Raw genomic sequence first — 207,548 nt, 5'->3', positions numbered from 1 at the left:
CTTCCGGGTTTAAAAAAAAAAACTGCCACGCAGCCGCGTGTGGGCCCCAGAGGTGCAGGTTCGGTGACGGCCGAGAGCGATGGCGTCACCCGCTTCACCCGCGCAGCCACGCGCACTCCCACAGGCTGCGCCCCTAGACACACGCTCCCCATCAGCACACGCACCCGCACCCTGGCCGACGCGGGCTCCCACACACGCATTCCTGAACACGGGGCCCTCACACACGCACGCTCCCGCTCACCTGGGCACAGACACGCTCGCGCGCCCTAGCACCACACACTCATTCACACAGCGGCCGGCAGCCCCACGCACGCCGCACACGGGCGCTCACACTCGCGTGCCTCACACACACGCGCGCGCGCGCAGGTGGGTGGGGCTGAAGGTGACTCGGGCCATCTGGGCCTCCGCTCGCTCCTCCTGAGAGGGGCCGTCTGAGCGCCTGTCGGCGGGCGTTTCCTCTCCTTCCTCCCTGGGCTCCTCCCACACCCAGGAAGCCGCGCTCACTCAAGTGGGGACGCGGTGGCCAGTGGGCCCGAGGGCCCGGCGTCCCGAGTGGACGGGGACCCCGGTGGCCGCGCGCTGCTCTCCTCCGTCCAGCTCCGGCCTGTGCGGTGGAGGCGGCCTCCAGGGCCAGGGACGCCCGCTTCTCCAGGCCGCGGCCCCCCAAGTCCTCCGTGGGTCCCCTGGTCCTCCGAGCCCTCTGCACCCCACCTGGCTGAGCCGCTCTCGGGGAGCCTCCAAGCCAACTCTCCCCACGTTTACAAGTCAACCCCGGGGCAACCGAAAGGGCTCTTCGTTTTTGTCTTGCCACCAAGGCTTCTGAAGGTCCCTGACCAGAGCTGAGACCAGGGTTAGCCTTCTGTATTTCTCCAATGACTCATGTGAGGAGAGGCAGGAAGTCCAGCATCTCCTCCTGCAGCTTCTTCCCCTTGGAAGGTTCCGGAGCCCTGGACGGTCTGCACAGGCCGGGGCAGCCACGGGGACAGGCTCCATCGGCCCAGCAGGTGTCTGTCCCCAGCCACGGCAGCGGGGTGGGGGTAGGGGACCTCCGCCCCAGACCCAGGTTGCGGTGGCGCCCCGCTTGGGCCCCCGAAGGGCACAGCGCCCCGAGTTCAGAGCAGAGGACCCCAGCAACCACGTCGGGGTGACAGGCCGGAGACAGCCAGCCACCGAGGTCCCCTCATGGAGGGCTCCCCTCCGGAGCCCTGGGAGTCCTTTCCCGCCCACCCGGAAGGGTCGGGTCCTGGCTGCTTCTCCTGGCCCGACTCCTCCCGGGCCCCCAGAGCACCTCAGACCACCGTCCCCGGACCCTCTGGGCCAGGAGCTCACCCCACTTACTGCCTCACGCTATAGGGCAAGGGCTCTTCTTAAGGCTTTGCCAAAATAAGACTGCCCAAAAAGCTCCAGGCTGGGCTATTTTGGGTTTTTAGAAATAAGCAACAAGGTAGCCGTTTCCGAGATCCCTCCGATGGGTTTTCTGGGACTCCACGTGCTCCCAGGGCGCTGGGAAGCAACCCTGGGAATGGGGAGACGGACGGGCTTCAGGATCCCCCCGGGAGGGCCCTCTGCTGGTGAGACCTGCTCCTGCTCCTCTTCCCTGCCCCGTTCCTTTCTCGTCTCCAGCTGTCCGCGTAGTTCTAGAACCCCAGCTCGAAGGGACGGCACGAATAATTTTGCCCCAAACAGGGCCACCGCTCTGGGGGGCGGGGCCTCTGGCCTCTGCAGTGTCAGTCGGCGGGGCAGCAGTGATGGGCAGCAAGGAGAGCCAATCACAGCTCTCCTCTGCCTTTCGGGGGCAGCCCCTTCGGTTCCCTATGGCAACGTGGAACAACAAGCGGACACCGTTTCTGAACAAAGAAATTTCTCCCAGGGATTTGTGTAGCATTATATGTTCTGTTTGTTGCGTTCCTGGGAGACGCGCACGCAGATATCAGAGCCCCAGCTCAGAAGCCAGTCCTGTTTGTTCTTCAGAGAAGGGGGAAAATGGTCCCCAATAGTATTGGGGGGACTTCAGGCCTGTGAATGGGGTCTCATCAGGCCCTCAAGTGACACCCACACAAAGACCATGGGCCCCCTTGGGAGGTCTAACTTGCCTGCGGGGCCCTGGCAATATCTCCCACTGAAACGTCAACCTCAGGAGGGACCTGGACTCTCGGCAGAATAAAACCAGTTAAACCAACTGTCCAGACAAGCGGCCTGTGATGAAAATTGATGAAAATTCAAGCTTTGTGAATTTTACAGCACAACCCAGTCGTGTATCATGTGTGCACGTACACACACAACGTATGACAGCACTCCGCCTCAAACCTGTGATATGCTCTATTTTCTAGACCATTCGGTTTTGTAAATACTGTTGTTGTGACCCTCTCCACTCCCTGTTTGTTCGTAACCTGGTTTGGAAACACTACCTTCGGACTGAGGTGGCTCAGTCATTAAGTGTCTGCCTTTGCCTCCGATCATGATCCTGGGGTCCTGGGATCGAGCCCCATATCAGGCACCCTGCTCAACAGGAAGCCTGCTTCTCCCTCTCCCACTCCCCCTGCTTGTGTTCCCTCTCTTGCTGTGTCTCTCTCTGTCAAATAAATAAATAAAATCTTAAAAAAAAAAAAAACCTTGAAAACACTATCTTGGACTGGAGGAAGGGCTGAAGATGGTGGACTGGGCCCTCACCCCAAGTGTGGGGGGTGGTCCGCGTGTGAAATTACTCCTCCCCACTCCTGCTCCATGCAGGGCTGGCTGAGCTGGGAAACCAACACTGCCAGCCCCGCCGCCACTTCAAGTGGACCCTGGCTAAGGGCAGAAGTACACCAGCAAAGATGCGGGGTACCTGTGTCCCTCTCTGGACAGGGGCAGCAGAAAGCAAATGCAAAAGAACTGGGGCACGGAGAGGCACAGGATGGCTAAGGTGTTCAAACCTCACCGGGCGTCTTGGGCAAGTGACAGACAAGGGCAGGGAAGGTAGGAGATTTGGGGAACTAGCCACATGAAGTTTTATTTTTCTCTCATTTCTGTGGGCCACTCAGGGAGATGAAGTTATCCTTGTTTAGGGAACACCCAATCTGGGATTTGCACACGTGTGTGAGTGCACACACCGTCTTTGGTACTTTCCCCCCAATCCTTCAGGAGAACCTGAGCACAGGGCGTGGCCAGCCTCCCACAGGGGCCTTGACTGGAGCCCCACACCCACCTTGACCTTGAACACCTTCTGAAAAATAGATTCAGTCTCACCAAGAAAAAGGGGTATTTTTCTGCAGACCTCACTGGAGACAGGGAAGAGCGTTTGCCTCAAGAACCACACAGCAAACTCACAAATCCTCCTCTGTGTGATCACTGACCTTCTCCCTCAATCTGCGGGGTTGTCACAACCCTTTTCCTTCACCCCCTCCCCAGGAATCCAGCTCCTGCCTCAGCTGGCACCCTCCACTCCTCGAACCAGCCAGTGGCTGGTGGAAACCTATGGCCAGTCGTGCTAGCCCAGCAGATTCCCAGGAAATGGGTTCTCCTCCTCCCTGCTCGATAGAAATGAGGAGGGAGGAGGTTATTGGGTCCAAATTAAGTCTCAGATTAATGAGATAAAATGTTTGAAAAGTACAAGAATTGTTCTAATTCATCAAAACTGCAGTGTGACATCTCACTGTGAAGAAAGGCAAATGGGGTGCCCTTCCCCAGCTCTCAAAGCTGGTGGCAACACTCCTGAAATGTCATATGATCCCAGATCAAAGCCATTTATTCCACTGTCCCCTTGTTCATTAGAGCATTCGGTCAAGACCTGCTTGTAGTCCAGACCTGCCAGCTCTCTCCCAGCACAGAACCAATTAAATGCTTGCCCTTTTGGAGCTTACCTTCTAGCAGGTGAAAACAAAATAAATTGCAAGTGAGTTTATAACAAGAGCTCTGGAGCAAGCCAGAGCAGAGAAGGGGAAGAGGGAGGCCTGGAGTGAATGGTCAGGGAAGGAGGCAAGTAAAGCGCTGGATAAGACACCACTTTCAGGTAGACCTAAAAGAAAAGAGGAGGGCACCATGTGGCTATCAGTAGGAAAAGCATCCAGGAAGAGGTAAAAGCATGGGCAAAGGCCCTGAGGTCAGTGAACATTCAGGAGGCCATTGTGGCTGGAGCCAAGGAACCAGAGAAACTCACAGAGGAGGAAGGTGAGGGTGGGGACTCGGGCTCAGGGAAGCTGGAGACACAGGGCCTTTCAGGTCACCAAGAGCACTTTGGTTTTAACTCTGAGATGGAAGCCCCTGTAAAGTTTGATTGGCAGCTTATATTCTACCCAAACTAACCCTACATTTGATCTTCCTTCATTGTCCTTCAGCCAATAATCATATCCTGAGAACCAGGCAAGTCTGAACACAGCGGGACATTTTCTTGTTATGGGATGAATGAGGTCACCGGCGATGAAGCTCGGTGTGGGCCAGCAGCTAGAAACGCAAACCTCCTGAGTTTCAACAAAACCAAACCAAACAAAACAAAAACGTGACTCCTTCTTGGCCCGGTGACCCCACCTCTGGGACTCTTCCAAAGAAATAACATCAAATACTGGAAAACCACTAGATAGCCCCCCATTCGAAACTGAAGAAAGGGAATGAGCATCACCCTTAGCTGGTGGTCATCATGGTGATTTTCTAAACCTCGTGGATGCTTGGAGCCCCGCGGGGGTGAGAACCCACAGCACGTGGCCTGTAGGCCGAGCAGTTCTGACCTCAGCAGTTCAGTCCCTGAACAGCAGCCTCCACCTCACTGCTCTCAGTGGCCTCGTCCCCAGGAAACTCAACACACTAAGGTTCCTTGCACTCACTCGCTTCACACTGGCCTCCAGGGAGCCTCTGTGACTCGGGCAAACTCAGTCCTCAGAGCCTTTGCCCATGCCATTCCCTCTGCCCAGAACACTCTTCCTCCCCGTCTCTGAATGCTTCACCCTCTCTTCCCGTGGGCCGTATCTGGAGCAGTTCCAAATAAAACATGCATTTCCAGGATTTAACCTATCCACCTCCACATGGGCCCTTGGCCCGGCATAGGGGCTTCACACCCAGCAGGAAGGATGTCATGGGTCAGGCACCCAGCTATTCTTGCCAAAGGGCCCCCCAAAATATTGTGGTGATGGGTTCCCTAGGGAAGGTGAACCAGTGAGGAATTCACTAGAATAGGAGAATGCTAGACCAGGAATCGAAAAAGCAGAACTCAACTCATGACTAACTGTATCATTTTGGGAAGGCACCTTACCTCCCTGGCCCTGGGTTTCCCCTTTTGTAGAGTGGAAATAGACTGCCTGCTCTCCCCCAAGGGGGCTGTGAAGGACGATGGTGCCAGTGGGGGCCATGCGGCCACCCTGTCCCCCGGAGGTGCCCTGAGGCCCAGAAGGCATTGGGCTGTATTTCAGCCCTTGTCATCACTGTGTATAAAGGACCTGCCCACCTTTCCCAGAGTACGAGGGACTGTTGGAATTTCAGGTGTTCGTCATCGATTGCCATGGGTCAAAATCACATCTGTCCCAGTATTTTGGGGGGGGATGTCACCTAACCTAGGACTTCCAGGGGTGCCAGCCCTGTGCAGTGGGAAGTTGACAGACACACCTCATTATCCATTCATTAAGAAGCACTTTCTGAGGAGCTGGTCCTTGGGCCCCCACGGCCTCGATGGGAATTGTCGTGGCCACCCCAGCACCGGGGCCACAGGGTCCTTCAACCCACAGCCAGCGACCCCCATCATAAATCTCGCGGAGCGGGCGTGAGCAGCCTGTTTTCAAAAAAATGAAATAGAACAAAACAGAAAATAGGAGAAGGCATCACACCGAGGGAGGGGGGTATTACTGTGTGAGACTCTTGCTCTGGTTCTGCCTGGCCGGTTCTGCCCGTGGGTCTTCAGGTAAAAGGTCTTTCTCACCGTGGGTCCCGGTGAAGAAGTCCCCAGAGCCACCGGCCTCCAGGAGATGCAGCTCCGACGTTATTTGTAGGGTCGCGTGGAAGCTCTTGTCCTCACTTCTGCTGACACCTCTTTGTGTGCCGCGGAAATGCAAGTCCCACCCACTCTGGGATGAAACACTCAAGATTAGCAGAGTCTGAATTCATGAGGCTTGTTATATTAAAATAGAAAACCACGAAGATGGGGCTCCGCTCGCAGGCCTCCTACCCTCTCTGAGCGGTCCCACGAGGACAACGCTGGGGCCTGGGCTCTCCCGGCCCCCGGCTGGCTGAAGGCTTCGGTCCGCGGGGTCAGCGCCCTCTCTCCCCAGCGCTGCCACAGAAGTCACTGCCATTCTCCCTGGTGGAAGGCCCCAGGTAGCCGTTACAGTATCTGGCTCAGCAAAGGAACGTGTGAGTGAGCGAGTGAGTGAATGAATGAATGAATGTAGGAGTGAACCACCTGCCCTGAGCCAAACTTTCTCATCCACGTCACGTGCCTCCAGTCTCACGCTGTCAAACGTCATCAACAAGCAGCTCCCCACAGAGGACTCTGACCCACGACGGGGCTCAAAGCACGGGTCAGCTCCAGAGTCTCCGCGAGGTTCCTGATGGGATCGTCCGTCTGGAAGGGCGTCCGAAGGACCGTAACAGTGGGATTCCTTTATTGCATAGTGGATTTGAGGTGGATTTGGGGAGCTGTGGGGGACTGGGGGTCTCTGCCCGCCCCTCGGCCTCACCACTGTGTCCACTTCTGCGCAGACACAGAAGAAACCCTAGGCCGGCTCTCCGTTCCCCAGACCCCAGGCCGATCAAGGACGCACTCCAGAACACCGAACATCTCGCTACCGTAGCTGCCTCTGGCCAGCCACATTTGGGGCAGCCGAAGTGGGCTCATGTCTTGCTACTCACCCAAACCTTGCGACCAGGATTAATTGAGTCAATTACAACGAGGATGCCCAAATTCTGAGGCATCTCGAGGCCTCCAGAGTAAGCTGAAGCCAGTGCTGGGTGAGCTGGTACAAAGGAATCCAGTCTGGCCGTCCGTTCGTGGAGGGGTGGCTACGAGCGTTTCTTGGGGAAGGCAGCTGAGGTGTGGAGTTTCCAGTCTGGGGGCCAAAAAGGACCTCATGAGCCCTGTAGTTGCCAAATCACCTCTTTCGTCTGTCCCAGGTAGTGGAGCATGAACACAGCAGATTCACAAATTCATGCTCTCATTACACCTCGAGCTAATCAATGGCTCTGAGATGCTCATTTCCATGAGCGATTTGCAATGTAGATGAGATTTCAGAACGACCACATTTGAATTTCCCTCTACTATTTTTTAACATGGACCCAAATAAGCTCATTTCACAGGAAGAGCTAACCTTGCTACGTGCTGAAACCTGAAATGATGGTCATAGGGCTTAAATCACTGATGACTGCTCTGTAATTAGCAAGGCACCTAAATAGCTCTGCTTCATCAGCCTAACAAGAGTTCGCTAAACACCAGCTGTATTGTACTTCCTACAGCCAGGGGGCCCGGAGCTGGCCAATAGGCCTCGAGGACACGATTGGAGGGACCAAGGACTGGAGTGGGCATCCACCAGGGGTCTCTGTGGACCCTGTGGCCCCCAGCCCACGGGTCCTGGGCAGGCTCTGCGCCTCTCCAGCAGCATACTTCCCCTCTTGCGGGGGATTTAAGAGTCAGTGGGGCAGGGGTCCCTGACGCCGTCCCGTGATGCTGCCCACGAGGCCCCAGCCGGGGGGCGGGGGGAGGTCTTGCGGGGTGGGCACTCAGGCACTCAGGATGCAGCCTGGGCCGGCTGCCCCTGATGGCTGTCACAGGAAATGGCCTTTCCTCCCTTGCTGTTTCTTTTTGAGTATGAGGCAGACTAGAAAATTCCCCCGCAGATGGTGAAGGAACCAAGGTCGGACACTCCAACTTCAGTTTGGGGGTTTTGCTCCTCTGATAGGCTGCTTCATTCTGCGAGTCCGAATGCAGGAACTGAGCGGCTGGGCCTGGCACGAGGCTCTTCTGAGCAGCCGCTTCCAGGCCGCTCCCCGGAAAGAACACCACCGGCCCGGGCCCCTGCAGACTCGGTCCTCTGCGGGGAAACAATTTAAATAGACACAGGCCTGTCTGAAGCTGCCTGGGAGGTCAAGAAGGGGGACTTGGGGGCACCTGGGTGGCTCCATCCATTGGGAGTTGGCCTTCGGTTCAGGTCATGCTCCCAGGGTACTGGATCGAGCCCCGCATTGGGTTCCCTGCTCTGTGGGGAGTCTGCTTATCCCTTGCCCTCTGCCCCTCTCCCTGCATGTGCTCTCTCTCTCTCTCTCTCTCAAATAAATAAATGAAATTAATTAAAAAAAAAAAAGTAAGGGGTGGGTGCCTGGGTGGCTCAGTGGGTTAAGCCTCTGCCTTCAGCTCAGGTCATGATCCCAGGGTCCTGGGATCGAGCCCCACATCGGGCTCTCTGCTCAGCAGGGAGCCTGCTTCCCCCTCTCTCTCTGCCTGCCTCTCTGCCTACTTGTGGTCTCTGTCTGTCAAATAAATAAGTAAAATCTTAAAAAAAAAAAAAAAAGTAGGACTTGGGTGTTCCTTCCATGCTTTGATTTAGGTGGATGTGAGGTCTCTTGATTCTGAAAAGAAAAAAAAAATGTTAGAAAAGGATCAAGGAGGGCGCCAGGGTGGGTCAGTGGTTAAGTGTCAGGTCATGATCATAGCGTCCTGGGATCGAGCCCCGCATCAGGATCTCTGCTCGGCGGGAAGCCTGCTTCTCCCTCTCCCGCTGCTTGTGTTCCCTCTCTTGCTGTCTCTCTCTGTCAAATAAATAAATAAAATCTAAAAAAGAAAGAAAGAAAAGGATCAAGAAGAAGTCCCCCAGCTTGCCTAGAACTTTGATTCCATTTTTTCCCATCATTTTTAAGGATAAATAAAATTGATTTTGCCCCCAGGATTGGCCAAAAATAACACCCACCTATGTATCTTTGAAACGTTCATTCATTCCCACACTCACAGTGCCCACTGGACATGGGAGGTATGGGACCCACTCTGACCCTGTTCTGCTTGTAAATCCCAAAAAGCCGCTCCACCCAGGATAGTGGTGGGTTGGCAGAGACCGCATCTTCCCCTCTCTTCCCCACGTCCTCCTCTTCACTCCCCTCTGCCCAAGATTCAGGGCTCCCCTGGATGGCTGACTGCAAGGAGGGGTAAACATGAACTTGCTAAAATCGCTCTTCAGGACTTTTGGCCCTGGAACAAGGGCCCAGCTACCACTGGGTTGTCGAAAGACCTAATAATGCAATGATTATTGCATTCCTAGGCAATATATGGAAAGACCTAATAATGCAATAGTGAACTAATAATGCAATAAGATCTCTGACATTTGCCCCAAAAAACAAGACGGCCTAGCATATAGCTCCTAATACCTTTTATAATCAGGCAAAATCCCATAGCATCATCCAGTTCTATGCGTCAAAGTTAGGATCCTTTCAAAAATGCTGTCATTTCCCCCCACGCCGTTCCTTGCCACCCACTATTCCCTCCCACCATTCCTGTCACCATCCTCTCCGCCTTCCCCTGCCACCACTCTCTTCCCACCGTGCCCTCCCCACTTCCCTTACATCCTGTCCTGTGTGTGTCCCTGTAACCACTAAGGTGTCTCCCCCCATGCCTGCCACTCCCCATTCCCCCATCACTCCTCTGCCCACCTCTCTCCCCGCATCGTCCCCTACCTACCATCCTCAGCCTCCTGGGGAGGGAGTGTGTCGTGCTCCCTACTGCTCGTCCTCTAGCACCCCAGCTGCTAAGCAAAGCCTGATAAGTAGGCAACCTTTGTGGGCTGGAGATCAATGCCAACGCCTCTAAACTGTGTCTTAAATCCCAGAGCTCTGCCTCCAGGAATCCCCTCCTTCCTGGCCTTCTCCTGCTCTCCCAGTCCTTGAAAACTCCAGCTCATCTTGCAGAACCACATTCCTGAGACTGGGGACTTGTTCCAAAAGGCTGGAGATGCAGAGGGAAGTCTGAGAGGAAGCCCAGACAGTTTGGTTCCTTTGAAAAGGCGCACACTTCCAGAGTTCCCAGCAAAGAAGAAAGAACTTTAACCGGCCTGCCACTGTCCCTCCGACTGGGCAACCACAAAGAGACTTACTGCTCTGGAAGTTTCTCTCCTGGACTCTCTAATAGAAGAGAGGTTAGAGGGGCAGGATGGCTTGCTGGAGAACAAGGAAGATCTGTCTGGCTACAAACATGAGGGTCCCAGTGTATCAGAACTTCCGCTAACACGATACCGCTGTGAGCCAGGCACTTTGAGAGGCTCTGGGAGTGGAGAGAGAGATGGGACTGAGGGGGCAGATGTGGGTTCGTGTGCGTGCACACGTGCACACACACACACACACACACACACACACACACACAGATTTAACACGTGCACACAGAACAGGGGCCAGCGGTTTGCACAGGGTTTCGAGTCCTCAGGAAGCTCCTTCTTCCGTTCTCCATGGTAACGGGGAGATGGACATTGTCTAAGATCCGTGCACGGTCCCAATTACTGCCCCACCAATGAGACCGACACTTGGTGGCTTAGACCACAACAACAAGCATTTAGTATCTCTCAAGGCTTCTGGGGGTCAGGAATTCGGGAAAGCTGTGGCTAGGGAGGGTCTCTCCGCCGGGTGCCATCAGAGCACGGAGACGTCTGCGCGGTGTGGGGCTGGCGGAGCTGTTTGAGCTTTCTCACCACACGGCAGCCTCCGGGCAGTCCGTCAGGCTAGAGGCTTCAAGAGCAGGTTTCCCGTCAACAAGGTAGGAGCTGTATTACCTTCCAGAACCTTCCACTGGAAGTCACACAGTGTCGCTTTCACCATCCCTCTTGGTTACAAGAAGGGAGTGTCCAGGGGACCCTCTAGAGACACGAGTGGAATAGAAAATAGCACTGCACCGTCCTGAGAGAACACAATATCCACAACTGAGTTCCCGGACACAGGCCCGTGAGGGGTTTGGGGAGAGGCAGTCTGTTGAGGGCGCGCTCTTCTAACAGCCTGTCAGGGAGAGGGGGAGGCAGTGGGGCAGGGAGGGAAAGGGCCGAGCAGGGGGCGGCAGCGCCCAATAAAGCCAAGCCCCCCACCCCGGGGCTCAGCGGGCTCAGGACCACAAGTCACGCCACAGCTGGCCCTGCCCTGAAGAAAGAGGGCGGCCTCTTTGGAGCTTTGAACCCGTCAGCCAGCCGTTGGCTGTGAGGACCCCCGGCAGAGACAAAGTGTGTAAGCTGCACTTGTGCGTGTGTTTCTGTTACGCCCTCCATCAGGAGGTGTCTGTTCCTCACTCCTTAAGCCTGGGCTTGGCCACAGGCCTGGCCATGGCCGATGGGACATCAGCAAACATGACCCACGCAAAGGCTTGAAAACTGCTTTTCTTTGGAGTTTATGCTCTCTTATAGCACTGAGACCATGGAAACGAGCTCAAGCCAACTTCCAAAGGGGCCGCATGGAAGAGAACCGAGGTACCCCAGTCCATAGGCTTCATCTGCCCAAAACGTTTATCTGACCACCCAAAACCATCAGTCCCAGCAGAGCCGTGGCAGCGAGCCCAAGTGAGCCCCACTCAGCTGAGCCCAGCCCAAACTGCCAACTAATGATGATTATGTTAAGTCACTCAGTTTCAGGGTTGCTTGTTATACAGCAAGTCTACGAATACAAGCACCGACAGTTCCCGCTACAGAAATCTAACGGTCCCAAAGGCCTGCTAACCCTCTATACTTGTATGGATGGAGAAGAAGGGGGACTTCCTCCTGGGTCCGGCCTTGGCCCTGACCCTCTGGTATGCCGCTCACACTGACCTGCAGGGCCATCAACCAAGAGTGTGTCGTAAATAGCCAGAGGCCCTCACCCCATAAATGAGATCTTTGACCCAATCAGAAACTCTGGGCCTCCTGAGGTTCCTGGAGGCAAATGGGAACCGGCCCTTGAGGACTTCCAGAGCAGTGCCCCCTGCCTCAGTCCATGATTTTTGCCCTTGGGGCTCTGACCTCTGGGACCCCAAACTTTGGGTTTGGGCAAAAGTCAGGGTCATGGAGTCATCTTTCCAGTTATCACATTACAGTCAGGGAACTGTGTCAGCAGGTTTAGGAGACACCAAGCTGCTCCTTGCAAAAACACTTTTTGGGTCTCTTGGATAAAGATTTCAATATTAAACGTTAAGATTTTGCTATGATTAAATTCTCACTGGGCATGAAGAAAGAGCTGTAACTACATTTCAGTGTAGCATTTGAAGGGATTTAGTGCTTTTCCATTAATTTTTTTTTTTAAATGTCAAGGGTATATATCTTTCTTCGAGGACTCAGCCTATGGCAAATTTCAGATTTGAAAAGACACAGCAATGGACTTAGAAGACCAAAAGGGGAGGTGAAAATCTACAATTCAGAAATTATGAAACTGCTAAATTTTCAGTTAATTCAAAAATCATCTCAGTGGGAAATTCTGTAAGCTTCCCACATATAATCACAGAGATCAGGTTTGGAATCGCAACGGAAATGAACCGCTGCAAGAGCTCACTTTCTGAGTAAAATGATCGAGCTGAGAACAAAGCAACTGGTGAGTGATCCAGTCTCGTTACAAGAAACACAATCGAGGGACCACGTTTACACTGTCACAGGGACACAGGCTGGACCCTCCCTCTCCCCTTCCCAGCTGCCTCCCTCTCTCCCTCAGCCCTGCCTCGAAGCCAAGAAAGCAAGCCAAGAAGGAGGTGCTGTCTTCAATTTTATGGAGCAGTGAGATTTGTAGTAAATATTTATTAGCTGTTTAGTAAATACAATTAAATTTCTGGCTGAGCTTTACATGGCTATTTTATTTGAATTAACTAAGCATCACTTTCAAGTCCAAGTGGAGTAGAGCCGGGCAGACGTTAAAGCGCAAATAACAAATGGGGGCTGCTTCCAGCAGGAGGGCTGGGCTTCTCGGTCTCTGAGGATCAAAGGGGCCAGGGCAGATGCCCACGTCCTGTGGCCTCTCTGTCCTCTGTGGAGGGACACCACTATCCCTTGCCAGTACAGTGCTAGAGAACCCATGGCTCCTTCCCCAGGAAGGAAGTGGGTATGCAGGTGCCCTCTCCGGGCTGGGCTCCGCTACTCCAGCACCCGAGTCCCTGAGATGCATCAGAGAAGACCTCTGGCCAAGGTCCTGCAGTCGCCAGACAGAAGAGCCAGGACCCCAGCTTCCTAAGTCCCTCTGCAGCGCTCAGAACACTAACCCGCCCCACTCACCCCTTAAACGTGTCTGTGCTTTCACCTCCAAGGAAAGCCTTCTCCCCACAACTTCATTCCCAGGTTATCTTAGAGGAATGGAAACATCTGTCCGTAAAAACTGCTCAGGAATGTTCGCAGCAGCCCGCGTCATGAGGCCCCAAGGGGAGAAACAGCCCCATCCCTCAGCTGAGGAGTGACCGCACACAGCAGGAAGCGTCCTATCGTGTCCTAATACAGACGCAGCACGGTGGATCCTGGAATGGTCACGATCCGTGGAAGAAGCCGGACACAAAGGCCACACTCGGTGGGGACCCGTTAGGTCGAATGTCCCAAACAGGCAAAGCCAGAGCCAGAAGGCAGGTTAGTGGTGACCTCGGGCTGGAGGGAGACACACGGGGGGGGGGGGGGGGGCGGTGACCACTACCGGACCAGCGGTTTCTTTTTGGGGCAACGAACTAGTTCTGAAACGGACTGCGGTGAGGGCTGCACCAACTCGTGAACACACCAACAACCGGCGCACGGCACACTTCACACAAGCGCTACCGCGTACGGTGCGAATTACACCTGGACGGGCGTGGTGCCAGCGAAGCTCCGGGTTCGAATCCCAGCTCCCCCACTTGCGAGCTGTGGGCCTCTGGGGGACCTCCTTCGGCCCTGTCTTCCTGGTTCCCCGACTCTGGCCCGGCGACCGCCTCGGAGCTGCCGCCAGGACCCCAGGAGCCGCTCCCCGAGTCCCCAAGCCGGAGCCAGCACACACGTGGCGCTCCCGTGTCTGAGCCTTCGCGCGCAAGAGGCCGGCCAGGCTCCACCATGTGACTCGGGGACAAACTCTGATTGGCTGAGTCGATGGCCCTCCTAGCCAATGATTGGCTTCGCAAGGGCATGTGCCCCAGTCTGAGCCAATCAGATGTGCGCGGCTGGCTACCGAGGCCTGCTGGGCAAGCCCTCCCTCGAGGCACAGGGGAGACGCTGATGGCCGGGTCCGCGGGTGGCCGCCAGCGCCTGCGCAGTCACTTCGCTGCAGTGTGGGGACGCCGAGCGCGTGGCAGGGCAGAGGGGTTGGAGAGCGGCCCCCCCGTGGGGAGCCGAGGGCCCTGGGACAGGCCGCGTGCGCGCGCTCCTTGGGGGAAGAGGAGAGCGCGGGCTGCGCGGACAGGGTGGTCGCGGGTGCGGGGTGCCCGAGGACGGCGCAGGCGGCTTCCACACGGCGGCTTACAAGCCGAGCTCGCGGCCTCTCCGCCGCAGCCGGCCCGCGCGGAGCGCCTCCCACCTCGGTCCGTGGCGTCCGGGAGCCGCACGCGCACTGGGCTCCGGGGTCGCCGCCGGGAAGCAGGAGCGGGAGCTTGGGTCGGCCTCTCTCTCGTGTGCTTTACCTTGACGGCGAGCGAGACGGGACGTCTGGACCCTCGGGCTCTTCTCACGCGGACTCGCGGGGTCCGGACGCCCGCCACGTCCCTCTCCCTGAGGCGCGCAGGAGGGCTGTGCCCCACAGTGCCGACCGCTGCCTCAGTTTCCCCGTTGTCAGTGGCGAGGCCCGGATGGTGTCCACGTGCCTCCTCTCCCCCGCGCGCTGTGACTGCACCGTGACGCTGGCGGGTACCAGAACAGGGGCCACTTGTCCCCCTTCGGGAGAATTCATGCATTCGTTCCTTCACTTCTTCCACGACGCTCCGAAAGTCTCCGAAGGACGCCGGCGTTGAGCTGCCTCCCGAGACCAGCCGGGCTTCCCGGCTCGAGCGAGCAGCTGTCTTTGGGCATGAACCCGAGATGGGCGGAGGCAGGGCGACCCCGGGACGTCGTGCACTTGGCCACAGGGAGCAGCCCGGAGGTCTGGATCCTGTCTTTGGACTCCAGGCAGACGTGGCTGACGGAGGGGTGACAGGACGCCCGGACACCCTCAGGAAAGGAACTCCAGGTGGCGTGTGGACCAAGGCGGTCACGGCCGAGGACAGTGATGCGGAGCGGCAAGCAGAGGCCCCGCTTCCACCCGGCAGCGGGGAGGCTGGCGTCCATCTGAGGCGGGCTGAGGCTCTGGTCGGGAGCTGATGACCATCAGGTCTGATGACCAACTGGATATTGGAGGAGAGAGAAGGTGCAGTGGAGCCTGAGGCTTCACATGGTCCCGCTTGGGCACCTGGGCAGGAGGCGTGAGGACAGTGGGTCTGGCTGTGATGAGCTCGGACGTTTGCAGGTGAGGCCCCTGTGGCGCGTCTCGGGGAGAGCCAAGGGAGCCGGGGTGGTGGTGGAGGTCGGGAATGGGAGCCTCTGAGGTGAGGACAGGGGATCTGGAGAGAGAAGGGGTCCACCCAGGGGCCCTCCTCGGGCATTTCTTCTTAGCAGGCAGCAGCACCGTGGCCGAAGACCTGCTGAGTCAGGGCCCGTCACCTGCGAGCCAGAGCGCGCTGGAGGAGGGAGGTGAGAATCAGGGGAGTGAAAGCAGTGCACGTGCGTGGTTTAACCTGGGGTAGTAAACTCAGACCCGGCCTGTCCCCTGAGGTACTAAAACTCCCCAGGTTTAGAGTGGGGTTAACTTTAGCAAGAGTGAGAGTAAGCCAGCTCGGTGCAAGGCTGTTTCCAGGGCTCCTTGGAAATCATTGGCCTCATGGATTCCAGCAGCTGGTTCCAGCCCTGCCTCAGTTTCCCCCCTCTCAGTGGTTGTCAGAGTTGCTCCCTCCCACGGTTTCACCCCGGGGAGCAGCCCTCACCCTTGCACTTAAGGCCCAGATGGGGAAATGAAGCCTCGGCCTTGTTGGAGCCCGCCGCTTTCCATTTGCTCGTGCCAAGTCCACAGTCCTGCACACCAGCCTCCTCTCAAGCTTCCAGCAGAAATTTATAAAGATTTAATAGCTGAGGGCTGTAATGAGAGCGGAGATTATTAAGATCTCATTTCTCTTTGAAAATATCTCATGAAGTTTTCTCTTAAATTATTAAAACTAAATCCCACCTATCAAAATAAATGAAAAGGCGGGTGTCCTCCAGTGACTTCTCAGGGCCACCCGCTCTTTTCTGTGAGCTCTGGCTGGAGGAGTCGACTCACAGATCCTGGACTTTCTAAACCCATCCTCTCCTTCTCTCAGGCCAGTGTTGTTCATGTTGACATTGGCCAAGTGACCGACCTTCCCGATCTACCGCCATCCCGAAGCTACACAGACAGGCAAAAAAAAAAAACCCCATGTCGACATCAGATGTTGGCACAAATTGGCCAACCCCAAAATAAGGATTTATGTATATTCCAAGAATGCAATTTCGTCTATACTTAGGAGATGAAAATCAGCCTTGCTGGACGGTGAGCTCATCACCTCCCGGGACTTGGCCAGCATCTATCAGTTCTCCCACCAGCCTCTCCGGGCCACAGGTCCCTCATGACAGGAGTGGAGGCCTTCGGCTGAGGCCGTTGTGATGGTGACAGACGCAGAGGGAAGGCAAGACAGCCGAGCCAGCTGTACTGATCGGATGTTCATTCTTCTCACGTCTGGGGCCCAGGTGCTTGTCCTCCGCATCCACGCACCCTCCTGGTTCGCTTGAGTCCTGAACATTCCTCCCGAAGGCCTCGTTCACACATTGCCCAGGAAGGGACCTGCCTGAGGCCGTTCGGCCCGCACACAACCCCAGCGGGGCACCGGGGGCCACAGCACAGGGCTCTCTGTGAACCTCCGTGGCCCATAACCCTCGTGCCCGGGGCCAGCAGTGCCCAGTGGAGGCCCGTTCCAAAAGCCTGGGGCTGGCAGGGGCCGGGCTGCTGAAGGCCTAGGAAGCCGGGGTTTACCTTAGGGCCCAGGGGAGCCATGGAAGAGGGGGGACCTGGTCACATGTGCGTTTCGGATGGACCCCCTGCTGGCCCATGTGGAGGACAGTCTGTGAGCAGGAGTGGAGTGGGGAGGCAGGGTCCCGGGCCGGGTGCTGAGGCCCGAGCTGGGCGAGCCACGTGAGACACCAAGCAGAAGGCTTGGCCTTGGGGCACGCCTAGAGGCGGCAGGAACAGCTCTGGTGGCCTGGGCACCAGGCAGGGGGTTGGCCCACCAGGTGAGGCTCAGGATTGAGACTTGGGTGGCCGGGTGGATGACGGTGCCACCACTGAGGGTTGGGAGATGGGCCAGGCAGGAGCAGGTGTGGAAATGGCAGAGAGGCGACTTTCGAGGAGACCCTGGTCACTCGTTCAGACATTCCCGCCCCAGGCCTCCTGAGGACAGGCCTTGAGCAGGTGGGGCCGCGCTGGCGGTCAGCACACACGACTCTCAGTGGCACCAGCAGGCGGGAGAGCCTCGCTCCACTGCCCACAGCAAATGCCCACAGCCTCATGGAGGAAATCCTGGAGAAACCTGGTGGGGTGGGGGTAAGGGGGGCGCCTAAAGGACACGCACAGGAATCTAGAGGTACCCGAAGAAAGCCCATCAGGGCCTGACGTGGTTCCAAGCGCAGTCAGAAGAGCAGCTACATTAGAGAGCTCCAAGGAAGAGCTGTTCGCGGGCAGCCCTGTGAAGTTGCACAAGTTGTGCATTGCACAAGGTCAGATGTTCCTCTCCAGACCTGTCCCCAGCCTCCACAAGGAGGGCCTGGCACTTGGTTGTGCTTAGCTGGCCCTTCCCAGGATTCAAACCGTGACGGAGAAGGAAGCGGGGAGAGTGGCAAGAGGCCAGGAGGGGACACAGGAGCTGATCAGCTGTGGCCCCGAACACAGGTCGGGAGAGAAGCCGCACAGAGCATCTTGAGAAGAAAGGGCCGCGTGTCCAGCCGCTGCCGCTGCTAGTGGCAGCTACGACGGTGGCAGTAGCCCCCGCACTCCGCTGCTTCCCCCCCCCTGTGCCCTGGGTGGACCCCCCATCGTCTCACTAATCACTGCGCCAGTGAGGAGCTTCCATCATCTGTGAAGCCCAGAGAAGGGAAGTAGCTCGAGGGGCTCGCACAACTCCAGAGCAGTGCAGGCGGGAGCGAGTGCGGCTGCGCGGACCCCAGGCACCTGCAGCCTCCCCGCCCCGGCGTTACGCCACCCCCGGCCGGTTGTAAGACAGGCACACAGCTCAGCAAGCACACACAGCGTGAAACGCAGGTGGACGTGTCTGCATTCTCGACCTCTCACCTGTGACCCCAGTGACTGCTCTCAAGAACCCGCTTTGAGCCCTGCCCCCCTAAACCCTGGATTCCTCTCCCCGATCTGGGCCCCGATGGACCTGCCCTGGGATGTCTGTCCCCATCCATCCATCCACCCATCCATCCATCTGGCTTTGCCCAAGTCGGGGCGCCTTACTTTGTGACCACGTCTTCGTTCCTGACCACAGGAAACCCGGTCTCAGGGTGACTGAGCTCTAGGCAGGAGGCTCGCTGCAGAGCCCTTCTGGGAGGTCCTGGGGTACATCGCTGTGGTTGAAAAGCAGAGGCTTGTGTTGACCTCCAATGCTCTGGGGCATTTTGTAGGAGCAGACCTTGACATCGTGTCACCTCTTCCAAGGTCATATGGTCTGAAGAAGTCACCTGGGCCAGGCTCTGGGGGTGTCCCTGGCCTGTACCCTGATTTCTGCATAGCCATGGGGGACGGTACTGGATGGGCATAGGTCCTGTCTCAGGCCATGCCGGCTGAGAGGAGTCATCCCAGCCTCTGGGGCCATGGTCTCTCTGACGCCGGGAAAGCCACGAGGCCAGCTGCCTGCAGACGGGGCCGGAGCAATCCTCAACCAGCTGGCTCAGAGTCTCTGGGTAAATACCCAGACTCCTCGGGGTCCTCACGGCTGAGCCCTGAGAGTCCGCAGCAGTGACCGGCTCAGCCCTCTGCGGCGGCTCCGTCTGGGTCTCCTTCCCGCTTCCCTGGCCCCTCGCCTGGTTGAGCTGCCAGTGCCCAGGTGCTCGCTGTCCCTCTGTTTTCCGGGCCCTTGTGTGGGCCCTGTGACCGGTCCGAGCTCTGACTTCCTCCCCTGGAAAGAGCACCAGGAATAGGGCAGGAGGCTTGAGGGGCCCGGGCTGGGCTCGTGGTGGCGCCCAGCAGACTGAGGGAGAGCCGCGAATGAGCTGGGAGGCACCAGAACGCTCAGGCATGCTCCTGTTACTGACGGATTCCCGGTGTATTATTACTTGTTGATTGTTGGTATAATTTTTGTTGATTTGCTGGCGATTGTTTGTTGATTCTGGGTTTGCACAGCCACAGATATTCACATATCTCAAACATTCCCTGCTGCTTCCTGGCTAATTCAAGCAAAACCCGGAATGTTCTGCCTGGGTGCTCAGTGTCTCACCGTTGCCAGATAATGGACAGCGAGAGGCCCTGCCCCCACCTGCTCTGGGAAAACAGAATGATTAGCCAGAAAGACTTCGGTGGGTGGGCGGTGAGCACGGCACAGAGATCAGCCCCGGCCAGCTCTGACCTCGCAGAAAGCCAGAGCACGATGCGGGGTACCCTCCCCACACAGGCGCCACTGAGGCTTTAGGGACAGGAGCTGACAGCCAGCCACACACCAGAGTGCCCCCCGCCCCCGGGCCCTGGGATGCGCGCTGCAGGATGTTGCCTGGGCTAGTTAGCTAAATCCTGAAATGCTAATGCAATACGGTATACATGCAGAATAGGTGCCATCAAGCGCTGCTCCACTGGGCACCATGTGGAGCAGCTGATGGCGGCAGGGGTGGCAGCTTGGGGACGTACACGGCTTATGCACAGGGCCGGGGGTTGGGCCGTGTTGCACTGCCACCCCGAGTGTGGCCTGGTCCAGACACCCAGCTCTGGGGCGATCTCGCTTAGGGAGCTGGGGACACAAGGTGGATTTCTGTGGCAGGAGGACCGTCTGCAGGAAATGTCACAGAATCTCCTCCAGGTCTCGCAGGGACATGTGACTGCCACAGTCCTGGCCATGCAACGGGGAGGGGATGTTTCTAGACTGAGAGAGGCTGGGACATGGTGTTTACAGCAGCTTTGGAGCCGAAGGCACTAAAAATAGCTGGGGCCTTGCCCCCTGTACCCCCTCCGCCTTGCCACCCGGCAGGTGGTGGGACAGGAATAGGCAGCCAGACCCCAGCCTGCAGGCATGGGGAGCCTCGACCCCGCTGGGGGATGAGCCCGGCTGTGGGACCCTGGATCCTTGGGCTGAGCTGCAGGGGAATGAGGACAGGTCGGATCTGACCACCCTGGGGTACCCCTGCCCTGCTCGGGGCTGGGAAGCAGGCCCAGGACGATGAAGAGACAGGCCCCACCATTTTGAGGGCCAACCACAGTCCCTGAAGCCCGAAAGCAGTACCCTGGACTTGAGAGCCAGAGCAGGGGCTCCTGGGCTGCACATCAGCTCTGTAACCCTGTTAACTCTCGGGGTACATCCTCCTCGCCTGCACTCCAGGCACTGTGAGTCTGACCTCCCAGGGTGACAGGCATGGGGGCCCCCAGAGCATGGGCAGCTGGGACTGGCGCCCAGCTTGGGGTCAACAGAGGACCCATACGTGGCGGTCGATATTTCCAGAAGATCGGAGGCGGAGGATGTGAGCTGCACCGCACGAAGGGGTGAGTCTGGGCATACGCATTTCAGTCCCGATGCCCAGAGGGAACAGATACCAGGGCCCTGCTCCCAGCCCCCCAGCAGGCCGAGGGCCCCTGCACAGCTGAGAATAGGCTGCTGCTCCATGGCTTTTCGGTCCAAACCTTCTGGGAAGTGCCGTGCTCTGCAGGCTGAAAAGGTTCGGTCACCAAAATACAGCTGCCAGGGCGCCAGAGGTCTGGGTGGAGGGCCGAGCCACGCTCTTTGCCATCGACCTCATGTTTTCAAAATATCCCACCTCGTGACTGTCCCCAGCGTGGCCTGAAGGCCACGGGGGTTTAGTGCTGGGCTTCCATTATCATTTAAGTGCCGGCAGCCGGTCCCTGGGCCTGGGGGCAGAGCACCGTGGCCACCGGCACCCGGGGATCGGGCACAGGGGGGCCTGAACCGGAGTCACACGCAGCCCCAAAGGTGCAGACTTGGAGGCAGGAGAGCCCCCGGGAGACCTGAGAGGAGGACTTGCAAGGCTCACTTGGGGTTTGGAGAGAGTGACCACAGCCCAGCTCCGTCCTCGAGACCGCCTTCCTCCTCCAGGGCAGAGCCCCGGTGCACGTCACATACACTAGGCCCAGCGGAGGAGTAGCTCCCCGCACCCGCACCCGCACCTGCACCCGCACCTGCAAAGCTGCCTGTGGTGGGAGCACGGCCCCTGCATTCCCTCTGCTCCAGGGCCTGGCTGGACAGGAGACCCGGGTGTGTGGGGGTGGAGAGCCAGCACCTGCCTGCCCACAGTCGCATGTGGGCTGATGGGGGGCAGGGCTGGGCCCCCGAGACCGGGGGCCCCGCAGCCCCACCGGCCTCTCTCCGCCCAGGCCGGGCAGTGTGGGCCAAGCCAGCAGCCCTTCCCCAGCTCGCCTGCCCTGCCACGGAGCAGACCCCGGGGAAGCACGTGTCTTTGTTGCCATCGTAGTGTCTGTTTGGGGCAGAGGGCTACAAAACAGGCAGGCAACCCTTCTGTTCGGGGACCCCAGGCTCCGGATCACTGTTACCGTCCCACGATCGCTCCTTGCACAGTGCACACGAAGCCGAGAGCCTAACCCTGCAGGGGTCTGGCCAGCCTCATGGGACCCTGCTCTCTCCCTCTCTCCCCTCCCCAGAGTTGACCCTGGGCTGTCCCAGTGGCCCAAGGACACAGGTAGGAAGGTATGGACAGGCCCTGGGCGGCCTCCAGGGTTTCTGCCCCCTCAGAATGTTCTGAGGAGCAACGCACAGCCCCTCTCCAGCTTCAGGACATCCTCCCTCCATAGGGGTGGGGGCGTCTCATACCCACTGGCTCCCCGAGTTCACCTGCTTCCCAGATGTCTGGGAGGGAGGTGAGCCTCTGAAGTGGCCCCCTGTGTCCCGCCCCCCGCTTCCACAGAAGCCTCACCTGGGGGACCCGGACCCCACGCGTGAGTCATTCTCCGCACGCCCAGGACGCAGACTGCGAATGCAGACAGAAGGACTCCGGGGGCATGCAGAGCACAGTGATCACTGGAAGGGGGACCCCAGAGCACGGGGTTGGGGGGCAGCTTGAGTCTCACCAGTGGGGCTTTTCCTCAGCGTCCGGGGACTGTCACCCCCAGCTGATGTTCCCTGGGAGTGGACTGAAGACCAGGACTGGGATGTGCCTCTGGGCTTCACCTGGATAAAGCTGGAGGGCTCGGGGATCCCCCAAACTCTATCCCAAACCTGTCAGGAAGTCCTGGGAACAGTAATGACCCCGAAGTCACTGGGCTTCCCTTGCCACACCCCCACATGCACACAGGCCCTTGATAACCCCACAAGTTGCTTCCAGTAGTTCTTGGAGCCCAGGTCTCCTTGGGCTCACCCTCCCCCTCCGCCAGGCGGCTCCCGAGGGGCCCGTGTTACCTGTGTGCCCTCCACTTCCCCTAGGAGCCCCCCAAAAGACAGCCCGAAGAATGGGGTGGGGATGGGCATCTCGTGCTACAAACTGCAGGATTCCTGTGTGGGTCACTGTCGCCTAAGCACCAGGGCGGGGATCTTCCAGAGCCAGCAGCTTCCCCGACCTGGACGCGGGCGTGTGAGGCGAAGGCCAGCAGCACCTCATCCTGCCAACCTTGCGTCCCGGCTGGGCTCTTCCCGCGATGGCTGGAAGGTGGCCCAGGTGCCCCGGCTACTGCCCTTCCTTCCCCCAGAGGCTTCCCCTCCAACCCTGACCAGCCTCGGAGAGCCAGCAGGGCTCTGCCCCATCCAGGCTGCAGCCCCCCGGCCGGCCGGTTGGGGGCTCCTTCCGACAGTTCCAGAGATGGGCTCAGAGGTCCAGAGATAAGCCCGTCCTGACATGCTCGGTAGCAGGGAGGGAGGCCTCTGGATCACAAGGCTGAAATCTGGCCTGCAACCCTTCCAAGCTGCAGAACTGGGGGCGAGCCCTTAAATTCTCCAAACCCGTCTCATCAGCAAATGGAAAAACAGCCACTGTGGGAGGATGACACTCCATGGGGTGCCTGGTGTGAGGCCCCGCGGACTCAGGAGGAGAGCTCGGGAACTGGAGCAGGTGAGGGTCAGAGCCAGACACTGGGCGAGCATGCAGGGGAAGGTTCAGTGTCTGGCCTCCGTGCCAGGGGTGTGTGGCCTGCAGGGTCCTCGTGGAAGTGCTCCGATGTTGCGATCTGGGGGCAGTTCCTGGCAGCAGGGCCTCAGCCTGGTTCCTGTGGCTCCAAAATTCTGCGGGCTTCCCGCTCCCCGGGGTCAGAGGCTCACCTTGCTGTCTGATCAGTACTGTGAGAGGTGAAGTCCCCAGGCACAGTTTCAGACTTGTCTCCTCCCTTATTGTGTCAGGTTTTGCCTCCTGAGTTTTGAGGCCCTGTTATGAGGTACATACCTGTTTACAATTGCTGGGTCTTCCTGCTCTCCTGGCCCCTTCAGCAGTATGAACGCCGCTCTTTGTCTCTAATAATATGTTTCCCCTTAAAGTCAGTGCAGGGAGGGGCTCTGTGGACCCTGGTATTAGTGTAACCCCCACCTTTCCCTAGACTTACTCTTTGCCGGGGATAGCTTTTTCCAAACTTTTACTTGCCACCTATCTGGCCTTCGCATGCAAGGACACAGCTTGGAGTCAGACCTCGCTTTTCGTCCAGTCTGACGACGTCCGCCTTTGCTCCGGGCTGTTTTTCCCACCTGCGTGACTTGTGATTGTAGCTCAGTTACCTTTAGAGCTGCCGTTTTGCTCTGTCTCCTCTGTTGGATTCTCTGTTCCTCTTTTCCTGCCTCTTTTGACGTTACTACAGTATCGTTGAGCGTTTTCTAATTTTCCTATTGGATTTCCGGCACTACGTCTTTACATATATTGTGTTTTCAGAGGGGGCTCCAGAGCTCCAAATACGCGTCTTAACACATGGCAGAATTCGTTCCGGATGACTTCAGCTAAAACAGGGCTGGCAGGACATTCCCCTGTATCTTTGCCTGTAGCACCTCTGCGTTGTAAACACAGCAAACACGGCGTTACTACTTCGGCTTTCAACAATGCCTTTAAAGAAATTTAAAACTATTACTTCTGCTTTAAGCAGTAATGTCTTTTAAAGAGGGTTTTTAAAAGTAGAAGTAGATACATAGCTCGCCCGTGACATCAGCACGTGGCCTCTCCTCTCCAAATGGGCCCTTCCTTGCCCTGGGCTCTGACCTGGGAGCTGGACCCTGTAGACAGTCCTTCCGCCGCAGAGCAATGCTGGGCTTTGCCAACAGAGGGCACTGCTCGGCCAAGCCACAGCCTCTCTTCTGTTCCTGGGCTTTTTGTCCGCCTGTGGCCAGCAGCTCGCGGGAGGCCCAGCGCTGCTCTCGCCAGTGAGCTTCTTGGCCAACCAGTGGGTCACGTCCTGTGAGCCAGCTTCAGCCAGCTCCTTCTGTCCTGTTTCTGCCACTGCTGGGGTGCGCGTCCCCTGGAGCTCTGAGTCTCAGCATCGTGGGACAGACGTCCCTCTTCTAGGTTCTTACTCTCCTGAGCGCTGGACGGAGCAGCTCCTTCCTGCTTTTGCTATTGCTGTAATCCCTAAAGTTCTCTTTTTTTGTCCCTTTGGGGAGTTAACTATCTCTTACCAAATTATAATTCTTTGCTAAAACTTCTCTGTTTGAATTCGAGTGGCTTCTGTCTTCTGGCTGGAACTGGAACCATCCATCCCGTCTCATGCCCACAGGTGGCCGCTCCTACCGTCCTCTGAGTGTCTTCGGAGGTGAGCTCCTTTCACCCTCAACATCTTCCTTCAGCATTTCTTACAGGGAAGACCTGCTTGGAACAAATTCAATTTTTGTTTCTAGAAAATTTCCTTCTTTTGTCTTCCTTTTGAAGGTTTTGCTGGATGTAGAGTTGTCTGCCAGTTTCTCACTTTAGCTCTCTGAGTATGATATTCCAGTCTTCTGCTGAGAAATCAGCTGCTGATTACAGAACTGTTCCCTGTCTATATAACCGGTTCTTTTTCTCCAGCGGCTTTCAAGATTGTCTCACTCTTCGGCTTTTAGCTGATGGACTGTGATATTCCAAGGAGTAGATTCCATTGTTCTCATCCACCTTTAGGCTCATGGAGACTCTTGAATCTATAGTTTTAATGCTTTCCACAGAATCTGGGGCCGTTTTTCTATTATTTCATCAAATACGTTCCCTGTCCCTTCTCCATGTCCTCACTTTCTGACTCAGACACATGTTAGCTGCTTCATATTGTCCCACATATATCTGATGATCTGTTCATTTTCTTTCAATCTTTTATTCTCCATTTTTTTGGGTTGTTTAATTTCTTTTTTTCTTTTCTGATTTAAAAAAATATATATATTTGAGAGAGAGAGAGCGTACATAAGAGACAGCATGAACAGGGGGTAGAGGGAGAAGCAGGCTCCCGCCGAGCAGGGAGCCCGATGTGGGTCTCCATCCCAGGACCCTGGGACCATGACCGGAGCCGAAGGCAGACACTTAACCAACTGAGCCACCCAGGCGCCCTGGATTGTTTAATTTCTATTTGTCTAGAAGTTCACCAATTCTTCTGCCTTTTTTTTTTAATTTTGTGAATTTTATTTTTAAAGATTTTATTTATTTGACAGAGAAAGAGAGCAAGTGAGCAAGAGAAGGGTGTGAGGAGCAAGCGGAGAGGGAGAACCAGGCTCCCTGCTGAGTGGGGAGTCCAGTGCGGGGCTCGATCCCAGGACCCTGGGATCATGACCTGAGCCAAAGGCAGACGCTTAACTGACTGAACCACCCAGGCGCCCTCTTCTGCCATTTCTAATCTGCTAATCAGATTGTTTAAAAAACCCACAAAATTTTCCTTTCAGTTCTCATACTGTACAGCTCTAAAAATTCCACTTTTTTTGTTTTACATATTTTTTTAAGCTTTTATTTATTTGACACAGGGAGAGAGAGCACAAGCAAGGGGAGCTGCAGGGAGAGGGAGACGCAGACTCCCTCTTCGCTGAGCAGGGGCCTGATACGGGGCTCGATCCCAGGACCCTGGGATCACGACCTGAGCCGAAGGCAGATGTTTAACCGACTGAGCCCCCAGGCGCCCTTGGAAATTCCATTTTTAATATTTTTTAAAAACTCTTCTGAGTTTCCCTAACTGTTCATTCATTAAAAATCACTCCTAATGACTGATAGATACCTACAATAGATGTTTTGAAATTGTTGTCTGCTAAATCCAACATCTAAGTCCACTTGGGAGTCAATCTCTATCGACCGTGTTTTTCCTGATTGTGAATCATGTCTTCCTGATTCTTTGTATGTCTATTACTCTTTGGTTGAAAATTGGACATTTGGAGTCATACATTGTAGTGACTCTGGATTCTGTTATGCTCTTATGATGATCATGTTGTCATTGTTACTGCTTAAGAGGGCGGGTAATATGCCTATGTCCCTATACAAGCAGCCAATATCTCTGCTCATTCTCTTCTGCTTCTAGCTCCAGGTTCGTTACCCTGCTCCCTGGGGTAAGTCCCCTGTGCCTGTACAGTCCGGCAGTCAGTCAAGGATCTCAGTATAGTGTGTACCTAGAAGCTCGTTATCCCGGTGGCTCCCTTGTTTCTGAGGATTCCCTCCTATATTCACAGCTTCTCCGCCAGCACCAGGTTATGTCCACTGGTCCCTCAAGGCAGTAAAGCTTCAGCTTTCTACTTGCCCCTGCCCCCCCCCACCCACAGTGATACTTATTTGGGGAATGCAGGCAGTTCAAAAGCAGTAAACTTACGGATCTCAGCTAGCTGCCTTTCTAGATCCCTCTCCGTTCTGCTAGTTACCCTGGTGTCTGCAGCATGTGCACAGACTCGTGGTCTGCCAGGGAGGTGAGTGCAATTTACACTCAGATTTGGGGGATCATCCTCTCTGTGGTTCTCACATCCAGAGGTCCCCTCACGGTCTTCTTCCAGCTCTAATCTCTGTTCTCAGTTCCTTCAAGGTGAAAGGGTTGTGGTGGCCCCTGCTCTTCTCCTCCACTCTGGCAATGGGCATGAGGCAGCGTTCTCAGGGAAAGAGAAACATAAACTCTTAATTCCTACCCCACTGGGTAGCAGGTTTTTAGGAAGAATACTCCACTAGTTTCTCTCTGCTTCTAGGTGTTTGCAGAGCTTTTAAATAGTTGGAATGTGTTTGTTTTTATTTTTTTCCTAAAAAGTTTTTATTTATTGGGTGCTTGGGCAGCTCAGTTGGTTAAGCGTCTGCCTTCGGCTCAGGTCATGATCTCACGGTCCTGGGATGGAGTCTGGCATCGGGCTCCCTGCTCAGTGGGGAGTCTGCTTTTCCCTCTGCCTCTTCCCCTCCCCCTACTCATGCTCTCTTGAATAAATAAAAAAACTTCAAATCTTTATTTATTTATTTGAGAGCAAGAGATCACAAGCAGTGGAGAGGGGTAGAGGGAGAAGCAGCTACAGCTCTCCCGAGAGTCCTGGGTGAAGGAAGAGAATGAACAGGATGACTTTCCTCGCCTCTCGGCTGGACTTCCTGGAGGGCAGGAACACCTGTCCCAGGTGCAGGTTGCACAGTTGTGAGTGCTGAGAAGCCCCTCCTCTGTGTTGGGCTTCAGCAGCTACAGGATAGCCCCCGGGGCTGGAGAGAGGGTACAGAGTGTGGGTGTGGTGCAAAGCACCATGGGAGTGTGTCCTCAAGCAGAAGCACAGGAACAGGACAAGGCAATGCAAGGCTGCAAGGACCAGAGAGCAGGGCGAGTGGGTGGACCTGGGGGGGGTGTGTGAGTCTCGAGTGGGTGGAGAATGGGGGGATGTTGGCCAAAGTCTACAAACTTACAGTTAGAAGGTTAACGTGTTCTGGAATCTAAGGTACAACATGGCAACTATGTCACCCTTACTATGTTGCACACTTGAAACCAGGACACAGAGAGCCTATCCATTCCAGCGCATAGCATCTTGGTTAGTACTGAAATCTTAATAATACTAACCCTTCCAATCCATGAACATGGGATGTTCCATTTACCTGTCTTCTTTAACTTCTTGCAGTAATTTTTGTTGTTTTTAGTGTACAAGTCTATTTATTCCCTCCTTGGCTAATTTTTTTCCTAAGTATTTTAATCCTTTTTTTTTTTTTTAAGATTTTGCTTATTTATTTGACAGAGAGAAATCACAAGTAGGCAGGAGGCAGGCAGAGAGAGGGGGAAGCAGGGTCCCCGCTGAGCAGAAAGCCCGATGCGGGGGCTCGATCCCCGGACCCTGGGATCATGACCTGAGCCGAGAGCAGAGGCTTTAACCCACTGAGCCACCCAGGCACCCCTGTAAATTGTTTTCTTAATTTCCTTTTCAGATTTTTGTTGTTTGTGTAGGAAGTGCAACTGATTTTTGTGTGTTGACTTTGTTTCCTGCTACTTTGCAGACTTATCTGTTCTAACAGTTTCTTTGTGGAATCTTTAGGACTTTCCACATATAAGATCGTATAATATCATCCGTGACCAAAGATGATTTTACTTCTTTTCGAATTTGGAAAAGGAAATTTCCTTTTCTCACCTAAATTGCTCTGGCTAGGACGTCCAGTACTGTGTTGAAGAGCAGTGGTGAAAGCTTGCGTCCTTACCTTCTCCCTGATCTTATAGAAAGGCTTTCCAGTCTGCCATTAGTGAGCGTGTCGCTGTGGGATTTGCATGTATGGCTTCCATAATGTTGATTCTATGCCTAGTTTGTTGAGTGTTTTTTGTCATGGAAAGATGTTGAATTTTATCAGATGGTTTCTCTGCGTTAATTAAGATGATCATGTGTTTTTGTTCTTCCATTCTTTTTTTAGATGGGGGAGGGGCACAGGGAGAGGGAGAGAGAGAATCTTAAGCAAGTTCCATACCCAGTGTGGAGCCTGATGTGGGGCTTGATCTCACAACCATGACATCATGATCTGAGCTGAAATCAAAAGTCAGATGTGAGGGTGCCTGGGTGGCTCAGTCAGTTAAGCATCTGCCTTTGGCTCCAGTCATGATTCCAGGGTCCTGGGATTGAGCCCCACATTGGGCTTCCTGCTTAGCAGGGAGCTTGCTTCTCCCTCTCTCTGCTGCTCTCCCTACTTGTGCTCTCTTGTTCTCTCTCTCAAATAAATAAAATCTTAAAAAAAATAAAAAGAGTCAGATGCTTAACTGACTGAGACATCCAGGACCCCATCCACTCCATCATCTTCATCTGTCATGTTTCTTCTTCTTCTTCTTTTTTTTTAAGTAGGATCCATGCACAGTGTGGAGCCCAGTGCAGGGCTTGATCTGACAACCCTAAGATCTAGAGTCAGATGGTCAATCAACTGAGCCAACCAGGTGTTCCTTTCTTTCATTCTGTTAATGTGATGAATTACAGTGACCGATTTTCATATGTTGAACCATCCTTCCATTCCAGGAATAAATCCCACTTGGTCATGGTTTATGATCCTTTTAATATGCTGTTGAATTCAGTTTGCTGATCTTTTGTTGAGGATTTTTGCATCAATATTTATAAAATATATTGCTCAGTTGGTATCTTTTCTTGTAGTATCTTTCTCTAGCTTTGGTATCAGGGTAATGCTGGTCCCATAAAATGAGATAGAGAGTGTTCTCTCAATTTTTTTGGAACAGTTTGAGAAGTATTGGTGGCAGGTCTTTAAATGTTTGGTAGAAGTTGCTAGTGAAGCCATTAGAGCCAAGGCTTTTTCTTTGTTGGGACATTTTTTTTTTTTACTGATTTAATCTCCTTACTTTTTATAGCTCTATTCAGATTTTCTATTTCTTCATTATTTAGTGTTGGCAGGTTTTGTGTTGATAGGAATTTTTCCATTTTATTTAGGTTATCCAATTCAATGGGATACAGCTGTTTATGCTACTCTCTTACAATCCTTTTTTTTTTTTTTTTTTAAGATTTTATTTATTTGACAGAGAGAGACACAGTGAGAGAGGGAACACAAGCAGGGGGAGTGGGAGAGGGAAAAGCAGGCTTCCCACCGAGTAGGGAGCTCAATGCGGGGCTCGATCCCAGGACCCTGGGATCATGACCCAAGTCGAAGGCAGTCGCTTAACCAACTGAACCACCCAGGAGCCCCTCTTATAATCGTTTTTTATTTCTGAAGAATCAGTAGTAATGCCCATACTTTCATTTCTGATTTTAGGAAGTTGAAGTCTTTTTTTTCTTAGTCCAGCTAAAGGTTTGTCAATTTTGTTGAACTTTTCAAAGAACCAAGTCTGGGGTTCATTGATTTTCTCACTGGTTTTCTTTTTTTTATTTGATTTACCTCTGCTCTATTATTTCCTTCCTTCTGCTGGCTTTGAGTTTCTCTTTCTAGTTCCTCAAGTTGTAAAGTTAGCTTGTTGATTTGAGATCTTTGGTTTTGTCTGTTTGAAATCTGCATGTTTTTTGTTGTTTTTTTTTAAGTAAGCATTTATAGTTATAAACTTTCTCCTTAGTACAGCTTTCACTGTGTCCCATAGTTTTGGTATGTTATGTTTTCATTTTCATCTATTTCTGAGTATGTTCTAATTTCCCTTGTGATTTCTTCTTTGATCATTGATTATTTAAAAGTGGGCTGTTTACAAACTATGGAAAGAACCTACATGTCCATCAACAGATGAATGGATAAAGAAGACGTGGTGTATATAAATACAATGGAATACTACACAGCTATCAAAAACCTCCCAAATCCTGCCATTTGCTATGATGTGGATGGAACTAGAGAGTATTATGCTAAGTGAAATAAGTCAATCAGAGAAAGACAATTATCATAGGATATCTGATATGAGGAATTTGAGAGGCAGGGCGGGGGTGTTTGGGGGGCAGGGAGGGAAAAAAATGAAACAAGATGTGACCAGGGAGGGAGATAAACCATAAGAGACTCTTAATCTCAGAAAACAAACTGAGGATTGCTGGGAGGTGGAGGGGAGGGATAGGGTGGCTGGGTGATGGACAGTGGGGAGGGTATGTGCTATGGTGAGTGCTGTGAATTGTGTGAGACTGATGATTCACAGACCTGTACCCCTGAAGCAAATAATACATTATATGTTAATATAAATAAATAAAATAAAATAAAAATAAAAGTGGGCTGTTTAGTTGTGCCTGCTGGGTCAGTTGATGGAGTGTTTGACTCTTGATCTTGGGGTTGTGAATCTGCACCCTGCATTGGTTGTAGAGATTACTTAAAAATAAGATCTTTAGGGACGCCTGGGTGGCTCAGTTGGTTAAGCAGCTGCCTTCGGCTCAGGTCATGATCCCAGCGTCCTGGGATCGAGTCCCACATCCGGCTCCTTGCTCATCAGGGAGCCTGCTTCTCCCTCTGCCTCTGCCTGCCATTCTGTCTGCCTGTGCTTTGCTCTCTCTCCCTCTCTCTCTCTGACAAATAAATAAAATCTTAAAAAAAAAAAAAATAAGATCTTTAACAAAATTTTTTTAAAGTGTATTTTTTCTGAGTATAGCCACTCTGCTCTGTTTCGGTTACTATTTGCATGGACTAACCTTTTTTATCCCTTCACTTTCAACCTGTTTGTGTCTTTGGATCTCAGCTGAGTCTCTTACAGACAGCATTTAGTGCATCTTTTTATAAAAATCCATTCTGCCACGGGCACGTGTGTAGCTCAGCTGGTTAAGTGTCTGACTCTTGGTTTCCCCTTAGGTCATGATCTCATTGATGGTGGGATCGAACCCCAAGTGGGGCTCTGTGCTCAGCAGGGAGTCGGCTTGAAGATTGTCTCCCTCTGTCCCAGCATGCACAAGTAGGCAGGCTCACACACTCTCTCTCTCTCAAAATAAATCAATCTTAAAAAAAAGAAATAAATAAAATCTATCCTGCCAATCTCTGCCTTTTGACTGGAGAGTTTAATCCATTTCCATTTAAATACTGCTAAGGAAGGACTTATTTCTGTCATCTTGCTAATTTTTTTTTCCCTCTATTTCCTACAGGTTTTTGTCCTTCATTTCCTGTTTTACTGTCTTCTTTTGCATTTACTTGATTTTTTGTGGTGGAATATATTCCCCTCTCATTTCTTAATATATATTCTGTCACTTTTTTCTTTGTAGCTACCATGAGGATTGAATTTAACATCCCGAGATTATAAAACCCTAATTTGAATTTATACCTGTAAGGGCCTGGTTGGCCAGAGGGAGCCATTTTGTTGCAGTAAACTTAGACTGACCCCGCCCCTCCCAGAGGAACTTACTTGCAAAGCCCAGATGCAAGGGCGGGTCAGGCCAGGTGAAGACATCCAATCAGTGGGGCGCGCAAATATCTACTAGGGTAGATTGAAACTCAATTGACCACCGCTGTGTTACCTCGCAGTTTTTTCTGTGTGTGGCAGACTTAGCGTGACTGTGCGGTGTTCTCTGTGTGTTGCAATCTCATTGGCCGCCTGTGTGTAGCCCGGCTAAACTACCTCTATAAAAGTTAGTCTGTGAGGCTGGGAGGGGTCGCCTCTTTGCAAGAGACGCCCCTGACCGGTCAGTATGATTCTCGATGCTTGGCGTGAAATAAAGCTTTGCTTGACCTTCGCTTTGTATCAGTCTCACTCCTTTGATTACGGACCCCAACAATACCAACTTAGCTTCAGTAACATACAGGAACTTTGCTCCTTTACAGCTGTCCCTACCCCTTCAGTTCTCAGTGTCGTATTTACAATTTTATGTGTGTCCAACAGCTTAAGCTAGTAACTGGTTTTGTTTAATGCATTTGTGTTCTAAATTATTTAGAAAAAACTGAAGTTACAAAGTGACACTTCAATAATACTAGCTTTTAATTTTTTTTTTTTAAGATTTTGTTTATTTATTTGACAGACAGAGATCACAGTAGGCAGAGAGGCAGGCAGAGAGAGGAGGAAGCAGGCTCCCCGCGGAGCAGAGAGCCCGATGCGGGACTCGATCCCAGGACCCTGGGATCATGACCTGAGCTGAAGGCAGAGGCTTTAACCCACTGAGCCACCCAGGCGCCGCAGCTTTTAATTTTTTAAAAGCTAGTCTTAAAAGTTAAGTCATGCGGAGAACAGAAAGTGGCGTCACAAACCGTCATTACAACAGTGGCTTTATAACTGCCCGTGTACTTACCTTTACCGAGGTCGTAAGTTCTTCCTAGAGCCTCCACTTACCGTCCAGTGTCCCTCCGTTCAGACCTGCAGGGGTCCCTTGAGGATTTCTTGCAGGGAAGGTCTAGTGGTGACAGACTCTCTCAGCTTCCGGTTATCTGGTCTTAATTTCTCCCTCACTTTTGAAGGACAGTTTTGTTAGATGTAGGATGCTTTTAGCCATTTGATGTATTGGCCCCGTGCCCGCTGGCCTCAGTGTTTGTGAGGAGAAACTCGTGATCTCACAGAGGGCCCCTCCTATGTGGTGACTGGCTTATCTCTTGTTGCTTTCAAGACTCTCTCTGGATTTGGCTTTGGACAGTTTGGTTGTAATGTGTCTCCGCGGGAGTCTGAGTTCATCCTACGTGGGGTTCGTTGGCCTCCTGGGTGTTTATATTTGCATCTCGTAAAACCTGGGAAGTCTCTGGCTGTTATTTCCTCAAATAATCTCTCACTGCCCTCTTCCTCCTGAGACTCCCAGTCCGAAAAGGAGTTTATCCAGTGGTCCCTTAGGTTCTGTTCGCTTTTCATCAGTCTTCATTCTCTCTGACCTCAGAATGGACCATTTCAATGATCAGATCTTTATAAATTGCTGGTTCTTCTGCCTGTTTAATCTGCTGTCGAACCCCTCCAGTAAAGCACTCATTTCCAGTGCTGCACTTTCAGCTTTGGAATAATTTTGATTTCCCTGTAAGTTTTTTATCTCTGGATTGTGATTCCGTTTTATGAATACACTGTTCTCTTGACTTTCCCCCGCATGCTCCTTTAGCTCCCTGGGCATCTTTAAGACAGCTGTTTTAAACTCGGTCTCACCAGTCTGCTGTCCGTTCCTCCTCAGGGGCGGTTTCTGTCGGCTCCTGTTCTGTATGGATCACTTCTTTGTGGGCCTTGTGTTTCTGTCGTTGCTGAAAAGCGGACAGCTGCATCTAGTGACGTGCTCACACTGGTGATGACCACCTCGCCTTCCACAACCTCCGCCACTGCTGTCGTTCTGTTACTGTGGGAGGCTACCCCATGCCGGGGATGGGGCCGGGGCACAACCTTCAGGCTTCCTTGCAGGTTTCCTGAGCCTGCATCTTTCCCTGGGCAGGTGCAGTGACTTTCTAATCTCCTCCGTAGATGCAGTTGGTTTTGAACGTCCTAGTCTTCAGTGTCTGAATCCCAGAGGGGAAAGAGAGGAAAACGCCGGGTGAAGGGTGAGTTAAAAAGGCGTTGGCCCCGTGAGTCCCCCGGAGGTTGCTTCTGTGAGGGCCAGGGGCCCGCAGCAATAAGGCCCTCCGGCCCCCGCGTCTGCGCTTCTGCGGCCAGAACACAGACTGGGATACATGGAGGACAGACAGGATTCCTGCTCCCACGGGCGGCTCCAGGAACGGGCACGTGGCTGCCTGCCACGGGGCTGGGTATCTGCTAAACTGCCAGGAGCCGGGACCGATGGACCGCGTCGTCATTTACTGTCCAAGACCCGCCCGGGAAGCCGCGAGGCTTCAGCAGGCTCCAGATTTCCAGAATAACGACGTTGGGCAGTTTCTGCTGGTACAACGGCTGTCTAGGTAGAGACGCAGATCCCTGCTGTTTCTACTCTGCCGCCGTCTCCGAGTCCTCTCTGAGGACTGCTGTGGGTGTTGGTAGGTTCCGGCTCAGCCTCATCTGGTACCGGGTTCTCCGGCAATCTGTCTACTTCAGCAGCCACTGACGCTCTGGGCCTACTGCGATTTCGTAGCCGGCCGCCGACTGTGGCTCTCCTGTCCTGCTGCACGTATTAGCCGGAATGCTGTAAGGAACGTTTGCTTCTGGTGATTGCAGCGTCCTGAAAAGTTTGGATAGGGAAGTGGGATACATGTGAAATCCTCGGGGGTCCGGCATGACCAGTGGGTGTCGCGTCGTCGTCATGAACGTTCGGATTCTCCCGTTGGCCGCGCTTCCATCAGTCATTACGCTTCTGTTGGCAAACTGGTCTGTGGTAGGCCAGTGGGAGGCCTGTTTTATGTTGGCTTCCCTGTTCTCTAGATACAACCCCATTGTTTTCTGGGTGCTTCTTTGGGACGTGACACAAGACTCCCAGGCTCTCCTGTACCCTTCCTGCCATATCCGAAACCAGCCACATCTCCAAAGCTCCCTGGTTCCTTTTACTGGGAAATGGCATTCAGAGCCCACGAGCCAGGCTTGGAGGCGGGGACGGAAGGAAGGGCGGCTCCACGTCCTAGCCCAGGTCCGGCTGCACCGGCCGGGGACCTGCCCGCCTCTGCCTTCGTGCCTCACATCCGGGGCTGCCTTCCTAGAGCTCGGAGCCTTGGACCCATTGAGCAGCTACCTCTGTTAAGTACTAAACCCCGGCCAGTGGGTAGCTCATGCTCCTGGCAGGATGGGCTCTGTCTCCTGAAGTCAAACCAAAGCTGCTGACAAGGCCTTCCCAGATGCCCCACAGGGAAGGAGGCTCTGGGCGGAGATGGGATGAGACCAGTGTGACCCTCTAGCCAACCAATCTACGCGCAAGAAGCCTGCGGTTACCTTGGTTATGTTGCTGTTCCCACCTCCTGGTCTCCCCGACAGTGTGCTTCCTGAGGACACAGACCTCACCTGTCTTGCTCAGTCGCTCTCCGAGGGCCGCCCAGCGGGGAAGTAACTACTTGCTGACAACCAAATGAACCCAAGGCGCTGTTTCCTTCTACCATGATCCCCAGCAACTGAACGACTCCCCCAGCCCCATGCGGCAGAGCAGGGCCTGGGCCTCAGGCTCTAGGCTGGCTGCGTCGAAGGCCCAGCTCCGCTCCCCATCCTGCTGCTGGGTCCCGAGGGTGCCTCAAGGCTGTGTAGAGCATGTGCTGACCTTGGCACTTCGCTTGAACAGGGCTGTACGGACTTCAGTCCTACTGGCCGCTCCCAGAAAGACTGAGACTCCCCAGCCTCGTTCCGTCCTGCAATCCAAGCCAGGTTCGCAGGGGAAATATCTGCCATTGAGTTGGGGCGGGAGCGGGGTGGCCACCTCCCCGCCAGGTCACCCAAAGAAAGAGGAAATGCGCCCCTCTTCCCAGGGGGGAGGAGAGTATGGAAGGACGAAAGCTTGCCTAAGGTCTCAGTGATCTCGGGGACAGGATCCAAGCCCCCAGTTTCTAGCCAGGCAGGATTTGGCTTCAAAGCTGGAAGAGGCTCCAGGCAAACACAGGCTAGAACAGGAAGGCAAGGAGGATGGGGTAGAAGGAACGAGGGCAGAGGGCAGTACGGAAAGCATTTCAATCCTGAATCTCCTTCGAGAAGAAGGCGATCAGCCAGCAGGACCCACTTACCAGCCTGGAAGGCTGCTGAGCGCAGCCGCCAAGAAAGCCGCCTCCACAGGACATGTGCTCCCGCCCGCGCGCCGGGGCCTGGCTCCAGGGTCTCGGAGGAACAGCACCGAGGGGCCGCCACACCTCCCGACAACGAAGTGTCCCTCTGGGGCAGGACCCAGCAGCCTGCGGCTTCCTCCCGGAAGGGACCTGTGACCCTGCCTCTCAGAGCCGGGCATCTGAGCCGCGCCCCAGGCACCAAAAGCCTGGCCCCGTTCTGCAGCCTGAGCCTTCTGGACAGCCCTGGCCCCACCCGCACCCCCAGCTCGGGAGCGGCTCAGGAGTGGCTGCTGCTGGCCACAAGCCACTCCCAAATCAGTGGCCTGCTGTCCTGGGGGACACGGTCTGTGCCCGCTGTCCTGGGGGACAGAAGTTGGATGGGCTTCATCTGGAGAGTTCCTCTCCTGGCCTTGGCTCACTCATGGGGTCCCCTGGCGACTCCCCCAGGGCTCCAGGCCTCATTCCCGGGTCCACCGGGCCACCTGCCTCCACACGGTTGTCCTGTGATTGTCCCACAGTTCCTCACAGGGTGGCAGAGCTGTCGGCAGCCGGAGGAGGCCATCCCTACCGCTCCCGGCGCGCTTGCTAAGACAAGACAGGAGAAGGCGAGGCGCAGAGAGAGGTGAGGCCCCGGGTGAGGCTGAGTGGCCTCACGAGGCGTGGACACTCCGAGGATGTCGCTCTGGCACGGCTCCCTAAGCAGGCGTCATCGGGGCCACACCTTGGCCGAAATGTGCACTGGCTCTGCTGGGGAGTCCATCCGGTGGCAGGCTGGGCACCCACTCGGGCCCGGGCTCAGTACCCCAGGCTGTAGGCCAGCACGGATGACTGAAGGCACTTGGGGCAGCATTTCGGCAAGGGCCTGGACGAGGACAGGGTGGCAGGGTGGCAGGGTGGCAGCGAGTCCTCCTGTTCCACCCAGGGCTACAGGAGGAGGGCTGGATGCCAGGTTGTCAGCACGGACACCATGCACGTCTGGGGGCAGGTGCTGTGGCCCCAAGCGGGGCAGAGGAGCCGGTCCTTATGGTGCCGGCTGTCCTCTGCAGGAAGTGCCCGCAGCCAGGGCTCAGTGGGAAAGGACATTCCGGCGGTGGGGCTTGGGCCTGTAATCCAGGACCAACTTGGGGGCAGCAGGAAGGATCAGGACGGCCTGGCTAAGGCTGTATCCAAGCGAAGAGGCTGCCCCCAGACCCCTCTGCCCCAGCTCAGCCCATTCAGCAGCAGCCACGGCAGCAGGGACCCGTGAAGAGCTCGGTCTCGAGGGCCACCCACCACCTACTAGCTGAGTGACCGGAAGAAGTCACTTCACCCCTCTGGCCTCAGTCCCCTTCTCACCAGAGTGGGGGCCCACCTGTGGGACAGCAGTTAGCCCACATCCCAGGACAGGCCAGCTGGGGACGGTCACGCGAAGTCGGCTGTCTGGAATGGCGGGCAGGGCACTGGTGGCTCGTGTCACTAGCATGGGACGTGCTCACTGCACGAACGGCGTGTGGGGCAGTCACCACTGCACCCGCAGACGCATGCTCAGGGTACGCCACTTAAGCCACGTGGTCACCTTGGGCCTGGGGAAGGACTGGCAGCAGGAATCTGTGGACAGAAGTGAGTTCTGGGTGCCGCCACTGGGCGCAAGCAGCCCCGACCTTGCCCTGCACCACAGGAACGGCCGCGGCCAAACCACTAAGACAGGGCTTGACAGAATCAGAGGACGAGCCGTGGACCTGGTGTCTCTTCCACCAAGCAACCGGGAGAGACGGAAGTGTTTCTGCACACGACCTTGGCTCCCCTCGCCACCCTTTAAAGGGTGTCCCCGGCTTCACAGGTGAGGCCCCAGCCTGCGGAGCTGAGGGAGTGACCAACATTGTGACAGATGCCGCCACAGAGCGAGGACGGGAGCCAGGATGTTGGAGTCTAAACAGAGATACCCTGGCCTGACTCTGCCATTTTGGGGTTGTCCAAGGGTTGGGCAAGGCATTCTTGTCAGACTCAGTGTCTCCTTCCATAAAACGGGGATGACAGTCTCTACCTGAGGCTGTTATGAGCATTAAATCAAATAAAGCATATTTTGTCCTTGGGTGGCAAGGCCATCTTCAATAAATAAAGCAATTATTACTAAAGCCCACAAATAATTCGCTACACACAATTATCCACTATATAAGACTTAATTGTTGCCACATTTATCTTCAATCGATTAAGCACTGGGAGCCACCACACACAGTAACTCGTTCCTGGGCCTTCCCCACAGGAGAATGAGCAGACCCCCTCAGCGAAGCATCTCCCGGGGCCCAAAGTGAGCGAGACGTCAGGGGACACCAGTGCCTGCCCAGACCTGGGGCCGGGATCTCAGACCACCCTGTGCCCTGAAGAGGTCAGCAAACACCTCAGCCCATGCGCTTGAGTACCAGCCGCGGGAAGGACACGAGGGCGACAGAAGTCTCTGGAAGACAGGCGGTCTGGGTCAGGTGCAAGCACCACCAGGTCTCTGGACCCGAAGTTCCAGTCCTCGCTATCTATCCTACAGCGACGCTGGCGGGTGGGCGAAATCCCACAAGTCCCTCCCCGGGAGCACTCTGCCCAGCACTGGACGACAGTACAAAGCAAGCATCACAGCCCTAACCGGAGGACCGGAACCAGACGGTCACAGAGCCAGCAGGGCCCAGAGGAACAGGACACTTATGTGTCCAAAGAGGACGACGCTGGTACGTCAGGTGAACACGGGCGCGCACGCGGCAGCACAAGGCGGCTGTTCCTCACACAGAAGACGGTTCTTTGCCCGCATGCTCGGGGGCTGTGCTGAGGACGGGCACCCGCGGCTGCGTGTGGACAGACCGGGCAGTAGAGGGGTGGAGGGCGGGGACCACGTTCCTCTCCAGGATTCCCATAGCCCCTGGGTCGCTTACCTGCTTCAAAGGATAAGCAACATTTAAGCCATTTCTTTATAGTCCGGGAAAGAGGTCCGTGCAGACAGGTGGATGTGGTGGGGGCAGGGCCGGGCAGCAGGGTTGGCACCGCCGAGACAGCACAGAACGTCCCCGAGGCAGGAAGGTCACATTGCCCACGGACGCAGGGCTGGATTTCTCTAGAAGACAGACAAACGGTTCTAAGCAGGAAAGAGCCCTGACGAGGGCTGGGGGAAGAGGGGCGAGGAGCAGGCAAGAGAAGGGAGAAGGAGGGTCGGGACGAGACGGGTGGCCCAGGAAGGGCTGGAGCTGTCGCTGGCAGTAGGAATGGGGCTGGGGGGTGGGGTGGGGGGAGCTGCAAGGGGGACTCAGAGGTAGGTGACAGACACACAGCCGTGCATACACCAAGAACTTACAAGGAGAAGCAGGGGAAACAGGTCTGGACGGGTCGCTCCAAGGGACGGACGGATGGACCCGGGAGCAGAGCTTGGCGCCAGTGCGCTCAGGCCCCGGGGGAATAAGGGGAGGCTGCGCAAGGGGCGCGGTCCAGGGGAGAGCTGGGAGGGGGGAGGCCAGCGGTGGCCCCGGGGCCGCATACCTGGGAGGCTGCGTGGTGGACAGGTCCCCTCAGGGTCACCCAGCCGCCACAGGGAGCAAGCGCGCTCCCGACTGCCGAGAGGGAAGGAGACTGCGGCGCTTGGGCTGCACAGGATGCCGAGGCCCCTGTGGGCAGCGGGCTGGCCTCTAGGACAGGCGCGGGTGGAGCCGGGATCCCCGGCCGGGTGCTGCCGCGCCCGCTCCCGAAATACAGGCTGCCAAGTGCTCTCGAGGCCTCTCCCTTCTACAGAAGCCATCCAGCCCGGGACACACCTGGGGGCAGAGAGAGACTTGCCGCCTCCCAGTGGCCTTGGCCCTGAGCGCGCCAGAGAGCAGCGCCTGTCATGAGGGCTCTATTTTGAACGGGAGCCCAGGGAATGAGGAGTGACAGGGACTGTTTCCAGGCAGTCACCTCCGTGGCCCTCAGGGGTTGCCCCCTGGCACCCCAACTTCCTCCTGCTCTCTGGCCCAGCCCCCACCGCCTCCCACTCAGGACAGCGGGCAGCGGCACCTGCGGCAGCGCCGGCAGAGACCGGGGGCGATGGGGCCCGAGAGATGAGCGGGGCCTGGGCTCCCTCAAGCACCCTTGATGTCAGGACCCATGACAGGTCTCCCTGCTGCCTGAGGTCCCGCCCAGGGGTGGCAGTCCAGGCCTCTGGAAGCCACCTCCCCCTCAGCACTGCCCTAACTCCCTCCACTTCCTCCCCTTAGCGCTGGTCACCCTTCCAAGGCAATGGCGGCCAAGCCCAAGCAGGCCGTTTGGCTCCCATCCTGGCAGACGTCCAGCACTGTTGACAGTGGGCCGCCTCCTTTCCTCAACCTCGACCCTCCTCTCCTCTCTCCCTGCGCCTGCACGCTCCCTCAGTTTCCCTTCTCTCACCTCCTGGCGGGACAGCGCAGGGCGCTTTCAGTACCACAAGGCACCTCCACAAGTCACACGTGACGGCCTGAGCCTCTGTCCGTCCCTCCTGGGTGCTGCCCCAGGTGTCACCCGGGAAGACCCTCTGGCGGCACCCGGTGTCCTCTCCTGTGATGCTGAGAGTGTGGTGACTGGGCAAGGAACTCTCAGAGGTGTCCTACGAACCCCGTTCTACCCTCTGCCAAGTCACACACACAGAGGGGCCCCGTCTGCGGACCGTCAGTGCTGCCCGGAGCGGCGCTGGGTGTGAGGTCAGGTTCTTCCGGAGGCCCCTAGCCAGACCCCACCCGGGCCACAAGAGGGGACGGCAGAGGCGGCCGCGGCTGCTGCGGCGCTCTTCGTACCACTCCGCGGTGCCGAGGGCAGAGCCGCGTCCACGCCTGGCAGACCAGGGGCGACGAGGCGGTGGTCGGCCTCTTCACTGCCGCAGTCCAGGGCCGTGCAGAGGCCAGCGTCCAGGTGGCAAGCCTGGTCACGCTGAAAAGAGAAAAACTACTAATGGGGAACGAAACGTCCTCTCAGTGAGCCTGGACACGGAAGCCCTCAACGCTACCAACCGCTACGATCCGCGTCTCGACCTGGTCCCAACCATAAGATCATTGTACGTTAAAATTTTTTAAAAAATGCAGTTCAAGGAGCGTCACAGACTAAACACAGAAGGCATGCGTAGCTGCTTCCAAGGGTGTAATTCCGGGGGTGTCTCCACTCTGAAACCGCATCGCAAAACCCCACCATGCACTGGCACGGGCCGCTGCTCTGATGCAAGGCGGAAGGTGCAGAAAACAGTTTTGTCTCATATTTTATTACATCAATGGCTTGAAAATTTTTTATTTAACTTCAGCAAGTATTAGAAATAGAAAAATGAATTCTGAAGAATTTCACAAATAAATTTTTCGATCTCCACTAACAAATGTTATCATTCAATGGCTAAGCAATTATAATGCTATGAACATTCACCACGAGTGTGCTGATATAGAAAACAGGCAGAAAGAGACATTAAAATAGTACTTACAACAGCATTATTACAACATATTTTCTTTAAAATTCCAACGTGGATTTTATCACTTCAAAAGATATACAGCATTTCCATTATATTTGCAAACTTAACCTTATACATCTTTTAAAATCTTGAAAAATTTTTAAGCAATCTAAAAAGCACTTAGCAAAGTTGATAGGTCTACGTAATGGAATACTATCCACTCCAGTATAAATTTTAGTTTTCGGAGAAGGTGACTGTAAACACTCATTATCACACGACATGCATAGACTCTACTGACCTTCCTTCTTCTGAATTGTAACATTGCTGCAATTGTGCTTCTGGGTAAGGAGGGAAAGCTGCAAGGGCCCGGGGAGGGGCGGGGAGAGGACTGGTTTGTGAGCATTGCACAAGATCACTAAGTTCAGATTAGCGAACTACCTGGCGTCAACGTGAAGCCAAGTTTCACTTGATACTGAAAGCTTGGATCCTGGGTCACTGGGCTTAGACACAGGCCGGACGAGAGAGGAAACGAGGCTCTCGTTTGAGCTGGCTCCGTCTTTCCTTTGCTCCGTTAAGCAGGGATCCAGTTAGTGTAATGCACTGTTTGGCTTATTTTTGGTATGCAGTTATACCAATAGTACATCTGATATTCAGAAAGACAAAAATAGGGCATAGCTGAAATTTAAAGTGACAATGAGCACACTTAGAGTGGTGTGTGGTATCTGCGGGAACTTTTACACACAGAAAACAACTGCTTAATTAGTCCACCACCGTAAGCTTGGAAAACTCAACAATTTTTTCATTTTCATTTTTTGATTAGAGAGGTTGGTGGCCATCAAAGGGTCTTTATAGGTTGAAAACGATCAAAAACCACTCTGAGGAACTGGTGTCCTGGTGGGCACAAACACACCAAGAGCACGCAGCAGGTGTGTCACACTAACCGCGGGTGCCTGCGGACAGTGGCGCCGGACTGTGCGCCCCGGCAAGATCCGCACAACTGAGGCACGGCCATCCCGGTTAAAAGAGCTATGTTACAGGATCGATCGCTGTTTCAGACCAGTCAACACAATATTCAAGTAACAAGGTGTTTAAATGGATACGTGAAAACAATTTTTACCTAACACTTTACACACCTACATAAAATTAAATAAAAAAAACTTTTAATGCATATGCAATACAATTTCTATCTTTTAGGATTTCTAAACTAAAAGTTAAACTATCATTTGCTTCAATGGTACTATATTTTGCACAATAACTTATACTTAGGAGAAATTTTCCACAAAAATATATATATAATTATGACATTCACATTGATCAATTTTTAAGAAGACAAAGCTTAAGTGAACATTGCATCCGAAGCAGTTGTCACTGTGGACCCTTCCACATCCAAACACGACCTGCTGATGCACCGAAATCTTGATATGTTAAAAAAGGGGCTTCACATAAATAAGATCCATCACTCAGCTTTTCAAGCGAAGTGATTTCTTGCATTTACAACATCGTTGCAAAGACAGTGTAATGGAACAGTTTAAAACACAGTGCTACGTTATGCTTGAAACTACAAGGAAGGAGTCAGGCAAAGAGAACCATCTCTCTTCCTTCTGGCAAACGACAACAGCGACGGCCGCTTCCCGTGGACAGAAAGCCAGAACCGGCGCTGGGGGCGGCCAAGCGCACTGGCACGGGGACTCCTCGGCGCTGGGCTAGCCCGTGAGCGGATGGTGCGGGAGGCAGTGCTGGCGCGCTGCCCACCCCACTCCCTAAGAACATGGGCCTTTCACGCATTGCCGGAAGGAAAATAGCCCAGGCACGCGGAGAGAACAGATTTACCGGCAGAACGAGACCCACAGCAGCAAACTACCTGCTGCTTCCGTAAAGAGGAAGGAGGCCTTGAGAAGAAGCGAAGAGAACCTACAGCCTCCTTCTTGCCTAGTGATCCCTTTAAGCGATGTGCAAAACTTGCGCCGCCTCCTCTCCATGGTTCACCTGCCCTTTTCCAATGACGCGGCAGGCTTAGGATACGAGCCCAGACAAACCCTACCGCACGACTAGTGTTATGACGCTCCCCCGTCCAGGTGGGGGCAGCGAGCTGTGGCTGCCCTCTGCCTCCTCGGATGCTGTTCTTCACACGCTCCTACCTGACCCACAAACACCCCGTGAGGGCACAAGATGACGAAAGTCGGGAAAGTCCCATCTTACTCCCCTTGTGAATGACCTTTCTCCAGATATCTAAAAACAGACAATTCCAAACAGTCTAGGTTTCTAGCTGACCCTCTTCCTAAAGAGACAATCAGCGGACTTTAAAAAAAGGGGGAGGGGGAGCAAGGTGCTTGGGAGTCAAAACACATCAAATTTTAATTGCATATTTTAAATTCTTAAGAATTCTGTTTGTGCCTTAAAGCATCTGCATTTTTTTTTTCTTTTTGGTATTGAAAGCAGGAAAAATATTTAAATGATGCAAAACAACAGCAACAAAAGCTCCTTCAACATATTTAGTGCAGGCTGGACTGACCGTGGGCGGGACACAGGTTACATGAGAACGCGGTCTGACAGTCTATCCCTCAGCCCCGCAGTGGGTCCACAGTCTGGTACGAGAATAAGTGATTCTGGAAATCTCAAAACATTTATTAGAAACATTTACTTGTTCCCAGTCCAACCAAAAGGCATTACAGACCACTTTGTACATTGTTTCTTTTCGTCTTGGTCTTACTAGAGCCAATAAACTGGTCACTTCTCTGTCCTGTGCTGTCATATTCAAAGAGAAAGGACGGTGTTTTTATCATCACATCGGTATATGAAGGACAAAGAAAGCTCTATGGATGACGTGTAGAAGGCCAGGCGTACCAACAGAGCGGGCAACAAACAATATGTAGCTTTTCTAAAACCCTCCCCAGCCATTCTAGTACCCTTTAGTGAGCTAACCTGACATTTAAAATCTGCACTGCCAGAATGTGCAGCAATTTCTCCCCTGTCTCCTAATCTCGGTGATGTTATCTTTGGCAAGCAATAAACTTTAAAGAAGAAATAAGACACTAAAACAGAAAAAGGGTTGATAACATGGTTGCCAAAAGGAGAAGGCACCAATTCCAATGCACAAGCACCAGGTACAGTGGTGTGGACCGCAGCTCTTGGAGCTGGATGGTGGGGTGGGGGGATCCGGAAAAGACAGGGTGGCTCCCGTCCTGCGATCACAATGCGGAAAGCTGAAGGCAGAAAGTGTTGAGGTCCACGTTCCCTTTAAGCTAGTGTCCGAGGACAGTTGCTGTGAATGAGCTTTTCTATCACTTAGGAAGGGAGAAGGGTGAGATTCAAGCCAGCTAAATTTACAAACCATAATTACACCCAACGTCTGGGGGAAAGGTGAGCTGTCTGAGGATGTTTGGCACAACGGAGATTATAACGCAGTCTGCCAGTATACTGTGATTTCCAAAGAAGCATGATATCACTTAGGTGGTTGCCTCAGAAAACAGGAGAAACTTTCTAAAAGGCCAACAGGGTCACAGTCACTCTGAAAATTACATTATGCACAAAGGAGAAGTGGCAGGCCATGCAGGAACAGAGTCGTGCCTTCCATCGACTACCTGTTTGACGCTGCTGCTGACTGGGCAGAGCTGCCATCGGTGGGGCTCAGGAGCTTCGCCTGGGGAGGGGTCCCCAGTCATAGGAGGCGTGCAGGCCATGAGACTCCCCAGCACTTAGGCAGAGTGTGGGAGATGCAAGGGGCTCTCCGGGAAGTGGCGCCAACAGGGAGGAGCGAGCACAGGATTAAGGCAGATGGAGCACAGGACTGAAGTGTACGCCTTTTTTGGTAATAGCTGCTTGTCCACAGAGATGTGATGCCGATGGCTAGGTGATGTCTTGGAATACCTGATATCCTGGGTAGCGCAGTCGTCCATACCAAGTGCTCAAAGCTACCAGAGTTTCTCATGAAGCAGATGCATATCTGACGTCAAGAACAGAAGCAGCCTGAGGAGAAAAGGGGGAGAAAAAAAGAATCAAAGAGCAGGTCCACACCACGAACCGCTACCTCCGGCGTGGTGAGCCAGGACGAGAGGCTGAGGGCCGCCCGCATACCCCGCAAACACGTGTGTCCCGAAGGGCAGGGCCTGGGCATGGCAGGCAGGGTACGAGGGTGGCCTGCACGGCCAGATATCTCAGGCTCCAATCCTGGCTCTGCCACTTTCTAGATGTGGATCCTTGGACGAGTTATTTCTTTCCCAATTTCTGTTGCTTCATCTGCCGAACAGACACGATCCTGACGTCTACTTCACAGGATCAGATAAAGTCGTTGGAGAGGGCACGTCAGCACTGCGCACAGCCATGGCAGCTCTCGGGTGTGTCAGCACTGGCTGGAGGGAGGCCTAACCCACTCAGCCAACAGTCCTGGCCTGTGCTGGGACATGCGGGCACACACGAGAGCTAAGATCACAGGATCTTCTTGAAAAGGCTCAAAAGCATTTCTTTTCTTTTCTTTTTTTTAAAAGATTTTATTTATTTATTTGACAGAGAGAGATCACAAGTAGGCAGAGAGGCAGGCAGAGAGAGAGGGAAGGGGGAAGCAGGCTCCCCACTGAGCAGAGAGCCCAATGCGGGGCTCGAACCCAGGACCCTGAGATCATGACCTGAGCCGAAGGCAGAGGCTTTAACCCACTGAGCCACCCAGGCGCCCCTCAAAAGCATTTCTTAACTAAAACGGACTCCCAGACCCAAACCAGAAGGTTATAAGTCGTCTTCGTGCTCATTGCTACCCTCATGATGTCTCTCTTATTCCTAGAGAAACCACTGGGCTATGAACCCCGAATCTGAAAATAGCATTTTCTTCGGGCAACATCACAATTTATGAGAACAGCTGTTACAACAGCAGATTTCTCCTCACGAGGGACATACTCACGTCATTCTGCAACCTGAAGGGAGACTAGCTCCCAGGCAGTCCTGCCCAGCATCCCCATCACCCACTCTGGCCACATCACACACCCTGCTCTGTACTGTGTCTCTGTCCACTTCAGAGAATTCTAAACCTCAAAAGCTCAGAACCCAGAGGCTGCCTTCCCTTCTCAGCCCTGAGGGAAAAAAAGCCTACAGCTAACAGGCCATTATGTTACTGGGACTTCTGGCAATTCTGATGTCCTCCTCCCTGTCTGTGCTACATTTAACACACAAAATCTGAGGGCGGAAGGAGCGGGCAGGACAGCAGCAGACCTCTTTCTTAGTTGCTAGATTGCACAGGCTACACAAGAATGAGAAATTACAGGGGCACCCAGTTCTGGGCACTGACTAGACAGACCATTAACCAGCATTCTAATGAGTTCCCTCAGGCCCCTCATGGACACAGAGAAGTAGCTGGTCCTTACAGACAGATTTCCTTTTGCAAACTGCCATACGAAGAAGAGAAAGGCAGGGTGGTCAAGCGGGAAGGCTGGTACAACAAGGAGCACAAGAAGAAAGGGACTGCAGCACCTGGCTGGCTCGGTGGGTTAAGCGTCTGCCTTTGGCTCAGGTCATGATCCTGGGGTCCTGGGATCCAGTCCCGCACTGGGCTCCCTGCTCAGCGGGGAGTCCACTCCCTCTCCCACTGTGATCACTCTTGCTCTCGCTCTCTCTCAAATAAATGTTTTTTAGAAAGGAAGGGAGGGAGGGAGGGACCAAATAAAAGGAAATGATGTGTGTGACGGTGGGGATTTAAATGACTGAAGAGGTGAAGATGTTTATCGATAACATGAAGATCATACGTAAAGGAGAAGTGCTGGTTTTGAAGAGAAGGTTGGGCAAACAGATACATGGAAAATCAACCACTAGAGAGAAATGAAGACATGCTGCTTGGTGGGAAATGTGGTCACGGGTGATCCAACACTCCCAGAGTCTGGGAAGAGAATTATGCGGGTATTTTGATATGCAATCAACATGGTGAGTGGACTATGAAGAATGGCCCTTCTGGACCACAAAGAAAGAAATGTTAACTGTCAGTGAGTGAACCAGGCTTAAGCAAAGGGAGGAAAGTATATGGGAAAGAACTCACATCCCATCCCATTGGTGACAGCCCTTGGTCCCAAATTCACGACCACATTTTTTAGGCTAACCCTGCCAAAACCCACTCTGATTAAATTTTAAGAAGGAAGAGAGCCAAAGCTTCCTATTATTTCTGCTTCCTGGGACTAAAGCTGAAAAATACATGGAGGCTGTCATTCTCGCAAATTCTAATGTTCCTTCCCTGGTAATTCTCATCTTTCAATGCTTCTTGAGTCCAGGATGTGAGGAAGTTAATTTGCTGCTAAAGTGGCAACTAGCACTGGGACAATAATTACTGCTAAAAGCTGTAAACCCCTTCTCCCTGCTCACATGCGGCTCCGTCTCAGGGTCTCAGGCTGAGCCATGCATGTGCATGGCTTGGGGGAACACTCACACTGTTATCAACAATAATTCTGTACACTTACTACAAAGGTTTTCTGGTAGAAAGCTTTAAAGAGTCTAACAGAGTGGGGATGCTTTGATGCCCTTTTGACAGACCTACAGACAGAATGTGCCTGTGGCCATTTGCGTCAGTGCAGAGGCACGGGGAGCACCATCTACAGCGTGTTGGGTGGGGGATGTCGCTGGTGAGGCACTCTGTGTGCTCAGGTCAGGGGTGGAGGGGACTCTGGCTGCTTTTATAACCAGGCTCTTAGAGTAAAGGGGGAGCACAGACAATACAGAATATATCATTTCAAATAATTCCTGCATGGTCTGAGAGAGGCTTTGATGAGAAAGTGACTTTTCCTGTAAAGCTCAATTAACCCTTAATCCAGGTCAGTGAACAAACTCAAGTGTCAAGTGGCTGGAAGCGAACTCTCCTCTCTGCCCAGCCCCACTTTGCTCCTCTGGGGGAGTGGGGGTAAATAAATGTAGCAGGGCTTGCCAGATAAGCTGGAGAAATGACCAGCACCCACTTCCCAGGAAGCAGGGTGACAGCAGATGGGGCTGCACAGCCTCAGTAATCCGGCAGCCCAAGCTGGGCGGAGTCGGCGGATGACATCAGTGCAGCGATCCAGGAAGACTGCCAGAATGTCAGCCACCAGCCCGGAAGGTCCAGCCAACCACACAACCTGGAATTGTCCCCATCAGCATTTAAACCCACTGGCCCCAAACATCCAACAAAGGCTGGATGGTCTGGGACAATGGACAGACCTCGGAGCTCCTAGCTGGCTAGCTGGGCCGAGTCACGGGCCGTGCCGAGTCACCAGCAAGTTCATTAACCTCCCACTGGGAGGACAACCCATTTCACAGGACTGAGTTTGACTAACACTGCTCAAGGCACTTCCAATTTACTGCTTTATGGCTGAGTTCTTACGCCATCTAAGAGAAGTCGGTAATGTGGAATGTTCTGTGGCTGGAGGAACCAGGAAGGAACGAAGAATTTGTACAGGAATTAAAATGTGAATAATATACCAAGTGACCCAAAACTGACTGGTGCCAACTACTATGGCATTTATAGGTAAAAGTCAAGTCACTGACAGAGCTGAGAGCTAAAAATATTTCCAAAGCTGAGAAAGGCCATCAAAAAAGAAACCGCATCTCCAGCATGAAGCTGGCAGCAATCCTACTGTTTCAGATTTACCTCGTCTTCCTCTTCAGGCATCTTGATAGAATTATCCGGGGACTTGATAGGTTTCTGGCTACTGGGCCCGTTGGTCTCTTCTTTACCATGCTCTGCCTCCCATTCTTGTAAAACTTCATCTATGTTGAAGCGGCGTCGATAATTTACAAAAAAGTTTTTCACTTGTACCACTGATTTGTTCCCAATCACATCTGAGATTGCCTGAAAATCCCGGCCGTACTTCCTGATGGCTAAGGATGTAAGAGAGCATTGCTTTTCAATACAGGGGAAAAACAACTGAAAAACCCACACAACGGAGACTTGCCCCTTCCTTTATCTAGATAAGAAAACACAGGGGGCTTCTAATAGTAGGCACTATCTTTTTTTATTATTATTAACATTTAGTGTATTATTTGCCCCAGGGGTACAGGTCTGTGAATCATTAGTCCTATACATTTCACAGTGCTCACCATAGCACATACCCTCCCCAGTGTCCATCACCCCGCCGCCCCTCCCACCCCTTTCTCCCCAGCAACCCTCAGTTTGTTTCCTGAGATTAAGAGTCTCTTATGGTTTGTCTCCCTCGAGATCCCATCGGCAGGCACTATCTTAATGCATTACACCGGTGAGGAAAAAGCAGCGATGTAGATCCATTTCGTAGCTGACTGATCCAAGAAGTCCAGCAGGACCCTGTCATCCAGAAATCTGCACTTTCTATCACCTCTCCCAAGATACCTGGAGTCAGCCAGCCCCCGTCCTGTGGCTATGGGCACTCTGCATTCTTCTTTTCAGGCTCCCCAGGACAAGAACATCTCCAACGGTAGAATTCTGACAATCTGCTGCTTTGGGGTTTTGTACTTTCTGACCATTCAGAACCCAACATGCTACTCCACAAGTGGTGAGATGGGAGTGGGGTGAGGAATGACTTTTCCTAAAGACGGCCACAGCCCCAAGCCCACAAGAAGGACTCCCCCTACCTTGTACCGCGAGGAGCTGCTCTTCTGTGGTCCACCGAGCATTGCACTTCTGCACGGCCTGCACGTTCAAAGGAGTCATGTGAGCAAAATGCATTTATAGGTGCGTCCATCCTTACAAGAACTAATGAATCTTATTTTTTCTCCTATGAGAATTTCAACATCAACTAAGTTCTCAAAATTGTGTCTATACCTTTCTATGGAAGGTATACTGGAGCTGTATTACATAGGCATTCAATTCTTAAGCCCAGAAAACTTGGTTACGAATTCTAAGAGGGCGTCAACAGAACCCTACCTCTGGAAGCCGATACGGTTCTATTCCACCGTCAAGTTTTTCTTTGAGAGCGCTGTTTGTCTGTTTAATATTCTGAATCTAAGAGAAAGAAGAAAATATTTTAATTTTAAAAATGAAAAACTTTTATCAAGATATGAAATGAAAACGGAACTAAAAAAAAGTAAAAGAAAAAAAACCAAGAGTAAAGAAGTACTCAATCTGTATGGTAGCCAAGGGTCCCTAGAGTACCCCTTCAGAGCATCTAACTAGATGCTTTGACTTGCTCAGAGCAGCAGACAAGGGACAAGAAGGAGGGCATGGTGGTGAAAGGGTTCCTGCGTGCACAGTGCTGACCCATCATTTCCTAACAGTTCATCCCCTGAGTAGCGTTTCTGGAGTCTGACACAAAAGACAGGCAATGCCTGGGCTTCCTGCCACACAGAATTGAGCTCAAGTAGCGGAGCCCGCAGAGTCAAGCCCAAAGAGAAGAGCAGGACTGCAAGGGCAGCCTCGCAGAGCCCCGAGCACTGTCTGTCCAGGCACCACACAAGGCAAAAGCCCACGCTGTAGCCTTCTTTAATGAGAAGAAAAAAGAAAGCAATCTGTCAGTTTCCCACAAGCAAACGGCAGTCCTCCCTTTCTCACAAACCATCTTTTCCACATTATTGTTTGGATGCGATGCACCTAATCTTTCATAGCCCCTACCTCATCAAAGGAAAGACACAAACAACACCAACCACGAAATCAATCCATAGCGCCTCCTGACTTCCGCATGGACTCCTGAATGAGCAGGGTCCTGGGAATGGGCCCTTCCTGCTCAGCCCTACATGCAGAGGCATTTCTGGGCCGAGCACCAGGAGGACTCTGACCCTAGAGTTTTTCCTTTCTGAATAATCCCAGTGGCAAAAAAAAAAAAGCAAGCAAGGAGAAAAACAAATTCATTTTCCCAAATAAAACCTCAAAGACACTCAAGAGCAAGAAAAACAAATTCATTTTCCCAAATAAAACCTCAAAGACACTCAAGAGCTAGAGGAGATGGTGGTGAAGGACATGGTCTCAGGGACACTTTAATAATTCTCTCCTCTACACAGCTTTTTATACTTAGACGAAAATTTCATTTTCAAGTACTTATGCTTTACAGAATTCTAGTTTAGCACTTCCTTTTCTATATTTTACTTCTTCTAAAAGGTTTAAAAGGGAGTGGAGATATACAGGGGGCCAGTGACCCAGTAAGTAAGATCAGCGCTGTCAGGGACCAGAAAGTGAGCCTGTCTGCCACTCGCAAGGGCCTCCAAGCCTACCAGAAACAGCCCACGCCAAACCTTTTTGTATTAATGTCAAATCAGAACATAGAAACAACTGAGAAGGCAAATATAGGAAATATAAACACTAAAACCAAAACTGAGGACCCTGATTTACTGAAAATTGCTTTAGTTCACTTTTAAAAAGGTCCAAGTCAAATAAAATAAACTAGTACCAGAAACTGATCCCCAGCGGGCTGCTGGGACAGTGACACCGAGCTCTCAGGGCAGCATCAGCTCACAGAGAGCTCTCTGATGCAGCATTATTCTGCCGCAGCGGCTACTTGACACGGGAGCCACCAACCACAGGAGCCTCCAGCCCCATGCCACCACTAAGCACCTGAAATGTAGCTTATGCAACTAACGAATCGAATTTTTCATGTCTTCTGCTTTAATCCAAACCTGAATTTAAATGACCACGTGTGTCTACTAGCTACCTGCTCAGACAGCAGGATCTTGGACTCTGGGTCAGAGCTCTCAGGCACCAACCAGCCAAAAAATGTTACAAGACATTCAAGATTATGTTCACTGGACTCTCCTTGGGCTAAACGCTAGACCTAGAAACCTGTGACAGGGTTTTAGTGAATTAGTGAACTTTCAAAAGTCAGCAATCTAGAATACTCCATGCCACCGAGCAGTCCGGTTAAATACATTCTTCTATTCGCTCCGGCTTGTTGTTCACATACTTCATTGAACCTTGGGATATACTGCGTTGTGATTAAGTAACATACCTTTCCCAAGGAGACCAACCTATTTACCACATGCATTTTCTCTTCAAAATCAATAAAGCAGCACAGAGATTACATAAGTGACTACATGGCAACACATCCACAAATTCTGAACTAAAAGTTAGCTCTAAATTCTCATTAACCTTCATCTCTCTTCCTAATGTGTTCTCCTTGTTACAAACACTCAGTGTTTACCACCAGAGTAAGAACAGGGTTTAGCGGCCGACGTCATAGCAACAGGAAAGAACGTCAGAGCGGCAACAAGCTGCATGAGAAATGGGACAGGAAAGTCCGCAGCATTTAAAGAAAAGACAAAAAAGCAGTGGACTTGGCCTGGCGCCTCACTAGACCTCCCTGCTGAACGCGACTGGTCTACTTTATTGTGTCACTGCCTCACTCTCCACTCAGGAAGACCTAAGGTGGCAGGCACCGGCCACTGGCTCAATCTAGCAGTCGCGTGTTTCCCAGCCCCCTTCTCACAGGCATCTTCCGCAGAGGCTGGTGGTCTTCCCCGGAGCTAGGAGGAGCCGTTCTGCAAAGCTCTGGCATGCAGAAAGGACAGGAGCTCCTGGAAGGTAAAAGCTCTTCCTGCTCAAAAGGACAGCCGGGTTGGCTCCGCCTCCGGCCCCTCCTCTCTGCCTGAACGCAGACGTGGGGCCTGCGAAATGACTTCTGGCGCTCCCGTGTGACAGGACAGCAGGGCGAGAAGCCAGGACACTGAGAGGGGCAGAGGAGAAAATGTGGAAGAATCTGGGTCCTCAACACCACCAGTAAACAGGCAGGCTATGCCAGGAACCACCGGTGCTCGGACTTCTTGCTATTTGATAAACATAAATTCTGAACTGTTTGAGCTGCTGTTGGTTAGTTTTTCTGCTACGTCCACGCGAGCCCTTCCCTGAAGCCCACCACCCCTGGAGGCATCCAGAGAACGTCCAGTGTGGGCCGGCCGCCCCTGCGGGTGAGCGCGCATCTGGCTGTGGGGGCTGGACAAGCCGTCTCCTCTCCGCACACGTGACCCCCTCTATTCCGAGTGAACCCGAAGCAGCTTCCTTCACTCAAAAACTCCCGCTCCTGACCCTGGCCGTGAACCGACGGCCGTTACAGCTGACTGCGGTGTCAGTCGCGCCTCCATGGAAGAGGGGGTCTCATTTTCCTTCCTCCGTGTATGACCGCCGAACGGCATTAGGGACGCACTCGGCAGAGGGGAGACGAGCCCCTGTGCAGAGGAAAATGAAAATGCATGTGGGAGCTCACAGCCCCGTCAGAGAGCTCTTCCACAGCCGACAGAGCTTAAAGCGCTCTCTCCTGCAGCAGCCCTCAGATAGCCTGGAAGATCAGGCAGGAAGGATTAATCTCCTCATTTGAAAAGAGGCCCAGAAAGATTAAGTGATTCTCCTAAGATTAGGGTGCAGCTGTGCCAGCAGCCACGGCTGGAAGCCAATCCTCTGACTGCACAGGGAACACTGGGTCCTGCTCTGTGCTGCCATTGGACACGAGATGACAGACCCGGCCCACAGACCCCTCCTCGCACCTGTGACATGATGGCGGGCTTCCTATTTAACCTTCCATGAACTATCAAGATCAATGAGTCAAAAGCAGCAAAAAATACAAGTAAACCATCAGTCCACCACAATTTCAGAGAGAAGGATGGGGGAGGGGCAGAACACTAGTGAAAGGACAATATTAGGCTACTCAGTTCAATCTGCAGTTTAAACGTACCGTGTAAAAATCAGATTCAAATGATGAGCCATTCCTCATATGAGACACAAGTAATTACGAAAGGATTAATCTTAAAAACAGTATCCTTTACAGGAGTATCATAATGCACCAAACGTCTAGGGTAACTCTGACAAAGCCCTGGACACAGAAACGGCCCAACACCGAGAACTTCCAGATCTGCGCTGGTTGGGGCAGGTTATGTTCGTGAGTCCGGACTAGTTCTCCAGTTTAATGCTAAGTCTCTATTTTGATCTATGCCTTCGATACAATCCCAATAAAAATTCTAGAAGAATTGTTCTTCTGGAAACTGAGAAGGTGGGTCTAAATTTTTTTTAATTTATTTTTATTTGTCAGAGAGAAAGAGAGAGCGAGCGAGCACAGGCAGACAGAGTCGCAGGCAGAGAGAGAAGCAGGCTCCCCGCTGAGCATGGAGCCTGATGTGGGACTCGATCCCAGAACACCGGGATCATGACCTGAGCCGAAGGCAGCCGCTTAACCAACTGAGCCACCCAGGCGTCCCGTGAATCTAAATTTTATATGGAAACACAAAGGGCCAGGATAGACAATCTTGGAGAACTTACGATCTAGACCCGATGCTCGGCTTTGTAAGGGAGGTATAATTAAGGCAGGACAGGATCGGTGAAGAACAGACACACAGACCAGAGTTAGTAACAGAAAACCCTAAAGCAGATCATGCATATATGGACACGTGATCTAAAACGAAGGTCCTAATGCACTGAGGTAAGAAAAGGATAGTCTTCAATCAACAGTACTGTTACCTCACGTATGTCAGCCCTACATGTAACAGCACACACAGAAAAGTATTTCCGGACAGACTAAAGACCACAATGTGAAGGGCAGAACAACACTCTGAATACAGCATGGGAGAGTATCTTGATAACCTTAGAAAAGATTCTGAACAAAGCGTAAGAGCACTAACCATAAAAGGTAAGAATGAGAAACTGGACTACATTAAAATTAAAAATTTCATCAAAAGATAAACCATTAAGAGAGTGAAAAGGCAAGCAAGCTTCAGAATGGGAAGGAGGAAGTAATTCTGCCCCCACACCCGGGGCCGGGGGAGAGGGGTAATTAGGCAAGGCCTAAGGACATTCCTGTTGGCACAACTGATGGGGGCAAGGTGCTACTGGCATCTAGTGGGCAAAGGCCAGAGATGCTGCTGAACATCCTACAAGGCACAGGACAGCTCCTCAGGACAAGTTATTATCCAGCCCCAAATGTCAATAGGGCTACATTTAGTAAGCCCTAGTGTAGTGGAAGCAAACTCACATACATTGACATGAGCACCTTGGAAAACCGCTTGGGATTGTTTTTGAAAATGCTGGACAGGGGCCGACTCTTGGTTTCAGCTCAGGTCATGATCTCAGAGTGGTAAGATCGAGCCCTGTGTCAGGCTCTGCGCTGGGAGCCTGCTTGAGATTCTCTTTCCCACTCCCTCTGCACAACCCAATGTCCTCGAAAGAAGGGAAGGGGAGAGGAGGAGACGGGAGGGGAGGGGAAAATGAAATAAAATAAAATGTTGGTCATATTCATACTCTATAACTCAGCAATTCTACTTAGGTATGTATCCAACAAAGATGCATACAAAACACACCAAGAGTCATATAAAACCAGATCAGTACAATCTGTTAATGGCCTAAAGTATCGGCCAGTAGTACAAAGGGTAAGTCACGGGGTATTTACACAGTAATGAGAGAGATCGTCTACAGCTCTAGGCCACCTGGATGGACGTCACGTGCTGAATAAACACAGGAAATGAAAGAAACCACATCATATGATTTTGCTTATATAAAATCCAAAAACGGAAAAAGATAATGTGTGGTTTAAAAAGTACGACCAGTAGTCAGCTACTGAAAGAAAGCAGGTAACGAGTGAGGGGCATTAGTGAGGCGCTGGAGGACATGCCGAGTCCCCGCAGGGCAGGGATTACAGGGGAAAGGAACGGGGCTCGGGAGGCAGCGCTCTTCTCTCGATCAAGAGGGTGGCTGTGCTCACACTGTGAAAATCTCACACATATACACACACACACATATAAAAATCTTCAATTTCAAAGTTAATTTAAGAAACATCAACGGATCAGTACCTAAGATCTTCTGTCCAATTCCTTAGAAACAAAATGCCCTTTAGAGACCTGTGAAGAGCACAGCTACGTGCGTGAAACACACAAAGGCCTCTGGAGCACCGTTAGCCCTTGTGCCTAGCACCAGACCCGCGGTACCTGCCGCTTGATTGAGACCAACTCCATGTCTAGCTGCCTGAGCACCGTGGTGGCGGCGGTGGCGTTGGCAGAAACAGCCTCCACGTCTTCTTGAGACAGAAACATTCCTTTGGGAGGTTTCCTTTTTGCTCTATTTTTAGCTTGTGTACTATGTTTCTCTTTCTTGATCTGAGGAACTGTCTCCGTAGGGGGCACCTGCATGATACACAGATTTGATAAATGAGACTCTGAAACATTAAAATGCCAAAGGAACAGTAATAAGCATATTTTCTTAACATGGCTCTAAACAATTGGAGACAAATGCCATGCCATAGCCCAAGTAGCATCTAGAAACCCCAACAGGCAGCTAACAGAAACACTGGCTAACACATCAAGCAGAAGCCCCTGCCTCCTGTACACACAACCTTCTTCTGTCACTCTACGCCTCCGGCAATAAGGATGCTCAGTTCCCTGTAGTAATACAGGAAGAGAACAGATCTGCATTCTCATCTGTGTGCTATGTATATATGAAGGGGAAGCTATTTTATCCTAACAGTTCTTAGCAAAAGAGATGGATCTGGGAACACAGAAAGAAAAGAGAAAAAAAAAAGATTTAGTACACATATAAAAACCCGTTTAAATTCTTTAAATCTATATAGAAGTTTATTAAAATATAAATTTCTGGGGCGCCTGGGTGGCTCAGTGGGTTAAGCCGCTGCCTTCGGCTCAGGTCATGATCTCAGGGTCCTGGGATCGAGCCCCGCATCGGGCTCTCTGCTCAGCGGGGAGCCTGCTTCCCCCTCTCTCTCTGCTTCCCCCTCTCTCTCTGCCTGCCCCTCTGCCTACTTGTGATCTCTCTCTGTCAAGTAAGTAAATAAAATCTTTAAAAAATATATATATATAAATTTCTATACAAAACTATGACTTTTTTTATGTACCTTTTTTTGGATGACACTTAACTTTCAGGGCAACTGTGTAATTTGCCTCAAGAATATATGCTGTCATTTCACAATGCACAACTGCTGCTAAATTTTTTTAAGTGCTTTCTCTAAAACTGAAACCTTTGGAAATGAAATGTAATAAAACCTTGGCAAGAAAAGGATACTGCCTTCCTGATAACAATTTTAAGAAGAAATTTCTGTAATTGTTCATAATTTTATCTTATTAGCATATTAACATTTGTTGGTGAAGCTAAGAATACACAAGGTTTTTTGCTTCGTATTTGAAACACTGAGATAAGCAGACTCTGTAAATTATGATGGTGCCAATGAGGTCTTGAACAAGTGGTCATAAGCAACTACATAAAAACATTAGTAGGCAATAACGCATGTCTGTAACAGCTATGCTGTTCAATAAAGATCACTGATGGACCATGTACCCGTTTTAACAACATTTTAGTGCACACAGAATGTAAGAAATAAGTCATTTTCTCTTTTAATCAGAAATTGTGCTATATAAATAAGAATTACAGAAATTAATGTAAAATCAAGACCTTCCTCTTTCATTTAAGAATGTCCCATTGAAGAGCCTAATACAGAACAGTGCATCAAAACAAAGCTTCCTAAAAATTGCAGGTACAATCTGACTTCCTGAACAATCTAATTTAGCCAACTGTTAAAATGGCCTTATTGTTTGGGTATTCATACAAATCCCTGGCTTGAGTACTGTCCATAAAGAACCCATTTTCAGTTTGGCAGTATGTAGCAGCACACCAAAAGAAGCCTTAAAAATGTAACTAGAAGACACCAACACAACAATTCAACTTCCAGAAATTTGTTCCAATGGGAAAAACTTCAGTGTACTAATATTTAATCATGAGATCACTTCAGCATTGTTTATAATAGCAAAAAGCAGGGGGGGGGGCTGATAAAAACCCTTAAGATTACTTGGCTGAATTACGTGTGTATGATAAACTAGCAAACAACGACGTATACAAATATATTTGATACAAAAACATGTTCAAGAAAGTGTAAACGTAGAAGGTTATTAAAAATTATGTATTAAGATAAATAAAAATCTTAAAAAAAATTACGTATTAAGATCCCATTTTATGTTTTTTAAAAAGTGAATACAGATTCAGAATTATAGAAGTAGACATATTCAGTTCACAGGAAGTCATCTGGAAGAAGACACCCAAATGTAACGGTGGTCAAGGGTGATAATCATTAAGGGTGTGAATCATTTTCATTTTCCCTTTTTTGTTTAGCTGGATCTCCTACTTTGCCTAGGGAAAGCACGTTATTACTGGTGTGATTGATTTTTAATTTCAGGTATGTCCAGACCCTTTTCTTTTTCCTAGTATAGACTAAAACAGCTGTTCTCACACTTTAGAATCTTCTGACAGAGAACTCTATGAGGTTTTACTGAAACTATAGATACAGACTCTGTCGTCAGAACACTTGTATGAATATATGAAAGTTACATCCCACACTGAGATGCAACACTCCAGCCTGAACCAAAGGGCTGATGGGCACCAATGGACAATGAGGCCCTTTCCTCCAGGGACTGTATCAAGAGCCCACCAGGGGCCTGCCACAGATAATGCTGTGTTGTTCGGGGTTCCCGATCTGTGCAATGAGCCTTGGGTTTGATGGAGGGCCCCCAGGCATCCCACATACGCTTTAGTCAACTGTTATGAATGGGCAAAATAACCTTAGACCACAACACATTTCGAAAAGTTACTAAGGTCATCTAGATACTCCATCGTTCTCAGTGGACAGTTTACAATAAAGAAATGTTATGTTATAAATATACAAAACAAAAGTCATTTACAATTGTAGGAATTCATGGGTATCATGAATCCTTTGACACAACGATTTTAAGATGTGAAAGATTAAAAATTCACCATGTGTGAGGCTCACCGCCAACATCACCACAGCTGGTTCTGAGTAACGAGCAAATGTGCACCAAGTCCCCGCTAGTCCCCCGCTGTCCTCCCCAGAACCACCGTGCAGGCCCCTGGGGCTGGCCGTCAATGAGGAAGGAGGCCCCAAGGGTGGAGAGGAGGAACCAAGCCCTCACCAGCTCCTCACCAATACCACCCCACCGCTGCTGACGGAGGGAAGAAGGCAGTGCGGACGGGTGCCCAGTGGGGGCAAAATCCTTACTCGATAACGCTCTCACTTCCTTTAGGGCTTCCTTTTTATTCCTGTTTCTTGGCAAACAAAATTCTAAGGTGTATAAAGCAAAGTTAGTATTGTTTAAAAAGTCTTATCATGATGCCTTGTACATAGCATTTAATATATTAAATACGTTAAGAGGAATGTTTTACTTATGGAATGAGTAATAAAATTTATTTGCCTAAACAATACTAAGGAAAAAAAAAATACCTCCTTTTTGCTTTCCTTGTTTTGATCAATCTCAATGTCAATCGGGTTATTTCCATTTGTTTCTTCCAGTTCATCCTCACTGGAAGACAAGAGCAAGTTACCGAAAGATTATTTGGTACTAATTCTATTTAATATACAAATATAAGCAATAAGTTGATTTAATGACAGATTTAATATAAAATTAGTATGTTTTCAGACTGCTAAGATTAAAAAAAAATTTTTTGATTCAAATAAAATAATATCCAACTTCATAGTTCCCTTGGTCTACAGGATTTAAAAAAAAAACTATTAAAATGGGTCTCTAACTTCCGAATCAGGTCCGAACACTGTTGCTTTACATTTGCAAAATGCTTCTTCTCAACTCTCCACTGAAAATGTCAAATTTGAGACGTTTATGTAATTGCCCCATAATTAGCTTGTGGAGGGCTAGGACATCATCATGAGCCGTAAATGGGGGATTACTCAAGAATTGAGTCCTGCTGCACTGGGAACAAACTCCCCAACAAGTAAAACTCCATTTCAAGTCCCAGGAGTAGACAGACGCTCATAACTCAAGACAGTGTGAGGGTGGGAGAGGCTTCTTGGTGGCCTGCAGAGGTTGGTACTTCAGATTAGGTTAATTTAAAAAAGAACATTCATTTTGACATGGTACTTCAAATGCTCTTCTTTATAGCCTTCCATGTATTAATTTTTTAAAAGACCTCTGTAGTAGTTAGGACCTTTGTTTTAAAAAAAATAAGAAAACAAGGCTGACACAAGTCAAGTAGCTGGCCTCAGTTTGCCCACAGTTTCGACCAGCTCAGCAGTAATGGCAGCCAAACAGGCAGCTGTTCCAATGTCAATGTCCCCACCGTCCCAAGAATCCATCCTGGGTGGCTCTGCTACCCTTCTCTCCACCCACCCTGCCTGAGGAGAGAGTGTCAAAGAAGAAGAGCCGGGGGCTGAGGAAAATTCTTTCCCAGACCCTGCCATTACTGCCAACAGTTTCTCCGGTGCCACCACCATGTGGCGTGCCCTTGTTGGTCTGCGTCCTCACAGCAGGTGGGAGCACAGCCGGTCTCCCTACCCTTGGTGCTGATGACCAGGGAAGGGAGTACGCAGGTGTCAGCCGATGCTCTTACCATGTCACACAAGGACAAATCCCACTTACTTTTTATTTTAATTTCAGCTGATTTCAGCTGAGCATACGTATCTGTAGTAAGAGATTCAATTTATAAAAAGTAAATGAGACCAAACATATAATGGATATAAAAACGTTTAATCAAAAGTTATTGGACCACTAAAAACAAATTCAGTAGTGTTTGCCGCTTCTGATTACCAAGAGCAATGATCCAAAAACAGGCACACTAGTGTATAAGTGGCAGACGGATCAAGGTCAACAATGTCACAGGCTCTTGAAGCCGGACATGAGAGCTTTGCAGATGTTCCCACCACTGCCCCCATTTTAAAGCTGAGCCCACGGATCCAAATTCTCCAAAAGTCAAACTTCTAATTTGTTCCCACATGTTATTCTATTTAAAATCATAAAACACTCTCCTGCAATGGAGCCATGGAGATCATACAGTCTTACTTCCTTCACTTTATTTGTACGATGAGTTTTTAAAAATAACATTACAGAAAATGTGGAAGACATAATTTTTAAAAGCCACTTACAGTCCCACTGACCTAACACAAAAACCAGTATGTGTATGTGCTGCCTTCTGGACTTGAAGCTTCTTCATTTTAGAGTCGAGGAAGTGATGACTGGGGAAGGCCCGAGTGGGGCAGCGTGGCCCGGGAGCACACATGCAGAGAGCCTGCGGAGTTCACACTCGGACCTGCCCCGTGTGTGAGCACAGGGCCATTCCCACTACTCTGTGCCACTCAGAAGTCCGCACAAGTGTTGAGTAAGATGTAGCATGCTCACTAAGCTATCCTTAAAACTAGATCCTTATTAAGGAGAAATCATGAAATCTCCCCCTCTCTCTGCCCCACACACAAAACAGGTGGTGAAAAAGGGACAGAGGAGATCTACACTACACAATCACCTCCTAACACATCAGACATTAAAGCACGTCACACAAATCCTGCATATAAGAAAGGAAATTCAACCTAGGAAATAATGGATTCCTTCTTATTAAAAGGAGACACCTTCAGGGGCAGGAAAGACTATATGGGCAAGTTTGCTCTTTCAGAATGGAAGCTTACTGAATGCAGGAAGAGAGCAGTAAGGAAAAAACACCTGCAGAAAAGAACACATGTTAACACAGCTCCTGAGCATCAGAGCAAGAGTATCTGTGTACATGTGCCTCTAGCAGGAAGGCCCTGGGGAAACCCACCACTGGACCTTTCCTTTGTGTGTCTACCAGCTCTTAGAAATTCTACTGACCCAAGAGATCCCCACGTGGGGAGACATCACCTCCGGACAGGCACTGACCTCTCTTCCCGCTCCCGCTTCTGTTTCCGAGCGTGGCGGTCCATCACACTGGTTTTAGTCCTCGTCTTCTTCCAAGAGTAGTAAAACTTCACCAGACTTGCTATAGATTTATCAGGAAGCTAAACATAAAAACTGAGTTGGTTTCGATTTAGAGCTAATCTTCCCAAATCAAGTGTGCTTATTAGGTACAGTTAATAAGGGTTGCCTCACATACCCAGAAATGTACTGTCAGGGCTCTTTTCTCTGAGAAGGAGATTCAAAGAGAACTCCTATCAATACATTCCAAACTACTGGGGCGCCTGGGTGGCTCAGTCGTTAAGTGTCTGCCTTTGGCTCAGGTCATGATCCCAGGGTCCTGGGATCAAGTCCTACATTGGGCTCCCTGCTTGGTGGGAAGCCTGATTCTCCCTCTCCCACTCCCCCTGCTTGTGTTACCTCTCTCATTGTGTCTCCTTGTCAAATAAATAAATAAAATCTTAAAAAAAAAAAAAAAAAAAATTCCAAACTACTGCAGTGTGACTGGAAGTGACAGCCCAGGAAAAAGATTGCTAGAGCAGTCTGAGATTAATCCAAATGTTTACCTAAAGTTTCTAGCCTAACACTCGGGTTATTTTTTTAAAAAATTCATTTTAGCACTCATGTAACTACAAATAAGCTTTCCTGGTAGGACTCCACCAAATGGCCTTCTCCAATAGAAGAGATAAGCAAACCTTCCCCAGGCTGATAGGGTTCCATGATGCTCCCCCTCATGAAACAACCATCAAAGATGCTTTCTATCGGACTCATCTGGGGAGTCCCAACAAGAGAGACAGGGATGGGGGGTGGCAGAGGCCTTCTGTTACAGCTGCTATCAAGCTGGGAAGTGCTAGAAAACGCTTCGCTCTTGTAATGTAAAGCCTCTTATCCACCCCACAGCAAGTACGAACGATCTAAAGAGAGTTTTATTAAAAATGAGAACATTCATGCTTGTGGACACTATCTCTTCCCTTCAGATACACTGCAGTGAAGAGAGGCTGAGGAGAAGAGAAAATACAATGCTCTCATTTACTTACCATTTGTTGGATTCTATGAAAAGTTTTTCCGTGAAAACTAAAGGCTTGTTCAAACAAGACTTTATCTTCCACAGTCCATTCATCTGGGAAGGGGGTAAAGTTGGGCAAATCAGCCAATGACTTTTCAATATTATGCTTATGCCAAAAGAGCATCCCAAGAGCCTAGAAAAACAGTATCAGTGAAATTTTAGACCAAAGACAGGAGTGAAACACTAAAATGGAAATGAGATTAGCAGAAGAAGAGCCTATGCTGCTGGGCAACCAGGCAGTACCACGAGGTGACTGTCGGCGACCGACGCCCCCTGCGGGCAGACTCCTGCGAGACACGTTCCACCGTGCTCACTTCTCAGATTAGAATACGGTGACCCTGAGAAATTATGTCCTTGCAAACGGTTTGGTGTGGGAGATGACTACGGCAGTGTGGCTCCAGAATCTGTACCCTTAAGAGGCCTCCACAGACAACAGGGCAAAGTAACTTCTAAAAGCACTTAACTGGGGGTGCCTGGGCTGGTTAAGCTGACTCTTGGGTTGGGCTCAGGTTGCCATCTCAAGGCCATGAAATCAAGCTCCCTGTCGGGCTCTGTGCTCAGCATGGAGTCTACTTAATAGTCTCTCTCCCTCTGCAGCCCCCCACCCCGCTCTCTCTCTAAAACAAATAAATCTTCTAAAAAAGTTTTTAAAATGTAATCATTCTTTATTCTTTTGCTGAAAAAACTTAAAAATAGTTTTGGGTTGTTGTTTTTTTTTTTGTTTGGTTTTGGTAGCTCAGAAGGGAGAAAATATTCAAATGGGTGAGGGACAAATTGGAAATAAGAGAGACAATTCAGCAACTTTTTCCTGAGAAAACTTCCTGTAGCTCCAAAGCTCCAGAGAATTAAAATTTTGAAGACCAGAATCCTTAAAAATTCATACAAGTGTGTATTTAGCAATCACCAATTTTATTTTTAAGATTTTATTTTTAAGTAATCTGTACACCCAATGTGGGGGGTCAAACTCACAACCCTGAGATTGAGAGTCCCAGGCCCTTTCGACTGGGCCACCCAGATGCCCCAATCGCCCAGTAATTTATACACTTTCTAAATAGAATTTAAAATTGGTGATGTTCAGGGTGCCTGGCTGGCTCAGTTAGTGGAGCATGCAACTCTTGATCTAGGAGGTTGCGAGTTTGAGTCCCCCACTGGGTGTAGAGATTACATAAAAATAAAATACTAAAAAAAAGAAAAAAAAATGGTGATCTTCTGAGCAACTTCGTGAAGTTCATGAGTAGGGTGTGGAAAAAGAGAAAGCATACATCTTTTGCTTTGAAAGCTTCTGGAACTATCTCATTGTAATTGGCTTTTCCAACAAATTCTACCAGGGTAGGACAATTAAAAGTAAGGCCAGGGCTAAAAGAAAGAGTCTGATTTTTTCTTTTTTAAGATTTTATTTATTTGACAGAGAGCAAGATAGAGACAGCAAGAGAGGGAACACAAGCAGGAGGAGTGGGAGAGGGAGAAGCAGACTCCCCACTGAGCAGGGAGCCTGATGTGGGGCTGCGTCCCAGGATCCGGGAATCATGACCTGAACCGAAGACAGACGCTTAACGACTGAGCCACCCAGGCATCCCAAAAGAGTCCAATTCTATCTAAAGTAACTTGGTGATATCCCTCAGTCATGAGGATAAATGCTAGTAATGTACAGGCTGTAATACCTAGATCAATGCCAAAGTGCTAACCTAACTTAATATACTTATTTTTAAAACAGTAATTAGAAATAAGACTGAATTAAGATTATCATCACACTTCTGGAGCAAAATTAATTTCATATATTTCTCATTAATAGGTTCCAATCATTTTAAGAAAACCTTAGTCAAATTTTACAACCTGAAGGTGATTCAAAACAATTAATATGAAAACACTGTGGGTCTGAACGTGACGGGGTCAGGGAAAACCCTCACACAAACACGCAAATGGCGAACAAGGGAAGCATTATGCCAAGCATCTGGCACCTTGGAGCGAGCCTGGAGCTACAGGCGCCACAAACACTACAGACCTGCAGGAACACACGGACGCTTTTCCAATCAAAGCGTCCTCTAATGCTCATCACCGGCAGGAAGAGGGGACTGGAACCTCAATTTGCCAGTGACCACCAAAAATTCGCGCTGCTACTCAACACACAGAACACAAACAATTTAACAGGTTAGCTACAAACCGCCCCCCTTTAAAAAAAAAAAAAACCCATCTTGAACAACAGAAGAAAACCGCGTCATTACCTGTTCCATGTTGTACCCATGTTTCTCTTTAGCGATGGCAATGTATTCATCTACTGAAAAACAAGACAAGAGACCAGTAAACCAACGGAGGGGCACGAAACAACAGTCCAGAAGCACCAGAGCCGGATGGATGTTTCAGGCCTGCCATGCACAGCAATAAAAAGGAAGAACAGACAGTAACAGAACAGAACCATACAGGATCCCATTATGGATCTTACATATATAAATCCCACAGAGGAATGGTTCAAAATACACTTAAGGATTAACAGGACTTGGCTCTGGATGAGAAGACTGTGATTCTTTTTTTTAAAAAACTTGGTTCTACATAAATTTCCTATGATAAATGTTATTTTGATACTTTGAAAGATAATTAAAAGAAATAAAAACAAGTATTAAAATTGGGGGTTTGTTTTTAGTCTTAGCCAAAGCTAAAAAACAAGTCACTTATCTTTATATTAAAAAATCTTAGAGATGAATTCCATGAACCAGTGCCTGGTATTTGCTTTCAAACTCCACCGCAGGGTGACCAGGGCCAACTTTCAAGCACTAAGGGAGCACCAAGGAAGACGGACTTAATGTCCTGGAGAAGTCAGCACCCCTCAAAGTTATTTCCTCTCCACGTTTCCTAATCTTTCTTCCAGGAACGAAGAGACTACTAATCAATAGCAACACTTCATTATATTCCTTTTTATTTTGATAAATTTTTATTTTGATAAATTACAAAATTATTAATTTGTAATTAATAAATTACAAAAATAACACAGGCTCCAAAAGCAAACAAAACAAAAAAACCCACCAAAAACAACAAAACCCAAAAAACCCGAAGAGCACAGAACTGTCTGAAACAGAGAGCTGCATTTCCCACTGGCCTGTCCTCACTCTCCAGGTGCTATGACCAAATTCAAGACGTGACAACAGGCTCGCCGAGGTTCAGTCACCTGCCGCCTTTACACAGGCAGCTGACAGAAGCGGCCCCATCGAAGCTCCTCAGGCTGTGTCCTTGCTGTTTAAGTCACCACGAGCATCTCACCTGACTGGGGCACAGCTGACAACCAATTTAGGAAGAAGAAATCAATTTTGAAAAGAATTCAGGGGTCCCTGGGTGGCTCAGTGGGTTAAGCCGCTGCCTTCAGCTCAGGTCATGATCTCAGGGTCCTGGGATTGAGCCCCGCATCGGGCTCTCTGCTCAGCGGGAGCCTGCTTCCCTCTCTCTCTCTGCCTGCCTCTCTGCCTACTTGTGATCTCTCTTTCTCTGTCAAATAAATAAATAAAATCTTTAAAAAAAAATCACATTGAAAACCAAAGCATTCTTTGGATGCTACTGTATTTTCATCTCCTTTGCTTTCTAACAAAGATTAGCTGGTGGCAGGAACAGTAAAACGGACTAAACAGTGGATTCCCAGTGCTGCAGCTAAGTTTGGACAGAACATTTTCCATGTTGTAAATAGCAAGGCATTCTTACTCATAACCTTTACAAATCACACCTCTTTTTTAGATTTTTTTGGAGACTAGCCTGACGAATCAAATCTAAAGCAAAGGAAGAATTCCATCAGAAGTCACTTGGTATCCCCACCCCAGTAAGTTCATACATAGGCCTGAAACTTGCCAAAGAATTACCATCTGACACCCTCCTGCAAAAATACAATTTTTCATTCTTTTCACCAACCCCAATGTCAAACAGAGATTAAACAATTTGCTAAATGAATGCGGTGGGTGCTGTGGTGTGTACAGTGTCACAAAGAAGAAAGGCTCATTGCTAGCAAGGTAGAAGGCAGCACAGCGCAGGTATGTGGTCACGGAAGATGGAGGTCCAACCCTGGCTCCGTCTCTACACAAAATGGGTTCATAGGCAGTGGTGCTTCACGTAGAGAAAACACTACAGTTTGGACTGTGTTACCTTTAGCAACTTTCCTGTCCTTCCCCGGAAGGACTCTCCCCAGTAAGGCTTCGTCCTCACCTAACTGCAATCTACAGCACAGGAGAAGGCCTCCCGCGATGCTTTCGACTGGAGTGAATTCAGAAACTGAGCCATGTGCGCGCACAAAGGATGCTGCTCACAGCGTGCTCTCGGACTGCCTCCCTACTGCGTGCAGATGGTCCTCGGCTCTCGCTCCCTCTCACGATCAGAGGAACAAAGCTGCCCGCCAGTTTCTAAACCCCTGCCTTCCCCGCCACCCCCCGCCCCTCCTCCACAGAGCGCGTGCCAGTAGCTGCCAGCAGGGCATGAGGAAAACCGACCGTCTGCATTTTCAAAACCTCCCACATGCCTTCCTTAAGCAAAAATAAGCTTTCAACCTAAGACAATAAAATCCACTCCCACGTGCCTTCATAAAAACAAAGGATGACCAGCTACTTCAGGCGGATGAAAGATGAAACAGGAAGGGAAGCCAGAGAAATACAAGCTGCTTGAGACCAACTGCTCTAGAACAAAGAACACAGGGTTCCTTGGGGAGTTTCCCAGAACGTTCTCATCTCTGACAGCAGGGATCTTGGTTTCCTCTCTAAGAAATTAAAGGTTAACCAGAGTCCGTCCCAGTTCAGGGGTGAGGAGTCACCGCAGGCCGAGTCACTACGTAAGCTACCATTAGGACAATGCACAAAGTCCACATGGCTTAAGGAAATGCCAGGACATTTCCACGGGCCCAGTCATTTATATCCACCAGCCTTTCCCAACTTGGGCACAGGGGACAGAACCAGGCAGTCAGTGGGTGCAGGAAGCAGCTGAGCTGACATTCTCATCTGTTAGTCAGAAGCAGAAAGACCAGTCACTAAGTATACTCTCCTTTAAAAACAAGTCTGGGGCACCTGGGTGGCCAGGCAGTTAAGTATCCAACTCTTGATTTCAGCTCAGGTCATGATCTTAGGGTCCTGAGACCGAGCCCTGCTTGGGGCTCAGTGCTCAGCAGGGAGTCTGCTTAAGATTCTGTCTTAGGGCAGCCCACCCAGGGCACCTGGGTGGCTCAGTCAGATAAGTGGCTGCCTTAGGCTCAGGTCACGGTCCCAGATCCTGGGATTGAGTTCCGAGTCGGGCTCCCTGCTCCTTGGGGAGCCTGCTTCTCCCCCTCCCACTGCCTGCCGCTCTGTCTACTTATGCTCTCTACCTGTCAAATAAAGTCTTTACTTATTTTTTATTTTTTAAAAAGATTTTATTTCTTTATTTGACAGAGAAAGGGCACTAGCAGGGGGAGCAGGAGAGGGAGAAAGAGGATCCCTACTGAGCAGGGAACTGGATGTGGAGCTTGATCCCAGGACACTGGGATCATGACCTGAGCCACCAAAGGCAGACACTTAAGGACAGAGCCACCAAGGCACCCCTAAAGAAAATCTTAAAAAAAAAAAAAAAAGAAAGAAAAAGATTCTGTCTTTCCCTCTCCCTCACCCCTTCACCCATCACATGCTTTTTAATATGAATAAAACCTTTTTTCAAAAAATTGTAAAAATTCCATCATTATTCTAATGCAATTATTTTTCAAAACTTGAATGTCCTATGGAAACAACCAAAGAGAACTATCTGATCTTAAATTATGATGGATAAAGTTACAGATCACTCCAATTCTTAAGAAGTACACAGACTGTACAAACCACTGGCTTTTTTGGCAAGAACTTAGCATTACGGAAAGCACAAGTAAATGAGTTATGTTTCGGGTAGCATCACTTAAAAAGGTAGAATGTGCATGAGATTCATCAAGGAAATTTACAAAATTTCTTTAAAAAAAAAAAAACAAAATTTACAAAATTCCTAAAGCCTAGACATTTATGGAACTACCCTTACCATGTACAGAACACTCTACTAATAGCAGGCCAAAATACAGGCCAAAACACACAAGTAACAGAGAACAGAAATACATAAAATAATACATAATATGACAGTACAGCATGGGAATCCAAAATAACCAGTAAATAATGACGGTAATGATGTTAAATCAAGATAAGCTTCCTGAAGATTCAACAGCGATATTGACTGAGTAATAACAATAGCTAATATTTGAGAATTTATTATGTGCCAGCCACCATTCCTAGCTCTTTGCAAGGATTATCTTTTTAATCCTCTCCAATAATTCTATTATCACTCCCATTCATAAAGGAACTGAGGCCCAGAGAAGATATGTGGCCGAGTGACACAGCCGGTAAACAGCAGCAACAGGGCTTACAGACGCGCAGAGTAGCTCACCCCAGGACTGTGATATTAAACCGCTGTCTGCTATCCTAACTCTTGAGCAAAGGACACACAGAGGGAGAAGGGCTCAGATAAGAACCGTCCGCACAGCACAGAGAACCAAGCAAGGAAGGCAGGCCAACATCGTCTATGTCGCTTGAATAAAGAAAATAAAACTGGGGTTGATGAAGGAAGTGATGGAAAGCAAGGGTAACAGGTGAATGGATGCCTTGCCATAGGCATCATTTGCTTCTATATTCTTGTTTCCATCCGATGGACTAAATGTCCTAAGTATCACTAGTCAGAGTCTCAAACTCAACTGCAAAAAAGGGAAAAATGCAGCTGAAAGTTGCCACGGTAACCTGAGTTCACCCACTCCTCCCTCCTCTAGACACTGCAGGGACTCAGGACACCTTGTGATCTTGCATATTCTATTCAGAGCAAGAGGCTGACACCATAAGGTAGGTTGAGGACAAAGCTATAACCTCAATACAGTTAAAAAAAAAAAAAATTAACACTTGCAGCAGCATTAGTAATACAAAGGAAACGTGGTACCAATTTCTCTCTCATAACTCAAACTGAGCATACCAAAATTTTCTTCAGGAATTTGATAATTATCGTGGCATCTTCTTTTATTATTAAAATAAGAAACGAGTTATCACTGTAACTCACTGAGAATGGAATTGAGCTTAAATCATTTAAGTAAGGCAATTCTGCCACCTGGTGGGCACAGATATTACTACAGGTGACATTTCAATGATCCCTCTGAGCATCTTGGGGGGTGTGGGGGCATAAGAAACAAGATAAGCCACAGAGACTCTGCGAGAATACAATATAATGAACCAGTCCATTCTAGTCAGTAATAAAATGCACTTTATGAAAATCCTATGTCTTAATATAGTTTTGTTAAAATCCCACTTTACAGAAAAAGCGCCCCTGGGCACTCCAGTAAATACTACAAAATCCAACCGAGTCTCACAGACAATCTGATCACGTGGAAATAAGAAATACGAACACCTTCCCATGCCACATGTACTTAAATTCAGCTTCTGGCATCCATTCCCACCTAATCTGCACTTTTGTATTCCCCCTCCTTCCAGTATCCACTGGTATGACTCTAAGTTCTAGCCCTGCCTCCCCGTGCCTCCTTTCCTCATCAGCAGAAGACTGAATTGACTATTATGATCTTAAAGGTGGTTCCAGGGCTAACATTTCATGAGTAACCTAAAAACTTGGTAGGGCTCAGGTGGTTGAGGGTCCAGCTCCTGATATGGGTTCAGGTCATGATCTCAGGATCATGAGATTGAGACTTGCATCAGGCTCCACACTCAGCAGAGAATCTGCTAGAGATTCTCCCTATCCCTCTTCTCCTCCTCTTACCCCCACCACATATATGCATGTGTGTGCACTAATAAATCAATCTTAAAAAAAATTTTCAGGGCGCCTGGGTGGCTCAGTCATTAAGCATCTGTCTTCAGCTCAGGTCATGATCCCAGAATCCTGGGATGCAGCCCCACATCGGGCTCCCTGCTCTGTGGGGAGCCTGCTTCTCCTTCTCCTCCACTCATGCTCTCTGTTGCGATCTCCGTCTCTCTCAAATAAATAAAATCTTAAAAAAAAAAAAATCTCCCTCCCCACACCCGTCCCCCAACTCAGATGTGTGCTCTCTCTAAAATGGATAAACAATCCACCTTCACTCCAGTTCTCATATGCCTGTGAGCCACTCAGAAAGGCGCAGGTAGGATATCCCGTATTTTACCAACTGATCATCACTAGAATGACATTTAGTTGTAATTAAAACCACCTTTCTCTTAAAAATGAGCAAAGCCTAGGGCGAGGAACAGGTGAACACAGTGACACACTATCCCCTTGCATCTCTCACACTGGGAGTCGACCTACCTGACAACTACGTCCCTGAGCAGGCAACTGTGTCCTCAAAATAATTTCATTTGCTCTCATGTGTGTTTTCCGTTTACAGCACGAGCTGAAGGAAACACGCTCCAAACAGGTCTGTATCTCCCTGAACAGAAGGCAACACCCCTGACATAGACCCTAGCAGGCAGCAGTGGAAAGAGCCCTGCGTCCTTGGCTTCTATCAGGAACTTGGGAGCTAAACCCATTTCCTCACCTATTTGGCAAGAATGAGGTCAGATATCCTGCTCAAATTCTTTACACAAAGTAGTAAAGCGGTCAAGATATACAAATGTTAAGTCTTACTAAAATGAGTTCCTCCATAAACGTGTGAGACTCAATTAGACATGGGGTGGGGTGCACTTCCCAACCACAGAATTAGTTTATCCAGAGAAACCCAGCCCTGGAATCCCAGGAGGGCTGTGCCCCAGTCCAGAAGTTCCCAATCCTAAGCGGGGAAAACCAGCTGGTGAACTCCTTAGAAATCCTGACTCTTGGGCGCCACCCTCTTTTGTCTACACCCATGCGTGTACACGCATGTAAGTTTACGTGTGTCTATGTGCAGAGATGTGTGTGTACAGTTATTATCACACAGGATGGGCACAGAGAAAAGCACATACGTAAAGGCCCGGTTTGGTGATTTTTCAGAAAATGAACACACCTAGATCAAGGAAAGAACTGACTACACTCAAGACGTTTTGGTTTACTTTCAATGCCCACAGGTGATTCTGAGAATCATGAATTAGAGCATAATATTAATGTGTAAATAACATGAGTTTGATAACATTCCCCATTTCAATGTGATAAAAAGCACCTCAACAAGCACAAAATTTTTAAGTTTAGTATGATAAGATTAGACACTATGAGGACCACAGAAAAAATGTGCCTTTTATGTTACTACTATATAAAAGGAGGTTTGTGAATTTCAATCATGCAAAAAAATTTCCTTTCAGTGACTGCATAGAAGTGCTCTTTTAAATTACGGACTTCAGGGGCACCTGGGTGGCTCAGTCGGTTAAGTGTCTGACTTCAGCTTGGGTCATGATCTCGGGGTCCTGGGATCCAGACCAGCATTAGGCTCCAACTCCGCAGGGAGTCTGCTTGTTCCTCTCCCTCTGCCCCGCCCCCGTTCTTGCTCTCTCACAAATAAATAAAATCTTTAAGTATAAGTAATTAAATAAATCACCAACTTCAAGCTCCCATCCTGCAGAGGAGGAGGTGGTCAGAAGGAGGTAGAAGGCTATGAGTCCTAGCGACTCCTCACAGACTGGTCTACAAACCTTGAAGTATAGGGACATTTGTCTTTTAACCCTGCCTCTGCCACCCTATACAGACAATGGTTCTTCCCTTAGTACAACCCATCATGTACAAGGATGCGGGAAAAAGGGATCCCTAAGTGAGACTACAACAGCCAAGGGAAGCACAAAGGGAGGCTGGGTTTTAGCAAGGGCACAGGAACACAAGGCTCTGCCCACAGGAGACTTGATACAAGGTCACTTCCCCTCTGTGGGGCCTGCTTCCTCGAGCTCTGAAAATGGAAGGTCAATTGCACAGTGGCATTGTGAGAATGGGGGAGAGAGACAATGACACGCCTGTTGGGAGGGGGCAGGTTTTCCCACTCTAAGTCCTACCCACTTTCAATGCTTAAATCTTGTGGGGGTGAGGGTGGGGGTATCTTCATCCAGTAAAGAAACCCAACCTTTCGAAGCAAGTGGCAGAAAGGTGACATTTTATAATTACTATACTTTATATTTGACCATTCTCCACTGATTCCACAAATCTTTGAGGCCCACTGTGTGCCCGGTGCTGCTTATACAGCCATGATTAAAACAGCCCGCCTTGGGCGCTTGGGTGGCTCAGTTGGTTAAGCAACCACCTTCGGCTCAGGTCATGATCCTGGGATCCTGGGTTCGACTCCCACATCGGGCTGTATGGAGAGGCTGCTTCTCCCTCTCCCTCTGTCTGCCATTCCCCCTGCTTGTGCACACTCTCTCTCTCTGTCAAATAAATAAGTAAAATCTGAAACAGGCCGCTTTCACAGAATTCCGTCTGGCTGGAGAGAAATAATTACACAAATAATTAACTCCAGTTGTCGTAAGTGTCACAAAAGAACTATGAACGTACTTAGCTGGGAAACCTGATCTGCAGAATCAAGGGAGGCGCTCTTTTCTACTGGAAAAGGACATTATAAATTCCTGCTTACTCATTTGTTATTTTTAGTAGGGAAAAACTGGAAAAAAAAAAAAAGAAAGAAAGAAATATTCAAGAATGCGGACATGGTTAAATAAATTAAGCTATATGATGCGATATTCAGGGATCAAAACTCAGTTTAATGTTTAATAATAGGAAAATTAAAGTTGAAAAACTTATTTACAGTATGACCCATTCGTGCTTAAATTCAGAGTCCACATAAGCGTACAGAAAGACGTGAAAGCAAAACTTCAATAGTGGCTATATCCATATGATGAGGTGAGGGGGTTTTAGGCTATTTTTAATAATATAAACAAGCTTGTATGTATATATGTAATTTCTTTCCTGAACTATTTGAGACTATCATAATTATGCCTTGTACTCTGAAATACTCAGCATGTTTCTAAGAGTAGGTATGTTCTCTTACATAACCACAGAACAGTAAATTCAACATTTAAGCAATAATCTGGGTCTGTATTCCCATCTGACCAGTAGACCCCAAAGTAGAGCACATTGTGCTCAAAAATTTGAAAGTAAATACCAGTTATCTCATCCCTACATATATATAACCAATACACATATTTTTAAAAATGTGGACCAAAAAAGTGGACATATATTTTTTAATAGAACCACAATAGCATTATCACACCTAACAAAAATAGCAAAATTCCTTGATATGAGAAACAGTGTTACAGTCACTGGACTATCTAAAATGTGTGAGTGCAACAACAGCAATTACTGGCAAGGGCAAGGAGCACATGAATCTCGCATTTTACTGGTAGCAGCATGAACCAGTCTGACCACTTTGGAAAATAATTTGGCATTGATCTCTCATAGTTGAATATCTACATTCCAGATGGCTATCAAGAACCAAGTCACAGGAAGTTCCCAGTAGTAACAGTTATAGAAATAAAAAACTGGAAGCAAAACAGAAAGGATAAATAAATTATAAAATAACATGATGAAATTCTTTAAGTATAAAAGGATGAGGATCAGACACATTGGCATGATGACAGGGGAAGGTAACCCTTGAGTTTTAGTGGAGGCTTCGAACACAGACTGTAAATCCAGCTCTGCCTTTTCTAGTAAGATCTGAACATTGACCCAACTCTCAAACACTTACGAATAAAAATGATAAAAATAATTTTTACACACTAAAAACAAAACAAACAAAAAAAAACCCCACACACAGACTTTTTTTTTTTAAGATTTTATTTATTTATTTGAGGAAGGCGGGGGCAGCAGAGGGAGAGGGTGAAGCAGGCTCCCTGGCTCAGCAAGGAGCCCAATGCGGGACTCGATCCCAGGACCCTGGGATCATGACCCAAGCCGAAGGCAGATGCTCAACCGACGACTGAGCCACCCAGGCGCCCTAAGAAACATCACTTCAGTCACAAGTATCAAGGTCTCTGAAAGCCACTTACTTATAAAAAGCTGAAAATTGGGGCGCCTGGGTGGCTCAGTGGGTTAAAGCCTCTGCCTTCGGCTCAGGTCATGATCCCAGGGTCCTGGGATCGAGCCCTGCATCGGGCTCTCTGCTCAGCAGGGAGCCTGCTTCCCCCTCCCCCTCTCTCTGCCTGCCTCTCTTCCTACTTGTGATCTGTCAAATAAATAAATAAAATCTTAAAAAAAAAAAAAGGCTGAAAATCAAGGCCAGTATTAGCTTATCCTATTCTTACCCCTGCACACATCGCAGTCAAAGAACTAACAGATTAGGAATTTTAAGTCCACTTCTCCCTCCTGTCAATGACCAGGGCAGGTTCCCATCAGACTAAACGGTACACTCGGACAGGGACTTGTCAGACTGTCTGTTCTTATATTTCCCCAGTGCCAGGCACATACGTATCACGCATATATTTATGGAGTAAATGGTCATCAGGCGAGTGGCAAAAAAGAAAATGCTGGAGGATTCCAGATGACCCAACAGCAGAACAAAGAGCTGAAAGCCTATATTTGCGAATCTCCACACAGAGACTGTCCACAGACCCATCACCTTCTCATTCACTGGACAAGTATTTATTGTATCACCACGTGCTGAGAGGACTGAGAAGAGCGGAGCAAACATACCAAGTTTCCCACCAGTTTTTAGTAGTGGGACACGAGTAAAAAATACTACGTCAGGTGACGACAGAGGGAATGAAGGCGATGAAGCAGAGTAGGGCAGCCATGTAATCTCTGTTTCATAGCGTCTGACCACAGCGAGTGGTCAAGGAAAGGCACGCTCTCGCTGACGCATAACCAACGACCGGGAGGAACTGTGGGAGCCATGCAGACGTCTGGGAGAAGAGCACTCCCGACAAAGGGACAGAAACGCTCCAGGGAGGATGTTGTGCATGGATTCAGAAGGACCGAAGTGGGATCAGACTATGTAGGGCCTTATGGCCAACTGTCGGGTCTTCTGATTTTTATCAGAAAAGGCACTGGAAAGGCACTGGAATGTTTTAGAGATTCTTGATATGTACTATGCACTTATATGAATGTTAAAAAATTCACTACATCATCTATGAAACTTTTGTACACAATGTAATTTTGAAAATGTGTTCTGAAGTCAAATATCCTGACATAGAAACATTTGTGTATGTTGTAGGTCTAAGAAAAGTCTCCTTCCAAGAAAGCTACAACTTGTTTTAAAATCTCTAATTTGAGTTTGCCTTTTGAAACCTCTTTCAATTCTACATGTCTAACATATTGTATATATGTTAAATTTTTTTATAATTAGCTTAAAAAAAAATCACCCAGCTTGACGGTCTGTGCCATGGCTAATGACTTCCCTCCATGTCCATTTAACACTGAGATGCGTGCTCACCACTGTACCAGTTTCTCGTTTTTATATAATGAAAATAAGATGCAATCAAACACTTAAATAACTGCAGAAGTACTGATTATATGTAACTTATAACGTACATGATGCATAAATGAGCAGGACCATCTGTTTCACCGATTCCCCAACAGCCGGAGCCCCCCTACGAATGTCTTCACCCAAGGGCAGTGCAGCGGAGTCTAGGAAACTGGCTTCTTCGGGAAGCGACCCACGGTGGACACGGCTGCTCCGATTCACCTCTTACGGGCGAGTCCAACAACAAAAGTCATCCTCGGATCATCCCCCTTCTGAACCTAGCCTCTCTCCTGAAACTGCCTTCTCAGAGCTCTGTCAGGCCACGGTCTTCTATTACATTTGACTGCACTTGCTTTGGTAAACATTTTTTTTTTTTTTTTCATTAAAGCAATAAAGTGAAACAGACTGGGAATAAGATCTGGCCTAACTGTATACATTTCAAAGAAGACAAGACTATCCAGTAAAAAACACCTTCAGAGATTTTTTGCTACTAACGTGTCCACTTTGTTCTGCTAAACGTTCCGCTGCTTCTCTACAGTCTGGGCCTTGGGTAGGTGTGCGTGTAAGGCAGGGTCACAAGGCGAATGGAGAGAGTTCCACGTACTGCACTCAAAGCAGCAGGAGCCCCTCGGAAAGAAGGCTGTCCTGAAGCCCCTGGGTTAGGACAAGCAAGGTAGGCATCTAGGGTGTAGACCAAGTGAGATGAGGAGGGAGTCCCCAAGGAAGGGCAGCCTGAAATGGGGTGGGGTGGGTGCTGACAGGTGGGAGGAGAGGGGGCACCCATGCCCATCCCAGCAGGGACCAGGGAAATGATGGTGTATCACAGGTGCCTTGCAGGTATCGATAAAGATGTGTGCGAGGACTGGTGGAGTAGTGCAGGTACACACAGACAGGACAGTATTCTGCTTATTTAAAGGCCTGTTAGGGGAGGGAGTGGAGGGATGGGGTAACCGGGTGATGGACATTAAGGAGGGCACATGAAGTGATGCGCACTGAGTATTACGGAAGACTGATGAATCCCTGACCTCCACCTCTGAAACCAGTCATACATTATATGTTAACTGACTGAATTTAAATAAGAATAAATTTTAAAAAGCAACAATGAAAATTTGGTAGAAAATAAAGTTGGAACCAAGAACTTTTTTATCACGGGTGGGTTTTAATAACCATCAAATAATAGATGCTACTACTTTTTGACCTGGAAAAGAAAGTAGAACTATTAAAATAACAATAAGGGTCTGTTAAAGGCCTCCCGTCACCCACCCAACCCCACAGTCCTATGATCTCCCTCTCCTCTGAGCAAGTTCAAACACTCCTGACGCCGCCAGTCCAATCAGACCTCTCTTGCACAGCAGTGGCCTGGTGAGGGCCTCAGCTCTCTCAGCTGGATCAACACTGACTTACCGCCTCTAGCCCTGGCTCCTCACTAAACCACAAGGCCATCAAGAGTTTCACTGCTTCTCACCTCCCCAAGGACAACCTGTGTCATAGCCAGGCAGGTCTCCAAAACAAAGCACTGCATCTTGTCCCCACATCCTCAGGCCTGCCTGGATGCAAATGCGTCTTTCCCCAGGCTGCAGTGCCGCGTGCACCTTGTCCCACCAGCAACTCTCACACCCCTCCCCATTCTCCCCTGCAGTCAGCTGCCTCCAGTGCTCCCCTTGTTTCTGCCCAGGAAAACGGAGCGCCTTCTGCCAGGTCCCCCCGGGGGGCATCCAAGCACTAACAGTACACAGGAGACGCCTGATGCTAAAATTACAACTCAACTGTCCTCATCTCCAATTAGTGAACATTTTTCAGTTTCTCTCACCATCTGCCCAACCTCCAGATTCTACCACTTTTCAACCTTTACTCACTCCTTTGTCCGCTAAATCTCAAGCCATTGTTTCATCAAGTAATTTTCCAGAATTATTTAATCTAAACTATTTAATCACATTGTTCTCATCTATGCTACTTGAAATTATTTACATTTCTTCCACATGAAAGGTGTCTTTATAAGGCACATTTCCAGGCATACCCCAAAGACTGGATCCCTCACCGCAGTTTTACTTAGACACAGCCCAAAGCAATTCATGTAACATCACTAATGCTTTAAGAATGTAATTATAGTTTATTAAATGAAGCAGCACATGAAGGCAGATGTGTGTAATAAATGCCATCTGGAGAGCAGAGGTTTAGCCCAAACTTGGCTACTAATTAGCTGTGGGATCTTAAGCATTTGATTTAACTTCTCTAGACCTCAACTTTTGGCATCCAAAAAAGAACTGGACTAAAGGAAATACATATAATTACTTGTTTATATGTTCCTTTTTCCTTCTTTCTGCATTAGAGTATAAGCTTCCTAAACCCCCTACTCCTGCTACAGTACCAAGCACACAAAGCTGCTCAATTCAGTATGACCCCAATCGAGATACTTTTGGAAAGAATGTGAAACTATGAGTCTAAATCTCACCTAAAAAATAAATTCATGAGCCAGAAACACCAAAAAGAATAAAAATGGTACAAATCAGGAAACAAATCAATGAAACAAAATCAAGAGTCCAGATATAGACCAAAGTAGACATACAAGTTTAATATAAGTGAAGGGGGAAAGAATTAAATAGGTCCAGATTAGGACAGCATAATGAGAAGGGAGAAGGAGGGGAGGGCAGAAGACACGTAGGTATCTATGTCTGTAACGTGGGAGGGGGAGGGGCTTTTTCGGTATGACGGTATACTACAAGCCACAAATAAGGTTAATAAATTTAAGTATATATAATTCTAAAACACAAATTAAAAAATAAGGTAAGATTTAACTGCTATTTGGAGAAGAATTAAAAGGTCAAAATATGAAGACACTCAATCCTCAGTAATAAACAATGAAATCCTCTTCTATCCATTCAGCAAAGTTTAAGAAACAATTAATATTCCCATACAGTGAGACACCACCTCATACCCATAAAGATAGATGCTATTAAACAAACAAACAAACAAACAAACAAACAGAAAATCACAGTTCTGACGAGTTTGTGGAGATACTGGAGCCCGTGCACTGTTGGTAGGAGTGGAAAACGATAACAGCCTCTGCGGAAAATAGGATGGTGGTATCCCCCAACAATTAAAAAAAAAAAAAATTATCAAATCCAGCAATTCCACTTCTGAGTATATACCAAAAGAAACGGAAGCAGGTCCCCAAAGAGGCCTTTGAGCACCGTAGTCACAGCAGCAGCATTCCTGGGAACCAGAACACAGAAACAACCCAGGTGCCCATCAACAGATAATGGAGACAAAGGCGGTCTATCCTCTAGTGCAGTGGAATATCGTTCAGTCATAAAAATGAAGGAAACTGACACAGGCTACAATGGGGATGAAACGTGAGGACACTATGCCGAGTAAAATAAGCCAGTCACCAAAACAGTATACTTCCACTTATATGAAATACCCCGAGTGGTCAAATTCACTGAGTCAGAAAGTAGAACGGTGGTTGCCACGTGCTGGGGGGGAAGGGAAAATGCAGACTTGGGTTCTTTAATGAGTACGCAGTTCCAGTTTTTCAGATGAAAGGAGTTCTAGAGGGAAGCCTGGGTGACTCGGTTAAGAGTCTGCCCTTGGCTCAGGTCACAATCCCGGGGTCCTGGGATCAAGTCCTGCATCAGGCTCCCTGCTCAGCACATGCTTCTCCCTCTGCCTGCTGCTCTCCCTGTTTGTGCACTCACTCCCCACCCACTCTGATAAATAAATAAATAAAATATTTGGGGGGGAAAAAGCTCTAGGGGTTGGGTGTCCAACAATATGAATGTACTTAATACCATTACACATTTAAAAATGGTTAAGATTGAAATATAAATCAACATATTTCATTTGCAGTTATAATTTCACAATAAAATTTACTTGGAATGAAAGAAATGGTTAATATGGTAAATTTTACACTGTATTTTACCATAATTAAAAATAATTTTTTAAAAAGTTTTAAGAAAAAAAATATACCCAATAATGGGGACATTCTGGAAAAGCAGCACACTCCTTTAATGCTTCAGATGACACATGGAAAATATTTATAAATGTAAAATGTACACACCATTGGACCCAGCAACCCCATTTCAATGATGTTCACAGCAGCACTGTTTACACATGCTTAACTATGAAACACTCATATTATATGACCATTAAAAAAAAAGTAAGTGTAGGGGCACCCGGGTGGCTCAGGGGGTTAAGCCTCTGCCTTCATCTCAGGTCATGATCTCAGGGTCCTGGGATCGCGCCCTGCATTGGGCTCTCTGCTCAGCAGGGAGCCTGCTTCTCCCTCTCTCTCTGTCTGCCTCTCTGCCTACTTGTGCTCTCTCTCTGTCAAATAAATAAAATCTTTTAAAAAAAAGTGTATAGGGACTAACAGACGCCCAGAATATTAATATAACACTGATTAACTTGACAGATGTAGAGTATTTTTAAGTTGTGCGCATGTATTTTTTTTTTATTTAAAATAAAATAAAATATATACTTATTTAGAGTGGCCAAAATCCAAAATACTGATAACACTAAGTACTTACAGGACCCAGAGCAACAGGAACTCTCATTCATTGCTGGCAGGAATGTAAAATGGCACAGACACTTCAGAAGACAGTCTTGGTCTCTCTCAAATATATAAATAAAATTTAAAAAGGGGTGCAGGAACCTGGTTGGCTCAGTCAGTTGAGCATCTGCCTTCACCTCTGTCTTGATCCCAGGGCCCCTCTCCCTCTGCCCCTCCCCAATGCTTGTTCTCTCTCTCTCTCAAATCAAATCAAATCAAATCAAATCAAATGAGACAGTCTTGCAATTTCTTACAAAATTAAAATGTATTCTTAACATATAATCCAGCAATCCTGCTCCCTGGTATTTACCCAAAAGAGCTGAAAACTTATGTCCAAACTAAAACCCGCATATACATGTCTATAGCAGCAATAAATTATATTACATTCATAACTGCCAACACTTGGAAGCTACCAGATGTGCTTCAGTAGGTGAACAGGTGAACACACTGTGGTCCATCCAGATAATGGAATGCTGTTGAGCACCAAAGAGAAAATGAGCCATCAGGACATGGAGGAAGCGCAAATGTATATTATTAATTAAGTCAAAAGAGCCAATCTGAAAAGGCTACATACTACTTCATTCCAGGTGAATGTCAGTTCTGGAAAAGATAAAACTACGGAGGCAGTAAAACGATCAGTAGTTGCCAAGAGTTACAGGACTGGGAGGGATGCACAGGCAGACCACAGAGAACTTCTAGGGCAGGAAAACTATGCAGTACGAAATTACAATAGTGAATACATGTCCTTATACATCTGTCAAAACCTCCAGAATGCACAACACAAGAACGAACCTTAATGTAACCTAGGACACTTGGGTAACAATGATGCATCAGTGTAGGCTCACGGATAACAAGCTGACCGTTCTGGTAGGAGAGGTCCACAGTGCGGGGGGAGGGGGGGTTGCACGTGTGGGGCAAAGTATATGGGGAATCTCTGTACTTTCTACTCAATTTGGCTGTGAACCTAAAACTACTCTAGAAATCAAATCTATTCTTAAAAAAGAAAAAAGAAGAAATAATGTATTTGCCCCTTGGCCTAGGAACTCTATTTCTACAGATTTATCATCCCTATGGCTTTTTAGTTTAAAAACCAAGAAACAGACTCTTAACTATAGAGAACTAACAATTACCAGAGTGGGGGTGGCGGGGAGCACGATGCAAGAAATAGGTGATGGACACCTTGGGACAATGAGCACCAGGTGATTAAAATAAAAACTTAAAACAATTAAGTAAGTTTAAACAAGAAAGAAGAACTGAAAGACTTCAAATATCCAGTTACAGAATGAATAAGTAATGGGAATAAAAGGCACAGCCTAAGGAATACAGCCGGTGGTACTGGAACAGTGTTTTACGGTGACAGATAAGAGCCACACTTGTGCGAGCACAACGTAATGTACACAGACTTCTTGAATCACTACATTGTACATCTGGAAGTAACATAACATTGTGTGTCAACTATACTTCAATTTTGTAAAAATGATTAAATTATGGGACACCCATTACTTGTTATTTAAAAACTAGGTAACTGTAAATGTACTGAGGCAGAACAGAGTCCCAGATAGATTGTTAAGAACAAACTGCTGAAAAGCTCATACTTTGTGATTAAAAAATTTATATATTAATATGTATAAAAATATTGGGGAGGGCGCCTTGGTGACTCAGTCGATTGACCATCTGCCTTTGGCTCAGGTCATGATTAGGGTCCTGGGATGGAGTGTGGCCCCCCCCATCACATCAGGGTCCCTGCTCAGTGGACAGTCTACTTCTCCCTCTCCCTCTCCCCCTTACCCCAACTCAAGTTCTTTCTTTCTCTACTCCATTCTCAAATAAATAAATAAATAAATGATCTTTAAAAAAAAAAAAAAAAGGAAGTACATATATTATACACAGTGACTATGAGGATGATAATTGTCTACATTATATATTCTGTGTTGTATGAAATTTCTACAACAGCATTCATTTTAATAACCACAAAATAATTTTGCAAACTTGCAGTTTAACACTAAGAGGCACAGCTCTAAAACAGCTACTTGAGAAGAAAGAAACCAACGCAAGAAAAACCAGAGATCGACAGGTCTCTTAACATGAGGCGTATCTGCCAGCAATCTAAACATGTTTCAAATCTCCTATTCCTACGTAGAGTGAGAACCAATGCTGGACAAACAAGATTTACACATTCTTTGAAAATGAAGAACGTCAAAAAGAAAAGCCTTCTTTTTTGCCCATGTATGGTAGGGCAGGGAGCTGAGGGGAAATAATAGGTGTGCAAATGGAAAAAACTGTACCCTGCCCACATTCATACTACAATCACACTGTAAGGCCTAACTGGGATTAGACTACTAGACAAGGACTGGAGGGTCCCCAAAGATCCACAAACAGGAGCCTACTAAGCGGAACCTAAGTCACGTCAGGATACCACATCGTGTTTACATCCTCACCCCTAAGCGGCTGGGCAAGTTCCTGATAACCCCACACCCCATTCCTAGAGCGCATCCTAAGAAAAGACTAAAAACACAACAAAAACAAAAAATGAAAGAGGAAAAGCTCTAGGAGTCAGTTTTTCACTATAGCTTTCTTTTTTAAAATTTTTTGTTGTTATTGTTAAGATATAATGTATTATTTACCCCAGGGGTACAGGTCTGTGAATCATCAGTCTTAACACAATTCACAGTACTCACCATAGCACATACCCTCCCCAGTGTCCATCCCCCAGCTACCCTATCCTTCCCACCCCGTCTCCACCTCCAGCAACCCTCAGTTTGTTTCCTGAGATTAAGAGTCACTTATGGCTTGTCTCTCTCTGGTTTCATCTTGTTTCATTTCACTACAGCTTTCTTTTATAACAGCCAACAACTCAGAAACAATGTAAATTTTCAAGAGAAGGAGATTAATAAATACATCCATCTACCCATATGATGGACATGGTAATTTAACAACCAATGTGGGAAATGCTTAGGTCAGTATCAGGAAAACAATACACAGACATATACACACCCACATCATCTCAATTATATAAATATGCACACAAGAGGGAAAAAAGAGGACTGGGAAAAATCCCAAAACGTTTACAACAGTTATCTCTGGGTAATGGAATAATGTGTGAGCTGATCCTTCTTTATTATTTCCTGTATCTTCTAAACTCTCAACAATATAGAAATGTTACTTGCATATTGGCTTTAAAAGTTTCAAGTTTTAAAGGCTTACATTAAAACTGTGAATTTATTTTAGGCAATACCATTGCTTAAAAATCAACTAACTTTTCACATTCTGCTCTTTTCTTCCAGATCTAGGAAAAATAAGAGAATATCAAAATGACATTCCGACTCCACAGATGTCAACAGGTAACACAACCACAAAGGGCACAATCGACTGTGAACTGTAGGAACAGAAGGAGCGTGGCAGAAGCACAGAACACTGCGAGTTAACGAGTTCTCCCAGAGAGAGGCACTCAGCATGAACCAGGGTGAAATCAGCACACCTGGATACTGCTACTGGCTTCACCGCTTACTATCTGTGTCAGTCTCATGAACCTCTTTGACTGTGGAATGCCATCTGCAAAATGGGGACAGAAATTTCCTCTTGGGTTGTTGTGAAGAGCGAATGCATTTTAGTGCAGTGCTTGCCACAAAGCTTAGTTGAATGCTCATGGTTCTGGATATTTGGTTCTGGGCACCATCATTTCATATGGGGACTATGACCAACTGGAACATACCAGGAGTGCAAAAGAGAGACCTGAAAACCAAACCATCTGAAAAACACCTGAAACAACCATGCTGGTTTAACCTGGACTGCGATGGTAAAGGGCGCGGGATGACGGAACATCTCAAAGACTCGTCAGAAAGCAGACCTATTTAGCAGAGTTCAGAAAAGTAAAGGTTTAAAAATTACAGGGAGTCAGATTTTCAGCTTTCTGTCAAAGAGAATATGTTCAAAAAAGGAATAGATTGCTTTTACAAGTCAATGCAAGTACTCAAAGGGGAAATAAACACACAGGAAGTACTTAAAAGGTCTTTCCCAGCACAGTAAAGACATCAGAAATGCCAATACACTTCCTTTTGCTATTTTGTTCTTCATTATAAACTCATTAAGCAGTAGCCTGATAGAGGCAAAATTAAGATACTCTTAAAATCAGATTAGAATGAGATTATTTTATTACTGCTAAATTCAGCATTATTAAGAGTAGATGAATTTCTTGTATTCCATGGAGGGGACTGTACAAAAAAGAATCGTTTCTGGTCAAAATTAAACCTGTTTCTTTACCATATGAGCTCTTTGCACCTTAAATGTGCTAACACGGATACTGAATATACAAGAGGAGAATATTTAATACATATCCTCTCTCATACTTATTTGACAGTGGAAACTGGTCAACATCTATTTTAATACTAGAAAACACACTTTGGGAAATCCTGATCAAAGCCTAAAAATCTGAGCCTTTATTCACAATTGAACAGTTTCCTGATAACATTTACCACTGGTGGCTTTCCAAGCCTGACCCTTATTTTAGAGCATTGATTCTTAACCTACTTTTGTCAAAGACCCCTTTGAAAATCCAGAAAAACAAACATACACCAAAAAAACCTTGCATGAGATGTCTAAGTTCACAAATCCCCATAAATTCCATCCATGAACCTCCACTGAAAAATTTTCCAAAAGGGAATTTAGTTTTTCTTCTCTAAGTTACAAAGCAAATTAAAACTTTGAAAATGCCAAAGACTTATGGTAATATATCTGATACAAAATTAATTTTGCTGATATCATTTGAACAGAGGGGAGAGAAAAGGTGAAAAATTAAACTCTGAATATACAATTAATATTACTAATAGCTAGGGACGCGTGGGTGGCTCAGTTGGTTGGGCAGCTGCCTTCGGCTCAGGTCATGATCCCAGGGTCCTGGGATCGAGTCCCACATCGGGCTCCTTGCTTGGCAGGGAGCCTGCTTCTCCCTCTGCCTCTGCCTAACACTCTGTCTGCCTCTGCTCCCACGTGCTCTCTCTCTCTCTCTCTCTACCAAATAAATAAAATCTTAAAAAAAAAATATATATATATATATATTACTAATAGCTATAGGACCCTTATCCCCCCCAAATAATATTCAAAGTAGCTCAGGGTATTCATCCTAATATAATTTTAAACTCATAAAACAGAAGCAGTTCAATAGTTCTCCTTCTAGCTAGGCTGAAGTCTTACAGTATAAATAAAGCCTGTTTCCAATAATATGCATTTTGCCCTTTGTAACCCTTCAATTAGAAATTTATAAATCTGTAAATTCCCAACTGAGGGAGCTTTACACTGCATTTTAATTTTCTTTCCACTCTAAGCTTTTCCTCCTAGTTACTCCAGGATTAGCCTATACAGCATTTTGGAAAAAAAAAAAAAAAAAAAAAAAAAGAATATTATGAAACCACTGGTTAAGAATCTTTAAGTCCTTATGACAAGCCACAGTAAAGAAATGCACACTTTCAAACTTAAATGTAAGAAAACTATAATGTGTATAGGGACTTTTAGCTATAAAACTGACTTTAAAACATTGCATTAAATAAAAAGAAAGAGGGAAAATAAAAGTCCTTTAAAACTTACGTTTTGCTTCTGATAGATTCTGATTGGGTGACCAGACCAGCATGCCAAGATTGTCTCGTTCTTGACTGCGTCTTGCTAGTTTGGCTTGGGAGAAATAAAAAAAAAAAAAATTCTTATTATAATTTAACAGACATAATAAGCAATGATTAACAGCACCATTCTGGTCTTTTAACCCTTGGAACATGGTGACACCACCCACCTTTTACTGAAATCTGCCCCAATGGAACCTGCACTTACCATCACGGGATGAGCGTGGCCCTCAAGTCTGCCAACATGTATTTACTTCTAAGCCCTCTACTATTAACAAACAGGTTTATTATTCTCATTTGCGAGGTGAAGAAATGAAACAGGTCATTGAGTAGAAGGTGGTAGTCAGGACTGAACTCAGGCACAACAGCTACACTGGCCAGGGGGTTAAGGCATTATATACAGAGACACTGTGCTTGCAGACATGGGACATCCAAAAGGGAAACCTCAAAGATTCTTTGAAAATATGTATACTTTGGGGTGCCTGGCTCAGTGGGTTAAACCTCTGCCTTTGGCTCAGGTCATGATCTCAGGGTCCTGGGATTGAGCCCAGCATCAGGCTCTCTGCTTAGCAGGGAGCCTGCTTCCTCCCTGCCCACCCACCCTCCTGCCTGCCTCTCTGCCTACTTGTGATCTCTCTGCCATAGACATAAATAAAATCTTTAAAAAAATAAAAAATGTGTACTTCATGTGTGCTTTCAGTACCTTTATCCTTCTCTGCCAGAGTAACTTTTTAGGGCCTTGACAACAAGAATCCAAAGATTCTTTTGACAACTTTATTAAAGAATAACCATTAAAAATACATAATCTTAAAGCAAGCTTCCTTTATATTTTAAAAGATTTTACTTATGAGAGTGAGAGAGAGCACAAGCAGGAGCAGCAGGTAGAGGGAGAAGCAGACTCCTCACTGGCAGAGAGCCCAACATGAGGCTCGATCCCAGGACTCTGGGATCATGACTTGAAACAAAACCAAGAGTTAGAAGCTCAACAAACTGAGCCACCCAGGTGCCCCTGAAAGCAAACTTCTTAAATATACTCAAATTCTTGAAAATCTATGATACAAAATAGCAGACCAAAGGTTTAAAAGTGGCAGGTGCTGAGCTCACATGTATAACTGGATTAACCACAAACAACAGTCATATACTACAACAGAGACATTTAAATGTTATCTACAAAAGATACAGAGGAGTGGAGACATTAAGAGGCTCACTAACAAGCCTTTTACACAGATTAGGCCCAAACTCATTCATTCCAAAAGTACTCTTACCTTTGTTTTTTCTTTTTCCTTTTTTTAAGATTTTATTTGAGAGAAAGAGAAAGAGAGAGAGAAAGGGCACGCCCACTAAAGGCTCCCAAAGCCTGGTTTAAGAATTCCTGTTTTCTATGAAACTGCCAGATCTCTAACCTTTAATTTTATCTATTAGTGTGTTCTAGGTTTTATAAAGAAAGAGATTTTTGGCAAAATCTAGGGGGCAGTTACATTAAGGAAAAACAATGGGATGGTGGAAGGGAAAAAGACCCAAAGTGTGGACACTATGAATCAGGCAAGGTGGGAACAGGGAATCCACATTGAAAAGGCAGAATTAAAAATGTCTTATTCACAGACAACATGATCATCTGTGTAGAGAATCTACAAATAGTTACTAGAACAAATGAGTTTAGCAACGTTGCAGGAAACAAGATCAATAATTTTTTTATTAAAAGTAAAAATCAAAATAGTTAATAAAAATCAAAATTGAAGAATACCTCTTTCGGGAGTTAATAAACTTAATAAAAGTTAATAAAAATCAAAACTGAAGAATATCCCTTTCATCCCTACTCCCCCTTAGGGATCTGATACAACATATACACTAAAAGCTATAAAACATTTCTGAGAGGAACTAAAAAAGATCTAAGCAAATGGGAAGACATACCATGTAAATGGATCAAAAGACACAATACTAACATTCTCTCCAAATTGCTCTACAAGATTTACTGCAATCCCAGTCAAACATCCCAGCACATGTTTATGTAGGAACTGAAAAACATCCTAAAAGTCATAGAGAAGCACAAGGTACCTAAAGAGCCAGAGCAGATTTGAGCGGAGCCAGCTGGAAGGCCCACTGGATCAAAGCTAGTTAAGATTCAGTAATGCGGACAGTGCTGCCGCCGCGCATAGGGAAGTGAACTAATGTAACGGAGTCCGGAAACAGAACCACACATACAGGGTCAACGATTATCCACAGAGGCACAAAGGCAAAATCCAATGGAGAAAAATAATCTTTTTAACAAATGATGCTAGAACACAATGGATACTCATATTTCAAAAAATGAACATGGGTCCATACTTTACATATACAAATATACAAAAATCAACTCAAAACTGATGATACAACTAAATGTAAACCAGAAGTTATAAAACTGCTAGAGGAAAACATGAAAAAACCTTTTAGGGGTGTGTGGGTAGCTCAGTTGGTTAAGCGTCCAATTCTCGATTTCTATTCAGGTCACAATCTCAGGGTTGTGAAATCAAGCCCTGTGTGGGGCTCAGGACTCAGGTGAGAATCTCATCGGCTTGAGATTCTCTCTCCTCTGCCCCTCCCCTTGCTCCCACCCATGTGCTCTCTAATATAAATAAATAAATCTTAAAAAACAAGAAAAACAACCTTCTGAACTTAGGTTAGAAAAGATCTTAGATAAAACACCAAAAGCAGGGGCGCCTGGGTGGCTCAGTGGGTTAAAGCCTCTGCCTTCAGCTCAGGTCATGATCTCAGGGTCCTGGGATCGAGCTCCGCATCGGGCTCTCTGCTCAGCGGGGAGCCTGTTTCCCTCCCTCCCTCCCTCTCTCTCTCTCTCTCTCTACCTGCTTCTCTACCTGCTTGTGATCTCTGTCAAATAAATAAATAAAATCTTAAAAAAAAAAAAAAAACACACACACCAAGAGCACAATCCATAAAAGAAAAAAAAAATCCATAAATTTGTGCTTCATCCAAAGCAAGAACTTCTGCTCCTCAAGTGACCCTTTTAAGGAAACGAAAAGTCAAGCCAAAGACTAAGAAATTACAAATCATGTATCTGATAAAGCCTTGTATCCAGAATCTACAAAGAGCCCTCAAAATTCAACATTAAGAAATGATATTGTTAAAGAACAAAAATGGGCAAAAAAATTTGAATAAACCTCCAATATGCCTCCAAAGAAGGCATAAGGACAGCAAATAAGCACCTGGAATAGAAAGATATGCAAATTAGTCACTAGAGAAAGGCAAATTAAAACCATTCACGATTTCAAAACAAACTTATTAAGAGTATAAAACTAAGAAGACAGACAATATCAAGGTTTGGCAATAATGTGGAGGAACTAGAACATCTAATGGGGGGAAAGTGTGGCAATTTCCTAAAATTGTCACATACCACTCAATGGAATAATTTTTCTTGGCAACTTCTCTTTAAAAAAAAGGAACTACTTAAACATACAAATGAATCTCAAAGTAATTATGCCGAGTGAAAGAGTTACAAATAAAGGTGGAGGGGGTTAGAAAGAATTCTGTAGTGCTGGACAGGACCTGATGGTTAACAGTATGAATTCCTCGTTTTCGATGTCCACTGAGAGGGCCTTGCTGCAATCCAGCAATAATGAGCACATCTAGCTCCCATATCTCAATTCTAAATACCATTCACTTATAAAAGAAACCAGGTCTCCTTGGAGAAATGGGTGATTCCAGGACTAGGACAGGAAATGGATAAGATGACCCTAGAATATCCTGTTATGCCAAAAGGTAAGAAAATGTTCAAAGAATGATGGGCTCTGTCTCCCCCAGGCCAAATCTAGAACTTAAGCAAAAACTTAAATGACAGCAATAAAGTAACAATCTGTGAGTCCATATTGATAGAAAACAAAAGGACAGACAGGTTGAGCAAAAGGGGAGGCCAGAACAGTGAGGTCAAAGTTGGAAGCTGCACACCGCTGTCTTACTGTAGAAAGGAACAGTGTGTGGTATTGGCAAAAAAACAGATACACAGATCAGTGGCACAGGAGGCAGTTCAGAAACAGACTCATATAAATAAATACGGTCAAACACTTTGTGACGGAGGTGCAAAAGCAATTCAATGCAGAGAGGATTCAGTTCAACACCCGTTCAACAAAGGGGATTTTCACAACTGGATCTCCGTATGCGAAAAAGAAGAAAAAAGGAAAAGAAAAGTGAACGCTAGACCTATACCTCACACCTTATAAAATTTTTATTCAAAATGGGCATTCCATACACTGGAATACTACAGAGCAATAAAAACAAACACACTACTGATACACGGCCGTATCTCCCACGCAGCACACCCAGTGAAAGAAGCAAGTCTCCGAAGGTTACATATTCTACGATTCCATTTATATGACGTTCTGAGAAAGGTGAAACTATAATGATAGGAAAAAGATCAATGTTCCAAGGGTTAGAAGTAGGAGGAAGGCTAAGAACTGTACAAGATAATGTTTTGAAGAGATTAAACTGTTCTGTATCCCAACTGTGATGGTGGTTGTATGAACGATGCTTATTTCAACATTCACAAATAAGTACACCAATTTACACTGTGTGTAAACTGAAGAATACAAATATGATGAAAACAAAACAGTGTAGGGCGCCTGGGGTGTGGCTCAGTGGGTTAAGCCTCTGACTTCGGCTCAGGTCATGATCTCAGGGTCCTGGGATTGAGCCCCCCATCAGGCTCTCTGCTCCGCGGGGAGCGTGTCTCCCCCTCTCTCTCTGCCTGCCTCTCTGCCTACTTGTGATCTCTGTCAGATGACTAAATAAAATCTTAAAAAAAAAAAAAGCAAAAAAAACAAAGCAGTGTCATTAATTTCTGGATTGGTACTCATGCCTTCTGAAGGTGCTAACTGTGAAGCTGCTCTCTTTGTTTTAAGGTCAATTGCCAAGTTTTAAAAACCTTAAAAAATAAACCAGACCTGAAGTAGAACGATTACAAGGAAACTAAAATTACCAGCTTCCGTGACTGGGGAGAAGAAAGAGAACGCACTAGTGAGAATGTACCTTCGGCACAACTACTTTAGAAAGTTGGCGTCGTATGATGAAGTATGGATACCCAGCAAACCAGCAATCCATCTCTAGATATAAAATACATACAACAGCAATGTTTGTCAAATTACAGGTCAGACCTATGAAGTTAATTCACTGGTCCCTAATCAACATTTTTTTAAAATTAAGAATACAAAGCATCAGCACATTGCTTAAGTATGTATATAAGCTATTAGTTAAGATTTCTTACACACACACACACACACACACACACACACACACACACACACACACTTTCTCACTACTAGTTTGGTTGTCTGGAGAACTCTAACTGACATGATTGTTACCAGAGGCTTGTTTATGGTTCTCAAATACAGGAAAAATTTAAAAGTCTTATCAATGGGAATTGGCTAAACCATAGCATATGCAGTCAAAGGAATTAAATACAGAATATAAAATTCATCAGATGTGCAGATATCAACAATTTTGATTCCAAAAAGTCACAGGAAATATATAATACTATAATGTAAATATTAAAAATATAGGGCGCCTGGGTGGCTCAGTGGGTTAGGCCTCTGCCTTCGGCTCGGGTCATGATCCCGGGGTCCTGGGATAGAGTCCCGTGTCAGGCTCTCTGCTCAGCAGGGAGCCTTCTTCCCCCTCCCGCTTTGCCTGCCTCTCTGCCTACTTGCGATCTCTCTCTCTCTGTCAAAATAAATTAATAGAGTCTTTAAAAAAAAAAAAAAAATATATATATATATATTTATAAATATATAAAACTGATGTTACATGTTATTAGGGCTACATACATTTATTTTTTAATATTTTATTTATTTATTTGACAGAGAGAAATCACAAGTAGGCAGAGAGGCAGGCAGAGAGAGAGGAGGAAGCAGGCTCCCTGCTGAGCAGAAAGCCCGATGTGGGGCTTGAACCCAGGACCTGGGATCATGACCTGAGCCGAAGGCAGCGGCTTAACCCACTGAGCCACCCAGGCGCCCCCATACATTTATTTTTTTAAAAGATTTTATTTTGGGGCACCTGGGTGGCTCAGTGGGTTAAAGCCTCTGCCTTCAGCTCAGGTCATGATCTCAGAGTCGTGGGATCGAGCCCCGTGTCGGGCTCCCTGCTCAGCAGGGAGCCTGCTTCCCCCTCTCTCTCTGCCTGCCCCTCTGACTACTTGTGATCTGTCAAATAAATAAATAAAATATTAAAAAATAAAAGATTTTATTTATTTGACACACACACACACACGCACACACACACACACAAAGAGAGAGAACGCAAGCAGGGCGAGTGGCAGAGGGAGAGGGAGAAGAGGCTCTCCTCGGAGCAGGGAACCCTATGCAGAACTTGATCCCAGGACCCTGGGATCATTCCATGAGCTGAAGGCAGTCGATTAACAAACTGAGCCACCCAGGCACCCCAATGGTACACACATTTAAAGTATAAAATGTGCATGATAAAAACATTAAAAACTCCAGAAACGGCCACTCGAAGAGCGGATGATCTCGCTTGGCCTGTTACCTGTAATGCTTCATTGCTTTCTGCAAATCTGAGTGGTAGATAGGTAAATATTTTCTGGTGGATTCTATGTTATAAAATTTTGAAACATTTTTCAGAAGGGTTTTTTGTTTTTGTTTTTTTTTTTTTTAAGATTCTTATTTATTTATTTGACAGAGAGATCACAAATAGGCAGAGCAGCAGGAGGGGGCGGGGTGGGGTGGGGGGGAGGCAGGCTCCCTGCTGAGCAGAGAGCCCAATGCAGGGCTTGATCCCAGGACCCTGGGATCATGACCTGAGCCCAAGGCTAAGGCTTAACCCTCTGAGCCACCCACGCGCCCCTGGAACGGTTTTTTTTTTTGTTGTTGTTGTTGTTTATTTGGAAGGGTTTTTGTTTTTTTTTTTAAAAAGCCTTCACTGTGTGATCTGATGTTACCTAACATCGCTCCTATGTGCCAGCGGAGAATCATCTTGTTCCATGTTAAGCGAAATACTCAGCATATTTTCTGTTCTGCCCGGAAACCCTGAATTGGTTCTCATTCTCCAAGGCTTACTGTATTTGTTACCTGGGGCCGGAGTGTCAGCTTACAATTACACTTTACATTCCACCAGCCGTACACTAGGGTTTCAATTTCTCCACATCTTCTCCAATACTTGTTTTTATCGGACTTTCTGGTTCTATCCATGAGTATGAAACAGTGTGTCACTGTAGTTTTGATCTCCATTTCTCTGATGACTAGTGATACTGAGCATTTTTAACATGCTTACTCATCATTTGTATGTATTTCTTGGAGAAATGTTCACCCAGATCCTTTGCCCATTTGTTAACGGGATTATTTGTCTACAATAATGTGAATGTAAAACAGTACAGCCACTTTGAGAAACAGACTAGCAGTTCTTCAAAAGGTTAAATACAGTTACCATGAAACCTGGCCATTCCATACCTAGAGATACAGCCCAGAGAAATGAAAACATATATCCACATGAGAACTTGCATACAAATGTTCGCAGCACCATTGTTTGTAACAGCCAAAACGTGGTAATCATGCCCATCAACCAGGGAATGAGTACACAGCTGACCTCTGAGAAATGCTGAGGCTGGAGATGCCAATCTCCTGCACAGTCAAAAATTCGCCTATAGGGGAGCCTGGGTGGTTCAGAGGGTTGGGCCTCTGCCTTGGGCTTAGGTCATGATCTCAGGGTCCTGGGATCGAGCCCCATATCGGGCTCTCTGCTCAGCGGGGAGCCTGCTTCCCCCTCTCTCTCTGCCTGCCTCTCTGCCTATTTGTGATCTCTGTCTCTCTCTCTGTCAAATAAATAAATAAAATCTTTAAAAAAAAATTTTGCCTATAACTTCTGACTCCCCCCCCCCAACTTACCTACTAATAGTCCATTGTTGTCTGGAAGCCTTACTGATAACATTAACAGTCAATTACCATACAGTCTGTATGTTGTGTGTATTATATACTGTATTCTGACAATAATGTAAGCTAGAGAAAAAACCGCTAAGAAAATCATAAGGGAGGGACACCTGGGTGGCCCAATCAGTTAAGTGTCTGCCTTCGGCTCAGGTCATGATCCCAGGGTCCTGGGATTGAGCCCCAAGTTGGGCTCCCTGCTCAGCGAGGAATCTGCTTCTCCCTCTGCCTCTGCTCCACCCCCCTCAACTCATGCTTTCTCTCTCTAATAAATAAATTAAAAATCTTAGAAGAAAAAAAAGAAAATAATAAGGGAAATATATTTACAGTACTGTAAAAAATCCTCATACAAGTGAACACGCACAGTACTATTACGGAGTCAAGTGCACGGCATACGGAATGTATGCATATGATGGACTATTGTGTTGCCATAAAAAAAAAAGAATTTGGTATTACCCATGCTCAGTACGGGGGAAACCTGAAAGCATTATGCTAGGTGAGAACAGCCAGTCACCAAAAAAACACATACTGCATAATTCTACTCATACGAAATGTCCAGAATAGGCAACTCTACAGACCAGTAACTGCTAATGGGTACAGGGTTTCTTTGCGGGATGGAGAGAATGGTCTAAAATGGACTTTAGCAATGTTGCACAACTCTGTAAATATATTGAAAACTATCAAATTGTATATTTTATTTATTTTTTAAAAGATTTCACTTATTTATTTGACAGAGAAAATATGAGTAGGGCAGAGGAGCAAGGGAAGAGGGAGAAGCAGACTCCCTGCTGAGCCTGGAGCCCAATGAGGGACTCAGTCCCAGAACCCTGGGATCCTGATACGAGCCAAAGGCAGACGCTTAACCGACTGAGCCACCCAGGTTCCTGCATAATACATTTTAAACAAGTGAATTATAAGTTATACATTTTGTGAATTATATCTCAAAAAAGCTGTCACAGGGGTACCTGTAACAAGCAGGGAGCCTGCTTCCCCGCCCCCGCCTACTTGTGATCTGTCAAATAAATAAATAAAATCTTCAAAAAAAAAAAAAAAGCTGTTATAAAAAGCAAGTGAGAATACTTGTTTTAATTGCTTTTAGCATATGTATTTCTTTGTGAATAAATGAACTAAAAAGCAGGGAACCTAGGTGGCTCAGTCAGTTAAGGATCCAACTCTTGGTTTCAGCTCAGGTCATGACCTCAGGGTCCTGGGACTAAGTCATGCATCAGGCCCTGTGCTAAGCTCAGGGTCTGCTTGGGATTCTCTCTCCCTCTTCCCCAACCCTCCTCCTATTTGCATACTCTCTCCCCCCTTCAAATAAATAAATAAATCTTAAAAAAATAATTAAAAAGCAAAAGTACGAACTGTAGATAGGACAAACCACCTTATAAACTTAAATAGTGGATAATCTAGGAAAGAAGTAGGCACTAGACTGGGAGGAAAAATGGAATCTGTGTTTTGCTATACCATATAGTTCCTTTTTGTTTGGATTTTTATTATAAAAATGCATTCCAATAGTATGTCTGCAATTACATTTTCTTTTAAAGAAAAGCATTAAGGAAATTCATCTAAAATCTGTGAACAATCATTTCATAATAATTTTAATTCTTATGTTCCTCTTTTCCTAAAAATGAGAAAAACTGTACAGATTACTTACAAAAGTAAACTAAATACACCTTCAGAATTAAAGAACTCTAAACTCTAACAGCGACATCCACTATAATGGAAATAAAGTAAAAGAAAGCATTATCTCACTCAGTTTTAGTAAAAAAAAAAAAAAAAAAATTAGTTGTTTTGGGGGTTTTTTGCTTTTGTTTTCTTTGTTGTTTGTTTTTTTAGTTTCAGTGAATTTGATCTTGCTTTTACTATTTTACAGTGTATAGCGAGACATATTATTACCTCAGACCTAGAGCCTGAAAACAGGTGGGCAGCAATGAACTTTAAAAACCTGTAATTATAAACCAAGACTATCCCCTTTTTCCTCTACTTGGCCTAGCAAAAGGAGTGGCAGGGGAGAACTTTCCTGGAGGATTAAGCACTCAGATCGCCATGACAGGATCAACGAAGATGATCTCAAATTCAAAGATGACAAATATGAGGGGAAAAAATACTATTAGTGTTAAGAGTTTGCAGATATTATAATTAACAAATACAGAATTATAAATACATACAAAATGCTTAAAGAAAGAGAAGTTGGAATGAATAAGCAACAAAACATTACCAAAAATTACCAGGAAGATTTGAAAAAGAACCAGCTAGTACTTAAAAAAATAAAAAAAGAAAAATCATCCAAAGAAAATCTCAATAAATAAAGTATAGCAGGGTAGATGCAGCTGAAAAGCGACAAAATCTAAAATATTATTCATACAAAATAGAGAGAAGACGATAAATATGAAAGGCAGGTTAAGAGTAGTGGAGGATAGAAAAAGATTAACCTATATATAATCAAGGTCCTAGAAAAAATACAGATTTGAGGAGGCAGTATTTGAGGCAATAAACTTGATAATTTTACAGACTATTATGATGAAAGACATGAATCCAGGATGTCCACTGAGCAGGATGAATTAAAAAGAAAATCATACCGAGGCCCCATTATGGTGAAACTGAGATATTCCACAGACAAAGGAGAAATCTTACAAACTGTCTGAGACAACTCCTTATAAAGTTGGGCTTAAGACCACTTTATTAGCTAGCAATTCAATTCCTAGACGTATGCTCCAGAGAAATACTCATCCACAAAAAGAGTAAGAGCAGCCTTATTCATAACAGCCTAAAACTAGAAACAATCCGAGCGTCCATCAACAGACTGAGAGCAGAACAGCAGGGCCATCGCGCAGAGCAACGCCACAGACACAAAGGAACGAACCAGGGCTGCAGGCGACCACGTGGATCAGCCTCAGAAACAAAAGAACATGAAGAGCAAAAAGCCCCCGATCATGAAGAATATAAGCCGCAGAACGTACTAACATGAAATCCACGCACAGTAAGACCCGCTACGTGATGGCGGCAATGAGAGTGCATGGTAGAGGAGGGGTGGTACCTGGAAAGGGGTACGAGGGAGCTATGCGGGGTGCTGGGGATGTTCGAGGTGTTAGACCCTGTAGTACATACGATTGTTCAATCTCGCTAACACTAAAGAGCCATGCACTGTGCTGTGTGTCAGTTATACCTTAAACCAAAAAGGACTTGCATAAAGGTTGGGAGAAATTTCAAAATCCTGAGAGAATAAGATCACCTACAAATACAATGACGGACAGTAAATTCCCAAAAGCACCAGCAGCCAGATATAGAAAAATATCCTGAAAGTGCTCAGGGAAAATACTAAGAATGTATCCTGCAAAATTCTCAGAAAATGGGCAAATTACAAGAACAGCTTTGGGAGATTTTTACCTAAAGAATTTGCACAGGAAAAAAAAAATCTTGAAAGACTGATATTCAAAAAAGAAATGGGAAGTAAATAAGATTTTGTAAATACTGCCTATAAAAAATAAAAATCATGTCCAATTTAAGGAGTTTTGAAAAAGACCAGAACTAAAATTCTGGAGATTCACAACATTTAACTCAGGGGTAGTGAATCATAGCTGACCCATTCTAAAGATCAAAGATTAACTTTACAGGTTGTGGAGGTGAGGGGCGGCTCAGTCCGTTGGGCATCCAAAGCTTGATTCTACCTCAGGTCACGAACTCAGGGTCATGTGATCAGGTCCCACATCAGACTCTACGCTCAGCAGGGAGTCTGCCTGAGATTCTGAATCTCCCTCCCTCTCTCTTTTCCCCTCCCCCTGCTCACATGCTCTCTCTCAAATAAATAAAATCTTTGTTTAAAAAAAAAAAAGATTTTATTTATTTGGCAGAGAGAGACACAGCAAGAGAGGGAACACAAGCCGAGAGAGAGGCAGAGGGGGAAGCAGGCTCCCCACTGAGCAGGGAGCCCCACGTGGGGCTCGATCCCAAGACCCTGAGATCATGACCTGAGCCGAAGTCAGACATTTAACTGACTGAGACACCCAGGCGTCCCTCAAATAAATAAATCTTTAAAGAAAAAGAAAGAAAGAAAGAAAGATTAACTCTACATGTTAAATTAAGTCTGCACAGTAAAACTTCAAGAAGAGTTATTAAAAGTTAGTATATATAAACTTCTAAACCAGCAGAAGGCAGAAAAATGGAAGACTCCTTAACAAAATAAAACTGAAGAGTGGGACAAAATAAAATGACATGAAAATTGCAATTTTATATGCCCCTAATAAAGCAGCATCAAAATAAACACGGCAAAAGCTGATGGAAAAACAGAAAGTTGACAAACACATCATCAGACTGAGAGATTATTTGTTGACAGTCCAAACAAAAATTAAAAGATACATAAGACCTAAACACACTGAACAATTTTCATTTACTGGACATACTCTGAAGTTGCATCTAACGATTAAAGTATAAACATTCTTCTCAAGCAAATTAACAAAATATTTACAAAAATGACCATCTACAAGACCAAAAAGCATCTCTAAACACATTTCAAAGAACAGGTTGCATAGACATTATACTGTGTAGAAACCACAATACAATTAAAAGCCACTAATTACAAGATAATCCAAAAATCTTCATATATTCAGAAATGATAAAATACTCTTACACAATCCCGGATCAAAGAAATCTTGACCAAAAAAATTAAAATCACTTAAAACTGAACAACAGAACACTACAACTTAGGAAAACCAATGGAAGAGGTGACTTACCAAAAAATTTAATCAAAAAAGTGGATATATATATCCAAATACACCAGAAATTAAGGAAAAAAATTACAAACAACACTGCCCAAACTTGAGAATTAAGGCAAAAGGACTGTTTTTGTGCAATGTTACATACGCATGATCCTCCTTTTTCTGGTAGTGGCTGTAGGACTAGGAGGAACTGTTAAAAAGGTGCACGTTAGGGGTGCCCCTCTCCCTTTGCCTGCTGGAGGCTCCCCCTGCTTGTGTTCGCTTGCACTCTCTCTCTCTCTCTCTCTCTCTCTCTCTGACAGATAGGAAGGAAGGAAGGGAAGAAGGGAGGGAGGGAGGGAAGGAGGGAGGGAATTCTTGGGGCGCCTGTGGCACAGCTGGTTAAGAATTGACTCTTAATCTCTGCTCAGGTCATGATCTCAGGGTCGTGAAACTGAGCCTTGCGCTGAGGGTCTGCATTCAGTGGAGTCTCCTTGTCCCTCTCCCTCTGCTCCCCACCCCAACCCCACTCACGGGCTCTGTCTCGATCTCCTAAAATAAATAAAATCTTCTTTTAAAAAATTAGTAGATCCAGGAGGACCTGCGTGGCTCAGCTGGTTAAACATCTCCCTTCAGCCCAGGTCATGATCACAAAGTCCTGGGATCGAGCTCCATGTCAGGCTCCCTGCTCAGTGGGTCATCTGCTTCCCTCTCCCTTTGCTGCTCGCCCTGTTGTGCTTTCTCTCTCCCCCTCTCTCTCAAATAAAATCTTTTTGATAAATTAATAAAATTGGTAGTTATTCTTTTTTAAGACTTTATTTATTTATTTATTTGAGAGAGAGAGAGAGAGAGAGAGCAGGTTCCCCACTGAGCAGGGAGCCCAATGTGATGCTTGATGCCAGGACCCTGGGATCATGAACTGAGCCGAAGGCAGATGTTTAACCGAGCCACCAAGGTGCCCCCCGTAAATTCTTATTCTTAAATGTACCAACTGGCCATCCATACTTTCACTATATCCTGCGAAGCTATGTATCCATAAATTTAACCTTTGTGTTAAATTTAGGTTACAAATCAAAAATCATTTTGTAACTCCAAATTTTTGGCTTCTTATTTTGGGCATTCAGAAGGAAATGTAAATCAATCTAAACAGCATTATTAGTACAATATTATTACTACTGTTATAATTAACATATGTATTTACTATGTAGCAGGTGCTACGCACTTTCACCCGTTAGCTCACTTAATCTTCCTAACAACCCTCTGAAGCAGGTATTATCACTATCGCCATTCTACAGATTGAAAAATTGAGGGACAGAGAGAATGGAGTAACATGTCCAAGATCTCACCCATGTGCAGCAGATTCCAGAACCTATTATGTTAACTGTTATATACAAGGCCCACATTTTAGAGACACAGTAAGTTATCAGAAGTATAAAGAGATCAAAAGCTAGAATATAAAGTACACTTTTCTGCCTCATAGTATTATTCCATTAATTATCTTAACATTTAAGAATTCCCAAATGACAACAGTTTGTCCTCTATAAATCAAAGAAGTTAGAAACAATTTGTTATCTAAATACTTCTATCTTCCTACAATCAAATTATACATGTCTGGGACGCCTGGGTGGCTCAGATGGTTAAGCATCTGCCTTTGGCTCAGGTCAGGATCCCAGAGTCCTGGGATCTAGTTCCACATCAGGCTCCTTGCTCGGTTAGGAGCCTGTTTCTCTTTGCCTGCACTCCCCCTGCTTGTGCTCGCTCTCTCTCTGACCAATAAATAAATGAAATCTTAAAAAAAAAAAAAAAAAAAATTATACATGTCTTTGTCTGGTTCTCTTCCAAGCTCTTCTTTTTTAAATACTAAAAGTTTGAATTGGAATAAATAATGCGTAATTTTTTATCATGAGCTCTCTGGAATTAAAGTCTACAGTAAACACAGAAATATTATAAAGCTCTTAAAAACTCAAACTCGGGGTGCCCAGGTGGCTCAGTTGGTTAAGCAGGTTAAGCATCTGCTTTTGGCTCCGGTCATGATCCTAGGGTCCCGGCATGGAGCCCGGCATCGAGTCCTGCACAGGGCTCCCCTGCTTGGCAGGGAGCCTACTTCTCCCTCTCCAGAACCCCCTTCTTGTGAGCGTGAGCGCTCTCTCTGCCTCTGCCAAATAAATACATAAAATCTTTAAAAAAACAAAAAACAAAAGGAAACAAAAAAATACCTCAAACTTCATCCAAGTGCTCCCAAATTTGATGAGAACCCTGACAACCCCATTTCTGCCAGGTGACGAAAGTCAGCATCAACAGCTGGTAAGTCAGGCTGAGAGTATGCACCTGCACGTCATCTTGAACCCCTCCTCCTCCACTTCCTGCCAGGTCCCTCACCCCAACCCACTGAACCCCTCAATCATACTTCTCAACTCTTTTTAAATCACTCTCTCTCCAACCCCACTGCCACTGTCTTAAGTTGAGGTCTTCGTCTTTTTTCACCTTGTCTGGAACTCTCCAGGCTAACCAAGACCACAAACATGTACCTATCCTCAAAGTCAGAGTCTCTCCACTCCAGCTAGAGCAATCTTTCTGAATCACAATTCTGATCAAATCACTTCTGATGTTTAAAATCCTTCCACAGAGATCCTAACCCTCCTCTCCGTAAGTGTAGACCGCACATAGTATCTTCTTCAAAAGAATGTTATGGAAGGGAGGGTGGGGAGGAGGAAGGGAATGATTAACCTCACGGTGGAGATACCTGACAAATAACGACCTCAGCCAGGCGACGAAAGCCAACATCGACAGAGACTAAGTCATGTTATACTAGGATGTGATAAGAATGGCACATTACCTCTTCCTCCCAATACCTTTGGTCTAACCATTAGAAGACCATCAGACAAATCCCAACCGAAGAACATTTTTTAAAGATTCCTGACTAGTAGTATTCCTCAAAACTGCCAGTCATCAAACACAAGGAGTCCTTCAGACACTGTCACAGCCAAGACAGCCAAAGGAACCATGGCAACTAAATAGAATGTCGTGTCCTGGATGGGATCCTGGACCAGGAAAAGGGCATTAGGTAAAAACTAAGGCAATGTTAATAACTTATAATTTTGGATAATAATAATGAATCGATATTGGTTCATTAATTATAACAAACATACTAATGTAAGATATTAATATTAACAACAGGGGAAACAGAGTGGGATATACCGGAATTCTCTTCTGTAAATCTGAAACTATTCTAAAATAAGTTTACTTTGAAAACAAGTCCTCCCACGGCTTCCCCATTGTCTTTAGGATAAAACCGTAACATTCTAAGGCCCTACATGATCTGGCCAGCCTTTCTAACCTATGTCCCATTCTCACAACTCATCTATCCACACATGGTAATTCTACTGCTGTGCCTTTTTATTTTTATTTTATTTTTTTATTTTATTTATTCATTTGACAGATAGAGATCACAAGTAGGTAGAGAGACAGGCAGAGAGAGAGGAGGAAGCAGGCTCCCCGCTGAGCAGAGAGCCCGATGCGGGGCTCGATCCCAGGACCCTGGGATCATGACCTGAGCCGAAGGCAGAGGCTTTAACCCACTGAGCCACCCAGGAGCCCCTTGCTGTGCCTTTTTAGTTCCCACATCTTTCCTCTTAAATTTCCTTCTCACTGCAATATCCCTCACTATCTTTTCCCACCAGATGACGCTCATTAATCTTTCAAGATAGCCCAAGGATTAGCATCTTTGGAAAGTCTGCTCTAACTCTCCAAGCCAGGTGAGCAGTCTCCCCGATCCTGAAGACTCCCTATGACAGTCTCATAGCTCAGAGTCTGATCATTCATGGTCTGCGTACTGCAGGTGCCTAACGGCTCAATCAGTGGAGCATATGAATCTTGATCGTGGGGCTATAAGTCTGAACCCCATGCTGGGTACAGAGATTTCTTAAAAGTTAAAAAAAAAAAATCTTCAAAGGAAAAAAAAGAAGAAAAACAAAGACACACTGCTGCTGGGCAAAGAAAAGGGTCTCTGTAAGTTAAGACAATTATTATTGGTAGTGATTATTATGAGTGAACTTTGGGATAATTAAGATCCCATTAACTCTTACTATGTGCCAGTAACTGAGCTAAAGCACTATACATATCTGCATCATAAAATGTGCAAAACAACATTATGAGATAAGAACTGTTCTCCTTGGGGCACGGGCACCTGGGTAGCTCAGTCACTTGTAAGCGTCTGCCTTCAGCGCAGTTCATAATCCCAGGGTCCTGGGATAGAGCCCCACATCAGGCTCCCTGCTCAGGGGGAAGCCTGCTTCTCCCTCTCCTACTCACCCTGCTTGAGTTCCCTTTCTCACTGCCTCTCTGTCAAACAAACAAATAAAAATCTTGAAGAGAGAGAGAGAGAGAGAGAGCTGTTCTACTCTATGTTTGAAAAGTGGGGTTAAGGGATTGAAAAGTGGGGTTAAGGGACACATTCGAGCACAACACTGGCCCAGATCTGAGCTCACCATCTGAAACTAAATCCCATGCTGGGTCTGAATCTCATCTTAGCCACCTTGTCCCTGAGTGGTAAGGAACAGGTTAGTGGACCCCTGCTGAAAAAATGAAGAATAATGCCTTCCCTGTGTCCAGGTTTCTATGAGCATTAAAGGGGGCACATATTAGTAAGTACCTGGTACCTACCATTGTCCTCTTCCGTCTCCCTTATTAGACTGAGGTCCTCGAGACCTCTGTGTCTCTTCACTGTCTGACACATTCAGGGTGCTTCACAAAAGCCGAGCAAGTTAAAATGCATGAAGTCACAAGTTAGGTGGCCAACTCATGGAAAGCTTCAGAAAGGGAGCAGCACATGCCTAATCCGATCACCACAGCAGTCCAGACTGACAAGGGTGGGAGCCAAGAGGCTGAGCAGCAGCTCCTGCAGCTGGACCTCTAGAGTGCAACCCTCACACTCACTTCCTGCTCCTCTCTGTGTAATAGTGCTCTACCTTCTAAGGGCATAAACTCTATCCCCACAGACAGCTATTTCAAATACACCACAATTCATAATACTCCAAGATGAACTCATCAGACCTAGTTGTATCAGTGTCCAGTAACCTGAGTCCAGCCAACGCCTCATCCATGTCCCTTTCCTGATTCCCAAGAAGGAAGCTGGATTTTAAACAAATGCCATAAACTCTGTCTACACTAGCAACTGGATTTCTGGACTCAGTTTATTTTTTTCTCATTACCCTGACCTACAGGTGCCTTGGACTCAGACTCAGTCTTCTCTAGAGAAAATACAAATATGGTTTCTTCAATGCTATCATTTTAACTGCCTCAACGTTTAACACCAATGTTACACCACCACATTTAAACCATAAACCAAAACAAAAACAGACAAAATACTTCAGGAGACACTACTGATGGCATGCTGTTAATTTCATGTGCTTTCTCCCAGTGCTTTTAACACTATGCCACCAATAGTGTCACAAAAACACACTAATCAGAATAGGCTCCAGGAGGGGAAAAAACCCTCAAGGCACAGTCTGATTTATGGTGATGTACCCTCATCTTAAGAAATACAGGGGATTGGGAGGTTCACCCCATAACACAACGTTCCCAATATCCTCACTACTTCCCCCACAGTCCAGCAAAAACGTCAACTACTTGAACTGCCAGCTGAGGACATATCTCTTGAATTATAGACAAGTTCTAAGAGCTTCCTTATGAAGAGCTGAGTTAGGAAAAAGAAAACACAGAATTCTTTCCCAAAGTTTGGCAGAGCAGGATGTTAGAAACTGGTACAGAAAAAGTAGCCACCCAAAATGTTGCCAGATGTGTGCTGTCAATTAGTTTAGGCTCTCTGAAGGGCAGTGTGTCAATGTTTACCAAAGGCTCTAGTAATTTATCCTAAAACCAAAAGATCCATCTTACAACGTTATTCATCAAGCGCTGCGAAAAATGGCAATAAATTGGCAACAGCTCGGGACACCTGGCTGGCTCAGTCGGTTAAGCGTCTGTCTTCAGCTCATGATCCCAGGGTCCCGGGATCCAGCCCCACATCAGACTCCTTACCCAGCAGGGAGCCAGCTTCTCCCTCTCCCTCTGCCGCGCCCCCTGCTTGTGTTCTATCTCTTCCCTCTGACAAATAAATAAAATCTTTTAAAAAAATAAATTGGCAATAGCTCAAATGTCCAACAACAGAGACTTACAGTTTAGTGCGGCTATGTAAGGTCACAGAAGCACACCCGAGTGACAGTGAAAAGAACGGACGAGGAAGAACCACCTCACAGAATCATCTGATACAACAACTCACATCCGATTGAAATCATGTTTCCATAAACAGAACTATATCCCTTAGAGGGGCCTCCCAGGGCTCCAGCAACCCCCTGTGCTCACCCCTCACTAGAGCAGCTACTGCCCATGGAGCTGCTCTCTGCCAGTGCTTGTCCCAAAGCTTAACACTCAACAGATACAAATTATACTGATGACTAAATTTTTTTTTTTTAAAGATTTTATTTATTTGACAGACAGAGATCACAAGTAGGCAGAGAGGCAGGCAGAGAAGGGGGGAGGAGGAGGCTCACCGCTGAGTAGAGAGCCCGATGCGGGGCTCGATCCCAGGACCCTGGGATCATAACCTGAGCCGAAGGCAGAGGCTTTAACCCACTGAGCCACCCAGGCGCCCCTGATGACTAAATTTTTAAGAACAAACTGTTTTCTTCCCTCTTTAGTCTTATGAGGTTAGGAGATACTGAGAGCAGAAAGTCACTGATATAGTTTAATGAAAGAAGGAATGAATATCCAATCTTTTGGTGCAATAAAAAATAGCACTATGGGTCAGGGTTTTTTTTAACTTACATAATTATTACTGACTTTTCTACAATTAATCCAGATTTGTGAGGATTTTATTAGATTCCAGCTTCTGCAGTCTCTCCTTACAGTGCTTTATTCCTCTAAAAAAACTGTTGAGCATTTCCGGTCCCACACAGTCTAAAATGTCCTGTTAGAAGCATGACAAGTGTAAAGTAGGCATAATTTCTGAATAGAATGACATCAACCCAATCAGACCCAAGAGCAGTGTTCAAACAAGCTGGGCTCCAGAAAGCACAGAACCAAATTAAAAATAAGACTTTTTGTTGTGTGTGTTTTTTTTTTTTTAAGATTTTATTTATTTATTTGCCAGAGATCACAAGTAGGTAGAGCAGCAGGCAGAGAGAGAGGAGGAAGCAGGCTCCCCGTTAAGCAGAGAGCCCAATGCAGGGCTCGATCCCAGCACCCCGAGACCATGACTTGAGCCAAAGGCAAAGGCTTTAACCCACTGAGCCACCCAGGTGCCCCTTCGTTGTGTTTTTAAATAGGAAGTAGGGAATTCCTCCCTTTTGACATACACAATTTCATAATGGACTTTTTTGGGGGGATACCATTTCCCTATTATAAGCAATGCTTTTATGTTGTATATGTAGTGTGAAGGTACAACTATTACTATTCTAATTTAAACAGTAACACCTATACAAAAATAAACATTATACCCCAGAACTCAGCAGTATCACAATATACAATTTTACTGGTTGTTCTCTTTTAAAAACAAATCTGAGCCAGCTTATAAAACTGCAATTTATGCAAGTCAAACCATATTAAGGAAACTTCTATCTTTTTTTTTTTTTTTTTTTTTTAAGATTTTACTTATTTGACAGAGAGAGAGTGTGTGTGCACGCATGGGCACACAAGCAGGTAGAGACAGAGAGGGAGAAGCAGGCTCCCCGCTAAGCAGGGCTCGGGTGTGGGGCTCGATCCCAGGACCCTGGGATCATGATCTGAGTCAAAGGCAGACACTTAACCAACTAAACCACCCAGGCACCCTGAAACTTCTATCCTTAACATTATACCTGAAGATGAAAACTGCCATACAATTTCTTCATTAGCATACTAATCTGGTAATAACACACTTTAACAATAGCAAAAACCCAGATGCCCTCAATTTCTTACTACTAGTCACAGAAAAGGTACATCTCTTTTCCTCTTAATTTAGAACAGGTTGAAAAGTTAATTTTATTACACAAGATATGAAAGAAACTGACTCTATGCCCAAAAAGTAACCTATGCAAAAGTTCTGTTCAAATTTCCATATTTGTTTAACAAAAATCACAAATCACAACAAGTATCACTTACCTTGTACATCAAATTTTTAAATCTATTTTATTAAAAAGCAGCAAAATGTTCATATTCAGCAGACCATACAAACCATACTAACTTTGGCTCACATCTACAGAGAACCTACTAAGAGGAACTGTTTAAACAGAAGAGCTCAGAGCTCAAACCACCATGGGTTAGAAAACAATCACAGGTTAGAGTTCCAGTTGCACTTACAAAGTTTAAGACATGGGCAGTTTCTTAGAATGAGGCCTTTACCTTCTTATCTGGAAAAGGCAGTTAAAAAACAATCTCTACTTCACAGCCCAAGATTTAAATGAAACAATACATGTTAAGGTACTTGACTAAATGCCCTGGCTCACCTTGAATACTCTACTTACCAAATAATTGATTATTCTTATTATTAAAGTGTTGGAAGTTAAGACAAGCAAGAATAAAACAACAAACATAAAAATAACTGAACATAATAACCTCCCTCCCACATCTTGGTTGTGGCTATCTTCTCCTACATCTCCAAAGCTGGTCTAGGCCCTGCGAGCCTTGTTCGGGTTGCAGTAACATCCTTACCAAACTTTCAGCTTCTCTTTGCTTCCAAATCCAAATCTATTCCATAAACAGGAACACAAAGTATCTCCCTTGTACTTTCCATATGACACCTCACATTACCTTGCAAGAATGTCTCCAAAATTCAGGCAATCTCAGAAACTGACTCAGAATACTAAAGCTAGAAAGAATATCAGAGACAGAGTCTGCTTAATTTGTGAGGAAACCACACTCTGGAGGTGATATGGCATCAAAGTTGTTTTCAATGCAGGTTCCCATTCCGATTCTAGTCTGGGGTTCTCTCAGCCACACTTGATTAACAGTCAAGAGAATTCAAGAATTACTCTACTTCTTGTTTAAGAAATAAGCATAATTCCTTGTCCTGTACTCTGTGGCACTTCACAGGAATTTCTGGTAAAACAAGGTGAGTTTCTCTGCTATTGATAATATTATGGTATCTGGCACCAGAAGAGCCAATATAAAAACGGAGGACTTATGGGCCCTAATGATTCTGGTACTCAGCTATTTATAAATGCTGATGAGATGAAGAGACATCTGTTTGACAGTACAGATCTCATAACTTACCTACCTACTCAAAAGCAAGTAATTTATCCAAATATTTATGGAGATCCTAAGCAAGGCGCTTTTTAAAACCAAATAAAAAACCCAATAAGCCAACAGAAAAATGGGCAAAGAAGATATTTCCTAGAAAAAGCAGCCTCTGAAGAATTTCAAATAATCTACATAAATACTCCCTTCCTACAGGAGGTGGAGATTAATTCCCTCATGTGTGGTCTGTACTCAGTAACTTGATTTCAAAGAACAGAATGTGAAAGGGGGTTAGGATAAATTTAAAGCAGAGAAACCTAGTAAACATTACCTGGCCCAGGTAATCGAAGTTAACACAGCCAGTAAGAAATCATGATTAGAGCACATACACTGCCCTCCAACTCCAATTCGATGAACTGTGAAGGGCACTTGACCTCTGCAGGTTCTTCCCCAAACCCATGTCTAATCCCAAGAAAAAGGTCAGATAAACTGAGGGATATTCTACACAATACCTAAACCTGACTAGAACTCCTCAAAAATCTCAAAAGATCATGAATAACAAGTAAAGACTGAGAAACTGTCACAGACCAGAGGAGACTGGGAAGGCAGAACAATTAACTCGTGGTACCCTGGACTGAAGGATTCCAGAGCAGAAAACACACATTAAGGGTAAAACTTGCAAAATATGAGTAAAGTCTGGAGCTTGGTTAGTAATAGTAATATACCAATGCTGGTTTCTTAGTTTTCATAATGCAGTGTAACAGTGACGTAAGATGTTAACATTTGGAGACACTGGGTAAAGGTCTGATAATCAACCATGTTCAGGAAGTGTGGGAGGACTGGTAGCCACCTCCTTGCTGACAAAGTAACACCCCCAAACTCTCAGAATTAGACCCATAAACATATGAAAAACATCAGAACACTACAGTTTTTTTTTTGAGGGGCGCCTGGGTGGCTCAGTGGGTTAAGCCTCTGCCTTCGGCTCAGGTCATGATCCCAAGGGTCCTGGGATCGAGCCCAGGGAATCTGCTCCACCACCACCACGCACCCCCCCCCCCCGGCCTCTTTGCCTACTTGCGATTTCTATCAAATAAATAAATAAAATCTTAAAAAAAAAACACACACACTATAGTTTGTAGCTAATTTTTTAAGATTTTATTTATCTATCTTGAGAGAGAAACAGCACAGTGGGGGGGGGGCGGTCCAGAAGGAGAGGGACAGGGACAAACAGACAAGCAAACTCCCTGCTGAGCGCAGTGCCAGACACAGGGCTCCATCCCCTGGGATGATCTGAGCTCATGACCTGAGCCGAAATCAGATCTTAACCCACTGAGCCACCCAAGTGCCCTGTAGCTCATTTTTTAAACAAAAGATCATTCAGGGGCGCCTGGGTGGCTCAGTGGGTTAAGCAACCAAGTCTTGATTTTGGCTCAGGTTATGATCTCAGGGCCATGAGATCAAGTACCATGTGGGGCTCCTCGATCAACCGGGAGTCTGATTGAGGATTTTCTCGCTGCCCTCCCACCCTGCAACCCAATCACTCATGTGTCCTCTCTCTCTCAAATAAATAAATCTTAAAAAAAAAAATAGAAAAATAAAATAGCATTAGCTAAATAAAATTTCCAATGCCAGAAAGAATGTATCGATAAGATTGAAAGTTATGTTTTATACTCCAGGTAGTTTTCCAGTGTGATGACATTCTAATTACACACTAATTAAGAAGTTCTCTTTAACTTCAAAAGCCATTAACTAATTAATCCTCAGAACATCTCTGTGCTATATCTATCTTCCTTGGGACTGAAGACAGCTTCACTAGAAAGGTTAATATAAATTAGCTCTACGTGGAAAGACTCGGTCTAGGATTAGGATGAAAATACTTGGGTGGGCAGGTGGGTTGGTAGGTTGGTTGTGTGTGTGTGTGTGTGTGTGATCTCTACCCCCAGCATAGGGCTTGAACTCACAATCCCGAGATCAAGAGTTGCACGCTCCTCTGACTGAGCCAGCCACGCACCCCAAAATACTTGTAGGTTTTTTTAAAAAGATTTATTTATTTTAGAGAGAGTGAGAGCAAGAGAGAGAATGCACACGCATGTGCAAGGTGGGGGGAGAAGGAGAGAAAGAATCCCAAGCAGACTCCCTACTGAGATCATGACCTGAGCCGAAATCAAGAATCAGACACTCAACTGACTGAGCCACCCAGGCGCCCTGAAAATAGTTCGGTTTTAACGCACCTACCAATAAGCCGGTATGGCTACATGTTTTAAACCTGAGGGACCGGGCACCTGGGTGGCTCAGTTGGTTAAGCGTCTGCCTTCAGCTCCAGTCATGACCCCAGGGTCCTGGAATTGAGTCCCAGTCAGGCTCCCTGCTCATCAGGGAGTCTGCTTCTCCCTTCCTCGCCCCCACCCCTGCTGGCTCGTGCACACTCTCACCCTCTCTCTCAAAAATGAAATAAAATAAAATCTTTTTTAAAAAAATAAACCTGAGGACATGAAGTCACCTTAAGAGGACCCACTGTAAGAACAATACCAGTGGGAAACTAAATCCACACACTTGGCACACATCAGCATTCATCACTGTGATGAGGAACACTGTGCAAAGGTATCTTCAAAAATCTTGGGGCACCTGGGTGGCTCAGTGGGTTAAGCCTCTGCCTTCGGCTCGGGTCATGATCTCAGGGTCCTGGGATCGAGCCCCGCATTGGGCTCTCTGCTCGGCGGTGAGCCTGCTTCCTCCTTTCTCTGCCTGCTTCTCTGCCTACTTGTGATCTCTCTCTCTCTCTCTCTCTGTCAAATAAATAAATAAAATTAAAAAAAAAAAAAAAAATCTTGTTCACGGGTCTCTATCCCGTATGTGTTTGGGTTACAGTCAATGTAAAGAAATTACATAAGGGGGGCACCTGGGTGGCTGTGGGTTAAGCCGCTGCCTTCGGCTCAGGTCATGATCTCAGGGTCCTGGGATCAAGTCCCGCATCGGGCTCTCTGCTCGGCCAGGAGCCTGCTTCCCTCTCTCTCTGTCTCTGCCTGCCTCTCCATCTACTTGTGATTTCTCTCTGTCAAATAAATAAATAAAATCTTTAAAAAAAAAAAAAAAAAGAAAGAAAGAAATTACATAAGGGAAGAACTAGAACTACAAATTTTTTTTTTAAATAATCTGAGCAAAGTGAATTCAAAAAATGAAAATAATTTGTTTCCACTCAAATGAGTTCAAGGAACAATTCACACGAGCTTAACCTTAATTTTGGAATCTACCGCGCTGTCTGGTTCACAAATATTTTTTCATCTTTTTTTTTTTAAGATTTTTAATTCCTTATTTTTCCTTATTTGAAAGAGTGAGCAAGAGAGAGAGAAAGAGAACATGAGCAGGAAACGAACAGAGGGAGTGGGAGAAGCAGAATTCCTGCTGAGCGGGAAGCCTGATGCGGGGCTCTAACCCGACACTCTGGGATCACCACCTGAGACAAAGGCAGACAATTAACCAATTGAGCCACCCAGGCGCCCCTCATCTTGCTTTTTCTCTTATACATACCACCAGTGGGAGGGAAAAACGGAAAAAAACAAAATACCTATCAATCAACTATTATGTGCCAGGAACTTTCACAAACCTTAGCTTATAATCATCGCAATTTTCTGAAAGAGATACCAAAGCCAGTTCTTAAAAAGCGGAATATCATAAAAACACAGGAAAATGTCATGATAAAATTTGCCACAGGAAAGGTACTGAGAAGAAGGAATACCAATGAGTTTCACGAAAGGAAAAAAATGTCTGAATGTGAGTCATTCAGCTTCCTGCCATTCTAAAGTGCAACAGCTAAGACACTCCTTTGGAAGCCAGTGTCAACTCATACAGAAGAAACTAGCAAAAATGGTTGTCTCCAGCGAAGGGAAAATGGAAGGCTAAGAATGCAGAAACCTCCTTTTTATTGTACATACCCTTTTGCATCTTTTAATTCTGTACCACATGCCTGTATTACCTATTCAAGTATTCAATAAAAAAAAATTTTTTTTAAGTCAACCACAGGCAAAGAGGTGTGACGAAGACCAACAATTATAAACCACACAGATCAGTCTTGATTGCCTCCCTGTGCCAGGGAACACTGGTTCCAAAACACCCTTCTCTCTAGGCTTCCCAAATCACAGAAGGAGGTGTGCTGTCAGCACCCCAGAGCCATCCTAAGGCATTACTCAAAGACTAAATGACTAGCTCAAATGAGAACTAAATCTCGTCTTTACTCACTCTTTACCCAAGTGCCCAACTCAAAATGGAATCCATATTGTACATGATGGTTATAAACATGTAAAATGAGTCTTCTGAGAATTACTAAGGAATAACACTATAAAATTCAAGTTATTTTCTAAGAGCTTTTTCCCATGTTTCCATGAAATCGTGCAGACACACATCCTTCCCATTTTATGTGCACAGTTATACATTCTAAGTACATTATTTATCAATAATAATATTTTTGTCTGGAGCGCCTGGGTGGCACAATTGGTTAAGCATGAGACTCCTGGTTTCAGCTCAGGTCATGATCTCACGGTCGTGAGGTAGAGCCCTGCATCTGGCTCCATGTTCAGTGGGGAGTCTGCTTGAGATTCTCCCTCTTCTCTACTCCTTCCACTTGTGCGTGCAGGCACACTCTCTCTCAAATAAATAAATCCTTAATAATATATTTTTGCCAACTGGAAGACAGAAGATGTTAAAAGTAGGTGGTTGCTACATATCTATGAACAAAGTCTCGACTGGGAAGCTGGTTCCAGGTAATACAAACAGAATACACCAGCAGTTTGGAGAATTTTCACCCAAATTAGGGTCTCAAAGAAAGGACACAACATACTTAAACACAAAATATTTAAATACAGACGTGGAGGAATGGTACAACACTTGAAGGAACTGTTCAGAGGAACATACAGATAGGCACACTTAACATGTAAGAGAAACAGACATAATGCAATCGCATAAAACACTCGGGCAAAGGTCTGAGAAATGTGGACACTGCTGGAGAAGGCAGAAGAGGGGAGAGGGAGCCTGTAACTCACTTCTCCGCACTCCTTCCTTATCCAGGTAAGCGGACACTGGAGGTTCAAGGTATTCGCGTTGGCCATTCTTCAATGCAGCCAGCATTTATCAGGATCAGTTTATCAGTCTAGTGTCACTGAATGCGGTCCCAGCTCTGCCTAGATCAAAGGAGAGTTATCGCTCTCTCTCCACCCCTCAGTATTCTCTTCCATAAAGATGGAGGACAGAATTCTTTCCCCAGAGAGATGAAATAAAATAGCATTTTAAAACAAGTAGCAAAGATTCTGCTACATATTGGGAGCTTAAAATAATCGATCCAGACATGAAAATAGATTCAATCACAAGGATGTTTTTAAGAGACCCAGTTACAATGCTCTCATCTAAAGCAGATCTAGCAATTCCTACTTATCCCAGCCAACTCAGCATAAAGCTCTCCGGTGTAAGTTTCCTTTTATTTAAAAGGTCTACTCAGTCAACACTCAGCCACAAGAAATCAGATATGTGCAGCTATCTAAATGATTAGGGAACCCATTTATTTCACAAGTACACTCACTCTTATCAACCACTTCTACTCCAGTCTCCCCTCGTTAATGTCAATATTCAAAATTTACTGTCAAATTATTCTAGCCAACTGCAGTCAGCAATTCACTGTGCAACAATGACAGCTCCATCGGCTGCTAGTAAGTTACGAGTTCACTTTAAAAATCAGAACATTCTCATTAAAATATCTGGATTCCAGTATGAGTCCGAGTCTCAATGTCTAATCCAGCAACTGCTACTGAGAAAACTAAACTATTCAGTACAAGGGCAAACCACCCAACATCTGATGACTAGGACTGACAATTCTGAAATGAGTCCTATACTGTTTAAACATCTCAGGAAACCCATCGCTCACTTGGCTGTAAGGAACCCACAATGTCAATGAGAACAAATGGAGCCCAGTCACCCCAGGATTATTCCTTCCTAAGTATCAGCTACAGAAGAATCAATCACTTGCAGAAATACAGAAATTTTTAAAAAGTACCCAGGACTCAGTTTCCCCATAAGTAAAATTAGAGAACTGGACTTGACCCCTAGAGTCCATTTGATAAACAAATGAAAAGACATAATCCTGTCCACCATGTTTTGAGGTCTGATCTCCATTTCCCACTATCCAAGGAAATCCTCTTTTGTTTTGTGTTATGAGTGGGTTGTAAAACTTTTGGGGTATTTTTTTCATTCACTATCCCCTGAAACTTAATACAATGACCAAAAAATAGAGTAATCTTAGTCATTAAACACTGCTGATTACTAAAATTCTTCAAGCTCTCTCTCCTTTCTCTCTTCACTGCCCTCATATACAACCAGGCTAGACAACCCAATCTATTTCCACAGAGATCACTACTCTTAGTGCCAATTTCTTCATCAATCTGATTCTTTACTATAAACGGAACCCATTCTGCTACTAGGTGGCTAAATTCTGCTACTAAGCTACTAAGTGGCTCCCAAAACGTCTAGGAAGATAGGAGAATCAGGCTTAGCAGCCACACTGTTAGGACAACAGCAGAATGATCCCCCAGTACCGCTCGAGCTGCCTGCTGCACACAAGGGCACTGGCCAGTGGGCACTACCACTAGGACCTGCTGCCCCTGGAATCAGGATGCCCTCGGCCTACTGATGCTGGGTCTACTTTACATCACTTGCTTCCCACCCTCGTCTTGCCCTGGGGTCCACGGGACAAAAGTTACATGTCTGTCAGTAACTACGAAGAAGGGTGGGAAGGAGAGCATATTAATAGCTCCCACTTTAGGATTAATCAAGTGGGAAACACCCCACCAAAGATTAGAGTGTTCAAAAGGTACTAGTGCCCAAACTGCGCAGTACCCACGAGTGACGCCAGACCACACGCTCCCTCCTAAGGCCCATGCCTAGTTTTCTCTCAGTGTATTCCCTGAAGCTCCATGTTAGGGCTCTCTCTCTCCTTGCTCTACAGAGTGGAATAATTTTCGCCTCTATTAGCCATTTCTAAACAACATGCTTATACTGCTATTGATTTCTTCCCCAGGTTCAACATCATCTACTCACTACCTTATAAAGAACAGGATCTGGCTTTCTTATTCAAACCAAACTCTCCCCTTCTCCAGTCATCCCACGATATGCTTAACATGTTTTGATTAAATTAATATTTTACTTGTTTGTGACTATGTAAATGCTATCCACAGCTGAATCACCTTGCATATTATTATTATAGGTCCAATTTTTACACAGTATGTCTAATCTGGAATTAATAATTGTGTTTTTTTTGCCTGCCTGGTTTTCTGTATACTCAACACTAATTCACCCCCTGCAAACTTCCACTAGAAGTGCAGATCCAGCTGTTTATTTCCTGAAAATACCCCTTTAGAGCCCTGTCTTCACTTGCCAGTCTGGATGGTTGGTTAATGCCTGTAGAGCTGTCATCCCAAGATTTCTCATTACCATCACCCTAAGAATTTCCTTCACCTTACACCTTTGTTGAGTTCCCCATTTCCTGGATCCCATGTCTGAGCCAAGCTTTCAGCAAGAAAAGGCAAATGGTTAAATAAACTGATGATAATGAAAAGCAAGACACTCAGTGTCAAAGAAGGGGGTAAAGAAAAAGAAAGAGGAAGGCCAGAATGAACTCTGTGGTGCCACATCAAAAATGGTGGCATTGGTATGAATCCAGGTATCTAACACATACAAATGGGTAGGCACAGAAATAGGTAATAGAGGAATGTATGTACATACATAAATGTCTTTCCTAGCTCTGCCCACTGAGAGGCTTAGAAGCCACAATACTCTGGCAGCAATGAGCACGTTTAATGCCCCCATCTTGGTTTCTATAGTACTGCTCCCTCCACTAAAAGCAATCAGTCCTCTTTAAAAAAACAGCTGACTACAGCATGAGGCAGGAAAAATACAAGATGAACTTGGAATATTTTGATACATCAGCAAGCAAAGAAGTATTCAAAGAATGGTCGAAATCTGTCAAGAGGACAAAGAAGCCAGCTTAAAGGGGCTTTCACTGGACAAAGCTGGAATAATTTGAGCATCAAATAAATAATAGTTATGAATTGTAATCCTGAGTAAAATGGAAAATCATGAGTCTACACAGATATAAAGGAAGAAATATGTAGAAGAGAATTAGAAGCTACATACTATTTCCTCACAAAATGCTTATTACAAATGAATTAGTATTAAAATATTTTTTTTAATTTTTAAAGATTTTATTTATTTATTTGACAGAGAGAGAGATTACAAGTAGGCAGAGAGAGACAGGCAGAGAGAGGGGGGAAGCAGGCTCCCCGTGATGCAGGGCTCGATCTCAGGACCTTGAGATCATGACCTGAGCTGAAGGCAGAGGCTTAACTCACTGAGCCACCCAGGTGCCCCTAAAAATATTTCTTAAGTAATTCTACAGTGAAGAATTCTGGAAGACACCAATTAAAAATCAAGAAATAAGCTTAGTATGGCCAATAAATGGCCAAACCTATATCATGTTATCTCCTGCTATGATGTACTAAGAAGAGCATAGTATCTCTTCAGCACTATCCCTGCCCCAAAACACAAAACTTGAATGTAATCATGAGAAAACATCAGATGAACTCAATTCTCTGTACATTCTATAAAGTAACTAGTTGTATTCTTCAAAAATATCAAGGTCGTAAGAGACAAGGAAAGGTAAAGGAACAATTGCAGATGGAAGGAAACGAAAACAGACATGACAATTACATACCACACATAATCCAGGATTGGATTTGGGGTCTTGAAAGAACATTACTGGGACAAATGATGGAATTTAAATGGGTTTGTGTATTAGCAGTATCGCTGTATCAATATTCCAATTTCTTCATTTTGACAGCTATGCTGTGGTTATAAAGGTGAACACCCTTATTAATAAGAAATACACAGGGGCACCTGGGTGGCTCACTGGGTTAAAGCCTCTGCCTTCGGCTCAGGTCACAATCCCAGAGTCTGGGATCGAGCCCCGCGTCAGGCTCTCTTCTCAGCAGGGAGCCTGCTTCCTCCTCTCTCTGCCTGCCTCTCTGCCTATTTGTGATCTCTTTCTGTCAAATAAATAAATAAAATCTTTAAAAAAAAAAAATAAGAAATACACAGTGAGGGACACCTGGGTGGCTCAATGGTTTAAGCCTCAGGGTCCTGGGATCGAGTCCCACATCTGGCCCCCTGCTCAGCAGGGAGCCTGCTTCTCCCTCTCCCTTTGCTGCTCCCCCTGCTTGTGTGCTCATGCTCTGTGTGTCAAATAAATAAATAAAATCTTAAAAAAAAAAATGTGGAGAAACTGGAGTCCTCCCCTACACTGCTTGTGGAAAGGAAAAATGGTACAGGCACTTTGGAGAACAGTTTGGCAGTTCCTCAAAGGTTAAATACAGAGTTAACATATGACGCAACAATTCTACTCCTGGGTATTTCCAAGAGTAATGGACACTATTTCCGCACAAAAATTTGTACGCAAATGTTCACAGCAGCCTTATTCATAAGAATTAAAGAGCAGAAACAACAGGGGTGCCTGGTTGGCTCAGTCAGTAGAGCATGAGACGTCTGATCTTGGGGTAATGAGTTCAACTACTACGTTGGAGATAGAGTTTGCTTAAAAAATAAATTAAAAAAAATTTTTAAAGTAGAAACAACACCAATGCCCATCAACGGAGGAGTGGATAAACATGGTATATCCATATAATAGAGTATTAGTCACCAATAAAGAGGAGCGAAGGACTGATACATGCAATAACGCGGATGAACCCGAAAAGTACTGTGCCAAGTGAAAGCAGCCGGTGGCAAAGGATCACATATGATATGATCCTCTTATACGTAATGTGCAGAACAGGCAAATCCAGAGACAGGAAGCGGACTGGTGGTTGCCTAGGGCTGGGTGTTGGGGGAAATGGGTAGTGACAGCTAGTGGGTATGGGGTTTCTTTAAGGATGAGATGAAAATGTTCTAAAACAGCTATAGTGGTGGATGTACAACTCTGGAAATAGGCTAAAATCACTTCAAATGGGTAAATTATATCTCAATGAAGCTGTTACTTAAAAAAAAAAAAAAAAAAAATCCCTCTGGGGCACCTGGCTGGCTCAGTAACCATGCGACTCCTGATCTTAGGATCATGAGTTCAAGCCCCACATTGGGCAGGGAGCCTACTTTAAAACAAAACAAAACAAACCTCAGAGAACAAAAATTAAGTATCACATCTGCACCTTAAACTCAGAGTCCCAAAAAGGCAGCACATATAGTGATGGGGAGGGTAAACCCCCACCCTTAAGGGGGAGGAGACTTGTCTAAAAAATGTCTTTGTTTCTACACTTGACATACACAGTTTGACACAAACTCCTACACTGGAAGAAACACAGCTGGCATCTGAAGGCACTATTTCACTGTTGCCCACATTCCAGTGTCAGGCAGACCCTCAGGCCACTGTTATAACTTGATTTGTGGCCTTTGGAAGATTTTTGGGATCCTCCCTTCTCACTGTTCTGAAATCTCACTAGGATATACTAGGATATATGTTCTCTTTTTCACTGTGCTGGGCACTCAGTAGGTCTGTTCAATGTGGAGAAATGACCCTTAGTCCTAGAAAATGTTTAAGTGTTAATTTAATCACTGTTCCCTCTTAATCCCCCCACTAGTAATTTGGAAGTTGGATCTCCCAAACTGACCCATTAACTCTGATACACTCTCTTCTGTTTTGTACTCATCATTAATTATTAACAGTATGCATAATAGCTTTAATTATCTCTCTTGCGCCTGCCCTCTCTCCCCGCACGCACACACACATACACAGAACCATCTGAAGAAGGCAGGCACCGTAGCACTCAGCTCCTTCAGTATGTATCTTCTAGGAATAAGGACATTCCGCTACATAAGCACAGCGTCATTATCACACTTTGGCAAAATTAACATTAATTCATTATCACTTAATACGCAGTCCATATTCACATTTCCACACTTCCTCCTCCACCTTAAATGGTATTTGTCAATCAAGGACCCAGTCAAGGCCCAGGTGTTATCCAGTCTCTTTTTCATTGGTCTTTGCCTACTACTTTCTGGACGATTTCCTCCATTTCCTATTGAAAATTTTCTCTGCTGTTCTATTTTCCAAGCGTTTCTTCTTATTTTCTGGATGGTTGCCTATTTTACCCCAACCTACTTTTGTGTCATGAATGTAACGCCTTCCTTTTAGTTCTTTAAGCGTCTTGTTTTTGAAGTTTGAACTTTCCTTCTGCAACTTGCATTTCCTCTTTCTTCAGTGTCTTTTATCTGTTTTTGTTAGACTGTTAGAAGCTTTCTTCATGTGTATGATGATCTTTGCTCAGTCATAGTTAAGAAGGAAGTACTAGCTAAAAAGCAGGCTTGAGGGGCGCCTGGATGGCTCAGTGGATTAAGCCTCTACCTTTGGCTCAGGTCATGATCTCAGGGTCCTGGGATCCTCAGGGTCCTCATCAGGCTCTCTGCTCAGCGGGAAGTCTGCTTCCCTCTCTCTGCCTGCCTCTCTGCCTACTTGTGATCTCTCTCTCTCTGTCAAATACATAAATAAAAATCTTTAAAAAAAAATATTTAAAAAGCAGGCTTGACGTTCATACACACAGATGGAGCTTAGTAAGTAGCAAGGCTTGTCAGCAGGGTGATCAAACCAGGATGTGTTTCTCTAAGAGCCATGGTAGACTGTTTTCTAAAGCTGTTAACATTTACATCTGGGCCACTTTTCTCCCAAAGAAGAATCTTCTATCTGCTGCTTAAAGGGCATAAGCCAGGCTGCAAGAATTTGGGGCATGTTCTGGGGTCCTCACCATTCAACATGCAAGCTTTCACCAAATCTCTGCACTTCCCATACTCCCATGTCCAGCCCCATCCATCCTGCCCTCTTCAAATCTGGTATCCCTCTGGTTACAACTCGACCAAGAGTTGATCTGTCCCGCTGCTGGGACAGGAAATGGGCAGTTGCCAGGCTGCAGGAGAGAAGCCTGAATCTAGGGACTTCACTTTCCACAGAGGCTGCGTCAGCCCTGCTGTGTCCCTCGTCCACAGTACAGGAGGCCTTGGGAAGCACCTGGCACTTTCACTTCCCAGGCCTTTCTGAGGTTCTGCAGCAGCGATCTGCTTATTACCCATGTGGCTACCTCTCCTTCTGGTTTCAGCTTTCTCAGTTCTGCCAAAGTAATTACTCTACATTTACCTGGTTTTTTGTTGTTGTTGTTTTCCAGTTTCCAAAACATGAGTGACATCTCCAGACTGCTCCACTGTTTGGAGAATTCCATTACTCAAAGCACCAAAACTCATGCTTTTTACCTCCCTTCCTGCCAGCCCAGTGTGGTTTGTTCACATCCTCTCAACTTTGTTCCGTTTCTAAGGGTCTGAGCCTTCACCCTCTAGTTCAGGATACTATAACAAGTTTAAAATGGCATTCCTGACTCCATTCTCCCCTACTCCAATCCCACCTAGTATGTCTCAGAATACTTTTCTCCCCATAGTATGCTAGCACATACTTAATGCCCAGCAAGTTTAACCATTAGTATCACTATTAAATCATCAGCCCATCCTTGCTCAGCAGGCAACCTGCTTCTCCCCACTTGCCTGCTGAGCCCCCTGTTTGTGGCGCACTTGAAAGCATCCTCTCCCTCTCTCTCTCTCTCTCTGGCAAATAAATAAAATATATTTTAAAAAATCATCAGCCCAACAGGTTTTTTTTTTTTTTTTAATTTTATTTATCTATTTATTTATTTATTTATTTAAAGATTTTATTCATTTATTTGACAGAGAGAGACACAGCGAGAGAGGGAACAGAAGCAGGGGAAGCCGGAGAGGAAGAAGCAGGCTTCCTGCTCAGCAGGGAGCCTGACGTGGAGCTGGATCCCAGGACCCTGGGATCATGATCTGGCCAAAAGCAAACACTTAATGACTGAGCCACCCAGGTGCCCCACCCCAAGAGTTCTATAAAGATGATCTCTTAATCCTCTAGATCAACCCTGTGAGATAAAATTAAGCCCACTTAACAAATGAAGAAAATAATTTAACAATTATCTATGGAATTGAACTGTCCCTCATTTTCCTCTTGCCAAATAATCTCCATAATCCTATCAAGCTGTAAATTTTTATTTTCTATTATTTAGAAGTAAGAAATTGGAGGCACTACACGCAACTAATACTAAACACAGATTTCCAAGACCACAGACACTCGTTAATATTGACATTTAACACTGGAATTTGTTTCTTTTATTTGATCCCTTCGATCCCTACTTAACTCCCTCACTTGGATCAAGAGCCTGCGAAGACATGGGGACAATCTAGATACAGCTGGGGCAGAGCGGAGGGAAAGGGAGAAAAACTAAACACACCCAAAAGGACTGAAGTCACAATTATCTCAAACCCTACGTTAACCACCCTCATCTCCAAACACTCAACTTTCTCAAATGATGAAAGATTTCTCTCCAATGTTCCCAACACAAAATCCAAAAATGGAAGGTTCCCTTGATAAATATGCAGATTCAATGCTACTCCAAACTGAATGTGATTTCTCTACGAAGAGGAATCGGAGTCACCGCTATACCAGTACAAAGCTAATTAATGACAATAAAAGCATCTTTGTAAAAAACCAGCCTTCATACTATACTTGACACACTACGCAAGCCCCATAGGAACTGTGCTATATACAGGGAATAAAGCAGAAATACAGTACGGACCCTCCTTTCTTGGAGAATACAATCTAGTGAGCAAGAAATATTAAATCTTGTGCAAATGACTTAACTTCTCTAAGCTTTGGTTTCCTTATCAGGGAAATTGAGTTAACTGATGAGTTTAAATGAGTTAAAATTGACTACTTCCTAAAATTGTCCTGTAAGGTGCTATCACAGTGGCTGGCACATAGAAATGCATAAATATTACCCATTATTATTAAGTAACTATTCAAATAATTCTTTAAGTTATAATCAGATAAGGAGGTAATAAGCATGATAGCCTCTGGGGAACTGGTAACACAGGAAGAGACCAATTGTGTTACCGGTATCTTTTTGAAATTTCATTGTTTTATGCAAATGACACACTACCTATTAATTTCTTTTTTAGATTTTATTTATTTATTTGACAAACAGATATCACAAGTGGGCAGAGAGGCAGGCAGAGAGAAAGGAGGAAGCAGGCTCCCCGTGGAGCAGAGAGCCTGATGCGGGGCTCGATCCCAGAACCCCAAGATCATGACCTGAGCAGAAGGCAGAGGCTTTAACCGACTGAGCCACCCAGGCGCTCCTCTAATTTTTTTTTTTTTAATTAAAAAAATTTAAATGTCAACCAAAATAAGAGTCCAGTATCTCAATCTCCAGATGGCTTCCATGGTTAGACTCCCGAGTCTTTTGGAGTCAGAAGGACTACCTAAAATATCTGTCCTTACTCTGGAATGTTACATACCCTCTAGGGCCGACCAGCTGTTCACATGGAGTTCATGCACATCTGAACACTAACCTTTTAAGCTTAAGAGGCCAACTTTACAGAACACAATGAGTTATTTCAACTAACTCTCTTCCCTTTCAAACATTAAATTAATTAAAAACAGAACGAGTCCTTTCTACTAAAAGGGTTCACACAATTTCACAGTTGTAATTCCAAACTACCCTGTTTGGTTACCTTCCCCCACAGAAGGTAAAACATCCAAACACCTTTTAATGAGAAAATTTTAATACGTTCCAAGCTAGATCTGCTTAGCAACAAGTTATAAACTCATGTCATCCTACTTGTGTTCCCATGGATACAGTCATGAACAGTACAGTGGCAGCTGTACAAATCAAGAAAAGAATCCCAAGAGAATTGTATTTAAAACATGGACAGAAAACAACACTATGAAGACAGGAATAACATCTAGCACCCTTCCCATTCAAATCCACCTCTCCAGGGGTGCCTGGCATGCAACTCTTGATCCTGAGGTCATGAGTTCAAGCACCACACTGGGTGGAGACAGTACTTTAAAAAAAAAACAAAAACCCCCATCTCTCCTTTCCCTACAAGTCCCAAACAGCCTTCCACTTAGAAATTCCCTCCTTAAACCTGCTCCCACCCAGGATTCCCGAACACAACTGTCAATAGGCTTTAGCAACCACCTCTGCTCCAGCTCATAGCGACTCTGGGCTATTTGTTTGTGTGCTCCTCCCAGGACTGTACATAGCTCTTTCTAATGTAGCAAATTCATCACATTAGCCTGAACACAAGGTAGGAACCCATTCTACATTTTAAACCCGAAATCTGGGGAAAGTTAAACGTTTTTATTGGTTTTCTAAAACATTTTTTAAGTACTGACATTTGAACTAAAAGAAATACATGATCCAAATTGTCAAGAAGACAATTACTTTATATTCTAACTAATATTTTATTATTTTGTAAGACAACTTGGATGGATATTTATTTCCAGGGTTTAAACACTGTAAGAGCCATAAAAAACTAAATTTAGACACACTGCAACTAGAGAAAATAAAGGAATGCTCCCACAGTGCAATTTAAAGACACTCTTCCTTTGTTCAAATACTTTTTCCTAAATTATAAAACTTCTAACAGCACAAAAAAAGACATATGTTTTTAAACCATCTTTCTCCTAGCAGTCTGTCAAAAATGAGATTAACAATCACAGAATTCATAAATGAAATGATAAATCTGACCACATAAAATTTAAAACTATCCTATAAATTATCCATACATCCCAGAAAGAAAACATTTACAAAACTTCTATCAAAGAACTAATCCCTTTGTCCTGGGATAGAGCCCCCCATGGGGCTCTCTGCTCAGCAGGGAGCCTGCTTCTTCCCTCTCTCTGCCTGCTTCTCTGCCTACTCATGATCTCTCTATCAAATAAATAAATAAACTATTTAAAAAAAAAAGAACTAATCCCTTTAATATACAAAGAGTTTCCATAAATCAGTAAAAACATGAAATGGGCAAAGGTCACAGATAAGCAGTACACAGTAAGAAAAAAAAAAAACGGTCCACAAATGTATGAACAGATAGATGCTTAAGTTCACTAGTTAAAAGCACTGACAACTACTCTGAGTAAGGACACTTTTAAAATCTGCACTGAATGAAAAGCAGCCCCTGTGGAAGGCAATTTGGTAGTTGATATCTAAATTTTGATCCAACCATTCCATTTCTAGGAATCTACTCCACAGAAATGTTAATCCCAGTGAGCAGAGATTACACTAGAAAGACAATCATGCAGAATTAGTTATAATAGAAAATATAAGAAACAACAAAGTGTCCACCATTTGGGTTAAATTATGATTAAATCCATACAAACACTCTACATACTTATTATGAAGAAATATAGCTGTCTTTAGCTCATTCCAGTATATGTATATATACATTTTTTTTTCTTTTAAGATTTCATTTATTTATTTGACAGAGACAGAGAGATCACAAGGAGGCAGAGAGGCAGGCAGAGAGAGGAGGAAGCAGGCTCCCCGCTGAGCAGAGAGCCCGATGCAGGGCTCGATCCCAGGACCCTGAGATCATGACCTGAGCCGAAGGCAGAGGCTTATTAACCCACTGAGCCACCCAGGTGCCCCTGTATATATACATTTTAATAAACATAAATTATTTCCATTATTTTTTGTATTAGGAGATTTTAGAAACATGCATTAAAAAAAATCTACAACCCACATGAGAAAAACGAAGAGAAATGGACAAGGATGGAAGACTTAGAAGCACATGCAAAATAAACCACAGATTTGACTTTAAAAACCTGAAAGTATTTAAAAGACAAGCACTGGCATACCTGGCTTATTCAGTTGGCAGAACATGCAACTCTTAGATCTTGGGGTCCTGAGTTTGAGCCCCATGTTGGACTTCGACATTACTTTTTAAGAAAGGCAAGCAGTAGGGTGCCTGGGTGGCTCAGTAGGTTGTCTCTGCCTTCGGCTCAGGTCATGATCTCAGGGTCCTGGGATCGAGCCCCGCATCAGGCTCTCTGCTCAGCAGGGAGCCTGCTTCCCCATCTCTCTCTGCCTGCCTCTCTGCCTACTTGTGATCTCTGTCAAATTAATAAAGAAAAGTCTTCACCAAAAAAAGAAAAGAAAGAAAAAAAGAAAGGCAAGCAGGGGCACCAGGGTGGCTCAAACATCTGGCTTCAGTACAGGTCATGATCCCAGGGTCCTGGTATTGAGCCCTGCCTCCCTGCTCAGCAGGAAGTCTGCTTCTCCCTCTCCCTCTGCCTCTGCCTGCTGCTCCCTTGCTTGTGTTCTTACACTCTGTCAAATAAACAAACAAACAAACAAAAAAACAAGCATTCTCAGAATAACATAGTTGTAGCCAGTGACTAGTACCTCAAACTAATAAAACCATTAAAACCCTGTTTAATGGGAAAAAGACATAAGGACAATTCACAAAAGAACACAGGAAGTGTTCCACCTGTCTGGAAACTGGAGAATACTTATTAAACATGGCAATCTTCTGCTTGTTTTTTTTTTTTTTAAAGATTTTATTTATTTATTTGACAGAGATCACAAGTAGGCAGAGAGGCAGGCAGAGAGAGAGAGAAGGGGAAGCAGGCTCCCCGCTGCCCAGAGAGCCCAACGCGGGGCTCGATCCCAGGACCCCGGGATCACGACCCAAGTTGAAGGCAGAGGCTTTAACCCACTGAGCCACCCAGGCGCCCCAATCTTCTGCTTGTTAAACTATCTATCTGTTTACTGCAAGCTAAACTATAGAGCGACACAGACTGCAGTGTACCGCTGGCAAACATCGGGGTACACCTTCTGGAAAGCAATCTGGCAAGGTCTAAAATCTTCAAAATGTTCAGACACTTTAACCTGGTAAATTCACTTCGGGGAATATACAGAAATAATCCAAAATATAGGGAACTGTTATAACTACATGAAGATTCATCTCAAGTTGCTTATAAAATGGAAAACAAAACAAAACAAAACAAACTAACACTTTTTGAGCAACCCTCTACAGTCCCCTCCCTCCTCAGAAGCTTTGTACTATCACTTTGCTATCGCTCAAGAAACCTTGCTTTGCTGCCCGCCCCCCAAAAAAAACTTTTGAAAATGATCCAGTAAAGAGGAAGGGGTTTTTTGATCAAAGCACCACTGACACACACTACGTCAGTTTCAGGAGGACAACAACTATGCGCTGTACAGAACTGCTGTGCCCGCAAGTGTAGCATCCACCTGTCACCACACCACACTTAAAGCACTGCTGACTGTGCTCCCTACACTGTACCTTTCATTCCCCATTCCATACTCATTCCATAGCTGGAAGCCTATACCGCCCACTCCCCTTCCTCCATTTTGACCAACCCCCTAAGAAAAATAAATTTTGAACCCAAACACTGACAACAATAAGGAGCTGGTATGCCTGGTAATATTCTACTCCATGGACTACTATCCAATTATTAAAAAGTTCTGAAGAACATGCACATAGGAAACTATAATGTTAATAACAATACTACTAGTGAACTAAGTCATGTCAGACCCTATTCTAAGCCCTTTAAATATATTAATCCACTTAATAATAGTGTTGGAAAATACTAATGGCATAAAGCAGAGGCTTCTAAGGCTGGGTTGATTTTTTTGTTTTTGGTTGTTTTTTTTTTTTTGAGTCAGAAACCATTGAGAATTTTATGAAAGCTATGGATCTCGACGTTTTCCAAAAAAAATGCACATATAACAGTTTGCAAAGAACTTCCAAGGGTTCATAGGTCCCAGGGTAAAAAACCCAGTATTCTGAATGTTTATAACAATGTAAGAAATAGGATATGAAAAATATGAAGGCAATACAGCCAGCTGTAATAGTTTTTCCAGAGAGGCTGGATCTGTGTATCTGGTGGAAGATAAAGTAAAGACACAGTAGTTGGGAACTATCAAAATGGAGGGAAGGGAAGGAGGGGATGGACCACAAGCATTTTTTTTTTTTTAAGATTTTATTTATTTATTCGACAGAGAGAGACACAGTGAGAGAGGGAACACACCAGGGGGAGTGGGTGAGGGAGAAGCAGGCTTCCCGTGGAGCAGAGAGCCTGATGCGGGGCTCGATCCCAGAACCCTGGGATCATGACCTGAGCCAAAGGCAGACACTTAACCACTGAGCGACCCAGGTGCCCTGACCACAAGCATTTTAAAGGCAAACAAATCTGAGATCAAATCCAAGGTCTGACAATTACTAGCTATATCACATACAACCCTGGGTAAGTCAATCTTCATTCCCTCATGTATAAAACAGTATGTTCTTCTTCACAAGACAGCTGAAAATGAGTATACGTAAAAGATACTTTATAAATGGTAATCCTTTCCCTATTTAATAGTTCTTAAATAAGCCTTACCTGTGCCAAAGTCATCTTAAAAGTAAATTTTTCCCATACATTATATGTTAAAAAAAAAAAACAATTAAATAAAAAAGTAAATGTTTTCCCTGAATCTTAGTATAAATGCCCTTAAATAACTATAAAGAAAAGTTTACTTGTCATCCTGATTTACCAACCCACCTTCCTCCCCTACCCTAGAAGTAGACCAAAAGCAATATATGAGGTTAGGCTTCCTTACTGCAAACGTCAACCAGTTTTAGAGCTGTTGCGTCATTAAAAGATGTACTATACTGAGGGTTAATGGGGGGAGGGGGGTTGGGGGGGGATTATGGACATTGGGGAGGGTATGTGCTATGGTGAGTGCTGTGAAGTGTGTAAACCTGGCGATTCACAGACCTGTACCCCTGGGGATAAAAATATATTATATGTTTATAAAAAATAAAATTAAAAAAAATTTAAAAAAAAGATGTACTATAAAACATGCAGTGGGATAAAAACATCATAAATATATATTTATTTGATATATATTACATAAAATCAATGGGAACTGAGTGCTCCAAGATGGCAGAAAGTCATGTGGCTATAAGTATACTAGTGATTTGTTCAGCCAAAAAGATGTCACAATTATTCAAACCCACAGAACCTGGTTTGGAGAGGTGTTTTGTTTCTTCTACTGGAGTCGGGATTAATGAGGAGACTGTTATACTGTATTCAAGTAAGAATTTTCACCGACCCTTCCCCAACCAGGGAAAGACACAGAACCGCATCAGGTAAGCACTCCATAGGAATGACACCGTCTCCCCCAGTGAACAACGTCAGGAAAGACAATGCACTACCATCCTGAAGCGCAGTCATGTGTGGGTGCACAAGCATGAGACCTTCTGGAAGCACCTCGCTTCAAAATGGGATCTTAAAGGGCGGCCTCGGAAATCTAGCATCTATTGTATAGAAAAGTGCAATTTTTAATTTTAGAATTATCCTTTACAGCCGATCTTTAAGAACTCAACTGGATTGCAGGGGCGCCTGGGTGGCTCAGTGGGTTAGGCCGCTGCCTTCGGCTCAGGTCATGATCCCAGGTCCTGGGTTCGAGCCCCACATCGGGCTTTCTGCTCGGCGGGGAGCCTGCTTCCTCCTCTCTCTCTGCCTGCCTCTCTGCCTACTTGTGATTTCTCTCTGTCAAATGAATAAATAAAATCTTTAAAAAAAAAAAAAAAAAAGACTCAACTGGATTGCAAACTAACTTTTCTTCACAGTGTAGAGTAAAGCAACTTTACCACATACAGTTTTCTGGATTCCCACCTGGCTCCAGATCACATCCAAAGTATGAAAGCCTTGATCACTGCTCTCCAATTGTCGTTTGGGTACTTGTACCAACTTTCTACCCGACAGAACAGAATTTTAGATCTGGAAGAGACCTCTGAGATCTGAAAACCGATTAACTGCAGAACGCAGCTAGATCTTCAGAGAGGATTCCAAGTTATATAAGGTGAAAATGGCACGTGGTCAAAATTAGTTTTGAAAAATACCTCAGGAAAGCCATCCGCTGGAGAGCAACAAAATCATCTCAGTAAGTTCAAAGTCAGTTTCCCCCTCCACTATTAGAGGAAGTGATTCCTTCTATAGTCATTGAGCACCTTACCAAAGTTGCTGGGTTGTGTTTAGAAGTCATGTTCAATTTAAAACATGAGCAGCCTGGGATGTCTGCGTGGCTCAGTCAGTTAAGTGTCTGCCCTCAGCTCAGGTCATGATCCCAGCTGGGGTCCTGGGATGGAGCTGCTCAGCGGGGAGTCTGCTTCTCCCTTTCCCTGCAGCTCCCACTGCTTATGCTCTCGCACGTACTCTCTGACAAATAAATAAATAAAATCTTAAAAAACAAAAAAACCCATGAGCAGCATACTGAACATGGTCCTATTTTCACACTAGGAAGATCATATGGAAAGATTCAGGGTAACAGCTATCTCTCGCTTCCTCCAGGGCATGAGTGTGACTATGATGACCATGAGTCCCTAAGTTCTGGCAGGCTCCAGATTACACCTGTCAACTGGGCATAATTATTAATAGGCCCTTGTGCACCCTCAAAAGTAGTCTGGGCTAGGGGCGCCTGGGAGGCTCAGTAGGTTAAGTGTCTGCCTTCGGCTTGGGTCATGATCCCAGGGTCCTGAGATCCTTCCCCTGCTCAGCAGGGAGTCTGCTTCTTCCTCTCCCTCTGCTCCCACTGCTTGTGCTCTCTCTGTCAAATAAATTTTTAAAAAAATCTTTAAAAAAAAAAAAAGTAGTTTGGGCTAGTCTACTCCCAGTAAACCTACTCCCACACCCTGTATAGTCAACTCTCACAACGAATGCAAGCTGGGCCATGACTCATGTTAACCAAGGAAGTGTGGCAGAAGTGATAATGTGCCAGTTCTGGGCCTAACACTTCCAAAGGACTAGCAATTTCTGCCTCCTCCTCCTTGAAATGCTTGCTTTGGGGAGCCCTGAGTCACTAGGTAAGAAATCTGACTACCCCGCTAGAGACCTCTCCCACTGGAAGAAGGATAGGCCCCGAGACGACAGAGACACAAAAACAGGTCCAGCTGTCCCAACATCTCAACGAAGCCACCCAATGACACCAATCCCACAAAGCAACCGGAGGAGACACTCCAAGCAAACCCAGCAAAACAACTGTCCAACTAAGCAAGAATCATAAAATAATAGTTATTTCAAACAATGAAATGTGAGTGGTTTATTACATTTTCCTGAGCGGGAAAAGGGGACTCCTGTAATTCCTCAAGGACTACCTCAGAGGTGGACAGGGCTGACAAATAACTTAGGCCAGGAAGGGCAAGACCCTTCACAATGGCAGTCACCACTGCCCTTCTAATCTTCTAGACCAGGTATATGCCTCTGATCCAGAAACCTAACAGGAAGACTGAGCCTAGGAAGATGTGGGAAGGCTAAAGTGAGAAAGGCTGCAAGTTGAGTTATTTTTGTACTGTTCTGAGAGAGAATTCTCAACTTTGAATGGTTCTTTGTGCCAACTATACATGGAGCAGACACTTTGGATATTTAGCACTATTATGGCTATAAGGGGTTAAATAGCATGCCCAACATTCCTAAGTTCCCGCAGGACACAAAACATCTACGTCGGAAGTGGCATCTCGTGTAAGAACAGTCGAGAATATAGATCTAGATCAAGTTGGATTCTCCCACTTACCAGTGGAGACCCCAGGCAAGTTGTTGAAGCTTTCTAAATCTGTTTCATTGTCCGCACAATGGGGATGCTACATTTGTACGGTAGGGCTGTTCCAAGAATTAAATAAGATCTTATTTGTAAAGCTCTCCAGCACAGTGCTGGTTCTTACACACACAGCTAGAAGGAAAGGAGTTGAAAAGGATGGCAAGGTGCCTTCAGAATTATATCAACTCATCCAGTTAGGCTATAAAAGGCCTATCTATAAAAGACATATGAAAAAAGCATCTATGAGCCAATAAAGGTACTCACTGCTGAGAACTCAGGCTAAAAACCTCTGTTTTGTAAACTTACTGGAAAGAGTTGCTGTCCATGTTTTTAAACAAACAGATAGTTGTTACTCGGAGACACTTGCACCAGCCGCTATTCTAGAAGGGCCCTTACCTCACAGAGCTTACCTTCTGGTTGGAGCAGTCAGGCAAGAAATGAGGTAAATAAGGAAGTATGTGGATAATAATAAGACTGAATGAGAAAAAATAAAGCAAGTAAGGAGAACAGGAAACACCAGGGACCCAGCTGAAATTTTTAGAGGGATTGACCAGGAAAAGCCTCGGTGAGAGTGTGACATTTCAAAGCAGGAGGAAAGAAATAAGACCATGAGCTATCCGGATTAGGGTAAGGGGAGAGGTAGAGAGGCAAGGAAAAAGCACTGGAGGCAGAAGAAAAATGAGTGCAGAGACCCTAAGATAGGAACACATCTGGCAACGGTCAAAAAGAGCAGGTAGGCACCTGTGACTAGAGCAGAGAAAGAAAGAAGTGCCAGGTGACACTGGGGGTGTCAGGGGACTAGATCTCCCACAGAATAAACTGACATCTTGTTCTAGATGTCTTGGGGGAGAAAGGGTTTTGTGATGGTTAATTTAACTTGACCAGGCTATAGGGTGCCCAGATACTGGTCAAACATTATTCTGGTGCATCTGTGAGCGTATCTTTGGACGAGATTAACATCTGAACTGGTAAAGTGCGTGAAGCAGACTGAAGCCTCCGTAATGTGGTGGCTGTCATCCAATCAGGTAAAGACCTGAATTTAAACAAAAAGGCGGAGTAAGAGGGCCCCTCTGCAGCCTCACGGCTTGAGATGGGACATGCGTTCTCTCTCAAGCATTTAGACTCAGACACACCCACCACGAGAACCTCTCCTGTGCCTCCAGCTTGCTGACTGGCAGATCTTGGAACTTCTCAGCCTCCGCAGTCATATGAGCCAACTCCTTGTAACAAATCTCTTTAACATATACATCCTATTGGTTCTGTTTCTCTAGAGAACCCTAACAATCAGGTTTCAAAGAGGAGTGATCTACTTGGGTCCTGGGGTAAGTAAGGTGAGGACTGCAAGTTGACATTGGATTTTGCAACACAGAGGTCACTAGTGACATCATGAGAAATTCTGGAGAAGCAGTGGGGGTAAGAGTCTGAAAAAAAAAAGTGTTTAAGAGGAGAATATGAGAAAAGAATGGAAAACAGAATACAGACAGTTATCAAGAAAAACTTGCTTAAACAAGGAAGCCACAACAGCCGTGCTATATATACAACAGAGAGGACAGTTTATGATGCAAATAAAAGGTAAATCACTGCGTGGTATCGAAGGTGACGGGGTCTAGAGCACATGCAGAGGTGGTCCTGGCTGGGAACAGAGACAAGCGGAGGATTAGGCACAGATGTGGGAAGGTAGCACACAGAGCAATGGGAACTTGTGGAAGTTCTCTTCCAACTGCTTCCATTTTTGCTCCCAGTTAAATAAAGGAAAAAAGAGGAAAGAAAAATTGAAGATTTAAAGTGAGATATTCAAATACTATCTAGAAGAGTAACTAGAGTAGGAAAACAGAACAGAACCTATAATGGGCCTAAGCGATTGTGGTGCTCCCGATGTTAAGTGAGATTAGGGAGCATGGTTTCTTCAGTCACATTCACCTGTCTGAATACAAGCAAAAAAAAAAAAAAAGCAAAAGGCTGGATTAAACAAGCCTGAACAGATGCAGTTCCTGCACCCTCCCCCAAATCCACTCTGCCTTCCTGCTGCTCTACCTCCCAGGTGCAGCAGCCCCACCAGGCCTGGCAAAACCTGCAAGCTTCAGGCAACCATAAAGCCCAGCCCGCTGCCCACGTCTTCTCTCCTAACACCACCAGCTGTCTCTAACTCCCCTGGGGTAAAGTGAACACTACAGCCTTCACCATGTGCACGGTGACCCAAGCCCCGGCAGCTCTAACACCCAAATTCAGCTGCTTCTCCAGGAGTTCCCTGGAGAGGCCAAGTTACAAGCCTGAAAGCAGAGAATAGTTAAGACCCCATGGGGCAACTCCGACCATTAAGAGACAGGAAATGGGAAAGGGCCAACAAATTTCTCAGCTGTCCTCTCCACACACCTGCCTGCCCCCCATCCCCTGGGAGTGCTCTGAGAGGTGCCATGACTCACTCTCTCAAGATTCCCAGCATAGCCCAGCAGTCAGCCACTAAGGTTCTCGCGAAGCTGTGATGGCTTGGCAACATACCACTTTGTATTTGTTCTCTCTCCTCCTCTGCCTCACCGTTTTCCCCTCCTCATTCTAACTATAAATAAAGCATCAGCACATACGCTCATGCCCTCTCTTCTAGGGAATTCAGGCTAAGACACATACTGTGTCTTAGCCAACATTACAGATGAGATGAGAGGAAAAACAAGAGAATATGAGTGGAGGAGATATTGTAATGACTATGGAATTTAAGGTCAACAAAGACATGAGAGTGACAGGAAAGGTGACAGGAATGACGAACTGAAATTTACAATGGGTTGAAGACTGCAGGAAATGTGACAGTAGAAGGCATGAGCTATAACGTCTGGAAGAGGTAGTCAGAGTGCTAAGTTTGCAAACGAGGTGGCAGAGTTTTTTCACATATCAGTAATTCAAGGGACTGGGCAGCCAAGGTAGGGCAGAGAACACAATAGCTGGAGAGAGGTCAAAGAACTAAGAAGCTAAAGTATTTGAAGATCAGGGTCACAGCTGTTCAATAGTTGTCCAGCCATTCACAGCTGCTCTGGGATGAATTATTTCCGGGGATACTGAAATCATAAAAGACTAAAGACACTGTACTGTAGCCAAGTGAGAAAAGTAGAAGCTACTTCTATTCTAGTAATAAACTAAGTAACTTAGACCCCTCCCACTGAGGACAATCTGAACAAAATATTAACAAAATCTGCTTGAAGGAACCAGAGAACTAACAAGAACAGGCAGAGACTGAGGCTTTGGAAGGGAAGTATAGCTCTTGGGGTCACTTTTCCTCCAGAGGTTACTGGCCAATTCCAGAGGTAAGCACTAAGAGGCTGAGAAACTGAGTAATGCATCTGAGAGGCTCACGGTTTTGGGTAATAAGCTCTGACTTCAAGTACTGCCAATGGGGAGAGGGAGAGACAGTAGCAGCCAGTAAATGACCATTTCTTTGAGTTGGGACTCCAAAAGGCCATACCCTAGAAGTTAAGAATAAAACTAAAGTTGGGGGGGCAGCACCTGGGTGGCTCAGTCAGTTAAGGGTCTGCCTTTGGCTTGAGCTGAGTCATGACTGGGCTCCCTGCTCAAAGGAAAATCTGCTTCTCCCTCTCCCTCTGCTCCTCCCTCACTTGTGCTCAAGCTCGAGCACTCTCTCTCTCTCTCAAATAAATAACATCTTTAAAAAAAAACAACAAAAAACTGTAGTTGGGGCAGCTGGGTGGCTCAGCTGGCTAAGGTCTACCTTCTGCTCAGGCGATGATCCAGGGTCTTGGAATCAAGGCCCATGCTGGGCTCCCTGCTCAGTGTGGAGCCTGCTTCTCCCTCTCCCTCTGCCCCGCCACCCCCATGTTCTCGCTCACTCTGCACACACGTGCTCTCTCAAATGAATAAATAATCTTTTTAATTAAATAAATACATAATAAATACAAGATACAACAATTTGGGAAACACAGACTAAACGCTAGGAGACAGAGACACAGAACATACATGAAAAGTGAAATTCCAGAAAGAAAGGAGAAAGAGATCAGAACAGACGCAGTAACTAAAGAGTGACTGAGAACTGTCAAAATTAACAAAATACAGCAAGCCACAGCTTCAAGAACCCATATATGCACCCCATATATGTATATAACTTTTATATATATAAAGGTTTTATTCCTCCACTTGTCACAGGGAGAGAGAACACTGGGCATGGATTCTACTAAAATAAATAAAGATTAAAAAATTGTAAAAGCGGGGTGCCTGGGTGGCTCAGTGGGTTAAAGCCTCTGCCTTCAGTTCAGGTCATAATCCCAGAGTCCTGGGATCGAGCCCCACATCGGGCTCTCTACTCAGCAGGGAGCATGCTTCCTCCTCTCTCTCTACCTGCTTCTCTGCCTACTTGTGATCTTTGTCAATAAAATCTTTTTTTAAAAAATTGTAAAAGTGCCCAGTTTACATTAGATTGATAAATCAAGGATATAAACTGTAATCTCTAGGGTAAGGGATTCTGGGAAAATGGCAGAGTAGGAAGCACCACAAATCTGTCTTTCCACCTAGACAACTACAGTGGCAGAATCTGTCTGATGTAACTCTTTTGGAACTCTGGAGCCCGCTAAAGGCTTTCAACTTCCCGAGAAAGGCTCGCATGGTACACTGCAGTGGGCTGTGCTCAGTCTCCGCTCTGAGCACAGCCACAGCCACTCATCCCTGCCCCCTGTCATGAGAAGGGCAACCTTTCACGTATTCCTGGAGCAGCCTGTATATAGCATGGGGGGGCCACCAGGTGCAAAAAGGAGTCTGTCTTCCAAATAATGGAAATTTGTGCTCTGATCACCAAATGCTGCTTCTGGAAACAGAGGTACAGACAAGAGGCAGAAAGTCACTGTTGCTGCGCCTGCCCTCACTATAGCAAGCTCCTCATCCTCTAGCTGAAGTCACCTTCGGGGGATTTAACAGGCTTGCACCCTCATATGCGCTCATTCGTGCGAGCGCTCAAACACACACACCCTTCATTTTTCTCATTTTCCCCTTCTGGGACTCAGACACTGACGATTAGCCCGTACAAAAGCAAATGCAGAGAGGGGCACCAAGCTGGCTCAGTCACTAGAGCACTGCAACTCTTCATCTCAGGGTTGTGAATTCAAGCCACATGTTGGGTATAGAGATTACGTTTTTTGTTGTTGTTAAAAATTTTATTTATTTATTTATATGAGAGAGTGAGTGAGTGAGAGAGAGAGAGCACGCTCGCACATGCACACACGAGCAGGAGGAAGGGCAGAGAGAGAGGGAAAAGAAGACTCCCCGCTGAGCAAGGAGCCTAACCCAGAGCTCAATTCTAGGACCCCAGGATCATGACCTGAGGTCCAGGCAGATGCTTTGCCACCTGAGCCACACAGGCGTCCCTAGACATTAGTTTAAAAAAAAAATTTTTTTTTAAATCAAATGCATGTATTATACAAAAAAAAATTAAAAAGTGACCACCCATGCACAGAGAAAGGCAAAGTCTCTGAAAAGATCTGAGAAAGGCCTTAAATTTACACCTCAGGATGATCCTTGGCACAGAAACAGTCTACCATAAGAGGGAAGGAAGGGAGGGAGGGAGGGTAGATGAATCAATGAATAAATAACAAAAACAGCAAACCTGGGGGAGAGGGAGAATCTGATTCCCAGAGCTCACCAACCACATTATCAGCTTCACGTGTTCATTTCTCAACAACAAAAAAAATCACAAGGCGCACAAAGAAACAGGAAAGTATGTTCATTCAGAGGGAAAAAATTTCAACAGAAACCATCCCTTTAAAAGACCTGATGGCAGGGGCGCCTGGGTGGCTCAGTGGGTTAAAGCCTCTGCCTTTGGCTCAGGTCATGGTCTCAAGCCCTGCATCGGGCTCTCTGCTCAGCGGGGAGCCTGCTTCCTCCTCTCTCTCTGCCTGCCTCTCTGCCTACTTGAGATCTCTGTCAAAAAAAAAAAAGACCTGATGGCAGACCAACTAGACAAAGACTTTAAAACACTGGTATTAAAGATACTCAAAGAACTAAAGGAAGATGTAGAGAAAGTCAAGAAAACAATGCATAAATAAAATGGAAAAAACAATTAAGAGATAGAAAACCTGTGGTGCCTGGGTGGCTCAGTTGGTTAACCATCTGCCTTTGGCTAGGGTCGTGATCTCAGGGTCCTGGGACTGAACCCTGTGTCAGGCTCCCTGCTCGGCAAGGAGTCTGCTTCTCCCTTTCCCTCTGCCCCTCCCCACTGCTTATGCATTCTCTCTCTCTCAAATAAATAAATAAAATATTTAACAACAACAAAAAAAGGTTGGGGATGCCTCAGTGGCTCAGTTGGTTAAACATCTGCCTTCAGGTCAGGTCATGATCCCAGAGTTTGGGATCAAGCCCCTTGTTGGGCTCCCTCTGGCAGGAAGTCTACTTTTCTCTCACTCCCTCTGCCCCACCTCTCACTCCTGCGTGCGCACACGCTCTCTCTCCTTCTGTCAAACAAATAAATCTTTAAAAAAAGAAAGAGAGAGAGAGAGAAAACCTGAAAAGAAATCCAAAAAATTCTGGAGCTGAAAAGTACAGTAACTGAAATGAATAACTTACTATAGATACTCAAGGGGAGATATGAGCAAGCAAAAGAATTAACCAGTGAACTTGAAGACAGGAAATGGAAATTGTCACATCTGAGGAACAGAAAGAAAAGATTGAAGAAAAGCAAACAGAGAGCATAAGGGACCTAAGGAATAACATCAAACAGACCGACAAATGGATCACGGGCATCCCAGAAAAAAGAGAGGGGCAGAGAGAATATCTGAAGAAATAATGGCTAAAAGCCTCTCAAATTTGATGAAAGACATGAATGTAAACATCTAAGAAACTCAACAAACCCCAAGTAAAATCAGAGAACTACACCAAAGCACCTTATAATCAAACTTTCCAAAGTCAAGGACAAAGACAGAATCCTGAAAGCAGCAAGAGAGATGACTCAACACATACAAAGGCTTCCCAGAAAGTTAGCCGGCAGACTTCTGAGGCCAGAAGACGAGGGACCAACACATTCAAAGTACCAAAAGAAAAAACTGTCAATCAAGAAGCCTATATCCTGCAAAACTGTCCTTCAAACAGTCTTGAAAAGGAAGGAAATTCTGACACAGGCTACGACATGGATGAATCTGGAGGACACTATGCCAAGTGACATAAACCAGTCACCAAAAACAAATTCTGTGTGACTCCACTTATAAAAGATAAATTTGAGTAGTCAAAGAGACAGAAAGTCAAATGGTGGTTAACAGGGGCTGGGAGGAGGGGTGCATGGAGAGTTACTCTTCAATAGGAACAGAGTTTCAGTTTTGTAAGATGAAGACATCTGAAGAGGAAAGATAAGGATGACTGTATAGCCCATTACGAACATATTTAATACCTCCAAACTGTACACTTAAAATGGTTAAATATGACAAATTTTATATTGTTTATTTTATCACAATCTTTTTAAAAACTGGAAAACAAAACTAAAAACACCTATAACACCTAGAATAACATTAGAACAGTATTTTTAAAAAGAGCTTCTAACTACCAATCTAAGGAGAGAGGATAGAATAATAATAATAAACATTAAAATAAAGCAAAAGAAGGTCAAAGGAACAAAACAGAAACACAGAACAAGTGGGTCAAATAAACAGAAAGCTCTGAGTCAGTAGATCTAAATACAAATGCATCAGTAAATGCTTAAGTGACCTGCAAATGGAACTAAACGCCGTAGGTAGATGCAAAGATTTGCTTTTAAGATTTGGATAAAAACCTGTTTAGACATATCTATATCATCAGAATAAAGGAAGGATGGAAGCAAAAGATGAAGAGAGAGTATGCCAACACTAACGAAAGGGACGGCACAGCTGTGCTGGTTTTACACAAAGCAGGCATTAAGGAGCTGTTGCTAGAGATAAAAAGGACCCCCCCATACGACAAAGGTTCACTCCTCCGGCAGGCTGTGGAAAGGCAGATGACAGCAAAAAGCAGTAGTAAATGGTGTACTCTGATGACATCACATCCACAACGGGGTGTTTTCGGGAAAAGAATGGAATGGAACCAGCAATAAAGAACAAGGAGGACATCCCACTTCCAGGCCAGTGACACGAGAAATGTAGGGGAAGCAAGCACTACTTGAGAGTGCCACAGGGAAGACAATCAATTTTCCATCAGAACAAGAATGTGAGGAGAATTCACCAAACTGAGGACTGGGGATTCCGCGGATGCACTCAGTTTCCGAAGGCTCAGTGTAAAGACTTCAAGAGAAGGTCAGAGGTAGGAGACAGAATCAGAAAAAAACAATGTAGCTAAAATCTTGGAGATTAGAGTCTATGTAATGGGAGGATGACCCAATAATTCCGGCCCGCTGGGTGAAATCAGTTTTAAAAAAAAAAAAAGCACGTCATGAGATTAACACTGCTGTTCCCAAGGCAAGAAAGTGATGGAGAAGTCAGGTTTGCGAGGGAAGGGAAGGGGTGCGTGAGGATTTTGCCAGGAATAGCCAAGCTCCTGGGCTTCCTCCTGACGTCTGGTGAAGACGTGCTGCTCGCACAAGGCGGTCTCCCTCGAAGCACTGCTCTTCGGCGGCTAGGTCTGGCCTAGGATCGTACAGAGCCAGTCAGTCTCTCGTGGCTACCAAAAAGAGGCTTGTTCTCAGAGGAAGAAGCAGAGCTGGTGACACAGCCCTCCTCCAAAATCCATCTCTGGAGTTTCTAACTGCCCCAATTCCTGAGGATTTTATATGACTTTCAATAATGTTGCTAAGCACAATTAATCTGACAAAAGAAAACGTTACTTTTCTGTGGATAGTAGAGAAGGCTAGGCAGTTTATTTGGTTCACTTACTCAACAGATTTTATTTTGTACTAACTATGTGCTAAACAATGTTCCAAACTCTGAAGACACAGGAATCTAGATACAAAACATGGGTATTATAAAACAAAGACCCATGCCTTTATGGAGTTTATATATTTTTAAAGATTTTATTCATTTATTTGAGAGAGAGAAAGCACAACATAGGGGAGTGTCAGAGGGAGAAGCAGACTCCCCATTGAGCAGGGAGCCTGATGCAGGACTCGATCCTAAGACTCCAGGATCATGACCTGAGCTGAAGGCAGACACTTAACCGACTGAGCCACCCAGGTGCCCTGTGGAGTTTATATTTTAGAATGGACATTAAACAAGTAAGTACATTTATGGCATGTTAGAAGAAACTATGAAAATTAGAAATAGTAGGGCAAGATGAGGCGGCCTGGAGTACAGCAGAAGTACTCCACTGTTCCAACGGGAACAGTGGAAGTTCCCATTTTAAATAGGATGGTCAAAATAGCTCCTGTGAATTATTCCTGACAAAAATAAATTTTAATCAAAAATCAATCAACCTTCTAAATGTAACAACAAGTTTACAGAAGATACAGAGGACAAAGAACATGATAAAAACAGCTAGGGGAATGCAATCAGCAGATCCGGCACGAGGGAAACTCATCCAGCCAATCTAGCGGTTTTCCACCACTAACTTACAAAGAAAAACAAAAGAAGGAGAAAATCTATATATTAAAATTCAGTGTGTATATGTTTTGACCAAGATGGAGTAACAGAGACCAGACTAACCCACTCCCTTGAAACATCCTAAAGAACAAACAAAATGTATGAAACAACGGTCTTCCACACAACACACACAAGTGACAAAGGACAGTGAACCCTGAAAATGGGAAACAAGATAAGCCTTCCAACTGTCCCAACTAACTGCTTTAAGAGAATTTCCAGGCCATGGAGCTAAGAAAGGGAAGTGAAGTTATTTCACCAAAGAAGATATGGGGATGGCAAATAAGCATATAAAAAAACAAAACTCAGTATCATTTGTCACTAGAAAAATAGAAGTAAAGCCAGATACCACTACACACATGTCAGAATGTCTAAAATTAAATGTCTAAAAATTAAAAAGACTGACCACATCAAGTGTCAGCAAGATTGCAGAACTAGAATTCTTATACACTGTTGGTGGGATACAAAATTGTAAAACCACTTGGAAAAATTTTGCAGTTTCTTAAAAAACTAATAAACACACAAATACTATATGATTCCGTTCCTGAGTACACTACCCAGGAGAAAAGGGAATATATACTTACACAATACTTGTACACGAATATTCATAGCAGTTTTATCATAGCCAAACAATGGAAATGACCCAGATGTTCATCAAAGGTGAATGGATTAAATATTTATACAGTGTAATATCAGACAAACTAGTGCATAATTTAAGATTGCATTTCTGTAAAACTCTAGAAAACCCAAACTGATCAATAATGACAGAAAGAGGATCAATGGTTGCTTGAAAGAGTGGCAGGTTAAGAGGATTACAAAGAGGCATTTTGGAAATGACAGACATAATCAGTATGTTTTGTGGTGATAACTTTACAGGTGTACATATATGTCAAAACTAATCAAACTATATACTTTAAACATGAGTTTATTGAATGTCAATTATACAAAGCCTTTTTTAAAACATGCAACATGTGGCTCATGCCTGAATCCTGATTCAAAAAAACCAACTGTTTAAAAAACAGTTTACTGGAGGGGCACCTGGGTGACTCAGCTGGTTAAGAATCTGACTCTTGGTGTCAGCTCACGTCATGATCTTGTCATGATCTCATGGGTCATGGGATCGAGCTCCATATTGGGCTCCACGCTCAGCAGGGAGTCTGCTTGAGATTCTCTCCTTCTGTCCCTTTCCCCACTTGCATGTGTGTGTTCTCTCGCAAATAAATGAATAGATCTTTAAAAAAATAAAATAAATAAAAATTTAAAAATTAAAATAGTTTACTGGAGGTTTAACTCTAAAGAATAAATATTAATTTTATTTAATGCTGGTATTCACAGTTAGATTTTATGTTGTTGCTGTTTTTATATTTAAAGACTATTTTTTTATAGAGCAGTTTTAGGTTTACAACCAGAATTGAGGACCAAGTACAGAGACTTCCCACATATGCCTGCTCCCACACATGCAGAGCTGCCCCCATTATCAACATCCCCCTCACACACCAAGTGGGACACTGACAGATGACCCTACACTGACATATCATAATCAAACCAACTTCATAGGGTACCTTAGGGTTCACTTTTGGTGTGCATTCTGTGGGTTTAGATATATAATGATATGCGCCCATCATTACTGTATCATACAGAGTGGTTTCACTGCCCTAAAACTCTTCTGTGCTCTGCTTAATCTTCCCTGTTCCTACTCTAACCCCTTAGAAACCACTGATCTTTTTACAAAACATACCAGAGATTCTGCCTTTTCCAGAACTGTCTTATAGGTGGAATCATAAAATAGGTAGCTAAACGGTCTGAAAGCCGTATTTTAGAGATAACGTGCTTCTAGATGGATTGCTAGGTAGGTCAAGATGGCGTCATTGGGACTGCGACATCCGAGGGAAGGAGGTAAAGTCAGAGTAGTAGTGCAAGACCAGACCAAGTAGGTCTTCTAAGGCCACTGTCAGATGTGGGCCACTGCGAGGTTTTAAATGGCAGAGAAACACACTGACTTACATTTTAATACACAGAAGCAGGAGACTTACCAAAGGCTACTGCAGAGATTGGAGTTTCAGATGATGATGGCTTACAAGAGGACAGTAGCAGTGGAGGCAATGAGAATTACATACAGCATGCTAGTATAAATGTTCTGCAGGAGGGACCCAAAAATGATATGGACAGTTCCCACCTTCAACAAGCAGAAGAAAAGACGTAAAAGCTAGCAACTAAGGATGGAGAAGTGCCATAATAAAGGTAAGTAACAAGGTGTACACACAGAAGACACCCAAGGTAGACCTAACTTAGAGGAGACAGAAGAGTCCATGACAGTCCAATAAATAATGCCTGAATTATTATGTGCAGGCATCTCAATCTCAAAACTCTTACAGCTCCGATTTCAGTGAACAGCATCAACAGTTATCCAGTCACCTAAGCCAGAAATCCAGAAGTCTCCGTGGCCCCCCTGCACCCCACATCTAACCTACCATCAAAGTCTATTCTAACAGCTTAAGAGCTTCAAATCCATTCTCATTTCTTTGCCCTCACTAAAACTTAATTCCATGAGGGCTGAGAATATCTAGTTTGTTCACAGAGCCTAGAACAGTGTCTGGAAAAAACAGTAGATGCTCACTTAAAAGTTTCTGAATGAATGACTAGCGTTCTCTACCTTCAGTGAATCCATTCTTATACAAGCTCTCTTCAACACAACAACCAATGATCTTTCCAAACTGCATTCACATTCACACCACCCTCTGGCTTAAAATTCTCCAGTGGTACTCACTGAAGAACAACGATTCTCCAAAATGTAGTAGTGTGATTTTAAAATGCATGGTCAGGGTGCCTGGGTGGCTCAGTCAGTTAAGAGTCAGACGCTTGACTTCGGCTCAGGTCACGATCTCATAGTTGTGGGATCAAGACCCAAACCAGGCTCTGTGCTGAGCACAGAGTCTGCTTAAGATTCTTTCCCCCTCGCTTTGCCCCTCCCCACCTCCCGCTCTAAAAATAAATAAAATAAAAAATAAAACACATGGTCAATACAATATGCATTATTTCACAAAAATATTACATCACTGCTTCCATAATATAAACATGAAGGAAAGTGTATTATTTTTATGCATATCAAAGAGACTTACTCTTTAATAACTGTTGAAAACCATTTAAACAACACTTAAATTCCAAATAGGGAATGACTGCTATTAAGCACAGGGTTTCTTTTGGGGTAATGAAAATGAAATTAAGATAGTGGTAATGGTTGCACAACTCTATGAAAACCCACCAAATTGCACAGTTTAAAAGTTATGTGAATTACATCTTAATAAAGCTATTATTTAAAAATGAAATAAATTCCTCAGCTTGGCACAAAGGCCCTTGTGATTAGTATGTACCTACCTCTCCTGTCTCACCTTCCAACACTGATTACCTTCCTGAGTTTTAATTATATCAAACTACTCATGATTCCTTGAAAGTGTCAAGCCCTGGGGCACCTGGGTGGCTCAGTCATCAAGTGTCTGCCTTCAGCTCAGGTCATGATCCCAGAGTCCTGGGATCAAGTCCCGCATCCAGCTTCCTGCTCTGCGGGAAGCCTGCTTCTCCCTCTCCCACTCCCCCAGCCTGTGATCCCTCTCTTGCTGTGTCTTTCTCTGTCAAATAAATAAATAAAATCTTAGAGAAAAAAAAAAGAAGAAGAAGAAGAAGAAGAAGAAAGAAAGAGTCAAGCCCCCCTTCCCATCGGACTCTACGTAAATACATGGCTCCCTCAGCCTGGCGCATCGTTTCTTCATCTGCCCTTCCAGACCCACCTTAAGGGTCACCGCAGGAAAGCCTCCCCTTCCACACCCCATTTCAACCAGGTCACCTTGTCACACTGACCCACAGGCTCTCAGAGCACAGGTATGCCCCTATAACACGGCATTTATCATACCAGACTAGACATTTTTTTTTTAAAGATTTTATTTATTTGACAGACAGAAATCACAAGCAGGCAGAGGCAGGCAGAGAGAGGAGGAAGCAGGCTCCCTGCCGAGCAGAGAGCCAATTGCGGGGCTCTGCGGGGCTCGATCCCAGGACCCTGGGATCATGACCTGAGCCGAAGGCAGAGGCTTTAACCCACTGAGCCACCCAGGTGCCCCCAGACTAGACATTTTATGACCATGGAAAATAGTAGACATTCAATAAATAATTAGGTCTAATATAAAACTTTATATTCTATAATGTGCAAATACAACTTAAAAGCAAATTTACTAAACTTAAGCCATAAAAACTCTCTTTAATTAACAAAATATGACAAAATCACTTATTAAATGGTTGCTAAACATACAGGGTTCATTAATATTCTATTTTTTCTCCATGTTCAAATTTTCATCGGCCAAAAGAAAAAGCAAAGTTACTAATATTTAGGGAAACTCTACATACAATATCCTCTCACAGAAAAAATTTAGTGTTCTTAGGTCGGCAAAAGTATAAGGAGTCCGTCACATTCTCACATGACGAATTCCTAAAAAACTTGTACAAAAGTGGAATGTGTGAAAGCAAGGCAACAGACATGTCCAAAGGGTCGCAGCCATGTTCCTAAGAAGATAAAAACTAAAAAAACAAACAACAACAAAAAAAAACCACCTGAACACATCTCATCTTACTTTCCCACAGTGTAATTCCAATTTTGTACATGTTCTTGGTTTTTTCCCTTCACAATTAAACACAGCCAACCAATGAATACATCTGAGGTAAAAGCTGAATGCTTTTAGAATGCCTAATGATTATTAGCTTTGTCTCAACTACATGAAAGTTTGTAGAACCTACACTTCAAATCACTGGTATCAACACTTTCACTTTGCTATTGCTACTTGTTCTTAATAAGGCAGGAAGTGTGATTTTAAAAGATTTTATAGCAATAAAACTCTTTAAACTTACTTAGAAACTTAATATGCAAAGCTAAATAGAAGTTCAGCTATCCCAGTTTATAAGCTACTTCAGCAGAGAAAAGGCCTGCTCCCTGCCCCCAGCTTCTCGGCGCCATTAACGATGCTGTACAAAAATGGCAACGCCATGGTGACTGACCTGCCGCCAAGCAGGCAGAACACCAAGTGGCTACTCAAGATGACAGTTCATGAGCTGATCCATAAAACTCTAATTTAGTTTAGTATCAATATATGGCATCTGAAGGCGCCAGATGTTCAAAAAACTCGAAGAGACCTAGCTGAAAATGACTAGAAAACAATAACAATTCCGTGTTTCAAAAGGAATACACATAAATACTCATTTTACTACATTCCAGCAAGAGGGAGGTCCAAGACAGTCTAAGAATGAGATATTTCCTAAATCATACTTTTCTTAAAAATACATTAAAGGTTGGGGCACCTGGGTGGCTCAGTGGGTTAAAGCCTCTGCCTTCGGCTCAGGTCATGATTCCAGGGTCCTGGGATCGAGCCCCGTATCGGGCTCTCTGCTCAGCGGGGAACCTGCTTCCTCCTCTCTCTCTCCCTCTCTCTCTCTCTCTCTCTCTCTGCTTCTCTGCCTACTTGTGATCTCTGTCTGTGAAAATAAATAAATAAAATCTTTAAAAAAAAAAAACAAAAAAACATTAGAAGTAGTAAGTTTTAAATAATTTACTTCCTAAAGAATGGTGAATTTTAAAAAACTATCTTCCTTTGGAAAATTGTGGGCTAGAATCATCAAGTTTCAATGAGCAGGTAGATCAGAAGAAGCACTTTATTACAAATACTGAAACGAAGAGTGGCCATATAAAAACACAAAATTTGGCATTATGGTTTCTAAAAGCATTATTATGCTATTTACAGAATGTTTTCATGAACATAAAATCCGTATTTGAAAGTTTAAAAGCCATAACAACTTTAAGAAGAAACCATAGGTTAGGGGCAGAAGACAATATATAAAACAAGTATTAATGTTTTCCAACAAAAAGGAAATGTAACAGGGTGCCCACCTGGCTCTGAGTCGTAAGTTTGAGCCCCACACTGGGTATAGAGATTAAATAAATAAAACTTTTTTAAAAGAGGGGGGTATAATTCCCCTGCTTACCTTTTGAGTTTATTTACTTAATTCCTCTGCTTACCTTTTTTGAGTTTATTTACTTAAGCAATCTCTACACCCAAAGTGGGGTTTGAACTCACAAGCTGGAGACCAGGAGTTGTATGCTCCTTGGACTGGGCCAGCCAGGTGCCCCTCTGCCTAGCTTTAAGAAAATAAGTAAATAAATCTAAAAAAAAATAAGTAAAATTTTTAAAATCTAGCCTTTTGCTTTCAGCCAAGATGGAGCGGCATGAACCAGATTCACCCTGTTATATGAAGTAAAACCTGGACAACTGCATGAAGCAACCAAGACACTGGGCGCCAGCAACAAATACAGTGAGTCCTGAGAGATGAGAAACAAAGTAGATCCTACAACTGCCCCAGTTTGTTGCCTGAAGAGAGTTTCCGACTGACAGCATGGGGATGGGGACTCAGGGAAACAATCTTTCTGGGTTGAAGGAACAAGGCAGTCTGTAGGGAAGAGTATCAGAAGAGAGAGACGGCTGCACAGAGCTGGGATGCCAGAGATCTGCAAAGTGTCCCCTCAAATATTCAGAAGGGTACTGGGGAGCACATCAGCACATCCCTATAAGGAAAACACTTAAGGTTTCTGAATGGAGAACCACCCAAAACAATAAAAAGGAACAATCCATGAAGCTCACACAGGGCCAAGAAAACTTCTTGTTCCCAACAGCCAAAGTAGAAAACCTCAGAATTCATGGACTACTGGGTACTCAGAAGAGTTTTGACTCAAAGTGGGAAATAATCAGCCCTAGATGAAATGCTGCTCTGATGTTGCCTACCAAAGCTTAAAATTTAAATGATCTGAAATGAACAGGCTATTTCTAAGGAACTTAACCGTGTCCCAGAAAAAAGCTCAAGAATATTTATAGGAATACAAAAATATCCAGCATCCATCAAAGTAAAATTCATAATGTCTGGCATCCAAACAAAAACTACCAGACAAGCAAAGAAGCAGGAAAAGGCAACCCATAATGAGGAGAAAAATCAATCAAACCCAACCCAGAAATGTCGCAGAAGATAGAATTAGTAGACAAAAGCATTAAAACAATTATAACTGTATTTCAATGTGTCTAAGGTATTAAAGGAAAGACTATGCTAAGCAGAAACCAAAAAAAAGTACACACACACACACACACACACACACACACGGGAATTTTGGCTCAGGTCATGATCTCAAGATTCTGAGATCAAGCCCCACATCAGCCCCACAATCAGTGCAGAGTCTGCTTGAGATTCTCTCTCTCCTCCTTCCTCTGCCCCTCCCCCCAGCTCTCCCTCTCTCAGAATCTTTAAAAAAAAGAAATACATAATTTTATACACTTTTTAAGATTTTACTTACTTATTTTTTTTAAAGATTTTTATTTATTTAGTTGAGAGACAGAGATCACAAGTAGGCAGAGAGGCAGGCAGAGAGAGAGGAAGGGAAGCAGGCTCCCCGCTGAGCAGAGAGCCTGATGCGGGGCTCGATCCCAGGACCCTGGGATCATGACCTGCACCGAAGGCAGAGGCTTTAACCCACTGAGCCACCCAGGCACCCTTACTCATTTTTTTAAAAAGATTTTATTTATTTATCTGACAGAGAGAGAGAGATCACAAGTAGGCAGAGAAGCAGGCTGGGGTGGGGGCAGAGGCAGGCTCCCTGCTGAGCAGAGAGCCCGATGCGGGGCTCAATCCCAGGACCCTGAGACCATGACCTAAGCCAAAGGCAGAGGCCCAACCCACTGAGGCACCCAGGCTCCCCAGAGAGTGCAAGCAGGGGGAGGAGCAGAGAAAAGGGACAAGCAGACTCCATGCTGCCTAAGGAGCCTGACACAGGGCTCAATCCCACAACCCTGAGACAATGTCCGACCTGAGCCAAAATCAAGTGTAGGACACTCAACCAACAGAGCCACCCAGGCGCCCCAATGAAATGTATATTTTTTTAAAAAGATCCAAATCAAAAGTCTAGGTATGAAACCCATATTTTCTGAGATGAAAAATGGGATTGAGGGCAGATTATACATTGCAAATGAATAATAAACTTAAAGATATAGCAATAGAAAATATTCAAAATGAAAACAAAAAAAAAAGACTGACCATAGCATCAGTAAGCAGTGGGACTTCAATCAGCCTATCATATGTCTAACTGTACATTTTAAATATGTACAGTTTGTCAACGATACCTCAATAAGGCTGTTTTTTAGAAACCTAATCTTTGAAGACAGACTGAGACTTCATACTGCCGATTTTTTAAGTCCTACATTATCTTCAACATAGCCATACATCTTAATCACCATTCTGGTTTAATTAGGTACTAAATAACCACCTTGGAAAACAAAGCTCTCCTAAGCTTTCCATTTTTACTTGCTTTCAAGAAACCTCATTACGAATTCCTTAATAACACTGTTTAAACAAATACCCCACTATAAGACTTCAGTACACAACCATCATAATATTAAACAGTTGCACCAAAATCCCATTTCACCACGTACTTTCATTAAAGAGGCAAAACTTCTGAACTAATTGTAAAAATTGAAAACAAGAACACTTTCAAGTCATCAGAATCTCTAACACTGCTATCTCACAGAACTTTCTGGGACAACAGAAACATTCTATTCTGCACTGTTCAATATGGTAACCAGTAACTACATAGGGCTATAGAGCACTTGAAATGTGGCTAGCGTGACAGAACTGAATTTTTTGTTTAGTTTAGTTTAGTTTTGTTTTAAATAAGCTATATGCCCAATGTAGGGTTGGAACTCATGACCCCAAGATCAAGAATCACATGCTTTACTGACTGAACTGGCCAGTATGCAACTTTAATAATTTTATTTAAATTTATTTGATTTTATTATTTAATTTAATTTTAATTAATTTTTAGTTTCAATAAATTTAATTTAAAATTATTTAATTTCAATAAATTTAAATTTAAATATTTTTGCAGAGTAGTGATTATATTATATAGTGGCTGTATTAGTTTATAGAGTAGTGGACAACACAGCTCAAGATAAAAAGAAAATATGGATTGAAAATTTTAAGATTAGAACTTTCCAAATAACTTTTAATATTTATAGCTTATAAATAATATTAACTTTAAAATTAATAAGCACCATAAACCATAAACACTGAAAAACTATTTTTTTAAGCCCCATGCCCAATGTGGGGCTCGAACTCACAACCCCAAGATCCAGAGTCACATGCTCCACTGACTGAGCCTGTCAGGAGCCCCTGAAAAACTATTTTTTTAAAGATTGGCTCAAAGAATCATATCACCTAAAACTTCCTGCTTCCTTCAATTCCCCTGCCCTCCACCACAGGAGGGATTAGGTGACCCCACTGTACCATGTCTCACAATACTCTCCGTATACTATCAGCAGTGTACTGGGGGCTGTGGGGAATGAGAAGTAACCACCTAGTGGGGATGAGATCTACTTTTAGGGAGATAGAAATGTTTTGGAACTAGACAGGGTGGTGGTTGCACAATGTATTAATGAATGTACGAAATGCCAATAAATTGTTCCCTTTAAAATGGCTAATTTTAGTCACATGAATCTCACCTTGAGAAAAAAAATTTAATGTATCTAAGCAAGATGTGCACCTCTAATTTATACAGATTCACTGTAAGAAAAGCACAGAAAATGAGGGAAGTCAGCTTTTACCATCAATTTAAAAGTTCATTTTTCCTTGGGTTTTCACTTCTTCAGTAACTGAACTTGATGCTCAGTTATTAAATGTCCATTACAAAATGCCTATTCAAGGAAAGTCAGCCAAACCAAGCACACGGCTCAGAACCACATTCAGCTGTGACAAGTTAGCAAATGAGCCTTAAAACATTTAAACCTGAACTGGTGATTCTAAAAACTATCCTACTGCACTCTAGAAAAGCAGAAGTACATGGAACGACTAGCTCCCAGAAAATTCGGACAGTATTAAGACCACACTAATTCCTTATTCTACTCTCCTTATTCTACTCTCTACTATCCTGGTCTCCCTACGTCCATGCTAAATTTGAAAGCAGAACAAGCCCCAAGTCCAAAAGCTTCCATGCCACTAGAGGTAAAGAAGGAACGTAACCTTAAGTGAGAGAGTGCATGTGTGTGTGTAAAACAACAGAGAAATGCCCTACGTTCAGGTAAATATTAATGTTTAGCTAACCTCGAAATTTTAATTAACCTTTTCAGACACAGGCCATCAGGTAGTGTTTCCTGGCCAATAGATGAAACTGGAAAAGAAGATTTCACAGCCAAACTTTAGGAGCAAAGACTACTTAAACAGCTTCACTTTAATACAAAGGAATCCTTGAGGTTCTCGGCAGACAACAATTAGTCCTCAGGCAATTTGGTCCTTAGTTAAATTACACTATGATAAAATCAAACATGACACAGCTCTCATTTGAGTCGATCAGAAAAAGGCTTGCAATCTCCTTTATACTCTGGTCTCTGAACAATAAAACCAAATTAACTAATAACACCAAGAAATATATACTTTGGAATGAGAGGCAGGGATAGTTTGGTTGGGGGGGGTTTGCGGGAGGGGAGGGAGGATGGGAATAATATGCAAGAAAGGGAAATTAGTTGCTGAACAATACTAACCAGATAGCTGGTACAGGTAAAATCAAAGGTTTTTAAAAATACTCTCTCAAAAATTAATTAATTAATTAATTAAAATAAATTATTCTCTCAGATATTTTAATTTATCATTTCACATACTATCCAAGACACGGTTCTTAAATTCACTCCACAGCTCAAGTTCAATGTGAACCTGTGGAAAAATGGACAGGAGGATGGGATAAGCAATATTTAAATACTATATATTTTTTAAAAGATTTTATTTATTTCACAGACAGAGATCACAAGTAGGCAGAGAGGCAGACAGAGAGAGAGGGGGAAGAAGGCTCCCTGCCGAGCAGAGAGCCCGATGCAGGGCTCGATGCAGGGCTCGATCCCAGGACCTGGGTATCATGACCTGAGCTGAAGGCAGAGGCTTTAACCCACTGAGCCACCCAGGCGCCCGTAAATATTATATTCTTATCTGTTAAACTAAGGGGTAGCCAACATAACACTACCCATTATAACCTTAAATCATACAATCATAAGAAACCACTCCCCTCAAAAAAACCCTACAATTGTATTTTAAGCTCCAAAGACTATATTTCAATACATGCAGGAGTAAAGCAACACACTCCAGTTTGTGCCAATCGACCAAACCAATCTGTCTTCACTGCCAGACCAAAGAGGAATGTAACTGGACATGAAACGGATTCTGGCCATCCTAAACCTAAAACTCCAGAACACCTGGATCACATGGAAGCAACTAATCAACAGACCCAACACAGCACTACTCCTACCTAAGTGTCTGTCTTAAAAAGGATTTCTGGCTGACTCTCCCTGAAGTATATTAAGCTGAAATCTAACTGCAACTTTTCCCTTTCTTGGTGATATATAGAATAATGGCACATCTTACAACTAATGGCACCTTCGAATGCGCTACCTTGGGCAAGTTATTAGGTTAAGCCAGGACAATAAGCCTTTGTTTCCTCATCTAGAAAATGGAGAGAACAACTTTATATGATTGTTATGACTGTGTGTTAAATTATTCAACAAAGTATTCAAACCAGACTGGACCATAGTAAGCACACCTTGACCTGGCACTGAAAGAGCAATCCTTTGAAGGTTTTCTGTTAATGATGACAAGTTTTACCTCCCCATCAACACACTCACCCATTCCCTTATAAGTAGTGGCAAATCCATCAGACAGATGAATTTTAGCACCTTAACCATTTGTAAGAAACTAACCAACCATTACAGGAACTAAAGTCATTAACTTTAACCTCTAACATGCTGCAGCTTTAACTACATGCTGGACAGAAATTAAATCAGAGCTTTCCAAGTCATCCGGCACTGTAATGTGGGCTAATAGTTCAGTATACCAAAATGACAATGAAACAAAACAAAACAAAGATGTCAGTTCTCAGTAACATTCATCTCACAAATCAAGAATCCTAGTGATGAATACTACAGGGCCTACACTCCAAGGCCAGGCTTTAAGCAGAAATATGTCCCATCAGGGATATTATTTTTATTCCTTCCTAATCAAAAAACTCAATTAATACCCCCACATGCTAAAGAGAAAACAAAAACTCTATATATGCAGGCGCCTGGGTGGCTCAGTGGGTTGAGCCGCTGCCTTCGGCTCAGGTCATGATCTCAGGGCCCTGGGATCGAGTCCCGCATCGGGCTCTCTGCTCAGCAGGGAGCCTGCTTCTTCCTCTCTCTCTGCCTGCCTCTCTGCCTACTTGTGATCTCTCTCTGTGTGTCAAATAAATAAATAAAATCTTTTAAAAAAAAAAACCCTCTATATATGCAAGCTTAACAAAGGATTTAGTATCCAAATAAATAAAGAACTCATACAAATCAGTAAGACCAACACCCTACAGAAAAACAGCAAAAGGCATATTCACAGGAGGAATCCAGGCAGTCAAAAAACATATAAAAAGACATTAATCTCACCAGTAAGTAGAAAAATGACAAAGGGGTGCCTGGGTGGCTCAGTTGATTAACTGTCTGCCTCAGACTCAGGTCATGATCTAAGGGTCCTGGGATCAAGCCCCACATGGGGGCTCCCTGCTGAGCGGGCAGTCTGCTTCTCCCTCTCCCTCTGCCCCACACCCCCCACTTGTATGCTCACGTACTCTCTCTCTCTCTCTCTCTCTCAAATAAATAAAATCTTAAAAAAAAAAAATGAAATGAAAATGCCAACATAAACCACAAAAGGACAGCACTGCAAAACAGTCAGTCAATCTAACAGTCTAGTGCTAGTTGGGTGAAAACGGAACGCCTGTGCCTCATTAGTGGACATGGACTTGTTTGGGAAGCATCAAAGCAAACGAATATAGAAAATAATTTCATTTACAAAAAGACTCTCACATAACAAAACATACTGTTAGTCATACATAAGTATGTATTAAAATACAAAAACATACATGGGAATTCTGAAGGCCTTGAGCATGGCACTCAGATTTCTCTTCAAGGGAGAGTGCTGGGAGATGTTTAATTAGCTGGCAGTCCCATCTGCCTGGCACCTTTGGGATCCACTGCAGCATTCACACCGGTGCCAAGCCAATGACTGAACACAGCAAGCATCCTAGAGCGGGGCCTCTCCTGCCCTACGGAGTCCTCTAACCAACAATCTTCTCTGGCTGAGACTTTCTCCAAGCTTCACTCCAACCTTAGGATCCAACCACAAATCATCCTGCCTTCCGTTTTCCTTCAAGGGTGTCACACCAATACCCATTTGAAGGCTTTTGCCACCTAACCTTCCTCTCCTCTTTATCCTTCACAGGCATTTACCGCTATGAATCTCTTGCACATCTAATCCCGTCTTGGCATCTGCTTCTCAGAGGATGCAAATGAACTCACAGGAAAAATACAGATCAACTTCAGATTATGGAGGAAGTGAAAGAATTAGCCTTCAGCTGCGCCTGACACAAATATAGCCTAATACTAAGTATTAATCACAGTGGTGGGTACATACATTACTTGCTGTTCTATCTGAATGTTTACTTTTTTAAGTAACTCTATCATTACAATTCTATCCTATCCAATGGTAATACTCAAAGATATTCAAATTATGCATAATAACTATCCAGCTACTTCAATTTTTAAACTTTTAAAACTCTTACATCTCATTCTAAAATTCTGAACTCATATTATTGTTCCCAATTACTGTACCCAGTAACAAAACTCTACAACATCTAAAATAACCCAAGTTTGAAGTTTGGCCTCATATGGCCTCAAGTCAACCTTGTGACACTTTCAATGATTAGATATTGAAAGAGAGACAAACATAAGGCATTTTATCTCTCTAGCTCTTACCTTCCTCATCTAGGACAGAGGAAGGTTGGATTACATGGGCATTACAATTTTCACTCTTGTTCCTCTGATGGAGAAAAAAATCTAGAAACTTCAAAAATGATGTCTAGTGTTCAATTTTCATTAAGATCCACATCTTTAGGGGGGCGCCTGGGTGGCTCAGTGGGTTAAAGCCTCTGCCTTCGGCTCGGGTCATGATCCCAGGGTCCTGGGATCAAGCCCCACATCGCGTTCTCTGCTCAGCAGGGAGCCTGCTTCCCCCTCTCTCTCTGCCTGCCTCTCTGCCTACTTGTGATCTTTGTCTGTCAAATAAATAAATAAATAAATCTTTAAAAAAAAAAAAAAAGATCCACATCTTTTTGTAACTAATGTAACTAATTTGAAAAATGAGTTTTAGGGTTTATTGTTAACATCTTGTTAACACCTCATTTACTTTATTTTTATTTACTTTTTTAACCATTTGTCAGAGAGAGAGACAAAGAGCACAAGCAGAGGGAGCGGCAGGCAGAGGGAGAGGGAGAAGCAGGCTCTCTCCTGACAAGGAGCCTGCTGACAAGGAGCCCTATGTTGGACTTGATCCCAGGACCCCAGGATCATGACCTGAGCTGAAGCAGACGCTTTACCAACTGAACCACTCAGGCATCCCTCTTTTTTTTTTTTTTTAATAAGATTTTATTGATTTGAGAGAGAGTGTGCACAAGCAGGGGGGAGGGGCCACCCAGGCATTCCATTAAAATGTCATTTAAATGAGGTGTTAAGGGTGCCTGGGTGGCTCAGTGGGTTAAAGCCTCTGCCTTCGGTTCAGGTCGTGATCCCAGGGTCCTGGGATGGAGCCCCGCACTGGGCTCTCTGCTCAGCAGGGAGCCTGCTTCCTCCTCTCTCTCTGCCAGCTTCTCTGTGATCTCCATCTGTCAAATAAATAAGTAAAATCTTTAAAATAATAATAATAAAGTTAAGGACTTATTTTAAAAAATAAAAAATAAAAAAGATAAATGAGATGTTAAGGGGAGCCTGGGGGGCATCTGGGTGGCTCAGTCAGTTAAGCATCTGTTTTTGGCTCAGATCATGATTTCGGGGTCCCGGGATCGAGCTTCACATTGGGTTCTCTGCTCAGCGGGGAGTCTGCTTCTCCCTCTGCCACACGCCCCAGCCAGTGGGCGCTCTCTTTCTCTCTCAAATAAAATCTTAAAAATAAATGACATTTTAATGTTATTCTAAAATATTTCTCTCAAACATTTTAGAAGAACACTTTTTGCCACCTTTAACCAACTTTAAAATACTCCGTTCAAAAAAAAATCATCAAGGCGGGGGGTCTGGATAGCTCAACTGTGGGGCACATGACTCTTGATCTCTGTGTTGTAAAAACTCAAGCCCTACGTCAGATATAGAGATTACTTAAAAATAAAATCTTTTTTAAAATGCATAATAAATATCAACAAAGAAACCATAAAACTCAAATGGACATTAGATAAGATGTATTAATAAAACATTCAAAACACAAAAACAGAAGAAACTGTTATATTACAACTATAACTCTATCATTGCTAGGGTCACAAACACTTTCCACAATTGCTATTTAAAGCTGTGGGAGGAATTAATTCTGTCCAAATCACTGAATCAGCATTCAATCCCCAATCTACCTTATTCAGACTTCTAGTACATTACTACAGAGATTTCCTACCCCAGAAAGTGATTTCAAGTTCTGTTTTTAATATAAATACAAACTTACATACACCTTAGCAAAGATCACTGTTTTCCATTAGAGTAGGGGACATATAGAAGCCTATTTCTTTTTTTTTTTTCAAATATTTTATTTATTTATTTGACAGAGAGAGATCCCAAGTAGGCAGAGAGGCAGGCATAGAGAGAGGAGGAAGCAGGCTCCCCGCTGAGCAGAGAGCCCAATGCAGGGCTCGATCCCAGGACCCTAAGACCATGACCTGAGCCAAAGGCAGAGGCTTAACCCACTGAGCCACCCAGGCGCCCCAAAGCCTATTTCTTTTTACATTATGCAGGGAAACTCTGAGGAAAGACTCAGAAGAAAAGTGAGAGCTAAACCATAAACTGATTACAAAAATCTATGCAGCAAAAAAGAAAATATAAAAAGACAACCTGGGAAAATACAGTAACTTGGATAGAACCTTAATGTTTCATCTCCAAAGACTTAAGATTTTTTCAATTAAACTGCCCCACAGAAACTTATAATGACAAGGAAAATGACTTTCTAAAAGTAAGCCTAAATTTCTTCAGTACAAGTTAACATTGGTTTTTTGTTTTGTTTTGTTTTTAAGATTTTCTTTATTTACTTGAGAGAGAGAGGAAGAGCACAAGTAGGGAGCCCGTTGTGGGGACTTGATCCCAGGACCCTGAGATATGACTCAAGCCAAAGTCAGATACTTAACCAATGAGCCACCCAGGCACCCCTTAACACTGATTTTAGAACAACTATGTTCTGGTCGGTCTCAACCAGCTAACCTTTGAATCACAGTCACCATCTGCGGAAGGGAGTACTGTGGTAGAACTCCACCTTGAAAGCATTAACTCAAAGATAAAAACCTCAAAGTTTAGAGCAAAAACTCCCTGACTCAAAACCTAGTTAATGTGTACTTCCCCTGGCCCAGGGAGGGATTCAAGCTGTCTACTACGATCTAGAAGCTTGATCTGAAGATATTTACCTATGTTCTCTAGTCCTCAGTATTCTTTTCTGGTATATAAATGTTTTGAACTCCTCCGTCTTCCAGGAAAGGGTATATAACTAAGCTGTATCAAGTACATGTGACTTAAGAGCAATCATCTTCAAATATCCCAATGCATGACTTATGTTCAAATTAATGGCTTCATTATAACCCAGGCTTCCCTATCAGTAACGCAGGTGATGCAAGGGCCACTACTTGGCAACTTAAGTTACATGAATGATAATTAGAATAAGGATAGCAGAAAATGTTTACTTAGCACTCTGTGTGCCAGGCACTGTGCTAGGCATTTTACATGTATAAGTTAAGAAGTTCTATTACCTGCTTTACAGATGAAGACAAAAGTGAAGTAACTTGCCCGGGTCAACACACACAGCTGGCAAGAGGCACTACCAGGACCCGAACCCAAGTCTGAGGATTCTCACAGCACAGGCTCTCTCAATCTATTCTACACTGCTTCTGAAAGAAACATGAAATTACAAAGAAGGCTATGCCTGGGTGGCACAGTCAGTCAAGGCTCTAACTCTTGGTTCTGGCTCAGGTAGTGAGCTCAGGGTCTTTGGGCTCCACGCTCACCCAGCAGTATGCTTCTCTCCCTCTCCTTCTGCCCCTCCCCCCACTCTCACACTCATGTTCTCCCTCAAATAAATAAATCTCCAAAAAAAAAAATTACAGAGAGGACTGTAACTGACATAATCACGGACTATCTGTGATGCAAACAACCCCTGATTTATGACTGAGGAAACAGGTTTCTGGGGATAACGTGACCAGCTCTACCTTCAGCACCTGCTTGGGCACAGACCTAGGGCATTCCATCTCCACACAACCAGTTCTAGGTGTGTCCTTACCACACAACTTGACAAAGCTGATCTCACAGGACTTATCTTTACGCTAACCTCTCAGGGTTGGGTGAACACTGCCTCAAAGTATGTTTAAATCACAAAACATTCACCCTAACTTGTGAATTTTAGAATACTTATAAAACTGATTTTTACGGGGTGCCTGGGTGGCTCAGCGGGTTAAAGCCTCTGCCTTCGGCTCAGGTCATGATCTCAGGGTTCTGGGAAGGAGCCCTGCATCAGGCTCTCTGCTCAGCGGGGAGCCTGCCTGCTTCTCTCTCTCTGCCTGCCTCTCTGCCTACTTGTGATCTCTGTTTGTCAAATAAATAAATAAAATCTTAAAAAAAAAACAAAACTGATTTTTACAATGAAACTGAAGTATAGAAAATAATGTGTTCTAAGAGGAACACAGAACCACCAGTAAAAAGAAATGAAAAGCAGGTCAAGACCCTCTGGTCAGTAAAATTATTCCTCATCAAAGCAGAACACATTTTACTAGTAGAAATCAATTCTGAAGTGACAGTTAAGCCAATGACAACCCAAATTTTCAAATCCCACTAAACTGGATTCAATGTTCCGAACACAGGTTGCTTTTTTAAAGGACCATTATCTCAAAAGTATTTACCATTAACAATGTCCTCTTCTATAAGTCTCAGTTTTAATATCAGTAAACTGTGATACTGAAAACTAACTCAGGATAAAAGTTGATAGAGTAACCCATGCTCCAGGAAACAAAGAACTTGAGTCAACCTTAACATCCTGTCACTGTGTTTCTCCAGCTAGAAGACAACAAAGAGGAAAAGCACCAAACAATGACAGAAATACATAGGCTATAAAAATACATACATAGAGAGGTACGTAGCTATGTAGGCATATATATATATGGGCTATAGATTCCTTCTTTGGATGCTTACTAGTAAGATTATGGAAACATTCACATCTTTAACAGAAAAACACTACTCATTTCAAATTAATTTATGCTTTGCAAGTGCGGGAAATAACCAACCAGAAGTAAGACAATAAACATTCCTCCCTCTTACTCTATTATTTGATTACTAAATTCTAAAAGAAACCAATGACAACTCAGCATATGCTACAGCATGGGGTATGGAAAGATGGTCTGGATGTCATACATGGAAACAAAGCCTAAGTTTAAGATGTAGAACTACATGCCGGTCTTTGTTTTTAAAACTAATTGATAAAACTTTTTCTATCATTTTAATTGCCAAGTTACACCATAGTCCACAAATCTAGTCTGGATCCTTATCTGATGCAAAGAACTGAATCAGCATTTTAGGACTACAGTGCTCCGTGCATTTCAGTTACTATCCGTAAGAAATGACAGAAGGGGATCTTCCTTGGACTATACAGAGAATGTCAGGTGTTCCTAGTTTCAACCACTTGCTTTTAAAGCTAAATAGGGTCTAGTTGGGATACCACAGATAAATAAAATCTGACTTTAAAAAAAAAAATAAAATCAACTTCTTCCACTCACACATCTTTACCAGAGATGGTTTAAAAAAAGAAAAAAGAAAAAAGAAAGAAAGAACAAAAGGCTTCCTGAGGAGTTTCACATTCACTTCTTCAAATTCTGGTTAAAAAAAAAAAAAAAATGCATTCAAAACTCAGGCAAGGAGAAACAACAAGCACTAACAATCACAATCTCAATTCCGCATTATTCCTAGCTTGTACTCACAGAAAGAACCTTTCAGCCTAAAGACCTAAAAAAAATTTTTTTTGCCATGAAACAAACATGGTGTATCATTTCTAATCTGAAATGGAAGTCTTGAAAGTTCTATATAAGAACATACCTTAAAAAAAAAAAAAAAAACTAGGAAACAATAAGGTCCCACAATTTCCAACCATAACTATAAATATGTCCCAATGCTCAGACTGGCAAAACAGGGCTTAAAATTATTTATCAGTTAAATTCCTTTCCAGGTTAAAACAACACACGATAGGAAATTTATAAATATTGATACCAAACCCCAATCAACTGGCAGTAAGACTATGCAGAACATTTACAATGTTTTACTTTTCAGAACGGCAGGTCTCTAGCATTTTCTTTAAAGATTTTATTTATTTATTTGACAGAGAGAGAGATCACAAGTAGGCAGAGAGGCAGGCAGAGAGAGAGTGGGAAGCAGGCTCCCCGCTGAGCAGAGAACCCGATGCGGGGCTCGATCCCAGGACCCTGAGACCATGACCTGAGCCGAAGGCAGTGGTTTAATCCACTGAGCCACCCAGGCGCCCCAGGTCTCTAGCATTTTTATGGTTGTACCTATTCCATCAAAAATACAAGGGCAGCTCAAAATATGATCCTACTACATCTGCTATTTCAAAGAGAACAAACCCAAAGAAGTCAGGGTCAGTACTAACAATTCAAAAGTAGACATCCATATTTAGAAGACCGTCAGAAGGGCACCTGGGTGTCTCAGTGGATTAAAGCCTCTGCCTTCGGCTCAGGTCATGATCCCAGGGTCCTAGGATCAGGCCCTGAGCCCCACATAGGGCTCTCTGGTCAGTGAGGATCCTGCTTCCTCCTCTCCCCCTCTCTCTGCCTACCTGTGATCTCTGTCAAATAAATTAAAAAATCTTAAACAAAAAAAAAATAGAAGAATGTCAGAAAACCAATTCCTGTTGCTGCCATCAGATATGCCCTCTTCCTTAGTCACATCCAAAGTATTTAAGTAAAGCTTTCAAAACTAATGTAACTGACACATACTAAAAATCGACCAACTTACTAAAAGATCTATGCCAGTTGATTTTTTTAAATATGTGTGGGAAACTTAGTGACAACCTTTGCTTTATGTCCTGTATATTAAAACGTAGATGGACTTGACCTACAAAATGAAGATAGGGTCAACAGTAACCAAAAAACAGTATGCTTCCCCTGGTGGCCAACCAAGGAACGGAGAAGGCATGCCTACAAGAGAAAAAAGCCTGGTCTCCCAGTCCTATCCTGTCACTCTCGTAAATGAGAAGTCACTACCAAAAAAGGAAGATGTGGGGGAAGGGGAAACTATCAAAAAGACTAACACGAATTTAAAGGGAATACAAACCTGGGTGTTAGACTAAATAAATTTAAGAGGTTTAAATCAACAGACTAAAATTTAGAAGGCAGATATGGGCAAGGTCATTTATTTCCAGAGTCCCCAACAGCTCACTCAGGGCTGCCTGTGTGTTTTCACTTCAAAGAACACCCAGAGTTTAGTACCTTAATAACAGCTTAAGAGCAACCTCCTTTTTCAAGGACTGGATCCTTACAATTCTCTGCAGTCCTGTTTCCAAGGAAAAGCGTGTGTGCATTTATTTTCTCAAAAAGAAACTAGTGGCAGACCCCGCACAGATACCCTCCGGCTCTCAAGCCCTCCAGCCAGAGAGCTGCCAACTCCAGTTCTGCAGGATTCTCTTCGAATTTTATTTCTGAAATAAAACCCACGTCCTTCCAAACGTCTTCTGCGCCAACAATTTCTAAGAACAGTCTCGCACGGAGACCGGCTAGAACCTCACGCATTAAAATCTGACGAATTCCTTTGTCTGATTAGATTTTTTTCTGGTGCCACTTTAAATTTGCTTCCACGCAGAAGGGCGGCGAGGAAAGTAAAGGCTCCCCTCTAGGGTGGAGGGTTTCTCGGAGGCGGCGTCGGTCCTCCGGCCGCCGGCCCTGAGGGCTGTGTTCTCTCAAACCCCCTCCCTCAAGGAAAACAAAACAGAAAAGGCAACACGGACATTTACAAATAGGTCCCAAAAGCAGACGGCCGCGAGCGAGCCGCAGTTCCCAGGCAGGCGCCCTCGGGGAAGCACGCTTCCTAACTGGCGCGGGGGGTCGCTTTTCCAGTCCCCCGCGGGCCGGGCGGGGAGTCCGGGCGGCAGGAGCGCGGGGGGCCGGAGGGGCCGCGAAAGGCCGGTGCGGCGACGTCCGGCGGGACGGGGACGGCGGCGAGGGCGTCCCAGGTCCGCGGCACGCGCAGCATGCTAACTCTCCGGCGCCGCCACCCCGACCCCCGGCCCGGGACCCCCGGCCCGCCGGAGCCCCCAGACCAGGGGCGGCCGCGCCGACGCCGCCCGCGGTCCCCCCGGGACGCAGCGGGCCCGCGGCGGCGACCCGGCCGGGGGCGGCTCGGGCCTCCCTCCCCGGCGCGCCGGCGGACCGCGCTCGGCGTGCTTCCCTCGCGGCGCTCGCCCCGCCGGTCTCCCCACCGACGGCAGGGCCGACACACACACAAAAAGAAAAGTTGCCCGACGGCCCCCGCCCCCTCGGGTCGCGGGGCCCCGGGACGCTACTCACCGGGGTCGAAGTCGGGCACCACCGCCTGGTACTGGGGTCCGACCCGCATGCCGCCGCCACCTGCAGGGAAGCAGAGCAGGGCGGTCAGCGCGGGCGGGCGGCGCGGGGGCGGCGCGGGGCGGCTGCCACCTACCGTGCTCCTCGTCGCTGGACGAGCCCGAGCTGCCTTCCTCCCAGGAGTTGCTGCTGCTGTTGCCATTGGGCGCCGCCGCCGCCAAACTTTTATTCTGCCCATTACTGGGGGCGGCGGCGGCCGAGGCGGCGGCCGAGGCGGAGGCGGCGGCGGCGGCGGAGGCGGAGGCGGCGGCCGAGGCGGCGGCGGCGGCCGAGGCTGAGGAGGCTGAGGCGGCGGCGGCCGAGGCGGCCGCGCTGGCCGCGTTGTTCCTCCCTCTCCGCTTCCCTGAGACCTCGGGGCCCTTCTCCACCATGGCCGGCATCGGCGGGGGCCGGGGCCGGGCGAGAGCGGCGGGGCCCCGCGGCTCCTGAGGAGGGGGCGCCGGGCCGGGGGGGGGGGGGGGGCGGGGGGAGAGAGCGCGGGCGGGCGCGGGGCTGGGCGGGCGCGCTGGAAGCCCGCGGGCGCGAGTCGCGGCCGGGGGTGGCCTGGCGGGCGGAGCGCGGTGCCGCTTCAGACCCCGAGCGCCGAGCCGAGCGCAACTTTCGCTCTCATCGCCGCCCGCACTTCACTGGCACTAACTACTCCGGGAGCCGCGAGCGGGCGGGGGGGGGGCGGCGCCTGGGGCGAGCCGAGGGGGAAAGCCGCGCGCAGCCCAACCCGAAGCAGGCTGGCTCCGCCCCCCGCGGGCTCCCATTGGCTTCTGCGGGATTCGGAGGGCGAGCGGCAGCGCGGTTGGCTCGGATCTCCTGTCTGTCCCAGGGACGGGGGCGGGAGCGCGGGGAGGGGGAGGCTCCGGGCTTCCGTTGGTCAGGTTCGGTTGACGCGTATCGCCCGCTGTACGTGGTTTGAGGTTTGCAATCTCTCTACGCCCCATGATCCATCTCTCTAGGCAATAGCGAGGAGTTAGCTGCCCTCCCCGCCCCCTCCCTCGCCGCGGCCCCCACCCTCCTCACCTGCGCTCGCCCCCCGCAGCCTCTGCCCCTGCATTCCGCGAAAGGCCCCACTGAGAGTCCCGCTGGATTCAGAAAGTAAAATATGCGCGACGCGAGAAGAGAAATGGAATGCGAGGTCGGGACTACTTTCCCCCTCGCGCGGAGGATTACAGCCACAGTTTGAATGGGTTCGATACAAAGAGGGGAAACTAATTGCAAGAAACTAATTGCGCCCCCACCTTTCCCAAGGGGGTGGGGGGGTGCCTCGGTGCCGGGGGTTCCCGGTGCAGGGGACAGGGTTCCCAGGTGACCGGCTCCCCTGGAGGGAAAGGAAGCAGTGTGCGGGCTCGGAGGATCTGTGGAGGCTTCTGCTAATTGGGTGGGGGGGCAGCTGAAAGTGGCCGCAATTGCCCGAGTTGCGGGCGCGCCGGGTCCGCGGGGGCCGGAGGGAGGGTCCCGAGCGGCCCCTGCCCGGCACGGAGTCCGGGCGCCGGGGTCCCCTGCCATCCCCGATGGCTGTTTAGGAGCCAGTGAGGGGGCCGAATTGTCCCTGCGGGAGGGGACACTTGCAGAAATGGGAGGAGGACTTAGAGAAATGGGCTGGGGCCAGGAAGGGTAAAGAGGAAGAAGCTATTTTCATCCCAAGCCCTTGGTAGGGGAGGAGGGTCAACTTCCTCCCAGGCAAGAGCCACTTTTCCGGATCTGCTGCCTGCCCTGCCTCCCCCAGTCTTCACCGGGCACCCGGCAAGGGAGAGCACGACCCAGCCCGAGACCTCCCCGCCTGGAGTGTGGTCACCAGCCGGCTCGGGGCTGCTGGACCGCGGGCTGAGGAGTGGGGCGGGGGGGGGGAGGGGGTTGGGGACTCCCCTGGAGGTCCGCATCAGTCCCACCTCCACCAGCCCTCCCCTCAAAACAGCGCGCTGATCCTGCATAATTAGGAGGCAAGAGAAGATCTATAAATGACTTTTTTTTTTTTAATCAACGGATGACTATTTTTCTTTTAAGTTACTTAAAACCTGAGCTTTATAGGGGGGCAGTTTACACCGGCTCTAGCTATAAATAGTTACAGGGAGAAATCTGGAGTTTTATGTTTTTAAAACCTGAATAAATAAGCAGAGTGTTCTCTTCCACATTTTATGCAGCGTGAACCATCATTATGAACTTCAGTGAAGTAACCACATTCACTTCTGCCTAAATGGCCTTTAAGTGACAGGGCTGGGAGCCCTCCCAGTGGAGGACCCCTGCCCCCACCAAGTTCAGGGTCGCATCTTCTGGCCTCCCCTTAAAAAGATACCCCTCTTGTTGGAGAGCCCCACGCTGTGCAGATGTGTACCCTTGGGAACCCCTCCACCACCACCAGCTGGCCTGGGTAGGGTGCAGACAGCAAAGCCCAGGGTAAGGAAACAGAGTTGGTATTCTGGGGCTTAGCCAGATGCTCACTGGGTGTCTGTGAAATTCCACCACCAGACCCTGGGATGATTAGCCTAGGACAGCGGGAAGGTGCTACAGAGTAATTTTTAGGGCAGCAGGGATGGCATGACACAGGGTCAGGAACACCCACCTAACCCCTAGGTTGGGGCTACTTCCTGACTGGGTTCTGACTGCGATTACATCATTGGGCTATCCAACCATTCACTTTTTTCAGCAAATATTAACATCTAAGTTACTTCGGCATGTGTGAGGCCCCTTTCTAGTTTGACCCCAAAGCCACATGGATACCATTCTGGCCTTGACCTTCCCAGCTTCCTCATCTGTAAAACACAGACAATAACCACTTCCTGGCCTAGTGAATTTTTATAGTCCATCTCCCCAGCCGGAATCTTCACCCACCATAGGGAACCCTTCAACCTTAGCAAAATCCGCCCCCTCTTCCACCTCCTTTTGCTTGGGACAGCGGAGGGCTGCTGGGGTGTTCACACACAACACTTCTGATTGGGAATCTGTGACCTCAGACTTCAAACAGGCTCTCTGCAGAGTCAGCAGCCCTTCCATGTTTTCCAGTGACACTCTCTCCCACTCTGAGACTAAGATATCCCACCTTCTCTCCTTTCCTCACACCTCCCACAGTCCCTTCTGCCCTCACTCCCAGCCAACGACCTTGGGTGACCTTCTCATTCTTGGGTGAGAAAAGCTGAAGCCATCAAACGGGATCCCCCTGAACTCCCAGGCCCTGTAGGGACACATGCCCCAGGCTGGCACCCACTCCCCTCCCCTTCAGGCTCTCCCACGCCGATCTTGATCTCAGGCACCTGCCTCCCACTGCCCTCCCCTGGCTGGTCTCCTGTGCCATCAACCTCTCTCTTTCCCCTGGGTCAGCATTTTCCAAAGAAAGAAGAAAACTCTCCCTTGCTCCCAAGCCCCCTCCACCTTCTCTCTCTCTACTCGCCACAGAAACCTGCAAAGTTGTATCTATACCTGCCTTCTCCACTCCCTTCCTTCCTTCCTAGTCTTTCCTCATGCCACCCTAGCAAGGCTGTGTCCCCACTCCTAATTCTTGCTAAGGTCATCCACAACCTCCAGGCATCCCAATCCAGTGGTCAGTTAATAGCTTCACTTCGCTCCTCGCAGCACCTGAGGCCACCACTCCGCCTTCTGGAAACTCCCTGAGGTTTCTAGACCTCAGGATGCCCGGTTCTCCTACCTCACAGACCACTCCTTCCCTGTCCCATTTACAGCCTCCATCCCGCTCCCTTCAACCCAGTGCATAGTAGGTGCTCACTAAGTAATTGTTGCCTGAGAGCTGCCTGGTAGAGGATACATGCTGGGAGCCAATTCCAGGGAGGGGAGGACTGCTGAAACAAGCAAGGTCTGACCAAGACTTGATCCATGCCCTGCAAGAGGGGGAAATCTTTTTTTTTTAATTTATTTTTTTAAATAAAGCATATAACGTATTTTTATCCCCAGGGGTACAGGTCTGTGAATCTCCAGGTTTACACATTTCACAGCACTCCTCATAGCACATACCCTCCCCAGTGTCCATATCCCCACCACCCTCCCCCGTCCCCCCTCCCCCCAGCAACCCTCAGTCTGTTTTTTGAGATTGAGTCTTTTATGGTTTGTCTCCCTCCCAATCCCATCTTCTTTCACTTTTTCTTTTCCTACCCCCAACCCCCCCCACATTGCATCTCCACTTCCTCATATCAGGGAGATCATATGATAGTTGTCTTTCTCCGATTGACTTATTTTGCTAAGCATAATACCTTCTAGTTCCATCCACGTCGTTGCAAATGGCAAGATTTCATTTCTTTTGATGGCTGCATAGTATTCCATTGTGTATATACACCACATCTTCTTTATCCATTCATCTGTAGATGGACATCTAGGTTCTTTCCATAGTTTGGCTATTGTAGACATTGCTGCTATAAACATTAGGGTGCACGTGCCCCTTCAGAGCACCACGTTTGTATCTTTAGGATATATACCCAGTAGTGCAATCATTGGATCATAGGGTAGCTCTATTATCAGTTTTTTGAGGAACCTCCACACCGTTTTCCAGAGTGGTTGCACCAGCTTGCATTCCCACCAACAGTGTAGGAGGGTTCAAGAGGGGGAAATCTTTGAATTTCGTTAGCCCAGCATCACCCCAGAAGAAGCCCCACCCCACCATCCTCCTTCAGGAGTTTGGCTTGGGGCCTGACAAGCAAGTGACCTGCCTGGCTAATCAGAGCCCCTAGCCCCCTGGCTGCAGTGACTGGCTCAAGCATTGGCACATGACCTAGCCAGGTCAATCAAGGCCCTTTCTGGAACTTTTTGGGAAGCTTTTAGGAAAGAGTCTCTCTCTGAGGATCAGGAACGCCTGGAGCCTCCAGGGCAGGGCCAGGCACCCGGGGCTTGTGCTCAGGCTCCATGTGGTCTGGTCCATGGTCCAAGCACCTGAGAGAGGGGTCCTCACTTGTCCAGGCCCTGTTCAAGGGAGCACCCCCAACCGACCAGCCTGCAGAAAGAGGAGGAGGGCTGAGGCCTGATGGGATGTTGGTAATTTTCCTCCTCTCCACACCCTATAAACAGGCCTGAAATCCTGGCCTTTTGAATGGATCAATTTGAGTTTCTGTTAGAACGCAAAGACTCCTGGGTAGCCTGGGTGGCTCAGTTGGTTAAGCAGTTAAGTGTCTGCTTTTGGCTCAGGTTATGATCCCAGGGTCCTAGGATTCAGCCCCTGAAGCGGGCTCCCTGCTCAGTGGGGAGTCTGCTTGTCCCTCTCCTCTTGCTCCTGCCCACAGCTCGAGTGCTCTCTCTCTCTCAAATAAATGAAATCTTAAAAAGAACTCAAAGGGGATGCCTGGGTGGCTCAGTGGGTTAAGCCCCTGCCTTTGGCTTGGGTCATGGTCTCAGAGTCCTGGAATTGAGCCCCACATCGGGCTCTCTGCTCAGCAGGGAGCCTGCTTCCCCCTCTCTCTCTGCCTGCTTGTGATCTGTCAAATAAATAAAATCTTAAAAAAAAATTAAAAATTTAAAAAAAAAAGAATTCAAAAGCTAAGGTCCCTGAGTGCTACAAATAATTAGGCATTAACCTGGTGCAGAACAAGGGAAAGAATGTGAAGGCAGAGGAACTAACACCCTCCCCTCTCCTGTGAAAGGCTTCATGAAAATAGCTGGGGCACCTGGGTGGCTCAGTCGGTGAAGCGTCTGCCTTCAGCTGAGTTATGATCCCTGGGTCCTGGGATCCAGCCCCATGTCGGGCTCCCTACTCAGCCGGGGAATCTGCTTCTCTCTCCCTGCCCCCACCCCACTCCTCCCCTCTGCTCATGCTCTCTCTCTCTCTCTCTCTGTCAAATAAATACATAAAAATCTTTAAAAAGAAAAGAGCTGGTAACTTCTGGGTATACCTGTGGGCCCCATTCTGCTCTCAACCTGGAAATCCTGAGCTGATGGAATCAGCCCAATAATCCCATGGGGTGAACACAGGTTTGACGGCTCACCCATGCCTTGCAGGTAAGTAAGCAAACAGAGGCACCTGGAGAATGAAATGATCTGGTCAGTGGAGGGGCCTGCATCTCTCAGCCGCACAACTCTGCAGCCTTGAGTTGTTAGAAAATTCTGCTGGTGGGCACCGGGGTGGCTCAGTGGGTTAAAGCCTCTGCCTTTGGTTCAGGACATGATCCCAGGGTCCTGGGATCGAGCCCCGCATCGGGCTCTCTGCTCAGCAGGGAGCCTGCTTCCTCCTCTCTCTCTCTCTGCCTGTCTCTCTGCCTACTTGTGATCTCTGTCTGTCAAATAAATAAAATCTTTAAAAAAAAAAAAAAGAAAAAGAAAATTCTGCTGGGCAAGGAATAGCTTCCCCAAGTCCGCAGCCGGGCACAGGGAGAAGGGAGCAGGGGCTGGAGTGGCAGGAAACAGCCCAGACGCCGGTCCTGGGAGGGTTCAAACCCCAAGACTACTCAGAAACTGAGACTTGAGGCAGGACTTCTAGCCATCCCAGGAGTTCTTAACCTGCAGTCTGTGGATTGAATTCAGGAGGACCGTGAAGTAATTACAGCTTTATGAACCTTTCACTGAAATCCAGGATTTTCTTCAATTATGAATGTAGGTGGTATTAGCAATGGCTGCGTCTCTGTCAGTCACAGAATTCATGATACAGTCTCATCACACTGCAATTGTTGGAAAGATCTCACAATAGCACGTACACTCATCTCCAGAATCACAGAGATGTTCGACCCACTGCCAGGGCTCGTCGCTCCGTGTGTTAATAACTCAACAAATAACTCAAAATCAATCACGGACCTAACTGTAACCGCTGAAACTATAAGCCTCATCGGAGAAAAGCCAGGAGTAAGTCTTGGCAACCTCAAGTCAGACGAAGGCTTCTCAAACGCATTCCCAAAGCATAAGCAACAAAACAAAGAAGCCGATAAATCAGATTTCATCAAAATCCAGAAATTCTGTGTTGCAAACGATACCCACCAAGAAAGGGGAAAGACAGTCCCGCACAATGGGAAACCACACTACGAACAATGCCTGGTAAGAGACTTTATCTGGAATCTAGAAGGAACACTTACAACTCAATAATAAAAAGATGAACGATCCCATTTCAAAACGGGTGCAGGGCTTGAATAGACGTGTCTCCAGAGAAGATCTACAAGTGGCCAGTAAGTGCCTGGTCAGCATCAGCCATCAGGGAAATGCAAGTCAGAACTACAGTGAGATACCACTTCAGACCCATGAGCTCGGCTAGAATAAAAAAAGAGATAATAGCCAGCGTTCCGGAGGATGTGGAGAAATCAGAACCTTCATACCCCGCTGCTGGGAAGGTAAATCGGGGCAGCCATTTTGGAAAACAGTCTGGCAGTTCCTCAAGTTAAATATAGAGGAGCGCCTGGGTGGCTCAGTGGGTTAAGCCTCTGCCTTCAGCTCAGGTCATGATCTCAGGGTCCTGGGATCGAGCCCCGTATCTGGCTCGCTGCTCAGCAGGGAGCCTGCTTCTGCCTCTCTGCCTGCTTGTGATCTCTCTCTGTCAAATAAATAAATCTTTAAAAAAAAAGTTAAATATAGAAAAAAATAGAAGGAAAAAAAGTTGAATATAGAGTTGCTATATGACCCAGCAATCCCACTCTTAGATGTCTAACCCAAAGAATCGAAGATGTATGTCGTACATGAATGTTCATAGTCTTATTTACAGGAGCTGAAAAGAAGCAGTGTCCAGCCCCTCTGGCTTGGCAGCCATGGAGGGGCAGCTGCTGTGGCTCTGCGCTCCCCTGCAGCCGTGGGCCTCAACAAGGGCCACAAGGCGACCAAGGACACGAGCCAGTGGAAGCACAGCCACCATGGTGGACGCCTCGCCAAACACACCAGGTATGTGCAGGACTGATCCAAGAGACATGTGGCTTCGCCCCATGTGAGCGCAGCACCATGACACTGCTCAAGGTCTCCAAGGACCAGTGGGCCCTCAAGGTAAACAAAAAGTGTGGGGACACACGTCTGTGCCAAGAGGACAAAAGATGAGCAGAGCAAGTTCCTGGTGCAATGAAACCTTTTCAGAAAATAAAAAGAATGGGGCATCCGGGTGGCTCAGTTAGTTAAGCATCTAGCTGTTGGTTTCGGCTCGGGTCATGAGCCCAGGGTCGTAGGATTGAGCCCCACACTAGGCTCATGCACTGGGCGTGGAATCTGCTTGAGATTCTCTCCCTCTCCTTCTGCTCCCCTCCTCTGCTCATGGGTGTGCTCTCACTCATGCGCTCTCTCTCTCTCTTCCTCTCTCTCACAAATCTTAGAAAGAAAGAAAGAAAGAAAGGCCATCAATTGATGAATGGATAGACACAATGTGATCTCTCCATATGATAGGATATTACTCATAACAGGAAAGAAGTGCTAACACGGGCGACACAGTTCATGGATGAACTGAAAACTTTACACTAAGTGAAAGAAGACAGTCGCGTGAGACCACATTTTGTATGACTGCATCTATAGGAAATGTCCAGAACAGGCAAATGCCGAGAGACAGAAAGTAGCTTACCGGTTGCCAGAGGCCTGGAGGGGTAGGACGAGAGGAAGTGAGTGCTACTGGGTACGGGGTTTCTTTCTAAGGTGATGAAATGTTCTAAAAATGATCGTGGGGACGGTTGCGCAACTCTGTGAATATTCTGAGCACGATTGAACTGTACAGTTTAAGTGGGTACGTAAATTCTATCCCAATAAAGCTGGTTAAGTAGAGAGGATTAAGAAGAATCAGGAGGAAGGAGACACAGGCTACATGACACGGAGCCTGGCATTTCTGTACGTTTGGTTTGGTTTGCCTCCCTCATTTGCAGGGGGAGGATGGGAGAGCCTCCCTGCAGGGGCTGGGGATTTCCCCGTCTGGCTCCACACCAGCATCCTCAGGAACTGCTGACTTGGTTAGGTGACCACAGGAGGGCCACCCCGAGCCTTCTGGTCCCACAGACCCCCGTTGGGCCAGGTCCCCGTTGTACGGTTATAGAGGAGAGACCCGAGCAGGGCAGGACGTGGGAAGGGAAGTACAGCAAGGCCCTTTCCGGCCCAGGCCACCTCACTCTTCATTTAAATCCCATCCAGAATGCTTTACTCTTTGCCTGAGAAGCTCCCCAGAGGGTTTGGGACACAGGTGCTGGCCTCTGAGGGTGAGGCCTCCCAGGGTGACTCCCTCAAGGGGCCACAGACACACAGGAGGACGGGCAGAGACAGACCCCCGCCCCAGGCCTCAAAGGTGGCCACAGCAAGTCTCTACACTGGAGGCCGCAGTCTCCCAGCTCTGGTCTGCCTCAAGAGTCCCCCATTTGGGGGACCTCTCCTTCCCTGGGGATGTTCCTTTTACCAGCTTATGTGGCCCAAACTGTCTGCTTGTCCTTCATGCTCAGCTCACAGGTCACCTCCTCTGGGAGTTCTTCAGACCTCTGTGACCACCTCAGGCCCCTGTCCCAGCCCACCCAGCACCAATCCTGACCATAAGGACCTATGGGTGGTGTTACCTATCTTTCTCTCCCCCTGAAAGATAAGTCCCACGAGGTCTCATCTGTGCACCTGTGTGTCTGGAATCCCAGCTCAGCAAGGAGCCTTGCACGCCGCAGTGGCTGCTGACTTGGTCACGGGGTCAGCCTGGGACACCTGAACAAAACCGTGTCAGAGCATAAGCATATGGCCAGGAAGGAAACACTGAGCTCCAGCTTCCCATGCAGCCCCGTGGCTGGCAGAGGCCAGCTCTCGGGGTGTCTTCTGGCCGCCCCCGGGCATTGAGACCCTCAGAAGGAGGAGTGTTCCTTTTCTCAGAGAGAAAACTGCCTTCCAGCATGCGGTTTCCTTTCTGAGGACCCACCCCTTATCCACCACAGTGACAGCGGGAGCAACAGCCCCCCCCTTCCCCCACAGGACACTGGATGAAAGAAGACGGACCCCCTAAATTCCCCGGAGAGTTCCAGCAGAGACTGGTGGCCCTGGCAGGTGGAGGGGTGGGTGGGTGTGCTGAGAGGTCTGTGAACATACGGTCCTGGGAACAGGTCACTGCCACTGGGGCCAGGCCAGGGTGAGCCATGCAGAGCATCCGCCGGCGCCAGGCTGCTCCCCTCCCTTGCAGGGCTCCACTCCCTGTCACCAGACAGCCAGAGATGATCTTAGAAACACAGACTGGGTCTTAGTGCTCTGCCCTTCCAGGGGCTTCCTGCTGCCCTCCCCCCAGGATGTGGCCAGTCTCCTGCCCTCCTTGACCTCCAATCCCTGCCTCTCCCTCCCCTCCTTCTCCAGGGCTCTGCACAGGCCTGGGGCTGTTGCTCAGCCTGGAACACCTTTCCCTGGGTCTTCACAGGCTGCCTCTGCCTTATTCAGCAGGGACCTCCTCAGAGACCAGGCCCAGCGCCCCACCTCCAGCGCAGCCCCCCACCCCTGCCTCCTCCCTACTCAGGCCTGTCTCAGCCTTATCTCCCTGACAGTTAGGGCACACTCTTTGTTCCTGTTATCACTCCCTCCCTAGACTCCCCCAGGCACAGGGGCCTTTCTGTCTGTCCAGATCTGTCCCGCTCATCCCCTGGCCAGGGCCTGGCCTAGCAGAGACTACAGGTGGGCCTCCTCGTGGTGCTGCCCCAAGGGGCCGGGGGGCTGTTGGGGCTGATGCAGGTGGAGGTGAGGCTTGGGGAAGGCCACCGGGGCCACTTGTGCAGGGAGCTCTGTCACGGCCCAGGAGGCCTCCCAGCACATCGCCTCCTTCCCTTCCTGCCCTCATGGCTGGCTTACTGGCATCTGCCCTGGCTGGCCTGGCACACAGGGGGCCTCAGGAGAGGGGGCTTCTGGAAGGGGGTCCAGGAGGGCGGCATCCTTTTAGCGGGGGACTACATGAATGACATTGGGTCTCCTTCACTAAATGCCCAGCATTTTCAGAGCCAGGGTGGGGACCACACAGACCTGGGCCAGCACCCCTTGGTCCCCCCACCATGGCCCTCTCCTCCGAGAGGACTTCCCGTCCTTGCTTCCCCTCTGAGGAGGGGGTGAAGCCTGTCCCAGGCTTCGGAAATCTCAGAAATTCTTAGAAGGAAAGGAAAGATGGCAGTGGAGCCCATTCATTTACCTCTGGTCCCAGCCAACCAGAGCGAGAACAAAGGGACAAAGACAACGGAAGGACAGACACCAACAATAAACCCCGGGAGCCGAGATGACTTCGAACAGCTGGGAGCAAGCGGAGGAGTGACCACTGACCACCTCCAACGCAGCCACGAGTCCCTCTCACCACTCCTGTCTGCCCTGTGGGTGCCAGCCCTGCCCCTCTATGGCCCAGCACAGGGACTCACTTCTTCCCAGTGCACATAACCATCCTCATGGCAGCTGAAGTAGGGTGGGACTGTCTACCTGGACGTCACGGACCTGGTCAAGAATGGGGGACCCAGCCCTCTGAAGAAATGAACTGTGCACAGGGCACCTGGGTGCCTCAGTCCTTAAGCGTCTGCTATCAGCTCAGGTCGTGATCGCAGGGTCCTGGGAGGGAGACCCGAGTCCGGCTCCCTGCTCAGCGGGAAGTTTGCTGCTGCCTCTCCCTGTGCCCCTCCTCACCCCCAACTTGTGCTCTCTCTCAAATAAATAAATAAATAAAACCTTAAGGGGAAAAAAAAAGAAAGAAACCAACTACACACAGACACAAGCTACAACATGGGTGACCTTGACAGCATTACACCAAGGGAAAGAAACCAGCCCCAGAAGGTCACAGGGTGTTTGACTGCACTTACAGGAAATGTCCAGAACAGGCAAATCCGCAGAGACAGAAGGTAACTTTGTGGTTGTCAGGCTCTCAGGGACGGGCGGTGGTGGTGGGGGGGGGGGATAGGAGGGACTGTTTAATGGGTATACGCTTTCCTACCCGGTGAGGAAGAAGTCCTACACCCAGATAACAGATATGATAGCACAAGGCTGTGAGCGTCCTTAACGCCACCGCCTTGTACATTTCAGAATGGGGAAACAGATGGGTTTTGTCCTGTGCGTTTGAAGCACGCGCGTGCGCACACAGAAGCACGCGCGAAGAATTGAGGGACCGGAGCTGGAGACCAGCCCACTCGCTCAGCGCAGAGACCCACTGCACCGGGATGCTGGGCGGTGACGGGTGGCTCAGGGCAACGCTGGGTCTAGACACAGCCGCGCTCCCTGCACTTGGTCCCTCCACGTTCCTACCCGCCACTCCTGTCTAAAGGACGAACCCTGGATTCTCGGGCTGTGACTCCAGGTCCTGGAGGAGGCAGTGGTCTGTGCCGGAGGGGCCTGAGCCCCAGCACAGCTTGTGTGGTGATGGTGAGATAACCGTCTGGGCAGAGCACCCCCCAGGTGCTGCCCTATATGGGGACAGAGAAGCCACTTTCATTGTCTAGGCCCCAGGGCTCTGGTCTTGTCACCTCTCAGGGACTTCAGGCGGGCTCCTCGCTTTAACCCACTGAGCCACCCAGGTGCCCCGGGCTCCTTGCTTTAAATAGCACCTCTATTCCAGTAACTCCCAAATCTGTGTCTCCAGCCGGGACCTGGCCTCGAGTCCAGCCACCTGCTCCAGTCAGCCCAGCGCTGACCAATGGGCACCACACACGTCTCAACTCTGAGCCCACCTGGGTCCCAGCTCAGGGGTGTGTCCCCTCTTCTCCCACATGCTCACGTCAAAACCTGGGAGGCATCTTGTCTCCTCCCTTTCAGACTAAACATCCAGCCTCTACTCTGCCTCCAGACACGTGTGGAATCCAGCCCTTCTCCTCCCCCACCACTCGCACCCTGGTATGGCCCCGTCACCTCTCACCTGGACTGTCTGCCTCTGCCATTGACCTAAGAGCACCAGAGGAAGAGTGTTAACGCAGAAAACATAGCACGTCATGCCTCTGCTCTAAACCTCCCCGTGGCTCCCAGCTTACTCAGAATGAAAACAAAGGCTTTCAGCAGCTCTTTCTGCCCACGGGTCCTGTCCCTGTGCTTTAATGAAACCACATTTTTGCACAAAAAAAACAAAAAAAAAAAAAAAAAAAAAAAAAAAAACAAAGAAAGAAAACAAAGGCTGTCCAGTGGCTTACAAGGCCTTCCACAGCAGGCCCCTGAGACCTATCTATCAAACACTGTCTTGTCATCTCACCTTCTCTGTGTCACCACGCAGCTCCAGCACCCGGCTCCAGCATCACTGGCCTTCCTGCTGATCCTCAGACAAACCAAGCATTCCCAGACCTCAGGGCCTTTGTATGTGCTGTTCTCTGTGCTACGAATACTTTTCTCCAGAGCTCTCCTGGGCTCCCTCCTCATCTCCTTCAGACTCTGACTCAGATCTTACCTTCCCCGTGAGTCATCCCTGAGCACTCTCTTGAAGAAAGCCACCCCTCCCCCCACAACACACTTCAGTTTCTCTTTTGTACATGCCACCAGCTAGTGGAGTTTACTGATTTGTGCTGTCTGGCTCCCCTTCAGGAGGGCAGCCCCTCAAGGGCAGGGATTCCTGTCTGTCTTGCTCGCAGTCGTTTCTCCAGAGCCTAGAGGAGTCCATGGCCCACACTGGCTTTCCACAAATATCCGAGAAACGAATGAGCCATCTTATGGCAGGACATGAGGCCCAGAGGGCAGAGTGTCCCAGCTGTGACCGGCAACAGCAGGTCTCCCCGGGCCTCTCTCCCCAGCTCCCAGACCCTTCTTGCTGGCGGTGCTTGTTATTTCGTTAGTCCCACCCGGATGGAAGACAGAGTGTTCTCACTGCATCTTCTTGCTGAGAAGGCAAATATTCAAAAATACTTTGACAATGACGTTCTCCAGTTCCCCGAGGCTGTGTGAGATGCCAAAAATGATGTGACTAATTAGCGGCACCGACTCCCCGAACATCCTGGCATCTGTGTCTCCCAGGGACAAGGCACGGCTGCCAAGCCTCTCGGGCGCAGCAGGGGAGATCCGGGCAGGACCCTCCAGGGAGAGTCCAGTGGGGCCCCGAGCCTAGGCCAGGACTGGCTCATCTCTGACTGCCTGAAAGCCCCCGAGCCTGTCCCTGACACTTGCTGGCCTCAGTTTCCCCATTTGTAAAATGAAGGGGCCTTCGGCTCAGGGTCGGGTCCAAATGTTATCCGCCACAGGAAACCCATGCCCAGTTCCTAGAGAACGGGGGCGGGGGGGCATGGTGTGTGCGGACAGTGCTGTGGTTCCATGCGGGTCTCTCAGGACAACCTCACAGCGACCAGAGCCCCTTTCGTCCAGACCCAGCTCAGGCCTCCTGCGCTTTTTTTGAAATATTTTACTTTTCATTTATCTGGAGACACAGAGAGCACGAGAGGGGGGAGGGGCAGAGGGACAATCAGACTCCCTGCGGATCGGGGAGCCTGACAGCATGACGAGGGGCTCGATCCCAGAACCTGGGACCATGACCCGAGCCAAAGGCAGACGCCCAACGGACTGAGCCAGCCACGTGCCCCTACCCTGCACTCTTCACCCAGAGCCACACATCTAGGGAGCCCATGCTGCATGAGGGGCCAGGGACACAGGGACAGGCCAGCTCTCTGCAAGCTCTGTGCTTTCCCCTCCCAGCTGTCAGCACCCCCATGTGCCCGCAAGCATTAATACCCACTAAAGAGAGGCCGGTGGGTCTGCTCCTCACAGTCTCTTGGAACCTTTAGAGCAATCCCAGGAGGACGCCACTGCCAGGATTCTTGCTCCCATTTCACAGATGTGAAAATGGAGGTCCCAGGAGGAAAAGTGACTTGTTCAAGACCCCACAGGCAGTTGAATGGCAGCACCAGAACTTGAACCTGGGCCTTCCAATAGCTCATTCAGGACTCTCATGGGGATACCTCCAAGGAGGGCCAGGATGGGCCCTCAAAAGCTGAATCTAACCCCAAACAGCAGTATCATTAAGCCCCTCCCCTGCTCAAGAACCCCCCAAGGCTCCCTACTGTTGGACTGCATCAAACCAACCTCTCCTAGCATCGCCCTAAAACCGCACATGTGCCACCCTCCAACCCTGCTGCACAGACTCATCTTCAGGAACCTCCAGCATTCCAAACCCGTCCCGCCTCAGCATCACCCAGTCAAAGACGCCTCCGGTTTCCCAAATCTAGATCCCTGGAAGGACATTCCCAGTAAGAGGAACAGCCTGTGCAAAGGCCTCCTGAGAGTGAGAGAATGAGATGTTCCTGGGAAAAGGTCCACCATGGCCCACTCCCGGGCTCTGTGTGGAGGTGTGGGAGCAGCCAGAGCCCAGGAATGTGAAGGAGCTGGAATCCCAGGTGATGGTGTCAGGCGGGGCTTCAGCCTCACGGACAGGGGTGAGCAAACCACTGCCAACCCCAGCCCACCACCTGTTTTTGTACAACTGTGAGCTGAGAACAGCTCTATGTATTTTTTAATTTTTTTCAAAGATTTTGCATATTTGAGAGAGAGCATGCACACGAGCAGGGGTAGAGAGAGGAGCAGAGGGAGAAGCAGGCGTCCCGCGGAGCAGGGGGCCCCTAAATGGGGCTCGATCCCAGGACCCTGGGATCGTGACCTGAGCCAAAGGCAGACGCTTCACCGACTGAGCCACCCAGGTGCCCCTTTCAACCATTTTTAAATGGTTGAAAAAAATCAATAAAAGAAGACTATTTTGTGACACAAGAAAATTCCACGAAATTCAGGTTTCAGGATCTACACATAAGCTGTTATGACATGTGTTTACATGTTACATGTGACCATCTTTGCATTAAAACAGCAGTGTTGAGTAACCCGTCTATGTGGCTCACAAACCCTGACGTATCCATTCTGGGATGCTTTTCAAAAACTTTGCCCACCCTCCTCGGGGAAGTGGCCACCAGTCCAGCCAGTGGTTCCCAAAGGAGATTCCAGGGAACACTCAGCCTGTGAGATGCTCTAAGAGGAAAGAGTTCTCAGTTGAGTAAGCCTGGGCTGCTTGGCCTGCTGCATCCCGCTCCCTCCCGAGGGGGGCCAGTGAACGATAGCTTAGTAAAGGCCCTGAGAAGTCCTGCAGGAAAGAACCTTATTTCACTCCTGTGAGTCATTAAGCATGTCCACTCCTTTCTGGCATACAAGGCTCGTACATCTCCTTGGAGTTAGACATGGTTGGGAGACTCCCTTTGCCACTGAAATGTGAATGGAAGTCACATGTATTATCTCTGGGAAGAAGCTCTAAGAGCCAGTGGATGACTTAACCCTTCCTCTTTCCCTTCCCCCTTGCACAACGATGGAGGGAAGCTCCATCAGCCTGCACCTTGGAGTGAGAGGAGCAGACACCCGCCGTAATGGACATGTAGCAAGAGCAAGAAAATGACCCTTGTTGTCTCACCATTAAAAAATGGATGGAGGATCTGTACTCCTGAAGCAAATAATACATTATATCTTAATAAAAAAAAAAAATTGGTGGCAGTGGGCCACTGGGTGGCTCAGTCAGTTGAGCGAACGACTCGGTTTTGGCTTAGGTAGAGATCAGACAGCTATGGGATCGAGCCCAAGTCAGGGTCCACGCTCAGTGTGGAGTCTACTTCAGATTCTCTCTCTCCCTCTGCCTCTGCCCCTCCCCCGCTCCTACGCACATGCTCCCTCTCAAAATAAATAAATAAAATCTTTTTTAAAAACGTGTGGGAGGTGGACCTGGGGGGCTCAGTTAAGCTTCTGACTCTTGATCTCAGTTCAGGTCTCAATCTCAGGGTTGTGAGTTAAAGCCCTGCACTGAGCTCCACACTGAGCACGGAGCCTGCTTAAAAAAAAGGATTGGCGGGAGGCCACCCGGCTGGCTCAGTTGGTAGAGCACAGCACTCTTGATCTTGGGGTTGTGAGATCACCATGTTGGGTGTCGAGATGGATTAAAAATAAAAATCTAGGGGCGCCTGGGTGGCTCAGTGTGTTAAGCGACTGCCTTCGGCTCAGGTCCTGATCCTGGAGTCCTGGGATCAAGTCCCACATTGGGCTCCCTGCTTGGCGGGGAGCCTGCTTCTCCCTCTGACCCTTCCCCTTCTCATGTTCTCTCTCTCTCACACACATACTCTCTCTCAAATAAATAAAATAAGTCTTTTTAAAAAATAAATAAATAAATAAAAATAAAAATCTAGGGGCACCTGGGTGGCTCAGTTGGTTAAACATCTCCTTTCAGCTCAGGTCATGGTCCCAGAGTCCTGGGACAGAGCCCTGCATCAGGCTCCCTGCTCAGCGGGAGTCTGCTTCTCCCTCTACCACTCCCCCTGCTTGTGTTCCCTCTCCTGCTGTGTCTCTCTCTGTCAAATAAATAAAGAAAAACTTTTTAAAAAGAATTAAAAAGATGTTAAACATAGAGTTACCATGAGACCCAGAAATCCTCCTTCTAGGGGTACACTCAAGAGAAATGAAAACAGGGGCGCCTGGGTGGCTCAGTCGGTGAAGCCTCTGCCCTCAGCTCAGGTCATGATCTCAGGGTCCTGGGATGGAAACCAACTTTGGGCTCCCTGCTCAGCGGGGAGCCCGCTTCTTCCTGTGCCTGCTGCTCCCCTGCTTGTGCTCTCTCTGTCAAGTAAATAAATAAAATATTTTAAAAAGAAAGAAATGATAATATATGTTCACATAAAAACTTGTACCCCAGTAGTCATAACAGCATTATTCATAATGGCTAAAAAGTAGAAATAACTTAACGTCCCTCACTGGACGAATGGATGAACAAAACGTGGTCTATCCGTATGACAGTGTATCGTTGGACCACTGGAAGAGAGAGGAAGCACTGACTCGGGCCACCACGTGGATGAGCCTTGAAGACAGTCCACTCAGTGAAAGAAATTAGACACAAAAAGCCACGTATAATGAACTCCATTTATAGGAAATGTCCAGAATAGACAAATCTATAGACGCAGGAGGACTAGTGGTTGCCGGAACTGGGGGAGTAGGGAAACTGGTAGAGACTGATTTCTAAAGAGTCCAGGGTTTGTTTCTGATGACAGAATGTTCTAGAATAGTGATGGTAGCATAACCCCTGGATCATACAGTTCCAGTGGGTGAATTTTATGGCAGGTAAAGCGTATCTCAATAAAACTGTTAAATAAAAAAAATCCGCAGGTGATAGTTGAAAACAAAGATTCTGAGCCTGTTTGTTCTCCTATCTCAGCGGTGCTGTGTGATTATAAGTCAGAAAGAGGAAGTGCTGGCTGGGACCCCGCAGCTCATCACTGGCCTCAGTCTCCCCTTGGTGGGTCCCTGGTGCTCTGAGAGAGCTCCTGAGCAAGCGTGCGGGCAGCCCCCTCTGCCCTGCGTGTCACACCCCAGAGGACAGCTGTGGTCCCTGGCAGCTGCTTGCAGGGTCAGCTGAACCCCTCCCTGCACTTGCAGCCACCACAGAACCCGCCGATTTCCCAGGGGGCCAGGCACCCAGAGCCACCCCACCCCACCGCGGCCGCAGCACGCCCAGGACAGGGGGCTCCTCACCTCCTCGGCGGCTTCAGCCGGCAGAACACAGGCTCCTTCTGTCATTCACGCACTCATTCATTCACCAAGGGGCCACTCTGCGGTCCTGCATCAGCCTGACAACCCCGCGTGCACCTGCCAGCAGGCCCCCCAGTGCAGCCCCTGAGTTATGGGACCATGGTTCACCTCCACTCGCAACTTTCGTCGACTCCCAGCCACTTGCTCAGCCTGGTGCGGGACACCCTGCACGGTCTGGTCCCTGGCAGCTTCCCCCACCACCCGTGTGCCTGGGGCTCCTGAAAGAGGAATCTGATCCCAATTGCTCCTGAGACTTGAGACAGCTGTGGTAGTCTGGGTCCAGAGGCCCCAAGTGGTCAGCCTGGAACCACACAGCTCACAGGACCCCGCAGGTGCCCGGGCAGCTGTTCCTCATCTGTTTCCAGCGGCCCTTCCACGGAAAGCCTCTGCTGCCTGAGGTTGAGAATACAAACTCATTAGAGCACTTCTTTCTGGGAATAAGTGTGGGTCTCCTGATAGCCTAACATACTCCTCTTGGTCAGATGAAGTTTCTACATCTCCTTCTCCCTTTACACCTTGCCCGCCAGGAAACTCACAGCTACTTTTGATGCACAATTACCGATCCTTAGTGCCTGGGAATTGGGTAAACGCAGGTCTCCCTCACATCCTGATTCTGCAACATTATCTATTCTCGTTGTTATGAGTTGAGCGTTTCTGACTTTCTGTAGGTTGCTGGTAATTCTTTCTGGAAGACTGAGTGGTATAAATCACAGGTCACGGGTAAGCAAAACCCAGCATATATTTGGGCCCCATGCACAAATTCTGGGACAGTATGGCTGAGCAGGAAAGGGGTTGCTGGAGAGTCCCCGCCTCTCCGGCCGTCGTCCTGCTGAGTCCGGCAGCCTCAGCGCCAACAATGCCGTCTGTCTCAGACAGGCCCATCTCCCTGGCCAGAGGCTGAGGCGCCTTCGCTGGGGCTGTGCCCTGCCCAAAGGTCCTTCCCACTCCTTCTTCTGTCTTGGCTGAGGCTTTATGCTCAGCTGGAGGTCACTCTCCACCACAGAGCCACGCTGACCGCCACGGCCCAAGTGATCAGGTTGGGCCCTCCCTCACAGTGCGAGCACGGTGAACAGGCCATGCGGTGGGTGTTCTCTGAGCCCCACAACGATGCCAAAGTGGGGTCTTTGTCTTCACAACTGGGACCAGAGCATGTGGGGATATTAGCCTGGGCATGGGCAGCCAGCTGGTGCCTGGGGCTTGGGTGCCCCGGGCTGCCCCCAAGGGCAAGGGAAGAAGATGCCCCTAGAAGATGGGGCTAAGACCCTCTGAACCTGGGGAGGGGGTTGGCTGGAGGATATGGCAGGGCCCTCCCGTCACCCAACAGCCCTGCCCTCCCATATGCACCCCATGTGCTGGCTGGTGCTTTAACTTGTTGACAAGCACACTGGGAGGAACTGGGATCACCTGGAGCATCGGGTGAGAAAGTCAAGGCCAGAACTGAGGGGCCTGTTGACCCTGTAGCTGGCTTCCTTTCCTTGGTCCCGGGACTGTGGCTTCTGAGTTCCCACCCCTCACTGTGGCCTGGCCATTGGCTTCAAGTCTAGCCCAGTGGGGCCGGGCATGGAGGAGAGCACTTACTACCTACAGACCTTCCTCAGGGCCCGAGGCACAGCCCAGAGGGACCCGGGGCCCCCGGCACCTCAGCCCAGCCGACAGTGATTGGAACCAGGTTTTGGAGATTCTAGGGCTGGAGTCTAAACCTCTGTTCATCTTCTTTTACAGATGGGGAAACTGAGGCTGCTCTTGTGGTAGGGGGATGACGGCGCCCCCCAGCCTGTGATGGCAGATGAGCTGGGCTCTTGGGAAGGAATTGTGTGGCCAGGCAAGGCCTTGCCGACTCGCCAGGCGGGGAGTGGAGGGAGTTGGGCTTCTGTCACCATGACATTATCTCCTGGTCCTGCCCGGGGCCTGTGGGTTGTGGCAGGTGCTGGAAGCAGGGCTAAGCCAAGAGAGAGAGATCGTCCCTGTCCCTCCCTGGCTCCCCGCAGCCTGGCCCTAAGCTGGGAGAGGCTGCCCCCCTCCCCCCGCCCTCCTATTGGCTCCTCTGCCCTGAGGAGCCCTGCTTAATGCTCAGCCGTTGCCAACTAGAACTTCCTAATTTTTGAATAAGGGGCCCTGCCGATTCGTGTTACGCCAGGCGTTAAGCCGGGCCCTGCAAATTCCGTAGCTGGTCCTGCCCTGGAGGTGACTCAGAACCAAGGGACGGTATGCTGCTTCATTGTTTCTTTTGACTGTGTTAAAAATACACATAAGATTGGGGCGCCTGGGTGGTTCAGTGGGTTAAGCCTCTGCCTTCGGCTCAGGTCATGATTCCAGGGTCCTGGGATTGAGCCCCGCATCGGGCTCTCTGCTCAGCAGGGAGCCTGCTTCCCTCTCTCTCTGCCTGCCTCTCCGCCTACTTGTGATCTTTGTCTGTCAAATAAATAAATAAAATCTTTTAAAAAAAACACATAAAATTTACCATTTTAAAAAGGTGCAGTTCAGTGACATTAAGACATACACATTGTTGAGTGACAATTGCCAGTCCTTCCCCGGACTCTCTTTATCCTGCAAAACTGATGCTCTGTTCTCTTCACTAGCTTCCCAGCCCCCTTGCAGCCCCCCGGTACCCACGGCTCTGTCTCAAAGCATCTGACTACGGCAAGGACCTCACATAAAAGGGATCATACCTAATTTGTCCTTTCGTGACTGGCTTGTTTCACTTGGCATAATGTCCATAAGGTCCATGTGCGCGGTACCATCTGCCAGGATTTCCTCTTTTAAGACTGGATGTATGCCACTGTAGGGAGGTGATCTATTCCTCTGTCTGTGGAGATGTGAGTCCGTCCCACCTTTTGGCCATTGTGTATAGTGCTGCTATGAACATGAGTGTGCAGATATCTCTTTGTGTCCCTGCTTTCGATTCTTTGGAGCGTCTATCTAGAAGTGGAATTTCTGAATCATATGGCATTTCTAACCAACGAAGGTTGTTGTTTTTTTTTTTTTTTTCGACTTAAGAACTATGGTTTTTAGATACCAGGGAGGAAAACACAGTTGTACCTTAACATCTGTTGAGAAAATCCCAGCCGACAGTGCTGGGATAGGGCGGGGCAGTTGAGACCCTCACCAGCTGGGTGGCAAATGAACGGACGGTGCAAGGCTGACCGCCCCAGAGCTGGAGCACGGAGTGGGGACACAAGTCCACCTGCGAGTCCGGGCCTGCCGCGTGCTGGCTCTGGACTGGGGAGCCACCCCTCAGTACCGCATGTGCTCAGATATACAGGGGGATGACTCCGCCAGAACTTGCTGCTTTGGGGGATTAGATGAGTTCGTGTGCCCAGCCCTGGGCACAGCCATCGTCACCATTGTTAGCTCTGGAGAGCAGCCTTTGGGGAAGAGGAGCCGTGGCCCTTGTTCAGCTGGGACACCGGGAAAGAAGCAAGAAGAGGCTCAGGGGCAGGTCCTCCATCAGGAGGGGGTTAAGCTCTCCCCTCTCCTAATCCCAAGGCCCCCTCCTCCTCCACGTTCACCTAGCACAGTGCCTGCTCAGGGAGCTCACAGTCTGGTCCACATGGACACCCAGTTTTCAAAACTGGGGATACCTGCAAACATCCCCCTAACCCCTCCTCCTCCAGGGTCTGGCCGGCAAAGCTGCTGGGGAACGGCTGATGCCCAAGCCAGTGGCAGAGATGCCCAAGTCAGCGGCAGAACAGTGGGTACAACAGCAGAGGTCCCTCTTGCAGAACCAGAAAGCAAAACTGGGAGTTTAGGGCTAACCGGCCTGGGGGCTGCTGGGGTCACACAGGCTGCACTGGCTTTTCAAAGCCAGGCGCCCGAGTTTTATTTGCTTCACTCTGCTTTCTGCATGTGAAAGACCTCACAGTGTCCACTCCACTCAAGGGGGCATGGGGCAGGAGGAGACAGCAGCAGAGACGGTGGGGGAAGTGACCGCAGCTCCAGGATGGGCCCTAGACACTCCTTGTCTCTGGAGACATACCTGCGCCAAAATCGGCTTTCCAAGAGAACAGCAGATGAGGCTTGGCCAATCAGCGTGAAGCATTTCTGAGCATGGTGGTGCGATCAGGAGTGACAGGGGTGTACTGTGCTCTTCTGGGAGGGTCTGTTCCTGCCAGGCTTGCTGTGGGGCACTTTCCCAGCACTCAGGGATAAAGCCAGTGGAGCCCCCTTCACAGCCTCACCTGACACTACCCTCCCTGCCCTCCATTCATTCTTCTCCCATTCATTCATTCATTCATTCACTCATTGAAATCTACCAGCATCAGGCACAGAGCTACATCATAGAACAGGAAGAACAGGATGGATGGACAAAGAGACCTTCTCCAGACACACTCAGGCCTCATGGCCTCCCGGGTCCCCCTGAGTGCTCCTGACCCTCCCACCTGCTGTCTTTGCTCCTGCAACGCTCCTGGCTGCTTCCATCTCACCTCTTCTGTTAAACTCCTGCCATGCTTCCCCTCAAACTTCCTTTGGCAAAGCTGTGGTGGTGGGGTCCCCTTTGCACACATCTGTATTTTCCTGCCCCTCCCCTCCACAGATGTTACCACAGTCTGAATAGAGGGCCAGCCACCGATTTGTCAAGTAGGTCATGCAATCAATTTTTGGAACAACCAGCATTTTCTTCCTTTTATGCAAAATTATCCCACATTGCGATGCACCCATTTAAAGTATCTAGCTCTGTACGATTTGACCAATGTGCCCACCGATCATAATATACAATGTTTGTGCGTTTTGACCAATGTGCTCTCGGATCATAATACACAACGTTTCCATCCCTCCAGAATGTTCCTCTGTGGCTCCTCCCTGCCGGTCTCCAGCCCCAGGCAACCCCCGATTCACTTTCTGTCGTCCCCAGAGACATACCCGTGCCAAATTCTGGCTTTCCAAGAGAACAGCAGATGAGACTGGCTGAACCACCCCCAGGAAGAGGCAATGGGGCCCATGGCTTGGGCCCCTCCCAGGGCTGATGAAGCTCCCAGGCATGCAAGACAGGAAGGAGTCAAGTCACTAGTAAAGCACCAGGTCCCTCCAAAGTGGGGCTCACCGTGCCGATGATCTGGTTGAGGAATCAGGCTTGGAGGACAGGCCCTCACGTGGGAGGGCCTGAAGCCACAGGGTAGGCAGTTCAGACCCAAATTCGGCCACACGCCCCTTCTGGTTCCATTGCTACAGACTCCCCTCCCTGGCCCGGTGTAGCTACCCCTCCTCCAGGAGGGCCCCCAACTGCTGTCTCTGCCCTTCCCAGCTGTCTCCTACCCCCTCCCCGGGACAGGTGTGCCTGCCGTTGTCAGCTCTACATTATAGATGAGGAAACAGGTCCAGGGAGGTTGCACAAGCTGCGGGCCCCTCTCCAGTCTGCGCGGGGAGGAAATGGTCAAACCAGAGTCAGCCTCCAGACTCTGGGCTCGGGAAAAAGTGTCTCAGTCTGTGCCCGCTGCAGCAGCCACAGAGATCCTTTCTTCCCCCACCCCTCCGCACCACGCCTGCCGCTCACTTCCGTCTACTGGACCCTCCTCAAACCTTGGGGCCCCGACATTGCCGCTGGACCTGGGACTCCAGCCTGCAATGGGTGTTCCGAGCTGGACCCAGGCTCCCAGGGCAGGTTCCCCCTAAGAGGGGACATGAGAAAGCCTGGCAGGGTGCACAGACAGACGTGAGCCCTCCACACAGTCCCACTGGGGATGGGGTGCACCGATGGGGCTGTCTGGGTACTGGGGTCCAGAGAAGGAGTAAGACCGCTCTCTCTGGGGATCTTGCTGGTGGAAAGAGCACCCAGACGGATGCCTCGGTGAATACGGCAGGCGGCAGCCCACGGACCTGGAGTGGGAGACCCTGTGTGTGAGAGAGCCTGCGGGCAGGGGCAGGGCTTGACCTCAGCAGGACCTAGAAGGACAAGACAGGGCTCTGGGGAAACCAGACAGCCTGGCAAGGCTTGCCAGTGTTGGGTGGTGCTTTCCCAAGACATCGCCCCTCCTGATGTGTTTACCAGAAGCATTTATATACTTATGTTAAAACAAATTATAAAAAATCTCCCAAATTCGGGGCACCTGGTTGGCTCAGTCGGTTAAGCATCTGACTCTTGGTTTCAGCTTTGGTCATGATCTCGGGGTCCAGTGGGGATCCTGCTTCTCCCTCTCCCTCTGCCCCTCCCCGCTGCTTACAGCTGCACTCTCTCTCAATCTCTCTCTCTAAAATAAATAATTAAATAAATAAACAAAATCTTTAAAAAAAAAAAACAACCACGACAAACAAAATCTCCCCAATTAAAAACAAAGCCAAGCATCACTGAAGCCTCCAGAGTTTCTCCAAGCAATGTCTATGGAGAGGGGCACTCCTTGGGGTGGTGGGCGTCTCTCACGGGCCTGTGGTTCCTTCCCCACCCCTCCTCCAGCTCCAGCACCACCATGGTCTTCCCCAATCTTCCCAGCCCCTCTGGCTCTGGGCCGCCCAGTCCCCAGGTGGGTCCGTGTTCTCCCCTCGGAAGCTCAGGTTACCATATTCCCTCCTGAGCCCATCAGTGAAGGGTCGTCTCTGGATCCCTCAAGCCCCTTTCCCCAGGGCAGGGAGAGGCCCCTGAGCACCCAGGATCCCTGGGGACTTTACTGTTCAGTCTCGGGGGATTTTTTTCCTTCCACCTTTATCCTTTTCTCTATTAACTAATTAATGTTTTTTTTTTTTCAAGTTATATAGTAGTTTGAAGTAAATGCACATGACATGCACAGACCTTGAAAAAATAAACGGGCCCATAATGAGGACCAGCAGCCCCCCCCACTGCCCCCCACCTTCAGTCCTCCTCCCGGAACAAGCACATGCAACTCTTCTGGCTTTTTCTGGATTTTATCTCCATGTTTATAAATAACACGCTTGTGTGGCTGTTACTCGATTTCCCAGTTTGAGCCATTATCCACTGACTTCCTTTCACAGAAGATAAGGCTTGGCTTTCTCCCACCCCTCCCTGCAAAGCACCCACGCAGCGTGCTCGCCTCGTGACCCCTCTCATTTCCAATATGTAACGACTTTCGGCTGAACCGACATTCTGTTGTGTCATGTAATGATTATATAAACATTGCTTGCTGCTGAGCCAAATAACGTGCTGTGGTTATGTTTCCTTTCTGTTTTTTTTTGTCTAGTTTTTCACCAAGTGAATAATTAGCTTTGTTTGGCTGTATCAAAACTGGCTCCCAAGGATCCCCACCGCTGTGTGCTCACACCCTCTCTAGCCCTGTTGTGGGTGGCCTCCTTGGAGAGGCCTGCATGGCAAGGAGGACACGTGGCCCCCAGGACCTGGGGCAACCACTGGTCAGTAGTCAGCAAGAAATTGAAGCCCTCAGTCCCAACCAGCAGGGAACTGAATTCCGGAAACAACTTTAGTGAGCTTGGACGTAGCTCCTTCCCCAGTCGAGCCTCAGATAAGACTGCAGTCCCAGCAGGTGCCTCGAGCACAGCCTGGTGGGATCCTAAGCAGAGGACCCAGATTAGTTGCACCCAGACTCTGGACCCATGCAAACCACAAGATAAATTTGTGGCCATTCCTTATGAAGCAGTGGATAACTAATAGCTTTCTTTGTATCCGTCTCTAAGATCTCCAGCACTCCAGCAATCTCTTAGTACTATCCACCACTCATCCTGAAATCTGTCCCCCGACTCCCTTCCCAGGAGCCCCTCCTGTAGCAATCCATGCTGACTCCTCCCTGGGCCCACAGTACAGCTCCCGATGATCTGGGTCTCCCCTTTGCCTCTCTGTTCCATTGGATCCTGGATCCTGGATCCCATGTCTCTCTCTTTCTTGGTTTCCTCCCTCACTTTGCTGGGGAATACCCTCCAGCAGCTTCCTGAGAAAGGTGCATGGGAGATTGATTAGTATAATCTTTGCAGACCTGAAAAGGTCCTCCTCCAACCTCCTGTTTGGCGATGGCTTCGGTGGGTATAGAATTTCAGGTTGTGCAAGGCCCTTCCTGCCTCTCCTTCCAGGACCCCTGAGCTTGCGCTATGGCACTCCTGAGCTCATCTTCTACCCTGCTTGGTTTTTCTTTTCTTATCGTCTATCTCTTTATCACTTAAGTCTACTCTCCAGGGGATTTCCCTTTCCCCCTCCCACCCTTTATTTTATTTTTTTTCTACCCTTTATTTTTAACTGCCATCTTTTAAACTCCACAAGCTCTTTGCTCCATTAAAACAAACACCATTCTGTTTTAATGTCTTCTCTGAGGAACTGGAGTTTACGTGACGTTTCCTTCTGCTCCTAGAATCATCTCTTTTCATTCCACCTCTCTCTTCCTTTGTTTTGGTCTCTGCCTTCCCATTGGAGGTTTTTCTCTAAATCCTGGTGCGTTTCGGCTGCTGGGAACACTAGAGTGGGGCATGGACAAGCCAGTTGGAATTTCTGGGTGTGGAAGAATTCCTTGTTGGGCTATCAAGCATCCTGGCAGGTTTTCTGAGGGGTGTACCAGTCCGTTTTGTTAAATTACTTTGCAGTAACTTAGTAACAAAGGACCTCCAAATCTCAGGGGCATACAACAACAAAGGTTTCTTTTCCCTCATGTTCTATGGCATCCGCAGGCCTCTCCAGCTCTGCCCCATGTCATTGTCCTTCTGGGACCTGGGCTGGAGGACCTGCCTCCATCCAGGACATTCTTTTCTGAGGCAGAGGGGAAAGAGCAAAAGGAGGGCCACATGTCACTTCCACTCTATTTTCATTCACCGAAGGAAGTTACCTGGCCTTTACACCCAGGGGCGATGACTCATCGGGAATCTTCCAGGCATGGTACTGTTGGGTCTCCATAGAAGACCCCTCCAGTCCTCTGCTTGGGAACGCATGCGTGGTTCTCGGCATTCCAGAAGGAAGGCGGGGAAGAGGTGGTCACTCAAGCACCTTTTCCAGCCCCACACTGCCTCTGCCAGACCTGATGCCCTGATTCTGCAATCTCTCTTCAGAGATCATCCATCTCCTGCAGGAGAATACGTAGAAACAGGAAGTGGACGAACCTGTCCAGCTGAGCAGCCGAAGGACTCGTGAGTGTATGGGTTTTCTAGGCTGTATAACAAATCACCCCAAATGAGACAGCTAAAAATAGCACACATTTGTCATTTCCCCATTCCTGGAGGTTCGAAGTCCCACTGAGCTGGTCCTCTATTCGGGGCTTCACATGTGTGCAATCAGTGGGTCATCACACACTCATCCAGAGGGTCAGCTGGGGGAAAAAACCTGCTTCCAACCTCATTTCGTTCCTGGGGCAGGATTTATGTCCTTGTGGCCCTGTGACAGAGGGCCCTGGAATCTCTCACTCCTGTCTTAAACGGAAGTAGAAGTGTGACAACCCAACACCTGTGCTGTATTCTACTGGTCGGAGGGAAGTCACAGGGCCTGCCTACACTCAGGGGAAGGGATTCACAGGGGTGTGTGTGTGAGAGAGAGAGAGAGAGAGAGAGAGAGAACATCAGGGAGCAGGAAATCACTGGGCTGTCTTTTGACCCTACCTGGCCTCCCACAGTGTCCAGCCCGGGCCCCATCAGTTTCTGCCAGCACATGGGTGCTTTTCTCAGGCACCCGGGGGAGCCCGTCATCGCTCCTTCCTCTCCTCTGCTGAGTCCTGCCAGTTTCTCTCTCCAAAAATGTTTTCGACCACTCATCCGTGATCATCTCTTCTCTTGCTTATGCCATTTTAAAAATTCTTTGCCATCATTGTAATGAAGTTTCCAGAGGAAGCAGAGATGAGCACAATGTTTAGTCTCCATTTTCAACCTCTCTGCTAGGTCCCCCAGCTAAACGCCCCCCCCCCCACAGCCTGAGCTTTGATGTGGCCTTCCCTGCCCCTCCTCCACCACCCACCTCCTGCAAACACCCTGTACGCCCAAACCCAGGGGCCCCTCTCTGCTTCTCGCCTGCACCTTAGCAGCCCCAGAGAGGGACAGTGACAGATGGGCAGGCAGACTTCAAATTCTTTATACTCAAGTTCTGAGTCAGGGGTATCCCAGGTCCGCTGTGCTCTCCCCTGATGGGGCCTTTGCAGATGCTGTTCCCTCTCTCCGTCTCTCTGAAACCCCTCCAGCCCCAGCCCTGCCTCCTGGCATGTGTCCCTGGTGATTCCTACTCACCTGCAGGCTGTAACCCCCTCCCACTCTGTAAGTGGTACAGACAGAACTGGCCCATTCAGCCCATCACAGCCAGGATCTCACTGCAGTCTACAAACTTCTGCAAAATGGGTGTGGCACCAGGCCCCCTCCCCGGTTTCCCCTAACCTCCCCAAAGCCACAGCAGGGAGAGAAGGCAACCTGGCTTCTTCCGTGTTGCATGATAAAGCAAGGAGTGCTTTTCTTCCCAAGTTGGACAACCAGCCCCCCGCACCAAAGGGCCGAGGCCAGACAGATCCACTAACATCCTAATGGCCACACTACACCCCAGCTTAAAACCCATTCATGGCTACTCAAGGCTGCTGGGCTAATATCCAAACACCTCTGTTGCCCCTGAGGCTCTGAGGGACCGGGTCTCTGCTCTCTGCCCCCTCCCCGCTCCCTGCCCCCACGTCATTTTTCCTCCAAGGGAGCCTGAGTCCCCTCCCAGTCTCCTGGCTAACTGCTTGGAGCACTTTCCTTCCCTCCACCCCCAGCCCCTTCACAGATCCTGTCACCATGCCGGCCTCTCAGGGGCTCCCCATCAGGGAATCTCAGGTCAGTCCTGGTGATGTGCCCCTCCCCTTAGCTCTGGGAACCAGACTGTCTCTTCAGTGTGTCCCAGGCCGTGGGGTGGGGGGGTGAGGGGGCAGGGCTCTGCTGGCGCTGAATGAATGAGGGAATCTGGAAAATGGAACAGGTTTAGGGTAAATAGATAAACCAAGTCAGGTGAAGACTTGAAGACCCTGAACAGCCAAAGTCCGGTAGGGACCCAGCCTCAGACCTGTCCAGGGGCCTGTGACACCAGGACTGTGCTCTGCCACCTGCCCTCCCTTGCCCACCCTCTTGGATGAGATCCACGACAGAGGTGACCCTAGCAATGCCAAGTCACTAGCACCCCTCCCCCCACCAGTGGGCTGGGTGCTTCCCCCAAACCAGTAGGGAATGGGCTGATTGCCAGGCTCAGAGCTGGGAGACTAATGCGCCGCTCACCACATCATGCCTGCAGGGCGGCTGGGGTGGAGGTCCCCTGGAAAACCAGGGGGCTCTTATTTGAAGAAGGGTGCAGGTGGCGGAGGGACCCTCTAGGGTGAACCCAGTGGATGGGAACAGCCCTCAGGCCCAGGAGGTCCAGCCCTGCCAGGGAGCCCCTATGTCACTGAGCCTAGGGCCTGTGTGCAGGTGAAGGAATCAAGGGTGCCTCCTGGCCTTGCTCTAGACCCCTGGAGAAACCAGCCCAGGCAGCACGGTGGGGAGCTGGAGCAGGAAGCCGTCACGGGTATGCTCTCCCCACCATGCGCCCAGGGCACTGAGCAAAGGACCCACTCCAGGCTAGATGGTGAGTCACTGAGCGGAGAGGAGGCTTCGGGGATAAGGGGGCCTCAGGACCTGGGACTCCCAAGGGTGTGCGTGTTGGGGGCGGGGGGCGGGATGACGTAGGACCATTTGCACATGAAACAGCACCACAAATCAGGTTCTTGGTCATGGCCCCGCCAGCCCCCGTTTGCCGCCTGTGGAATGGGTTAACAGTCCTCCTCCCCACGAGGCCAGGGGCAGTTGGAAGGAAGAGATGGAGGTCAGGCTGGGAGCGGGGACGGAGGCAGCCTGGCTGCGGGAGGAGTTTGCAAGGCAAGGCCAGGGTTTGAAAAGCAATCGGATTAATCCTTCCCATCAGGGTTCCGGGACAGAGTTCAAAGTTCCCACTTAATCTCCTGGGGTGGGAGGAGGAGGGGCGCATGCTCGGTGGGCTGCCCCCCACCCCGCTCCCCACCCCTGCACACCCGGGGGGCCCGGGGGGCACGGAGCCCCAAGTCTGCAGACGGGGTGGGGGGAAAGGTTCGAAACAGGCTGCCCGGTCCCTCGCTGTGCGGGGCACGTGATACTGTCCCCCAGGCCAGGCTGAGGCAGGTAGCGTGATGGCGGCGCGTTCCTACCCAGGAAAACCCCTTGCTGGGGCGGGGGGCCGACCGAGGACCGCGGGGTCTGGCCTCTGAGATCCTGGAGGCCAATGTGCCGCCCAGAGCCGCCCTGCCCTCCAGGAGCCCGGGAATGATGACACCTGCTGCCCCCGACCCGCGCACCCCAAGTGGCTCTGGGGGTGCTGTCCAGGGCACAGCAATCTTTTGGGTTTTGTTTCGTTTTGTTGCGTTGTCTGAGTTTTACCCTGCGACCGCGCCGCTGTTGAATCGGACCACAGAACGCCCTCGCCAGGCGGGCGGCGGGGAAACGGCGGGGAGGCGCTGCGGATCTCAGCCGCGCGGGAGTCCAGGCTCACGGCGGGGGGCAGGGCCGGCACCTCCCGAGGGGACACGCGCGGGACACGCGCGGCGCCCACCTGTCAGTGCGCCGGCTGCTGGATGGGGACCCCTGGAGGGCCCCCGGCAGCTTCGGATTTCTTCCCGCCCGGCTGCTGCAGCTCAGCAAAGGCGTCCTCGTGCGGGGCCTCCCAGGCCGACTTTCAGGGGTCCCTGGCTGGTTCTGGGGTGGGGGGTGGAGAGGCCGGAATGAGCCGCCCGCGGCGCGGTAAGCACCTGGCAAGGCTAGGCGAGCACCCCCGAGCCGGGATGAGGGGGGCAGCGGGCCAGGCAGACGGGCCAGGAGGGCCTCGAGGCTCAGGGGCCCCCCTACAGGCCGCGCCTCTGCCCTCCTCCCAGCCCCCTCGAGTGAGGAGCACAGAGACGCTTCCCGTTACAACCAGGGAAACTGAGGCCCAGAGAGGTTAAGCTGCCTTGTCAAGCTCAGCAAGTAGACTTTGAGATGGGAGAGATCCGGACGTTTGGAAGAGGGCGGTTGCTTGGTAGGCAGCGGAAAGACGGGCAAGGCAAGGAGGCCAGGATGCAGGGTGGGGCGGGGCGGGCAGTGAGCAGGGTCCGGCCAGATGGCGAGGACCCAGCAAACACGTCCATCTGCCCGAGGGTCAGTGTTGGCTTAGCTGAGCATCAGGGGTGCTGGATGGTCAGACGGAACCCAGGGGAGCAGTGAGGACGTTGTCCAGCGTCTGCTGGAGAGCTGTCAAGGCCGGTTGGGAGGCGCTAGGAGGGCTCCCCCGGGGAGGCGGCCAGGCCTTGCAGGGTCTGTGGCACCGAGCGAGTGCGTGCTGGGAAGTCGGTTCTGGGAAGAAAGTAAATATCTGCGTTTTGATGGGGGGAGGAGGGGCTGGATTCTTGCTGCTCTACCTACACAAACCCTCATCTGAGCCCTCAAGGCCTGGGAATGGCGGGAAGGCCAGGTGGGCCGCCCGTGGAGGAGGCGTAACCGTCGGGGCTGAGGGGTGGGCTGCTCGCAGAGGGGCGGACCGCGGGGGCTGAGGACTTAGGACAGTCAGCAGGGCGCCTGGCAAACGGGTTGGACCGGCTGAGGAGGGGGTACAGCCTTTGGGTGGGGCGAGCTCGCCACGCTCTCGACTCGCTACCTCCGGGCTGGTGACCTGGGAGGCCACATCCGGGGCGTCAGCCTGGGCGGGGCCTGGGGAGGCGCCGGTCCGGCGGCGAGGGCAAGGGGCGTGGCCAGAGCCGGGGGGCCCCACCCCCCTACCCCGCCATCCTAAACAGGAACTTAACCCGGTCCCCAGCCTTTGTCAGACCCAGCCGCCGGCTGTCCTGTCCCCTCTGCCTTTCCACAGCCAGGCTGCTCCCCAGCGGTGTCCCCCGCTCCCTCATCTTCACTCTGCCTTCTGCCCCCCCCGCCCTTCTCACCTCTCTAACGAGGCAGAGGCCACGGTGGCCGCGTCCTCAGCCATCCCCGGCCACCCTTGGCCACAGAGCCCTCCTCTGTCCTGCCTGCACCCACTCTTCCTGGAGGTGAGCTCTGCTCCCCGGGAGTCATCAGTCCCCTCCGCACGGCCCGGCTAAGGGGACCCAGAGCGCCCAGTTCTGACCCCTCTGCTTCCCGAACTTCGGCCCCCGCAGCCGGCTGGGTCGGGAGGCTTGCTGCCCACCTCTTGCAAGGCTCCTGTGACACACCACGCCCAACCCAGATGCCCGACCCAGCTTCCTCCTTGGGCTCAAACCACGTGGATCTGAATCCCAGCCAGCTCCAGCTCTTACCGGCTGTGGGATTTGAGAACAAACTACTTCCCTCCATGTGCCCCATAAAATGCGGATAATAATAGTGCCCACCTCCTAGCGTGGTACTGAGGAGTCGGTATAAAGTTCTTGGAACAGTGCCAGGCGCGGAGTCAGCGTTCAGCTCCGAGTGCGTTTGATTCTAAGGAGAGGACACTTTCCTTACCCGGCTCAACCCAGCTGTCCCCGGAGACTGTGGCAGGCGGCCTCCAAGAAGGCCCCCCACCACCCGGCTGTCCCAGCTCCCCTGTTCCCGTCCTGCTGTAACCCTTGCCCACTGAGTGTGGGTGGGAAGTGAAGCCGGGGTCTAGTGATGGGGTTGTCCCTTGTGAGATTAGGTTATAAAAAGACAGACCTGTGTCTGGGGGGCTCTCTCTCTTGCTGTCTTGTTCTGGGGGGAGCCCATAGCCATGCCCTGAACACCCCATCTCTGTCAACCCCCACCCCCACCCCCTTTTGCCTCTGGATCCCATCAGTTACCAAGTCTCAGTTGCTGTGCCTCCTAGATAATCTCCTGGGTCCCTTTCCTCCTTCCTAGGAGCTCTCCTCCCCCCCGCTCCTTTCCCAATTCAGGGCGTTCTGGAAGAACCCCAGCTGAAGTGAGCTCTTCCTGCCGTCTGGGCAGCCAGAAGGGGTCTCCTCCAGCCCCTCTCCTTTGTGCCTCTCTGCCCCTCCCCTCAGCTGAGCCCCTCCTGCCCCTGGAACTCCAGCCTGCCCACCTCACCTAGTGCTCCCACCTCCAGGTTCCTTTCCCCAACAGTCCTGGCTGGCCCCTTGCTCACCCGGACTGCAGACAGAGGAGAAGCACAAAGCCTGGGGCTCGCCCCTACCTGTCAGAGGGCTTCTTAGTCCTCCCTGTCCTACTGGTCTCAGTGACCAAAAGGCGGCAGCAATGGCTGTCCTTGTGCCTCCCTGGGTTGTTGGCAGGATCAGAGAGAGGAAGGCTTTGTGAAAGACTGCCATCGCCCTTATTATTTATTATCGTTGTTGTTATAAATACTCTGAAACAAGATGCTCAAAGCCATAGGATGGCTATTAAGAAATGCCAGAAACTGGGGCGCCTGGGCGGCTCAGTTGGTTAAGTGTCTGCCTTCGGCTCAGGTCATGATCTCAGGGTCCTGGAACTGGCCCCGGAGTCAGGCTCCCTGTTCAGCGGGGAGCCTGCTTCTCCCTCTTCCTGCCCCCTGCTCCTGCTCTCTCTCTCAAATACATAAATAAAATATTTTAAAATTTTAAATTAGGGACACCTGGGTGGCTCAGTCGGTTAAGTATCTGCCTTCTGCTTGCTCCGGTTGTGATCCCAGAATTCTGGGATCGAGCCCCAAGTTGGGCTCCCTGCTCTGCAGGGCAGGGGGGAGTCTGCTTCTCCCCCTCACCCTGCTTGTGTTCCCTCTCTTGCTGTCCCTCTCTCTGTCAAATAAATAAATCTTTAAAATTTTTTAAATTAAAAAAAAAAATGTCAAAAACCAGCAAAAATTCACTGGGCCCTTCCCTAGAGGGGCAGGCAGTGTAGGGAGAGAAGGGGAAGGTGCAGGTTGAGCCTGGGTTCAAGGTCCCACCCATCAGCTGAATCTCCAATGAAAGGGCTCTGCCAGGCCAACTCTCCCTCCTCAGACACAGTAGACACTGCCTGGGGCCACCCTACCTTTTTTGTTTTGTTTTGTTTTAAGATTTTATTTATTTCTTTGCCAGAGAGAGACACAGAGAGGGAGGGAACACAAGCAGGGGGACTGGAAGAAGGAAAAGCAGGCTTCCCGCTAACCAGGGAGCGCAATGTGGGGCTCAATCCCAGGACCCTGGGACCATGACCTGAGCCAAAGGCAGATGTGCAATGACTGAGCCACCCAGGCGCCCCAAGGGGCCACCCTACTTTTAGAGGCCCATGAAATGCTTCCATTTTGCTTGAAATCAGAAAGAAAGAAGAAAGAAAGGAAGGAAGGAAGAAAGAAAAAAGCTTTTAGGGTGAAGAAAATGTTTTATTCATCTCTACACCAATGCAATCACAAGATAAAACTTTCAGGGGCGCCAGGGTTGTGAGATCAAGCCTAACGTCAGGGTCTATGTTGGGTGTGGAAATTCCTTGAGATTCTCTCTCCCTCTCTCTCTGCCCCTCCCAATGCTGTACCGCTCTAAAAAAAATTAATACAATAATAAAACTTTCATATTTTTAATGGAGGCAGGAGCCTCAGCAGGTAAAGTGTCATGGGCATATGAAAGTCAAATGCAGCCTGTGACTGGGGCCTGGGCCCTGAGCAAGGTTTTCACATCCCGAGTCTCCGTCTGCTGGTCTCTGGAGGGAGTGTGGTCATATACACCCGGTGAGCATCAGGGAGCCATGCAGGCTGGGTGCTGGGCTCCGGATTCCTCCATCCACTGTCCACTGGGGATCTCTGATTGTCATTCTGCACTTGACCCACAGCATAAGGGAGGCCGACAAGGTCCAGGCCTCAGGAGCAGCTTAAAAGGATTAAAAGGGGCAGAAGGAGGGGTGCCTGTGTGGCTCAGTGGGTTAAGCCTGTGCCTTCAGCTCGGGGCATGGTCTCAGGGTCCTGGGATCGAGCCCCGAATCCTGGGATCGAACCCCGAATCGGGCTCTCTGCTCGGCAGGGAGCCTGCTTCCCCCTCTACCTCTGCCTGCCTCTCTGCCTACTTGTGATCTCTGTCTGTCAAATAAATAAATAAATCTTTTTTTTTTTTAAAGGGGGTAGAAGGAAAGTAGGGGGCACCGAGCCAAATGAGCCAGTCATACAAGGAAACCTTTGAAGAAGACAGATCTGGCTGAAGAAACCTTTTTCCTCCTTCTCAGCTGGTGAAACAGAGACCCGGGGAGTTCTCTGTGGTGGGTCGAGCCTCCCAGGTTAGGAGCGGAGCAGGACGAGGGACAAGGGACTTCCCAAATCCTGTTAACAGCCCAGTCACCTGGGGCAGGCCGCCAGGCACTTTCCTACCTCAGTGCCTCTTTGTGACCTGGGGACACGTCGCTCACCTGCCTTCCAGGCAAGGAAGCTGCTGTTAGAGGGGTTTGGTGGTGGACGAGGGGCTGTATCCAAGGACCTGCTCTCCAGGCTTGGCCGGGCCCGTCTCTCTCAGGGAATGTATTGCTCTACCCAGAAGATGCTCGGAGGAGTTCAACAGCCTGATGAAAGGGCCAGGGGAGTGTTGGGAGCAGGAAGTCTTTCCTAGGTATGTATCCCAATACTGAGATTTATTGCCTGGGGGAACATTTCCACTTACACACAAATAATGCCCCCAGCGACTGTCACCCAGCACACTCCACAAGACACGCAGGCATTCACTTAGACACTGCACGGGGACACACACAACCTGTGGAGAGACGCAGAGCAGGGGAACAAAATTCCCCAGCCCCCTCCCATCTGGCCTCCTCCGTTCTCAAGTCAGACGCTGCCCGCCTGTACACCCTGGGACAAAACCAGAGAGGCAGAGCCTATCCTTGGTAAGAGATGGGCTTGGCCTGCCACCCCCAGCCCAGAGTGCCATCAAGACCCTCCACTCAGAGCAGCCTGGGAGCAGGCAGTGGAGAGGCCTCCCGGGCAGCCCTGCTCGCCTCGGGCCCTCCCTCCCTCCCAGCCTGCAGAGAGAATCCTGGTATGCATGGGGGTGCCCCCCTGCCCCCCAACGACCCCAGCTGCCTCCCTTCAGGGTATGTGCTGCAGAGAAGGTGGCCAGGAGACCTCGCTGCAGTGCAGCGTCCTCCAAAGTGTATGGGGAAACTCTTGTGGGCCCTCAGAGGCTTGGGGGACGGGGGTGGGGGGGGTGGGGGGTCGCAGGGGTCGGACTGAACGCCTCCGGGCCTCAGTTTCTTCCAGTAACACAGAGACAGGCCGCCGGGAACCAAGAGGCACCGTGGAGGCTGGGGGTGGGGTCGGGCGTGGGCGCTTCCCTGCCAGGCCTGGCGGGCCGTGGGCCTTCTCGCAGGAGCCAGACGGTGGAGGAGGAGCCGGATGGGGGTGTGAAGCGCCGGCTGAGGGGGGAGGGAGCCAGCCAAGCGCCTCAGGCTCCCCAGAAAGGGCCTCCAGCCTCCCAACTGGGAGAGGCCACGCCCTCTCCCTAGGAGGCAAGCAAAGCCCGGGTGGAGGAGGGGAGGGGGTCGTCTTGGCTCTCGTGTGGTGCTGGTGGTGTACCCCTCGCCAGCCTCCAGGGTCCAGAGGAGCTCTGGGACAGATCCCTGGCCATCTCCAAGGCCTGGGCCTCCGTCTCCACCGCCATAAAATGAGGGGCTTCTGGCTCCCTGCCTGCCGGCTGCCTCTGGGGCCCCTGGGCACTGGGGTCTACTGCATTCAGGAGGCTGTCCCCAAAGCCACTACCTTTACCTTCTCTCCAGGTCTCAGAGGGATTGCAAAACCCTGGACTTCACAGCCCAGGCCCTGGGATCCCCGTGTCTGCAGTTCCTGCCCTCTGAGGCTGGGTGGCCTCTGGGCTGTGGAAGGAGAGGCCATGGAAGGAGACCTCCCCACTCCCACACCTCGGGGCTATGTGAAAAGCCAGGCCAGGCACCCTGGCCACCCCTGCTCAGGGCACTGGGAAACCAGTACATGCCGGGCCTCAGGACAGCCATGGTCATGGGCGTGTGGCAAGGCCAGGGAGGAGCTTCCTTGACTAGAGCGTGAAGTGATACCCTCATTGGATCCTGGACCCCCCCGGAGCTGGACACTGGGGCTGGCTCCAGGCCCAGAGGAGGGGATCTGAGCCCCCAGGGGTGGGTCCGGCCAGCAGGCCACCTGGCAGAGTCCCACTCTGGGGCCTGGTGGTCTACGCTACATAAGACTCGGAGCAAAGCCCCAGCGTTTCACAGGTCCCTGGGGCTCAGTCTCCAGCCTGGGGAATGGGAACAACTCCATCTCAAGGACCCACTCCCAGCAGGGAAGAGCCAGCCTGGCGCTCGGCCTGCCGGGCCCTGCTTCCCTGCATGAACCGAGTGGTCTTGGGACGGTGGAACAGAGAGGCAGGCCCCTAAACAACTGGAACCTTCTACAAAATCCAGGTCCGCTGTGGGGACCTGGCCCACCCACCTGCAGTGGTGCGAGGCTGGGCCGGCACTGCAGGCCGCTGGAAGTCTGTAGCAGGCCTCAGGTACGGGTTCTGCCCGTGGCCTGTTTCTCCATAGGTATCCTGGGCGCCCAAGGTCACCCTTGCCCCCACCTGACCTCCTGGGCCAGCCCCCCGCCCCCACAGCCCATCTCTGCAGAAAACACCTCCCTCCCCGCACAGACCCGTCCTATCCCCCCACAGCCAAGTCCTTCACACTGCTCAGTCATTCGGCGGTCCGCCACTCCTAAATACTCACAGCTCCTGCCTTTGCTTCTCCTCTACACCCCGCAAGCAGGTACCCCCCTGAGGGCAGCCCCTCCACTCCCATCTGGGAGGATGTGGCCCCAAGGGCCTCCCGGCAAGTGCTTGTGGAAAGGCAGAAAGTGTGAATGTACAGAAACACACCAATCAACAGATGCCATTCGCGGCCTCACAAGAGTCCCATGTTATCCCCATTTTACCCATGAAGTGAGCCCAGAGAGGTTAAGTGACTTGCCTAAAGCCACACAGCCCTGAAATGGCAGAATTGATTTGAAGCGGGGTCAGTGGGTCTTGGGCACTGGACCTCCTGGGGCCCTGACAAGATGCAGGGGGAGACCCTGTGGCCCTCACAGTCAGGCTGACAGATAGAGGAACAGAGAAGCACCAGGTCCTGCCATGGGAGGAGGGCGAGCTGGTCCTGCTTCCTCTCCTGCCTCAGGAAGGAAGTTGTTCACCTCAGAAACCCATGAGAGGGGGGTTCAGATACCAAAAGAGCAGGTTGGGCCTAGGCCTGGGCCCACTGAGACCAGGGAGGCCCCCGAGGGTCTTGGTCCAGGGGCCTGACTGAGGGCAGGATTGGACAGTGGTCCCTGCCTTGCGCCCTGAGGGGCAGACTGTGTTGGGCCTCCATGATGCTCATGCCCCAACCAGCGCCCTGAGGTGTTCCCTTGTTTACTCCACAGCAGCTGAGGCGTATGGGATCGGAGGACCCCTGGGAGCCTTCGCCAGCCCCGTCCTCCTCAGAGTGCCCCACCCCCCTCCCTGGGGGGAAGAAAAAGTAAAAAAAAGAAAGGATCTCACTTAACCTCAGGGCTCCTGGTTTGCAGATGAAGAATAGGAGGCAGAGAGAGGCTCCGTGACGGCTGAACGGCTCACGCGTGTATGTTCGGGATCTGAACAAAGGTTATCCGGCCCAGAACCCTGTTCTTAATCACTAAGGTCACAGGACTTTTGTATGAAACAGCTTGAGCCCCCATCTTGAAATCGGGAGAATGTCCTTCCTGCCTCCCTGGGCGCCTGACTCTGCCCCTCAGTGGCTCCGGGTGCTCCTGGGTGCTTCCTCAGGCCTGGAAAATGACTAAGAAATCGGCTGTGATTTCTTAGTCCCGGCTACCTGACAGCTGGGGTCACCCCATGCTGAAGACAGAGAGGGAGACAAATCCTAAGAGACTCTTAACTCTAGGAACAAATTGAGGTTGCTGGAGGGGCGGGGATGGGGGGACGGGGTAACTGGGTGATGGACGTTAAGGAGGACCCATGATGGCATGAGCCCTGGGTGTTACATGCAATTGATGAATCGTTGACCTCTGCCTCTGAAACTAATAAATATAGTATATGCTAGCTAAATTGAATTTAAATTAAAAAGAAGAAGGAGGAGGAGGAGAAGGAGAGGAAGAAGCTTGTGGGCACCCGGGTGGCACTGTTGGTTAAGTCTCCAACTCTTGATTTCAGCTCAGGTCATCATCTCAGGGTCATGAGCTGGAGCGCCAGTCAGGCCCTGCACTCAGCCCAGAGTCTGCTTGTCCCTCTCTCTCTGCCCCCTACACCCTGCTCCCATTCTCTCTCAAATAAAGAAATAAATAAATCTTTATTTAAAAACGAATTAGGGGGCGCCCGGGTGGCTCAGTGGGTTAAAGCCTCTGCCTTTGGCTCGGGTCATGATCCCAGGGTCCTGGGATCGAGCCCTGCATCGGGCTTTCTGCTCAGCGGGGAGCCTGCTTCCTCCTCTCTCTCTCTCTGCCTGCCTCTCTGCCTACTTGTGATCTCTGTCTGCCAAATAAATAAATAAAATCTTAAAAAAAAAAAAAAGAGGAAAGAAAGAAAGAAGACCTCTCTTAAAAAAAAAAAAAAATTAAGGTAGCTCCCGGTCTCCATTATGCTTAGGTGTGGTCATGTGACTGAACTTTGGCCTGGATGTAAATACAGTGTTTGACATTAGGAAGCATTCTTAAAGGGCAGGACACACCCTACTCCCCTTCCTTCCGCTGTTGCCTGTGATACAGATCTGATGGCAGGAGCCTCGGCAGCCATTTTGGACCGTGAAGGGATCTCGGAAATGAAAACTCTGCATGGCCCAGCCACACTTATAGACGGAGCCCAGGCTCCTGGCACCATGATACTGCTTGACATAGAATCCTGGCCACCTACAAACATCTTTCTTTTTTTTTTTTTCCCCAAGATGTTTATTTATTTATTTGAGAGAGATATACATACATACATACAAGAGACAGCACAGAGAGAGAGGGAGAAGCAGACTCCCCACTGAGCAGGGAGCCCGAGGGGATACTCGATCCCAGGACTCTGGGACTGTGACCTGAGCTGAAGGCAGACACTTCACTGACTGAGCCACCCAGGCGCCCCCACCTATAAACATCTTGAGTGAGAAAGAAAACTAAACTTTCATCCTGTCTAAGCCATCATTTGGGGGTTTCTTCTGGGTCTGTTTGACTCAGTCCAATGCTCTTCTCACTGTCCTGGGGGCCTCTGTCATCCCCAGGGCACCCCGGGCTCCAGGGCTCAAGGAGTCAAGGGCTCAAGCTGCACCCCTCTCCAGGTCCTTGGGGCAAGTGAGAGAAGCAGCAGGTATCCTCTCTGCAGGACACTGCTTGGTGATGGCTGGACAGCTGGGATCACAGTCAAGCCCAGAGGAGCACGAGGGCCTAGAGCCACAGTCCCCACACCAGGCCTCCTTGTTGCAGACTGGCTGGGTCTGAGGACCTGGGGGGGTGGAGGGGGGCGTCCCACAGGACAGCCAAGAGGGTTCTTGGCTTCTCACAGGAGGGAAATCAAATGCGAGCCAGCAGAGGCGAGAGCAGAGTTTATCGAAGGCACAGAGAGTGGGTATAGACGGAGTGTCCGGGGGACATGGAAAGCAGAGGGAGTCTGGTCTCTGCTTGGGGTCCGGGTATTCATGAGGATCGTGGTCCCATGCACACGTCTTTTCAGGCATCCAGGCACAGAGACAAGTGTTTGGGTGTCCTCCCAAAGTTGGTTATGCCCTGGAGCCAGGGGACTTGGTGAGTCAGTGGTCTTGGAAAGGATGACCCAGCCGGTCACTCCTTAGATGTTATCTGTCCTGCTAGAAAATTCCAAAGAAGTCGCTAAGTCCTTGACCTTTTTAAGGAAGACATACATGATCTGTTTTGTAGCGGGTATGTGAAGTAGGGGTGTAGGTCCTAGTAAGCATAAAGGGAGGAGGAAACCAGTCTTCTGGGGGTCCCTGCCAGTGTCCTCTCCTTCCCGCTTCCTCTACCTTTCTATGCTGTCCAGGCCCCTGGCCTCTCTGGCTTCAGTTCTGCCTTTTGGCCCTGCCTGCCTCCCTCCCACACTGCTGTGGCTCAGAGATAACAAGCAGGACCCTGGAGCAGGAGGCGGGCGTTCCTGGGGCCGACCTGTGGGGTTTGGGAGGGCAGCCACCAATGACCCCCTTGCTGACCTGTTCCTGTTCCAGGGGACTGACCCTTTCATTTGGTGAGTCTTCATGAAGCTTGTCACAAGGCAGGCTGGTCCTTTCTCCCTGAAGCAGCAGATGGAACATAACCTTCTCGAACTTTCCCACCATGCTTCCTAAACTGTGTAAGCCCATGAACTCAGGGACCTGCTGCCAGGACGAAATCCCTCGGGTGACTGAAGAATCCTTGTGGGAGCGGCAGTCTGCCCTTCTAACAGGGGAACGAAGCAATGATGTTGAGTAATGAAGAGGTGAGTTTTTATGTCTTCACTTGCTTCCCGCCTCCTACCCGAAATGTCTGAGTCAGCCTGACGCTCTGGAAGCAGATCCATGTCTGCCCTATGGTGATTCTCCCCCATCGCACACTCCTCGTTGAGAAACAGCGTTGCAGGAGGGCGTGAGTTCTGTGGTCAGAGTGACTGGTTTCCATTTGTGGCCCCGATGCTGTCAGCTGTGTGACCCTGGGCAGGTCACTTAACCTCTCTGAGCCTCCAGGAAGCCATTGGGAGACTTCTCCTGGGGCCAGGTCCCCTCCCTCCCCACATCCTGGTGCCCTGACTTCCAGGCTCCTCAGCCTGCTGCTTAGGACCCAGGGCCATGTTCAGTAAGAACTCCCCTCCCTCCTCTCCTCGGTCCCTGGCTCCCCCCAACCTACTTTCTGCCTCTGTATCTCATCTGAGTGGAATCATGCGGGATTCGTGCTTCTGCGACTGGTCTATCACTCAGCATCGTGCCCTTCACATTCAGCTGTGCAGCAGCCCGGGTCACCATTTCCGTACGTTTGCGACTGAGTGATACTTCATTGTACAGCTAGACTGCATTTTGTTTATCATTCATCTGGTTTTTTAAATTTTTAATTTATTAATTTATTATTATTTTTAAAGATTTTATTTATCTATTTGACAGAGAGAGAGAGCCAGAAGACCACAAGCAGGTGGTCTCAGGGGAGAAGCAGGCTTTCCCCCCATCAAGGAGCCCAATGCAGGGCTGGATGCCAGGACCTCTGGGATCATGACCTGAGCTGAAGGCAGACACGTAACCAACTGAGCTACCCAAGTGCCCCTCAGCTGTTTTGTTGTTTTTTTTTTAATTTTTAATTTTTATTTATTTGAGAGAGAGAAGCTGGGAGAGAGACAGAGGGAGAGGGAGAGAGAGAATCTTAATTAAAAAAATTTTTTTTTTAGGTATTTGAGACAAAGAGAGAGAGCATGAGTGGAGGGAGTTAGAGGGAGAGGGAGACACAGACTCCTGGCTGAGCTGGGAGCCGGATGCGGGGCTGGATCCCAGGACCCTGGGTCAGGAGCCAAGCGAAGGCAGACTCGTGAGGACTGAGCCACCCAGGGTCCCTGAGCACCTTAATTTTAAGCAGGCTCCACACCCAGTGCATGAGCCCCAGTCGGGCGATCTCATGACTCTGAGATCACAACCCGAGGTGAAGGACACTTAGCCGACTGAGCCACCAGGCGCCCCACTCCAGTCATCTGCTGACAGACACCTGAGTCTGCCACATGCCACCGAGCGTGCGTGGCGCCGCCACGGACATGGGTGCGTGGACGAGGAGCATCACCTTGGTGGTGGCAACTTCACGCTACCGTGTACTGGAGCGAACAGGTACATTGCACGTGGCCGTGAGTGGCAGTGGGCATCTGAAGCCATTCGGGCGATTCACGGACAGACGTTCAAGGTTGAGTTCAAGGTGATGGGGGAAGGCCGCGTGGGCCTGGGTAGGCTTGGGTTGGAGAAGTCTGAGGTGGGTCATGCGGACGCCTACCCCAGGCCTCTCTCCCAGCCTCTCCCTCTGCGAGGCCCCCTGGCCTCAACCCTGCTGGTGGCCCTTCCCCCGACCGCCCTCCCCGGCCTAAGGGACCCAAGCCACCCCAAAACAGGTCCGTCTGGGTGTGTTTTGACTCGGGTCCCGGGGAGGCATCGGATTAGCTCCGCTCTCCCCAGGCCGTTCCTGACTGGTCACTGGGCAGTCCGGATGGGCTCCCCCGGGTCAGGTGTCCATGCCTGGTCCAATCGGCGGCGGGGCCTGTGGTCTCCCCCATGCCGCGGGCAGGTTCCTGCGCACCTGACGTCCCCTGGTGGTGTGATGGGGGCTGCCGGTAGGGGGGACCTTGAGGGCCCCTGGAGGATGAAGGTCAAGGTCTGAGCTGACCAAGCTTGACCATGACCAAGGGTGGTTGGGGGAGCATTCGTGTCTCTGGGCTGAGCCTCCCAGGTGCCCTTTCTAACAAGACACCTGAGTCTTGGGCGCCTGGGTGGCTCAGTGGGTTAAAGCCTCTGCCTTCGGCTCAGGTCATGATCTCAGGGTCCTGGGATCGAGGCCCGCATCGGGCTCTCTGCTCAGCGGGGAGCCTGCTTCCTCCTCTCTCTGCCTACTTGTGATCTCTCTCTCTCTCTCTCTCTCTGTCAAATAAATAAATAAAATCTTTAAAAAAAAAAAAAAAAAAAAAGACACCTGAGTCTTGGAGCCTGAAGAGTTGGTTGGTGTAGGGATAGGAGAGGGGGTGTGTTTTGAAGGGGTGTTCCAGGGTCTCCCCAGACGCTGCTCTTCTCCTGGGCAGCGCACTCTTGTGCCCTCCTGCCAGCGCCCCTTTTCTCACTCAGGGGGCCCCCACAGTGAGAACTTCAGCTCCTGTGCTTTTTTTGACCCGACCTCAAGTCCTAGGGTGTCCTCTTTGGGGTCTAGGTCTCTGCACTGACTCTTCAGTGAGTGGCAGCGCGCAGGGACCTGTGGGTACCCCTGCCCTTGGGCTCCAGCCTCAAGAGAGCCATACCCTGTTCCCCTGCGGGGCTGGGCTGGGGGAGGCTGTTCCTGCCCCACCGCCTGGTAGCCTGGAACGCTTTGTTGACTCCTCCCTGGGGATCCTTCCTCCCTTAAGTGTCTGCAGGGGCTGGGCCCCACCCCAACAGAGGAGCGTCTCTAATTGTTCAGGACTAATTGCACGCTTCACCTGCGCAGCTGGGCGGGGCCTCCCCTGGGCCCTGAGCTTGTTATTGGAAGGAAACGGATTTCCCCAGTTTGGGAGAATGCAGACTGGGGGGGATTGTGGTTTGGAGCATCTATCATTCACGACAGGCCTCATTCCCTCAAGGAGGGTTTGCTGTAAACAACTCAGAGGGCACCCCTCCCACCCAGCAGGGGCTCCTGACCTAAGGGACAGCAGGTGGCACCCTGCAAAATCCCCAGGCCCCAAGGGTTTGGGCAGACCTGGAAGGCTGGGGCTGCCCCCAGCGCCGGGGGTGGGTGCGGGCCGGCTCTCAGCTGAGCCGCAGGCCACTCCCTGGGCCTAGGCCTCCGTCCTTTCTCTTTTTAAGAAATATGTGTATATATATTATAATAATTATTATTTTTAGTAGGCTCCACACCCAGCATGGAGCCCAGCCTGGGGCTTGAACTCACCATGCTAATATCAAGACCTGAGCTCAGATCTAGGGCTGGACGCTTAACCAAGGAAGCCCCTATTGATGCATAACTTATACACTATGACATCCCCCAGCTTTAAGGGCAGGTCAGAGCCTCCCAGGAAATGTATGCGGGCCTCATCACAATCCAGGTGTAGCCCCTGCTCCCCGCTCCACCCCAGGCAACCTCTCACTGGTTTCGCCCCTTCCCTACACTTCAAGGTCACAGAACCTTACAATGTGTAGTATTTGTGTTTGGTTTCTTACTTTTTAAGAATCTTTTATTGTGACAACAACACCCTCTTAACACAATTTTCA

The 207,548-nt window shown here is 47.7% G+C and overlaps 2 protein-coding genes across 2 annotated transcripts in view; both read right to left on the bottom strand.

Annotated features, from left to right (window-relative positions):
- The window catches only part of LOC111148752 (translation initiation factor IF-2-like), a 63,841-nt gene extending 47,878 nt beyond the window's left edge, over positions 1-15,963 (bottom strand). Inside the window, exons 1-2 of the mRNA XM_022505541.1 lie at positions 15,833-15,963; positions 14,344-15,529 (exon numbers count right to left, since the gene is read on the bottom strand). Coding sequence (XP_022361249.1) covers positions 14,344-15,454 — 1,111 coding nt within the window. The 5' untranslated portion in view covers positions 15,455-15,529; positions 15,833-15,963. The remainder of the gene's footprint in view (positions 1-14,343; positions 15,530-15,832) is intronic.
- Positions 15,964-41,631: 25,668 nt separating this feature from the next.
- On the bottom strand, positions 41,632-162,948 carry LOC111148509 (REST corepressor 1). Its single transcript, XM_022505118.1, has 12 exons — positions 162,616-162,948; positions 162,483-162,542; positions 86,869-86,952; positions 65,647-65,699; positions 63,396-63,557; positions 62,344-62,462; positions 59,928-60,006; positions 56,620-56,814; positions 50,654-50,731; positions 50,362-50,419; positions 49,406-49,635; positions 41,632-45,780 (listed from the first exon to the last, which is right to left on the bottom strand). The coding sequence occupies exons 1-12, from the start codon at positions 162,917-162,919 to the stop codon at positions 45,739-45,741; spliced, it is 1,464 nt and encodes a 487-aa protein (XP_022360826.1). The 5' UTR covers positions 162,920-162,948; the 3' UTR covers positions 41,632-45,738.
- Between the last annotated feature and the right edge of the window lie 44,600 nt (positions 162,949-207,548).

This window comes from Enhydra lutris, unplaced genomic scaffold, assembly GCF_002288905.1.
Source record: "Enhydra lutris kenyoni isolate GAN:26980312 unplaced genomic scaffold, ASM228890v2 scaffoldscaffold20, whole genome shotgun sequence".
Classification (NCBI taxonomy): domain Eukaryota; kingdom Metazoa; phylum Chordata; class Mammalia; order Carnivora; family Mustelidae; genus Enhydra; species Enhydra lutris.
This window is presented reverse-complemented; position numbering and strand designations above follow the sequence as displayed.

Bases quoted from the DNA above. Each gene is read 5' to 3' on its own strand.
- LOC111148509 (XM_022505118.1), bottom strand. From the start codon at position 162,919: ATGCCGGCCATGGTGGAGAAGGGCCCCGAGGTCTCAGGGAAGCGGAGA. The intron at 86,953-162,482 runs GTGAGTAGCGTC...ATTTCTCCCAAG, and splicing joins GGTGCCCGACTTCGACCCCG to CCAAACTAGCAAGACGCAGT. The intron at 45,781-49,405 runs GTAAATCTGAAA...TTTTCTCCTCAG, and splicing joins TGCCTGAAGAGGAAGACGAG to GCTGCTTCTGTTCTTGACGT.